The 288,358-nt window shown below is 47.0% G+C and overlaps 1 protein-coding gene across 1 annotated transcript; it reads left to right on the top strand.

Annotated features, from left to right (window-relative positions):
- Positions 1-22,005: 22,005 nt before the first annotated feature.
- LOC144596371 (collagen alpha-3(VI) chain-like) lies at positions 22,006-190,665 on the top strand. Its single transcript, XM_078404627.1, has 35 exons — positions 22,006-22,143; positions 39,771-39,867; positions 41,026-41,634; positions 49,596-50,195; positions 60,073-60,681; positions 65,970-66,560; positions 68,582-69,148; positions 75,416-76,009; positions 77,121-77,711; positions 79,914-80,504; positions 87,833-88,441; positions 93,144-93,749; positions 94,927-95,529; positions 108,869-109,471; positions 112,347-112,949; positions 115,831-116,433; positions 120,391-120,555; positions 122,892-122,977; positions 148,895-149,016; positions 151,291-151,432; positions 152,142-152,204; positions 153,239-153,271; positions 154,157-154,193; positions 154,296-154,307; positions 154,402-154,892; positions 159,301-159,388; positions 166,116-166,805; positions 169,048-169,147; positions 169,240-169,277; positions 172,342-172,596; positions 174,959-175,033; positions 186,560-186,730; positions 186,874-186,921; positions 188,717-188,887; positions 190,625-190,665. Exons 2-35 carry the CDS (start codon positions 39,798-39,800, stop codon positions 190,663-190,665), a joined length of 11,277 nt encoding a protein of 3,758 aa, XP_078260753.1. The 5' UTR covers positions 22,006-22,143; positions 39,771-39,797.
- Positions 190,666-288,358: the final 97,693 nt, after the last annotated feature.

Genomic DNA, 288,358 nt, shown 5'->3' on the forward strand with positions numbered 1-288,358 from the left:
TCACATTAGGGAGGAAATGGTGTTTTGGTAGACTGATGGGACTGAAGGCTGATAAATCCCCAGGGCCTGATGGTCTGCATCCCAGGGTACCTAAGGAGGTGGCTCTAGAAATTGTGAACGCATTGGTGATCATTTTCCAATGTTCTATAGATTCAGGATCAGTTCCTGTGGATTGGAGGGTAGCTAATGTTATCCCTCGTTTTAAGAAAGGAGGGAGAGAGAAAATGGGAAATTATAGACCAGTTAGTCTGACATCAGTGGTGGGGAAGATGCTGGAGTCAATTATAAAAGACGAAATTGCGGAGCATTTGGATAGTAGTAACAGGATCGTTCCGAGTCAGTATGGATTTACGAAGGGGAAATCATGCTTGACTAATCTTCTGGAATTTTTTGAAGATGAAGTAGGAATATTGACAGGGGAGAGCCGGTGAATGTGGTGTACCTCGACTTTCAGAAAGCCTTTGACAAGGTCCCACATAGGAGATTAGTGGGCAAAATTAGAGCACATGGTATTAATGGAAGGATTTTTAGATTTTTAGATTTAGAGATACAGCGCGGAAACAGGCCCTTCGGCCCACCGAGTCCACGCCGCCCAGTGATCCCCGCACACTAACACTATCCTACACACACTAGAAACAATTTTTACATTTACCCAGTCAATTAACCTACATACCTGCACGTCTTTGGAGTGTGGGAGGAAACCGAAGATCTCGGAGAAAACCCACGCAGGTCACGGGGAGAACGTACAAACTCCGTACAGACGGCGTACTGACATGGATAGAAAATTGGTTGACAGACAGAAAGCAAAGAGTGGGGATAAATGGGTCCCTTTCAGAATGGCAGGCAGTGACTAGTGGGGTACCGCAAGGCTCGGTGCTGGGACCGCAGCTATTTACAATATACATTAATGACTTGGATGAAGGGATTAAAAGTACCATTAGCAAATTTGCAGATGATACAAAGCTGGGTGGTAGTGTGAACTGTGTGGAAGATGCTATGAGGTTGCAGGGTGACTTGGACAGGTTGTGTGAGTGGGCGGATGGATGGCATGATCACATTGAATGGTGGGTATTTATCACATTGAATGGTGGGTATTTATCACATTGAATGGTGGGTATTTATCACATTGAATGGTGGGTATTTATCACATTGAATGGTGGGTATTTATCACATTGAATGGTGGGTATTTATCACATTGAATGGTGGTGCTGGTTCGAAGGGCCGAATGGCCTACTCCTGCACCTATTGTCTATTGTCCTGAGATGCTGCCTGTCCCGCTGAGTTACTCCAGATTTTCTAGATAGATGAGTTAACCAGAATCTTTGTCCCAGGGTGGAAATGTCAAATCCCAGAGGACATAGCTTTAAGATGAGGGGAGAATGTTTTTAACAAGATCGGTGAGGTAAATCTTTTATTGAGAGTGGGAGGCGCATGGAATGCCCTGGCAGTGGAGGAAGCAGATTGTAAATTTTCATTCACACAGACACATGAGCAGGCAGAGAATAGAAGGATAGAAACCACATGCCGGCAGATGGGATTTGTTAGATTGCCATCTAGATTGGCGCAGATGTGCTGAGCTGAAAAGCTTTCCCAGGCCTGCAAACCTCTATTTTTATCAATAAAGAAAATATAATAGAAAAGACACAAATACTGAAGCAAGAATTTCAAGTGGAAGCCAATATACTTAACTTAGAAACATAGAAACATAGAAACATAGAAAATAGGTGCAGGAGTAGGCCATTCGGCCCTTCGAGCCTGCACCGCCATTCAATATGATCATGGCTGATCATCCAACTCAGTATCCTGTACCTGCCTTCTCTCCATACCCCCTGATCCCTTTAGCCACAAGGGCCACATCTAACTCCCTCTTAAATATAGCCAATGAACTGGCCTCAACTAGCTTCTGTGGCAGAGAATTCCACAGACTCACCACTCTCTGTGTGAAGAAATGTTTTCTCATCTCGGTCCTAAAAGACTTCCCCCTTATCCTTAAGCTGTGACCCCTGGTTCTGGACTTCCCCAACATCGGGAACAATCTTCCCGCATCTAGCCTCTCCAACCCCTTAAGAATTTTATATGTTTCAATAAGATCCCCCCTCAGTCTTCTATATTCCAGTGAGTACAAGCCTAGTCTATCCAGTCTTTCTTCATATGAAAGTCCTGCCATCCCAGGGATCAATCTGGTGAACCTTCTCTGTACTCCCTCTAAGGCTAGAATGTCTTTCCTCAGATTAGGCCACTTACAGTGGTTTAATATAACAATAACCCCAGCTGCAGTTCTGGGCAACATTAAGTTCATAAATTTACTAACTAACACAGCGGCACGGTGGCGCAGCGGTAGAGTTGCTGCCTTACAGCGCTTACAGCGCCAGAGACCCAAGTTCGATCCTAGCCACGGGTGCTGTCTGTATGGAGTTTGTACGTTCTCCCTGTGACCTGCGTGGGTTTTCTCCGAGTATTTCGGTTTCCTCCCACACTCCAAAGACGTGCAGGTTTGTAGGTTATGTGGCTTGGTTATGGGCTTCTAAGTTAAAACCCAAATCTGTCATTCGCGTTTGAGTAATATCTTTATATTTTATTCCGTTAAGCTTTGTGTTGAGAGTGGACTACACCGCCAATCGACCTTCTCTACTGCAGGCCAGTAGAGAGAGGTTGTAATTAAACCTAGTATTCCTTTCTCGCTGAAGATATTGGAGTAACTCAGCGGGTCAGGCAGCATCTCTGGAGAAAAGGAATAGACAATGTTTTGGGTCAAGACCCTTCTTCAGACTGTGAGACAGGGGAAATGGAAATTAGAGATATAGACGGTGATGTAGAAAGAATAAGATCAAATGAAAGAAAGATATGGAAAAAACTAACAAAGATAAAGGAAACAGCTGTGGGCAAGGAGAAAACGAGTAACAGACAATGAGATTCAACAAGCCAACTTTGAAACTAGTGCAACGACTTGGGTGGTGGAGAGAAGATTAGAGAGGGGAAACAAGGGTTACTTGAAGTTAGAGAAACCAATATTCATACCATTGGGTGGTAAGCTACCCAAGCAAAATACAACGTGCTATCTTTTCACTCCTGACTTCTTGTATTGTGTGTGTGTTTTCCGATCATAACTTTCTTCACATGCATAGTTTTCTCCTGGTATCCCCTGAGTAAAATATTCACTATCCCAAAATGTAAAAATTGTCCCTAGTGTTAATGTGTGGGGATCGCTGGTCGGTGGGGACTTGACTTGATAGGCCGAAGGGCTTATTTCCACTCTGTATCTCTAAACTAAACCAAACGTTGCACTCCATTACAGACCCATATAAGGAAATTTTATGTATTCACAGCTCATGATTTTCCATCTGTTTTCGGGGACGATTGAAAATGATACCCAATATGATTCTGAATTTTTTGCTGCCAGAAAAAAATGATCCAAAATAGCTAAAGACTTGATCTCGGATATTTTTAATGATTGTACATTTTATCACTTTGTGGTTTTTGGTGTCTATTAGTGTCTATTACCTGCAGGCAGGTTCTGATATTCAGTATGAAAGAAACATTTCACTGCATGAAAATTACATGCATTTATTCTGCCAGAGCCTTAAAATATGACAGGACTTTCCATGAATTATATTTTTAAAAAGGAGAGAAGTTGTAAGCTGGGAGCTGCATGAAATCTTCAGTCCTTACATGGAGAGATTAGCAGGTTTGAGTTGATCTCCGAGAGTGTTCATATCATATCAGACTGTAGTTTGCTACAGTAAGCTGGGATAAATTGTTACCATTGTTGGACATTAATGGTTGGAACCACAGAGTTTATATTCAATAGTTTAGTTTAGTTTAGTTTAAAGATACAGCGCGGAAACAGAGCCTTCAGCCCACCGAGTCCGCACTGACCAGTGATCTGCGCACATTAACACTCTCCTGCACACACTAGGGACAATTTTTTATATTTATACCAAGCCAATTAACCTACAAACCTCTACGTCTTTTGAGCGTGGGAGGAAACCGAAGATCTGGGAGAAAATCCACGCCGGTCTCGGGGAGAACGCACAAACTCCGTACAGGCAGCACCCGTAGTCGGGATCAAACCCGGGACTCCGGCGCTGCAAGCGCTGTAAAGCGGCAAATCTACCGCTGCGCCACCGTGCCCCACACGTAACTCATAAACAGAATTGAGCAAGTATCCTGAGAAGAGGAAAATGCAAAGAAATAAGTTCAAAATGCTGGAGTAACTCAGTGGGACCGGCAGTATCTCTGGATAGAAGGGATGGGTGATGTTTCAGATCGCCCGTTTCCCATGGAAGATAGAGGGCAGAGATGGAAAGGTGATATTCTGGCTGGAGGGCTGTTAGCAGTGGAGTCCCACAGGGATCTGTATTAGGAACTAGGAACTCTGTCATTTGTGGTATATGTAAATGCCTTGGATGTAAATGTAGAAGCATTTAATTGGTTTTGTTGTTTGTTGTTGTTCGTCCTTTGGGTTTGAAGATGACCATGACTTCACTTTCAATCTTATTATTTCGACCGCTGATTGGGATCGCCACCAGCCGCTGTGTGTACACTGGCTGAGGTTGAAGTCATGACTTGCGCTTGACTTGGATTTAAGTGAGGGGTAGTTGCGCAGATCGCCGGCCTCACTCTCTCGTCCCGGCCTAACGTGCCCCAGCAGCAAGACATAGTCGAGACGGCTGGGGACAGGTCAGGATGCAGTGGATGGTCAGAAATGTCCTATGTATCTCACTCTGCCCTGTTTGCGCTCCACGACGCTCTGCTGGGATCGTCTTTCTGCCCGTTGAACCTTCTGGTGGTTTCCCTCGCGCAATGCGCCGAACCCAGGCTTCACGTGCCAGGTAGACAAGCCCTAAAGCCGCTGGAAACTAAGGTTACAGCGACACCAAAATCAGTGGAGATGTGGACAAAGAGGAAGGCTGGCAAAGTACTGTACAGAGAGGGAGATAGATCAGCCACAGAAATGGGCGGAGAAATGGCCGATGGAGTTTAATCCAAGCAGGTATGAGGTGGCTGGATGTAAATGGAAAGCCTTTAGTTAATCACAAGACCCTTAACTAACCCTTAACAGAACAAGGGGTCACAGTTTAAGGATAAGGGGGAAGTCTTTTAGGACCGAGATGAGAACGTTTTTTTTCACACAGAGAGTGGTGAATCTGTGGAATTCTCTGCCACAGAAGGTAGTTGAGGCCAGTTCATTGGCTATATTTAAGAGGGAGTTAGATGTGGCCCTTGTGGCTAAAGGGATCAGGGGGTATGGAGAGAAGGCAGGTACGGATACTGAGTTGGATGATCAGCCATGATCATATTGAATGGCGGTGCGGGCTCGAAGGGCCGAATGGCCTACTCCTGCACCTATTTTCTATGTTTCTATGTTAACAGCATTGAGATACAGAGTGATCTTGAGATTCAAGTCCATACCTCCCTGAAAGTGGCAGAAATGAAAGTCGTGAAGAATGCATATGGTTCGCCTACCTTAATCGGATTTGAAATTGAGCATCAGGAAATCATGTTGTGGCTGCATAAAACTTTGCTTAGGTTGCATTTTGGAGTACTGTGTGCAGTCCTGGTCGCCCCAACACAGAAAAGATGTGGAGGCTTCGGGAAGGATTGAGAAGAGGTTTACTAGAATCCTAGGTAGACACAAAATGCTGGAGGAACTCAGCAGGTCAGGCAGCATCTCGGGAGAGAAGGAATGGGTGACGTTTCGGGCCGAGACCCTTCTTCAGGTTTCTCGGGATTTACCAGAATCCTGCTGGATTAGAGGGTATTAGCAATAAAGAGAGATTAGACAAACTTGGATTGTTTCAGCGCATTGGAGGTTAAGAGGAGACTTGATAAAGTATATAAAATTAGGAGAGCTATATATAGAGTAGATAATCAGAACCATTAACCCAGGGTGGAGATGTCAAAGACGGGTGGAGAGACAAATATTAAAGGCAAATATTAAGGCAATGGACAACAGACAATAGGTGCAGGAGGAGGCCATTCGGCCCTTCGAGCCAGCACCGCCATTCAATGTGATCATGGCTGATCATTCTCAATCAGTACCCCGTTCCTGCCTTCTCCCCATACCCCCTGACTCCGCTATCCTTAAGAGCTCTATCTAGCTCTCTCGTGAATGCATTCAGAGAATTGGCCTCCACTGCCTTCTGAGGCAGAGAATTCCACAGATTTACAACTCTCTGACTGAAAAAGTTTTTCCTCATGTCCATTCTAAATGCCCTACCCCTTATTCTTAAACTGTGGCCCCTGGTTCTGGACTCCCCCAACATTGGGAACATGTTTCCTGCCTCTAAAGTGTCCAACCCCTTAATAATCTTATACGTTTCGATAAGATCTAAGGCAAAAGAGACAAATATTAAAGTCCAGTACTTTTCACGTTACACATTAATGGTCTGGATGAGAGTATTGATGGCCTTGTAGCCAAGTTTGTGGATGTTACAAAGCAAGGTGGAGGGGTAGGTTTGGTTGAGGTGGGAGGGTATCGGCAGAAGGACTTGGACAGGTTGTGAGAGTGGACAAAGAAATGGCAAAAAATATGCAGCCTAAGTCATGCACTTTGGTGGAAGGAATAAAAGCATGGGCTATTTTTTAAATGGGGCCAAGCATTCAAATATCAGAGTTGCAAACAGACTTGGGAATGCTGCTGCAGGATTCCCAAAAGGCTACTTCGCAGGTCGAGTGGGTGGTGGGAAAGTTAAATGCAATGTCAGCATTCCTTTCGAGACGACATCCTAATTTGATGGAATGAAATTTCCTAATTTGAGGAAGGACGTCCTTGCTATTGAGGCAGTGAAGCGTAGGTTCACCAGGTTAACCCCCGGGATGGCGGGACTGTCATATGAGGAAAGATTGGAAAGACTGGGCTTGTATTCACTGGAGTTTAGAAGGATGAGAGGGGATCTGAGAGAAACGTATAAAATTATAAAAGGACTGGACAAGCTAGATGCAGGAAAAATGTTCCCAATGTTGGTGGAGTCCAGAACCAGGGGCCACAGTCTAAGAATAAAGGGGAGGCTATTTAAAAATCAGATGAGAAAATACTTTTTCACCCAGAGAGTTGTGAATTTGTGGAATTCTCTGCCACAGAAGGCAGTAGAGGCCAATTCACTGGATGAATTTAAAAGAGAGTTAGATAGAGCTCTAGGGGCTAGTGGAATCAAGGGACATGGGGATAAGGCAGGCACGGGTTACTGATTGTGGATGATCAGCCATGATCACAATGAATGGCGGTGCTGGCTCAAAGGGCTAAATGGCCTCTTCCTGCACCTATTTTCTATGTTTCTATGTTTCAATGACTAGAATATAAAAGCAAGGATATAATGCTGGGGCTTTCGAAGGCACTGGTTCGACAACATTTGGAACATCGTGGGCAGTTTTGGGCCCCATATTTGAGGAAGGATGTGCTGGCATTGGAGAGGGTCCAGAGGAGGTTTATGAGAATGATCCAGGATGATTAGGTTAAAGTATTTATTCACAAAATGCTGGAGTAACTCAGCAGGTCAGGCAGCATCTCAGGAGAGAAGGAATGGGTGACGTTTCAGGTCGAGACCCTTCTTCAGACTGATGTCAGGGGGGCGGGATAAAGGAATGATCCAGGATGATTAAGTTAAAGTATGATGAGCGTTTGATAACTGTAAACTCGTTGGAGTTTAGAAGGTTGAGGGGGGATCTCATTGAAATCTATCGTACAGTGAAAGGACTGGAAAGAGTGAATGTAGGGAGGATGTTTTCAGCAATGGGATAGTCTAGGACCAGAGGGAACAGCCTTAGACTAAAAGGACTTATATTTAGAATGGAGATGAGGAGACATTTCTGGAGCCAGAAGGGAGGGAATCTGTGGAATTAATTGCCACAGGTGGGGGTGGTGGCCAAGTCTGAGTGTATTTGTAAGGCAGAGATTGATAGGTTCTTGATAAGTGAGGGTGTCAAAGGTTTCGAGGAGAATGGGGTTAAGAGGCAAAAATAGATCAGGAATGATCGAATGGCAGTACAGGCTCGATGGGCCAAATGGCCTAATCTGTCTTATGGGATCTAAAGGAGATGTGGGGAACGGGTTTTTTTTACGCAGAGAGTGTGGGTGCCTGGAACTTGCTGTGAGGGTTGGTGGTGGAAGCGGGAATGATAGATGTGTACAAGCGGCTTTTGGATAGGCATATGCATATGCTAGGGATGGACGATATAAACAATAGACAATAGACAATAGGTGCAGGAGGAGGCCATTCGGCCCTTCGAGCCAGCACCGCCATTCAATGTGATCATGGCTGATCATTCTCAATCAGTACCCCGTTCCTGCCTTCTCCCCATACCCCCTGACTCCGCTATCCTTAAGAGCTCTATCTAGCTCTCTCGTGAATGCATTCAGAGAATTGGCCTCCACTGCCTTCTGAGGCAGAGAATTCCACAGATTTACAACTCTCTGACTGAAAAAGTTTTTCCTCATGTCCATTCTAAATGGCCTACCCCTTATTCTTAAACTGTGGCCCCTGGTTCTGGACTCCCCCAACATTGGGAACATGTTTCCTGCCTCTAAAGTGTCCAACCCCTTAATAATCTTATACATTTCGATAAGATCTAAGGCAAAAGAGACAAATATTAAAGTCCAGTACTTTTCACGTTACACATTAATGGTCTGGATGAGAGTATTGATGGCCTTGTAGCCAAGTTTGTGGATGATACAAAGCAAGGTGGAGGGGCAGGTTTGGTTGAGGTGGGAGGGTATCGGCAGAAGGACTTGGACAGGTTGTGAGAGTGGGCAAAGAAATGGCAAACAATATGCAGCCTAAGTCATGCACTTTGGTGGAAGGAATAAAAGCATGGGCTATTTTTTAAATGGGGCCAAGCATTCAAATATCAGAGTTGCAAACAGACTTGGGAATGCTGCTGCAGGATTCCCAAAAGGCTACTTCGCAGGTCGAGTGGGTGGTGGGAAAGTTAAATGCAATGTCAGCATTCCTTTCGAGACGACATCCTAATTTGATGGAATGAAATTTCCTAATTTGAGGAAGGACGTCCTTGCTATTGAGGCAGTGCAGCGTAGGTTCACCAGGTTAACCCCCGGGATGGCGGGACTGTCATATGAGGAAAGATTGGAAAGACTGGGCTTGTATTCACTGGAGTTTAGAAGGATGAGAGGGCATCTGAGAGAAACGTATAAAATTATAAAAGGACTGGACAAGCTAGATGCAGGAAAAATGTTCCCAATGTTGGTGGAGTCCAGAACCAAGGGCCACAGTCTAAGAATAAAGGGGAGGCTATTTAAAAATGAGATGAGAAAATACTTTTTCACCCAGAGAGTTGTGAATTTGTGGAATTCTCTGCCACAGAAGGCAGTAGAGGCCAATTCACTGGATGAATTTAAAAGAGAGTTAGATAGAGCTCTAGGGGCTAGTGGAATCAAGGGATATGTGGATAAGGCAGGCACGGGTTACTGATTGTGGATGATCAGCCATGATCACAATGAATGGCGGTGCTGGCTCAAAGGGCTAAATGGCCTCTTCCTGCACCTATTTTCTATGTTTCTATGTTTCAATGACGAATATAAAAGCAAGGATATAATGCTGAGGCTTTGGAAGGCACTGGTTAGACCACATTTGGAATATCGTGGGCAGTTTTGGGCCCCATATTTGAGGAAGGATGTGCTGGCATTGGAGAGGGTCCAGAGGAGGTTTATGAGAATGATCCAGGATGATTAGGTTAAAGTATTTATTCACAAAATGCTGGAGTAACTCAGCAGGTCAGGCAGCATCTCAGGAGAGAAGGAATGGGTGACGTTTCCGGTCGAGACCCTTCTCCAGGTTGTTCTGTTAGCTACACTAATTAGTAGGATGATAAATATGTACCCCATTTTTCCATCAATATTAAGTGACCTCTATTCAGATGCACAGTGTTTTGGATGGGTGTTATTAGATTGTGCCATCTCGTAATGGGTGTCCATAGATAATGGACAATAGACAATAGGTGCAGGAGGAGGCCATTCGGCCCTTCGATCCAGCACCGCCATTCAATGTGATCATGGCTGATCATTCTCAATCAGTACCCCGTTCCTGCCTTCTCCCCATACCCCCTGACTCTGCTATCCTTAAGAGCTCTATCTAGCTCTGTCTTGAATGCATTCAGAGAATTGGCCTCCACTGCCTTCTGAGGCAGAGAATTCCACAGATTCACAACTCTCTGACTGAAAAAGTTTTTCCTCATCTCAGTTCTAAATGGCCTACCCCTTATTCTTAAACTGTCCTTTATGTTAGGAGTACGGTAGCGCAGCGGTAGAGTTGCTGCTTTACAGCGAATGCAGCGCCGGAGACTCAGGTTCGATCCTGACTACGGGTGCTGCACTGTAAGGAGTTTGTACGTTCTCCCCGTGACCTGCGTGGGTTTATTCCGAGATCTTCGGTTTCCTCCCACACTCCAAAGACGTACAGGTATGTAGGTTAATTGGCTGGGTAAATGTAAAAATTGTCCCTAGTGGGTGTAGGATAGTGTTAATGTACGGGGATCACTGGGCGGCACGGACTTGGAGGGCCGAAAAGGCCTGTTTCCGGCTGTATGTATATGATATGATATGATATGAGTGGGGACCTTTGCAGGCAAGGTCCTAGTTTAGTTTAGTTTAAAGACACGGCACAGAAACAGGCCTTTCAGCCCATCGAGTCTGCACCATCCGGCAATCCCCGCACATTAACACTACGCTACACATACCAGGGACAATCTACACTTATTCCAAGCTAATTTTGCCTACATATCTGTATATCTTTGGAGTGTGGGAGGAAACCGAAGATCTCAGAGAAAACCCACAACGTCCGTGGTCAGGATCGAACCCGGGTCTCCGGCGCTGAAAGTGCTGTAAGGCAGCAACTCTACCCATTGTCTGGTAGGCCTTTCTTTTATTTCATGGAGGTTAACTGGGAGCTTGAAGAGAGGCCTTGTAGAGTACAATCGTACGATCATGAGATAGTAGAATTAGGCCATTCAGCCCATCAAGTCTACTCCGCCATTCATTCATGGCTGATCTATCTCTACTGATAACCCCATTCTCCTGCCTTCTCCCCATAAACCCCTGATACCCGTACTAATCAAGATTCTATCTATCTGTGCCTTCAATATATCCACAGCCTTCTGTGGCAGTGACTTCCACAGATTCACCACCCTCTGAATTACAAAATGTCTCCTCATCTCCTTCCTAAAAGAATGTCCTTTACTTCTGAGGCTATGACCTCTAGTCGTAGACTCTCCCACTAATGGAAACATCCTCTCCACATCCACTCTATCCAGGCCTTTCACTATTCTGTACGTTTCAATGAGGTCCCCCCTCATTCTTCTAAACTCAATATGCTGATAACAGATGGAGGAGGGAGGAAAAGTATTCTTGACCAGAGGCAGTATTCAAGATCTTTGGGGGAAAATTCATAAATTAATCTAATGCCATTCAGATCTGAGATGAGGAAAAACTTTTTCAGTCAGAGAGTTGTGAATCTGTGGAATTCTTTTTAACGCTGCTATGGACAGGCTTTGCATTACTGTATTGTAATATATTCATCTTCATCTGAAGTCATTGAAGTGACTATATTTTATATTTTATGTTGATTGTTGTTTGCAGTGCCTTTTTAATTTTAACTTAATTTTATGCACTTTGTTCCTCGGGATTGTGGGAAAAGGTATTTCGATTTTCTGTCTGTGTAAACTGGCTGAGGATTGACAATAAAATTGACTTTGACTTGACTTTGACTTGACAGTGGAGGCCAATTCTCTGAAAGCATTCAAGAGAGAGCTAGATAGAACTCTTAAGGATAGCGGAGTCAGGGGGTATGGGGAGAAGGCAGGAACGGGGTACTGATTGAGAATGATCAGCCATGATCACATTGAATGGCGGTGCTGGCTCGAAGGGCCGAATGGCCTCCTCCTGCACCTATTGTCTATTGTCTAAAATTCCACAGATTCACAACTCTCTGGGTGAAAAGGTTTTCCCTCATCTCAGTCTTAAATGGCCAAATGCAGCAGTCTGCAAATATTTGCGCGTTGTGTGGTTGATCCATCTTTGTGGATTGGAGAATAGATGTCATGGTGACATTTTAACAGTGGGGTTTGATAATCAGCTGTGAATTGATGCATGGGTATTTTCTTCAAAGTATGAAAAGCAGAACTATCGTGGTTATGAATGTGGTACCGAATATGCAGTGAATTATACTATGTAATGTTCTTCCATTTGAAATCCCAGCGGCGAATCAGTTTGCATTATTTCAAAAATCCAATCACCATTTCTTCATCTCCAAGATGGAAAAATACAACAAACGATTGAGAGGAAGACATTCAGTTACTTCACCCTGAATGCAGTTCCACTAACCGCAGTGAAGGACTATTTTCAGAAGATAGACACAGAATGCTGGAGCAACTCAGCGGGGCAGGCAGCATCTCTGGAGAGAAAGAATGGGTGACGTTTTGGGTCGAGACCCTTCTGCAGACTATTTTCAGAGTCATATATTGAATCAACACAGTAGTGGGTCACATGCTTGTGTCAGCATTTCGGCAAAGAAAAGCAATTGTCTTGGTTGTTCGATGACTCAAAGATACTTTATTGTCACATGCGCGTGTACCTAGGTAGTTGGGGGAGTCCAGAACCAGGGGTCACAGTTTAAAAATAAAGGGTAAGACATTTAAGACTGAGATGAGGAAAACACTTTTTCACCCAGAGAGTTGCAAACCTGTGGAATTCTCTGGAATTCTCTGCCACAGAAGGCAGTGGAGGCCAATTCACTGGATGTTTTCAGGAGAGAGTTAGATAGAGCTCTGAGGGCCAACAGAATCAAAGAATATGGGGATAAAGCAGGAACGGGGTACTGATTCTGGATGATCAGCCATGCTCATATTGAATGGCGGTGCTGGCTCGAAGGGCTGAATTGTCTACACCTGCACCTACTTTCAATGTTTCTTTGTTTCTATGTACATCCCTGGTTGTTCTATGATACTTTATTGTTGCGGAGTACCTCGGTACAGAAAAATGCTTTGCAAACGTCCCGGTAAAAGGGTACAACAGACGCCTCACCCAAGAGGTACCCAAGTGTGGCCATGTCTTTTGCCGTGACAGAGTTACTGGACATTCCTATCATATCATATCATATCATATATATACAGCCGGAAACAGGCCTTTTCGGCCCTCCAAGTCCGTGCCGCCCAGCGATCCCCGTACATTAACACTATCCTACACCCACTAGGGACAATTTTTACATTTTACATTTACCCAGCCAATTAACCTACTACTGCCTGTCGCCGCACATGGCAGCAGCCAACTCCCACCCCCTCCCTCGTGTCCCATTTAGACAATAGACAATAGACAATAGGTGCAGGAGGAGGCCATTCGGCCCTTCCAGCCAGCACCGCCATTCAATGTGATCATGGCTGATCATTCTCAATCAGTACCCCGTTCCTGCCTTCTCCCCATACCCCCTGACTCCGCTATCATTAAGAGCTCAATCTAGCTCTCTCTTGAATGCATTCAGAGAATTGGCCTCCACCGCCTTCTGAGACAGAGAATTCCACAGATTCACAACTCTCTGACTGGAAAAGTTGTTCCTCATCTCCGTTCTAAATGGCCTACCCCTTATTCTTAAACTGTGGCCCCTTGTACTGGACTCCCCCAACATTGGGAACATGTTTCCTGCCTCTAACGTGTCCAACCCCTTAATAATCTTATACGTTTCGATAAGATCTTCTCTCATCATTTGCTCTTGATGCCCCCAGCCCCACCCCCACTACTGAGTCCCCCCATTGTTCTCTGCTGCCCTCCCCCCCACCCCCCCCCCCCGCCCCGGCTAGGTCCCCCCATTGTTCTCTTCCCCCCCAGGCGGCAGGTCCCCCCATTGTTCTCTGCCCCCCCCCCCCCAGGCGGCAGGTCCCTCCATTGTTCTCACCTCCCCCGCCGGGTCCTCCCATCGTACACGACGGCCCTCCTTGTGTCCCCCCCCCCTCTGCTCTCGACGCTCCATCTCACTCTTAGGTCCCTCCTCACTCTTGGCGGCACAGGTTCTGTCTACACCAGTGGCTCAGAGCGCTTCCTCCATCATCGGTCATCAGTGCACAGCCATCAACTGGGCCTCTCATCAAGTGGTCACCTTATTTCCTTTAGCTCGGCAGTGGATTTATTTATACTGCCAATGAACAAATTAGTTGCCCAGAGCAAAAAGACAAACTGCTGAAGGAACTCACTGGGTCAGAGAGCATCTATGGAGGGAACGGACAGAGGACATAGGTTCAAGGTGAAGGACATAGGTTCAAGGTGAAGGACATAGGTTCAAGGTGAAGGACATAGGTTCAAGGTGAAGGACATAGGTTCAAGGTGAAGGACATAGGTTCAAGGTGAAGGACATAGGTTCAAGGTGAAGGACATAGGTTCAAGGTGAAGGGGAAAAGATCTAATAGGAATCCGAGGGGTAACTTTCTCACACAAAGGGTGGTGGGTGAATGGAGCAAGCTGCCAGAAGAGGTAGTTGAGGCTGGGACTATCCCATCGTTTAAGAAACAGTTGGATAGGTGCATGGATAGGACGGGTTTTGAGGGATATGGACCAAGCGCAGGCAAGTGACAATAGACAATAGGTGCAGGAGGAGGCCATTCGGCCCTTCGAGCCAGCACCACCATTCAATGTGATCATGGCTGATCATTCTCAATCAGTACCCCGTTCCTGCCTTCTCCCCATACCTCCTGACTCCGCTATCATTAAGAGCTCTATCTAGCTCTCTCTTGAATGCATTTTCAGAGAACTGGCCTCCACTGCCTTCTGAGGCAGAGAATTCCACAGATTTACAACTGTTTGACTGAAAAAGTTTTTCCTCATCTCCGTTCTAAATGGCCTACCCCTTATTCTTAAGTGGGACTAGTGTAGCTGGGATATTGTTGGCCGGTGTGGCTGAGTTGGGCCATCTGGCCTGTCTCCACACTGTATCACTCTATGACTCTATGACTTCAAGAGGATTTGGGTCAGGCCCCTACTTCAGACTGTGAAGGGGACAAACTAGAATAGAACCAGCAATGTAAGTGTCCCCATTTGAAGTGTTGTCTATTCATTTCTCCATACGGATGCTGTTGAGTTCCTTCAGCAGTTTGGTTTTTGCTCGGGATTCCATCATCTGCAGTCTCTTGTCTACAGATGCCTGGCTCTTCCGCCACAAGAAGGTTTCTCCCTCCTTCAGCGGAGTGTGCAGAGTTTGGTTTATAGAAACAACATGGAGGCAGACACATTGTCCTGCACATTAGGGCCAATTTATAGAACCCAAAGGGCGGCACGGTGGCGCAGCGGTAGAGTTCCTGCCTTACAGTGAATGCAGCGCCGGAGACTCAGGTTCGATCCTGACTACGGGCGCCGTCTGTACGGAGTTTGTACGTTCTCCCCGTGACCTGCGTGGGTTTTCTCCGAGATCTTCGGTTTCCTCCCACACTCCAAAGACGTACAGGTATGTAGGTTAATTGACTGGGTAAATGTAAAAAATTGTCCCTAGTGTGTGTAGGATAGTGTTAATGTGCGGGGATCGCTGGGCGGCGCGGACTCGGTGGGCCGAAGGGCCTGTTTCCGCGCTGTATCTCTAAATTTTAAAAAAAAATCAAAATCAAATCAATTAACCTACAAACCTGTGTGTGGCTTTGGAATGTTGGAGGAAACTGGAGCACATCGACAAAGCGACTACTGGATAGACGATAACTGAGGTCAGTATTCAACCCGGGTCTCTGGCGTTGTGAGGCACTCTGGCCCTTTGAGGTGGACACATCTCCTGGACCTGATCAGATATATCCGAGGACACTGTGGGGGCTCGAGAAGAAATTGAGGGAGCCCTGGCTGAGATTTACAAGTCGTCATTAAATACAGGAGAGGTGCCGGAAGACTGGAGGGAGGCAAATGTTGTGCCTCTACTCAAGAAGGGCAGCAGGGAAAAGGGATGGAACTGCAGGCTGGTGAGCTTAATATCTGTGGTCAGAAAGTTACTAGAGAGTATTCTGAGGGATAGAATATACATGCATTTAGATGGAGAAGGCTTGATTAGGGATAGTCAGCATGGTTTTGTATATGGGAGGTCGTTTCTCACAAATCTGATTGAATTTTTTGATGACGTGACCAAAAAGGGTGATGAGGGCAGAGCTGTAGATGTTGTGTACATGGACTTCAGTAAGGCGTTCGACAAGGTTCCACATGGTAGGCTGCTCTGGAAGGTTAGATTGCGTGGTATCCAAGGAGAACCAGCTGAATGGATAGAACATTGGCTTCATGGAAGGAAGCAGAGGGTGATGGAGGAAGGGTGTTTTTCAGACTGGAGGCCTGTGACCAGTGGTGTGCCTCAGGGTTCGGTGCTGGGCCCGTTATTGTTTGTCATCTACACTAATGATTTGGATGAGAACATACAAGGCATGTTTATTAAGTTTGCAGATGACACAAATGTGAGTGGCATTATAGATAGTGAAGATGGTTGTCAAAAATAGCAGCAGGATCTTGATCAGTTGAGCAGGTGGGCTGAGAAATAGAAACATAGACATAGAAACATAGAAAATAGTTGCAGGCGTAGGCCATTTGGCCCTTCGAGCCTGCACCGCCATTCAATATGATCATGGCTGATCATCCAACTCAGTATCCCGAACCTGCCTTCTCTCCATACCCCCTGATCCCTTTAGCCACAAGGGCCACATCTAACTCCCTCTTAAATATAGCCAATGAACTGGCCTCAACTACCTTCTGTGGCAGAGAATTCCACAGATTCACCACTCTGTGTGAAAAAAAACGTTTTCATCTCGGTCCTAAAAGACTTCCCCCTTATCCTTAAACTGTGACCCCTTGTTCTGGACTTCCCCAACATCGGGAACAATCTTCCTGCATCTAGCCTGTCCAACCCCTTAAGAATTTTGTAAGTTATGTAAGTTTGTAAGTTAATGGTTGATGGAATTTAATATAGAGAAATGTGAGGTGAATGGTAGGGCTTTGGGGAGTGTTGTAGAGCAGAGGGATCTAGGAATGGAGGTACATAGTTCGTTGAAAGTGGCGTCATGGGTCGATGGGGTGGTCAAAAAGGCTTTTGGCACTTTGGCCAATATCAGTCAGAGTATAGAAGTTGGGAGGTCATGTTGCAGTTATATAAGACGTTGGTGAGGCCGCATTTGGAGTATTGTGTTCAGTTCTGGGCACCATGTTATAGGAATTATGTTGTCAAGTTGGAAAGACTGCAGAGAAGGTTTACGAAGTGTTGCAGGGACTCGAGGTCCTGAGCTATAGGGAGAGGTTAAGCAGGCTAGGGCTTTATTCCTTGGAGCGCAGGAGAATTAGGAGTGATCCTAAAGAGGTGTACAAAATCATGCAAGGAAAATATCAGGGAGTTGCAAAGTCTCTTGCCCATAGTGGAATCGGGAACCAGAGGATGTAGGTTTAAGTTGAGGGGGAAGGATTTAACAGGAACCTGAGGGGTAATTTTGATACAAACGGTGGTGGGTATATGGAACACGTTGCCAGAGCAGGTAGTTGAGACAGGTACTATCAAACCATTTAAGGAACATTTAGACAGGCACGTGGATGGGACAGGTTTAGAGGGATATGGGTCAAACACTGGCGGGTGGGTATGGTGCAGATGGGACATGTTGGTCGGTGTCCCATCTACACATGAAGGGCATGTTTCCGCTCTATGACTATGACTACTGCTGTGCCACTATGCCACAATGGCAAGACAGGTAGATAGAATAGAAAAGGGCCTGTCACACTTAGGGCGACTGCCGGCAACTAGGCTGTCGCGGAACGTTTGCCGGGATGTCGCGGGCATGATCGTGAGGAGTCTTCAATGGATCTCGGCGCGTCGCGGAAAAATTTACCTGCTAGAAATTTCTCGGCGACAGCTGGCTTGTCGCCAGGTATCGTAGCTTATTGCGGGCGCTGTCTGTCGCACGCTGTCCCCAGGTTTGCTAGGTTGTCACAGATGCATTTAGAAGCACGTAATATTAAATTAAGAAAAGGCATTTGAAGATACCAGAAGATAGTTTTGTTGAACCAATTTATTCACCGTCAGGACATTTGACAGGTAGATTGGAGGCGCCAGTTTGACGGTCAGGTAAGCGTGGGGATTTCGCGATGTTTTCGAAGACGGTGTAATCTCTTAGCCAGGTGCTAGTTTCACAAAAAAAGTAACTTTAGATTTAGATTTAGAGATACAGCGCGGAAACAGGCCCTTCGGCCCACCGAGTCCGCGCCGACCAGCGATCCCCGCACATTAACACTATCCTACACACACTAGGGACAATTTTTACATTTACCCAGTCAATTAACCTATACACCTGTACGTCTTTGGAGTGTGGGAGGAAGCCGAAGATCTCGGAGAAAACCCACGCAGGTGACGGGGAGAACGTACAAACTCCGTACAGACGGCGCCCGTAGTCAGGATCGAACCTGAGTCTCCGGCGCTGCATTCGCTGTAAGGCAGCAACTCTACCGCTGCGCCACCGTGGCGCCCGAACTTGTATCGACCTGACTCGGCATTGTCGTGGTCATCGTCGTAGGGTAAAAGAACATTTCGGCGATCTGCTACGACTTTGACAGTCGCCGGCAGTCGCCTTAAAAATCGCGTAACTGGGACAGGCCCTTAAAAGAAGGCATATGGTATGCTTGCTTTCATTGGTCGGTGCTTGAGTTTCAGAGTCTGGATGTCATGTACAAAACCTTGGTCAGCCCGCTGTGGCCCGTTCCAGTCGTACTATTACACGAAAGAGGTGGAGTCTTTGGAGAGGGTGCAGAAGTAGAACGCTGCCTGATTAGAGTGCATCAGCCACAGAGAGTGGTTGGGGTTAATGATTGGGGGTTTTTCTGGAGTATTCAAGGCTGAGGGAAGACGATGCAAGTGTGTAAAGCTATGAGGGTAGACAGTCGAACCTTTTTCAATGAATGAAAATATCAAAGTCTAGAAGGCACAGTTTCAAGGTGAGAGAAAGTTTAAAGGAAATATTTGCGGCAACGTTTTTCATAAAGAGAGTGGTGGGTGCCTGGAATGCACTGTCAAGTGTGTGGGTAGAACAAGATATAATAGAGGCATTTAAGAGACTTTTAGGTGGGCACGTGTGCAGATAATGGAGGGATAGAAGGGACAGACATAGAAGGATGAGAGGAGATCTTATCGAAACGTATAAGATTATTAAGGGGTTGGACACGTTAGAGGCAGGAAACATGTTCCCAATGTTGGGGGAGTCCAGAACAAGGGGCCACAGTTTAACAATAAGGGGTAGGCCATTTAGAACTGAGATGAGGAAAAACTTTTTCAGTCAGAGAGTTGTGAATCTGTGGAATTCTCTGCCTCAGAAGGCAGTGGGGGCCAATTCGCTGAATGCATTCAAGAGAGAGCTGGATAGAGCTCTTAAGGATAGCGGAGTCAGGGGGTATGGGGAGAAGGCAGGAACGGGGTACTGATTGAGAATGATCAGCCATGATCACAATGAATGGCGGTGCTGGCTCGAAGGGCCGAATGGCCTCCTCCTCCACCTATTGTCTATTGTCTATTGTCTATTGATATGGGTCACACACAGGCAGAGAAGATTTTATTAAGATAGGCACACAAAGCTGGAGCAACTCAGCAGGACAGGCAGCATCCCTGGAGAGAAGGAATGGGTGACGTTTCAGGTAACTTGGCTTTATGTTTGACACAGACATTATGGGCCGAAGGTCTGTTCCTATGCTGTGCCATTCTATTACCCATGTTCTACGCATCACAGATGGAGTCTTACAACAATTCACTGTTTTGTTTAAAGTTAATTGCAAAGATCATTGCAGTGACTACTAATGAATGGGCACCAATGAAAGTAACGTCCAAATTTCTTCCTGTAAACCTTCATTAGCGGATGGCAGAATTTCCCATCAGTTTCAGATAGCAATAACATAAATCGATTTAATTCCCCTTTCCCATTCCCACACTGACCTTTCTGTAATTAATTCCCCCTCCCATTTCCACACTGACCTTTCTGTCCTGGGCCTCCTCCATTGTCAGAGTGAGGCCCAACGCAAATTGGAGGAACAGCACCTCATATTTTGCTTGGGCACCCCAGTGTGTATGAATATTGACTTCTCTAACTTCAAGTAACCCTTGCATCCCCTCTCTCTCCATCCCTCCCCCACCCGAGTGCTACCAGCTTCAAAGTCGTCTTGTTGAGTCTCATTGTCCTTAACTCGATTTCACCTAGCCCGCAGCTAACAATGGCCTGTTTCCTTTATCATCGTTACTTTTTCACATATCTTCAATTCATTTGTTCTATATCTCTCTACATCACCGTCAAAATCTCTCGTTTCCCTCTCCCCTGACTCTCAGTCTGAAGAAGGGTCTCGACCCGAAACGTCACCCATTCCTTCTCTCCAGAGATGCTGCCTGTCCCACTGAGTTACCCCAGCATTTTGTGTCTGCCTTCACTGTGATTCCTTCCAACCACTTTGTCCTTTGCTTTGCACACACTATGTTCCCTGTAGAGGGCACTGCTTAAATCAAGTTAAACTGCAGATGGAAATGCTGCAAACTTTGCTGGCTTAGACTAGAATTGGAGTTTGGACGCATTGTTCCATTAGCAGCCGGACCCAACATGTGGACTATTATCCCTGCTGATTATCATCTCACTCTGTCTTAACTTCTCATTGACCCTGTGCTTGACCATTTTCGAAGTCCATCTTCGTTTCTTTTGACGTCCATTCCAACTTTCCCCGTTGTTTCGGGCACTTTACATGTTTTGTGCCTCCTGCAAATTACCACCATGATAATTATACGCACGTCCAAATCATTAATGTGTGTCAAAGACAGTAGCAATCTCGGTACAGGCCCCTTCAACAGATATCCTCGTCGTCCTTGATTTTCTGTCCGGTGAATAATTCTGGTATTCATGCTGACACGAGCCTTCACCTCTCGCCCTTCAGTTTTCCCAACGCTTGTCTTCGGGGGATTCCTTTCCTTCCTTCAATCAATCAATCCTCCCATCTGACAATTTAATGTCATGTAAAAACATAAACCAGTCGATAACATTGAATTTCAGGGGAGTTGCGTGGAATTTACAATGAGGGGAGACACAATGGCGCAGTTTGGAGAGCTGACACCCGGGTTTGATCCTGGCCTCGGCTGGGTGCTGTCTGTGTGAAGTTTACACGTTCCCCCTCCCTGCCCCGTGACCGCGCGGTTTCCTCCTGGTGCTCCGGTTTCCTCCCACATCCCCAAAGAGGTGCGGGTTTGCAGGTTAATTGGCCCTCTGTAAATGTCCCCAGCGTGGGTAAGTAATGATAGGACTAGTGTGAATGTGTGATCGATGTGGGCAGATAGGTGGCCGAGTTTCCATGCTCTACCTCTTTCTTCATCAATTATTGGAATCTTATCAATTAGGATGTAGTTAATTTAAGAAGTGCTGTTATCAATGTTATCAATGTTATCAATTAGGATGTAGTTAATTTAAGAAGTGCTGTTATCAATTTATCAATGTTATCAATGTTATCAATTAGGATGTAGTTAATTTAAGAAGTGCTGTTATCAATGTTATCAATGTTATCAATGTTATCAATTAGGATGTAGTTAATTTAAGAAGTGCTGTTATCAATGTTATCAATGTTATCAATGTTGTTAATGTTATCAATTAGAATGTAGTTAATTTAAGAAGTGCTGTTATCAATGTCATCAATGTTATCAATTAGGATGTAGTTAATTTAAGAAGTGCTGTTATCAATTTATCAATGTTATCAATGTTATCAATTAGGATGTAGTTAATTTAAGAAGTGCTGTTAAGAGATTTGATAGGTTTTTATGGACATGGACTTGCAACAGCTATCGATAAGCGAAGCTGTGGAAGATTTTCGGTTTGGAGGGGGCGTACCATGACCTCAGTGCGTTAACATCTCAGACTCTTCTTGGGTCTGCTTTCAATTTACCAATTTGGTCGAGTTGCGGGCGTGTCGTTGTTGGAGCTTGGAGATCGCCCAGCCCTTTCCTTCCTGGAGTCAGCTCATCGTCGGGGCTCCTGAGCTGGTAGTCACAGGTCTCACGGTCTCCCGTTCCACCAACTCCACCACCACCAGAACTTCGAGGTGCAAAGACGCAGCGCCGGGCGACAACTGGCTTCACTCTGACATGTCCAGCAAGTGAAAACTGAAGAGCGAATTCACTCTCCCGGCAGGAGCTGAGGGTAGGAGTTGGTTCAACAGACTGTAGGCTGCTTGCTGACTGTATTAGGTTGCTTTTTGTACTGCTATTCTTGCCAGCTGTACTGTTGTCAATGATCAATGTGCTAAATCATAATTGTTTATGGTTTATGTCATGAATACAAATGTAATTGCTTACATTTCCAATTGGAAATTCCATTTGTTGGAAGCGTTTGTGAATTGGGCTTATTTTAAACTTGTAGTTCAAGGTTTACCTTGAAAGTTCAAGGTTTCAAGTGTGTGCTTATTGGGTTACGAGGGTTGCTTTTCATACAAAGTTAATCACTAATAGAATTTGCAAATTTATAGAGACATGCATATATATATATGTATATGTATATGTATATGTATATGTATATGAATATGTATGTATATATATATATATATATGTTTAGCCATCTGAGACAGCGTTACTTAAACCTGCAACTGGAGTTTTGAATTAAGCTGCATTCAAATCGACGTTTGAAGGGTGGGGAGGGGTGTGTGGGAGGGGAGGGGGTCGTGGGCGGGGAGGGGTGTGTGGGAGGGGGTCGTAGGCGGGGAGGGGAGTGGGTCGTAGGCGGGGAGAGGGTCGTAGGTGGGGAGGGGATCGTAGGCGGGGAGGGGTGTGTGGAAGGGGGTCGTAGGCGGGGAGGGGAGGGGGTCGTAGGCGGGGCGGGGAGGGGGTCGAAGAAGGGGAGGGGGTCGTAGGTGGGGAGGGGTGTGTGGGAGGGGGTCGTAGGCAAGGAGGGGAGGGGGTCGTAGGTGGGGAGGGGAAGGGGGTCGTAGGTGGGAAGGGGGTCGTAGGTGGGGAGGGGGTCGTAGGCGGGGAGGGGAGGGGTGTGTGGTAGGGGGTCGTAGGCGGGGAGGAGAGGGGTGTGGGAGGGTGTCGTAGGAGGGGAGGTGGTCGTAGGCGGGGCGGAGAGGGGGTCGTAGGCGGGGAGGGGAGGGGGTCGTAGGCGGGGAGGGGAGGGGTCATAGGCGGGGAGGGTGTCGTAGGCGGTCTTGGGAGGAGAGGGGGTCGTGGGAGGGGAGGGGGTCGTAGACGGGGAGGGGGTCGTAGACTGGGAGGGGAGGGATGTATGGGAGGGGAGGGGTCTGTGGCCGGGGGTAATTGGGGCGGAGGATGAGAATGTTTGAAGGGTTTGTGCTGTGAGAGCGATGGGGGAATTAACAGCCTGTGTCCATACAGGCGAAGGTGGGACGGGGGCGAGTGTTGCTCAATGTGCTTGGACTTTGAACAAGTTTGGACTTGGAGCTGGCGCATTCCTGACAGACCCCTTAAACTGCCTATGTATTGTGTGCAGTCACAGATGCTCCGGGCTATTGCTGCCTGGGTCTGAACGCAAACTAGACTTCCACCAGCCTCCTTTACAAATACATTCCCTCTGTTATATTTCCTTGTGAGCTCGATGCACATTCCAGCCACATCATTTTTGCATTTGAAGTATTTTCTTGCCACGAGTTAAATTGTGATCAAGAATGAAAGCCGGCATTTTCACTCTAGTTTTCTCAAGGAGTAAAACCAAATGCGAGCTTTCAGACAGAAAGAAGGCTGTCGAAGAATAGATTAGATTGGGGGTTTTTTTTCAAATGCGTTGGCAAAGCTGCATGTTCTTAAACCTTTCAAACGTCGATTTGAAAGCAGCTTAATTCAAAACACCAGGTGCAGGTTTAAGTAACACTGTCTCAGATGGCTAAACAAATATATATATATGCATTTATTCACAAAATGCTGGAGTAACTCAGCAGGTCAGGCAGCATCGTGGGAGAGAAGGAATGGGTGACGTTTCGGGTCTCTAAAATTGCATGTCTCTAAAATTTGCAAATTCTATTAGTGATTAACTTTGTCTGAAAAGCAATCCTCGTTGACAACGCATTTGGGGGGGGGGGGGGAATCCCCAATCTAATCCATTCTTCGACAGCCTTGTGTCTGAAAGCTCGCATTTGTTTAGTCCTTACGCACAATGTTGCATTTTCGAGATTGATGCCAGATTTGAGATTCGTGCAAAGAAGACTCACGGAGGTCTGAGTTTCAGGGGTTCTTGGGCAGGCAAGGATTTTATTCATGGGAGCGCGGGGGGGAAGAGGGGTGATGTTATAGAGGTGCATAAGGCAATGAGAGGAACGGGTGGGGGTGAATGCACAGAGTCTTTTACCCAGAGCAAGGGGAATCAAGAACCGGTTTAAGAATCAGTCTGAAGAAGGGTCTCGACCCGAAACGTCGCCCATTCCTTCTCTCCCGAGATGCTGCCTGACCTGCTGAGTTACTCCAGCATTTTGTGAATAAATACCTTCGATTTGTACCAGCATCTGCAGTTATTTTCTTATAAGAATCGGTTTAAGATGAGAGAGGAAAAATTAATAGGAACTCGAGGGGCAGCTTTTTCACAATAGCAATAGAGGGGTGGGGAGTGGGGTGGGGAGAGGGGTGGGGGTGGAGAGAGGGGTGGGGTTGGGGGTGGGGAGAGGGGGTGGGAAGAGGGGTGGGGGGTGGAGAGAGGGGTGGGGTTTGGGGAGGGGGGTGGGGTGGGGAGAGGGGTGGGGGTGGAGAGAGGGGTGGGGTTTGGGGTGGGGAGGGGGGTGGGGAGGGGGGTGGAAGAGAGGGGTGGGGAGGGGGGTGGGGTGGGGTGGGGAGAGGGGTGGGGTGGGGGGTGGGGTTTGGGGTGGGGTGTGGGGTGGGGTGGGGAGGGGGTTGGGGAGAGGGGTGGGGGGTGGAGAGAGGGGTGGGGTTTGGGGAGAAGGGTGGGGAGAGGGGGTGGGGAGATGGGGTGGGGAGATGGGGTGGGGAGAGGGGGTGGGGAGAGGGGGTATGGAACGAACTGCCAGAGGAAGTACTAGAGGCAGGCTCTATAACACTATGTAAAAGACAGGCGCATGCATAGGAAAGGTTTAGAGGGAGATGGGCCAAACGCGACAAGGTGGAACTAGCGAAAGGAGTTCTGGAGGACTAGGTGGGAGCCTTCAGTGGAACAAGTGGGCGACTGAGAATTCTCTTTGAAATCCGGTATGAATTGGCGGATAGCGATGCCACGCTTTTTTGTTTGACGTAATGGCTCAAATTGATGGAGTTGACACGGGGAACAAATGGCTGGTAGATGAGAGAGAGCGTTGTTGGAGAAAGACCAGGAATGCAAATGATGATTCCAATGCCAAGTAGTGCTGGTTCAACCCCTTGAAGCAAGGAAGCAGGTCTGGGGTGGGTGGTAGTGAATGAGGAGGCTCATAAGGTTCTAGGAGCATCCTACTTAAGACTACACCCACCACTCAACCATGGCTGATCTATCTCCCCCTCCCAACCCCATTCTCCTGCCTTCTCCCCGTAACCTCTGACACCCGCACTAATCGAGAAAATGTATTGTTATCATACTACGAGTAAACTACGAGTTATCATACTACGAGTTATCCGAGTAATTCCCGGAATGGCGGGACTGTCATATGTTGAAAGATTGGAGCGACTAGGCTTGTGTACACTGGAATTTAGAAGGATGAGAGGGGATCTTATCGAAACGTATAAGATTATTAAGGGGTTGGACACGTTAGAGGCAGGAAACATGTTCCCAATGTTGGGGGAGTCCAGAACCAGGGGCCACAGTTTAAGAATAAGGGGTAGGCCATTTAGAACTGAGATGAGGAAAAACGTTTTCAGTCAGAGAGTTGTGAATCTGTGGAATTCTCTGCCTCAGAAGGCAGTGGAGGCCAATTCTCTGAATGCATTCAAGAGAGAGCTAGATAGAGCTCCAAGGATAGCGGAGTCAGGGGGTATGGGGGAGAAGGCAGGAACGGGGTACTGATTGAGAATGATCAGCCATGATCATATTGAATGGCCGAAGGGCCGAATGGCCTCCTCCTGCACCTATTGTCTATTGTCTAATCTGTTTAACAACAGAAGCTCCACTTTCATCACGTGAAACCGCCCAAGAGAATTGCTTTGGAAACTGGCAAGTAATCATTTCCATTTTTACCTGGAGAATATCACATCCAATGATACTTCAACCCCATGGGTCACCCTGACTCTGCACCATTGTAACTGGGCAGGGGAAGACATTAAATCAATGTTAGACACACAATGCTGGAGGAACTCAGCGGGACAACCCGAAACGTCACCCATGCGCTCCAAGGAATAGAAGAGTCCCAGCCAACTGAACCTCTCCCTACAGCTCAGAGCCTCTAGCCCTGGCAACTTCCTCGTAAAACTTCCCTGCACCATTTCCAGCTTGACAACTACTTTCCTCTTACACGCCGGGTCAAATGAATTTATTTGAACGGAGTGATTTAGAATGTGAGATGGCGTGATTGTGTTTTGGTTTGGATTTTCAAAGATGGCAGGGGCGAGGAAGTGGTTCATTCGTAATGGGCAGGGTGAGGGGGGTGGGTCTTAAGGGAACAAAATACTAGTCATAAGGCAAACTATAAAATGGGAAATAAGAAACACATTTTCTTAACACTATTGAGAAAAGAAAATCAAAAATCGAATGTGGTGAAATTTGTTTGAAGTTCATTTGAATGCATAAATCATCATTCTGAAGGGGCTTTTCATTCTACTCAGCAATTTTTGAGTTAATGAAAAAACATTTGGTATATAAAGAATAGGATTAAAACTACCCCACACCCCCTCAAGCCTGTACGTACTCAGAAATGTCCAGTGTACAATAGATTTTAATATGTAGGAAGGAACTGCAGATGCTGGTTTAAACCGAAGATAGACACAAGAAGCTGGAGTAACTCAGCGGGACAGGCAGCATCTCTGGAGAGAAGGAATGGATGACGTTTCAGATCGAGTCTGAAGAAGGGTCTCAACTCGAAACATCACCCATTCCTTCTCTCCAGAGATGCTGCCTGTCCCGCTGAGTTACTCCAGCTTTTTGTGTCTATCATAGATTTTAATATTCATGCTCTCTGGTAGAAAGATGTGGACTGGATTATTCAGAGCCTGAAGTGGGTCATTCAGCCTTTCAAACTCATTCCGTCCTTCAGTTTGATCACTGGTCAATATAATTTCCCCCACACAGCCTTGTGAATCTTAACTGATCTACCATCAACAACCTTTCACGGATTTTGATGGTCAGGCCAACACTTTCTGAAATCCATACCATGTTAAAACCCACTAATAGATTCACCCCTCAGCATTTTAAACTCGAGTGAATCGAATTTTACTTAAACTGTCTCATAATTCTGAACATTGTGATTCCCATCAGTATGCCTGTCTACGTGTCTCAAGTTGTCTCACTGTCTAGTCAAGAATATAAAACTTTTTTAAAAAATCAATATAAACTTTATTCATGTAAAAAATATGTACAATATTTTTTACGTGAATAAAGTTTATATTGATTTTTTTAAAAAGTTTTATATTATACAAGAACCGTGGAAAAAATTCTTCCGACATTCAACGAGGCTCTTCGTACATTCAATACTGTTTACCCAATTCACTTCATTTTACCCCACATCCTTGCCACTCGTGTGCCACCCCCCCCCCCCCCCCAGGGGTGATATCCCTTTCGCTTTATTTGAGGGGCATCCCCACCACATTCTGCCCCCCAATGTCCAGCAGTGGATGGTGGTCAATAGACAATAGGTGCAGGAGGAGGCCATTCGGCCCTTCCAGCCAGCACCGCCATTCAATGTGATCATGGCTGATCATTCACAATTCAGTACCCCGTTCCTGCCTTCTCCCCATACCCCCTGATTCCGCTATCCTTAAGAGCTCTATCTAGCTCTCTCTCTTGAATGCATTCAGAGAATTGGCCTCCACTGCCTTCTGAGTCAGAGAATTCCACAGATTCACAACTCTCTGACTGAAAAAGTTTTTCCTCATCTCAGTTCTAAATGGCCTACCCCTTATTCTTAAACTGTGGCCCCTTGTTTTGGACTCCCCCAACATTGGGAACATGTTTCCAGCCTCTAACGTGTCCAACCCCTTAATATTCTTATACGTTTCGATAAGATCTCCTCTCATCCTCCCCCACAGAGCCTTGGCGTTGGCTGCACCGAGCTTCAGTGCGTCCCTCAGCACGTACTCCTGCAGTCTGCAGCGGGCCAAGAATATAAAACCCCTTAAAACCTGGCAGCCCACTGCTGGTCAGGTAGCAGTTGTGTACGAAGAAACCCTGCTGTTGTCTCAGGCTAGCCTGTAGATCAATCCCCTAGGCGGATTGATCCACGCCTGACTTTTGTATTGCTGACCTGATCTGTGATCCATGCCTGGTTTTGGTAGTGTTACCTGTATTATGCTGCTGATTAAATTCGTTTCACTTTGTAACCATGAGGTGTACAATGCAGAGGTTTTCTCACCTGCTCTCTGCATAGTATTTGTAATAAAACGCTTATTTTGAAGTTAAACGATTTGTGGAGATCTACACTTCTTACAAACCATCTTTCATTAGTGTGGATGAACTCGCATCTCTAAGTGCTATAAGACAATAACTGCAGATGCTGGTACAAATCGAAGGTATTCACCTTCGAAGGTATTGTTTTTAAATGTGCTATACAAATAAAATTGACTTGACTTGACAAAATGCTGGAGTAACTCAGCAGGTCAGGCAGCATCTCAGGAGAGAAGGAATGGGTGACGTTTTGGGTCGAGACCCTTCTTCAGACTGCTCATCAACTCTAAGTGCTCATCAACTTGAAACATCAACTTTGATTTTCACTGCAGCATTTTCCATTCTTCCAGCGTCCATTGTATTTTGCTTCCATTGTTGTAGTTTTTTGTTAAATCTTTGCCCCCTCACCCCATTCTACTTTCTTTCATACACAGTGTATCTGGTTCTATTGTACAAGATACTGGAAATACACTGGAATTTAGAAGGATGAGAGGGGATCTTATCGAAACGTATAAGATTATTAAGGGGTTGGACACGTTAGAGGCAGGAAACATGTTCCCAGTGTTGGGGGAGTCCAGAACCAGGGGCCACAGTTTAAGAATAAGGGGTAGGCCATTTCGAACGGAGATGAGGAAAAACCTTTTCAGTCAGAGAGTTGTGAATCTGTGGAATTCACTGCCTCAGAAAGCAGTGGAGGCCAATTCTCTGCATGCATTCAAGAGAGAGCTAGATAGAGCTCTTAAGGATAGCGGAGTCAGGGGGTATGGGGAGAAGGCAGGAACGGGGTACTGATTGAGAATGATCAGCCATGATCACATTGAATGGCGGTGCTGGCTCGAAGGGCCGAATGGCCTCCCCCTGCACCTATTGTCTATTGTCTATTGTCTAAATCAATAGATGAATTTTGAACCTGTCTCAGTGCTCTGGTGCTGTGGCCATTGTGGGGACTGGGTTGTGTGAGAAACAGGACTGGCAGCTGTCCGGGGGTTTCAAACTTTCAAATGTGACCGAGAGGGAGGTAAGAGAGGTGGAGGGGTTGCATTTCTGATCAGGGAGAGTGAGAGGACATGCTGGAGGCGTTCTTCCACTCAGCCAATATTGACTAGGCCTTCCTTTGTGGAAAAGGCTTAGACGGGCAGAATCTATTGGTGTAACAGTAGAATCTAGAACAGTACAACCTACAATGTTTGTACCGAACATCACGTCAAGTTGAACTGATCTCATCTGCCGGGACATGATCCATATCCCTCTGTTCCCTGCACTTCCGTGTGCCTACCTAAAAGCCTCTTAAACACCTTGCCTCCAACACCACCCCAGGCAATGCGTTTCATACCCCCATATTTGTTCCAGTCACACGATGTTTCGGGACGATAAGGACTATCCACATACTGTTTTAAGAAATCCTCTTACACAAAGAGTCGTCTCTTTGTGTAAGAGGATTTCTTAAAACAGTATGTGGATAGTCCTTATTGTCCGGAAACGTCGTGTGACTGGAACAAAATATTTTGCTATTGGATGAAATCATAGAATTACTGAACTGTAGAATTGAACAGTAGAAAATGGCCTCTTTCAGACCACCTCGTCTACAGTGACTGTGAGGCTTGTGTACCTCAATTACATTGCCTGCATTACGTGTGTATCACTCCACAACTTTCCCATTAAAGTACCTGTCCACACACCTTTTAAGTATTTTAATTGTAACCATCTCCATAATCTCCATAATGGGCGTCACGGTGGCGCAGCGGTAGAGTTGCTGCCTTACAGCAAATGCAGCGCCGGAGACTCGGGTTCGATCCTGACTACGGGCGCCGTCTGTACGGAGTTTGTACGTTCTCCCCGTGACCTGCGTGGGTTTTCTCCGAGATCTTCGGTTTCCTCCCTCTCTCCAAAGACGTACAGGTATGTAGGTTAATTGACTGGGTAAATGTCAAAATTGTCGCTAGTGTGTGTAGGATAGTGTTAATGTGCGGGGATCGCTGGGCGGCGCGGACTCGGTGGGCCGAAGGGCCTGTTTCCGTGCTGTATCTCTAAATCTAAATCTAAATCTCCATTGGTAGCTTTGTCCTTATAGGCACCATCCTCAGTGTGGAAAAATGTATCTCTCAAAAATCTCCAAACTAACTCCCCTCTCACTTTAAATCTGTGCCCTCTAGTTCTCAACACACTGCTGATCTATATTTCTCCTAATGTCGTAAACTTCCATGAAGGTCATCCCTCAGCTTCACTGTGTTCCAGTGAAAATGCACCCAGTCTCCAAAGCCTCTGCTTATGACACAGCCCTGCTTTCCAGGCAACATCCTCTTGATCCTACACTCGGGGCGGTCACGGTGGCGCAGCGGTAGAGTTGCTGCCTTACAGCGAATGCAGCGCCGGAGACTCGGGTTCGATCCTGACTACTACGGGTGCCGTCTGTACGGAGTTTGTACGTTCTCCCCGTGACCTGCGTGGGTTTTCTCTGAGATCTTCGGTTTCCTCCCACACTCCAAAGACGTACAGGTTTGTAGGTTAATTGGCTGGGCAAATGTAAAAATTGTCCCTAGTGGGTGTAGGATAGTGTTAATGTGCGGGGATCGCTGGGCGGCGCGGATGCGGTGGGCCGAAGGGCCTGTTTCTGCACTGTATCTCTAAATATAAATCTAAAAAAAAATCTAAATCTCTCTCTCTTGCTTCCGTACCTTGCCTGTCATGCGGCAACGAGAACCATGCACAATGGTGGAATGTGTTGGAAGTGGAATTTCGGAGTGATATGGGCCAAATGCTGGCAGGTGGGACTAGTGTAGCTGGGACATGTTGGCCAGTGTGGGCACGTTGGGCCGAAGGGCACGTTTCCACACTGCATCACTCTTAAGGAACTGCAGATGCTGGTTTAAACTGAGGATAGACACAAAATGCTGGGGTAACTCAGCAGGTCAGGCAGCATCTCTGGAGAGAAGGAATGGGTGACGTTTCGGGTCGAGACCCTTCTTCAGAGTCAGGGAAGGGGAGACGCAGAGATAAGAAAGTGTAAGGTGTGAGTACGAGACATCAAAGGGGGTGGAGATCAAGGAAAATGTAGAATAAATCATTGTTGGAATGTTTTGTACATTAATTTTTTACTAAGTCCCTTTGGTGCCTGAGGGGATACATTCTCAATATGTTTCTCACCACCCTATCCATGTATTTATTCACAAAATGCTGGAGTAACTCAGCAGGTCAGGCTGCATCTCGGGAGAGAAGGAATGGGTGACGTTTCGGGTCGAGACCCTTCTTCAGACTGAAGAAGGGTCTCGACCCGAAACGTCACCCATTCCTTCTCTCCCAAGATGCTGCCTGACCGGCTGAGTTACTCCAGCATTTTGTGAATAAATACCTTCGATTTGTACCAGCATCTGCAGTTATTTCCTTTACCCTATCCATGTATGTAACCACGTTTAGCGAACCATTGGGTGGAACTCAAGGCCTCTGCCAGATTTTGACCTGCAATAGTTGATTTGCCACTGTTCCGCCCTCTGCATCCTTAGGCAACCTGCTTCGCTGTGCACAGCTCAAACAAATGTCATACTGTCTGTAAACCTACTAATCAAATCCCCCATTCTTGCTCTCTGTGGCCCAGTCCCATGGGCCTTGCATTGCAGATGACATTGACAGTGCTCGAGATACCGTCATTTGCTGGCGGTCTTTCCGCCCACCACCTGACTCGTTGTGCTGGCAATTAATTAGCTCTTGGAGCTCCTGCCCATTCTCATCCAACTAGTCCTGATGTTTCCTGGCTGAGAAGCCAATAGACCCTTTACATCAGCCAGTTACGGTGAATGTTGTACCTGTAAATATGCTGTGGTTCCTGGTGCTTAGAAGTTATTTATCTGTGGTTTTGATATCTTTGTAGCAAAATTCCAGTTGTCATCAGTGATGGGTAAGGATGTCCGTCCATGCAATAGCAGGTTCCAATCTCTGCTGGATGGACCAATGCCTAATCTGCTTTGTTGTCCCAGATATACTTAACAGACACAGATCAGCCACTGCCCTTGTTTTAAGTCATGTTGTTGCAAACTGCTACTGTATACCATTAGAATTTGTTCCACAAATGTCAATTTCTTGCCATTGAAAGTACAAGGCACCATTGATTGCATGAAGAATTCTTTCCTGTCCTACTTTAAATGTGCTATTAATCTTGAATTATGAGAATAATGCAAAATGGCGTCTACTGTACGATATGTGTAGGAAGGAATGTGTAGATGCTGGTTCAAACTGAAGTTTAGATTTAGATTTTTTTTAGATTTAGAGATACAGCATGGAAACAGGCCCTTCGGCCCACCGAGTCAATGCCGCCCAGCGATCCCCGCACATTACCACTATCCTACACACACTAGGGACAATTTTTACATTTACCCAGTCAATTAACCTACATACCTGTACATCTTTGGAGTGTGGGAGGAAACCGAAGATCTCGGTGAAAACCCACGCAGGTCACAGGGAGAACGTACAAACTCCGTACAGACGGCGCCCGTAGTCAGGATCGAACCCGGGTCTCCGGCGCTGCATTCGCTGTAAGGCAGCAACTCTACCTCTGCGCCACCGTGCCGCCCTTTAGACACAAAAAGCTGGAGTAAGGAATGGGTGACGTTTCGGGTCGAGACCCTTCTTCAGACTGGTTAGGGATAAGGGAAACGAGAGATGTAGACGATGGTGTGGAGAGATAAAGAACAATGAATGAAAGATATGCAAAAAAGTAACGATGATAAAGGGAACAGGCTAACAATGGCCTGTTTCATTTATCATCGTTACTTACAACATAACCAGTCTGAAGAAGGGTCTCGACCCAAAACTTCAGAGATGCTGCCTGTCCCGCTGAGTTACTCCAGCTTTTTGTGTCTACTGTACAATATTCCTAGTTGCAAACCACTTGTGCAAATATTCTGTCTCTCCTATGTTAGTTACAGGAGTTGAGGGGTAGATAGAGTGGAACCCTTTGTAGGAGTTGTAGAAAGAGTTAGTTTCCATTGCCACAGATGGACTGCATGGGGAAAAAAAGCTCCAGATAATGACAGCAGAGTGAAATATCTGGCAAATATGAATTAAAACATTTGAGATATCATTAAAATTAATGATAGTTGGTGGCATCCTCGTCGATGAACAATAGATGACTATGTTGAATTATTTACTGTTGTCCTGAATACAAACCTGAAGCAAGGCCAACCATTAGTTCCATATTTGCCCTTCCATGCTCACTTCTCAAAGCCTCTGTGGGAACAATATGTATGATTATAATCGTGCCAGAGTTGGTGGAGAAGAAATACTGACAGTTGTGGGCAGGGCGGAAATGTATAACATGCGGTATGTGTATTTCTTTGCAAGTGTATTCTGTGTAAGTGTCTCCTGGTTTTATGCAAGGTTGATATTTGTGGCGCTCCGAGTTTAATGATGGGTTGGGATAAGTGGAAGACAGGATGTGCGTGGTCAGCATTTGTCAGAGTGAATTAATCTTCTGTAGTTTATTTAGATACCGGTAGCATAGGTGGTGAGAACAGGTATTGAGGTGGGTTATTCTGGAACGCCAGAACTAACTGTTGATATTTCCCGAGAATCCTAACTCAACGGATTCATTCCCTAAGGTTTGCACTACAATTGACTGGTGTTGTTCTTGGGGGTGACCACTAGGTGATGTTGCTACCATTCAGACACATCTTCAGTGAAACCAGTGAAGAGAGGTCCCCACTTAATAGCCCCAATGATATATTTGCATCTACACGATCATTTTTCCAATGAGCTTGTTAACATGTAAGGGAGCTGATTGCTGCATATGGAGTTAATTGTTGTCCTTAGCACAAGTTGGTAGAATCAGTTTAGATACTACTTTGGCTGTGAGCTTGGTTTTCTAGGTTGAATGCTTATCCTGGTGTTACGGCACAAGTACTTTGTATTTTAATTGTCATTGAAGGAGTCTGAATGAAGCTCAGTAAAATAATTCTTTGCCTAGGCCCTTCCTTCTGCCACACTTGGACCGAATCAACAGTTGAATGTTGAGACGTGTTGACAAAGGGCTTTAGGAACACAAGCTCTGAAATGTTGTCATTCCTCTCCAGTCTTCCACCATTTCCTTTTAGCCTTCCCGACACATATTTACTTAATTGATAGATGCAAGGGAAAGTTAAAGTCTGCCTAATATTATTCAAGTTGCTGCTGCAGATGGAGAACCTTTGCCTTGATTTTCTGTTCATATTTTTCGGTGTTTTTTGTGCAAAAATCACATTTTTGATTATCAAAGATAATCGGGTCATTATTTGGTTTGGATTATTGAAGTGGGGGAGGGGAGTTGAAGTGGAGAGTGAAACTGTAATTTAACTAAATGCGGCACGGTGGCGCAGCGGTAGAGATGCTGCCCTGCAGCGAATGCAGCGCCGGAGACCCGGGTTCGATCCCGTCTACGGGTGCCATCTGTACGGAGTTTGTACACTGTTCCCGTGACCTGCTTATGTTTTCTCTTCGGTTTCCTCACACGCTCCAAGGACGTACAGGTATGTAGGTTAATTGGCTTGGTAAATGTAAAAATTATCCCTAGTGGGCGTAGGATAGTGTTAATGTGCGGGGATCGCTGGTCATAGAAACATAGAAAATAGGTGCAGGAGGAGGCCAGTTGGCCCTTCGAGCCAGCACCGCCATTCATTGTGATCATGGCTGATCATCCACAATCAGTAACCCGTGCCTGCCTTCTCCCCATATCCCTCGATTCACCAGCCCCTGGAGCTCTATCTAACTCTCTTATAAATTAATCCAGTGAATTAGCCTCCACTGCCCTCTGTGGCAGAGAATTCCACAAATTCACAACTCTCTGGGTGAAAAAGGTTTCTTCTCACCTCAGTTTTAAATGGCCTCCCCTTTATTCTGAGTGTGGCCTTGGTTCTGGACTCACCGAACATTGGGAACACTTTTCCTGCTTCTAGCTTGTCCAGTCCTTTTATAATTTTATACATCTCCACAAGATCCCCTCTCATCCTTCTAAACAGTGGTTGGCCCGGACCCGGTGGGCCGAAAGGGCCTGTTTCCGCGCTGTATCTCTAAACTAAACTAAACTATATCATAACAATGCCACTGAGGCTACTCGGCAAATTTCTTGAAAGATAAATTGGATCATGGAAGTTAATGTTTCTGGTTTAGTATAGTGGAATTCTATTCTCAGCCATATTGGGATTGGCTTCACATTCACAATTAGCAGGAGGTAATTGTTTCTGAAGTTGTTCGTGGCGTAGCCTGTAGTTAATTGCTCTGAGTTCAAGCACATGCCCTTTACAGCGTTGAGGGTCATTTCCTGTGACTTCTTTGAAGTCTGCCATTAAAAGGGAGGCCACAGCTGGGGAATACTGCCAGAATTCCAGTTTATAATTGACGAAAGGTGGGAATCTTGGTTCGGATTATAACAAATAATTTAAATTTAACTACGACAGCCCCGCTCACCCCCTCCATGACACACTATTTAACCTGAGGATCACCTTCAGCAACAGACTGGTTCCACCAAGATGCAGCACAGAACGCCACAGTTAGACCGCACCTCGAGTACTGTGTGCAGTTTTGGTCTCCAAATTTGAGGAAGGATATTCTTGCTATTGAGGGCATGCAGCGTAGGTTTACTAGATTAATTCCCGGAATGGCGGGACTGTCGAATGTTGAAAGATTAGAGCAACTAGGCTTGTATACACTGGAATTTAGAAGGATGAGAGGGGATCTTATCGAAACGTATAAGATTATTAAGGGGTTGGACACGTTAAAGGCAGGAAACATGTTCCCAATGTTGGGGGAGTCCAGAACCAGGGGCCACAGTTTAAGAATAAGGGGTAGGCCATTTAGAACGGAGATGAGGAAAAACGTTTTCAGTCAGAGAGTTGTAAATCTGTGGAATTCACTGCCTCAGAAGGTAGTGGAGGCCAATTCTCTGAATACATTCAAGAGAGAGCTAGATAGAGCTCTTAAGGATAACGGAGTCAGGGGGTATGGGGGAGAAGGCAGGAACGGGTACTGATTGAGAATGATCAGCCATGATCACAGTGAATGGCGGTGCTGGCTCGAAGGGCCGAATGGCCTCCTCCTGCACCTATTGTCTATTGTCTATTGACTATAAGAGGAGATAAGACTTTTCTTTGCCTTCCATCACAGTGAGGGTGTGCCTGGAGCAATCACTGTGATGGTTGTTTGTGTTAAACTGTAATTGTGTGTCTTGTGTTCTTTATTGTTTTCTGCCGGACCCTGACGTGAGAGGACGCTGGCGCTATTTGTTCGCCGCTTCTCCGTCAGGACAAATCTTTTGTTCTTTTGTTTGTTTTTATGTTTTGACTGTTTTTGTAAAGCGTCTTTGAGTATTTTGAAAAGCGCTATATAAAATAAATGTTTATTATTATTATTATTATTATTATTATTATAAAGCCTTTCACTGTATCTTGGTACACAATATATTGAGAATAATAAACCGATACCAAATGCTACACCCTTTAACCTGAGAAAAGCATCTCATTAATTTATAGTATAAGAAAAGAACTGCAGATGCTGGTACAAATCAAAGGTATTTATTCACAAAATGCTGGAGTAACTCAGCAGGTCAGGCAGCATCTCAGGAGAGAAGGAATGGGGGACGTTTCGGGTCGAGACCCTTCTTCAGACTGATGTCAGGGGGCGGGACAAAGGAAGGATATAAATGGAGACAGGAAGATGGAGGGAGATCTGGGAAGGAGGAGGGGAAGAGAGGGACAGAGGAACTATCTAAAGTTGGAGAAGTCAATGTTCATACCACTGGGCTGCAAGCTGCCCAAGCGAAATATGAGGTGCTGTTCCTCCAATTTCCGGTGGGCCTCACTGGAGGAGGCCCATGACAGAAAGGTCAGACTAGGAGTGGGAGGGGGCGTTGAAGTGCTCAGCCACCGGGAGATCAGGTTAAGTTATATTACTATATTAATTTATAGTAACTTCAGCTTCATAGTAGTGGTTTAGTTTATTGTCACGTGTACCGAGGTACAATGAAAAGCTTTTGTTGCGTGCTAACCAGTCAGCAGAAAGACAATACATGATTACAATCGAGCCATTCACAGTGTACAGAAGGGGGAGGGGAAGAGAGGGACAGAGGAACTATTTAAAGTTGGAGAGGTCAATGTTCATACCGCTGGGCTGCAAGCTGACCAAGCGAAATATGAGGTGCTGTTCCTCCAATTTCCGGTGGGCCTCACTATGGCACTGGAGGAGGCCCATGACAGAAAGGTCAAACTGGGAGGGGGAGTTGAAGTGCTCAGCCACCGGGAGATCAGGTTAATTTATATTACTATATTAATTTATGGTAACTTCAGCTTCATAGTAGTGGTTTAGTTTATTGTCACGTGGTACAGTGAGAAGCTATTGTTGTGTGCTAACCAGTCAGCGGAAAGACAATGCATGATTACAATCGAGCCATTCGCAGTGTACAGATACATGATAAGGGAATAACGTTTAATGCAAGGCAAAGCCAGCAAAGTCTGACCAAGAATAGTCTGAGGGTCACCAATGAGGTTGATAGTAGTTCAGGACTGCTCTCTGGTTGTGGTAGGATGTGGTAGAATCACAGCATCTTCTCTATCTTTAAGAACCTTAGGTTCATTAAGAACGAGTGACAAAATAACTGCCCATTCGGACAAGGATCCCAGTACAAAATTGCAAAAGGCATGTTATGTCTGAAAAATTCATTAGACGGTCTGAGGAAATGGCCATGCCCAAACAAAAGATGTTTTTATAATCGGAAGGAAGCGTGGGTGGTTTATTGATAAAAGTATGGTAAATTATTTAAGGAAATGCCACCGCAGGAATAGGAAGTTGGCCCCAGAAAACAAGAGAGTAGATTTCCTCTTCGATTGCTGGTCGGTAATCTGGTGGGCGAGATAGCACACCTTTGAGAGAACATGCGTTTAAATTCCAGTGGGCTTTCACAAAGGTCAGGCGATGGGCAAGGAAGAACATTTCCAATAGTATATTCATTGTGCATGTGGTTAAGTTAGGGAGAGCGCAGAATATATTTGCATGAATGTTACTGGGATTGGAGAGCTTGAGTGATGAGAAGAAACTGGAGAACTGGGGCTGAGTTTCCCTGGATCGAAGGAGGCCAAGGGATGACCTGGGAGAAATTGTGGAATTATGAGGGGCACAGATAAGGTGGGGGGACACACAGTATCTTCCCCAGGGTGGGGTAGAAAAGGGAGGGGAATTCTAGATTCAGAGGTTTAAGGTGCCAAGGGAAAGGATTGAAAGGGACCCAGGCGGCAGACAGAGTTGTGGGTATATGAAGCAAGCTGCCAGTAGAAATGGTACAAATACAATGTTTAATAAGCATTTGGACAGGGACATGGGAAGGAAAGGTCGGGCGGGATATGGGCCACATGCATGCAAACGGGACATCATGGTCAGCATGGACAAGTTGGTAGAAGAGGCAGTTTTGAAAAAAGGGGGAATGTTGTTACAAAACTCTTAAGGGGTTGGACAGGCTAGATGCAGGAAGATTGTTCCCGATGTTGGGGAAGTCCAGAACATGGGGTCACAGTTTAAGGATAAGGGGGAAGTCTTTTAGGACCGAGATGAGAATGTTTTTTTTCACACAGAGAGTGGTGAATCTGTGGAACTACAGAAGGTAGTTGAGGCCAGTTCATTGGCTATATTTAAGAGGGAGTTAGATGTGGCCCTTGTGGCTAAAGGGATCAGGGGGTATGGAGAGAAGGCAGGTACAGGATACTGAGTTCGATGATCAGCCATGATCACATTGAATGGCTGTGGAGGCTCGAAGGGCCGAATGGCCTCCTCCTGCACCTATTTTCTATGTTTCTATGTTTCTATGTTGTGACATATGCTAATATAATTTATGCGAATGTTGGGAACGTCTTAATAAAGTCCACGCCTGTGCATGCGCATTCGCACCGAAGTCCTTCTTCGTGAAATCGTGTCTCCAAACAGAAGGAATAGGGGACGTTTGGGGCCTGGCTCGATGAATTTTATGTCAATCTTCGGTTTAAACCAGCATCTGCAGTTCCTTTCTACACAAAAAAAAAAGGATATTGTTTAAGGAAAGAAATAACCTGTCTGGTTATTTTGATCAAGTTCTGGACTCCGTTATAATTTCTGAATGCCCATTGAGGATGACTGAATGGGGACTTCCCTGTCCCATATTGTTTGACTTCTGCATTTCTCCACTGAGGCTCACAGCAGTTCGTGGATCGCATGATTGTACGTTTGTTTTTTGTTCAATTGAATTGGTTCTTTGCGCATTGATAGATTTATCTGATTTGAGTGCATTTTTATTTTTTGCTGACCTGCGTTCATTTTCATTTCAGGTCACAAGCCCAGCATTTGTTTCCAAAATGACCAAACTACGTGTCATGCCTTTACTGGCACTCTTCAGCCTAATTTGTTTCATTCGAGCGCAACAGGGTAAGAATTATGGAGATCCTGCAGGGTCTTTTGAGGCAGGTTTATTCTCTTAACATTGATGTGTGTTGACTTGAAACGAAACATTCGGCCAACATATAACTAATATTTTATTTACAGAGACTCTGAGGTAAGTGTTACTTTTGAAAACTATCTGTGATGGACACTATTACTGCAAGGAAATAGCATAATTATATTGAAGTGCAAACTAAGGTTATGCTTAACTGATATTTGATGACATTGTTTTCATCTTCACTATTGAAATGATTTAATGTGATTAAGTTGGTGGATCAGGATTGGAATGCAATTGAAGGATGCCTTGGGATGAATTGTTATCCTTTCCCTTACTGTTTAAAGTCTCATCACCCCAGGGATGAATCAAGCAGATGACTTTGACCATTCCTATAGAGACGATCGGTCAGAGGAGTCAATGCTGGATCGGACTCCATTGCAAAATGGCTGCTTTTAGGGCGATTGATGGGGGTCTGGCAGCAGAGTTCGCATCTCCCCTCTCAGCATGTTTTGCGACCGATCACGCCTGGGACTGGAGAAGCTAGAGTTTGAGCTGGTTAACTAAATGAGCTCAATACTCATCCCCATTGATGGTGCTGAATGAACACCATGTGCAGACGGTCATACCAGCACTTTGTGCCCAGCCTGCGAAATGTATTCCGTTGAAGTCAATGAGCTGCACTTTAGAAGTAGAACACAAAATTCTGATCCTAGTGTGGGACATCTTTAGTGCCAAAGATGAAGGACGACATTTTAGCCAGGCATTTCCAAAAGGCCTTTTTTTTAAACGATAAAGTTGCAATTATTTCATCTGTCATTGCATCTCAAGGGTTTAAAGGCGTGAGACATTAAGGTTTTAAAGGAATCTTCTACGAAGGCAAAGGAATCCATGCAATGATGTAAACCCTCCTCCCCTGCCTCCTCTCTTAATTGGGAGTTGTGGAAGGGAAGGGGGGTGAGGGATCAAGGGCCTAAGAACTAGAAGAAAGTGAAACGAGCACAAAAAGAAAAAGAGGTCACAAAAGAAAACACCAAACGTATAAATAGTAATATCATTCTGTAAGAGTGCAGAAAATGATTTTCAGTGTTTTAAAAAAGAAAATGGCAAAAACGTTTAAGATAGTGCTAAACAGCTTTTCTTTCTTAAAGATGACAGAACAATTGCTGCTGACATAGTCTTTCTAGTGGATGCCTCTTGGAGCATGGGCCAGGACAATTTCCAATATGTACGGGAGTTTCTGTTCAGGGTTATAAAGGCTTTTGCTATTGGAGAGAACAGATTTCGTTTTGGCCTGGTGCAGTACATGGAAAAGACCCGAGCCGAGTTCCATTTAAACACTTATTTTGCGAAGCAGGACATCCTATTCCACATATGGAACATGTCTTATCAGGGGGGTGGCACCAAAACCGGACTAGCTCTAGAGTATCTAATCAAGGAACAGCTCACTAAAGCCAACGGGAGTAGAGCCGAACAAGGAGTGCCGCAGATTGTGATAGTGCTGACAGACGGCCGCTCTCAGGATGACGTGGTCCCTGCGTCTGCCTCCCTTAAGTCAGCCAATGTCATAATGTTTGCCATTGGAGTCCAGCGGGCAGTTGAATGGGAGCTAAAGGAGATTGCGAGTGCACCTTATGAGAGGTTTGTTTACCGCCTCGATGACTTTGCTGCCCTCGAGGGCATTGTAAACGACCTAGTGGCGGGTGTGCACATGGCGGCAGCACAACTATTATCCGATGGGATAATAAAAGATACCTCAGGTAAAGAGCCGGCTGGAAACTCTGCTCCTTTGCTTACTCTGCTCAAGCTAATCTGTTTTAAAACGGCGAGGCGGGGGGAAAGCACATGCCAACGCTCCCTGATGGCTCAGTTGTCGAGGGCACGTTTCGTCGACAGGCTGAGCCATGCAGACCAGAGTGGTCCCAGATTCGACCCGCTGGTCTGTGCTGAGTTTGCTGATCTCGACCAGGGAGGCAGAAAGGGGTGCAGCAAATTAGCCTCAGCACCCTGGGCAAGGGAGGGGTTGGAAAAATCAGCGAGGGATCCCGCTCCTGATTGCTAACTCCTGACTCCTGGTGAAAAATGCCCAAGGGCGCGTGGATGGCAAGTCCTTACGTGGATCAGTGGCCTGCCAACATCTGAGGACTGGACCTGTGGACGAAGGTAGCTACCTGGGCATGGCACTGGAGGATTGCCATCAATCTCAGAGGAGTCAACGCCTTCAGGAAGGGATGGGAGAGTGATTGGAGGGGAAAACAATATTGGGATTTCGATCGTCAGGTGAATTTGGCTCTTAAATTACTGAGCAAAGAGCAGACGTACTCTAGAATTAATGTTCTACTAACAATCACTGCCCCTCGTCACTGTATGTGGTTTTAATTAAACACCCATTTATGCATTTTTACCAGAGGCATGCTACAAATTAATAACCTATCACGACTAAAATTCACTGCCAATGTCAGAAATATATGTTTGAGAAATATATCTGCATTCTCAACTAGAGTCTTAGTGAAGGTTTCTGGCAGAAGTATATACAATGGATGAGTAGAGTTTTGGCTGAGTGAGTTTTGTGACAAATGTGTACTTAAAATTAAGCTGATGCAGTGGCTTCAGATCACTTAATCTCAGCTAGCGATTTCAACATTTATATTGGAAAGGGTTTGAGAGGCACAAATGTTTGAAATAATCTCCCAGCTAGGATTAGAAAGATTTGTTTTTTTGAAAATAGCATTACTTTAAATAAAGACAGACACAAAAGACTGGAGTAAGTTCGTAAGTGATAGGAGCAGAATTAGGCCATTCGGCCCATCAAGTCGACTCTGCCATTCAATCATGGCTGATCTATCTCTCCCTTTCAACCACATTCTCCTGCCTTCTCCACATAACCCCTGACACCCGTACTAATCAAGAATCTATCTATCTCTGCCTTAAAAATAGCACCAGATATTTTGACTTGGTCTCCACAGCCCTCCGTGGCAACGAATTCCACAGATTCACCACCCTCTGACTAAAGAAATTCCTCCGCTTCTCTTTCCTTAAGGAACGTACTTTAATGCTGAGGCTATGACCTCTGGTCCTAGACTCTCCCACTGGTGGAAACATCCTCTCCACATCCACTCTATCCAGGCCTTTCACTAATCGCTAAGTTTCAATGAGGTCCCCCCCTCATCCTTCTAAACTCCAGCGAGTACAGGCCCAGTGCCGACAAACGCTCATCAAATGTTAGTTATCCCACTCATTCCTGATATCATTCTCATAACTCAGTGGGTCAGGCAGCATCTCTGGAGAAAAAGAATAGGTGACGTTTCAGGTCGAGACCCTTCTTCAGACCTGAAACATCATGTATTCCTTTTCTACAGAGATGCTGCCTGACACGCTGAGTTACTCCAGCCTTTAGTGTCTGTCTTCGGTTTAAACCTGCATCTGTAGTTTCCCCGTACACATTAATTTAAGTAAAATTGGATTGCATAAAGGTAAATTTGAGGAACAAGAGCCTCAATGAAGTTCAATGAATTGAGTTCTAAATTCCTACGTTTTTGTTTATTTGTTATATTGTGCTTTAATTTGTCAATCCTGGAGAGCTTTTATCTTTAGATATCAACTCAAGTTAGTGGGAAACCTGAATGGAGATCAGTTGCTATCAGAGAGGGATAGGGACGTTTGTACAGCAGATATTTCCCTCGCCTCACTGCGTCATCCCTGACCTTGGAGGTTGTCTGTGTGGAGTTTGCATGTTCTCCACGTGACCGCGTGGGTTTTCTTCGGGCGTTCCAGCTTCCTCCCACATCCCAAAGATGTGTGGAACTGTAGGTTAATTGACCCTCTGTAAATTGCCCCCCAGTGTGCAGGGAGTGGATGCAAAAGTGCGATAACATCAAACAAGTGTGAACGGGTGATCGATGGTGAGCATGGACTTGGTGGGCTGAAGGGCCTGTTTCCCTGCTGCATCTCTAAATTAAACTAAATTAAAAAAGGGACTTAGGAAAATTGACACCTGGGCTTCCTTCCATTTTTTGGTCCTGCCTTAAATATATTCATGCTTTTTTTAACCAAAGAAAATAGGTTTTATTTCAGGCAGGCCATAGACAGTTGCCAGAGACATCAATATTTCTAACTGCAACAGAAGTGCATATGTTTATTCTTATGTGTGTGCTCATGCTTATACACTGGATGCACCCAAGTCTTAAGGTGTTAGAATAAATCTATTGGCCAAGTTGGTGATGCTCTGATTTGGGGATGCACATTTAAGGTTGCATTTGAAATGGCTTCAGGTACCTCGATCCTGCTGACACGTAGACAGTCCCAATTGCTTCCTTCATTCTCTGACAAATGAAGGAAGCAATAACAAGGCACTCTTCCAGTCTCATTGGTGAAGGGTTGATTGAACGTTATCTCCCGGGACATGGTGAGAAGCCGGGGTTGAGAATATGCAGGGAACGTGCTGAGGGAAACCTAAATGATCACAATTAAATGAACACGGAATTTATTGAAAACATACGACAAAGGGCGAAGAATGAAATTTAGTCCTCAAATAATAATATAATTTCAGAAACCTTGTTGTGAAAAAAAAATGGGTGAAACATAAAGAAGTTTGGAGCCAGTTGGAGCCAGTCAGAAAATCCGTTTGTCTTCTCAGTGCTTGACTATCTGTTCATTTGTGTTGCTATTAACATCCAAGAGCTTTGCTTCCACCACCATTAAGCTGTGTGCACACGATGTACTTTTACACAACTGCTTGTATGGTAAGAAAGGCTGTGTCACCATGCACAATGTAATCACAAATAAATGGTTTTAGCTTATTCTGCATTCTTTGATTTAAAAACAAAATTGAATATCTGGCGATGTGAAATAGTCCAGAGTGTTGTTATGCTTGCATTCAGTGAAAGAAGATGGGTGTTGGACCAAGACCTGGGTTCGGTTTTATTGTGTTTTGGATCACAGCCCTGTGGTGTCATGCCACTTCTCAGTGGAGTAGAGAGGGAACACGGAGGGGAAAGATCAACCTTCAGTCAACCGTGGCAGCATAGAGTCACAGAGTGATACAGCCTGGAAACAGGCCCTTCGGCCCAACTTGCACACACCGGCCAACATGCCCCCCCCCCCCGCACTAGTCCCATCTGCCCGCTTTTGGTTCATATCCCCCCCAACCTGTCCTATTCGTGTAGCTGTCTAGCTGTTTCTTAAATGTTGGGATAGTCGATAGCAATTCAATCCAGCTGTAATTGAAATCTTCTAAAAATGAAGTAGGTTAAATGTGTGTTGTAAGAGCCATCACTTTGAATTTGCAAAGTCAGAGACTAGATTCCCAATGAAGGGCGATGTTTTGCTATTGTGCGTTCCTTCCGTGTGAAATTCCTATTGCTGACAGACCATTCAGTTCATTGGATGGTTTTCACTGATGTTCTGTAATAAACAGACATGAATTGCTCATTGATATATCAGTTCAACCCCTGACGAGTTATAAACATTTGTACCCTGTTGCCACAGTCACTGGATGGCAGAGTAGGTTATCCTTGTATCTTTCAGCTTGCAATCTGGTTTTAGCCCAGGGGTTTATGGTGAAGTGAATGCTGATTGCTGCATTCTGATGACGAGTCTTTGAGCTGAAACATTCATTGTTTCTCTCGCCACAGATATTGCCTGACCTGAGTTTTTCCAGCATTTTCAGTTTCCAGGCCAATTTCTGCACCTGGTGGTGGACCAAAATCTGCAGTGCCACCACGACTTTTAAAATTCACACTGCCTTACTAAAGGCTGCCCAAATGAGATCATTATTCAACATGAACAATGGATAGTGTTAGTGTGTACACAGCACGGTGGTGCAGCGGTAGAGTTGCTGCCTTACAGTGCATTCAGCGCCAGAGACCCGGGTTCGATCCCGACTACGGGTGCTGTCTGTGCGGAGTTTGTACGTTCTCCCCGTGACCTGCATGGGTTTTCTCCGAGAGCTGTGGTTTCCTCCCACACTCCAAAGACGTACAGGTTTGTAGGTTAATTGGCTTGGTATAAATGTAAAAATTGTCCCTAGTGTGTGTAGGATAGTGTTAATGTGCGGGGATCACTGGTCGGTGCGGACTTGGTGGGCCGAAGGGCCTGTTTGCGCACTATATCTCTAAACTAAATTGCCCGAGATCTGTTCTATCCTGTCACTGAACTAAGACAAGGAGAGAGACAACTGCTAGCAGAGGAAAAACCATCCCCCTACAAATATTATACTTCAAATAAACAAGTGAGAACAAATTTAGTATTAACATCTTTCATCCAATTAATTAGACAAAAGATTTTGGCGGACTTGTGAAGAGGATAGTTATTATAAATATGGCACATTCAATTGTGTTTACAGAAGAGGTTTTCACATTTCATGTTTCAAGTAGTGCATAAATACTAGATAGAGCTCTTAAGGATAGCGGAGTCAGGGGAATGGGGAGAAGGCAGGAACGGGGTACTGATTGAGATTGATCAGCCATGATCACAATGAATGGCGGTGCTGGCTCGAAGGGCCGAATGGCCTACTCCTGCACCTATTGTCTATAAACCTGTTGTTACCCGTAATTAAGATACTCCAGGCAAATTTTTGATACCCTTAAAATTTATTGGTGCCCTCTGTTTTGCTACTAATTGTCTGGATTGGAAGCAGAGCTGGTGCCTTACAATGCTGGAGACCACAATTTACTCGTTCCCCTCCCAGCCAGCAGTCCATTGTTGGTGGTTCACAACAAGTGTTCGCAGCAAGTTCAGCCCAAACCCAGTGTGGCATTTGGTCATAGAACTGTCTGGGCCACAAAGCTTCCTTTTGTGGAGGTGGTTGAGTTGCTTTTCCGTAAAGTAAAGGGAAATGCAGAGTGAACATAGTAATCTTTGGCTTTTGGTCTCACAAAACCTAAGAGTCCACAAACTAGAGTTCACCACCACCCATCAAAATGGCAGGGTCAAGTACAGGTTTAAACAAGTTGTCTGATCTGAGTGCTGGACTTTGATTCCAATTATTCCAAGGTGCCAACTTGCCAACATGACAACAGCACTTCATTCAGAGAAGCAAGAGGCTTAATACATCTGAGATATTTATTCACAAAAATGCTGGAGTAACTCAGCAGGTCAGGCAGCATCTCAGGAGAGAAGGTATGGGTGACGTTTCGGGTCGAGACCCTTCTTCAGACTCCTTATAATACATCTGAGATATACTTCCATGTTTCTTAAACATTGCGATAGTACATTCAGCACCAGAGACTCAGGTTCGATCCTGACTACGGGTGCCGTCTGTACGGAGTTTGTACGTTCTCCCCGTGACCTGCGTGGGTTTTCTCCGAGATCTTCGGTTTCCTCCCACACTCCAAAGACGTACAGGTATGTAGGTTAATTGGCTGGGTAAATGTAAAAATTGTCCTTAGTGGGTGTAGGATAGTGTTAATGTGCGGGGATCACTGGGCGGCACGGACTTGGAGGGCCGAAAAGGCCTGTTTCCGGCTCTATAGATATGATATGATATGATAAGAGACATTTCAAGAACATAATCACTGCACATTCCCTTCACAGTTGTGACTCGCTGATCTTTACCGCGTCCTGTCCATATCCTTCTCCATCTGTCCTCGTACGCAATGCCTTATCTTGTTCAGTTAATAATAATTAACTTCACTGGAGCAATAATGTCAGTTCCTTTTAGACGTCCGTTCAACAATGTCATCAGTTGAAACACAGAAACATACAAACATAGAAAAATAGGTGCAGGAGTAGGCCATTTGGCTCTTTGAGCCAGCACCGCCATTCAATATGATCATGGCTGATCTTCTATAATTCGTACCCCATTCCTGCTTTTTCCCCATATCCCTTGATTCCTTTAAGCCAAAGAGCTAAATCTAACTTGCTCTTGAAACCATCCAGTGAATTGGCCTCCACTGCCTTCTGTGGCAGAGAATTCCACAGATTCCCAACTCTCTAGGTAGGACTAATGGCCTACCCCTTATTCTTAAACTGTGACCACTGGTTCTGGAATCCCCCAACATTGGGAAAAAATTTCCTGCATCTAGCCTGTCCAATCCTTTAAACATTTTATATGTTTCTATAAGATCCCCTCTCGCCCCTCTAAATTCCAGTGAATAATTGAAAGGATAATAAAGCTTCCTGAAGATAAATATATATTTATACTGCGGCACGGTAGCGCAGCGGTAGAGTTGCTGCTTTACAGCGAATGCAGCGCCGGAGACTCAGGTTCGATCCTGACTACGGGTGCTGCACTGTAAGGAGTTTGTACGTTCTCCCCGTGACCTGCGTGGGTTTTCTCCGAGATCTTCGGTTTCCTCCCACACTCCAAAGACGTACAGGTTTGTAGGTTAATTGGCTGGGTAAATGTAAAAATTGTCCCTAGTGGGTGTAGGATAGTGTTAATGTACGGGGATCGCTGGGCGGCACGGACTTGGAGGGCCGAAAAGGCCTGTTTCCGGCTGTATATATATGATATGATAAGATATGTAAAATATATGAGAAAATAAAATTAAAATTATCCTGTTACCTGTTTAGAAAAGCCACCAACAGGGTGCTTTTAATTCCCATTAGAACAGGTTACATTTTCAACCAGCCCTGCCTTGAAATTGGACTTCCTCTCTCAATCCCGTTTTTCTTTTCTTTTGTGATTTAATCTATTCCCCAGATCTGAAAGAACATATTAGTCAATTCTGAGATAGACACAAAGTGCTAGAGTATATATACTCAGCGGGACAGGCAGCATCTCTTGAGAGAAGGAATAGGTGACGCTTCGAGTCGATACCGTTCTTCAGACTGAGAGTCAGGGGAGAGGGAAACGAGAGATACAGACGGTGATGTGGAGAGATATAGAACAAATGAATGAAAGTTACTTCTGAACTGAATGACATTTTGGGCCCCATATCTGAGGAAGGATGTGCTGGCCCTGGAGAGGGTCCAGAGGAGGTTTACAAGAATGATCCCAGGAATGAGTGGGATCATTCTCATGATGAACATTTAATGGCACTGGGCCTGCACTCACTGGAGTTTAGAAGAATGAGGGGGGACCTCATTGAAACCTACCGAATAGTGAAAGGCTTGGATAGGGTGGATGTGGAGAGGATGTTTCCACTAGTGGGAAGAGTCTAGGACTAGAGGTCATAGCCTCAGAATTAAAGGACGTTCCTTTAGGAAGGAGTTGAGAAGGAATTTCTTTAGTCAGAGGGTGGTGAATCTGTGGAATTCTTTGCCTGTGGAGGCCAAGTCGATGGATGTTTTTTAAGCAGAGGTAGATAGATTCTTGATTAGTGCGGGTGTCAGGGGTTGTGGGGAAAAGGCAGGAGAATGGGGTTAGGAGGGAGAGATAGATCAGCCATGATTGAGTGGCAGAGCAAACGTTGATAGACCAAATGACCTAATTCTGCTCCTATCATTTACGGCCTTTTGACCTTTAAAAAACCAAATAACCGTCATTACCTTCAATCAGAATATGGTTTAAAAAAAACCTGAAGCGAATGGCGATAATGCACAAATGAAGAGAGGTCTGGTCCAAGACTTGTGTTGCAAGTATTTAAAATGGTCAAAAAATGCAGAATGAAACGTAAGCCTTGCCGACTGACCATCACGCCGCTTTATTTGAATGTTCTGTTCACTGAAATGAGTTGTGACGCTGAGTTTCGCACAGTGCGCTCAGCTGTTAATCCCTTGCATGGAGGTCACCTGTTTTTAACATGTTCACCTTTTGCATTTGTCTTTCTCTTTAAAGCGCAAGAATCGGCTGACCTAATTTTCTTAATTGACGGATCTGCCAGCGTTGGAAGTGTCAATTTCCAATATATTCGCGATTTTATCGTAAATTTCATCGACAGTCTCGAGATCGGCCCTGACAGAATCCAAATCGGTGTGGTACAGTACAGCGATGAGCCCAACACCGAGTTCTATTTAAACACGTACTCCACGAAAATAGAGGTTCTGGATGCGGTGAAACGACTTCAACCAAAAGGCGGAGATGACATTAATACTGGCGAGGCCGTACAATTTTTAGTCGACAATCACTTAATTGAGTCAGCCGGAAGCAGGGCCACAGCAGGGGTTCCACAGGCAGTAGTCATTATCACTTCTAGCGAGTCCAGTGATGACATAAATCAGGCAGAACTATTACTAAAGCAAGGTAGTATATACACATTTTCTATTGGCGGTAAAGATGCCGACCATAATGAACTTGCACAGCTCTCAACCGATGCATCCTTTACTGCCTCCATCTCCGAATTCCGTGATATCGGTCAGTTGCAACAGCAATTTTTACCATTGATCTCGGCAATGGCCCGAAGGGAAATAATTCTTGAGCCTCTGGTCTTGTCTGAAGGTACGTACGATCCAAATTTAGTCCCCACTCTTTGCATCCTAACAGGCATGCAGGAGCCTTGTGGTCAACTTGGAAAATTGTTGATGATGATTAACACAAATGACCAAACAAAATTGTTACCAGCTTGGAACAGCAGATTTAATGGATGGTCACCTGGTTAAAAAAAAAAAAAAAAGTCTTTGTTTAAACGCTACAGGAGTTTCAACAGGTGGGTAAAATGATGAGAGAGGGGCGGAGGTAGGTAAAGAAATATTTATTTTCACAGTTAATCTGTCGCAGTAGAATGTCTAAATCAGGCTGGACCAAAGATCTGGTCATGGAGTAAGATGGTAGTTGGGACTGGAGGGGCTCCTGTGCATCAGAAATACTGGCATAAACCCGTTGGGCTGAATGGTCTTCACCCCCCCACCTTATGCAATGCAATTGTGGAATATTAGAATCCTTGACTAAGGTAAAATATGAGATGAGAAAAGTGTACTTTGCCACCCAATTGTTTCAAATTCATTTATCAAACATTTTTCAAAATGGTTGCTGCTCTGAATATTACATGTTAGACAATAGACAATAGGTGCAGGAGGAGGCCATTCGGCCCCTCGAGCCAGCACCACCATTCACCTTGATCATGGCTGATCATTCTCAATCAGTACCTCGTTCCTGCCTTCTCCCCACACCCCCTGACTCCACTATCCTTAAGAGCTCTATCTAACTCTCTCTTGAAAGCATCCAGAGAATTGGCCTCCACTGCCTTCTGAGGCAGAGCATTCCAGTTCATTTACACATTCTCTTAAAATCAAAACGATCAGTGGCATGGTGATTTTATTAATTGTTATAAATCTCCAGCGCTCAATGCCTGGGTATCCCGAACGAGAGAGAGAGAGAGAGAGAGAGAGAGAGTTGCTCTCTGCTCCGGTGGCTGAGAGGATTGAAGCAACCTTTGAATGAAGAGTGTGTCGAAGGAAGAGGGACAGAGGCAGTGGGAGTTCGAAGTTTGAGTGAACGTTGGACTTCGGAAACTTTCCTTTGTCGAAGGATTTCTCCATTTAGTGAGGAACTCCAGCGCTTGTCTGCAGAGCTGTGGGAGCGGCAGTGGCTGGCGGATTGCCAATCGTACCTGGAGACTGGGAGTTGGGAAGATGTGGTGTTTGTGGCGATTCTAGCTCCACAATCCAGCTTCCATAACATTGTGCCCGGACTGGGACTTCGGGCTCAACAAAGTGAAGGTACTTTTCAAAATCTGGCAGATTCCGGAGGGGCTCGAAAGGCCTCAGAAAGCCCCAAAAGCTGCACTCGGCGGTGAGGATAAGCGTGGGCGTGTTCCTTTGCTCGACTGGAGAGAACTGCTTCTGCCGCTCTTTAGACTGAGACTGACTCTGAGAGCGTTTTGTGCGAGGACTGCTGTTGTTTCGGGTGTTGTTCTGTACCCCTGTCAGGATGGCAGCAGCTCGGGGTCGGGGTCAGGGTCGGAGCTACGCAGGTGTGGCTTCGGCTGCGGCTCCGGAGTCACTCGAGGAGGAGCCCTATGTCAACTTGGGGGGGCTCGAGTACGGGATCACGGTCCAAACCGGGGACCGGTGGTCCAAGGAGGAATTAGCGGAGAGCCTGTTTGATCTCTTCAAGAAGGACGAGATTGCCTCTGCTGAGGTTGGATGGGGTAAATGTCAGTTCATCCTAAAGGAGCAGCAGGATGTGGCCCTAGCTTTGGAGAAGGGGCTTATAGTGAGGGGGCTCTTTGTACCGGTGGAACCATGGGTGTCCACCGTGCGACCGGTTCTCCTGCGCAACGTTCCCACTTTCATCCGGGATGCGCTCCTTGGCCCACACCTGGCAGAGATTGGGGAGGTGCGGTCCAGGCTGACTAGGCTTAATCAGACCTGGCGCAGCAGCACTCGTCTCCAAAGGAGCTATACATTTAAGAGGCGGGTGTACATGGAAGTAGGATTAGGGATGGGCGCGGAGGGAAGTTTTGTCGTTAAGAATGCGGGGCTCCAATACCGCGTGTATTGGAGTTGGGGGGAAGCACGGTGTCATGCGTGTAAAGAGTTCGGGCACTTCCGCAGGGATTGTCCCAATGGCCGGGGTGCTGCGAGAAATCCCAACGCTGCAGCCCAGGAAAACACTGCTGGCCCACCCGGGGCTGCCAGTTCCACCTCGGTGACCCGGGGAGACACTGCTGGCCCACCCAGGGCTGCCAGTTCCAGCTCGGTGACCCGGGGAGACACTGCTGGCCCACCCGGGGCTGCTGGTTCCACCTTGGCGGCCCAGGGCAGCACTGCCCCTCGACCCCCATGTCCTGTACCTGCGGCGGAGCTTGGCGGAGAGGTGCAGGGGGAGGGCGAGGAGGAGGGGGGGGAATGGCACGTGCAGAAGGGGAAGAGTTCCAAGAGGAAAACGAGAAACCTTAAAGCGAAACAATCGCAAACGGATGGGCCCACGCCCACACCTGTGCCCACCCAAACGGTGCCTGTTGGGCCCGGAGAGGTCCAGGGGGCACCTGGCGGGGCTCAGCAAGGAGCTGAGGAGGTACGGGAGGGGGCGGGGGAGTTCCTGTTGGGATCTGCGGTGGCTGATCAAAGGGATGAAAGAGAGGAAGCTGGCGGTGTGGAGGTGGAGGACTCCTCCTTTATGGAGGTCACCAAACCACCGCCCGCCGTGGGGGTAAAGAGGAGGCGTGCGTCTGGTGAGGAAGAGGATGGCCCTGGGCATAAGGCCAGGGGGCTGCCTGCCCCGAGACCCTCCACTCCGGTAGAGGATGGTGATCCACGACTAGTGTCCTCTAGGCCGGGGGTTGCCCTTTCGTCCCAGGGGCCTTCAGAGGGTGATATCTCACAAGAGGTTGGGGTTGGCTGCCCTGGGAATGTGTCCCCTGGGAGGGAGGACGAGCAGGGACAACCCGAAGGGGGGGTCTCGGTTGTAGGGGTGGTTTCCCAGCCTATGCTCCTCATTAGAACTATGAGAGTGACTGAGGGGTGCGCTGCCCCACAGACTGAGGAAGTAGGGGAGAGTCCAGAAACACTGGCTCCTTCAGTGGGCCCCAGTGAGGGTACTCCCCTGGTGGTGGAGGATGGAGACTCTCTGGGTGATGCTGGGGGAGTGGGTTCCCTGGATGAGGAGGGGGACGGGGCTGTTGCGGGTCATGTCTCTCAGTCAGATTCCGGTGGTGAAGGTGGACCGCGGGCCCTGGGGGCGCCCTGTTTTTGTTCTTCCCCAGGCCCAGTTGTAGAGGGCGGGGAGAGTGTGCAGGAGCCTGGCCATACACTGGCCGGCTCATCGCTGTTGGAGGTGTCAGGACTCTCCCTCGACATTGATCCCGGGGGTGGGATCATGCCGGAGGGGGGGGAGGGTGTTGGAGCCAGCTTACACAGTGAAGAGAGCGAGCTGGCAGCCAGTGGCAGTCTGCCAAATCTGGGCCACGACCTTGAGTGCAGGGAGGAGGAAGATGTTGCTTCAGGTGTCAGTGGGTTGGCAGAATGCCAGGACTCCAGTGCTGTGGCTCGAGCGGCCGGCATCATTGAGATTCGAGAGTTTTTGCATGAACATCAGCACAGTAGGAGCAAAGTACGGCTAGCTGCCGAACGGTGGCCAGACCTGGGGGGAACTATCCGGACACTTAGTGCTATCCTTAACAGTAGGGATAGTGCTCTAAGTGCTTGTGATAAGCGTCAATTCGGGGAGTTTTTGAAGCTCCTAAAAGAGCGGGGCTTCACTCCCACAAGGAGCTTGAGGAATAAGTCTAATGAGCGTTCAAGTTCACAGTAGTTAGCCTAAATATAAACGGTGGAAGGGGGGTCCTCAGAGAGGGGAAGTATGCAGTGAGCTTTCTACAAGAGACGCACACTGTTGTTAGTGACGATCCCACCTGGGTCCTGGAGTGGGATGGGGGGGTCTACATGAGCCACCTCAGTACAAAGTCAAGTGGGGTGGCTTTCCTGTTGGCCCCGACTTTCCAGCCAGAGATTGTGAAGGTGCAGGAAGTTGTGCCAGGCCGTTTGCTCTATCTGGCCGTGATCCTGGATGGCGTGCCGTTACATTTCATTAACGTGTACGCCCCCAGCACCGGCACGATGCAGGCGCGTTTACTTCAGGAGGTGACTGCTCTGATGAGCACCATTGATTGCGGGGAGTGTGTCTTCCTTGGGGGGGATTTCAATTGTACCCTTGAGACGCGAGATCGCTCTGGTATTCAGTGTGCCCCTGCAGTGGCGAAGAAGTTGAGAGGTGTGATTGAATCTTTCGAGCTGGTTGATGCGTGGCGGAATCTCCACCCTGATGCCAACGCGTTTTCGCGGAGGTCTGAGGGGGGTGGTTCCCGTATCGACCGTGTGTACATCTCCAGAGCGTATGTCTCCCGGGTCTCGGCGGCCTCTATGCGGACGGTGCCATGTTCGGACCACTGCCTGGTGCGAGTGGATTTTATTCCAGCGCGCACACGGGCTGGGTCCGCGTACTGGCACTTTAATAACCAGCTGCTGGAGGATCGCCGATTCCGGGAGTCTTTCAGGCGGTTCTGGGTGAAGTGGAGAGAGAGGCAGAGGGGCTTCCCTTCCCTTAAGCAGTGGTGGGATGTGGGGAAAGCTTACATCCGTCTTTTCTGTCAGGACTACACGGGAGGGTCGACCAGAAGGCGGGACGCGGCAGTCGAGCGACTCGAGAAGGAGTTACTCGACGCAGAGTCTCGCTTGGGTCGGGTCGGTGAAGACTCCTGTGAGTGGGGAGAGTTTCAGGAGAGGAAGGAAGCGCTGAGGGACCTGCAGCTTGAGCGGTCCCGAGGTGCTTACGTGAGGTCGCGAGTCCAGATGCTGCACGATCTGGACCGGGCTTCACCATTCTTTCTCTCTCTGGAGAAAGGGCGAGGAGCCCGCAAACAGCTCGTCGAGCTGCTCGCGGACGATGGCTCCTCGGTCACAGACCCAGAGGGGATTAGAGCGTTAGTTCGGTCCTTTTATGGAACGCTGTTCTCTGCGGATGGTGTCAGCGGAGAGGCTCAGCGGGTTCTGTGGGAGTGGCTACCGACTATAGACAGAGGGGTGGTTGAACAGCTTGATGACCCCTTATCATTGGAGGAGGTGACTGGTGCCCTGCACCAGCTCAGAAGGGGTAAGTCCCCTGGGCTGGATGGGCTGACGGTTGAGTTTGTTAGAGCCTTCTGGGATGTCCTGGGGGGTGACTACATGAAGGTTCTGGGGGAGAGCCTGGCGACCGGGGAGATGCCCCTCTCGTGGCGCAGGGCAGTCGTTGTCCTGCTACCCAAGAAGGGCGAACTCCGCCTGTTGAAGAACTGGCGCCCGGTCTCTCTCCTCTGTACAGAGTATAAAGTTTTTGCACGGGCGATGGCAAATCGCCTGGGCTCCGTACTATCCCAAATGATCCACCCTGACCAGTCCTATACAGTCCCTGGTCGGTCCATCCAAGATAACATCCATTTGGTTAGGGACCTGATCCATCTGGCCCAGGGCACTGGTCAGTCAGCTGCCTTTCTATCCCTGGATCAGGAGAAGGCTTTTGACAGGGTGGAACATGATTACCTCTTCGGCACACTGCAAGCGTTCGGTTTTGGACCGCATTTTGTGGCCCGGGTCCGGCTTTTGTACACCGCAGCAGAGTGTCTCGTGAAGATTAACGGTGCATTGTTGGCCCCCTTTCGCTTTGGGAGGGGGGTACGCCAGGGGTGCCCCATGTCTGGGCAGTTGTACTCGGTATGTGTGGAGCCATTCCTGTGTCTTCTTAGGAGGCGGTTGGCAGGCCTGGTTCTACCAGGACCGGGGGTGGAGGTGGTTCTCTCGGCCTATGCCGATGACATTCTCCTCACGTTCACTGATCCTGTTGACCTGCGGAGGATGCACGAATGCCAGCAGGTGTTCTCAGCTGCTTCGTCCGCTAGGATCAACTGGAGTAAGTGCTCCGGACATCTAGTGGGCCAGTGGCAGGTGGACTCCCTGCCGGAAGAGATGAAGGATTATGCGTGGAGTACCACGCACCTCCTCTACCTGGGGATCTACCTGAGTCCCACTGAGGATGCTTGGCCGGCGAACTGGCAGGAGCTAGAGACGAAAGTCGTCGCCCGGCTGGGACACTGGTCAGGCTTGCTTAGGGTTATTTCTTTCCAGGGTAGGGTGCTGGTCATAAACCAGCTGGTGGCCTCAATGTTATGGTACCGGCTGGCCACTCTTGTCCCGCCCTCTACCTTTGTAAATGCTGTACAGAAGAGGTTAGTGGATTTCTTTTGGGGAGGGAGGAAACACTGGGTCTCAGCCGCAGTCCTGAGTCTCCCGCTAGAGGAGGGTGGCCAGTCCTTGGTATGCGTGCGTACCCAGGTGGCGGCTCTCCGTCTTAGGACTCTGCGGAGGTACGTGTACGCGGAGCACCCTCCCAGGTGGCACGCTCTGGCCACGTTTTTTTTCCGCCAGGGCCAGTGCCTAAGGGGGGTTTGGCGGCTCCCGGTGGCGGGCATCAGCCGACCCGCCACACGGGACATGCCAAGCTTTTACCGCGATGTGTTGAGAGTGAGGAATTTGGTCATCTTCAGTCAGCGCGTTGCTCCTCAGGGGGAGGGGGGTGTTGTGGCTGTGGTGGGGGCCGGTCCTCACGCTGTCGCGGTGGGTGTTGGGGAGCGGCGTGAGCTTGGAGTGATTCCGGCCGAGCTTACCCCCGCTCCGCCGGAACTGCTCATCGGGCCCAGGCTCCGGAATATTTCCCAGGAGCCGGCCCCACACAACTTGAGCCGCCTCTCCCAGATGCCCAGCGTGCCGTTCCGTGATGCAGGCAGACGTTTACTGTATAGGATGCTCCTGCACACTCTGCACCTCCTCGCCTTCGTCTTCCGTCCGGATACGCCGTGGCGATCCGTGTTACCACCTGATGGCGGGAGTGGTCCCCAGTGGAGGTCTCTCTACAAGGGTGTCCTCCCCCTTTACATCGGGGACCTGGGGTGGAGAGTGTTGCACAGAGCCGTTGTGTGTAACAAATTTTTGAGCCGGTTCACGGACACGCCGGCCGCCTGTATTTTCTGCGGCGAGGAAGAGTCCGTGTTCCACGTGTACATGGAGTGTGTGAGGTTGCTGCCCCTGTATGAGTATCTGAAGGGGTTGCTCCTCAAGTTTTGGCTGCATTTCAGTCCTACGATCCTGGTGTTTGGGCTCGGGGCTGGGAGTGGGGAGGGCCGGTCAGGAGGGTGGGATTTCCCTGTCGGTTTGCTCCTGGGCCTGGCCAAGATGGCCATTCGTGGGTCCAGGCAGCGGGCGGTCGATGGTCTTGCCAGAGTCGGCTGCCTCCCCCTCTTCCGGGCCTACGTCCGTGCGCGCGTGTCCCTAGAGAGGGAACACGCGGTGATCACGGGGGCTATGGAGGCCTTCCGTGAACGCTGGTCACCACGGGGGGTTGAGAGCATTGTAAATAATGAAGGCAATGTTGTATTATAATGATTACCTGATGTTTTGTAACCTCTGATTGTGGTTTTGATGTGATGTATCATGTGATTGTGCTGAATAAAGTCTTTGAAAGAAAAAAAAGAAAAAAAAAAAAAAAAGAGAGAGAGAGAGAGAGAGAGAGAGAGAGAGAGAGAGAGAGAGAGAGAGAGAGAGAGAGAGAGAGAGACAGACAGACAGAGACAGAGACAGAGACAGAGAGACAGACAGACAGACAGACAGACAGACAGACAGACAGACCGACCGACCGACCGACCGACCGACCGACCGACCGACCCACCCACCCACCCACCCACCGACCGACCGACCCACCGACCGACCGACCGACCGACCGACCGACCCACCCACCCACCCACCCACCCACCCAAGTCCCCCTCCCTAGTTGGTGGATGAGGAACGTATTCGGTCATACCAGGTAAATGTGGTCCACGCTTTAAGGTGGCGCAGCAGTAGAGTGGCTGTTCACAGCGTCGGAGACCCGGGTTCGATCCCGACCACGGGTGCTGTCTGTACAGAGCTTGTATGTTCTCCCAGTGATAGCGTGGGTTTTCTCCGAGATCTTCGGTAATAGCGGGGATCGCTGGTCGTGCGGACACGGTGGGCCGAAGGGCCTGTTTCAGCGCTGTATCTCTAAAGTTAAAACATTTCCAATCGGGCATCATGCAATGCTAATCTAGACCTTTATATCCCCTGGTAGCTTTCTCATAAAGCATTGCATACAGCTGCTACATGAATTATTTCTTGCTACTCATTGTAGCACAGAAATCGAGCTGGGGACAGTTGAACAGAATCATCTTATTTACGACTGGAATACCAGTGGGTCTCAAAATCCAGCATGAAACTATACAACATATAGGTCCCGATTTAAAATCAAAAACATTTGGGATGTTCCTCATAACGGTTGTGAAGATCCTGAAGAAAGCTTGAGGGAGAAGAGTAAAGCTTAGATAATGGATACTTGTCTCCACCTTTGTAGCTAGACTTGCAACAGAAAATCAGTTGAATCCAACATGATGTTGGAGCATTTCTTCCCATTCTGCACGGGGTCATTGAGGATCATTGTCATTAATGTCAACTCCTCCCATGCCTTCATCCGACCATTGCCATGTACAGTGGGCCAAAACAGAGTTGGATTATGCCAGGAATCTGTTTGCATCTGGACAGGTTTTGATGTGTGTGTGGACCATGCCTAGTTGCTCCTCATGTAATCAGGGCGTAGCTAGTTTATTGAAGTCGCCTGTCCTCCACAAGGGACATAAGAGATGCAGGTCTTCAAGTAGGGATAATGCCACGAGACCACTTGTGGGCTGATGGGCTGGGAGAACCCGATGAATGGGATAACATCAGGCAGCTACTCACAGTTGAATGTGGAACTAGAAGGAGTATTGCACTCACTGTGGTGCAATGGTAGAGTTGATGCCTTGCAGCGCCAGAGACCCAGGTTCGATCCTGACTCCGGGCGCTGTCTGTACGGAGTTTGTACGTACTCCCAGAGACCGCGTGGGTTTTCTCCCAGCTGCTCCGGTTTTCTCCCACATTCCAAAGCCGTGCAGGTTTGTAGGTTAATTGGCTTCTGTAAATTTTTCCGGGTGCGTGTATGATGGAACTAGTTTACGGGTGATCGCTGGTCGATGCTGACTCGGTGGGACGAAGGTCCTGTTTCCGCACTGTCTCTCTAAACTAAACTAAACTAAACACAACAGGCTCTTATTACTAGATAGACACAGAATGCTGGAGTAACTCAGTGGGTCAGGCAGCATCTCTGGAGTAGGTGATTTTTCAGGCCTGAGAGTCAGGGGTGAGGGAAACTAGAGGTATGAACAGGTACAGAAAGCTCTTCTTACTGATCGATTCAGGTTTGCTCAAAGGACAATTAAGGTTTTTGAAAGAATGGCTCAAAGTTGGGGTGAACTGATGATGCATGTTTAACAACCTTTCAGTTCTTGGTTTTTCTTGTTAATGCCCGCCATTTGTTAAGTGGTCGCAGTGGAGCTGGTCTATGAAGGTATTGTGAGCGTGTTAAGAGTCTTTTGCCCCGACAATCTGGGACAAGGCCCAAGGCTGCAAGGACTCTGTGTGACAGCGATTAATATCCAAGGAAGTCCTCGTGGGGATTGCAAAAGTTACACCGATGCACTAAGAAGAATTTCAGAACATTATTTGAAGCTAAATTTGGAATGTGATTCATTGCTGTCCCGACTTTCTGTCACGATGAACTCAATCTGGGCATCAATATGTTGATTCAAAATTGATCCGTTTACAATGTAATTTGGCCTAATGAAGTTGTTCAAGGGAAAATAATATATATTTTTGTATGTAATAGTTAAATGTTCAGGGAAATCTCAAAGCCGTATATTCCGGGCCAAGATAAAGTCAAAGTTTAAATGCTTATTCTTGCCTATTTGTAAAATTGGGAATGCTGTTATTAATGGGACTATTTTCAACCTGTTTTACAGTTCCAGATCGGAGGCGGGACATTGTATTCCTGTTGGATGGCAGTCGTGGAGTGAGACCTGCAAACTTTTTGAAAATGCGTGAATTTATCTTAAAAGTGATTAACAAATTTACAATTGGGCCCAATGCTGTGAAAGTTGCTGTCGTGCAGTATAGCGACACTCAAACCACTGAGATTTTCTTGAACACTCACGCGGCCAAAGGCAAACTCAACCCCGCTGTGAAGGCGCTGCGTTTGCGGGGTGGAAACGCACGAAACACTGGGGCCGCACTGGAGTACGTCCTCAGGGAGCACTTCACCGCGTCCAGGGGCAGCCGAAAGGAGCAGAACGTCCCCCAGTTTCTGGTGCTCATCACCAGCGGAGGGTCGGCCGATCCCCTGCACGTCCCGGCATTGGAATTGAAGATGGCTGGCATCATGGCATTCTCCGTTGGAGTGGGGCACCCGGATCAGGCGGAGCTGCGGGAGGTTGCCTTTGCTCCCTACTTGGTCTTTCAGGCAACGACTTTTCCGAGTCTGGTCCAGCTACCCAAAGAAGTCATCAAAAGGTTGAGCACGTTGGGTGCTCCCATTGTGATCACAGAAACGCCCACTGTCACCATCACGGAAGGTAGCTCAATTCCCAGCGCTTCGTTAATGTTCCACTCCCACTGCCTTTAAAGTTCTGTCGAAGTTGACGTGAGATACTTCAACTCGTCTGTCCATTGGTGAAACCAAACTGGAATTTAGAAGGATGAGAGGAGATCTTATCAAAACGTATAAGATTATTAAAGGGTTGGACACGTTAAAGGCAGGAAACATGTTCCCAATAGCATAAGAAAATAACTGCAGATGCTGGTACAAATCGATTTATTCACAAAATGCTGGTGTAACTCAGCAGGTCAGGCAGCATCTCGGGAGAGAAGGAATGGGTGACGTTTCGGGTCGAGACCGAAGAAGGGTCTCGACCCGAAACGTCACCCATTCCTTCTCTCCCGAGATGTTGCCTGACCTGCTGATTTACTCCAGCATTTTGTGAATAAATCAACATGTTCCCAATGTTGGGGGAGTCCAGAACAAGGGGCCACAGATTAAGAATAAGGGGTAGGCCATTTAGAACTGAGATGAGGAAAAACTTTTTCAGTCAGAGAGTTGTGAATCTGTGGAATTCTCTGCCTCAGAAGGCAGTGGAGGCCACTTCTCTGAATGCATTCAAGAGAGAGCTAGATAGACCTCTTAAGGATAGCGGAGTCAGGGGATATGGGGAGAAGGCAGGAACGGGGTACTGATTGAGAATGATCAGCCATGATCACATTGAATGGCGGTACTGGCTCGAAGGGCCGAATGGCCTCCTCCTGCACCTATTGTCTATTGTCTAGCAAATGAACTTTATTTGAATGCGGGGTGGAATGCAGACCTTAAGGAACATAAAATAAATTGGTATCAGGGTGTCCAAACCATTACCATTGAGGCTTTCTGATAGAAAAGTGCACATTTGAACAGTAGAATACCATTTTGTGGCAGGGGACCATTTGGAAACATAGAAACTAATTGCAGGAATAGGCCATTCGTCCCTTCGAGCCAGCATTGCCATTCAATATTCGATTTTCTAATAGGATTGTCCAAAATCATTACCCCGTTCCTGCTTTTCCCCCATATCCCTTGATTCCATTAGCCCCAAGAGCTAAATCTAACTCCACCTTGAAAACATCCAGGGAATTGGCCTCCACTGCCTTCAGTGGCAGAGAATTCCACAGATTCACAACTGTCTGGTTTCTCCTCAGTCCTAAATGGACTACCCTTTATTCTTAAACTGTTCAGGTCATGAAGCCTGCGGTGAATTTTTGAACTGTGCAATTTTACGCTCATTTCACTTGTTTGTGGGTGTGGATGGTAACAATTGAGGCCTAGCATTGAATTCAACAATTTTAGACCTAGTTCTTTTCGACCGTTTCGCTGAAAGCCTCCGCTCAGTCCGCCTAAACCTGCGCGATCTCCCGGTTGCCAAACACTTCAACTCCCCCTCCCATTCCCACAGTGACCTTTCTGTCCTGGGCCTCCTCCACTGCCAGGGTGAGGCCCAGTGTAATTTGGAGGAACAGCACCTCATATTTTGCTTGGGCAGCTTACACGCCTGCTGGAATACACTGGAATTTAGAAGGATGAGAGGAGATCTTATCGAAACGTATAAGATTATTAAGGGGTTGGACACGTTGGAGGCAGGAAACATGTTCCCAATGTTGGGGGAGTCCAGAACAAGGGGCCACGGTTTAAGAATAAGGGGTAGGCCATTTAGAACTGAGATGAGGAAAAACTTTTTCAGTCAGAGAGTTGTGAATCTGTGGAATTCTCTGCCTCAGAAGGCAGTGGAGGTCAATTCTCTGAATGCATTCAAGAGAGAGCTAGATAGAGCTCTTAAGGATAGCGGAGTCAGGGGGTATGGGGAGAAGGCAGGAACGGGGTACTGATTGAGAATGATCAGCCATGATCACATTGAATGGCGGTGCTGGCTCGAAGGGCCGAATGGCCTCCTCCTGCATCTATTGTCTATAGTATGAACATTGACTTCTCTAACATCATGTAACCCTTACTTTCCCTCTCTCTCCATCCCTCACCCTTCCCAGTTCTCCCACCAGTCTGACTGTCACCATAATTAAATTTTAACCCTGTTAACCTCCATTGGCACCTTCTCCCAGCTAACAATGATCTATTCTACATTTTCCTTGATTGTCATCCCCTTTGATGTCTTCTTCTCGCACCTTATACTTCCTTATCTCTATGTCTCCCGCTCACCTGCCTCTCAGTGTGAAGGATGGTCTCGACCTGAAACGTCACCCATTCCTTCTCTCCAGAGATGCTGCCTGTCCCGCTGAGTTACTCCAGCATTTTGTGTCTAGTTTCTTTTCTGTTTGTTTCAGAACTGGTCACTGGTCACTTTTTTAGATTTTAGATTTAGATTTTTTAGATTTAGAGATACAGCGCGGAAACAGGCCCTTCGGCCCACCGAGTCCGCGCCGCCCAGCGATCCCCGCACATTAACACTATCCTAAACACACTAGGGACAATTTCCTGCCTTCTCCCCATAACCCTTGACACCCGTTCTAATCAAGAATGTGTCTATCTCTGCCTTAAAAATATCCACTGACTTGGCCTCCACAGCCCTCTGTGGCAAAGTTCCACAGATTAACTCCCCTCTCACTAAAGAAGTTCCTCCTCACCTCCTTTCTAAAAGAGCGCCCTTTAATTCTGAGGCTGTGCCCTCTGGTCCTAGACTCTCCCACCAGTGGAAACATCCTTTGAATCTATCTCTAGAAAACATCCCCAGAATACCCATTTTAGACCATAAACAGATATAGTTCACATTGTCTGTATAGAATAAGCAGGGAGAAATTATTTGCTCTAAAAAGTGGGGAGAATAACGATAGATTTACAAAAATAATCAAAGAAGGCCTCGTTAAATTATCATCAGTGTGTAGGTGGGTGGTAAAATCAGCGGGACTAGGGGAACTGATTGTACATGGGATAACAGAGAAACTGGTAGGATTAGTGTAAATGGGTATTTGATGGTCATTGTGGACTCTGGACCAGAGGACATGTTTGCATGCCTTATGACTGTCTGAATTTTCTGAAGTAGAGAGGAAATGTAAAAGGTTAATGGCACTGGGCCTGTACTCGCTGGAGTTTAGAAGGATGAAGGGGGACCTCATTGAAACTTACTGAATAGTGAAAGGCTTGGATAGAGTGGATGTGGAGAGGATGTTTCCATGAGTGGGAGAATCTGGGATGAGAAGTCATAGCCTCAGAATTAAAGGACGTTCCTTTAGGAAGGAGATGAGGAGGAATTTCTTTAGTCAGAGGGTGGTGAATCTGTGGAATTATTTGCCACAGAAGGCTGTGGAGGCCAAGTCAGTGGATATTTTTAAGTTAGGGATAGATTTATTCCAGATTAGTACGGGTGTCAGGGCTTATGGGGAGAAGGCAGGAGAATGGGGTTAGGAAGGAGAGATAGATCAGCCATGATTGAATGGTGAAATAGTCTTGATTTTTAAAAGATTTTTTTAGATTTAGAGATACAGCGCGGAAACAGGCCCTTCGGCCCACCGAGTCCGCGCCGCCCAGCGATCCCCGCACATTAACACTATCCTACACACACTAGGGACAATTTTTACATTTACCCAGTCAATTAACCTACCTACCTGTACGTCTTTGGAGGTATGGCCTAATTCTACTCCGATCACTTATGACTTTATAAGATATTTTCAACCATTTATTAAGATTCAGGATACAGTATCTAAAAGGATAATGGGATTATATTCCATGGAAGCTACCCAATATACAGCTGGGCATGTAGCTGAAGATGATTAATGTTTCAGGATGTGCTATAGTGGGACTTAGTTGGGCTTCTCTTATATCTATATCCTTCCTTTGTCCCGCCCCCCTGACATCAGTCTGAAGAAGGGTCTCGACCCGAAACGTCATCCATTCCCTCTCTCCTAGATGCTGCCTGACCTGCTGAGTTACTCCAGCATTTTGTGATACCTTCAATTTGTACCAGCATCTGCAGTCATTTTCCTACACAACTTGTCTTCTTTGTTGGCCTGCCAATTTTAGTACACCCTTCTTAATCAGCCACTTCTGAAATTTGTGTACCTCCATCTTTCCTTGTGTCATTGTCACTTAAAACATTGTAATGTTCATTTTACATTGCAATTCCGCTTTCTTCATTTTAAAAGTTCATTTCCATCACTTCTCACTTACCTGCGTCAACTGTCATCAGCCATTACTATTTCACCAGATCGCCAGAAATCTGCAAATGGTTTTTACTTTTGAATGATAGTTCTAAGCTTCATTTTAACTGCAAACTTTGTCCTGTTAACTGAAGTCCATTCGTTAAATATCCCAACACTGACTCTGGACTTTTATGCTGTAATTTTCATCAAGTACCTTCCAAAAATCCATTAGATTACATATGTCTCATTAGCCTCCTTATTGAAGACTCAATTAGATTGATCAAACATGACCGACCTATCTATTTCTAAGGTATTTATTCACAAAGTGCTGGAGTAACTCAGCAGGTCAGGCAGCATCTCAGGAGAGAAGGAATGGGTGACGTTTTGGGTCGAGACCCTTCTTCAGACCGATCCCATCAGACTGAAGAAGGGTCTCGACCCGAAACGTCACCCATTCCTTCTCTCCTGAGATGCTGCCTGACCTGCTGAGTTACTCCAGCACTTTGTGAATAAATACCTTTGATTTGTAGCAGCATCTGCAGTTATTTTCTTACACTATCTATTTCTAAGAGTCAATTGTTTCCTCAGAATCAAGATTCCCAACCATCTTCTGAATGCAGATGCTTGTTTGTTTGAAAGATACAATCATTTCCTTCGATTAATATAGTTCCTTATATTAATGTAGAAATTTGCCATGTAACCTTGGTGGGGCCAATTTGGAGTATTGTCTAAGGTTTTGGTCACCCTGTCTACTCTATTCCTCTCATGATCGTATGCACCTCTATAATATCACCCCTCATCCTCCTGCGCTCAAAGGAATAGAGTACCAGCCTACTCAACCTCTCCCGGTAGTCAGACCCTCCAGAGTCCTGGCAACATCCTCATAAAACGTCTCTGCACCCTTTCCAGCTTAACAACATCTTTCCTATAATAGAACGTATTTATTCACAAAATGCTGGAGTAACTCAGCAGGTCAGGCAGCATCTCAGGAGAGAAGGAATGGGTGACGTTTCGGGTCGAGACCCTTCTTCAGACTGACTCCCACACTGTGATCTTGGGCAAGTTAAAGGGTGAAGGGTCAATATAGTTATTAGTGCCATGTTACTTTCTGTGAGAATACCAGGTATTAGGTCATTTTAAATAGTCTTGTTTGACCCGCAATAGATCTCAATGGTATCTTCTTTTCCAGTTACAACAGTGACATTGATCAAGAAGGATATTGCGTTCCTTATCGATGAATCGATTAATGTTGGGAATGCCTATTTCCCTCTTCTCCGTGAGTTCATCATTAAGATAATTCAAACGTTCAGCATTGGACGAGATGGTATGCAAGTGGCCGTGGTACTGTACAGCGATGTTGCAAGAACCGTATTCTATCTGAACAGTTACAGCACCCTGTCTGAGATTGTCTCCCACTTAAATGGGCTCAGGCCGAAAGAAGGAAGGACCCTTAACACCGGCGCAGCATTGGACTATGTTCATAAAAACATCTTTACCAAAGCCACGGGGAGCAGGATCGAGGAGAATGTCCCCCAGATGGTTTTCATCGTTACAGCTGGAAGATCTGCCGATGATGTCCGACCGCCTGCAGAAGCCCTGGAGCGGGAGGGCATTGCCACCATTGCGGTTGGAGTGGGTACTGCAGATGTGGAGGAGGTAAAGCGCATTGCGTACCATGATCGCAGGGCTTTCCAAGTGTCTGACTTTCAATCCTTGGATACCATCTGGAATACAGTGATATCGTCACTGATTTATGGAGGAGCCGCAGTAACACCTTCAGGTAGGTCGTCGAAAATGCTTCCACATCTTGCCGTGTCATTCAGGATTCCAGTTCTATTCGTCGACATTGCTAATGGACACTAATGTTAAGCTGTGAGCCTGTCAGTTTAAGAGCATTTTTCAAACAAGCAGCATCTGGAAGTAAGCTCGTGTTATTGTGCACACATAAAAGGTGCATATTTTACTTGGGGATTTTCAATTTGGTCTTGTTTAAGACACTGCATCTGCATCAATACAAAATACGGAATCAATGCTAATGCATGGTAAATAAGAAGGTCATACAGTCTAAGTCATAGAGTGGTACGGTGTGGAAACGACCAACATGTCCCAGTTACTCTAGCCCCACGTGCCCGTGTTTGGTCCACATCCCTCCAAACCTGTCCTTTCCATGTCCCTGTTTAACTGCTTCTTAAACGCTAGGATAGTCCCAGCCTCCACTACCTCCTCTGGCAGCTTGTTCCATACGCCCACCACCCTTTGTGTGTAAAGGTTATCCCTCAGATTCCTATTAAATCTTTTCCCCTTCACCTTAAACCTATGTCCTCTGGTCCTCGATTCCCCTACTCTGGGCAAGAGACTCTGTGCATCCACCCGATCTATTCCTCTCATGATTTTATACACCTCTATAAGATCACCCCTCATCCTCCTGCGCTCCAGGGAATAGAGTCCCAGACTGCTCAACCTCTCCCTATAGCTCACACCCTCTAGTCCTGGCAACATCCTCGTAATTCTTCTCTGTACCCTTTTCAGCTTGAAGAAGTTATATTATTTGAAAGCGGGTATATGCCCCTTTAAGGTTACAAAGTTTAAGTGTTGAGTTCGAGTAGACATCCTTTCATTAAGCAGTGGCTGCTCTGAAATGGTAATTTCATCGAAGCCATTGCAGGTAGTCTGGCTCTGGCACTTCGACTTACAGAGAATTCACAATAAACCTGCTGATTGAAATACAAAAAGAAGTCCCTCATAAGGGCCTCAGGTCATAAGTGATAGGAGTAGAATTAGGCCATTTGGCCCATCAAGTCCGATAAGCCATAATTGAATGACGAAGAGATTTCAGAACAGCCGCTGCTTAATGAAAGGATGTCTACTCATCAGCGCCGGAGACTCAGGTTCGATCCTGACTACAGGCGCCATCTGTACGGAGTTTGTACGTTCTCCCCGTGACCTGCGTGGGTTTTCTCCGAGATCTTCGGTTTCCTCCCACACTCCAAAGACGTACAGGTTTGTAGGTTAATTGGCTGGGCAAATGTAAAAATTGTCCCTAGTGGGTGTAGGATAGTGTTAGTGTGCGGGGATCGCTGGGCGGCGCGGACCCGGTGGGCTGAAGGGCCTGTTTCTGCGCTGTATCTCTAAATCTAAATCTACTCGAACTCAACATTTAAACTTTGTTCCCTTAAAGGGGCATGTACCTGCTTTCAAATAACATAACTTCATCTCTCTCTCTCCTAACCCCATTCTCCTGCCTTCTCCCCATAACCTCTGACACCTGTACACCCTCAGTCCGTCATTTACGCCAGCTCCCGGAGAGCAATCCTAATGCCCCCTTTCTCCCTCTTAGATGCCAACAGCCCTTCTCTCTCGCTTGCTGCATCTATTCCCCTTTCATTATTTGGCTGGTTGACTACACTGAAGGCCAATTCAACCACGAGTGAGACAGCTGTACTAACTGCTGCACTATTGTCACCCCCCTTCCTTAATATTTCAACTTTATTTTGGAGCCTTAGATTTAAAAAAAAAGAGTGAACCCAAAGTCGTCAAAGCTGAAGGTCCAAAATTGAGCAACAGTTTTATAACGTCATGGGTATTCTGTAAAGTTACCAGTGGTTTCTCATTGCTGTGCTTGAGAAATTAATTTGCAGTATAGAGCAGATTCAGTGGTTAAATATACATCCAAAATATTTCCCATAAATTAAATATTTTGACATTATAATGGCATGATTCTGTGGGTGTTGGTTGAATGTTGCTTGTAGGCTTCAATTGTGGATTTTCATAACGTTGGCGCCATTTTAAATATCATTCTAGCATTGAAGAGAGACGTTGTCTTCCTCATTGATGGCTCTGCTGCAATGGGTCAATCATTTCTTCAAGTCCGTGAATTTCTAACGCATGTGGCCCAGCAGCTTGACATTGGACCCGACAAAGATAAAATGGCCGTTGTTCGGTACAGTTCTGACCAAAGCATAGAATTTGGCCTCGATACGTACTTAACGAAAGGCGAGGTGTTGGAGGCAATCAGGAGGCTTGCGCCAAAAGCAGGAAGACTCCTCAACACAGGGGCAGCGTTGGACTTCACCGCTAGGGATGTCTTCAGCCCATCTGCAGGCAGCAGGAGAGATATTGGTGCCTCACAGATCCTGGTGCTCATCACTGCTGGGAAATCAAGGGATGATGTTGGGCGGGCAGCAAGCAGGGTGAAACAAGCTGGTATTATGCCCATTGCCATCGGAGCCAAAAATGCAGATGCAGCAGAACTTCAACAAATCGTGCATGATTCCACATTTGCTTTAACAATGAGGGACTTCCAAGATTTATCAGCCATTCAACGAGACCTATTGGACAAAATGGCCACCAAGATTATTATTGAGCAAGGTAAGAGTCTTTGATACATTTTGTCCTATTCCATTAAATTGCTTAAGCATTTATTCACAAAGTGCTGGAGTAACTCAGCAGGTCGGGCAGCATCTCGGGAGAGAAGGAATGGGTGACGTTTCGGGTCGAGACCCTTCTTCAGACTGAAGAAGGGTCTCGACCCGAAATAAAACAATTGTTTTTGACATACCAAGTATTCTATGGTTTCACTTCTACAGACTGAAGAAGGGTCTCGACCCGAAACGTCACCCATTCCTTCTCTCCCGAGATGCTGCCTGACCTGCTGAGTTACTCCAGCACTTTGTGAATAAATACCTTCGATTTGTACCAGCATCTGCAGTTATTTTCTTATACTATAAATTGCTTAATCAGTTACACAAAGTGTTACTGTATTAAAAGACTTGGCCTCTCATTTTTGTTTTTAATTTAAAGTTGTCGGGTGAAACCATAGAATACTGGGTTTGTCAAAAACAATTGTTTTATTGTTAATATATTGTAGCTTGCCGGGATTTTTTTTTTTTGTTGAGAAAACTTTACTTTTTCTTAATTTAGTTTAGTTTAGAGATACAGCGCAGAAATGGACCCATCGGCCCACCGGGTCCGCGCCGACCAGCGATCCCCACACATTAACACTATCCAACACCCACTAGGGCCAATTTTTAAAAAACATTTACTAAACCAATTAACCTACAAACCTGCACGTCTTTGGAGTGTGGGAGGAAGCTGAAGATCTCGGAGGAAAACCCACACAGTTCACGGGGAGAACGTACAAACTCTCTACTCCGTACAACTCCGTAGTTGGGATGGAACCTGGGTCTCCGACACGGCATTCGCTGTAAGGCAGCAACTCTACCGCTGTGCCACCGTGACCGCCCTTAATGGAAGAATTAAAAATATATATTTTCATCAACCAATAAATTTAAAAACGATGAAATGTAGAAATCACAAATACATAGTAATGAGGTCATAAGGAATAGGAGTAGAATTAGGCCATTCGGCCCATCAAGTCTACTCTGCCATTCAATAATGGCCGATCTATCTCTCCCATCTAACCCCATTCTCCTGCCTTCTCCCCATAACCCCTGACACCTGTAGAGATTAGTTTAGGATTCACAGTGTGAAGCAATACCTCTTGAGTTTAAGGGAATAAGTTAGGAAGGCAGTTGATAGGGTGGTTGAGAATAACATTTTGGATAATGCTGACAAAGAAATCGCAAGGAAGTTAAGGTCTGAATTGAGGCAGTCACGCAGGGAAACAGGATAAGAACTCCAAAGACGTCTGAAGAAGGGTCTCGACCCGAAACGTCACCCATTCCTTCTCTCCCGAGATGCTGCCTGACCTGCTGAGTTACTCCAGCATTTTGTGAATAAATCGATTTGTACCAGCATCTGCAGTTATTTTCTTATACAGGTATGTAGGTTAATTGGCTGGGCAAATGTAAAAGAAATTTCGCCCTAGGGTGTAGGATAGTGTTAATATGCGGGGATCGCTGGGCGGCGCGTACCCAGTGGGCCGAAGGGCCTGTTTCCGTGCTGTATCTCTAAAAAAAAAATTAAATAAAATTTTTTAAAAAGAATTTCCTTTTAGCCCCATTCTTTACAATCAAAACGCAACCCGACATATAGAAACAAAGAACTACAGATGCTGGCTTATACCAAAGGTGGACACAAAGTGCTGGAGTAACTCAATGGGTCAGGCAGCATCTCTGGAGAGAAAAGATGGGTCACGTTTTAGGCTGGAACATTCTTCAGACTAAAAGTATGGGGTGGGGTGGGGGAGGGGAAGGGGGGTTGTGAAGAGTTGGAGGCGAGAAAAGATGAAGACCATTCAAAGCCGGCCACAAATGACCTCGGGTAGGGTGTTGCCTAGCAGGTCCATTGTTGGCCAGGGATGGTGTGATGTGGGAGCTGTGAACTACCCTGGCAGACCCATTGCTCCTGCCCCACTGAGCTCATCTTTGCATCAGTAACCACAAGCTGGCGTAACAACTGTCCTTATACTTCCTCCCTCGACTCCATCCCAGGACCCTTCAGGTTGGACGGAGGTTCACATGTGCCTCATCTTCTGCATCCGACGTTCCCGATGTGGGCTCCTGTGCAAACGTAGACCCTGCGACCGTTTCTCTGAACACTCGCACTCAGTCCGCTCAGGCCTGTGGGATTTTACATTTGCCAACCATTTCAACTCCCCTTCCCGTTCCCACACTGACCTTTCCATCCTGGGCCTCCTCCACTGTCAGAGTGAGGCCACGTGCAGATCGGAGGAACAGCACCTCATGTTTCGCTTGGGTAGCTTACAACCCAGCGGTATGAATATTGAATTCTCTCATTTTAAGTAAGGTCATCTCATACTCCCCACTTCCTCACTTCCCCCTCACCCCCTTTCTCCTCCCTAGTTGTTTTTACCAGTTCCAGAGTTCTCCACATTGTTTCTCTCTTGAGATCACACCTTCCCGAGCCAACAATGGACCTTCCAGGCTTAAAAATGAACAGAATATTATAGAAAATAAGATCAAAAGGAAAATCTAAAATCAAAAGGCCTTACCTTTACTTGACCAGAACTGGCCGACTGGAAAGTATTCTTGTATGGCGGCATGTGGAGGACCAACAGCATATTAGGCAGGTGGTCATAATGTTTTAGCTCATCAGTGTAAATGTATAGATCAGCTGCAGAAATTGATATATATATACGTGTGTGTGTGTATATATATATATATATATATGCAGGCACGCAAGCACATGTAAGCACACACACACATGCACACGTATATACATGCGTATATATGTATATGCATATATATATATATATATATATATATATATATATATATATATATATGTGTATGTGCCTGACTTGGACATCAATGTATATGGATTAATTGCTAATTTTGCAGGCGACACCAAGATTGTTGGAATAGTGGATTGTGAGGAAATATACAGTGAAATATAGATCAGCTATAGAAATGGCCTGAGATAAGGCAGATAGAGTTTAATCCGACCAAGTGTGAGCTGCTGTACTTTGGAAGGTAGTATGTAAGGCAAAAGTATATGGTTTAAAGTTAGATCCTTAACAGCATTAATGTACTGAGGGGCGCAGGGCTCCAAGTATATAGTGCACTGAAAGTGGCAACAACAGTAGAGAGTGATAAAGAGTGGTAATGGTAAACATAGAAACATAGAAAATAGGTGCAGGAGTAGGCCATTCGGCCCTTCGAGCCTGCACCGCCATTCAATATGATCATGGCTGATCATCCAGCTCAGTAACCTGTACCTGCCTTCTCTCCATACCCCCTGATACCTTTAGCCACAAGGGCCACATCTAACTCCCTCTTAAATATAGCCAATGAACTGGCCTCAACTACCCTCTGTGGCAGAGAATTCCACAGATTCACCACTCTCTGTGTGAAAAGAAGTTGATGTGTTGGATGCAGGAGAAATGGGCAGGAGTAAAGACCTGAGCGACTTTGATAAGGGCCAAATTGTTATGGCCAGACGACTGGGTCAGAGCTCTCTGTAAAGAAGGCGCCTGGTATGCTTACCTTCGTCGGTCAGGACATTGAATATAATACTCGGGCAGCTTCATATGACTTTGGTTTGGCCGCATTTGGAGTGTTGCATACAGTTCTGGCTGCTCCTTTAAAAGAAGAATGTGGGAGTTACAGAGAGAGTGAAAAAGAGATTTACCAGAATATTGGCTGGACTGGAGAGGATTAGCTCTAAGGTGACTTGGATTGTTTTTTCTGGAATCTAGGAGGCTCAGAGAAACATATAAAATTGTGCGAGGCATAGATAGACAGTCAGAACCTATTCCCAGGTAGAAATGTCAAAGACTAGATGGCGAAGCTTTAAGATGAAGGGGGCAAAGTTTAAAAGAGATGTGTGTGGACGGGTTTTTTGTTTACACAGGGTGCTGCCAGAGGTGGCAGTGGAGACGGATACGATAGTGGCATATAAGAGGCTTTTAGAGAGATACAAACACTAGTCATCCAAGGTTCCCTTCTTTTCCCACCCTTATTACTCCTCCTTGCAGGAACATGTTAGACAATAGACAATAGGTGCAGGAGGAGGCCATTCGGCCCTTCGAGCCAGCACCACCATTCAATGTGATCATGGCTGATCATTCTCAATCAGTACCCTGTCCCTGCCTTCTCCCCATACCCCCTGACTCCGCTATCCTTAAGAGCTCTATCTCGCTCTTGGTTCTGAAATTCGATGAACTGGCCTTTAAAAGACTCCCACATGTCAGATGCTGACTTACCTAATAATGACTGTTCCCAATTTACTCTCTCTTGCTCCTGACTAATAATGTTGTAATCTGCCGTACTCCAAGTTAGGTCCAGACTTATCCCGACTCAAAATAATCGTAAAACCTATGGAGACACAAGGAGTGACCCGAAACATCACCCATTCCTTCTCCTCAGAGACGCTGCCTGTCCCGCTGAGTTACTCCAGGATTTTGTGTCTATCTTTGGTGTAAACCCAGCATCTGCAGTTCCTTCCTGCACACCGCTGTAGTGAGATTTGGGCAATTGCCTCCCGCCATTATTGCAAGTGACAGACAGCAAGACCAGAAAGGAATGGCAGAACCTACTTGGCAATGACTGAAAGAGCGTGGAACCATTTGAGACCACTGAGTTGTTGCCATCTCTCCTCTCATTAAAGTCGTACCAGGAATTGCTATTCTGTTCACTTGCTTGGAGTCAGTGCTGCAACAGAGCTGGGATTTACATACAAACAAGCAGAGACTGTTCGCTTCCCCTTTCCCTCTTCTGCTATTTCATGTTCGCATGATTGCTCATCCAAATACAGGACTCTATTCCAGCTTTCTCACCACTGGGCCTGACCATTCTGCCCAATGAACAATTCCTTCTTGAATATATTTAATGATTTAGCTTCAGTTTCCAATGCAAAATTAAAACTAATAGGTGCTAGTGATTTTTTTATCACACCAAGTCTTCCACTAAAGAATTTCTGTACAAGGGGTAACTTTATCACACAAAGGGTGGTGGGTGTATGGAACAAGCTGCCAGAGGAGGTAGTTGAGAAAGAGTTGGGCAGATACATGGATAGGACAGGTTTGGAGGGATATGGACCGAACACGGGTAGGTGGGACTAGTGTAACTGGGATATATTGGCCGGTGTGGGCAAGTTGGGCTGAAGGGCCTGTTTCTACACTGTACCACTCTACGAGAAACTAAAACCAGTCTAAAACTCAAAATGGATAAAGCAAACATTCTTGAAGCATCTGATAGAAATAATGAGGCGTATATATTGATACACAAAATGCCGGAGTTACTCCAGCATTTTGTGAATAAATACCTTCGATTTGTACCAGCATCTGCAGTTATTTTCTTATACGTATATATTGATAGATCCACTCTGATTAACAGATGTGTGAAATTAAGTTAATTTGGCAGAGGTGGAAGGCAACATTGGATGCAGAGAGATAGTTTTCACTTTCACTTGAAAAAGCTCTACTCAATTGAATTGGCGGCAAAATTTAATCTATATGTTCTACATTAGGCTTGGAATTAACATTGGGCTCATTGAGGTCAGATTCAAAATTGCATTGGCACATACAAGAAATTGAAAGGGCAGCTAGCTATGCATTAAACAAGCGTTTTCACCTGAAACGTCACCCATTCCTCCTTATCGCATGAGATGCTGCCTAACCCATGGAGTTACTCCAGCATTAGGTGTCTACATTAAGTGTTTCAAATGTTTATTTACTATTTATACTGATAGAAAATATGCAAGAGATATTGATTCCTTATTGTTTTGATGTGGTTATGCTTTATTCTTAATTGTTAACTTAACTTAATTGTTAACTGTATGTTTGTGTTGTTATTTGTGAGCAAAGCACCAAGGCACATTCCTTGTATCTGCACATACTTGGCCAATAAACTTATTCATTCATTCATTCATTTGGATACATTGGATATTTAGATTTTAGTCAACCCTTCTTGAGGAACGTTATTGAAACAATAATACATGATTTACAGGCAATACTAATCTTTAATAGTCCCATGAGTTATGCCAGCATTATATTCATTTGCGGTCCTTATTGTCAGGTGTACATTTTGTTAAAAAATGTATGTTATTATTCAGTGGAAATAAGAGAGAAACTACCTCCAGATGTGAAAAATTGTTCAACAGTTATTTAACTATTACAGTCAATAACCAACTCCAGATGTGAAAAATTGTACAATAGTAATAAGACTTTTACAGTCAACATCTAACTGTCAGAAATCTTTTAATCCATTTCAGCAGATGATGTTAAGAGGGATATCGTGTTCATCATCGATGGATCTGACAATGTAACACCAGTCTTTTCCGCAATTCAAAGATTCATCTCGCGTGTGGTGAGCAGCCTTGACATTGGAAGTGACAAAGTCAGAGTAGGGTTGGTTCAGTACAGTGAAGATCCCAGAGTCAACTTCTACCTAAACAGCTACACGACACAAAGAGACGTGTTGGACGTGGTGAATAACCTCAAGCAGGTGGGAGGGCGAATCACCAACACTGGCAAAGCACTGGAATACGTCACACAGAACATCTTCACGACATCTGCTGGGAGCAGACTGGAGGAAGGTGTACCCCAGTTCTTGATCCTCCTCACTGCCAGCAGGTCGGCCGATGATGTGGGCCAGGCGGCCATGGCACTGAAAGAGGCCGGGGTAGCACCCTTCAGCATCGGCTCAGGAGACGCAGATGAAAGTGAACTGCTACAGATTTCCCTGTCCCCGAGTTACAACTTCAGGGTGGACGACCTGCAAAATCTGGAATTGCAGCAGCTGGAGAGGTCATTGAAACAGATGAAGATAAGCGAGATTAGGAATATCCACACGACTGAGAAAAGAGGTGAGAGCGCCATTTCCAGTTCAAAGGAAATATATCACTGGGACAAAGTGGTGTAGCTGGTAGAGTGGCTGCCTTTGTGTCAGATACCTCAGGTGCTGTCTGTGTGGAGTCTCAATTGTCTGCTTGTTGACTCTCTAGAGTCTCCAACCATTTCAATGGTGATAAGGCTCTGATATTCCCATAGCTGTGCACTGTACAACTCTATGACACAATGCCCATGAAATGGCTTCCAATGAACCTTTCAAAAGCCATTGGAGAGTCTGTACACCTGGTAGGCAAGGGTCAACCTTGTTCTGTGACGTTGCATAAACATCCTCTCCGCTGTAACTGTAATTCTTTTTTTGCACAATCCGCAGGCATTGCCACTTTCATTTCACTGCACATCGTGTATGTGCACGTGACAAATAAACTTGACTTGACTTGAGATGGGACAGGCTAGGACTTTTTTTCCCCTGGAACTAGGAGGTGATATGATAGTCATAAAGATTAGGAAAGGCATGGTTATGTTAGATAACAAGAGTCTGGTCCTCCAGGTTGAAGTGTGTAAAAACGGATGGAGTGGGCTCAGCTGTCTACTACTTTGTCTACTACTCAAGGCCCACCAATCCAGGCAATATCCTGTTGACAAAATGTGTAGGAAGGAACTCAGGACGATGGTTTAAACCGAAAATAGACACAAAAAACAGTAGTAATGCATCGGGTCAGACAGCATCTCTGGAGAAAAGGAATAGGTGACGTTTCGGGTTGAGATATATTTTCAGACTGAGGGAGGGTCTCGACCCGAAACGTCACCTTTTCCTTTTCTCCAGAGATGCGGTCTGACCAGCTGAGTTACTCCAGCTTTTTGTGTCTATCCTCAATATCCTGTTGAAACGTTTCTCCAATTGCTCATGCTTTATCATGTTAAACCCATTATCAAATTTGACTCTGGTGATTTCCAAGGTATTTATTTGTCTTTCCAGACAGTTGTTGAAAGTGTAACAAAAGCAAGGAAATGGATAGAAATATGACATTCCAAAGAGATAACACAAATGTGATGGGCAAATTGACTTGCTTAAATGCTGTAAATAATTTTAAAAAAAAATTAATTTCTATTATCTGTTCCCTGCAGGTGCTGTTCAGAGGGATATCGTGTTCCTCATCGATGGATCTGACAACGTCAGACCAGTCTTTTCTGCAATTCAAAGATTCATCTCGAGTGTTGTGAGCAGCCTTGACGTTGGAAGTGATAAAGTCAGAGTAGCGTTGGTTCAGTACAGCGAAGATCCCAGAGTCAACTTCTACCTAAACAGCCACACGACACAAAGAGACGTGTTGGACGTGGTGACTAACCTCAGGCAGGTGGGAGGGCGAATTGCCAACACTGGCAAAGCACTGGAATACGTCACACAGAACATCTTCACGACATCTGCTGGGAGCAGACTGGAGGAAGGTGTACCCCAGTTCTTGATCCTCCTCACTGCCAGCAGGTCGGCCGATGATGTGGGCCAGGCGGCCGTGGCACTGAAAGAGGCCGGGGTAGCACCCTTCAGCATCGGCTCAGGAGACGCAGATGAAAGTGAACTGCTGCAGATTTCACTGTCCCCGAGTTACAACTTCAGGGTGGACGACCTCCAAAATCTGGATATGCAGCAGCTGGAGAGGTCATTGAAACGACTGAGGATAAAAGAGATTAGGAATATCTACGCAACGGAGAAAAGAGGTGAGAGTGCCATTTCCAGTTTAAACGAAAAAATATCAGAGCGGCAAGGTGGTGTAGCTGGTGGAGTGTCTGCCTCCGTGTCAGATACCTCGGGTGCTGTCCGTGTGAAGTTTGCACGTTCTCCCTGCCGACCACGCGGGTTTCTCCGAGTGCTCCCATTTGCTCCCAAATCCCAAGACTTGTAGGTTCATTGGCCTCTGTAAATTTCCCTTGGGTATGACGTAAGACTCCAAAGACGTACAGGTGTGTAGGTTAATTGGCTGGGTAAATGTAAAAAATTGTCCCTAGTGGGTGTAGGATAGTGTTAATGTACGGGGATCGCTGGGCGGCACGGACTTGGAGGGCCGAAAAGGCCTGTTTCCGGCTGGATATATATGATATGATATGATGTGATATGATATGATCGTTGTGGTTTGGGTAGGCTGAAGGGCGGCGCGGTGGCGCAGCAGTAGAGTTGCTGCCTTAGAGCGAATGCAGCGCCGGAGACTCAGGTTCGACCCTGACTACGGGCGCCGACTGTACGGAGTTTGTACGTTCTCCCCGTGACCTGCGTGGGTTTTCTCCGAGATCTTCGGTTTCCTCCCACACTCCAAAGACGTACAGGTGTGTAGGTTAATTGACTGGGTAAATGCAAAAATTGTCCCTAGTGTGTGTAGGATAGTGTTAATGTGCGGGGATCGCTGGGCGGCGCGGACTCGGTGGGCCGAAGGGCCTGTTTCCGCGCTGTATCTCTAAAAAAAGGGGTAGGTTTCCCTGCTGTATCTTTCAAACAATATATTTATATTTTCACTGCAAACTTTAAAGACATTAACACAAAAAGTGCTGGGAACCATCAGATAAAATTTGCCTTGAAGGGGCAAAGATTGATGGATCAGGAATGGAATCCCACAACAGGCTTCTTCACTGTAACAACTGATGTCCAACATCTATCATGGAAGCTACATTTCAAGTCTGTCGTACATATTGAATTGAATTGAATTGACTACTTAATTGTCACGTGTGACAAATCACAGTGAAATTATTTTCTTGCATGCCCAAGGTATGCAAATCGTCACTACATAAAGGTCGCTTATGAAGTTACAAAGTAGCTCATGCCAGGGCTACCCTTGTTCCCCCCCCCCCCCCCCTCCCACATATACATGGAACATGCCACATAATGATGTGTGTAGGAAAATAACTACAAATCGAAGGTATCTCAAAATGCTGGAGTAACTCAGCGGGTCAGGCAGCATCTCGGGAGAGAAGGAATGGGTGACATTTCGGGTCGAGACCCTTCTTCAGCCAGGCAATATCCTGTTGAAACGTTTCTCCAATCTCTCATCTTCTTCGGCCCCCTCGGTCATGGCCGACCATGGGTGATGAATCCTAGTTGGCTGCTTGCTCCACACCTCGGCTAGAGCAGCGTCGCTTGTGGCTGAAGAGCCCAATGCAGCAGTGACAGTCTCTGTGGCAAAGGTCACATGTGTGTGTGTGGTCTCTGGTCTGTTGGAGTTGCTGTTCTCCATTCCGCTTGTCTGCCGCTGCGTTCATCAGTGTCTCCTCCCCCGTTTTGAGATGTTGGTTCAGGGTACCTCTCTGCCTCGTGCGGTCAGCTGCAAGGCTCTCCCAGAACTCCGCATCGATGTTGAGCGCCTTCAAATCCCTCTATCTCTCTTAATCTCTCATGCTGAAGAATCTCTCTATCTCTCTTAATCTCTCATTCTGAAGAAGGGTCTCGACCCGAAACGTCGCCCATTCCTTCTCTCCTGAGATGCTGCCTGACCTGCTGAGTTACTCCAGCATTTTGTGAATAAATACCTTCGATTTGTACCAGCATCTGCAGTTATTTTCTTATGCTTAATCATGTTATAACCATTATCACATTTGACTCTGGTGATTTCCATGGTATGTATTTGTCTTTCCAGACAGTTATTGAAAAGAAACTATGGTAAGGAAAGGGACAGAAGTCAGTCATTCCAAAAAGATAACACATGTGATCGGCAGTATAAGAAAATAACTGCAGATGCTGGTACAAATCGATTTATTCACAAAATGCTGGAGTAACTCAGCAGGTCAGGCAGCATCTCGGGAGAGAAGGAATGGGTGACGAAATGACACCCTTTCCTTCTCTCCCGAGATGCTGCCTGACATGTGATCGGCAAATTGACTTGTGTATAAGGGATTTAATTGTTTTAATTAATTTCTATTATCTGTTCCCTGCAGGTGCTGTTCAGAGGGATGTTGTGTTCCTCATCGATGGATCTGAAAATGTCAGACCAGTCTTTCCCGCAATTCAAAGATTCATCTCGAGTGTTGTGAGCAGCCTTGACGTTGGAAGTGATAAAGTCAGAGTAGCGTTGGTTCAGTACAGCGAAGATCCCAGAGTCAACTTCTACCTAAACAGCCACACGACACAAAGAGACGTGTTGGACGTGGTGACTAACCTCAGGCAGGTGGGAGGGCGAATTGCCAACACTGGCAAAGCACTGGAATACGTCACACAGAACATCTTCACGACATCTGCTGGGAGCAGACTGGAGGCAGGTGTACCCCAGTTCTTGATCCTCCTCACTGCCAGCAGGTCGGCCGATGATGTGGGCCAGGCGGCCGTGGCACTGAAAGAGGCCGGGGTAGCACCCTTCAGCATCGGCTCAGGAGACGCAGATGAAAGTGAACTGCTGCAGATTTCACTGTCCCCGAGTTACAACTTCAGGGTGGACGCCCTGCAAGATCTGGATATGCAGCAGCTGGAGAGGTCATTGAAACGACTGAGGAGAAAAGAGATTAGGAATATCCACGGCCATGTGAAAAGAGGTGAGAGTGCCATTTCCAGGTTAAACTAAAAAATATCAGAGTGGCAAGGTGGTGTAGCTGGTGGAGTGTCTGCCTCCGTGTCAGATACCTTGGGTGCTGTCTGTGTGGAGTTTGCACGTTCTCCCTGCAGACCGTGTCGGGATATGGGGAGAAGGCAGGAGAATGGGGTTAGGAGGGAGAGATAGGTCAGCCACGATTGAATGGCGGAGTAGACTCGATAGGCTGGATGGCCTAATTCTGCTCCTATCACTTACCAACCTGAAGGTATTTATTTACAAAATGCTGGAGTAACTCAGCAGGTCAGGCAGCATCTCAGGAGAGAAGGAATGGGTGACGTTTCGGGTCTGAAGAAGGGTCTCGACTCGAAACGTCACCCATTCCTTCTCTCCTGAGATGCTGCCTGACTTGCTGAGTTACTCCAGCATTTTGTGAATAAATACCTTCGATTTGTACCAGCATCTGCAGTTATATTCTTATACTTACCAACCAACCTGTGACCTTATCCCCAGGTGGTTTTCTCCAGGTGCTCCCATTTCCTCCCACATGCAGGTTTACAGGTGAATTAACCTCCGTGAATTGCTGTTTAGTATGATCAGTGTGGACTCGGTGGGTTGAAGGGCAGACTTCCCTGCTGTACCTTGCAATCAATCTATGCTGCACTCCGAAAGCTAAAGGCATTAAAACAGTCTGAAGACGGGTTTTGTCCCGAAACGTCTCCTATTCCTTTCCTCCAGAGATGCCGACTGACCCAGCGAGTTACTCCAGCTTCTTGTGTCCATCTTCGGTTTAAACCAGCATGTGAGGTTATCCACTTTGGTGCTAAGAATAGAAAGGCAGAGTATTATCTGAATGATGTCAAGTTAGGAACAGGGGACGTACAACGAGATCTGGGTGTCCTAGTGCATCAGTCACTGAAAGGAAGCATGCAGGTACAGCAGGCAGTGAAGAAAGCCAATGGGATGTTGGCCTTCATAACAAGAGGAGTTGAGTATAGGAGCAAAGAGGTCCTTCTGCAGTTGTACAGGGCCCTAGTGAGACCTCACCTGGAGTACTGTGTGCAGTTTTGGTCTCCAAATTTGAGGAAGGATATTCTTGCTATTGAGGGCGTGCAGCGTAGATTTACTAGGTTAATTCCCAGAATGGCGGGACTGTCATATGTTGAAACATTTTCAGTCAGAGAGTTGTGAATCTGTGGAATTCTCTGCCTCAGAAGGCAGTGGAGGCCAATTCTCTGAATGCATTCAAGAGAGAGCTAGATAGAGCTCTTAAGGATAGCGGAGTCAGGGAGTATGGGGAGAAGGCAGGAACGGGGTACTGATTGAGAATGATCAGCCATGATCACATTGAATGGCGGTGCTGGCTCGAAGGGCCGAATGGCCTCCTCCTGCACCTATTGTCTATTGTCTATTGTCTATTGTCTATCTGCAGCTCCTTCCTCGTTGCTGAGGGCATTGAATATAAGAGTCAGGGAGTCAGGTTGCAGTTTTATAGGACTTTGGATTGGCTGCATTTGGAGTATTGCGTGCAGTTTTGGGCACCCCATTACAACAAAGATTTGGAAGTTTGCCAGAATGCTGCCTGGATTAGAGGGTGTGAGCTACAGACTTGGATTGCTTTCTCTGGAAGTTGAGCAGGGACTCGATAGAATAGTATTGAGATTATGAGTGGCGTGGAGAGGATAAATATATAAAGTCAGAACCTTTTTCTCAGGGTAGACGTGTCCCACACTAGAAGTCATAGCTGTAAAGTGTGAGGGGGAAGGTTTAATAGAGATGTATACGGGACACTGAAAGTAATGCAGGCCTGGAATGCATTGCCTGGAATGGTGGTGGAGGCAGTTTTGATGGTGGCAAGTAAGAAGCTTTAAGATAGGTGTATGGAAGTGCAGGGAACAATGGGATATGGATCACATGCAGGCAGATGGTATCCGTTTAACTTGGCATCATGTTCGGCACAAACATTGTGGGCCGTTCCTGTGCTTTAGAGATACAGTGCGGAAACAGGCCCTTCGGCCCAGCGATCCCCGCACATTAACACTATCCCACACACACTAGGGACAATTTTTACATTTGCACAGCCAATTAACCTACATACATGTACGTCTTTGGAGTGTGGGAGGAAACCGAAGATCTCGGAGAAAACCCACGCAGGTGAACGTGCAAACTCCGTACAGACGGCGCCTGTAGTCGGGATCGAACCTGAGTCTCCGGCGCTGCATTCGCTGTAAGGCAGCAACTCTACCGCTGCGCCACCGTGCCGGCACATCTCCTTCACTCTCCACTGAACTACCAGTTCTGGTGACATCTGGAAACTTAAATTCTCATCCATTTCATTAATATACATGGCAAAGGAGTGACGATACAACGCTGATCTCTGTGCCGTCCCACTGACCAGAGGCCTGCAATCTGAGGACCAAACCCTCGTTGCCATCCCCTTCCTCCAGCCACCAAGCTGATTGTACAGGAAGGGATCGCAGTTGCTGATTGACACTGAAAATAGACACAGAATGCTGGAATAACTCAGCAGGTCAGGCAGCATCTCTGGATAGAAGGAATGGGTGACGTTTTAGGTCGAGACTACTTCTTTAGACTGGTTGTGTATTCAGTTTGCCAAATCCTACTGGATACCATGTGTAAATCCGTGGAATTCTCTGCCTCAGAAGGCAGTGGAGGCCGATTCTCTGGATGCTTTCAAGAGAGAGTAAGATAGAGCTCTTAAGGATAGCTGAGTCAGGGGGTATGGGGAGAGGGCAGGAACGGGGTACTGATTGCGGATGATCAGCCATGATCGTATTGAATGGCGGTTTTGACTCAAAGGGCCAAATGGCCTACTCCTGCACCTATTGTCTATTGTCTATAATTCCATCCTACCATGCAGAAACACTCCATACTAGCCTACCATGTTGGATTTTGCCAAAGCATTTTCCAGGGACAATGTCCTGCACCCTGGCCTTAACAATGTTCTTCATCACCTCTTCAAAACAAACCCAATCAAATTCAAGAGCTGTGATTCCCCATGCCCAAAGCCATGCTGACGTTGAGGCCAGTTCATTGGCTATATTTAAGAGGGAGTTAGATGTGGCCCTTTGTGGCTAAAGGGATCAGGGGGTATGGAGAGAAGGCAGGTACGGGATACTGAGTTGGATGATCAGCCATGATCATATTGAATGGCGGTGCAGGCTCGAAGGGCCGAATGGCCTGCTCCTGCACCTAGTTTCAATGTTTCTATGAACCTTAAGGTGCCCTTGCTTTTCCAAATGTACATAAATCCCGTCCCTCTGAATCTTTCTAATGTTTTCCACCGCTGAAGTAGGTGGCACCGTAGGCATGATCATACATAGATGGATTTCAAGCCTTGCAGCAGGAACCTGATCAGCTGGGCGAGTGGTCTGAAGCATGTCTATGCTTAATATCATAATGTAGCCAATCCTGAGAAGTTGTGAGCTGCATTGATCTGTGTTGGTGGTAGGAGGGGAATTGCAGAAATGCAGCAATGCTGCACAGAGCGTAAATCGAAGAAATTGAGAAACAATTAAAGAGGGAACAAATGATCGCAAATGATTACAATGAGCAAACTGGCAGGATGAATTATTTTTGATGTGGTTGGCAATGTTCCTCGTGTCCCCATAAAAGTTACCTCGGAAAGCTTCCATTTCCATTTTTGGCACACTCACTGAGGACCTCCAGTTACGTTGGTTTACATAAAATGTCTCTGTGACTGTACCTAACCTTAACACGACACATGCAATAGACAATAGACAATAAGTGCAGGAGGAGGCCATTCGGCCCTTCGTGCCAGCACCACCATTCTCAATCAGTACCCCGTTCCTGCCTTCACCCCATACCCCCTGACTCCGCTATCCTTAAGAGCTCTATCTAGCTCTCTCTTGAATGCATTCAGAGAATTGGCCTCCACTGCCTTCTGAAGCAGAGAATTCCACAGATTCACAACTCTCTGACTGAAAAAGATTTTCCTCATCTCAGTTCTAAATGGCCTACCCCTTATTCTTAAACTGTGGCCACTTGTTCTGAACTCCTCCAACATTGGGAACATGTTTCCTGCCTCTAACGTGTCCAACCCCTTAATAATCTTATACTTTTCGATAAGATCCTCTCTCATCCTTCTAAATTCCAGTGTATACAAGCCTAGTCGCTCCAGTCTTTCAACATACGACAGTCCCGCCATTCCGGGAATTAACCTAGTAAACCTACGCTGCAAGCCCTCAATAGCAAGAATATCCTTCCTCAAATTTGGAGACCAAAACTGCACACAGTACTCCAGGTGCGGTCTCACTAGGGCCCTGTACAACTGCAGAAGGACCTCTTTGCTCCTATACTCAACTCCTCTTGTTATGAAGGCCAACATTCCATTGGCTTTCTTCACTGCCTGCTGTACCTGCATGCTTCCTTTCAGTGACTGATGCACTAGGACACCCAGATCTCGTTGTGCGTCCTGTTTTCCTAACTTGACACCATTCAGATAATAATCTGCCTTCCTATTCTTACCACCAAAGTGGATAACCTCACACTTATCCACATTAAACTGCATCTGCCATGCATCCGCCCACTCACACAACCTGTCCAAGTCACCCTGCAACCTCGTGGCATCTTCCTCACAGTTCACACTACCACCCAGCTTTGTATTGACTGATGCACTAGGACACCCAGATCTCGTTGTGCGTCCCGTTTTCCTAACTTGACACCATTCAGATAATAATCTGCCTTCCTATTCTTACCACCAAAGTGGTAGAAATTAGGGCCCGCCGCTAATCTGAAATATCAACGTCATCCCATCTCAACGGGACAAAGGACGATCTCAGAAATGTTATTCCATTTTTTGTGCTCAGTGTATTTTCTGTTCTCCCTAGATTCTGCAAGGAGGGATGTGGTGTTCCGCAGGGCGATGAAGGTCCTGCGAGCGGGTCGATCGAACCTCGCGCTTCGGGGCGGTCGAAGCTGCTACGGCTGGAGCTCCCGAAAGCCGGTCGCCAGCCAGGGACCTGCGAGCTCTTTGTCTTCTTTGAACTTTACCTGCTGCCTGTGAGTATCTGCTCACCAACATCCTCCCTGCATTCCCTCATTATATGAGTACAAGTATCTGCAGTACATAGATAGAGCTCTTAAGGATAGCGGAGTCAGGGGGTATGGGGAGAAGGCAGGAATGGGGTAGAAACATAGAAACATAGAAAATAGGTGCAGGAGTAGGCCATTCGGCCCTTCGAGCCTGCACCGCCATTCATTATGATCATGGCTGATCATACAGCTCAGTAACCTGTACCTGCCTTCTCTCCATACCCCCTGATCCCTTTAGCCACAAGGGCCACATCTAACTCCCTCTTAAATATAGCCAAATGAACTGGCCTCAACTACCTTCTGTGGCAGAGAATTCCACAGATTCACCACTCTCTGTGTGAAGAAATGTTTTCTCATCTCGGTCCTAAAAGACTTCCCCCTTATCCATAAGCTGTGACCCCTGGTTCTGGACTTCCCCAACATCGGGAACAATCTTCCCGCATCTAGCCTCTCCAACCCCTTAAGAATTTTATATGTTTCTATAAGATCCCCCCTCAGTCTTCTAAATTCCAGCGAGTCTAAGCCTAGTCTATCCAAGCTTTCTTCATATGAATGTCCTGCCATCCCAGGGATCAATCTGATGAACCTTCTCTGTACTCCCTCTAAGGCTAGAATGTCTACTGATTAAGAATGTTCAGCCATGATCACTCGAAGGGCCGAATGGCCTCCTCCTGCACCTATTGTCTATTGTCTATTGTCTATACCAGGAGCCGTTGGTATACCTTGAGTCTGAAGAAGGGTCTCGACCCGAAACGTCACCCATTTCTTCTCTCCTGAGATGCTGCCTGACCCGCTGAGTTACTCCACCATTTTGTCTCTATCCACTATTCAAACAATATCTTCACCTCAACATTTCTTGTCCCATCTAGTAAGTCATTTAAAATTAAGTCATCTATTGATCTCTGTTTTGAGTGAATATAAGGATTGAATAGACAATAGACAATAGACCACAGGTGCAGGAGTAGACTATTTGGCCCTTCGAGCCAGCACCACCATTATCCTTAAGAGCTCTATCTAGCTCTCTCTTGAATGCATTCAGAGAATTGGCCTCCACTGCCTCCTGAGGCAGTGAATTCCACAGATTTACAACTCTCTGACTGAAAAAGGTTTTCCGCATCTCAGTTCTAAATGGCCTACACCTTATTCTTAAACTGTGGCCCCTGGTTCTGGACTCTCCCAACATTGGGAACATGTTTCCTGCCTCTAACTTGTCAAACCCCTTAATAATCTTATATCTTTCGATAAGATCCCCTCATCCTTCTAAATTCCAGGTATTTATTCACAAAATGCTGGAGTAACTCAGCAGGTCAGGCAGCATCTCGGGAGAGAAGGAACGGGTGAATTTTTGGGTTTGAGACCCTTCTTCAGACTGATGTCAGGGGTGCGGGACAAAGGAAGGATATAGGTGGAGACAGGAAGATAGAGGGAGAACAGGGGAGGGGAAGAGAGGGACAGAGGAGCTATCTAAAGTTGGAGAAGTCAATGTTCATACCGAAATTCCAGTGTATACAAGCCTAGTCGTTCCAGTCTTTCAACATATGATAGTCCCGCCATTCCGGAAATTAACCTAGTAAACCTACGCTGCACGCCCTCAATAGCAAGAATACCCTTCCTCAAATTTGGAGACCAAAACTGCATGCAGTACTCCAGGTGCGGTCTCACTAGGGCCCTGTACAACTGCAGAAGGACCTCTTTGCTCCTATACTCAACTCCTCTTGTTATGAATGCCAACATTCCATTGGCTTTCTTCACTGCCTGCTTCACCTGCATGCTTCCTTTCACTGACTGATGCACTAGGACACCCAGATCTCGTTGTACGTTCCCTTTTCCTAACTTGACACCATTCAGATAATACTCTGCCTTCCTATTTTTACCACCGAAGTGGATAACCTCACACTTATCCACATTAAACTGCATCTGCCATGCATCCGCCCACTCACACAACCTGTCCAAGTCAACCTGCAACCTCATAGCATCTTCCTAACAGTTCATACTGCCACCTACTTTGTATCATCTGCAAATTTGCTAATGGTACTTTTAATCCCTTCATCCAAGGGGTGAAGGGAATGGGGGAGGGGTGAGGGGGAGGGGTGAAGGGGAGGAGGGGGTGCTGCACCAATGCAGGAGTGGTCTGGTCCCAAGTGGACCCCAAGTGGACCCCACTTGGTCTAGTATATTTTTAATTTTTGAACTTTTACTTTTACATTTTACATCCTTATCTCTGTGAACTTTGCTGAACTGACATTTCTGTTGTAGTTCCACAACCCACCCCACCGATGCCCAAGAGAGATGTTGTATTCCTTGTCGATGGATCAGACCGGGCCCAGTCTTCGTTTCCTATGATCAAATCCTTCATGACCAACGTAGCAACAAACCTGGACATTGGAAGGGACAGCATCCGGCTGGCTGTCGTGCAATACAGTGACGATTCCGTGCCCGAGTTCTTACTAAACACTTACACCAGGAAATCCGATGTGGTGCAAGCGATCAGAGGCCTGAAGCCCAAAGGTGGCAGAGAAAGCAACACTGGCAGAGCTTTGGAGTATGTCAGAAGGAATGTGTTCACCAGGTCAGGCGGAAGTCGAAAGTATGAAGACGTGCCTCAGTTCCTGATTCTTCTCACCGCGGGCAGGTCCTCCGATGATGTTAGGCAGGCAGCACAGACCCTCAAAAGGGAAGATGTCGCTCCCTTCGTGATTGGAACCAGGAATGTCGACACGGCTGAAATGCAGCAGATCTCTTTGTCTCCCGACTACGTCTTCAAATTTATCGATTTGCAAAACGTCGAAAGTATCAAGCAATACTTTATAGATCCCTTGACCGATCTAGAAACCGATCATATCATTGAAATCAGGGACACCCAAGGTAAGAGAATGCAAAATTCCAAGATTTCAAGATTTCAAGATCAATTTAGAAGGATGAGAGGGGATCATATAGAGACGCATAAAATTATAAGAGGACTGGACAAGCTAGATGCAGGAAAAATGTTCCCAATGTTGGGGGAGTCCAGAACCGGGGTCCACAGTCTTAGAATAAAGGGGAGGCCATTTAAAACTGAGGAAAGAAGGGACTTTTTCACCCAGAGAGTTGTGAATTTGTGGAATTCTCTGCCACAGAGGGCAGTGGAGGCCAAATCACTGGATGAATTTAAGAGAGAGTTAGATAGAGCTCTAGGGGCTGGTGGAATCAAGGGATATGGGGAGAAGGCAGGCACCGGTTACTGATTGTGGATGATCAGCCATGATCACAATGAATGGCGGTGCTGGCTCGAAGGGCCGAATGGCCTCCTCCTGCACCTATTTTCTAATTTATTGTCACATGTACCAATTAAAGTACAGTGAAATTTGAGTTTCCATACAGCCACACTAAGTGAAAAGCAACAAGACACACAGCCACATAAAGTAAAATTTAACATAAACATCCAGCACAGCGGATTCCACATTCCCCATTGTGATGGAAGGCAATAAAGTCCAACCATCTTCCTCTTTGCTCACCCGCGGTCACGAGGAACTGCAGGTGCTGGGAACACAAATTGGTGGACTGGGGGAATGGACTGGCGATGTTTCAGGTCAGGACTTGTCTTCAGACTGACTGCAGGAGGGAGGGAAGGAGAAAGTAGGAATGGGGAGAGGTGGGGGGCAGGGCAAAGTCTGCCAAGTGACAGGTGGATACAATTGAGGGGGAGGGGGGGGTGTTCGATTGGCGGATGGCTGGAGTAATTGACAAAGGCTGGATCTGAGAAGGAGAGAGAAGTGAAATGTAAAGGGGATCGTGTGGAAGGGGACGGATGAATTACAAAGAGAGAGGGTAGAAATGAAATGATGGCTTTGAGGATAGGAGATGAGTCTAAGAAGGAGGGGGATGGAGCAGGGTAACTGGGGGAGGGGGATGGGGGATGGGAATGGGGTGGGAGAATTGTGTGCACACTGGAGTACAGGGGGTAGCACAGGAAAGAGAGGGCATATTACCAGAAATGGAGAACTCAATGTTCACACCGTTAGAAGGTACTTTCTTTCCGGAAGGCAGTGAAGAAAGCGAATGGTATGTTGGCATTCATAATGAGGGGATTTGAGTATAGGAGCAGGGAGGTTCTGCTGCAGTTGTTCAGGGCATTGGTGAGACCACACCTGGAGTATTGCGTACAGTTTTGGTCTCCTAATCTGAGGAAAGACATTCTTGCCATAGAGGGAGTACAGAGAAGGTTCACCAGATTGATTCCTGGGATGGCAGGACTTTCAGAAAGACTGGATAGACTCGGCTTGTACTCGCTGGAATTTAGAAGATTGAGGGGGGATCTTATAGAAACTTACAAAATTCTTTAGGGGTTGGACAGGCTAGATGCAGGAAGATTGTTCCCGATGTTGGGGAAGTCCAGAACAAGGGGTCACAGTTTAAGGATAAGGGGGAAGTCTTTTAGTACCGAGATGAGAAAGTTTTTTTTCACACAGAGTGGTGAATCTGTGGAATTCTCTGCCACAGAAGATAGTTGAGGCCAGTTCATTGGCTATATTTAAGAGGGACTTAGATGTGGCCCTTGTGGCTAAAGGGATCAGGGGGTATGGAGAGAAGGCAGGTACGGGATACTGAGTTGGATGATCAGCCATGATCATATTGAATGGCGTTGCAGGCTCGAAGGGCCGAATGGCCTCCTCCTGCACCTATTTTCTATGTTTCTATGTATCTAAGGTAAGCTTGCCCAAGTGGAAGGGGAGGCACCTTTCTTCCAGCTTGTGTCAGACCTCACTCTGACAACAGAGGAGGCCAAAGACGGAATGGTTGGTGCGGGAATGGTAAGGCGTGCTAAAACGGTTAGCAAATAGTGGATCCAACAGGCCTTGGCAGACACAGCACAAGTGTACGGTGACACGATTGCCTCGCCTGTTGCTGATGGAAAGGAGGTCACATCGAGAGCACTGAATTGGTGGATGAGGTTCTGAAGGTGTCCACGCAAAGCTCTGTCTCCGCTGCAAGAGCTGCTGCAATCCCTGGATGGAGATGAGAGGGGGAGTAGAGGGACGGCTGTCACATCTACTGCGGGTGCAGGGGGGAGATTACTAAGGAGGGGGCGGGTCGGGTGGGAAGGAATGAGTGTGAGCCAGTGAGCTGTGGAGGGTCTGTCCTCTGCAGACAGTGGAAGGGGAAGGGGATGAGAAGGTGGCGGGTGGCGGTGGATTCATTTTGAAGGTGGCGGACATGTTGGAACCTGCTGGGTCTCACGATTGCTGAACGTTTCATCTCCCTTTCCCATTCCCATACTGTTGTTTCTGTCGTGAACTCCATTTGAAACTGGACTTAAAACTGGTAGGAATGCTGCCCCATATTCCCCATATTCAACAGTATGAACATCACATTCTCCAATTTCAAGGTGTACCTCCCACCCCACCCACCCCCCCCACCCACCATCTTTTTTTCCTTTTTTTCTGTGCCTTCTCCACACTGATGTGGACCCACTTCCTCCACTATCTCCCCCCCCCCCCCACCCCAGCCATCCTATTTCGTTTTACCTCCTTTGTACATTCATCTGCCATCCTCGAGTTACTCATTACTCTGTTAACCCTGCTTTTTCCCTTCTCACCTATTCCCTCCCCCCCCCCCCCCCCCCCCTCCACCACATCCCTTTCTCCGGCTCTACATTTGATTCCTCTTCGATTCTGAAACCCCTTTACCTCCTCTTCAGTTCTAGCCTTGGTCACCAACTCCACACCCACCTGCCATTCACCAACCACCCCTTACCTGTATCCACCTATCACTTGCCAGACTTGGTCCCGTGCCCATCTCTCTTTTCCACCTTTCTCCCGCCTTGCACAATCAGTGTGAGGAACGGTCCCGACCGAATCCGCCTGAACCTGTCTGATCTCCCGGTTGGTTGCCATACACTTTAACTCCCCACTCCCACTCCCACACTGACCTGGGCCTGTCCTGGGCCTCCTCCATTGTCAAAGTGAGCCCCAACGCAAATTGGAGGAACAGCACCTCATATTTTGCTTGGGCAGCTTACACCCCAGCGGTATGAACATTGACTTCTCTAATTTCGTAACATTTGCTTTTCCTCTCCCTCCACCCACCCCACCCCCCTCCCCTTCCCAGCTCTCCGACCAGTCTAACTGTTCCCCTGATCACATTGTATCTCTGTTTGCTTTGTTGTCACCTTTTCTCCTCGCTTACTAATGTCTATCCTACATTTTCCTTGATCTACATCTCTTTTGATCTCTTACACTTCCTTATCTCTGTGACTCCCTCTCCCCTGACACTCAGTCTGAAGAAGGGTCTCGACCCAAAACGTCACCCATTGCTTCTCTCCAGAGATGCTGCCAGTCCCTCTGAGTTACTGTGTCTATCTCCGAAATGTTGCCCGTATGTTCCCTTCACAGATGCTGCTGAGTTCCGTCAGCACTTTGTGTTTTACTGAAGCAACAGTTTCACTAAGTACTGTGTAAGAAGCCTCACTGTTGGTTAGCATTGACCTGATCAATCTGCAAGTCCCTGGGAAGGAACAATCTAAAACAGCCAAACACTTTGCTTCTGTGAGTGTGCATCCAATTATTCTGCCACAGTGTGCTGTCTTGGGACCGATACTCTACAGAGTTGAGGCTAAAGCATTGCAATGGAACAGAATTAAAGTCGCTCCACAATGTAACTAAACAAGTTGAAGGAAAGAACTGCAGATGCTGGTTTAAATTGAAGATAGACACAAAATATGAAGAATATGAAGAAAGACTGGATAGACTCGGCTTGTACTCGCTGGAATTTAGAAGATTGAGGGGGGATCTATTAGAAACTTAAACAATTCTTAAGGGGTTGGACAGGATAGATGCAGAAAGGTTGTTCCCGATGTTGGGGAAGTCCAGAACAAGGGGGTCACAGTTTAAGGATAAGGGGGAAGTCTTTTAGGACCGAGATGAGAAAGGTTTTTTTCACACAGAGAGTGGTGAATCTGTGGAATTCTCTGCCACAGAAGGTAGTTGAGGCCAGTTCATTGGCTATATTTAAGAGGGAGTTAGATGTGGCCCTTGTGGCTAAAGGGATCAGGGGGTATGGAGAAAAGGCAGGTACGGGATACTGAGTTGGATGATCAGCCATGATCTTATTGAATGGCGGTGCAGGCTCGAAGGGCCGAATGGCCTACTCCTGCACCTACGTTCTATGTTTCTAAAATGCTGGAGTAACTCAGCGGGACAGGCAGCTTCTCTGGATGGAAGGAATGGGTGACGTTTTAGGGCTGAGCGTCTGAAGAAGGGTCTCGACCCATTCCTTCTCCCCAGAGATGCTGCCTGTCCCGCTGAGTCGCTCCAGCATTTTGTGTCGAGACAAGATGTAGCTTGTCTGTGATCGTCTGTGCTGCTGATGTGGGCTCCTTAAGATGATGGGATAATGTCCGCTTCATTGGCTTTGCTTGAGTCCCGCTTCAAGCTGCACAAAAAAATAATTTCAAACACGAATGAATGATATCATTTGAACAAAAGTGCACCACAGATTTGTACACGTTTCTGCTGATTGAATAAAATGCTAATGTCTCTTCTGCAATCTCGATGCAATGATAGAAAGATTAAAGGTGTTTATTTTGCAGGCGGAAGTACCGACAAGAGAGATATTGTCTTCGTGTTCGATGGGTCGGATAATGCGAAGTCAGCTTTACCTTCGTTGCGCACCTTCATTTCTGCAACGGTGGATCAACTGGACGTCGGGCTTGACGCGGTCCGTGTTGCCGTTGTGCAGTACAGTGATGATGCCAGAGTGGAATTCCTCTTGAATGACCACTCCACTAAACGGGAAGTCACAAACGCAATCAGCAGACTGCAGCACAAAGGGGGGCGGGAGATTAGAATGGGCGAAGTGTTAAATTATGTCCGGAACAACGTCTTCACCAGGGCGGGCGGGAGCAGAATCAAGGAGGGCGTGCCTCAGTTCTTGGTGCTGCTCACGGCCGGTAAGTCGGCAGACCAGGTTGCCCGGCCTTCACTGGCGTTGAAGGAAGCTGGAGTTGCGGCCATTGCCATTGGATCCAGAGCCGCCGATGACGAAGACCTCCGACATATTTCCCTCTCTCCCGATTACATTTACAAGGTCGCAGACCTGAGGAGAGTGATGACCGTGCGGCAGAGCGTATTGCAGCCGCTGAAGATACTGGACACGGTGACGATTCGGCGCACCTACCGGCCGAATCCCGTGGACAGTAAGGACGGACGGATTTTTTTCAAACCTCTGACTATAAGAATTGGGATGTCACGGTGCTGTTGTGCAGAACTTTGGTCAGGCTGCACTTGGAATATTGTGCCTAGGATGTAGTTGGAAGGATCTAACAGGGCACATGCAACAGGGAGTGGCTTAGGGAACTCGTGTGGTGGAGAGATGGAGAGAGAGAGGGAAAGCAAGGGTTACTTGAAGTTAGAGAAATCAATATTCATACCGTTGGTCGACACAAAATGCTGGAGTAACTCAGCGGGGGCAGGCAGCATCTCTGGAGAGAAGGGACGGGTGAGGTTTCGGGCCGAGACCCTTCTTCAGACTGATGTCAGGGGAGAGGGAGGTATGTAGATAAGGAAGTGTAAGGTGTGAAAGCAGGACAGGGGGAATGGAGATCAAGGAAAATGTAGAATGGATCATTGTTAGCTGGGTGAAGGGAACCACAAAGCCAACAGAGATGAAATGCAGTTGGAGACAGTAAGACTGGTCGGAGAACTGGGAAGGGGAGGGGTGGAGAGAGAGGGAAAGCAAGGGGTTACTTGAAATACCACTGTGTTGTAAGCTGCCCTGCAAGGTAGACAATGTCTCTCATCAATCGTCTAGGTCACTTCTTCAAAAATTCAATCATATTTTTGAAGTATGATTTCCCATGTACAAAGTCATGCTGACTATTCATAATCAGGCCTTGCCTTTAGACAATAGACAATAGGTGCAGGAGTAGGCCATTCGGCCCTTCGAGCCAGGAAGAGAGTTGATAAACTGAGCACTCTGTCCTGGGTTGCCCCCTCGACTCAGTGCAGAGGCGGTGGGAGAGAGGAGGATGATGGCAAAGCTAACATCGCTGCTGGACAACGACTCCCACCCCATGCAGGACACGGTCACTGCACTGAGTAGTTCCTTCAGTGACAGACTCCTTCACCCCAAGTGTGTGAAGGAGAGATATCGAAGGTGCTTCCTTCCTGCTGCTGTCAGACTGCACAACCAGCACTGCTCCCAGCAGACAAGCAAATAAAGATAATTACTGCTATTTTAATTTTTTTATGAACGCTTATTTATTTTTGCTACCCACTTTGCTGCTGTAACCCTGCAAACTTTCCCCATTGTGGGCCGAATAAAGGATTATTGATTAATTCATTAATTAATTGATTGGTGTCATTCTTTTGCAGCTCCCAGTGGTGACAAGAAAGACATTGTGTTTTTAATCGATGGGTCTAACAATGTTGGGACCGAAGATTTTGCCCACATTCGTGATTTTATCCAGTACATAATTAATAACTTTGATATTGGACCCAACGCGATCCGTGTTGGCCTGGCACAATATAGCAGCAATGGGAAAATGGAGTTCACCCTGAAGCAACACATAGGCAAAGGCACCCTTCAGAATGCCGTGAGGCGAATGAGACCAAAAGGAGGTGCCCCTCTGAATATGGGCATAGGTTTGGACTTTGTCATGAAAAGTCTTTTCACCAGGGAGGCTGGAGGTAGAAGGCACGAAGGAGTACCCCAGTATCTGATCGTCATCAACGGAGGAAATTCCAGAGACAATATTCAACGTTACCTCGGGACATTACAAAATTCAGGAATTTATGTCTTTGGCATAGGGGCAAAGAACGTGGATGCAAATGAACTCCAACGGATTGCGACGGTTAATTATGGCACCTACATCGTCAATAACTTTCAGGAACTTAAAGGCATACAAGAGTCTTTGAAGGATCGCTTGCAATTGGAAAATCCCAATACGTATGAAACGCCAGAACCACCCACTGAAAGTGAGTACCTAAGGCGAGGAGTGAATGTTGCGAAAAACGTGGTGGGCCTCATTTCTTTGCTTTTGCAACAAAAGCATTAATCAGCGATAACAGGGATAACATCGATGTTAAAATAGCAAGATCTAAAGGTGATGTGCTATTTGCATGCTGGGATGACAAAATGTGAAAGGCAAACTACACTTCATATAGTCATCCTGTGTTATTAAAAAGGGTACATTTTCCATTAGGATAACATTGAATAATTTGGTTTGAGGAGGGGGGGGATTTTTTTTTAGATTTAGATTTAGTGATACAGCGCGGAAACAGGCCCTTCAGCCCACCGAGTCCGCGCCGCCCAGCGATCCCCGCACACTAACACTATCCTACACACACTAGGGACAATTTTTACATATTACCCAGTCAATTAACCTACATACCTGTATGTCTTTGTACCAACACTTCCAAAACTATTTGTGGGATTTGAGTTAAAATGTTAAAAGCTAAATTTAATTTGCTTCAAACAAACTATAGCTGGCCATACATTTCATTAAAGATTTTTATTGTCTATAACATTTTGTTCATTTTTATCATTTAGGGAAACAAATTTCTAATAATCTGCAGAGATTGGCAGACATCACTGTTCTGATGGTTGAGGTTTTTTGACTGTGATGATTAAGACTAATCTTGATTTAGTTGCAGCCAGCAGAATCTTTTTTGTATTTCTGCCGTCTTCCATCCAATGCTCACATTCATTGCTTTTTCCGCAAAGCTCTCGTAGGCTTGCAGGTGCATCAGGCAGTGAAGAAAGCGAATGGTATGATGGCATTCATAGCGAGGGGATTTGAGTATAGGAGCAGGGAGGTTCTGCTGCAGTTGTACAGGGCATTGGTGAGACCACACCTGGAGTATTGCGTACAGTTTTGGTCTCCTAATCTGAGGAAAGACATTCTTGCCATAGAGGGAGTACAGAGAAGGTTCACCAGATTGATTCTTGGGATGGCAGGACTTTCATATGAAGAAAGACTGGATAGACTAGGCTTGTACTCGCTGGAATTTAGATTGAGGGGGGATCTTATAGAAACTTACAAAATTCTTAAGGGGTTGGACAGGCTAGATCAGGGAAATTGTTCCCGATGTTGGGGAAGTCCAGAACAAGGGGTCACAGTTTAAGGATAAGGGGGAAGTCTTTTAGGACCGAGATGAGAACGTTTTTTTTCACACAGAGAGTGGTGAATCTGAGGAATTCTCTGCCACAGAAGTTAGTTGAGGCCAGTTCATTGGCTATATTTAAGAGGGAGTTAGATGTGGCCCTTGTGGCTAAAGGGATCAGGGGGTATGGAGAGAAGGCAGGTAGAGGATACTGAGTTGGATTATCAGCCATGATCATATTGAATGGCGGTGCAGGCTCGAAGGGCCGAATGGCCTACTCCTGCACCTATTTTCTATGTTTCTATGTTTCTAAGCCTTTGAAATAACCGATGCACTTAACTTGACAGAGTTGTAAGGTAGGAGCATTCAAAAAGAACAAGTTGAACCATGATAAATAGTGGGCGAAACTATTTCTCGGAAAATGGGCCGGTTGGAAGGGACAATGTTCGTTGCTTTTATGCATCATTCATGGTGAGATGACTGCCTGTCAGCCAAGAGCCACAGCAGCTGGTGTTTGAAGTCTAAACTTGGGAAGCTTGAAATGGTCCATCGTGGTTTTGCTTACTTACCGTCCGGTAACTCCGGAAGGGAATGCGCCGGCAACAGAATCATGGAGCATGGAGCCCACTTTGCAGTGGTACTTCATGAAGCGGCTGCTCACAGCAGCATAAGGTCGCAAGGTGATAAGGAACAGAGCAGAATTCGGCCATTCAAGTCTACTCCGCCATTCAGTCATGGCTGATCTTTCTCTCCCTCCTAACCCCATTCTCCTGCCTTCTCCCCAACAACCCCGACACCCGTACTAATCAAGAATCTATCCATCTCTGCCTTAAAAATATCCACTGACTTGGCCTCCACAGCCTTCAGTGGCAAAGAATTCCACAGATTCACTGCCCCCCGACTAAAGAAGTTTCTCCTCATCTCCTTCCTAAAAAAACGTCCTTTAATTCTGAGGCTGTGCCCTCTGGTCCTAGACTCTCCCACCAGTGGAAACATCCTCTCCACATCCACTCTGTCCAAGCCTTTCAGTATGTTTCAGTGAGGCCCCCGCGCATTCACGCAATCCAGGCTCCCGCGTGAATGAAGAGATGGGCATTTATGCATGATGGTAAAGAGGACCTCGTGCATCATAGAAACATAGAAAATAGGTGCAGGAGGAGGCCATTCGGCCCTTCGAGCCTGCACCACCATTCAATATGATCATGGCTGATCATCCAACTCAGTATCCTGTACCTGCCTTCTCTCCATACCCCCTGATCCCTTTAGCCACAAGGGCCACATCCAACTCCCTCTTAAATATAGCAAATGAACTGGCCTCAACTACCTTCTGTGGCAGAGAATTCCACAGACTCGCCACTCTCTGTGTGGAAAAAAAACGTTCTCATCTCGGTCCTAAAAGACTTCCCCCTTATCCTTAAACTGTGACCCCTTGTTCTGGACTTCCCCAACATCGGGAGCAATCTTCCTGCATCTAGCCTGTCCAACCCATTAAGAATTTTGTAAGTTTCTATAAGATCCCCCCTCAATCATCAGATGCCCAACATCCCCAGCACCATAACACAACGTGCGCAGATAATAGGTGACACCGTACGGGAAGGGAAGGAGGTAAAACAGCAACTAAGTCCTTATGGTTTGAAATTCTATTATGCATATTGATAAAGATTGATGTTTTTTTTTCTAATTTAATTCTCCTCCATTTGCTTTTCAAGTTTTGCCACAGAGTAAAGCCGACATTGTATTCATTCTGGATGGGTCCATCAACGTCGGAAGGCAAAACTTCCCCCATACCACTGGGTTTGTTTCCAACCTAGTTGACGCTATCTTTATCGATGACGAGTCTCTCCAGGTGGGAGTAGTCCAGTACAATTCTGACGCCACCAGCGAATTCTTCCTCAATTCGTACCGAAACAGGGAAGATGTCCTCAAGGCCATTGAGAATATAGTGTACAAGGGGGACACGACATTAAATGTGGGAGCCGCCTTGCGCTTTGTGAAGAACAATCAGTTTATCAAGTCGGCGGGGAGCAGGAGTGATCAAGGCGTCCCACAAATTGCATTCCTAATAATTGGCGGCAAATCCAACGACGATGCGATCGCCGCTGCGACGGAGCTGAAGAATGCAGGATTCAAGATTATCACCATCGGTGTGCAGGATGCGGATGTCGATGAAATGAACAAAATCGCGAGTGAGCCAGCCGTGGTCTTCAGAGTGGCAGACATGGACACACTCTCTGAGCTGATCGAGCGAGTCCTGTTAGCCACGACCGATATCATTGCCAGTGACGGTGAACTCGGCCCACCATCAACTGATGGTAATTAACAAATTATTCACTTACCCGCAAAATATAAACTGATCACATGCTCTGAGGTATTTATTCACAAAATGCTGGGGTAACTCAGCAGGTCAGGCAGCATCTCGGGAGAGAAGGAATGGGTGACGTTTCGGGTCGAGACCCTTCTTCAGACTGATGTCAGGGGGGCGGGACAAAGGAAGGATATAGGAAGATAGAGGGAGATCTGGGAAGGAGGAGGGGAAGAGAGGGACAGAGGAACTATCTAAAGTTGGAGAAGTCGATGTTCATACCACTGGGCTGCAAACTGCCCAAGCGAAATATGAGGTGCTGTTCCTCCAATTTCCATTGGGCCTCACTATGGCACTGGAGGAGTCCCATGACAGAAAGGTCAGACTGGGAGTGGGAGGGGGAGTTGAAGTGCTTGGCCACCGGGAGATCAGTTTGATAAACACATGCTCTGAGCGTGAGCTAATGAGCGCTTTTGTTTAGTTCTCTGAGTCAAGTATCGTTACTAACTGGGGGAAGGGTGAAAATTAAAATGCAGTCTCCATTTAGCATCCCATGCAAGCACCAGATGTTCTAGCACTGCGCTGGGGGCGGTCACGGTGGCGCAGCGGTAGAGTTGCTGCCTTACAGCGCTTGCAGCGCCGGAGACCCGGGTTCCATCCCGACTACGGGTGCTGTCTGTACGGAGTTTGTACAGTACATTCTCCCCGTGACCGCTTGGGTTTTCTCCGAGATCTTTGGTTTCCTCCCGCACTCCAAAGACCGACAGGTTTGTAGGTTAATTGGCTTGGTATAAGTGTAAGTTGTCCCTAGTGGGTGTAGGATGGTGTTAAGGTGCGGGGATCGCTGGTCGGTGCGGACTCGGTGGGCCAAAGGGCCTGTTTCTGTGCTGTATCTCTAAACTAAACTAATGCAGATGCTGGATTCTCATTTTGATCCTTGCTTTTGATGCAATTCCCAAACTATCAACAATGCAAAATAAAACTATTGTTTGTTCAAGTCCCCCATGTGGTCAGGTCTCCCGGCTGAGTTCACACACCTCCCTCCTCCCCCCTCCCTCCTCCCCCCTCCCTCCTCCCCCCTCCCTCCTCCCCCCTCCCCTCCCCCCCTCCCCTCCCCTTCCCTTTTCCCTCCCTCCTTCCCCTCCCCCCCACTCCATCCCCCTCAACCCCCTTTATCCTCCCCCTCTCCCTCCCCCCTCCCTCCCTAGAAGATAGATTTAAACTTTAAAATATGAATAACTCTAAAAATATAACACCGATTTCAATGAATTTCTTCCATTAGCACCAAAGGAACGACGGTGAGTAAGGTGGGCCTAAAATTGTCACGCTGTCGTGTACCGTTTTGGCTGTAGTTCAGGACAAACAAACAAACAAACACGAGTTTTAGTATAAAGATGTGGTGGGCCAGTTTTTTACACAGAGGATGGTGGGTGCCTGGAATGTGGGTGCAGGCTCGAAGGGCCGAATGGCCTACTCCTGCACCTATTTTCTATGTTTCTATGTTTCTAAGCCTTTGAAATAACCGATGCACTTAACTTGACAGAGTTGTAAGGTAGGAGCATTCAAAAAGAACAAGTTGAACCATGATAAATAGTGGGCGAAACTATTTCTCGGAAAATGGGCCGGTTGGAAGGGTTAATGTTCGTTGCTTTTATGCATCATTCATGGTGAGATGACTGCCTGTCAGCCAAGAGCCACAGCAGCTGGTGTTTGAAGTCTAAACTTGGGAAGCGTGAAATGGTCCATCGTGGTTTTGCTTACTTACCGTCCGGTAACTCCGGAAGGGAATGCGCCGGCAACAGAATCATGGAGCATGGAGCCCACTTTGCAGTGGTACTTCATGAAGCGGCTGCTCACAGCAGCATAAGGTCGCAAGGTGATAAGGAACAGAGCAGAATTCGGCCATTCAAGTCTACTCCGCCATTCAGTCATGGCTGATCTTTCTCTGCCTCCTAACCCCATTCTCCTGCCTTCTCCCCAACAACCCCGACACCCGTACTAATCAAGAATCTATCCATCTCTGCCTTAAAAATATCCACTGACTTGGCCTCCACAGCCTTCAGTGGCAAAGAATTCCACAGATTCACTGCCCCCCGACTAAAGAAGTTTCTCCTCATCTCCTTCCTAAAAAAACATCCTTTAATTCTGAGGCTGTGCCCTCTGGTCCTAGACTCTCCCACCAGTGGAAACATCCTCTCCACATCCACTCTGTCCAAGCCTTTCAGTATGTTTCAGTGAGGCCCCCGCGCATTCACGCAATCCAGGCTCCCGCGTGAATGAAGAGATGGGCATTTATGCATGATGGTAAAGAGGACCTCGTGCATCATAGAAACATAGAAAATAGGTGCAGGAGGAGGCCATTCGGCCCTTCGAGCCTACACCACCATTCAATATGATCATGGCTGATCATCCAACTCAGTATCATGTACCTGCCTTCTCTCCATACCCCCTGATCCCTTTAGCCACAAGGGCCACATCCAACTCCCTCTTAAATATAGCAAATGAACTGGCCTCAACTACCTTCTGTGGCAGAGAATTCCACAGACTCGCCACTCTCTGTGTGGAAAAAAAACGTTCTCATCTCGGTCCTAAAAGACTTCCCCCTTATCCTTAAACTGTGACCCCTTGTTCTGGACTTCCCCAACATCGGGAGCAATCTTCCTGCATCTAGCCTGTCCAACCCCTTAAGAATTTTGTAAGTTTCTATAAGATCCCCCCTCAATCATCAGATGCCCAACATCCCCAGCACCATAACACAACGTGCGCAGATAATAGGTGACACCGTACGGGAAAGGAAGGAGGTAAAACAGCAACTAAGTCCTTATGGTTTGAAATTCTATTATGCATATTGATAAAGATTGATGTTTTTTTTTCTAATTTAATTCTCCTCCATTTGCTTTTCAAGTTTTGCCACAGAGTAAAGCCGACATTGTATTCATTCTGGATGGGTCCATGAACGTCGGAAGGCAAAACTTCCCCCATATCACTGGGTTTGTTTCCAACCTAGTTGACGCTATCTTTATCGATGACGAGTCTCTCCAGGTGGGAGTAGTCCAGTACAATTCTGACGCCACCAACGAATTCTTCCTCAATTCGTACCGAAACAGGGAAGATGTCCTCAAGGCCATTGAGAATATAGTGTACAAGGGGGACACGACATTAAATGTGGGAGCCGCCTTGCGCTTTGTGAAGAACAATCAGTTTATCAAGTCGGCGGGGAGCAGGAGTGATCAACGCGTCCCACAAATTGCATTCCTAATAATTGGCGGCAAATCCAACGACGATGCGATCGCCGCTGCGACGGAGCTGAAGAATGCAGGATTCAAGATTATCACCATCGGTGTGCAGGATGCGGATGTCGATGAAATGAACAAAATCGCGAGTGAGCCAGCCGTGGTCTTCAGAGTGGCAGACATGGACACACTCTCTGAGCTGATCGAGCGAGTCCTGTTAGCCACGACCGATATCATTGCTAGTGACGGTGAACTCTGCCCACCATCAACTGATGGTAATTAACAAATTATTCACTTACCCGCAAAATATAAACTGATCACATGCTCTGAGGTATTTATTCACAAAATGCTGGGGTAACTCAGCAGGTCAGGCAGCATCTCGGGAGAGAAGGAATGGGTGACGTTTCGGGTCGAGACCCTTCTTCAGACTGATGTCAGGGGGGCGGGACAAAGGAAGGATATAGGAAGATAGAGGGAGATCTGGGAAGGAGGAGGGGAAGAGAGGGACAGAGGAACTATCTAAAGTTGGAGAAGTCGATGTTCATACCACTGGGCTGCAAACTGCCCAAGCGAAATATGAGGTGCTGTTCCTCCAATTTCCATTGGGCCTCACTATGGCACTGGAGGAGGCCCATGACAGAAAGGTCAGACTGGGAGTGGGAGGGGGAGTTGAAGTGCTTGGCCACCGGGAGATCAGTTTGATAAACACATGCTCTGAGCGTGAGCTAATGAGCGCTTTTGTTTAGTTCTCTGAGTCAAGTATCGTTACTAACTGGGGGAAGGGTGAAAATTAAAATGCAGTCTCCATTTAGCATCCCATGCAAGCACCAGATGTTCTAGCACTGCGCTGGGGGTGGTCACGGTGGCGCAGCGGTAGAGTTGCTGCCTTACAGCGCTTGCAGCGCCGGAGACCCGGGTTCCATCCCGACTACGGGTGCTGTCTGTACGGAGTTTGTACAGTACATTCTCCCCGTGACCGCTTGGGTTTTCTCCGAGATCTTTGGTTTCCTCCCGCACTCCAAAGACCGACAGGTTTGTAGGTTAATTGGCTTGGTATAAGTGTAAGTTGTCCCTAGTGGGTGTAGGATGGTGTTAAGGTGCGGGGATCGCTGGTCGGTGCGGACTCGGTGGGCCAAAGGGCCTGTTTCTGTGCTGTATCTCTAAACTAAACTAATGCAGATGCTGGATTCTCATTTTGATCCTTGCTTTAGATGCAATTCCCAAACTATCAACAATGCAAAATAAAACTATTGTTTGTTCAAGTCCCCCATGTGGTCAGGTCTCCCGGCTGAGTTCACACACCTCCCTCCTCCCCCCTCCCTCCTCCCCCCTCCCTCCTCCCCCCTCCCTCCTCCCCCCTCCCCTCCCCCCCTCCCCTCCCCTTCCCTTTTCCCTCCCTCCTTCCCCTCCCCCCCACTCCATCCCCCTCAACCCCCTTTATCCTCCCCCTCTCCCTCCCCCCTCCCTCCCTAGAAGATAGATTTAAACTTTAAAATATGAATAACTCTAAAAATATAACACCGATTTCAATGAATTTCTTCCATTAGCACCAAAGGGACGACGGTGAGTAAGGTGGGCCTAAAATTGTCACGCTGTCGTGTACCGTTTTGGCTGTAGTTCAGGACAAACAAACAAACAAACACGAGTTTTAGTATAAAGATGTGGTGGGCCAGTTTTTTACACAGAGGATGGTGGGTGCCTGGAATGTGGGTGCAGGCTCGAAGGGCCGAATGGCCTACTCCTGCACCTATTTTCTATGTTTCTATGTTTCTAAGCCTTTGAAATAACCGATGCACTTAACTTGACAGAGTTGTAAGGTAGGAGCATTCAAAAAGAACAAGTTGAACCATGATAAATAGTGGGCGAAACTATTTCTCGGAAAATGGGCCGGTTGGAAGGGTTAATGTTCGTTGCTTTTATGCATCATTCATGGTGAGATGACTGCCTGTCAGCCAAGAGCCACAGCAGCTGGTGTTTGAAGTCTAAACTTGGGAAGCGTGAAATGGTCCATCGTGGTTTTGCTTACTTACCGTCCGGTAACTCCGGAAGGGAATGCGCCGGCAACAGAATCATGGAGCATGGAGCCCACTTTGCAGTGGTACTTCATGAAGCGGCTGCTCGCAGCAGCATAAGGTCGCAAGGTGATAAGGAACAGAGCAGAATTCGGCCATTCAAGTCTACTCCGCCATTCAGTCATGGCTGATCTTTCTCTCCCTCCTAACCCCATTCTCCTGCCTTCTCCCCAACAACCCCGACACCCGTACTAATCAAGAATCTATCCATCTCTGCCTTAAAAATATCCACTGACTTGGCCTCCACAGCCTTCAGTGGCAAAGAATTCCACAGATTCACTGCCCCCCGACTAAAGAAGTTTCTCCTCATCTCCTTCCTAAAAAAACATCCTTTAATTCTGAGGCTGTGCCCTCTGGTCCTAGACTCTCCCACCAGTGGAAACATCCTCTCCACATCCACTCTGTCCAAGCCTTTCAGTATGTTTCAGTGAGGCCCCCGCGCATTCACGCAATCCAGGCTCCCGCGTGAATGAAGAGATGGGCATTTATGCATGATGGTAAAGAGGACCTCGTGCATCATAGAAACATAGAAAATAGGTGCAGGAGGAGGCCATTCGGCCCTTCGAGCCTGCACCACCATTCAATATGATCATGGCTGATCATCCAACTCAGTATCCTGTACCTGCCTTCTCTCCATACCCCCTGATCCCTTTAGCCACAAGGGCCACATCCAACTCCCTCTTAAATATAGCAAATGAACTGGCCTCATCTACCTTCTGTGGCAGAGAATTCCACAGACTCGCCACTCTCTGTGTGGAAAAAAAACGTTCTCATCTCGGTCCTAAAAGACTTCCCCCTTATCCTTAAACTGTGACCCCTTGTTCTGGACTTCCCCAACATCGGGAGCAATCTTCCTGCATCTAGCCTGTCCAACCCCTTAAGAATTTTGTAAGTTTCTATAAGATCCCCCCTCAATCATCAGATGCCCAACATCCCCAGCACCATAACACAACGTGCGCAGATAATAGGTGACACCGTACGGGAAGGGAAGGAGGTAAAACAGCAACTAAGTCCTTATGGTTTGAAATTCTATTATGCATATTGATAAAGATTGATGTTTTTTTTTCTAATTTAATTCTCCTCCATTTGCTTTTCAAGTTTTGCCACAGAGTAAAGCCGACATTGTATTCATTCTGGATGGGTCCATGAACGTCGGAAGGCAAAACTTCCCCCATATCACTGGGTTTGTTTCCAACCTAGTTGACGCTATCTTTATCGATGACGAGTCTCTCCAGGTGGGAGTAGTCCAGTACAATTCTGACGCCACCAACGAATTCTTCCTCAATTCGTACCGAAACAGGGAAGATGTCCTCAAGGCCATTGAGAATATAGTGTACAAGGGGGACACGACATTAAATGTGGGAGCCGCCTTGCGCTTTGTGAAGAACAATCAGTTTATCAAGTCGGCGGGGAGCAGGAGTGATCAACGCGTCCCACAAATTGCATTCCTAATAATTGGCGGCAAATCCAACGACGATGCGATCGCCGCTGCGACGGAGCTGAAGAATGCAGGATTCAAGATTATCACCATCGGTGTGCAGGATGCGGATGTCGATGAAATGAACAAAATCGCGAGTGAGCCAGCCGTGGTCTTCAGAGTGGCAGACATGGACACACTCTCTGAGCTGATCGAGCGAGTCCTGTTAGCCACGACCGATATCATTGCTAGTGACGGTGAACTCTGCCCACCATCAACTGATGGTAATTAACAAATTATTCACTTACCCGCAAAATATAAACTGATCACATGCTCTGAGGTATTTATTCACAAAATGCTGGGGTAACTCAGCAGGTCAGGCAGCATCTCGGGAGAGAAGGAATGGGTGACGTTTCGGGTCGAGACCCTTCTTCAGACTGATGTCAGGGGGGCGGGACAAAGGAAGGATATAGGAAGATAGAGGGAGATCTGGGAAGGAGGAGGGGAAGAGAGGGACAGAGGAACTATCTAAAGTTGGAGAAGTCGATGTTCATACCACTGGGCTGCAAACTGCCCAAGCGAAATATGAGGTGCTGTTCCTCCAATTTCCATTGGGCCTCACTATGGCACTGGAGGAGGCCCATGACAGAAAGGTCAGACTGGGAGTGGGAGGGGGAGTTGAAGTGCTTGGCCACCGGGAGATCAGTTTGATAAACACATGCTCTGAGCGTGAGCTAATGAGCGCTTTTGTTTAGTTCTCTGAGTCAAGTATCGTTACTAACTGGGGGAAGGGTGAAAATTAAAATGCAGTCTCCATTTAGCATCCCATGCAAGCACCAGATGTTCTAGCACTGCGCTGGGGGTGGTCACGGTGGCGCAGCGGTAGAGTTGCTGCCTTACAGCGCTTGCAGCGCCGGAGACCCGGGTTCCATCCCGACTACGGGTGCTGTCTGTACGGAGTTTGTACAGTACATTCTCCCCGTGACCGCTTGGGTTTTCTCCGAGATCTTTGGTTTCCTCCCGCACTCCAAAGACCGACAGGTTTGTAGGTTAATTGGCTTGGTATAAGTGTAAGTTGTCCCTAGTGGGTGTAGGATGGTGTTAAGGTGCGGGGATCGCTGGTCGGTGCGGACTCGGTGGGCCAAAGGGCCTGTTTCTGTGCTGTATCTCTAAACTAAACTAATGCAGATGCTGGATTCTCATTTTGATCCTTGCTTTTGATGCAATTCCCAAACTATCAACAATGCAAAATAAAACTATTGCTTGTTCAAGTCCCCCATGTGGTCAGGTCTCCCGGCTGAGTTCACACACCTCCCTCCTCCCCCCTCCCTCCTCCCCCCTCCCTCCTCCCCCCTCCCTCCTCCCCCTCCCCCCCCTCCCCTCCCCCCCTCCCCTCCCCTTCCCTTTTCCCTCCCTCCTTCCCCTCCCCCCCACTCCATCCCCCTCAACCCCCTTTATCCTCCCCCTCTCCCTCCCCCCTCCCTCCCTAGAAGATAGATTTAAACTTTAAAATATGAATAACACTAAAAATATAACACCGATTTCAATGAGTTTCTTCCATTAGCACCAAAGGGACGACGGTGAGTAAGGTGGGCCTAAAATTGTCACGCTGTCGTGTACCGTTTTGGCTGTAGTTCAGGACAAACAAACAAACAAACACGAGTTTTAGTATAAAGATTTGGTGGGCCAGTTTTTTACACAGAGGATGGTGGGTGCCTGGAATGTGGGTGCAGGCTCGAAGGGCCGAATGGCCTACTCCTGCACCTATTTTCTATGTTTCTATGTTTCTAAGCCTTTGAAATAACCGATGCACTTAACTTGACAGAGTTGTAAGGTAGGAGCATTCAAAAAGAACAAGTTGAACCATGATAAATAGTGGGCGAAACTATTTCTCGGAAAATGGGCCGGTTGGAAGGGTTAATGTTCGTTGCTTTTATGCATCATTCATGGTGAAATGACTGCCTGTCAGCCAAGAGCCACAGCAGCTGGTGTTTGAAGTCTAAACTTGGGAAGCGTGAAATGGTCCATCGTGGTTTTGCTTACTTACCGTCCGGTAACTCCGGAAGGGAATGCGCCGGCAACAGAATCATGGAGCATGGAGCCCACTTTGCAGTGGTACTTCATGAAGCGGCTGCTCACAGCAGCATAAGGTCGCAAGGTGATAAGGAACAGAGCAGAATTCGGCCATTCAAGTCTACTCCGCCATTCAGTCATGGCTGATCTTTCTCTCCCTCCTAACCCCATTCTCCTGCCTTCTCCCCAACAACCCCGACACCCGTACTAATCAAGAATCTATCCATCTCTGCCTTAAAAATATCCACTGACTTGGCCTCCACAGCCTTCAGTGGCAAAGAATTCCACAGATTCACTGCCCCCCGACTAAAGAAGTTTCTCCTCATCTCCTTCCTAAAAAAACATCCTTTAATTCTGAGGCTGTGCCCTCTGGTCCTACACTCTCCCACCAGTGGAAACATCCTCTCCACATCCACTCTGTCCAAGCCTTTCAGTATGTTTCAGTGAGGCCCCCGCGCATTCACGCAATCCAGGCTCCCGCGTGAATGAAGAGATGGGCATTTATGCATGATGGTAAAGAGGACCTCGTGCATCATAGAAACATAGAAAATAGGTGCAGGAGGAGGCCATTCGGCCCTTCGAGCCTGCACCACCATTCAATATGATCATGGCTGATCATCCAACTCAGTATCCTGTACCTGCCTTCTCTCCATACCCCCTGATCCCTTTAGCCACAAGGGCCACATCCAACTCCCTCTTAAATATAGCAAATGAACTGGCCTCAACTACCTTCTGTGGCAGAGAATTCCACAGACTCGCCACTCTCTGTGTGGAAAAAAAACGTTCTCATCTCGGTCCTAAAAGACTTCCCCCTTATCCTTAAACTGTGACCCCTTATTCTGGACTTCCCCAACATCGGGAGCAATCTTCCTGCATCTAGCCTGTCCAACCCCTTAAGAATTTTGTAAGTTTCTATAAGATCCCCCCTCAATCATCAGATGCCCAACATCCCCAGCACCATAACACAACGTGCGCAGATAATAGGTGACACCGTACGGGAAGGGAAGGAGGTAAAACAGCAACTAAGTCCTTATGGTTTGAAATTCTATTATGCATATTGATAAAGATTGATGTTTTTTTTTCTAATTTAATTCTCCTCCATTTGCTTTTCAAGTTTTGCCACAGAGTAAAGCCGACATTGTATTCATTCTGGATGGGTCCATCAACGTCGGAAGGCAAAACTTCCCCCATATCACTGGGTTTGTTTCCAACCTAGTTGACGCTATCTTTATCGATGACGAGTCTCTCCAGGTGGGAGTAGTCCAGTACAATTCTGACGCCACCAACGAATTCTTCCTCAATTCGTACCGAAACAGGGAAGATGTCCTCAAGGCCATTGAGAATATAGTGTACAAGGGGGACACGACATTAAATGTGGGAGCCGCCTTGCGCTTTGTGAAGAACAATCAGTTTATCAAGTCGGCGGGGAGCAGGAGTGATCAACGCGTCCCACAAATTGCATTCCTAATAATTGGCGGCAAATCCAACGACGATGCGATCGCCGCTGCGACGGAGCTGAAGAATGCAGGATTCAAGATTATCACCATCGGTGTGCAGGATGCGGATGTCGATGAAATGAACAAAATCGCGAGTGAGCCAGCCGTGGTCTTCAGAGTGGCAGACATGGACACACTCTCTGAGCTGATCGAGCGAGTCCTGTTAGCCACGACCGATATCATTGCTAGTGACGGTGAACTCTGCCCACCATCAACTGATGGTAATTAACAAATTATTCACTTACCCGCAAAATATAAACTGATCACATGCTCTGAGGTATTTATTCACAAAATGCTGGGGTAACTCAGCAGGTCAGGCAGCATCTCGGGAGAGAAGGAATGGGTGACGTTTCGGGTCGAGACCCTTCTTCAGACTGATGTCAGGGGGGCGGGACAAAGGAAGGATATAGGAAGATAGAGGGAGATCTGGGAAGGAGGAGGGGAAGAGAGGGACAGAGGAACTATCTAAAGTTGGAGAAGTCGATGTTCATACCACTGGGCTGCAAACTGCCCAAGCGAAATATGAGGTGCTGTTCCTCCAATTTACATTGGGCCTCACTATGGCACTGGAGGAGGCCCATGACAGAAAGGTCAGACTGGGAGTGGGAGGGGGAGTTGAAGTGCTTGGCCACCGGGAGATCAGTTTGATAAACACATGCTCTGAGCGTGAGCTAATGAGCGCTTTTGTTTAGTTCTCTGAGTCAAGTATCGTTACTAACTGGGGGAAGGGTGAAAATTAAAATGCAGTCTCCATTTAGCATCCCATGCAAGCACCAGATGTTCTAGCAGTGCGCTGGGGGCGGTCACGGTGGCGCAGCGGTAGAGTTGCTGCCTTACAGCGCTTGCAGCGCCGGAGACCCGGGTTCCATCCCGACTACGGATGCTGTCTGTACGGAGTTTGTACACTACATTCTCCCCGTGACCGCTTGGGTTTTCTCCGAGATCTTTGGTTTCCTCCCGCACTCCAAAGACCGACAGGTTTGTAGGTTAATTGGCTTGGTATAAGTGTAAGTTGTCCCTAGTGGGTGTAGGATGGTGTTAAGGTGCGGGGATCGCTGGTCGGTGCGGACTCGGTGGGCCAAAGGGCCTGTTTCTGTGCTGTATCTCTAAACTAAACTAATGCAGATGCTGGATTCTCATTTTGATCCTTGCTTTTGATGCAATTCCCAAACTATCAACAATGCAAAATAAAACTATTGTTTGTTCAAGTCCCCCATGTGGTCAGGTCTCCCGGCTGAGTTCACACACCTCCCTCCTCCCCCCTCCCTCCTCCCCCCTCCCCCCCTCCCCTCCCCCCCTCCCCTCCCCTTCCCTTTTCCCTCCCTCCTTCCCCTCCCCCCCACTCCATCCCCCTCAACCCCCTTTATCCTCCCCCTCTCCCTCCCCCCTCCCTCCCTAGAAGATAGATTTAAACTTTAAAATATGAATAACACTAAAAATATAACACCGATTTCAATGAATTTCTTCCATTAGCACCAAAGGGACGACGGTGAGTAAGGTGGGCCTAAAATTGTCACGCTGTCGTGTACCGTTTTGGCTGTAGTTCAGGACAAACAAACAAACAAACACGAGTTTTAGTATAAAGATGTGGTGGGCCAGTTTTTTACACAGAGGATGGTGGGTGCCTGGAATGTGGGTGCAGGCTCGAAGGGCCGAATGGCCTACTCCTGCACCTATTTTCTATGTTTCTATGTTTCTAAGCCTTTGAAATAACCGATGCACTTAACTTGACAGAGTTGTAAGGTAGGAGCATTCAAAAAGAACAAGTTGAACCATGATAAATAGTGGGCGAAACTATTTCTCGGAAAATGGGCCGGTTGGAAGGGTTAATGTTCGTTGCTTTTATGCATCATTCATGGTGAGATGACTGCCTGTCAGCCAAGAGCCACAGCAGCTGGTGTTTGAAGTCTAAACTTGGGAAGCGTGAAATGGTCCATCGTGGTTTTGCTTACTTACCGTCCGGTAACTCCGGAAGGGAATGCGCCGGCAACAGAACCATGGAGCATGGAGCCCACTTTGCAGTGGTACTTCATGAAGCGGCTGCTCACAGCAGCATAAGGTCGCAAGGTGATAAGGAACAGAGCAGAATTCGGCCATTCAAGTCTACTCCGCCATTCAGTCATGGCTGATCTTTCTCTCCCTCCTAACCCCATTCTCCTGCCTTCTCCCCAACAACCCCGACACCCGTACTAATCAAGAATCTATCCATCTCTGCCTTAAAAATATCCACTGACTTGGCCTCCACAGCCTTCAGTGGCAAAGAATTCCACAGATTCACTGCCCCCCGACTAAAGAAGTTTCTCCTCATCTCCTTCCTAAAAAAACATCCTTTAATTCTGAGGCTGTGCCCTCTGGTCCTAGACTCTCCCACCAGTGGAAACATCCTCTCCACATCCACTCTGTCCAAGCCTTTCAGTATGTTTTAGTGAGGCCCCCGCGCATTCACGCAATCCAGGCTCCCGCGTGAATGAAGAGATGGGCATTTATGCATGATGGTAAAGAGGACCTCGTGCATCATAGAAACATAGAAAATAGGTGCAGGAGGAGGCCATTCGGCCCTTCGAGCCTGCACCACCATTCAATATGATCATGGCTGATCATCCAACTCAGTATCCTGTACCTGCCTTCTCTCCATACCCCCTGATCCCTTTAGCCACAAGGGCCACATCCAACTCCCTCTTAAATATAGCAAATGAACTGGCCTCAACTACCTTCTGTGGCAGAGAATTCCACAGACTCGCCACTCTCTGTGTGGAAAAAAAACGTTCTCATCTCGGTCCTAAAAGACTTCCCCCTTATCCTTAAACTGTGACCCCTTGTTCTGGACTTCCCCAACATCGGGAGCAATCTTCCTGCATCTAGCCTGTCCAACCCCTTAAGAATTTTGTAAGTTTCTATAAGATCCCCCCTCAATCATCAGATGCCCAACATCCCCAGCACCATAACACAACGTGCGCAGATAATAGGTGACACCGTACGGGAAGGGAAGGAGGTAAAACAGCAACTAAGTCCTTATGGTTTGAAATTCTATTATGCATATTGATAAAGATTGATGTTTTTTTTTCTAATTTAATTCTCCGCCATTTGCTTTTCAAGTTTTGCCACAGAGTAAAGCCGACATTGTATTCATTCTGGATGGGTCCATCAACGTCGGAAGGCAAAACTTCCCCCATATCACTGGGTTTGTTTCCAACCTAGTTGACGCTATCTTTATCGATGACGAGTCTCTCCAGGTGGGAGTAGTCCAGTACAATTCTGACGCCACCAACGAATTCTTCCTCAATTCGTACCGAAACAGGGAAGATGTCCTCAAGGCCATTGAGAATATAGTGTACAAGGGGGACACGACATTAAATGTGGGAGCCGCCTTGCGCTTTGTGAAGAACAATCAGTTTATCAAGTCGGCGGGGAGCAGGAGTGATCAACGCGTCCCACAAATTGCATTCCTAATAATTGGCGGCAAATCCAACGACGATGCGATCGCCGCTGCGACGGAGCTGAAGAATGCAGGATTCAAGATTATCACCATCGGTGTGCAGGATGCGGATGTCGATGAAATGAACAAAATCGCGAGTGAGCCAGCCGTGGTCTTCAGAGTGGCAGACATGGACATACTCTCTGAGCTGATCGAGCGAGTCCTGTTAGCCACGACCGATATCATTGCTAGTGACGGTGAACTCTGCCCACCATCAACTGATGGTAATTAACAAATTATTCACTTACCCGCAAAATATAAACTGATCACATGCTCTGAGGTATTTATTCACAAAATGCTGGGGTAACTCAGCAGGTCAGGCAGCATCTCGGGAGAGAAGGAATGGGTGACGTTTCGGGTCGAGACCCTTCTTCAGACTGATGTCAGGGGGGCGGGACAAAGGAAGGATATAGGAAGATAGAGGGAGATCTGGGAAGGAGGAGGGGAAGAGAGGGACAGAGGAACTATCTAAAGTTGGAGAAGTCGATGTTCATACCACTGGGCTGCAAACTGCCCAAGCGAAATATGAGGTGCTGTTCCTCCAATTTCCATTGGGCCTCACTATGGCACTGGAGGAGGCCCATGACAGAAAGGTCAGACTGGGAGTGGGAGGGGGAGTTGAAGTGCTTGGCCACCGGGAGATCAGTTTGATAAACACATGCTCTGAGCGTGAGCTAATGAGCGCTTTTGTTTAGTTCTCTGAGTCAAGTATCGTTACTAACTGGGGGAAGGGTGAAAATTAAAATGCAGTCTCCATTTAGCATCCCATGCAAGCACCAGATGTTCTAGCAGTGCGCTGGGGGCGGTCACGGTGGCGCAGCGGTAGAGTTGCTGCCTTACAGCGCTTGCAGCGCCGGAGACCCGGGTTCCATCCCGACTACGGGTGCTGTCTGTACGGAGTTTGTACAGTACATTCTCCCCGTGACCGCTTGGGTTTTCTCCGAGATCTTTGGTTTCCTCCCGCACTCCAAAGACCGACAGGTTTGTAGGTTAATTGGCTTGGTATAAGTGTAAGTTGTCCCTAGTGGGTGTAGGATGGTGTTAAGGTGCGGGGATCGCTGGTCGGTGCGGACTCGGTGGGCCAAAGGGCCTGTTTCTGTGCTGTATCTCTAAACTAAACTAATGCAGATGCTGGATTCTCATTTTGATCCTTGCTTTTGATGCAATTCCCAAACTATCAACAATGCAAAATAAAACTATTGTTTGTTCAAGTCCCCCATGTGGTCAGGTCTCCCGGCTGAGTTCACACACCTCCCTCCTCCCCCCTCCCTCCTCCCCCCTCCCTCCTCCCCCCTCCCCTCCCCCCCTCCCCTCCCCTTCCCTTTTCCCTCCCTCCTTCCCCTCCCCCCCACTCCATCCCCCTCAACCCCCTTTATCCTCCCCCTCTCCCTCCCCCCTCCCTCCCTAGGAGATAGATTTAAACTTTAAAATATGAATAACTCTAAAAATATAACACCGATTTCAATGAATTTCTTCCATTAGCACCAAAGGGACGACGGTGAGTAAGGTGGGCCTAAAATTGTCACGCTGTCGTGTACCGTTTTGGCTGTAGTTCAGGACAAACAAACAAACAAACACGAGTTTTAGTATAAAGATGTGGTGGGCCAGTTTTTTACACAGAGGATGGTGGGTGCCTGGAATGTGGGTGCAGGCTCGAAGGGCCGAATGGCCTACTCCTGCACCTATTTTCTATGTTTCTATGTTTCTTAGCCTTTGAAATAACCGATGCACTTAACTTGACAGAGTTGTAAGGTAGGAGCATTCAAAAAGAACAAGTTGAACCATGATAAATAGTGGGCGAAACTATTTCTCGGAAAATGGGCCGGTTGGAAGGGTTAATGTTCGTTGCTTTTATGCATCATTCATGGTGAGATGACTGCCTGTCAGCCAAGAGCCACAGCAGCTGGTGTTTGAAGTCTAAACTTGGGAAGCGTGAAATGGTCCATCGTGGTTTTGCTTACTTACCGTCCGGTAACTCCGGAAGGGAATGCGCCGGCAACAGAATCATGGAGCATGGAGCCCACTTTGCAGTGGTACTTCATGAAGCGGCTGCTCACAGCAGCATAAGGTCGCAAGGTGATAAGGAACAGAGCAGAATTCGGCCATTCAAGTCTACTCCGCCATTCAGTCATGGCTGATCTTTCTCTCCCTCCTAACCCCATTCTCCTGCCTTCTCCCCAACAACCCCGACACCCGTACTAATCAAGAATCTATCCATCTCTGCCTTAAAAATATCCACTGACTTGGCCTCCACAGCCTTCAGTGGCAAAGAATTCCACAGATTCACTGCCCCCCGACTAAAGAAGTTTCTCCTCATCTCCTTCCTAAAAAAACATCCTTTAATTCTGAGGCTGTGCCCTCTGGTCCTAGACTCTCCCACCAGTGGAAACATCCTCTCCACATCCACTCTGTCCAAGCCTTTCAGTATGTTTTAGTGAGGCCCCCGCGCATTCACGCAATCCAGGCTCCCGCGTGAATGAAGAGATGGGCATTTATGCATGATGGTAAAGAGGACCTCGTGCATCATAGAAACATAGAAAATAGGTGCAGGAGGAGGCCATTCGGCCCTTCGAGCCTGCACCACCATTCAATATGATCATGGCTGATCATCCAACTCAGTATCCTGTACCTGCCTTCTCTCCATACCCCCTGATCCCTTTAGCCACAAGGGCCACATCCAACTCCCTCTTAAATATAGCAAATGAACTGGCCTCAACTACCTTCTGTGGCAGAGAATTCCACAGACTCGCCACTCTCTGTGTGGAAAAAAAACGTTCTCATCTCGGTCCTAAAAGACTTCCCCCTTATCCTTAAACTGTGACCCCTTGTTCTGGACTTCCCCAACATCGGGAGCAATCTTCCTGCATCTAGCCTGTCCAACCCCTTAAGAATTTTGTAAGTTTCTATAAGATCCCCCCTCAATCATCAGATGCCCAACATCCCCAGCACCATAACACAACGTGCGCAGATAATAGGTGACACCGTACGGGAAGGGAAGGAGGTAAAACAGCAACTAAGTCCTTATGGTTTGAAATTCTATTATGCATATTGATAAAGATTGATGTTTTTTTTTCTAATTTAATTCTCCGCCATTTGCTTTTCAAGTTTTGCCACAGAGTAAAGCCGACATTGTATTCATTCTGGATGGGTCCATCAACGTCGGAAGGCAAAACTTCCCCCATATCACTGGGTTTGTTTCCAACCTAGTTGACGCTATCTTTATCGATGACGAGTCTCTCCAGGTGGGAGTAGTCCAGTACAATTCTGACGCCACCAACGAATTCTTCCTCAATTCGTACCGAAACAGGGAAGATGTCCTCAAGGCCATTGAGAATATAGTGTACAAGGGGGACACGACATTAAATGTGGGAGCCGCCTTGCGCTTTGTGAAGAACAATCAGTTTATCAAGTCGGCGGGGAGCAGGAGTGATCAACGCGTCCCACAAATTGCATTCCTAATAATTGGCGGCAAATCCAACGACGATGCGATCGCCGCTGCGACGGAGCTGAAGAATGCAGGATTCAAGATTATCACCATCGGTGTGCAGGATGCGGATGTCGATGAAATGAACAAAATCGCGAGTGAGCCAGCCGTGGTCTTCAGAGTGGCAGACATGGACATACTCTCTGAGCTGATCGAGCGAGTCCTGTTAGCCACGACCGATATCATTGCTAGTGACGGTGAACTCTGCCCACCATCAACTGATGGTAATTAACAAATTATTCACTTACCCGCAAAATATAAACTGATCACATGCTCTGAGGTATTTATTCACAAAATGCTGGGGTAACTCAGCAGGTCAGGCAGCATCTCGGGAGAGAAGGAATGGGTGACGTTTCGGGTCGAGACCCTTCTTCAGACTGATGTCAGGGGGGCGGGACAAAGGAAGGATATAGGAAGATAGAGGGAGATCTGGGAAGGAGGAGGGGAACAGAGGGACAGAGGAACTATCTAAAGTTGGAGAAGTCGATGTTCATACCACTGGGCTGCAAACTGCCCAAGCGAAATATGAGGTGCTGTTCCTCCAATTTCCATTGGGCCTCACTATGGCACTGGAGGAGGCCCATGACAGAAAGGTCAGACTGGGAGTGGGAGGGGGAGTTGAAGTGCTTGGCCACCGGGAGATCAGTTTGATAAACACATGCTCTGAGCGTGAGCTAATGAGCGCTTTTGTTTAGTTCTCTGAGTCAAGTATCGTTACTAACTGGGGGAAGGGTGAAAATTAAAATGCAGTCTCCATTTAGCATCCCATGCAAGCACCAGATGTTCTAGCACTGCGCTGGGGGCGGTCACGGTGGCGCAGCGGTAGAGTTGCTGCCTTACAGCGCTTGCAGCGCCGGAGACCCGGGTTCCATCCCGACTAAGGGTACTGTCTGTACGGAGTATGTACAGTACATTCTCCCCGTGACCGCTTGGGTTTTCTCCGAGATCTTTGGTTTCCTCCCGCACTCCAAAGACCGACAGGTTTGTAGGTTAATTGGCTTGGTATAAGTGTAAGTTGTCCCTAGTGGGTGTAGGATGGTGTTAAGGTGCGGGGATCGCTGGTCGGTGCGGACTCGGTGGGCCAAAGGGCCTGTTTCTGTGCTGTATCTCTAAACTAAACTAATGCAGATGCTGGATTCTCATTTTGATCCTTGCTTTTGATGCAATTCCCAAACTATCAACAATGCAAAATAAAACTATTGTTTGTTCAAGTCCCCCATGTGGTCAGGTCTCCCGGCTGAGTTCACACACCTCCCTCCTCCCCCCTCCCCTCCCCCCTCCCCTCCCCTTCCCTTTTCCCTCCCTCCTTCCCCTCCCCCCCACTCCATCCCCCTCAACCCCCTTTATCCTCCCCCTCTCCCTCCCCCCTCCCTCCCTAGAAGATAGATTTAAACTTTAAAATATGAATAACTCTAAAAATATAACACCGATTTCAATGAATTTCTTCCATTAGCACCAAAGGGACGACGGTGAGTAAGGTGGGCCTAAAATTGTCACGCTGTCGTGTACCGTTTTGGCTGTAGTTCAGGACAAACAAACAAACAAACACGAGTTTTAGTATAAAGATGTGGTGGGCCAGTTTTTTACACAGAGGATGGTGGGTGCCTGGAATGTGGTACCATGTGTGTTGTAAATACGGACACAATATGAATGTTTTTAAATGCTTTTAGATGGGCACGTGGGTAAGCAGGTAATGGAATGATATAGATCACATGCAGGGTGAGGAGATTAATTTAACTTGGCATCAGATTGAGGGCCGAGGGGACTATTTCCATAATGTACTTTACTAGGAATCACTGAAAGCTAACACAGGAACAGCAAACATTAAAGAAGACAACTGCATTGCACCTTGAAAACTATGCTCGGCTCTCCCAATACTTGCGATAAAGGGACCGTAGCAATATTTCACCAGACATTTCATCAGTCTGAAGAAGGGTCTCGACCCGAAACGTCACCCATTCCTTCTCTCCTGAGATGCTGCCTGACCCGCTGAGTTACTCCAGCATTTTGTGAATAAATACCTTCCATTTCACCAGACAGCTTCTTAGAGTGGTAGACTGGGCTGTGCTCTTAGGAATTTAATAAAATGCAAAGCAATCTCCTTGGACAATACAGAATGGTACTGGGCTGTTCCAGGGTTTTATCCTGGAATAACATTTGTGGGTTTTCTTTGAACAAAGTTTATTTCTGATTTTTTATTGATACAGCTTTGACAATTCAATGCATGAACACATTAGTACTGATAGATATCCCCCCTACCCACCCACCACCCCCACCCACAATACCATTCAGAGGGTATACAACTTAAGATATGCAAGGAAAATAAGTAAATATGTAAACATAAACATAAGCATAAAAACAAATAAACAGATAGACAGATAGATAGATAGATAGATAGATAGATAGATAGATAGATAGATAGATAGATAGATAGATAGATAGATAGATAGATAGATAGATAGATAGATAGATAGATAGATAGATAGATAGATAGATAGATAGATAAATAAAGCGATCAATAAATAAATAAAATTATGATAAAAAATAAAAGTTTAAAAAAAAATAAAATAATAATAATAATAATAATAATTATTATTTTTTTAAAGATAAATTGTTAGAGGTTTAAAGCAGTACACCAGTTTTTTTGTATATTTATTGTAGTAAAAAGCGATACTGAAATATATGTTAGGATCGGCCAGCTTTGGTATTTTACGAAATGACGCTGAGGTGAGTTTGCTGAATAATTTCTGGCAATTATTTAATCTTTTTTTTTCTGTGGTGATGCTCATTGTAAAATAACAGATCTTTAGTTTAAATAAATATTTTGCAACTTCTCATTAGGGAAGGGATTTCACTGCAAAAAAGAAATCTCCAATAGTAAAACTGTAACTGTAGAACAAAATCGACCTATCTGATGTGGCATGCAAGACTAAGCTTTTCTCTGTACCTCGGTTACTCATGACACTAAACTTAACTAAGCTTAACTAAGAGTAATTAAACTTAACTAGACTTAACTAAGCTTAACCAAGCTTAACTAAGCTTAACCAAACTGAACTAAATTTAACTAGACTTAATTAACTAAGCTTAACTATACTTAACCAAACTTAACTAAATTAAGCTAAACTCTGATCTGATGTAACATGCAAGACAAAGCCTTTCTCTGTACCAAAGATACTAGAGGAGCAAGATGGACCACTCCGTCAATATCGCGTGCACTGGTGTAGTACGCAAAGGAGCGTGTCGTCCGCCATTTTAGTTGGCAAAACCCTCCGTTCGCTCTGCCTCTCGCAGTTTAATCAATGTTTTGGGGGAACAGTATGTGTGATGACACCATAAAAATGCAGAATATACCTCATCTATCAATTCACAGATTTTTGTTATTTTTCTTTTAAAATGTTTCTGCAAGTTTCTGCCTACTAAATTGGTGCCGTGCCAGACTACGGTTTTTAGGGATGAGTGGTCTATCTTGCTCCTCTAGTACCTTTGCTCTGTACCTCGGTACAGGTGACAACACTAATAAGCCTGGACCCACACCCAGCCCCCACCCCCGGCCGCTCCACGTGGAGGAGGGGGTTTTGTGACATCACGGTGGGGGGGAACAATTCCTATGGTGGCTGGTTCCGATCTCTCTCATAACTCCCATGCAACTGAGGAACGTATGTGAACGAACCATGGTGGGACAGCTTACTTGTCCAGTTATTAGATTTTAGATTTAGATTTAGAGATACAGCGTGGAAACAGGCCCTTCGGCCCACCGAGTCCGTGCCACCCAGCGATCCCCGCACATTAACACTATCCTACGCCCACTAGGGACAATTAAAAAAAAAAATTTTACCAAGCCATTTAACCTACATGCCTGTACGTCTTTGGAGTGTGGGAGGAAAACCGAAGATCTCAGAGAAAACCCACGCAGGTCACGGGGAGAACGTACAAACTCCATACAGACGGCGCCCGTAGTCAGGATCGAACCCGGGTCTCCGGCGCTGCATTCGCTGTAAGGCAGCAACTCTACCGCTGTGCCGCCCGTGGTGTCAGGGATTGTGGTGGGCAGACGATGTGATGTGAAGCATTTGTGGTAAGGAGTGCAGTCGCAATTTTAATTTGCTACCCCTCCTGTTCAGTCACCGTTAACTCAATATAAAATATTATCACACCCCCCCTCCCCTCCCCTCCTCCCACAGGTTGCGACGTTGATGTTTTGTTTGGTTTTGACGTCAACTCGAGAGACGCATTCACACTGGAGCCAGGTTTCCAGAAGCAAATGAATAGTATTCTGCAAAGGACTTCACAGATGCGCGCTATAAGCTGCACCGGCACTCAGTCCCCTGTTCTCAGAAAATGCTCGGGTAACTCAGCGGGTCAGGCAGCATCTCTGGAGAGAAGGAATGGGTGACGTTTTGGGTCGAGACCCTTCTTCAGTCTGACGATCCGAAACATCACCCATTCCTTCTCTCCTAGATGCTGCCTGACCTGCTGAGTTACTCCAGCATTCCGTGATACCTGGGTAAAAGATTCTGTGCATCTCCCCCTCATGATCTTGTGCACTTCCATATGGGTCACCTATCATCCTTCTTCAGACTTTACCCTACCCTCATTTGATCACCTTGGTCATATCCTCAAAAACATGATCAAATTAGTAGGTGATCATAGCATCTTCCTCACAGCTCACACTGCCACCCAGCTTTGTATCATCTGCAAATTTGCTAATGGTACTTTTAATCCCTTTAATACAGTGATGTAATCAGGTAGCCTTTCACAAACGTGCAGCTAACAAATCCTTAATGTTTCACTGTCTACGAAGGAAACCTGAGGTACCTATTTAAGTATATGGTGTGTAGGTAGGAACTGGTATAATTAAAGCGAAGATAGTCACAAAATGCTGGAGTAACTCAGCGGGACAGGCAGCATCTCTAGAGAGAAGGAATGGGTGACGTTTCGGGTCGAGACCCTTCTTCAGACCGCAGAAGGTAGACACAAAATGCTGGAGAGGCAGCATCCCTGAAGAGTAGGAACGGGTGATGTGTCTCGACCCGAGACACGGTGCCGCAGCGGTAGAGTTGCTGCCTTACAGCAAATGCAGCGCCGGAGACTTAGGTTCGATCCTGACTACGGGCGCCGTCTGTACCGAGTTTGTACGTTCTCCCCGTGTCCTGCGTGGGTTTTCTCCGAGATCTTCGGTTTCCTCCCACATTCCAAAGACGTGCAAGTTTGTAGGTTAATTGACTGGGCAATTTTTTTTTTAAATTGTCCCTAGTGGGTGTAGGATAGTGTTAAGTGTGCGGGGATCGCTGGGCGGCGCGGACCCGGTGGGCCGAAAGGCCTGTTTCTGCGCTGTATCTCTAAATCTAAAAATCTAAATCTAGACCCAAAATGTCACCCATTCCTTCTCTATAAGTATGTGGTTATGTACAACGCATTTCCCTGTTTAATGTCGAAGAATGCCGTTGGTATTTGTTTTAACCATTTTTGGAAAGGCCAGTGGGCAAACGTACTGTACATGTATTTTGATACTCCTGCTGAAAGTGAATTGCACGTTATCTAATTCTGGAAAATTTGATTAATCTAACAACCCACGTAAATTATGGAGAAAGTTTTGCAGTCAGCAACTTGGGCAGTAAAGCACATTTCATATTTCAGCTGACTTCAAATTGAGAACTGGGCCTGAGCCTGGAAATGCAACCCAATGATGCCTGACACCAGAACAAGCGTTCCTCTTGGCTCGCTTTTTGATTATGCTCCATGTATTTTCAAAGCTCTTTCTGTTACGGAAACATTAAACCTGCTGGCTTAGTCACTATAATATTTCCATACGTTTATTCCACTTCCAAGTGCTGTTGGGCATTTGCTTCCAACTTGAAAATGTTGTCAGGGACCTAGAATATCAACCAGCTACATCAACGCACTTCGTTGGGAGCTCCTCAATTGCTTGAAGTTATCAGTAGTTCACTCCCCTGTGAAGAAACCCCCAGGCTGGAAAACCTCTAACCAAATTTTGCGATGCAGTCTGGGACCATCGCACAAACCAACCTCCCTTCCATTGACTCCATTTACACCTCACGCTGCCTCGGCAAGGCCAGCAGCATAATCAAGGACCAGCCTCACCCTGGCCACTCCCTCTTCTCCCCTCTCCCATCAGGCAAAAGGTACAGAAGTGTGAAAACGCACACCTCCAGGTTCAGGGACAGTTTCTTCCCAGCTGTTATCACGCAACTGAATCATCCTACCACAACCAGAGAGCAGTGCTGAACTACTAGCTACCTCTTTGGTGACCCTCGGACTATCCTTGATCGGACTTTGCTGGCTTTACCTTGCACTAAGCGTTATTCCCTTATCATGTATCTGCACACTGTAAGTGGCTCGATTGGAATCATGTATTGTCTTTCTGCTGACTGGGTAGCACGCAACAAAAGCTTCTCACTGTACCTCAGTCTGAAGAAGGGTCTCGACCCGAAACGTCACCCATTCCTTCTCTCCTGAGATGCAGCCTGACCCGCTGAGTTACTCCAGCATTTTGTGAATAAATACCTTCGATTTGTACCAGCATCTGCAGTTATTTTCTAACATTTCACTGTACCTCGGTACAGGTGACAATAAACTAAACTGAACTGAAGTTTTGTTTTGCTGAGATTGCTCACTTTACTCTGTTTTACCCGTCACTCACGATGCTTTCTGAATTTTGCAGCGTTTCACGGCCTCCGTGCCAGAGACAGCCGACACACCCAGATCACGATCTGCTGCTCGTTGCTTGAATCACTCTGTAAATTGAACGTAGTTAAGCAAATTCTTCAGAGCTATTTTTGAAACAAATAGCACAAGAATACTAGGTAGACACAAAATGCTGGAGTAACTCAGCGGGTCAGGCAGCATCTCGGGAGAGAAGGAATGGGTGACGTTTCAGGTCGAGACCCCTCTTCAGACTGAAACCCCTCGGCCCGAAAGGACACCCATTCAATAGACAATAGACAATAGGTGCAGGAGGAGGCCATTTGGCCCTTCGTGCCAGCACCGCCATTCAATATGATCATGGCAGATCATTCTCAATCAGTACCCCGTTCCTGCCTTCTCCCCATACCCCTGACTCCGCTATCCTTAAGAGCTCTATCCAGCTCTCTCTTGAATGCATTCAGAGAATTGGCCTCCACTGCCTTCTGAGGCAGAGAATTCCACAGATTCACAACTCTCTGACTGAAAAAGTGTTTCCTCATCTCAGTTCTAAATGGCTTACCCCTTATTCTTAAACTGTGGCCCCTTGTTCTGGACTCCCCCAACATTGGGAACATGTTTCCTGCCTCTAACGTGTCCAACCCCTTAATAATCTTATACGTTTCGATAAGATCACCTCTCATCCTTCTAAATTCCAGTGTATACAAGAATTTATTGGAGGTATTCCTTCTCTCCCGAGATGCTGCCTGACCCGCTGAGTTACTCCAGCATTTTGTGTCAACCTTCGATTTAAACCAGCATCTGCAGATTTTTTTTTCCAGCACAAGAATACTAACGAGTGTACAATTCTAACTGCCAAATGAATAATGAGACTCATTTCAATCACCTTATATTTCTACTGCAGGGGTAGCAAAGCAAACCATCAGCATTTTTGACACTAGAGGGGTTGAGAACGGATAACTGCATTTAATGTGTTCGAGTCTCACTCCGGCGGCGATGTGGTTGAAAGTCGAAGGTCTCATTGGGACTGGAAGCTCTCCAGAATGTCAGTGAGACAGTTATTCTGCGTGCGTGTGATGAAACAGTGGGAGCTGGCAGTCGACCTGGTTGTGGGAAGTATGGCGGCCAAGCTAGATCCTGTCCACACCCAGTAACCAACCGCATGTATACATCACACATACACATTCTTTCCAGCAGGTAGTCACTTTAATTCAGTGCTCCTTCCGCTGGTGTGTGGCCAACTTCAATGCCTCGGTGTCCATCAGCTGAAGCAGCACAAGAAAACCTTTTTGAGGTTTTGTACGGGCGGGTCAACACTTTCACAGAGTTACCGCAGGGAAGAAAAACTTAAGAATTAATAATAGTCTAGGATTTGTGCAAGGCATGATAAAAAATGCGAGGGTTTGAAATGAAACATGGTCGAGTGACTTGCGGCCGAAGCTACACATACGAATCTATATGTAGTGTTCTTGGCTTTCTCTGTTATGTTGCTTGGCGCACATTGCAAGACATTACATCACTTGCATGCAGCTCTCCTCTGTGACTTGCTGGAACTCCACTCGAGATGCGTTTCCAAACTTTATTTAGGATTTTGTTTTTGCGTCAGAAGGCTCTGATTGAGCAGTCGGAGTCCACAGTGGGGCTGCCACGTTTCAGAAGAGTCGGACAGCTGCGTGCTTTCAGAGGAACATAGACGCATGCACACCTGGAGATCAGTCACCTGGCGAGTTCAGACTGCAGGAGCCTTGCACTGCGGCAGGTTGCAGGTTGATCCCTGGCAGGGTTGGATGAGTGCAAATCTCAGTTTATTATCTCGTCCGATCCTCGTCCCCTCATGTCTGAGCCTTAATCCAACACCAAGTGGAAAAGTACATATTAGGCAAACCTGTAGAGAGTCATAGAGTGAAACAGTGTGGAAACAGGCCCTTCGGCCCAACTTGCCCATACCAGCCAACAAGTCCCAGCTACACTAGTCCCACCTGCCTCCATATCCCTCCAAACCTGTCGGCACGGTGGCGCAGCGGTAGAGTTGCTGCCTTACAGCGAATGCAGCGCCGGAGACTCAGGTTCGATCCCGACTACAGGCGCCGTCTGTACGGAGTTTGTATGTTCTCCCCGTGACCTGCGTGGGTTTTCTCCGATCTTTGGTTTCCTCCCACACTCCAAAGACGTACAGGTTTGTAGGTTCATTGACTGGGTAAATGTTTTTAAAAAATTGTCCCTAGTGTGTGTAGGATAGTGTTAATGTGCGGGGATCGCTGAGCGGCGCGGACCCGGTGGGCTGAAGGGCCTGTTTCCGCGCTGTATCTCTAAATCTAAAATCTAAAATCTAAATCTAAAAAAATCCATGTACCTGTCTAATTTTTTGTAAAAGGTTGGGATCGTCCCAGCCTCAATTACCTCCTCTGGCAGCTTGTTGCATGCACCCACCACCCTTTGTGTGAAAAAGTTTCCCCTCAGACTCCTATTAAATCTTTTTCCCCTTTACCTTGAACCTATGTCCTCTGTTCCTCGATTCCCCTACAAGAGACTCTATGCAAACTCCAAAGACGTACAGGTTTGTAGGTTAATTGGCTTGGTATAAATGTGTATTGACCCAAGTGTGTGTAGGATAGTGTTAATGTGCGGGGATCGCTGGTCAGCGCGGACTCGGTGGGCTGAAGGGCCTGTTTCCGCGCTGTATCTCTAAACCAAACTTAACTAAATAAGGAAGCCTCTGGACACCATCCATATCCCAACAATGTACCATTCAGCTGTTGGGTTAGTGTTGATTAACTAATGGTGCATTGCAGATTCCTATTGTTAAACATCCATTACATAAGAATGAAAAAAAAGGTTATGTACAGTACAAAGACTACAGTCTGTGTATTCAGTATGGACTAACACTTTTACCTAATTCAATTCTGCTGGAGTTACAAGCTAAAGCACTGAAATTGTTTTATGCAGTGGTGCTGAGGAAACGCATGACAAAATCTTGATTTGATGCAATGCACTCCCACATAGAGGATGTGAAGAATCCCTCAGCATTTAGAAACATAGAAACATAGAAAATAGGCGCAGGCGTAGGCCATTCGGCCCTTCTAGCCAGCACCAGCGTTCAATATGATCATGGCTGAGCATCCAAAATCAGTACCTGGTTCCTGCTTTTTCCCCATATCCCTTCATTCCGTTAGCCCTAAGAGCTAGATCTAACTCTCTCTTGAAAACCTCCAGTGAATTGGCCTCCACAGCCTTCTGTGGCAAAGAATTCCACAGATTCACAACTCTCTGGGTGAAAACTTTTTTCCTCATCTCAGTCCTAAATGGTCTTCCCCTTATTCTTACACTGTGACCCCTGGTTCTGGACTCCCTCAACACGGGGAACATTTTCACGGCATCTGGCCTGTCCATTTTTCCTGGCATCTGGCCTGTCCAATCCGTTAAGAATTTTATATGTTTCTGTAAGATCCTTGTAGATCCTATAAGATATGCTGTTCCATTGTGATTGATTGAAGCCACAGACTACAATGTGGTTCACAATGTGCTGAGCTAAATCATTTTGAGGTGGTCTGTGGTGAGGAGCTGACAGTTTGTTGAAGTTACTTCATTTTGTGCTCAATGGCCATTGAACTTCTAAAAGACAACTTTTATCAACATACAATACCAATACAATATATCTTTATTGTCATTGTACAGGGTACAACGAGATTGGGAATGCGCCTCCCATACGATGCAATAAATGAATTAGCTAGTCAGTATTAATTTAAACAACCCAATGAAACAAATTGTAACAGTTTTAAAACAGAATAAAGTGCAAGTAGTTCTGTGCCGGATCACTGTGCGATGTGACCATCCGGCTCAGCAGGACCGGTTCATAGCAGCTATGGCCCTGGGGATGAAGCTGTTCCTGAGTCTGGAGGTGCGGGCGTAGAAGGCCTTGTATCGTCTGCCCGATGGTAGAAGTTCGAACAGACTGTTGCAGGGGTGTGAAGAGTCTTTGTGGATGCTGGTGGCTTTTCTGAGGCATCGTGTGTTGTAGATGCCCTCCAAGGCTGGTAGCTGTGTTCCGATGGTCCTCTGAGCTCTATGGACTACCCGCTGAAGAGCTTTCCTCTCTGCCTCCGTGCAGCTGAGGTACCACACAGGGATGCCATGTGTTAGGATGGTCTCGATGGTGCAGCGGTAGAATGTCGTCAGCAGCTGTTGGGGTAGACCAGACTTTTTCAGTGTTCTTAGGTAGAACAGTCGTTGCTGTAACTTCTTGACCAGCGCAGCAGTGTTATTGGACCATGTTAGGTCCTCCGAAATGTGAGTGCTCAGAAACTTGAAGCTGGACACTTCCTCCACACTGTCCCCGTTGATAAAGTTCGGGGCGTATTCCCCGTTGTGTGACCTACGGAAGTTGATGATCAGCTCCTTGGTCTTGGTGGTATTTCGGGACAGGTTGTTATCAGAGCACCAGTCCGCCAGGTTCTGCACCTCCGCTCTGTATTTTGTTCCATCACCGTTGGTGATCAGCCCGATCACCGTTGTGTCGTCTGCAAACTTCAACGGCACAGTGGCACAGCGGTAGTAGAGTTGCTGCCGTCCAGCACCAGAGACCCATGTTGAATCCTGACCTTGGGTGCTGTCTGTATGCGGTTTGCACGTTCTCCTTGTGACCACGTGATTTTCCTCTGGGTGCTCAGGTTTTCTCCCACATTCCAAAGACGTGCAGGTTTGGTTTCTAGGTTAATTGGCTTCTGTAAATTGCCCCTGGTGTGTAGGATGGAACTAATCCACAGGTGATAATGGTCGGCACGGACTTGGTGGTCCAAGGGGCTTGTTTCCATGCTGTATCCTAAAAACGAAATCTCAAAACTAAACCCAATATTGAATGCTAGTTTTGGCGAACTAAGTACATTGCAAAGATAATAAATATAAACAGCTATACTTTAATTCCAAAAGTCTTATTTATCCAGTTTAATGACTTGAAGACCTCAGCAGGAGCCCAATAGGAAAATATAACTAAATATTCTACTGGTAGCAAATGGTGTCCAATACTTTATTACACTCTGCCAAATGTATGTCAGTAGTTTCAGAAGGGAACTGAGTGTGTTATTTTAAATGGATGTGGAATCTGGCAAGCTATCTATAGCAAATCTCACTCCAAAAATGCAGGCATCCAACTATTCACTAAGCAATGCTTCTATTTTGTATACAGAGGCTAAACAATGAAAGAACTTTGCACCCTTTCCCATTTGTGGACATATGTGCCGATAGAGGTCTGAAATTTCCCAATGAAACCAGCTTCTTTAATTTATATTGAATTACTCCTTCAAAAATCTGTCTTTAAATATATCCATGATTATCTTATCGTGAATGGTTAAATTTTAGAGGCACATTGTGAGTGAAAAGGAAAATCAATAGGGACCATTTTATTTCTATTGGTAACATCTCCCAAACTTGTATCCCTCTCCATCGTCAAGAGCAAAAAGATGGTGGAGCACAGCTCAGATCAAAATGGACGTTGAAGGGTCTTGAAAGTGTCGTCATTTGTGACTGTATCGTTATGGTGAATATATGTACCCTCCTTTCTTGTCTTACATTCTTTGTCTTTGTTGATGTTGCACATGGAGCTGCTGAGATGCAAGAAAAATGTTGGACTTGATCTGACAATAAAATATTATCGTATATCTCCTAAGGACCTTCTACGACACGGTGGTTGTGTCGGCCATTTTTTATGGAGTGGTCTGCTGGAGCAGCAGCATCTCAGCGGAGGGGAAGAGACTCGACAAGCTGGTCAGGAAGGCCAGCTCTGTCCTGGGTTGCCCCCTCGACTCAGTGCAGGTGGTGGGAGAGAGGAGGATGATGGCAAAGCTAACATCGCTGCTGGACAACGACTCCCACCCCATGCAGGACACTGTCACTGCACTGAGTAGCTCCTTCAGTGACAGACTCCTTCACCCCAAGTGCGTGAAGGAGAGATATCGGAGGTCCTTCCTTCCCGCTGCTGTGAGACTGCACAACCAGCACTGCTCCCAGCAAACCAGTCAACAGTAACAGTTAAGAACACACAGAAAACTGATGACAATTTATCCTTGTCTTTACTTTTATTTATAATGAATGTTTCTTGCTATCCACTTTGCTGCTGTAACACTGTAAATTTCCCCGGTGTGGGACGAATAAAGGAATATATTATTATTATATTATTATATTAACATTGCTTCCAAAATGAAGGTGATCGTGTCTTGGATTTATGTTACCATCCTTTCACGTAACATTGGATCAAAATACGAATCACTATTTAATAGTGTAATCAAAGCAGCTTCGTCAAACAGAGAAAAGCGATTTCAAAGTAACATCCAGCAGGAACTTCTCAAAGAAAACGAGAGATGGACAATAAATACTGGCCGAGACATTGGTTTTCACGCCCACGAATTTTTAAATTATACCACCTGCACAAAACGCAATTTGGTGTTTTCTATAGTGACATGACAATAGACAATAGGTGCAGGAGGAGGCCATTCGGCCCTTCGAGTCAGCACCACCATTCAATGTGATCATGGCTGATCATTCTCAATCAGTACCCTGTTCCTGCCTTCTCCCCATACCCCCTGACTCCGCTATCCTTAAGAGCTCTGACTAGCTCTCTCTTGAATGCATTCAGAGAATTGGCCTCCACTGCCTTCTGAGGCAGAGAATTCCACAGATTCACAACTCTGACAGAAAAAGTTTTTCCTCACCTCCGTTCTAAATGGCCTACCCCTTATTCTTAAACTGTGGCCCCTTGTTCTGGACTCCTCCAACATTGGGAACATGTTTCCTGCCTCTAACGTGTCCAACCCCTTAATAATCTTATACGTTTCGATAAGATCCCCCCTCATCCTTCTAAATTCCAGTGTGTACAAGCCTAGTCGATGAATTTTGAATAGATTTGAATAGACACTTGAATAGATTAAGTGTCTGCCCCTCATTGCCTTCCATTTGGGAAAGAGCAGATGCCAAGAATTAAACAAAGCGGGTCCCACAGTTTCCTTTTAATTGTCCGATGCTCTATTCACCAGAAGCCAAAGAATAAATTCCCCGAATCATGACCGAAGAAGGCGTCGACTGGACGGGAAAAATGTCGAGCTGAATGCGTTATTTTACATGTTAGAGCTCCATAAATAAGAGGCGGGAAGACTCTGCTGGGAATGGTGGCAGGGGCGGACTAGTAGTGGCAAGAACGAGACATCTAGATAGGCACGTGCGTATGCAAGGAATGGAGGGATGTGGATTATGCGCAGTCAGTGGAGATCGGTTTACCTTGACATCATGCTCAGCATAGACATTGTGTGGTGAGAGGCCGGGTTTCTGAACAGCACTCTTCTGTGTTCCATGTTCACTTAGACTTTTGAATGCGCTGTGTCTTAAATACCAGGGAGCGTACTTCACTGCCCTCGATGTCTTTTACATTCTGTCTTCTACCAGAGGAGCTAGTGCCAGTTCAAAAATGTCTGCCATCACATCTGGCAAGACAAGCTGGTCCCAAGTGATTTGCTGTGATGTCTTAAGAGGGTTATTTGCTGGGAAGAGCTCCTTTGATATGTTTGTAGACAAAATAAGTGAATCTGCTCCAATTAGGCAGTAGCTGGCTGGCTTACAGTACAATAATTAATCTCTCGAGAGGAATACTTATGTTTGAAAGTACTTCATCAGGCTGTGTAAAATTTCTCCTCAGCAAAATTAGCAATGTAAAATTCCTGCCCTTCTTGACATTTGAAGAACTTGTCTGCTCTATTTGTTTATTAAATCGTAATTCAATTTGTTCAATGCACACGTCAATATGGAATCTATTTTCCATGCACATAACTTTTGGTGTAAATCTGCGAATTGCCAAATCTGTGGAGGAGAGCAGGAGCATAATTTCCATTCCCCCCCATATCACTCCTACATTTCCTCCTGTCCCCCTTGGGTATGTTTAAGAGGACTACTGCTCAAGCAATGGCTCGTTTCCAGTTACTGCAATAGAACACTTTAAATCCTGAGCCAAAGGAACAATATCCATCTCCAAAGATGGGCACAAAAAAGCTGGAGTAACGCAGCGGGTCAGACGGCATCTCTGGAGAAAAGGAATAGGTGACGTTTCTGGTAGAGACCCATCTTCAGACTGAGAGTCAGGGGAGAGGGAACTGAGAGATATGAAAAGGCACATAGAACAATTTAACGCAAGATAAGATATGCAAAAAGACAGATCAAAGCCAGCAACAAAGATCAAGGACAAGAGCCTACAATGGTCCATTGCTGGCTGTGGAGAAGGTGATAACGAGTAATGCAAACAATGAAACTCTGCAGGATGGCAGTGAAACTAGTTGGAGAACTAGAGTGGGGGAGGGATGGAGAGAGAGGGGGTGCAAGAGTTAAATGAAGTGAGAGAAATCAATGTTCATACCGCTGGGGTGTAAGCTGCCCACGCAAAATATAAAGCGCTGTTCCTCCAATTTGGGTATGGCCTCACTCTGACAGTGGAGGAGACCCAGTACAGAAAGGTCAGTGTGGGAATGGGAAGGGGAGATAAAGTGTTTAGCAACCGGGATATTGCATAGGCCTCGGCAGACAGAATGGAGGTGTTCAGCGAAACGATCACCCGGAATGGCGGCACGGTGGCGCAGCGGTAGAGTTGCTGCCTTACAGCGAATGCAGCGCCGGAGACTCAGGTTCGATCCTGATTACGGGCGCCGTCTGTATGGAGTTTGTACGTTCTCCCCGTGACCTGCGTGGGTTTTCCCCGAGATCTTCGGTTTCCTCCCACACTCCAAAGACGCGCAGGTATGTAGGTTAATTGGCTGGGCAAATGTAAAAAAAAATTGTCCCTAGTGTGTGTAGGATAGTGTTAATGTGCGGGGATCGCTGGGCGGTGCGGACTCGGTGGGCCGAAGGGCCTGTTTCCGCGCTGTATCTCTAAAAAAATCTAAGAATGTGCATAGTCTCACTGATATCTAGGAGGCCACACCTGGAACAATGGATACAGTAGATGAGGTTGGGGGAGGTGCAAGTCAACCTCTGCCTCACCTGGAAGGACTGTCAGGATCCTGGACAGAGTCGAGGGAGGAGGTACAGGGACAGGTGTTGCATCTCCTATAGTTGCAGGGAAAAATACCTGGGGAAGGGGTGGTTTGGATGGGAAGGGATGAGTTAACCAGGGAGTTGATTAGGGAATGGTCTCTGCAGAAAGCAGAAAGGGGTGGAGATGGGTAGATGTGGATAGTGGTGGGATTCTCTTGAAGGTGGCGAAAATGTTGGAGGATGATGTGCTGTATGTGACGGCTGACGGGGTGGAAGGTAAGGACTGGGGGGACTCCGTCCCTGTTGTGACTCGGGGGAGGGGGAGCAAGGGCGGAGCTGCGGGGTACCGAAGAGACACGAGTGAGGGCCTCATCTATGATGGAAGAGGGGAAGTCCCATTCCATAAAGAATGAGGGCATCTCGGATGTTCTATTATGGAACACCTCAGCTTGGGCGCAGATATGGTGTTGACGGAGGAATTGGAAGTAGGGGATAGAGTCTTCGTAGGAGGCAGGGTGGGAAGAAGGGTAGTCTACTTACAAAATTCTTAAGGGGTTGGACAGGCTAGATGCAGGAAGATTGTTCCCGATGTTGGGGAAGTCCAGAACAAGGGGTCACAGTTTAAGGATAAGGGGGAAGTCTTTTAGGACCGAGATGAGAACGTTTTTTTTCACACAGAGAGTGGTGAATCTGTGGAATTCTCTGCCACAGAAGATAGTTGAGGCCAGTTCATTGGCTATATTTAAGAGGGAGTTAGATGTGGCCCTTGTGGCTAAAGGGATCAGTGGGTATGGAGAGAAGGCAGGTACGGGATACAGAGTTGGATGATCAGCCATGATCACATTGAGTGGCGGTGCAGGCTCGAAGGGCCGAATGGCCTACTCCTGCACCTATTTTCTATGTTTCTATGTTTCTAGATCGTAATGGGAGTCAGTAGATTTATATTAGACATCAGTCGATAATCTATCTCCTGTGATGGAGACGGTGAGATCAAAAATTGGGAGGGAGGTGTCGGAGATGGTCCAAGTGTTTTTGAGTGCAGGATGGAAATTGGTGGTGAGGTTGATGAAGTCAATGAGTTCTGCACGGGTGCAGGAGGTAGCACCAATGCAGTCGTCAATGCAGCGGAGATAGGGTTCGGGATAGGGCCAGTGTACGCCTGGAACAGGGATTGTTCGACGTACCCAACAACGAGGCAGGCATAGCTGGGGCCCACGCTAGTGCCCATGGCTATGCCTTTGATTTGGAGGAAGTGCCCCCCCCTCCCTTCTCGCCTGCTGCTGTGGCTTTGTCCACTTCCCGCTCTACCGCCACCCCTTCTTCGGTTGGCAGGTGGGCTGAAGGGTGGTTGATTAAATTTAATATAGAGAAATGTGAGGTGTTGCATTCTGGGAAGACTAACATGGGCAGGACCCACAGTAGGACTTTGGGGAGTATTGTGGAGCAGAGGGATCTAGGAGTGCAGGTGCATGGTTCCTTGAAAGTGTCATCGCAGGTAGATAAGGTGGCCAAAAAGGCTTTTGGCACATTGGCCTTCATCAGTCAGTATTGAGTGTAGAAGTTGGGAGGTCATGTTACAGTTGCATAAGACGCTGGTGAAGCCGCATTTAGAGTATTGTGTTCAGCTCTGGGCACCATGTTATAGGAAAGATGTTGCCAAGTTTGAAAGGGTACAGAGACGATTTACAAGGATGTTGCCAGGACTAGAGGGTCTGAGCTATAGGGAGAGGTTGAGTAGGCTAAGACTATTCCTTGGAGCGCAGGAGGATGAGGGGTGATCTTATAGAGGTGTATAAAATCATGAGAGGAATAGATCGGGTAGATGCACAGTCTCTTGTCCAGAGCAGGGGAATCAAGGACCAGAGGACATAGGATTAAGGTGAGGGGGGAGGATTGATTTAATAGGTAACATGTTCACACAAAGTGTGTACTGAAAGAGTTGCAAGAGGAGGTAGTTGAGGCAGGGACTATCACAATATTTAAGAAACATTTGGACAGGTACATGGATAGGACAGTTTAGAGGAATATGGGCCAAACGCCAGCAGGTGGGACTAGTGTAGCTGAGACACGTTGGTCAGTGTGGGCAAGTTGGGCCAAAGGGTCTGTTTCCATGCTATGTGACTCCATGACTCTATGAGATGGTTTGCAGTTGTGAGTTGATGGCTTAGAATGTCATAATGACACAGGGCTGGCTGCCAATATGGAATTATGGGCAAAGGAACATAGAAACATAGAAGGGTCTCGACCCAAAACATCACCCATCCCTTCTGTCCTGAGATGCTGCCTGACCTGCTGAGTTACTCCAGCATTTTGTGAAATAGAAACATAGAAAATAGGTGCAGGAGGAGGCCATTTGGCCCTTCGAGCCAGCACCACCATTCATTGTGATCATGGCTGATCATCCACAATCAGGAACCCGTGACTACCTTCTCCCCATGTCCCTTGATTCCACTAGCCCCCAGAGCTCTATCTAACCTTCTAAAAGAAGGTTCTTTGGCATGACCTCTGTCAGGCCAGTGCAAGAAAATAACTGCAGATGCTGTTACAAATCGAAGGTAGTTTTTCACAAAATGCTGGAGTAACTCAGCAGGTCAGGCAGCACCTCAGGAGAGAAGGAATGGGCGACGTCTCGGGTCGAGACCCTTCTTCAGACTGATGGGGGGCTATGCTGAGTTACAGTCTGCTACAGAGGAAATGTTTAGTTCAGTTTATTTCAGAGGCGCAGCCTGGAAGCAGGCCCTTCGGCACACCGAGTCTGCGCTGACTCGCAATCACGAGTACACTCGTTCTATCCTGAAGACGAAGGACAATTTACAGAAGCCAATTAACCTAGAAACCTGCACATCTTTGGAATGTGGGGGGAAACCAGAGCGCCTGAAGAAAACCCAAGCTGCCACAGGGAGAACGTACAAACCCCGTACAGACAGCACCCATAGTCAGGATTGAACCTGGGTCTCTGGCGCTGTAAGGCAGCAACTCTGCTGTTGTGCCACTGTGCCATCCTCAAATGTTGTTCAAATTCACTGTGGAACATTGTGTGAGTTGTTATAGACAATAGACAATAGGTGCAGGAGGAGGCCATTCGGCCCTTCGAGCCAGCACCGCCATTCAATGAGATCATGGCTGATCATTCTCAATCAGTACCCCGTTCCTGCCTTCTCCCCCATACCCCCTGACTCCGCTATCCTTAAGAGCTCTATCTAGCTCTCTCTTGAATGCATTCAGAGAATTGGCCTCCACTGCCTTCTGAGACAGAGAATTCCACAGATTCACAACTCTCTGACTGAAAAAGTTTTTCCTCATCTCCGTTCTAAATGGCCTACCCCTTATTCTTAAACTGTGGCCCCTGGTTCTGGACTCCCCCAACATTGGGAACATGTTTCCTGCCTCTAACGTGTCCAACCCCTTAATAATCTTATACGTTTCGATAAGATCCCCTCTCATCCTTCTAAATTCCAGTGTATACAAGCCTAGTCGCTCCAGTCTTTCAACATATGACAGTCCCGCCATTCCGGGAATTAACCTAATAAACCTATGCTGCACGCCCTCAATAGCAAGAATATCCTTCCTCAAATTTGGAGACCAAAACTGCACACAGTACTCCAGGTGCGATCTCACTAGGGCCCTGTACAACTGCAGAAGGACCTCTTTGCTCCTATACTCAACTCCTCTTGTTATGAAGGCCAACATTCCATTGGCTTTCTTCACTGCCTGCTGTTTCTCGTTATATTGGAAGGGCAGGTAGAAGGCAGATGAGTCTGCCTGCTTAACAAAGGTATGGAGAAAAATGGAAGACCTTAACAAGTCAGGTTACAACATATAGTGCTTATTGACATCACCTGGTCTCATGTGTAGGAAAATAACTGCAGATGCTGGTACAAATCGAAGGTATCACAAAACGCTGGTGTAACTCAGCAGGTCAGGCAGCATCTAGGGGAGAAGGAATGGGTGACGTCTCGGGTCGAGACCCTTCTTCAGACCACCTAGTCACATTGTGTTTTGACTGGATATTGAGAAGTAAAGATCACAGTATGTGTGGAAATTTAGTCATGGGAGCAGGAAAAGTACATTGTCCAGGTCTTGCTTTATAATGCCACGGTTTCTAAATGAGTTGAGGGTAATAATCTATCTCCGCTGCATTGACGACTGCATTGGTGCTACTTCCTGCACCCACGCAGATCTCATGGACTTCATTAACTTCACCACCAATAATTGGTGAACACCCTTTATAACCACGTTTTACTCGATGAAACATATCATCGTTACCATCGTTACCAATGAGTGCCTTCTCCTTCCTGCCTGATGCTGGTACAGCGGTAGAGTTGCTGCCTTACAACGAATGCAGCGCCGGAGACTCAGGTTCGATCCTGACTACGGGCGCCGTCTGTACGGAGTTTGTACGTTCTCCCCGTGACCTGCGTGGGTTTTCTCCGAGATCTTCGGTTTCCTCCCACACTCCAAAGACGTACAGGTATGTAGGTTAATTGGTTGGGCAAATGTAAAAATTGTCCCTAATGTGTGTAAGATAGTGTTAGTGTGCGGGGATCGCTGGGCGGCGCGGACCCGGTGGGCCGAAGGCCCCGTTTCCGCGCTGTATCTCTAAATCTAAAATCCTTTCTTCCTATACCACACCTTCATTCCCTCCTGAGCACTAAGTCTTTACACACTTTCTGGTGCTGCAAATTCTTTTTTAGGTTCAGGTTTAGCTTTATGTTTATTATTATTGTCACGTGTACCAAGTTACGCAGAAAACTTTTGCTTTGCATGCCATTCAATCAGGTCAGATGGTGCTATACATAAATATTTGTGGCGTCACGAGTTTAATGACGGGTTAGGATATGTGGAAGGTAGGATGCGAGAGTTTAGCATTTGTTAGAGTGGGGGGAAAGGGGAGAGTGGGTGGGGGAGTGGGAGAGTGGGGGGAGAGGGGGAGAGGGGGGAGAGAGTGGGGGGAGAGAGTGGGGGGAGAGAGTGGGGGGAGAGAGTGGGGAGAGAGTGGGGGGAGAGAGTGGGGGGAGAGAGTGGGGGGAGAGAGTGGGGGAGAGTGCTACACCAATGCATGAGAGGTTTGAACCCAACAGGTTCACATCATCCATTATATAGGCAAAGTGCACTGTGCACAATGGAGTCAAGGTGAATCACTCAATACCCTAATGTATGGAAGAAACATTCAGAAGCCTGATAATAGAAGGGAAGAGGCTGCTCTTGAGTGGTGGTGCGTTTACAAGCCACATTTGTTCTATATCTCTCATTTCCCTTTCCCGTGACTTTCAATCTAAAGAAGGGTCTCGATCTGAAACGTCACCCATTCCTTCTCTCCTGAGATGTTACCCTGTCCCGTGCTTTGTGTCTATCTTTGGTTTAAACCAGCATCTGCAGTTCCTTCTTATACTAATTCTGGCCCCTCATGCAGTAAAGCCTACAGCAGTCAGAAAAATATTCCCATTTTATTCCTTTACCATTGTTTTCTCAAGTAAATTGGGTTTGATTCCTGAGGATATTCGCAAGCACATTTTGAGAGAAACAAATTTGCTTCCACAAGCTGAACTAAACTCCACTCAGAGATTCTTTCTTCTTGGTTTCTAATACACAAGGAAAGTAGATTGAAGGTGTGCAACTGAAGCCAAGTTTTGTTAACGAGGAGGCCAGTTATGTCGCTTTATTTTCCATTAGCTACTACTCTGCATCTATAAAAAGATCCAACTTGTTCACATGTGAGCAAGAATCGCGACTGTTTGCACTCATTGCACAACTGCTGAGCTGAAGCGCGGGGCAGCCAAAAATAAACTGGCCTTGACTGAGAAAGTAGAACCTAACTGGAAAAACAGAGCCATTAGCTGCAGTCCCTTTACAGAACAGCAATAAATCACCTGGCTTCTGGAGGCTCACTTTGTTTCACACTCTACACTTAAGGTTTCAGGTTTAAGGTGAGGGGGAAAAGATTTAATAGGAACCTGAGGGGTAACTTTTTCACACAAAGGGTGGTGGGTGTACGGAACTAGCTGCCAGACGAGGTGGTTGAGGCAGGGACTATCCCGACGTTTAAGAAACAGTTAGACAGGTACGTCGATAGGACAAGTTTGGAGGGATATGGAGCAAACGCAGGCAGGGGGAACGAGTGTAGCTGGGACATGTTGGCCGGTGTGGGAAAGTTGGGCAAAGGGCCTGTCTCCACACTGTATCACTCTATGACTCCTCTTTGTCTTCTGATCATTAGCCCAGCGGTATGAACATTGACTTCTCCAACTTTAGATAGTTCCTCTCTCCCTCCCTTCCCCTCCCCCATCCCAGATCTCCCTCTATCTTCCTTTCTCCACCTATATCCTTCCTTTGTCCCGCCCCTCCCCGACATCAGTCTGAAGAAGGGTCTCGACCCGAAACGTCACCCATCCCTTCTCTCCTGAGATGCTGCCTGACCCGCTGAGTTACTCCAGCATTTTGTGATCCCTTCGATTTGTACCAGCATCTGCAGTTATTATCCTACACAATAGATCATGGTTTGTCTTCAACTGCAGTCCACTGACTCCTTGATACCAGCCTTTCAATCTAAACTTTAAAGGGGGCGTGGTGCTTATCAATACTCTGGGAGGAATGGGAAGTGGTGGCAAAATGTTTAGCAACGTACAAATGCTGCTTCAGAAACGTTTTTTTCAAGGGGTTTCAAAGGATGTTGCTCTGTGATTTAGGTCCACATTTGTCACAAGGCTGTGATGAAGTTTGGTGTCAATGGTTCAATGGTCCTTTATTGTCACGTATACCGAGGTACAGTGACATTTGATTTACCACACAGTCTAAAATTTAAAAAAGCAACAAGATACATAACCACACAAAAATTAAACATAGACTTAAACAGCCACCACAGCGGCATGAGGGCGTGCAGCGTAGGTTTACTAGGTTAATTCCCGGAATGGCGGGACTGTCATATGTTGAAAGACTGGAGCGACTAGGCTTGTATACACTGGAATTTAGAAGGATGAGAGGGGATCTTATCGAAACGTATAAGATTATTAAGGGGTTGGACACGTTAGAGGCAGGAAACATGTTCCCAATGTTGGGGGAGTCCAGAACAAGGGGCCACAGTTTAAGAATAAGGGGTAGGCCATTTAAAACGGAGACGAGGAAAAACTTTTTCAGTCAGAGAGTTGTGAATCTGTTGAATTCTCTGCCTCAGAAGGCAGTGGAGGCCAATTCTCTGAATGCATTCAAGAGAGAGCTAGATAGTGCTCTTAAGGATAGCGGAGTCAGGGGGTATGGGGAGAAGGCAGGAACGGGGTACTGATTGAGAATGATCAGCCATGATCACATTGAATGGTGGTGCTGGCTCGAAGGGCCGAATGGCCTCCTCCTGCACCTATTGTCTATTGTGTGACAATCCCCAGTGCACACAGCATAAGCAGAGACCCACAGCCATCAGTGCAATGTCCGGGCCACACACACGTTCCTTCACCGTGATGTGACCAGAGTTGTACTGGCCTCTGTCACTCTCTCTCCAGTCCCTGTCCGCCCGAACAGTCAGAAAGCCGTCCACACTCGCACTAGACTCCGGGATGTCCTCAAGGAGCCACGACCCGGCAAACACCGAGATCACCGCACTCACGGCACTCCCTCCACGAGCCCCCACCGGCACAGGCAGCACGGCCATCTTGTTTTTCAGTGTCCTCACATTCCCCACTCTGATGGAAGGCAAATAACTTGTACCTTCCTTCCTCCTTTTCCCCCGCGGTCGGGGCGATCGAAGCTCCCGCAGTCGGGGGCGATCGAACCATCTGCAGTTGGGGTGATCGTACTATCCTGCCCCAACCCCCCACCTCCTCCCCCCACATCATCCCACCCCCCCCCCCCCACACCCCCTCCTCCTCTCACACCCTTGAGCACCCAGCCCCTGTGCTCCAGTCTGTCTCTCTCCACAGACCAGGTGAGGAATGCGCTCAGGAAGATCAATGCGGGGAAGGCGGCTGGTCCGGACGGCATCAGCTCGAGGATCCTCAAGTCCTGTGTAGACCAGCTGTGCGGAATAGTGGAGCATGTCTTCAATCTGAGCCTGAAACTGGGGAGAGTTCCACAGCTGTGGAAAACATCCTGCGTGGTTCCAAAGACATCCGGTGCCAAAGACGCCGCACCTGAACGAACTCAACAGCTACAGGCCGGTGGCACTGACGTCACACCTGATGAAGACACTGGAGCGTCTGGTCCTCGCCCATCTCCGCCCCCTGGTGAGACCATCAATGGATCCGCTGCAGTTCGCCTACCAGACTCGCATCGGGGTGGAGGACGCCATCATCTACCTGCGGAACAGAGCTCTCTCACACCTGGAGAAGCCGGATAGCACTGTGAGAATCATGTTCTTTGATTTCTCCAGTGCATTCAACACCATCCAGCCGGGGCTTCTGGGGGGCAAGATGGAGCGCACAGGAGTGGATCACCGCCTCACATCCTGGATTCTGGACTACCTCATCAACCGACCACAGTATGAGGACAAGGGACCTGGTCTCGGACATGGTGGTCGGCAGCACAGGGATTCCGCAGGGAACAGTGTTAGCGCCATTCTTGTTCACCCTACACACTTCAGGCACAGCTCTGCAGACTCCTATCTACAGAAGTTCTCTGACGACTCTGCCATCATTGGCCTCATCACGGGCGACGAGGACAGGACGTACAGAGAACTGATCAAGGAGTTTGTGGACTGGTGCCAGCTGAACCGCCTCCGGATCAAAGCAGGGAAAACCAGGAAGATGGTGGTGGATTTCCGCAGGCGCAGCCAGGTCCCCCCCGACACCGGTGAACATCCAGGGAATGGACATCGAGAGGGTGGATTCTTATAAGTACCTGGTTGTCTACCTCAATAATAAATTGGACTGGACCGAAAACACCGATGCGCTATACAGAAAGGGCCAGAGCAGACTTTATCTGCTAAGGAGATTTGGTCCATTGGAGTGCAGGGGGCACTCCTAAGAACCTTCTACAACACGGTGGTTGCATCGGCCATTTTCTATGGAGTGGTCTGCTGGAGCAGCAGCATCTCAGCGGCGAAAGGGAAGAGACTTGACAAGCTGGTCAGGAAGGCCAGCTCTGTCCTGGGTTGCCCCCTCGACTCAGTGCAGGCGGTGGGAGAGAGGCGGATGATGGCAAAACTAACATCGCTGCTGGACAACGACTCCCACCCCATGCAGGACACTGTCACTGCACTGAGTAGCTCCTTCAGTGATAGACTCCTTCACCCCAAGAGTGTGAAGGAGAGATATAAGAGGTCCTTCCTTCCCGCTGCTGTGAGACTGCACAACCAGCACTGCTCCCAGCAGACGAGTCAACAGTAACAGCTTAGATCACACAGAAAACTGATGACAATTTATGTATCTTTTATTTATAATGAATGATCTCTTGTCTCTTGCTATCCACTGTGAATTTCCCCGGTGTGGGACGAATAAAGGGATATATTATCCGTAGTAGGGACGATCGAACCATCCGCAGTCGGGGCGATCAAAGCTCCCGTCCAGTGGTCTTCTGGACAACAGGTTATTGGCAAGTAATTGCCACTTGACAAGAGCGCTGTTGTTGTCCAACACTTTAATGATTGCAGGGTGGCTGGGCGGCGTTTTCCATTAATGTCCTCGCAGCAACATTACTGGAACAACTGGACAGCAACCATTGCTAGTCCAAAAGTGCAGGCTTTCAATTCTGCAGCTGGAGTGTTGTTGACTTCCTCTTACCTTTACTGCATCAGGTAGAGTGGGTGCACATAGAACCTAGAACAGAGAACGGTACGGCATGGGAACCGTTCAGCCCACAAGGTCCATGCCAAAAATCATAAGGACACAAGGAATAGGAGTAGAATTAGGCCATTCGGCCCATCACGTCTACTCCGCCATTCAATCATGGCTGATCCATCTCTCCCTCCAAACCCCATTCTCCCGCCTTCTCCCCATAACCTCTGACGTCCGTACTAATCAGAATCAGAATCAGAATGACCTTTATTGTCATCCAAAAAACCAAGACTTTTGGACGAGATTTCGTCACCTTAACGAAGGCTCCTCTCTCACCTCGATCTTATCGAAACGTATAAAATTATTAAGGGGTTGGACACGTTAGAGGCAGGAAACATGTTCCCAATGTTGGGGGAGTCCAGAACAAGGGGCCACAGTTTAAGAATAAGGGGTAGGCCATTTAGAACTGAGATGAGGAAAAACTTTTTCAGTCAGAGAGTTGTGAATCTGTGGAATTCTCTGCCTCAGAAGGCAGTGGAGGCCAATTCTCTGAATACATTTAAGAGAGAGCTAGATAGAGCTCTTAAGGATAGCGGAGTCAGGGGGTATGGGGAGAAGGCAGGAATGGGGTACTGATTGAGAATGATCAGCCATGATCACATTGAATGGCGGTGCTGGCTCGAAGGGCCGAATGGCCTTCTCCTGCACCTATTGTCTATTGTCTATTGTCACCCACAGTCCAACAATAAGAGCAATAAAAATAAGCAATTACACACACAATCACAAACCAACACGAAACAAACAAAAAGAAACATCCATCACAGTGAGTCTCCTCCAGTCACCTCCTCACTGTGATGGAAGGCCGTCTCTTCCCCTGCCGTCTTCTCCCGCGGTCAGGCTGTTGAAGTTGCCACGTTCCAGGCTGCGCCCGGACGGTGAAAGGTAAAACGGTACACCATAGCGCGACAAGTTTAGGCCCACCTTACTCACCATTGTCACTTTAGTGATAATGCAAGTAGTTTCATTGAAATCGGTGTTATATTTTTAAAGTTATTCACATTTTAAAGTTTAAAAGGAGGGGAGGGAGGAGGGAGGGGGGAGGAGGGAGGGAAGGGGGGAGTGGGGGGAGAAGGGAGAACGGAGGTTGAGGAGACAGAGGAGGGGGGGGAGGAGAGGGTGCTGCACCAATGTAGGAGAGGTTTGGGCCCAACGGGTCCACTTGGTCTAGTACCTATCTAAAAGCCTCCTAAATGTAACTATCGTATCTACCTCAACCCACCACCCCAAGCAGCTGGTCCAGGTACCCCTCACGCACTGCTTCAAAAACTTGCCCTGTGCATCTCCTTTATATGTTGCCCCTCTCACGTTTTAGCTGCGGCCTTTGGTCTTTGACATTTCCACACTGCGAGAAAGGTTCTGACTGTGTAGCCTGTTTCCACACTGTATCACTCTGTGACACTATGAAGGGCCTGTTTCCACACTGTATCACTCTGTGACTCTATGAAGGGCCTGTTTCCACACTGTATCACTCTATGACTCTATGAAGGGCCTGTTTCCACACTGTATCACTCTGTGACACTATGAAGGGCCTGTTTCCACACTGTATCACTCTATGACTCTATGAAGGGCCTGTTTCCACACTGTATCACTCTATGACTCTATGAAGGGCCTGTTTCCACACTGTATCACTCTGTGACTCTATGAAGGGCCTGTTTCCACACTATATCACTCTATGACTCTATGAAGGGCCTGTTTCCACACTGTATCACTCTGTGACTCTATGAAGGGCCTGTTTCCACACTGTATCACTCTGTGACTCTATGAAGGGCCTGTTTCCACACTGTATCACTCTATGACTCTATGAAGGGCCTGTTTCCACACTGTATCACTCTATGACTCTATGAAGGGCCTGTTTCCACACTGTATCACTCTATGACTACGACTCTATGAAGGGCCTGTTTCCACACTGTATCACTCTATGACTCTATGAAGGGCCTGTTTCCACACTGTATCACTCTATGACTACGACTCTATGAAGGGCCTGTTTCCACACTGTATCACTCTATGACTACGACTCTATGAAGGGCCTGTTTCCACACTGTATCACTCTGTGACTCTATGAAGGGCCTGTTTCCACACTGTATCACTCTGTGACTCTGTGAAGGGCCTGTTTCCACACTGTATCACTCTATGACTCTATGAAGGGCCTGTTTCCACACTGTATCACTCTGTGACTCTATGAAGGGCCTGTTTCCACACTGTATCACTCTATGACTCTATGAAGGGCCTGTTTCCACACTGTATCACTCTGTGACTCTATGAAGGGCCTGTTTCCACACTGTATCACTCTATGAGTCTATGAAGGGCCTGTTTCCACACTGTATCACTCTATGACTACGACTCTATGAAGGGCCTGTTTCCACACTGTATCACTCTGTGACTCTATGAAGGGCCTGTTTCCACACTGTATCACTCTATGACTCTATGAAGGGCCTGTTTCCACACTGTATCACTCTATGACTCTATGAAGGGCCTGTTTCCACACTGTATCACTCTATGACTACGACTCTATGAAGGGCCTGTTTCCACACTGTATCACTCTATGACTCTATGAAGGGCCTGTTTCCACACTGTATCACTCTATGACTATGACTCTATGAAGGGCCTGTTTCCACACTGTATCACTCTATGACTACGACTCTATGAAGGGCCTGTTTCCACACTGTATCACTCTGTGACTCTATGAAGGGCCTGTTTCCACACTGTATCACTCTGTGACTCTGTGAAGGGCCTGTTTCCACACTGTATCACTCTGTGACTCTATGAAGGGCCTGTTTCCACACTGTATCACTCTATGACTCTATGAAGGGCCTGTTTCCACACTGTATCACTCTGTGACTCTATGAAGGGCCTGTTTCCACACTGTATCACTCTGTGACTCTATGAAGGGCCTGTTTCCACACTGTATCACTCTATGACTCTATGAAGGGCCTGTTTCCACACTGTATCACTCTATGACTCTGTGAAGGGCCTGTTTCCACACTGTATCACTCTATGACACTATGAAGGGCCTGTTTCCACACTGTATCACTCTATGAAGGGCCTGTTTCCACATTGTATCACTCTATTACTCTGACTCTAAAGATATTTTATGTCCATTTCGGGAAAGCTGATAACTAAAGAGGGAATAGGGCCCTTCAGAAACCCAGGTGGTCATTTATTGTGGAGCTGCAAGGGATGAGCAAGGTCCTCAATAGGTATTTGCCCATAGTTTTTACTGTGGAGAAATACATGAAGACTGAGACATGAAGTGTGAAGAAGGGTCTTGACGTGAAGCATCACCCATTCCTTCTCTCCAGAGATGCTGCCTGTCCTGCTGAGTTACTCCAGAATTTTGTGTCTATCTGAAGGCTCTCGAACATGGGGCAGTTAATGGAGATGTCTTGATCACAGTCTGTATTAATGTCAAAGAGGTGCTGGACATCCTAAGTCATATGAAGCTGGATAAATCTCCCAGGCCTGATCAGATACACCAAGGACACTGTGGGAAGCTAGAGAAGAAATTGCAGGAGCCCCAGCTGAGATATTTGGATCATCGTTAGACCTGGTTGAATTGCTGGTTGACTGGGCGGTGGCTAAAGATGTGGTTCTATTTAGGAAGGGCTGCAAGGAAAATCCTGGGAACTATAGACCAATGAGTCTAACATCTGTGGTGTGCAAGTTACTCAAGCAGGTTCTGAAGGATAAGTTACAGATACATTTGGATGGACAGGACTATTTAGGGGCAGAGAGCATGATTCTATACATGTTAGGTCGTGTCTCATGAATGCGATTGAGTTTTTTGAAGAAATAACCAATCAGGGGACCAGGGCAAAGACATAGACATAGTCAATATGGACTTCAGCAAGGGCTTTGATCAGGTTCTGATCATGTGCAAGGCATTTATTCACAAAATGCTGGAGTAACTCAGCAGGTCAGGCAGCATCTCAGGAGAGAAGGAATGGGTGACGTTTCAGGTCAAGACCCTTCTTCAGACTGATTCATGATTCATAAGACTGCAGATGACTTACAGCAGGATCTTGTAAGAAAATAACTGCAGATGCTGGTACAAATCGAAGGTATTTATTCACAAAATGCAGCAGGTCAGGCAGCATCTCAGGAGAGAAGGAATGGGTGACGTTTCGGGTCGAGACCCTTCTTCAGATCCTGCTTCAGACAGCAGGATCTTGATCAGCTGGGCAAAAGAACTGAGATTGGCTAAAGGAGTTTAATGCAGATAAGTGGGATGTGTTGCAGTTTAGGAAGTCAAACAAGGACAGGGCCTTCACAGTGAAACCCCAGGGAGTGTTGTAGAGCAGAGGATTCGTGGAGTACTGGTACATAGTTCCCTGAAAGTAGCATCACAGGTAGAGAGGATGGTAAAGAAGTATTTTGGATCACCGGCCATCAGTCAGGGTATGGAGTATAGGATTTGTCATGTTATTTTACAGTTGCACAAGGCATTGGCAGGGCCATTGTTGGAGCATTGTGTTCAGTTTTGGTTACCCTGCGAAAGGAAAGATGTTCTGAAGCTGGAAATAGTGTCGAGGAGATTTACAAGAATGTTGCCAGGACTTGAGGTACTGAGCTCTAGGGAGAGAGAACTTGGACAAACAAGGACTTTACTTTTTAACTTTACTTTAGAGATACAACACGGAAACAGGCCCATTGAGTCCATGCCGACGAGCAATCACACCGTACGCAGACAATAGACAATAGACAATAGACGCAGAAGTAGGCCATTCGGCCCTTTGAGGGTCACAGGCCTACAATTCTCCAGTCTGCAGGAGTCCCTGTAATCATCTCTCTTGCCTCCTTCAATAACCTGGGACATCTAAGTCATATGAAGCTGGATAAATTTCCCAGGCCTGATCAGATACACCAAGGACATTGTGGGAAGCTAGAGAAGAAATTGCAGGAGCCCTAGCTGAGATATTTGGATCATCGTTAGACCTGGTTGAATTGCTGAGTGAAAAAGTTTTTCACTATCTTATAACCTAGGAACAGTTTTACAATTTCACCAAAACCAATTAACCTACAAACATGTACATCTTTGGAGTGGAAGGAAACCGGAGCACCCGGAGAAAACCCATGCAGTCATAGGGAGAACGTACAAACTCCGTTCAGATGGGACCCAAAGTCAGGATGGAACCCAGGTCGCTGGCATTGAAAGGCAGCAACTCCACCATTGAGCCACCGTGCCTCTTTGACTGAAGAAGGCCGAGTGGTGATCTTAGAGGGATGTATACAACCATGGGGGCAATCGATAGGATGAATGCACAGAATCTTTTACCCAGGGTTGGAGAATCGAGAACCAGAACTCCAAGGTTTAAAGTTAGAGGGGAAAGAGTTAATAAGGACCAAAGGGGCTACTTTTGCACTCAGAAGGTGATGGGTGTATGGCACGAGCTGCCAGAAGTAGTAATTGAGACAGGTACCACAGCAGCACTTCAAAGATGCTTGGACAGGTACCTGGATAGGAAACGTGTAGACCAAATTGGTGTCAGAAGGCTCAGAAATGGAAAGGGCAGAAATCTCCAAGCAACAGTGACATCGATGAAGCGATCATCTGCCCCGAGTCAATCATAGCATTAAGTTTCAATAGCGTGTCTCCAAAGCGTGCCGTAATCAGAGCGAGTCTGGTGGAAATAGGAGGGAAATAAACCTTGCTCGCCCATAATCCCTCTCTTGCTGGGGGGCGTTGGCGTTTACCGGGCGAGCAGCGGTGAAGTGACCGGTACCTCCATAGTGGAGACAACATCTCTCCCATATGGAGTGTCAGGGACCTCCACAGTGGAGACAGCACCTCTCCCGTATGGAGTGTGGACCTCCACAGTGGAGACAGCACCTCTCCTGTATGAAGTGTGGACCTCCACAGTGGAGACAACACCTCTCTCGTATGGAGTGTGGACCTCCACAGTGGAGACAACACCTCTCCCATATGGAGTGTGGACCTCCACAGTGGAGACAACACCTCTCCCGTATGAAGTGTGGAGCTCCACAGTGGAGACAGCACCTCTCCTGTATGAAGTGTGGACCTCCACAGTGGAGACAACACCTCTCCTGTATGGTGTCTGTGACCTCCACAGTGGAGACATCACCTCTCCCATCTGCGTGTCTGGCGCTCGGCCTGGCTCAGCCTGGTGCAGCCAATCTGCACAGGCTTCCCCTTCACTGGGTCAGGACCGGGATGCCTGGGGCTTCTTCCTCCCGAGGGAAGTGAGGCAATCGGCTCACTGTGATGAGAGGGGTGTGACGGGTAAGGGCACTGTTTGGGAGCTGCTGATAGCTTGCCTCGTTTTCGCTCTCGGAGACAGTTATCCATCCGGATGGTTACATCAATCAGCGCACACTGATCCGAGGGAAGGTCAATAGACAATAGGTGCAGGAGGAGGCCATTCAGCCCTTCGAGCCAGCACCGCCATTCAATGTGATCATGGCTGATCATTCTCAATCAGTACCCCGTTCCTGCCTTCTCCCCATACCCCCTGACTCCGCTATCTTTAAGAGCTCTATCTAGCTCTCTCTTGAATACATTCAGAGAATTAGCCTCCACTGCCTTCTGAGGCAGAGAATTCCACAGATTCACAACTCTCTGACTGAAAAAGGTTTTCCTCATCTCAGTCCTGAGAGGATCTCCGAGAAGTACTGAAGAAATCCCAAAATCCAAATACAAATGGAACCGCAAGATATAGACCTGGAACCTACAGAATGCAGAATTGGTTAGTCAGCACCCAATTGCTGATGATCTCAGGTATTTATACCAGGTGATAGATTAGGGGAGCAGGTTAAATGGAGGTGTAACGCCAAATAGCTCAGTGGAGGTGTGTGGAAAGGGTCTCAAGTGTCTGAAGGCGTGGCAAGTGTGACATGACGGGCCAAACTTGGGCAAATGGGACTAGTTTAAATGGGGCTTCGGGATTGTTTTTTTAGTTTAGAGATACAGCGCGGAAACAGGCCCTTTCAGCCCACCAGGTCCGCGCCGACCAGCGATCCCCGCACATTAACACAATCCTACACCCACTAGGGACAATTTTTACATTTACCAAGCCAATTAACCTACAAACCTGTACGTCTTTGGAGTGTGGGAGGAAACCGAAGATCTCGGAGAAAACCCACGCAGGTCACGGGGAGAACGTACAAACTCCGTACAGACGGCGCCCGTAGTCAGGATCGAACCTGAGTCTCCGGCGCTGCATTCGCTGTAAGGCAGCAACTCTACCGCTGTACCAGCATCTGCTGTTCCTTCCGACACATTGACTTATTGTCTCCTCAGCTTCCAAGTTACCAGCCGTTTCATGTCGTTGTTGTTGCATGTCTGGATTTTCTTGGTTCTCGATTTATGCATTGCTCGCTGGAACAGCATGGTAACTTTCCAATGATCACCACAATAGGAACGTAAGTGAAGTGGCAGCTCCACGAAGATCAGACTTGATTCAGTGTTTGCGTGCTTGCTACATTCTGTTTAAATTTATGAATAATCTCGGTCTTGTCCACACTATTTTTTTCCAACTATTCTTTTCCAACTCTGTGCTAGAGCAGATGCTGTTATGTGTTTGTGCCAGCGATGTTGATCAACGAAGATTGCAAGCACAGGTCTGTGTAGATGTTCTCTTCCTGTTTATACATTTGCATAGTCAGAGCTTTGCAAGGGAAAATAGATGGTGTGTAAATTTGACCTCTGCCATCGTGATAAATCGGCCTCCCATAACTCAGGACCAGAGCATATAACCCAGCCAGACGTTACAGAAAAGAGATTTCACAAGGCAAATGTTGGAATAAGGGACATAATCAGTGTTACGGTCAAAGAGAGTATTACGGTCATATTACGGTCACTGTCGTGCGGCACGGTGGCGCTGCAGTAGAGTCGTTGCACTGCAGCGCTTGCAGCGCCGGAGACCCGAGTTCGATCCCGACCACGGGCGCCGTCTGCACGGAGTTTGTACGTTCTCCCCGTGACCTGTGTGGGTTTTCACCGAGATCATCTGTTTCCTCCCACACTCCAAAGACTTGCAGGTATGTAGGTTAATTGGCTGGGTGTGTGCGCAAAATTGTCCCCAGTGTGTGTAGGATAGTGTTAATGTGCGTGGGGATCGCTGGTCGGCGCGGACTCGGTGGGCCGAAGGGGCTGTTTCCACGCTGCATCTCTAAACTAAAGGCGTTGAAGGTCCTGCCGCGTCTGAAGGTAGATAAATCTCCCGGGCCAGATCAGATATATCAGACGACACAATGTGAAAATAGAGAGGAAATTGCAGGAGCCCTGGCTAAGATTTATGAAGCATAATTAAATATAAGCGAGGTGCCGGGAGACTGGAGGGTGGTAAATGTTGTGCCTCTATTCAAGAAGGGCCGCAGGGGAAAGCCTGTGAGCCTAACATCTGTAGTTAGAAAGTTACTGGAGAGCATTCTGAGGGATAGGATATACATCTATTTAAATGGACAAGGGCTGATTAGGGTCAGTCAGCATGGCTTTGTACGTGGGAGGTTGTATCTTACAAATCTCACATTTTGAAAATGTGTCTTATAAAAGTCGATGAGGGCAGAGCTGTGAATGTGGACTTCAGCAAAGCATTTGACAAGGTTCCACATGGTAGGCTGCTGTGGAAGGTTGGATCGAATGGGATCCAAGGAGAGATAGCTGAATGGATAGCAAATTGGCTCCATGGAATGAAGCAGAGGGTGATGGTGGAAGGTTGCTTCTCGGACTGTGACTAGTGGTGTGCCTCTGGGTTCGGTGCTGGGCCCGTTACTGTTTGTATAAACAATAGACAATAGACAATAGACAATAGGTGCAGGAGGAGGCCATTCGGCCCTTCGAGCCAGCACCGCCATTCAATGAGATCATGGCTGATCATTCTCAATCAGTACCCCGTTCCTGCCTTCTCCCCATACCCCCTGACTCCGCTATCCTTAAGAGCTCTATCTAGCTCTCTCTTGAATGCATTCAGAGAATTGGCCTCCACTGCCTTCTGAGACAGAGAATTCCACAGATTCACAACTCTCTGACTTAAAAAGTTTTTCCTCATCTCCGTTCTAAATGGCCTACCCCTTATTCTTAAACTGTGGCCCCTTGTTCTGGACTCCTCCAACATTGGGAACATGTTTCCTGCCTCTAACGTGTCCAACCCCTTAATAATCTTATACGTTTCGATAAGATCCCCCCTCATCCTTCTAAATTCCAGTGTGTACAAGCCTAGTCGATGAATTTTGAATAGATTTGAATAGACACTTGAATAGATTAAGTGTCTGCCCCTCATTGCCTTCCATTTGGGAAAGAGCAGATGCCAAGAATTAAACAAAGCGGGTCCCACAGTTTCCTTTTAATTGTCCGATGCTCTATTCACCAGAAGCCAAAGAATAAATTCCCCGAATCATGACCGAAGAAGGCGTCGACTGGACGGGGAAAATGTCGAGCTGAATGCGTTATTTTACATGTTAGAGCTCCATAAATAAGAGGCGGGAAGACTCAGCTGGGAATGGTGGCAGGGGCGGACTAGTAGTGGCAAGAACGAGACATCTAGATAGGCACGTGCGTATGCAAGGAATGGAGGGATGTGGATTATGCGCAGTCAGTGGAGATCGGTTTACCTTGACATCATGCTCAGCATAGACATTGTGTGGTGAGAGGCCGGGTTTCTGAACAGCACTCTTCTGTGTTCCATGTTCACTTAGACTTTTGAATGCGCTGTGTCTTAAATACCAGGGAGCGTACTTCACTGCCCTCGATGTCTTTTACATTCTGTCTTCTACCAGAGGAGCTAGTGCCAGTTCAAAAATGTCTGCCATCACATCTGGCAAGACAAGCTGGTCCCAAGTGATTAGCTGTGATGTCTTAAGAGGGTTAGTTGCTGGGAAGAGCTCCTTTGATATGTTTGTAAACAAAATAAGTGAATCTGCTCCAATTAGGCAGTAGCTGGCTGGCTTACAGTACAATAATTAATCTCTCGAGAGGAATACTTATGTTTGAAAGTACTTCATAAGGCTGTGTAAAATTTCTCCTCAGCAAAATTAGCAATGTAAAATTCCGAGAGAGAGAGAGAGAGAGAGAGAGAGAGAGAGAGAGAGAGAGAGAGAGAGAGAGAGAGAGAGAGAGAGAGAGAGAGAGAGAGAGAGAGAGAGAGAGAGAGAGAAAATATGTCAGTCTTCATTGTCCATGCATGTGTCAAGAAAAATAGGGCAAGTTATCGATGTGGGCTCAAGTATCAATGTATCATTCTGCATACGCAATTTCAGGGAGGCAAAGTGAAATGTGGGAAAGTATATTTGTGCTGAGTCCTGAAAGTAATTCTACCGGATATTTTCAGATAAAGATTATAAAGTTGCATTTATCACGCCTGGCGATGAAAGCATTTATTCCTTGAATGATCCTTTCCTTCTGAAGAAGGGTCTCGACCCGAAACGTCACCCATTCCTTCTCTCCTGAGATGCTGCCTGACCTGCTGAGTTACTCCAGCATTTTGTGAATAAACACCTTCGATTTGTACCAGCATCTGCAGTTATTTTCTTATACTTTCCTTCTGCAGGGCGTTCCTGGAACTCCCGGAGACTTTGGAACAAAAGGAGAGATGGGTTATAATGGCCCACAGGTAAATCCATTGTACCCGATTCTTCAATGCATTAATTCGTCCACAAGGGATTTTTTAACGCAGCGCTGCCTCCAGACCATGCATCTTGTTCACCTGTTTTGAGCAGCAGAATTCCTGCCTTCTGTCCATGTGGTGGAGCAGAAGGGTCTCGACCCGAAACGTCACCCACTCCTTCTCTCTGGAGATCCTGCCGCCTGTCCCGCTGAGTTACTGCAGCTTCTTGTGTATACATCTTCTGTCTATGCGGTGTTGTATTGTTAACAAGCTCTGAATGTGAGACAAATGTCCACGGCTCATTATATCCATCTTTGTTCCATGGGTTGTAGCTCTGAAGGTGCAGGCATGAGTACAATTACAGGCAACGCACACAGGGGTGGGAGTTAGTGATCGAAGATGAATTTCTTCTTCATGATGTGCCTCCTTGAAGCTCGTTACTATTTCTCTCATACTCCTCAATCTCATACTCCGATGGGCCCAAACCCCTCCTGCATTGGTGCAGAACCCTCTCCTCCCCCCACTACCCCTCCCCTCTCTCCCCACTCCCCTCCCCCTCTCCTCCCCCACTCCATCCCCCTCAACTCCCCCTTAACCTCCCTCCTCCCGCTCCCTCCCTCTTCCCACCCCCCTCCCACCCGCCCTCTTCCAACCCCCCTCCCTCCCGCCCTCTTCCCACCCTCCCGCCATCTTCCCAACCCCCCCCCTCCTTCCCACCCCCCCCCCCCTCCCTAGGAGATAGATTTTAAATGGAAATAACTTTAAAAATATAACACCGATTTCAATGAAGCTTCTTCATTAGCACCAAAGAGACGACGGTGAGTAAGGTGGGCCTAAAATTGTCGCGCTATCGTGTACCGTTTTGGCTGTAGTTCAGGAACAAACAAACAAACAAACGAGAGTTTTAGTATATAGATACTACAACTTTGTGTAGCATACACCGATGAATATGATGTACTCTCCTACAAATATTTCTGGATGAATTTATAGTAATATATATTTGTGGTAATATATTTATTAATATGTCTGTTTCTCTATAGGGTGCTAAAGGACCAAGAGGAAGCTCTATTGAGGTGAATAAAATGTTGTTGATAATAACTGACATTGGAAAGACTGGGCTTGTATTAGACAATAGACAATAGACAATAGGTGCAGGAGGAGGCCATTCAGCCCTTCGAGCCAGCACCACCATTCAATGCGATCATGGCTGATCACTCTCAATCAGTACCCCGTTCCTGCCTTCTCCCCATACCCCCTCACTCCGCTATCCTTAAGAGCTCTATCCAGCTCTCTCTTGAAAGCATCCAACAAACTGGCCTCCACTGCCTTCTGAGGCAGAGAATTCCACACCTTCACCACTCTCTGACTGAAAAAGTTCTTCCTCATCTCCGTTCTAAATGGCCTACCCCTTATTCTTAAACTGTGGCCCCTTGTTCTGGACTCCCCCAACATTGGGAACATTCACTGGAGTTTAGAAGGACGAGAGGGGATCTTATAGAGATGTACAAAATTATGAAAGGACTGGACAAGCTAGATGCAAGAAAAATGTTCCCAATGTTAGAAACGTAACATTGGGGGAGTCTAGAACCAGGGGCCACTGTCTAAGAATAAAGGGGGAGGCCATTTAACTGAGGTGAGAAAACTCTTTTTCACCCAGAGAGTTGTGAATTTGTGGAATTCTCTGCCACAGAGGGCAGTAGAGGCCAATTCGCTGGATTAATTTAAAAGAGAGTTAGATAGAACTCTAGGGGCTAGTGGAATCAAGGGACATGGGGAGAAGGCAGGCACGGGTTACTGATTGTGGATGATCAGCCATGATCACAATGAATGGCGGTGCTGGTTCGATGGGCCAAATGTCCTCCTCCTGCACCTATTGTCTATGTTTCTACGTTTCTAACATGTCATTTGAACTTTGTTACATTATAGCTAACACCTTTTTCACTTTTTCAATGTTCTAGTCATGTGGACTTGTTAAGCAAATCAAAGACACATGCCGTAAGTATATTCAACAATGAATATTAACTTGAAGCATATACATTCGGCTATTTATAACTAGGTAAAACTCATTGTCTTTCCTTTTCTGTTGCCCCCCTGCAGCTTGCTGTTATGGTAAGTTCTTCACTTTACAAAAAAAAAGATTATATTTCAGATAATTGACTCAAAGTCTGAAAGTAAAGTTCATTCTTTTCATTGTTCACATTAGGTGCAGGTGGGTGCCCTGCATATCCGACTGAGCTGGCCTTTGTGGTCGACACGTCCAACTCCAAAACTGCGAATCAGCTCCTGAACACCAAGAACGCAATCCTCAACATTGTTCAGGAACTGAACATCGTCGAGGGCAACTGTCCTAAGGGAGCCCGAGTTGCCATCCTGACCTACAACAGTGAGATCGTCACCGAGATCCGATTCAGCAGTGCCCGCAATAAGCGAAGCCTCGTCGAACAGATCAAAAACCTTCAGTTCGTCCCGTCGAGGAAAGTCTCGAGTATTGCAGACGCGATGAACTTTGTGGCGAGGAACACATTCAAGAGGGTGCGAAGCGGCTTTTTGATGAGAAAAGTGGCGGTGTTCTTCAGTGACGGACAAACCAAGCCCAGGAACCTCAATGATGGCATAACAAAACTTGCCAGTGGGAACATCATCTCTGTCTACCTCTCACCCAGAGAAGATAGTACCCTCAACAGAGCACTGCAGGTCAGATTCCACTTTCCTTCTGCTCTTTGATAAATGGTACTCGGATCCGCTGAGTTGCTAAAGGGATCGGGGTATGGAGAGAAGGCAGGTACAGGTTACTGAGCTGGATGATCAGCCATGATCATATTGAATGGCGGTGCAGGCTCGAAGGGCCGAATGGCCTACTCCTGCACCTATTTTCTATGTTTCTATGTTTCCATGTTACCCCAGCATTTTGTGTCTACCTTCGATTTGAACCAGCATCTGCAGTTATTTTCCTGCTCTCTATTCAAAAGTGTGACAAATCAGACAACTCAAGCTGGAGATCGCTGCCTCATAGCACAGGGCAAGGTCATAAGTGATGGGAGCAGAATTAGGCCCCATTCGGCCCTTCGAGTCTACTACGATGAAGATGGACACAAAGAGCTGGAGTAACTCAGCGGGACAGGCAGCATCTCTGGAGAGAAGGAATGGGTGACGTTTCGGGTCGAGACCCTTCTTCAGACTGGTTAGGGATAAGGGAAACGAGAGATCTAGACGATGATGTGGAGAGATAAAGAACAATGAATGAAAGATATGCAAAAAAGTAACGATGATAAAGGAAACAGACCATTGTTCGCTGTTTGTAGGGTGAAAACGAGAAGCTAGTGCGACTTGGGTGGGGGAGGGATGGAGAGAGAGGGAATGTCGGGGCTACCTGAAGTGAGAGAAGTCAATGTTTATACCACTGGGCTGTAAGCTGCCCAAGCGAAATATGAGATGCTGTTCCTCCAATTTGCGTTTAGTCTCACTCTGACAATGGAGGAGACCTTGGACAGAAAGGTCAATGTGGGAATGGGATGGAGAATTAAAGTGTTTAGCAACCGAGAGATCAGGTAGGTTCAGGCGGGCTGAGCGAAGGTGTTCCGCGAAACGATCGCCCAGTCTGCGTTTGGTCTCGACGATGTATAAGAGTCCGTATCTTGAACAATGGATACAGTAGATGAGGTTGGAGGAGGTGCAAGTGAACCTCTGCCTCACCTGAAAGGACTGTCGGGGTTCCCGGACAGAGTCGAGGGAGGAGGTATAGGGACAGGTGTTGCACCTTCTGCAGTTGCAGGGGAAGGTACCTGGGGAGGGGGTGGTTTAGGTGGGAAGGGATGAGTTAACGAGGGAGTTGCGGATAATCCTTTCTGTCCTCGGTCACCTCTATTGTCAGAGTGAGGCTAAACCCTACAAACAGCTTACAATGGCCTGTTTCCTTTATCATCGTTACTATTTTGCAAATCTTTCATTCATTGTTCTTTATCTCTCCACATATCATATCATATCATATATATACAGCGAGGAAACAGGACTTTTCGGCCCACCAAGTCCGCACCGCCCAGCGATCCCCGCACATTAACACTATCCTACACCCACTAGGGACAATTTTTTACATTTACCCAGCCAATTAACCTACATACCTGTACGTCTTTGGAGTGTGGGAGGAAACCGAAGATCTCGGAGAAAACCCACGGTCACGGTCACGGTCACGGGGAGAACGTACAAACTCCTTACAGTGCAGCACCCGTAGTCAGGATCGAACCTGAGTCTCCGGCGCTGCATTCGCTGTAAAGCAACAACTCTACCGCTGCGCTACCGTGCCGCCCTGTCACCGTCTATATCTCTCGTTTCCCTTATCCCAAACGTCTGAAGAAGGGTCTCGATCCAAAACAGCACCCATTCCTTCTCTCCAGAGATGCTGCCTGTCCCGCTGAGTTACTCCAGCTTTTTGTGTCAATCTTCGGTTTAAACCAGCATCTGCAGTTCCTTCTTACACGAATCTACTCCGCCATTCATTCATGGCTGATCTATCTCTCCCTCCTAACCCCATTCTCCTGCCTTCTCCCCATAACCCCTGACACCCACACTAATCAAGAATCTATATATCTCTGCTTTAAAAAATATCCATTGACCTGGCCTCCACAGCCTTGTGTGGCAATGAATTCCACAGATTCACTACCATGTGACTAAAGAAATTCCTCCTCATCTCCTTCCTAAAGGAACGTCCTTTAATTCTGAGGCTGTGACCTCTTGTCCTACACTCTCCATTCCAAGGTGCATTCTGCCTCTTTACATAGTTTGTCCCAAGGACCCATTCAAATACTTTCCACTTTGAAACATCTACCTTTAATGCTGTGGAATACCAGAAGCCTTTTCTCATGTTAATTATAAATGATGTCGAATTGGATAGGCCTTTACATATAAAGTCCCAGCCTTAAAAAAAAATACAGATGTCTGTGGGTTATTTTGTTCATCGTTTACACCCATTGGTAACTAAGGTCACATTTTCTTACTTGTGGACCATCTAGCTCTGTTCAGGAAGATCAAAACAAAATATATCCACATTCTGCAAAATAACTCTACAAACTGGATAGGGACTCTCCACTTTATTTCATGTAGTTATTTCCAGCTAAATGCTTTTACGCTATATTTCTTCCACTTCCATTAATTGATATCACTCCTGATTGTTAATGGTTTTTATTCCCCACATCATATTCGGCATCAATATTCTTAAACATTTGAGATCATTCCTCTCAGATCTTCAACCACCTTTTCACTTTTTTTCCATTGCCTGTTCGGTATCATCTCTGTTAGAATTTCTTTTAAATTGGAACCTTAGTAAAGGCTTCCCTTTGTGCCACTTTTCAGCTTTAAGAATTTGAAACTAACACCGCTGATAGTCTGATCAGATCCTTATTTGCCTTCAATGTTAGAACGTTTGTTTGCCGGGCTATGAAGGCACACATTACAGGATCATGTGTCTGTTAACATCTGTTTAGTGTTCGGACTGTTAGGTTAGTCTAACAATAGACTTCATTAGTCAGGGGGGGTTATGGTGGCGCAGTCCTGACCACAATTCTGACCACGGGTGCCGTGTGTACGGCGTTTGTATGTTCTCCCAGTGACCTGCGTGGGTTTTCTCTGGGTGTTCCAGTTTCCTCACACGTACAGGTTTGTAGGTTAATTGGCTTTTGGAAAAAATTGTAAGTTGTCCCAAGTCTGTGTAGAATAGTGTTGGTGTGCGGAGATCGCTGGTCGGCGCGGACTCGGTGAGCCGAAGGTCTTGTCTCCGCGCTGTATCTCTAAACCAAACTAAACTAATCTCAAGGCCTTGAGCATTTTCACTCTTCATCAGCAGAAGATGATTCATAGCTTTAAGTCCACATCCAGAGAGATTGATTTTCCAGAACCACTTTGCAATAACCTGAGTTACTTTGCATGCACATCTTCCAATTGCATAAACGCCGATCAGCCAAAACATTATGACCACTGACAGATAAAGTTAATCACATTGATTATATTGTTACAATGGCACCTGTCAAGGGGTGGGATATATTAGGCAGCAAGTGAACAGTCAGTTCTTGAAGTTGACGTGTTGGATGCAGGAGAAATGGGCAGGAGTAAAGACCTGAGCGACTTTGACAAGGGCCAAATTGTTATGGCCAAACGACTGGGTCAGAGCATCTCTGAAACGGCAAGGCTTGTGGGGTGCTCCCGGTCAGCAGTGGTGAGTACCTACCGACAGTGGTCCGAGGAGGGACAAACCACAAACCGGAAACAGACAGGGTGTTGGGCGCCCAAGGCTCATCGATGCGTGAGGGCAACGAAGGCTATCCCATCTGGTCCGAACCGATAGAAGGTCTACTGTGGCACAAGTCACAGAAAATTTCAATGGTGGTCACGGGAGGAATGTGTCACAATACACAGTGCATCGCACCCTGCTGCATATGGGGCTGCACACGGAGGTCATCAGAGTGCCCATGATTTTAGATTTTTAGAGATACAGCTCAGAAACAGGCCCTTTGGCCCACTGGGTCCGTGCCGCCCATTAACATTATCCTACACCCACTGGGGACAATTTTTACATTTGCCCAGACTAATAACCTACATACCTGTACGTCTTTGGAGTGTGGGAGGAAACCGAAGATCTCGGAGAAAACCCACGCAGGTCATCATGTTTTGGCTCATCAGTGTATACATGGAAGCAGGAATGAAATGATCTGACTGTGTTAATGAGATACTTTCTGGATCATCATGTTAAAGGATGGTGTCTGTCAGGATTGGGTTGGGTTACATAAGGAGATGAGGCTGTTTTGATTGATAGAAACATAGACAATAGGTGCAGGATTAGGCCATTCGGCCCTTCGAGCCTGTACGCACCGCCATTCAATATGATCATGGCTGATCATCCAGTTCAGTATCCTGTACCTGCCTTCTCTCCATACCCCCTGATCCCTTTAGCCACAAAGCCACATCTAACTCCCTCTTAAATATAGCCAATGAATATCTGGTGATCAAATAGTATCTGGTGATCAGGATTTTTTGCTTTATGAACTTTCACTATGTGAGGAGAGGGGGTGATCTTGTTGGTTGACTGTTCTTTCTCATTCCTATCTTTAACTAGAAAAATGATGCCGGAACTTCACAGTTCTTTGTTTTCCGTAATGACAACGACACACTCAGTAAGGTGATGGCATGCCACATATGTTTAGGTATGTACCAAGTTCTTACAATCCTTTCAGATTCTTGTTTGAAATATTTGGTGTTTCACTGCAGTTTTATCATATCGTGATGAAATATACCACCCAGATATTTTTCCATTTCAATGGTCCCCCCCCCCATTCCCAATGAAATGTTTGGCTCATTTCGAGGGAATTCCAGGGATTCATACTGAAGAAATGCTTATTTGTTAAGTGTAACGATCTTGGAAGAATGCATCACTCTGCAAGGAGGTCATAGCACATCGTTGAATAGGCAGCAGCTCTGGAGAGAAGATTATTAAGGGGTTGGACACGTTCGAGGCAGGAAACATGTTCCCAATGTTGGGGGAGTCCAGAACCAGGGGCCACAGTTTAAGAATAAGGGGTAGGCCATTTAGAACGGAGATGAGAAAATACTTTTTCAGTCAGAGAGTTGTGAATCTGTGGAATTCTCTGCCTCAGAAGGCAGTGGAGGCCAATTCTCTGAATGCATTCAAGAGAGAGCTAGGTAGACAATAGACAATAGACAATAGACAATAGACAATAGGTGCAGGAGTAGGCCATTCAGCCCTTCGAGCCAGCACCGCCATTCAATGCGATCATGGCTGATCACTCTCAATCAGTACCCCGTTCCTGCCTTCTCCCCATACCCCCTCACTCCGCTATCCTTAAGAGCTCTATCCAGCTCTCTCTTGAAAGCATCCAACGAACTGGCCTCCACTGCCTTCTGAGGCAGAGAATTCCACACCTTCACCACCCTCTGACTGAAAAAGTTCTTCCTCATCTCCGTTCTAAATGGCCTACCCCTTATTCTCAAACTGTGGCCCCTTGTTCTGGACTCCCCCAACATTGGGAACATGTTATCTGCCTCTAATGTGTCCAATCCCCTAATTATCTTATATGTTTCAATAAGATCCCCCCTCATCCTTCTAAATTCCAGTGTATACAAGCCCAATCGCTCCAGCCTTTCAACATACGACAGTCCCGCCATTCCGGGAATTAACCTAGTGAACCTACGCTGCACGCCCTCCATAGCAAGAATATCCTTCCTCAAATTTGGAGACCAAAACTGCACACAGTACTCCAGGTGCGGTCTCACCAGGGCCCGGTACAACTGTAGAAGGACCTCTTTGCTCCTATACTCAACTCCTCTTGTTACGAAGGCCAACATTCCATTGGCTTTCTTCACTGCCTGCTGAACCTGCATGCTTCCTTTCATTGACTGATGCACTAGGACACCCAGATCTCGTTGAACTCCCCCTCCTCCTAACTTGACACCATTCAGATAATAATCTGCCTTTCTATTCTTACTTCCAAAGTGAATAACCTCACACTTATCTACATTAAACTGCATCTGCCATGTATCCGCCCACTCACACAACCTGTCCAAGTCACCCTGCAGCCTTATTGCATCTTCCTCACAATTCACACTACCCCCCAACTTAGTATCATCTGCAAATTTGCTAATGGTACTTTTAATCCCTTCGTCTAAGTCATTAATGTATATCGTGAATAGCTGGGGTCCCAGCACCGAACCTTGCGGTACCCCACTGGTCACTGCCTGCCATTCCGAAAGGGACCCATTTATCCCCACTCTTTGCTTTCTGTCTGTCAACCAATTTTCTATCCATGTCAGTACCCTACCCCCAATACCATGTGCCCTAATTTTGCCCACTAATCTCCTATGTGGGACCTTGTCGAAGGCTTTCTGAAAGTCGAGGTACACCACATCCACTGACTCTCCCTTGTCAATTTTCCTAGTTACATCCTCAAAAAATTCCAGTAGATTTGTCAAGCATGATTTCCCCTTCGTAAATCCATGCTGACTCGGAATGATCCCGTTACTGCTATCCAAATGCTCAGCAATTTCGTCTTTTATAATTGACTCCAGCATCTTCCCCACCACTGATGTCAGACTAACTGGTCTATAATTACCCGTTTTCTCTCTCCCTCCTTTCTTAAAAAGTGGGATAACATTTGCTATCCTCCAATCCACAGGAACTGATCCTGAATCTATAGAACATTGAAAAATGATCTCCAATGCTTCCACTATTTCTAGAGCCACCTCCTTAAGTACTCTGGGATGCAGACCATCAGGCCCTGGGGATTTATCAGCCTTCAGTCCCATCAGTCTACCCAACACCATTTCCTGCCTAATGTGGATTTCCTTCAGTTCCTCCATCACCCGAGGTTCTCCGGCCCCTAGAACATTTGGGAGATTGTGTGTATCTTCCTCAGTGAAGACAGATCCAAAGTAACGGTTTAACTCGTCTGCCATTTCTTTGTTCCCCATAATAAATTCCCCTGCTTCTGTCTTCAAGGGACCCACATTTGCCTTGACTATTTTTTTCCTCTTCACGTACCTAAAAAAAACTTTTGCTATCCTCCTTTATATTATTCGCTAGTTTACCCTCGTACCTCATCTTTTCTCCCCGTATTGCCTTTTTAGTTAACTTTTGTTGCTCTTTAAAAGAGTCCCAATCCTCTGTCTTCCCACTCTTCTTTGCTATGTTATACTTCCTCTCCTTAATTTTTATGCTGTCCCTGACTTCCCTTGTCAGCCACAGGTGTCTCTTACTCCCCTTAGAGTCTTTCCACCTCTTTGGAATAAATTGATCCTGCAACCTCTGCATTATTCCCAGGAATACCTGCCATTGCTGTTCTACCGTCTTCCCTGCTAGGGCCTCATTCCAATCAATTTTGGCCAGCTCCCGCCTCATGCCTCTGTAATCCCCTTTGCTATACTGTAATACCGACACTTCCGATTTTCCCTTCTGCCTTTCCATTTGCAGAGTAAAACTTATCATGTTGTGATCACTGCCTCCTAATGGTTCTTTTACCTCTAGTCCCCTTATCAGATCAGGATCATTACACAACACTAAATCCAGAATTGCCTTCTCCCTGGTAGGCTCCAGTACAAGCTGTTCTAAGAATCCATCTCGAAGGCACTCTACAAACTCTCTTTCCTGGGGTCCATTTCCAACCTGATTTTCCCAGTCTACCTGCATGTTGAAATCTCCCATAACCACCGTAGCATTACATTTTTGACACGCCAATTTTATCTCCTGATTCAACTTGCACCCTATGTCGAGGCTACTGTTTGGGGGCCTATAGATAACTCCCATTAGGGTCTTTTTACCCTTACAATTTCTCATTTCTATCCATACTGATTCAACATCTCCTGATTCTATGTCACCCCTTGCAAGGGAATGAATATCATTCCTTACCATCAGAGCAACCCCACCCCCTCTGCCCACCTGTCTGTCTTTTCTATACGTTGTATACCCCTGAATATTCAGTTCCCAGCCCTGGTCCTCTTGTAGCCATGTCTCAGTGATCCCTACAACATCATACTTGCCCATGACTAACTGAGCCTCAAGCTCATCCACTTTATTTTTTATACTACGCGCATTTAAGTACAACACTTTAACTTCTGTATTTACCTCCCCTCTCACATCGTTCACAATTGGCCCTGCCCTTAATTTCTTTTCCACTCTAGAACTTCTGTTCCCATTCTTCTGAGAGTCTTTTGCAATATCTCCTGTATTCCCTTTTACCTCATCTTCATATTCACAATTTGTTAACCCCTCCCCCCCACTACTTAGTTTAAAGCCACAGGTGTCACACTAGCAAACCTGCCTGCCAGAATGTTTGTCCCCCTGCTGTTAAGATGCAACCCGTCCCTTTTGTACAAGTCACCCCTAGCCCAGAAGAGATCCCAGTGGTCCAGAAATCTAAATCCCTGCTCTCTGCACCAGCCCCTCAGCCATAAATTCATACCCTCTATCTCTCTGTTCCTGGTCTCACCAGCACGAGGTACCGGTAGCAGTCCAGAGATAACTACCTTCGATGTCCTACTTCTCAGTGCTTTCCCCAACTCTCTAAACTCCCGCTGTAGCACCTCCTTCCTCTTCCGCCCGACGTCATTCGTGCCCACGTGCACAACGACTTCAGGTTGATCGCCTTCCCTCACTAGGATTTTCTGAAGCCGGTCTGTGATGTGTTGAACCCTGGCACCAGGGAGGCAACAGACCATCCTCAAGTCCCTCCTGCTGCCACAGAATCTTCTGTCCGTCCCTCGGACTATGGAGTCACCGACCACTACGGCTCTTCCAGACTTCGGTCTCCCCTGTCAAGTATCCTTGCCAACAGGTCCGCCACTCGGACTGGAAACGTCTTCTGCCCCGACAGTTCCCAAGAGGGTATACCTATTTGCAATAGGCACAGCCACTGGGGTCTCCTGTAGTCCACGTCCACTCCCCCCTGAAACAGTCTCCCACCTTCGCTCGACCTGGACCCTTGGCGTGACAGCCTCACAATAGGTCCTGTCGAGGAAACTCTCGCATTCTCGGATGGCCCTGAGGTCATCCAACTGCCTCTCCAACTCCACCACACGTCCCTTCAGGAGCTGCACCTGGACACAGTTCTTGCAGGTGTAGCTCCCAGAAGCTCCAGCGACGTCCCCGTCTTCCCACATCCTGCAGGAAACACACCGCACCAACTTTTCCGCCATCACCTTGTGCCTATAACCAGCTCTGGCTTAAAACAATCGTATCCTCCTCACCTCAGCCTCCTCGCCGAAGACTAGCAGCCAAAGACTCGCACTTTTCTCACTGGGCACTTCCCTCACTGGGGGCTGCACCTGAACAGGGCTGCACCCTTTTGCAAGTATTGCTTATATCCCAATTAAATTGCCTGATTGTCCAATTTACCTGACTTCTCACTTAAACTACTTTACTGCTCAGCCAACGGGCGTCCTTGCTCTGCTCCCGGACTTTTCAAATTGCCTACTAGCTTCCTTTTGGCGCTCTTTTTAAACTGCCTGCTCAACTGTGATTAGCACTTACTTTACTGCTCAGCCAACGGGCGTCCTTGCTCTGCTCCCGGACTTTTCAAATTGCTCTTAAGGATAGCGGAGTCAGGGGATATGGGGAGAAGGCAGGAACGGGGTACTGATTGAGAATGATCAGCCATGATCACATTGAATGGTGGTGCTGGCTCGAAGGGCCGATTGGCCTCCTCCTGCACCTATTGTCTATTGTCTATGCCATAGCACATCGTTGAATAGGCAGCAGCTCTGGAGAGAAGGAATGGGTGACTTTTCGGGTCAAGACCCTGCTTCAGGCTGGGGGGGGGTCAAGGGAAAGGGAAATGAGAGATATCAATGGAGATGTGGAGAGGTTATAGAACAAATGACCTTTCATTTATTCTATATCTCAGTCTATACCCCCTGTTTCCCTCTCCCCCGGCTCCCAGTCTGAAGAAGAGTCTCGACCCGAAACGTCATCCATTCCTTCTCTCTGGTGCTGCTGTCTGGCCTGCTGTTCCTCCAGCATTTTGTGTCTATCTTCGGTTTAAACCAGCATCTGCAGTTCCTTCCAACTCCTAGTAGAATGGTACACTATATGTGAAATATATTGTGGGAGTGCACTATATTTCATATCACAAATTAATATCTGATTTGGTACCAAAATAGCAGTCATCTTATACACTGGGTCCATGATCACAATTATTTTTGTTAATAGACAATAGACAATAGGTGCAGGAGGAGGCCATTCGGCCCTTTGAGCCAGCACCGCCATTCAATGTGATCATGGCTGATCATTCTCAATCAGTACCCCGTTCCTGCCCTCTCCCCATACCCAGGGCCGTCTTAACGCATGGGCCTGATGGGCACTTGCCCGGGGCCCCACGAGCATAGGGGCCCCATGCTGATCTGTGTATGTTAAGTGACTTGCAATAAATAAATACTACTTTAAAAATGTAGGTTCAATAAGTGCTTTTTTCGCAACATTTTCGGTCCCTAAGTGCTTCTCACAGCGATCTGTTTCGCAACAATTAGCTCCCTAAGTGCTTTGCTTTTCCATCCCTAAGTGCTTCTCACAGCGATCTGTAAGTGCTTTTCGCAACAATGTAGCAACCCAAGTCCATCGCTTTTCGCCGGCACAACGGGGGGGGGGCTGGTAGGGAAAGGGGGGTGGGGGAGAGTAACGGTAGGGGCCCCAGTACACTGCTTTGCCAGGGGGCCCATAATGCTGTAAAAACGGCCCTGCCCATACCCCCTGACTCCACTATCCTTAAGAGCTCTATCTAGCTCTCTCTTGAATGCATTCAGAGAATTGGCTTCTGAGGCAGAGAATTCCACAGATTCACAACTCTCTGACTGAAAAAGTTTTTTGAATGGTAAAAAGTTTTTCCTCATCTCAGTTCTAAATGGCCTACCACTTATTCTTAAACTGTGGCCCCTGGTTCTGGACTCCCCCAACATTGGGTTAATTTAAAATCTATTGCACAAACGAATCTTTGAAATTCACGTTCAATCTTCATTGGTGACAAATTATTAAAATGTGGGAGTTTATAATATATAATATAATAATAATAATATAAAGATATAATAATATAATATAATATATCCAGAGGACATAGGTTTAAGGTGAAGGGGGAAAAGATTTAATAGGAATCTGAGGGGTAACTTTTTCACACAATGGGTGGTGGGTGTATGGAACAAACTGCCAGAGGAGTTCCCAACATTTCCCAACATTTATGAAACAGTTAGACAGGTAGATGGATAGGACAGGTTTGGAGGGGTATGGGCCAAATGTGGGCAGATGGGACTAGTGTAGCAGTGACACATGGGCAAGTTGACCCGGAAGGGCATGTTTCCACCCTGTATCACTCTAATTATTTATTATATTATATAATAAATGGAATAATCATTATTTTTTTTCTTCCTGTGTAGATGATTGTGAGGTCAATACAGCGTGTGACAGTAAACTCTTCCGAAGTAAAAGGTCAGTGGAACCCACTGATGTCGACTTGGATATTGCATTCATCTTAGACAGCTCAGCGACCATTAACCCAACCCAGTTTGTGGAGATCAAGAGATACATTACCTATGTGGCACACCAGTTGGAGATTAGCCAAGACCCTGCAACCTCCAACCATCAGGCTAGGTTAGCCGTGGTCCAGCACGCACTGTATGATTCTCAAACGAATAACAGCCTTGATCGAGTGAAAACGGAGTTCTCTCTCACTGACTACCATTCCAGCCAAGACATTGGAGAATACATTCAGAACAAGATGACACGGCTGGAAGGGACAAGAGCAACTGCTCACGCTGTTGAATGGACCGTCAAGAATATTTTCGAGAAGGCACCCCAGCCAAGGCAATTCAAGCTCATTGCCCTCATGACCACGGGAGATCTCCCGCAGGCCGAAATGGAGCGGCTGGAGACGGCCGTCACGGACGCCAAATGCAAGGGCTTCTTCTTTGTTATATTCAACATGTTTCAGGAGCCCAACAAGCAGGACCTCATGAACCTGGCAAGTGAGCCTCGTGATGTGTACTTCAAGTCAATTAACAAGATCTCAGACCTCCACAGCGAAGATGTGTTGAGGTTTGCACGCCTGCTCCCTAAGTACATCAGGGGTAAGTTGCAGACACTCCCGCACGTTCACTGCTGGTTTAGTTCAGTTTAGAGACACAGTAGTGCAGATACAGGCCCTTCGGCCCACCAAGTCCACACCGACCAGCGATCCCCGCACACTAACGCCATCCTACACACACCAGGGATAATTTACACCAACCCAATTAGCCTACAAACCTGTATGTCCTTGGAATGTGCGAGGAAACTGAAGATCTCGGAGAAAAACCCACGCAGGTCACAGGGAGAATGTACAAACTCAATACAGACAGACCCGTAGTCAGGATTGAACCCGGGTCTGCTGCCGCTGTAAGGCAGCAACTCTACCAATGTGGCACCGTGCCCCTTGGCAAGAGGACCATAAAGTTCCCTGAAAGTCCCTCACGACCATTTATTCACAGTTCCCGATCATCCATCTTGGAATAAACTTCACTGCATAAAACTCACTGCAGCACTGGTGAATGAAAAATAAGACCCAGGTTCAGTTTTTATTTTGGGTGCTGTCTGTGTGGACTTGCACATTATCCCAGTGATCGTGTGGCTTTCCTTCAGCAACTCTGGTCTCCTCCCATATCTCAAAAATGTGTGTGTCGTTAAGTTAATTGGGTACTGTAAATTGCTCAATAGTTTGTTGACGAATGATGGAATCTGCGGAAAATTAATTTGATTATTGTAAACGGGTCATTTTGATAGTCTGTAGGCCTGGGGGGGGGGGGGGGGTCAAAGGATTCATCTCTGTGCAGTCTGTCTCTGTGGCTCTCAATATCATTTGCCACCCTAAGCTATGCTATTCAGATGAAAAGCACATGGTTCACTGGTGCTTTTATTGTCACATGTGCGAAGTGCATATTTTCTTTCCATAGACAATAGACAATAGGTGCAGGAGTAAGCCATTCAGCCCTTTGAGCCAGCACCACCATTCAATGTGATCATGGCTGATCATTCTCAATCAGTACCCCGTTCCTGCCTTCTCCCCATACCCCCTGACTCCGCTATCCTTAAGAGCTCTATCTAGCTCTCTCTTGAATGCATCCAGAGAATTGGCCTCCACTGCCTTCTGAGGCAGAGAATTCCACAGATTTACAACTCTCTGGGTGAAAAGGTTTTTCCTCATCTCCGTTCTAAATGGCCTACCCCTTATTCTTAAACTGTGGCCCCTTGTTCTGAACTCCCCCAACATTGGGAACATGTTTCCTGCCTCTAACGTGTCCAACCCCTTAATAATCTTATATGTTTCAATAAGATCCCCTCTCATCCTTCGCAGGTGGTCAGTAACTAGCTATTTAATTGCAATCCCCATCTCCAAACCAGTAGGCATATTGCATGTAGTACTGCAATAAAAGTAATTCATTTAAGCATTTCTAAGAAAAAAAGAATAGGGTACACGAGATATTGAATACAATGATAAAGCATAAATGTAATTGGAATGACGATGCAATAGCTGAGATTAACTAACAGAAGAGCCTGTGATAATTGAATTATTGTACAAGAGTTCATTTCACTACAGTGTTGGCGGTGAGAGTGGAGTGTAAACTTGGAGGAATAGAAAGCAAACATTTTGTCGTGCCTATTTGCACAGTCAATGGGTGCAGTTCCATTTCGAAGCAAAAGCTTTGTATTATTTCACATACTTGTTTATTTTCTCCATAGAGTGATAGTCATAGAGTGATACAGTGTGGAAACAGGCCCTTCGGCCCAACTTGCCCACACCGGCCAACAATGTCCCAGCTACAAACATGTCCCACCTGCTATGCATTTGGCCTATTGTCTATTGTCTATCCCTCCAATTTACCACAGGTCCATTTCCCCCACACCACTGTTGTGCTTTTTCCTATTACTCTCAGAGATGCTGCGTTTGTGGTGAAAGGTGGTTCTCCTCAGGTGATTGATATCCTCTGTCCGTACTTTGCCCAGAGAGTGAGACCATGATTCAACCTGGGCAATTTGCTAGCTGACTGTGACAAGCTCCACACAGTCGTTCCAGCTTTATCTGCACTCAGCGTTTGAAGTTTTCTGAAAGGATTCCTCTGTACTCGTTAGGTTTGGAAAATATTGTTGAGCAGTGGGTTCCCAACCATCTGTTTGAGATTAGATAATGTAACACAGGTCAGAAATTGGACCATTGGATTATTTTTGTCACGTTGGTTCAGTGCATGCTTCTATACGAAATTCAGTGGAAGAAGTGGCCTGGTTGATTCCCTAATAGCAATGTTTAAGCACCTGACAAAAGATGGTCTTTCCTTCCAGCTGAGAATGCGTTCCACTTGTCCGAGGAGGTGCAGAGACGATGTGGGTTGCTCCAAAGTGACCAGCCAAGTGAGACGTTTGGCAATGCTGACCAGCAGGTGTAAGTAGACACAATCCAAGAACTCTTTACAGCCCGCATTTAAAACCATCTCAGCAAGACTAACGTTTTTCCTTTCTTTTGTGTGTGTCTAGCTTAACCGATGTTCCATTGGCTGCAGACAAACTTAAGGGTGAGTTATTGCTGCTGTTATTTGAGACTGAAGAAGGGTCTCGACCAGAAATGTCATCGAAACATAGAAAATAGGTGCAGGAATAGGCCATTCGGCCCTTCGAGCCAGCACTTCCATTCAATGTCTGACCATCCACAATCAGTACCCCGTTCCTGCTTTCTCCCCATATCCCTTGATTCCGTTAGCCCTAAGAGCTCTATCTAACTCTCTTTTGAATGCATCCAGTAAATCGGCCTCCACTGCCTTCTGAGGCAGAGAATTCCACAGATTCACAACTCCCTGGGTGAAAAGGTTTTTCCTCATCTCAGTTCAAAATGGCCTCCCCTTTATTCTTAAACTGTGGCCCTTGTTTCTGGACTCCCCCAACATGGGGAACATGTTTCCTGCATCCAGCTTGTCCAATCGCTTAATAATTGTATATGTCACCCATTCCTTCCCTCCAGAGATACTGCCTGAGTTACTCCAGTTTATTTTGTGTCTATCTTTGGTTTTAAACCAGCATCTGCAATTCCTTCCTACGCATTTGAGACTCTATGGTCCATTAACGAAAACAACAAGCTACCTGCGTGTTTCCTACGTGGTCACTTTACAGGACTTCAAAAGTACACAGGTGAGAGAAGGCAGGCGAGTCTACAGGTCCCATTGAGCCTATTTCACTTCGCAATAAGATCAGACCTCCTGATCACCTGTGGACAGCCCACCTTCTCCTATCAACATTTCAAAAGCAAACCTTCGCATCTCTCTTTGTTGCTCTGACTGAATTTAATTCCCTCAGTGTTCCGGAAGGATCTGCAGACGCTGGTTTAAACCGAAAGACCGACACAAAAAGCTGGTGTAATTGCACTCTTTCTTGAATGCCCTAAATACAAGAATTCAATAGTGACAATAGAATATTGATCAGGTTTGCTATAAAGGGTGAACCTGCATGGCCATCCACAACCTTTTGTATCCGCCATCTTTCCCATTCCTCCACCCACCAACCCCCCCTCCCCATATCTCCAATCCCTCCTCCCACAACTTTCATAGCAGCTAAAAATACCAAGACTCCAGGTCTAATATACCAACATCAAAGACCAGAGGATGAAATCTGGATGTTTTTCTCTCCGTGTTTAGCGGCTCGCCTTTATTTGTGCAACTATATCGATCAATTGAGCACTAAAAGGTGAGTTCTTAAACTCTTAAAACCTTAAGCAAACCACCTTCTTGGAACCGAAGAATTATGGGTAGGTGAGAGGACGGACGTGCCCAACGGACAGCAGAACTACCCATGCATTTGGCAGTAAAATAAAAACTCCAGTACTAGTTGTGGTACTGTTATAGACAAAAAATGTGGCAACGCTGGTTCGTGTCCATTTCATACCAGTGGATTTATAGGATAATGACGCAAAGATTTCAAATGTACAGAGTCTACAGAATCTTAAACGAGACTTTTCCTAGCATCATTGTTTGGATCAAAATGATATGTTCTTACTGTGCACAAAAAACCTTCAAAGGATGTTGCCAGCTCAGGAGGGGTTGAGTTAAAGTGAGAAGCAGATTTGTTTTAGAGATACAGCACAGAAACTGGCCCTTCGGCCCACCAAGTCCGCACCGACCAGTGATCCCCACACACTAACACTATCCTACACACACTAGGGACAATTTACACATACACCAAGCCAATTAACCTACAAACCTGTACGACTTTGGAGCGTGGGAGGAAACCGAAGATCTCGGAGAAAACCCACACAGGTCATGGGGCGAACGTACAAAGTCCGTACAGATGGCGCCCGTAGTCGGGATCGAACCCGGGTCTCCGGTGCTGAGAGCGCTGTAAGGCGGCAACTCTACCGCTGCGCCACTGTGACCGCCCTTGTCTAAGGCAAGAGTCGAGATCTGACCTTTCATCAGATTGTCTCAATGACTATCAACTCATCAGTTGTCTAGGACAATTTTCCCTTGAGCACAGGAGGGTGAGCTGTGACCTTATCAAGGCAAATAAAATCATCGGAGGCATGGATAAGGCATTTAGCCACAGTCTTTTCCATGGGTTGGATGAGCCAAAAAAACTAGAGGACATCGTTTTAAGATGAGAGGGGAAAGATTTTAAAAAGGACCCGAGAGGCAACTTTTCACAATCAAAGTGTCAAGTCAAGTCAAGCCAATTTTATTTGTATAGCACATTTAAACACAACCCACGTTGACCAAAGTGCTGTACATCAGTGCAGGTACTAGAAAAGAACATACAATAGCACACAAACCTAACAAGACAAGCGTAAACAGTTCGCAGCGCCCCCTCGGAGGGCCTCAAACGCTAGGGAGTAGTAGTAGGTTTTGAGCGTGGACTTAAAGGAGTCGATGGAGGGGGCAGTTCTGATGGGGAGTGGTGTGTATATGGAATGAGCTGCCCAAGGAGATGACATCGATAGTTACAATTATAACATTTCAAAGCTACTTGGACAGATACTTGGATTTTAGATTTTTAGATATTAAGATTTAGAGATACAGCGCGGAAACAGGCCCTTCGGCCCACCGAGTCCGTGCCACCCAGTGATCCCCGCATACTAACACTATCCTATGCAAACTAAGGGCAATTTTTACATTTGCCCAGCCAATTAACCTACAAACATGTACGTCTTTGGAGTGTGGGAGGAAACCGAAGATCTCGGAGAAAACCCACGCAAGTCACGGACAGAACGTACAAACTCCGTACAGACGGCGCCCGTGGTCAGGATCGAACCTGAGTCTCCGGCGCTGCATTCGCTGTAAGGCAGCAACTCTACCGCTGCGCCACCGTGCCGCCCAAAGATAGGTTCTGTGGGAAGAGATATGAACCAGGTGCAGGCATGATGACCAAGTCATTAGGTGACTTGGTCATCATGGTGAGTTGGGCCAAAGGACGTGTTTCTATGCTGTATACCACTATGGCTCTCTGAGTGGGGTACAAGTTGTTCAGAAAATGGTCTTCAGAGACCCAATCTCTTTTTGCTCAATGCTTTTTTTTTTGGTTGTTGTTGGTCTCATTCTCCCCACAAGAGATTGGCTTCTGAATTGTAATTTCTGGTCTCTATTTTTGCTGCAACAGGAATGGAATTATCTGCCTCCAGTGTTACAGAAGACAGTATTGTCCTACGTTTCTCTCAGGCCGAAGCTCAACGCGGAGAGAGTTATGAGGTCACTGTGGTCGAAGTGAGCCAGAGCCTCCTGGTCGCAAAGCTGAATGTCAGCGATCCTGAAATTGTCATCAAGGATTTGGAAAATGGGGAACAATACAGGGTTACCGTGATCGGATTCTCGGAGTCCAGAGCACAGTCTATTTACAGTGGGTTATTTACAACAAGTAAGTCCCATCTAAGCCCAAAGGAGTGAATGACGATTTTTCCCACGGCTATTTTTCGGTCAGTTCCGTTGTCGTGTAGAATGTTAGTTTGACCTGCAATGGAAGGAGGATATTTCACAGCCATCTCAGCAGTCTATGTGCAGAATTGGATAAGATGCAGAGAAATCCTTCCTTCAAACCATCTCTTTGAGAAATAGCTAGTCATTCATACGACAATAATGTAAGCCCATCTTAGATTTTTTTTTTTAGATTTAGAGATACAGCGCGGAAACAGGCCCTTCGGCCCACCGGGTCCGCGCCGCCCAGCGATCCCCGCACATTAACACTATCCTACACACACTAGGGACAATTTTTACATTTACCCAGTCAAATAACCTACAAACCTGTACGTCTTTGGAGTGTGGGAGGAAAGCGAAGATCTCGGAGAAAACCCACGCAGGTCACGGGGAGAACGTACAAACTCCGTACAGACGGCACCCGTAGTCAGGATGGAACCTTAGTCTCCGGCGCTGCATTCGCTGTAAGGCAGCAACTCTACCGCTGCGCCACCGTGCCGCCCACGGTCTTGGTCACGCCTAGGCTTGGAGTCATCTCATGATTCCATTATTCTCTCAGCCTCGACTATTCCTCCTCCCAGTGCCCGTCCTATTCGCTTTTCAGAATGAGAATCAGAATGGCCTTTATTCTCATCCAAAAACATGTCTTTTGGATGAGATTCCGTTACCCACAGTCCAACAATAAGAAGCAATAAAAATAAAGCAATAACACACACAATCACAAAACCAACACCAAACAAAAAGAAACATCCATCACAGTGAGTCTCCTCCAGTCCCCTCCTCACTGTGATGGAAGGCCAGAATGTCTTTTCTCTTTCCCTGCCGTCTTCTCCCGCGGTCAGGCTGTTGGAGTTGCCACGTCAGGGCGGTCGGGGCTCCCGACATTGAAGCCGATTTTTCAAAGTCGCTTTTGAATTTATTGCTGCCACCCCCACACACACCCCCCCCCCCCTCCCCAAACATCGCACCACAAGTCCTGGTAAATGCTGTTGTTGTGTTACTTCTGACAAGTACCTCAAAGCTCAGTGTAACTGAAAAGAGCTGCACAACATAGAAAATAGGTGCAGGAGTAGGCCATTCGGCCCTTCGAGCCTGCACCGCCATTCAATATGATCATGGCTGATCATCCAACTCAGTAACCTGTACCTGCCTTCTCTCCATAGCCCCTGATCCCTTTAGCCACAAGGGCCACATCTAACTCCTTCTTAAATATAGCCAATGAACTGGCCTCAACTACCTTCTGTGGCAGAGAATTCCACAGATTCACCACTCTCTGTGTGAAAAAGAACTTTCTCATCTCGGTCCTAAAAGACTTCCCCCTTATCCTTAAAATGTGACCCCTCGTTCTGGACTTCCCCAACATCGGGAACAATCTTCCTGCATCTAGCCTGTCCAACCCCTTAAGTATTTTGTAAGTTTCTATAAGATCCCCCCTCAATCTCCCACGACGCTGGTCGTGTGAAAGAAATCTGGGACTTTTCCAAAATTTGAACGGTGTTAGACAATAGACAATAGACAATAGGTGCAGGAGGAGGCCATTCGGCCCTTTGAGCCAGCACCGCCATTCAATGTGATCATGGCTGATCATTCTCAATCAGTACCCCATCCCTGCCTTCTCCCCATACCCCCTGACTCCACTATCCTTAAGAGCTCTATCCAGCTCTCTCTTGAATGCATTCAGAGAATTGGCCTCCACTGCCTTCTGAGGCAGAGAATTCCACAGATTCACAACTCTCTGACTGAAAAAGTTTTTCCTCATCTCATTTCTAAATGGCCTACCCCTTATTCTTAAACTGTGGCCCCTTGTTCTGGACTCCCCCAACATTGGGAACATGTTTCCTGCCTCTAACGTGTCCAACCCCTTAATAATCTTATATGTTTCGATAAGATCTCCTCTCATCCTTCTAAATTCCAGCGTATACAAGCCCAGTCGCTCCAGTCTTTCAACATATGAAAGTCCCGCCATTCCGGGAATTAACCTAGTAAACCTACGCTGCACGCCCTCAATAGTTCTGCTGCTCACCGCGGGTTAGATTTGGACAAAACCTGTGACCTGGCACGAAAAAGAGCAATTTCTTCCCAACCAATACTCCGAGCGGCAAGAACGTGCATGCAGCAATGCCAGATATTTTGAGCTTAGCAAAGGTTCGCACCACCTTGCCATCAATGCAGAATAATGAATAAATCGGGAGAAAGGGACTGATGGAGTTAAGATTATATTCCCCTAATAAATGCAGGACTTACTTTTGATTGGGAGATGTTGTTTTTGGTGCAAAACCTGTATGTTTTTTTTCTTCTAACTTTAGAAAAATCATTGAAAGCCATTGCGGGAATCACAACGACCCAAGTCATTATGGAACCAATTGAGAATCCCGAAATAGGTAACTGTTCATGAATGATGCTTAAATATTTTGCAGTGTTTCAATGGAAAGAAAACAGAGGTGACTGTGGCTAATACATTTTGTTTTAAGTTAAAGTAAGAAAATATACATTGTAATGGGCAGCAATACATTGACAGCAACGTGCCTGAAATTCAAGAGAGTCAGGGGGTGGGAGTTAGTGGAGTGGCTATTACTGAGGAGAAGGTGCTTGGGAAGCTGAAAGGGCTAAAGGTGGATAGGTCACCTGGGCCGGATGGACTGCACCCTAGGGTTCTGAAAGAGGTGGCTTTAGAGATTGTGGAGGCATTGGTAGTGATATATCAGGAATCACTAGAGTCAGGAGTGGTCCCAGATGATTGAAAAATTGCCAACATTACAAAATCGCTGCACAAGAATGGAGCAAAGCAGAATAGTGGGAACTATAGGCTGGCTAGTCTGACTTTGGTGGTTGGTAAGATTTTAGAGTCCTTTATAAAGGACCCTGGGAGTCCATTATAATTATAGAGGCTATGGAGTACCTGGAAGTTCACGATAAAATAGGCCAAAGTCAGCAAGACTTTGTGAAGGGGAGGTCTTGCCTGACAAATTTGCTGGGATTCCCTGAAGAATTAAATAACAGGGCAAACAAAGAAGAGACAGTAGATGTTATTTAACTAGGTTTTTAGAAAGCCTTTGATAAAGTGCCACATGTTAGGCTGCTTAGGAAGATAATAGCCCACGGTATCAAAGGGCAGATTCGAGCATAGATAGCAGGTTAGCTGGATGGCAGAAGACAAATAGGGGCAATGAAGGGGGCTTTTTTCTGTTGTCTGCCAGTGACTAGCAGAGTTCCACAAGGGTCGGTGCTGGGGCCGCTACTTTTCATGTCGTGTATTAATGATTTGGACGAGGGGATTGAAGGTTTGTGGCAAAGTTTGCAGACGATAAGAAAATAGGTGGAGGGGCAGGTAGTGTAGGGAAAGCAGGGACTCTGCAGAAGGACTTGGACAGGTTGGGAGAGTGGGCAGAGAAGTGGCAGATGCAATATAGTGTATAAAGGCTTAGACTATTTTCTAAATGGGGTGAGAATCCAGAAATTGGAGGTGCAAAGTTACTTAGGAGTGCTGGTGCAAGATTCCCCAAAAAATAATCTGCAAGTCAAATTGGTAGTGAAGAAAGCAAACTCAATGATAGCATTTATTTCAAGAGGGCTTGCATACAAAAACAGGAATGTAATGCTGAGGCTGTATAAAGCACTGGTAAGGTGGCATTTGGAATATTGTGAGCAATTTTGGGCATCATATCTGAGGAAGGATGTGCTGGCTCTGGAGAGGGTCCAGAGGAGGTTTACAAGAATGATCCCAGGAATGAGTGGGTTAACCTATGATGAGCGTTTGACAGCACTGGGCCTGTACTCGCTGGAGTTTAGAAGAATGAGGGGGGACCTCATTGAAACATACAGAATAGTGAAAGGCTTGGATAGAGTGGATGTGGAGAGAATGTTTCCACTAGTGGGAGAGTCTAGGACCAGAGGTCACAGCCTCAGAATGAAAGGATATTCTTTTAAGAAGGAGATTCGGAGAAATGTATTTAGTCAGAGGGTGGTGAATCTGTGGAATTCTTTGCCACAGTAGGCTGTGGAGGCCAAGTCAGTGGATATTTTGTAAGGCAGAGATGGATAGATGTTTTGATTTGAACAGTATTTATTTCACAAAATGCTGGAGTAACTCAGCAGGTCAGGCAGCATCTCAGGAGAGAAGGAATGGGTGATGTTTCAGGTCGAGACCCTTCTTCAGACTGATTTGAACAGGGTGTCAGCGGTTATGGGGAGAAGGCAGGAGAATGGGGTTAGGAGGGAGAGATAGATCAGCCACGATTGAATGGCAGAGTAGACTTGATGGGCCGAATGGCCTAATTCTACTCCTATTCCTTATGAACTTATGACAAACAGTATCATAAAAGTTCAGTGTAATTTAAGAGAGATATGTAGTAAATGTCCTCTATCACAGGCTGTCTGCATTAATGGCATATCATTCATTATTGGATGAGAGTGGGGCTGGGGTGTAAATTAGAATAATTGTGAATGAGGTGCAAAGCTGTTTATTCTACTTGTGATAAATCTGCACAATGCTTTGGAAATAGGTATTTTAGAGAGAATGCATAGGACACCTGTAGAAGGAAGAGTACTGTATTTGGTACATTGATGGCTAACCATAATTGACAGGGGATTTAGCTACAAGATTTTCCAGCATCATTTTCCAGCGGTCCACTTTCTTACTCTTTACATCTCTGAAGAAACCTTTGCTATCTTCTTTCATATTATTAGCTAGCTTACTTTCATATTTCATCTTTTCATCCTGTATTGCCTTTTTAGTTACCTTCAGATGTTTTTTAAAGACCTTCCTAATCCTTCAGCTTCCCACTAATCTTTGCAATGTTATAGGCCTTCTCTTTTAGTTTTATGCTGTCTTCGATTTTCCTTGTCAGCCACAATCACCTTCTTTTCCCGTTAGACTATTTATTCCCCTTTGGAATGAAAAGATCCTGCGTCTCCCGAATTGTTCCCACAAATTCCTGCCATTGCTGTTCCACTGTGATTTCTGCTGGGGTCCCTTTCCAGTCAACTTTAGCCAGCTCCTCCTTCATGTCTCTCTAGTCACCTTTGCAGTAGTTCAGCACTACTCTACGGTTGTGGTAGGATGGTTCAGTTGCCTGATAACTGACTTGGTGTTTACCCTTAAACAAATCTTTGTTTAAGGATAAACTTTGTTTAAGGCGGCACGGTGGCGCAGCGGTAGAGTTGCTGCCTTACAGAGAATGCAGCGCCGGAGACTCGGGTTCGATCCTGACTACGGGCGCCGTCTGTACGGAGTTTGTACGTTCTCCCCGTGACCTGCGTGGGTTTTCTCTGAGATCTTCGGTTTCCTCCCACACTCCAAAGACGTACAGGTTTGTAGGTTAATTGACTGGGCAAATGTAAAAATTGTGTGTAGGATAGTGTTAATGTGCGGGGATCGCTGGGCGGCGCGGACTCGGTGGGCCGAAGGGCCTGTTTCCACGCTGTATCTCTAAATCTAAAAAAAAATCTAGAAAGAGGTGCACAGATGCTGCCTGTCTCGCTGAGCTACTCCAGCTTATCGTGTGTATCTTTGGTTCAAACCAGCATCTGCTGTTCCTTACTACACATGATGAAAGAGGTTGTATATTTAGTCAAAAAGAAAAAAAAGGAAGTACATACAAGGTTTAGGAAGATGAAGTCAATCAGGGCCTTTGAAGAATATAAAGCAAGTAGGAAAATACTCAATTCAAATTTCCTAAAATCTAAATCAACAGCATTTCTGAAACGGTTACATTTACAGCGATAGTCAGGCTTGAAAATAATTCTACTTTTCACAGAGCAGGGTTTAATTTCTTGCTCGGGTAAACTGCTAGGGGGGAGGGAGGGTTGGCTTGTGTGATTCGTGTGGCATTTAGTGGTGCAAGATGTATTTCTTGTTGCAAAATCCCCCCAAAAAATGGAGGAAGGCAGTTTTACAACATTCTTGGAGAGCAGCCAATGTTGTTCCTTTCTTTAGAAAGGGAAGTAGAGATAATATCAATTGGATTGGACTATGATGTTGGGGCCTTTACAGTGGCTCAGGAGGGACAGAACATGCGGCCTAATACAATACAATATATCTTTATTGTCATTGTACCCAGGGGTACAACGAGATTGGGAATGCGCCTCCCATACGATGTCCAGGGTTCCAATGCAAGAGTGTTTTATTGTCATGTGTCCCAGATAGAACGATGAGGTTCTTACTTGTAGCAGCACATCAGAATATGTAAACATAGCACTCTGTAAATAATGTAAAAAATATATAAGACTTAATAGAAAGGGAGGTAAAGGGGGTGGAGGAGTTGCTCGATTAATTGGGGGGAATGCCACAATGGCATTCACAAAGAACAAATAGGTAGAATAGGTAGAACTCAAAAATAAGAAAGGTGCTATTGCTTGACTAGCCAGGAGGAGATAAGGAACAGGTATGTAGACAGATTATGGAAAGATGCAAAATCTCCAGGGCTGTGGTCGTGGATGGCTTTAACTTCCCCAATATTGACTGGGACTTACGAAGTGCTTCTACTTCTTGCGTTTGAGGCAGCAGAGGTTATGTACCGCCCTCCAGGCGCTGTAGCCAGTGCAATGTGCTGTTGTCGAGGGCCGTGAGGCCTACCCCTCCACCAGGGGGACGGAGGATAGTGCGGTCGTAATTGCCGTGCTGCGCTGTTTGCTGGTCTGCTCCACACACGCAGTCTGCTGATGGACGCAACCCCCAACGATGCATGTTGGCGTTGAACCGGCCGACCCCTGTGCGGAGCCGGTTCAGGGCGACCCACTCTTTGCGGGGCGTGTCTGAGCCGGGTGGGGCTGTGGTGTTCGGTGCGACAGTGAATCGAGGAGGTGGCGATGTCTGTTCCCAGCTGGTTCTCCATGCTCCTAGTATGTTGAAACCGGAGCCACAGAGGGTCGCTGCATGACGGGAGAAAGGGTGACGAGATGACAGGTGTTGAGGTCCAAGTTGCTGTGATCCTGGGCGAGGTGGTGCAAAGGATGTTTGGCAAAGGTCCGATGGGGCCTTGCACATCAGCCTATGAGTGACGATCTCTCTGTGAAGCTTGGCGGGTGCAATACCTGCGAGCACCAGCAGGAGTAGGGCATAGGCAGCCAGTGATATTCCACATGATGTGCAAAAGGCATAGATGGCAGAATTTGCGAAAAGTATTCAAGAGGGCTTCCCGACAAAACACTGTGTGAATAGTCCAACTCTAGGAGGGACCATTTTTGAACTTAGTTTTGGGAACCAAGCCTGGCCAGGTGACTGGCGTTTCAGTGGAAGACCATTTTAGATTTAGTGATCACAACTCCATAAGTTTTACACAGATACATCGACAATAGGTGCAGGAATAGACACAAAATGCTGGAGTAACTCAGCGGGACAGGCAGCATCTCTGGAGAGAAGGAATGGGTGACGTTTCGGGTCGAGACTCTTCTTCTTCAATCGCAGTCTGAAGAAGGGTCTCGACCCGAAACGTCACCCATTCCTTCTCTCCCGAGATGCTGCCTGTCCCGCTGAATTACTCCAGCATTTTGTGTCTACCTTCAATTTAAACCAGTATGTGCAGTTTTTTTTCCTACACATAGGTGCAGGAGTAGGCCATTTGGCCCTTCGAGCCAGCACCGCCATTCAATGTGATCATGGCTGATCATTCCACAATCAGTACCCTGTTCCTCCTTTCTCCCCATATCCCTTGATTCCGCTAGCCCCTAGAGCTCTATCTAACTCTCCTTCGAATGCATCCAGTGAATCGGCCTCCACTGCCTTCTCTGGCAGAGAATTCCACAAATTCACAACTCTTTGTGTGAAAAAGTTTTTCCTCATCTCAGTTCTAAATGGCCTACCCCTTATTTTTAAAACTGTGGCCCCTGGTTCTGGACTCCCCCGACACTCTCTCAACCCATGTTTCTTGCATCTAGCATGTCCAATCTCTTATTAAATGTATATGTTTCTTTAAGATTCTTTCGTATAAGGATACGTCTGGACCTTGGGCTCAGGCTATGGGGAGAAGGCAGGAACGGGTTGTGGACGATCAGCCATAATCACATTGAATGGCGGTGCTATTGTCTACGTATCTATGTAAGATACTAAATTGGAGTAAGGCCGATGAAAACGTTATTACTAGGCAGGATCTAAGGAGAGCAGATTGGGAACATTTGCTATTGGTAGTCTGTATCTGACATATAGGAATCATTTAAAAGCTAGCTGTTCAGAGATCAAGACCACTGTGTTCCAGCAAGAAGGAGAGATGAGATGGCAAGGCAAGGAAACCTTGTGTGATGAAAGAGCGGCACGGTGGCGCAGCGGTAGAGTTGCTGCCTTACAGCGAATGCAGCGCCGGAGACTCAGGTTCGATCCTGACTAGGGGCGCCGTCTGTACGGAGTTTGTACGTTCACCCCGTGACCTGCGTGGGTTTTCTCCGAGATCTTCGGTTTCCTCCCACACTCCAAAGACGTACAGGTTTGTAGGTTAATTGACTGGGCAAATGTAAAAATTATCCCTAGTGTGTGTAGGATAGTGTTAATGTGCAGGGATCGCCAGGCGGCGCGGACTCAGTGGGCAGAAAGGCCTGTTTCCGCGCTGTATCTCTAAATCTAAAAAAAAATCTAGAAAGAGGTGCACAGATGCTGCCTGTCTCGCTGAGCTACTCCAGCTTATCGTGTGTATCTTTGGTTCAAACCAGCATCTGCAGTTCCTTACTACACATGATGAAAGAGGTTGTATATTTAGTCAAAAAGAGAAAAAAAGGAAGTACATACAAGCTTTAGGAAGATGAAGTCAATCAGGGCCTTTGAAGAATATAAAGCAAGTAGGAAAATACTCAATTCAAATTTTCTAGTTTATTTTTTAAAAGTTCCTGAGTACATTTGTACGCAAAATACTCCTTAGAAAGGAGTTTATTTCACAAAATGCTGGAGTAACTCAGCGGGTCAGGCAGCATCTCGGGAGAGAAGGAATGGGCGACGTTTCGGGTCGAGACCCTTCTTCAGACTGATGTCAGGGGTGCGGGACAAAGGAAGGATATAGGTGGAGACAGGAAGACAGTGGGAGAACTGGGAAGGGGGAGGGGAAGAGAGGGACAGAGGAACTATCTAAAGTTGGAGAAGCTTCTAATCACACTCCCTGTGATTAGAAGGGACAAAAAAATGGCAAAAAACGTATTTGGTGAATCAGATTTTTTTAAATTCCAAGGCTTTTCATACATAGATTAAAAATGAGAGGAGAACCAAGGAGAAGGTAGCTATGCTCACAGTTAAAGGTCATAAGGTCATACGTGATAGGAGCAGAATTAGGCCATTCGGCCCATCAAGTCTACTCCAACATTCAATCATGGCTGATCTATCTCTCCCTCCCAACCCCATTCTCCTGCCTTCTCCTCAGAACCCATGACACCCGTACTAATCAAGAATCCATCTACCTCTGCCATAAAAATATCCACTGACTTGGCCTCCACAGCCGTCTGTGGCAAGGAGTTCCACAGATTCACCACCCTCTGACTGAAGAAATTTCTCCTCATCTCCTTCCTAAAGGATGGTGCTTTCATTCTGAGGCTGTGACCTCTGGTCCCAGACTCTCCCACTAGTGGAAACATCCTCTCCACATCCACTCTATCCAAGCCTTTCACTGTTCGTGAAATAAAGGGGATGATTTGTACTTGCTTTCAGGGAGTATTTTGTTTTGTACGCCAGGCACAAAACAAATACTTTGCATCTGTATTGAAAAAGGAAATGGAGGGCAGTGAGATAAGTGTTGTGAATACTTAAATGCAAGGGCAGTCTGTGATCAAAACGGAGGTAGGGTTGGGACTCTTGAAGAGCATTAAGAATGATAAATCGATAAATCCCAAGGTGTTGATGGGATCTAACCAAGTTATTAAGAGAGACAAGAGAGGAGATTGCAGGGGCCGCAACAGAGATCTATACATCTTCTCGAGCCATGGGTGATGTCCTGGAGGACTGGAGGGAAGCCAATGTGGTTCCTTTGTTTCAGAAGGGAGGTAGAGATAACCCAAGAAAGTATAGGCCAGTAAGCCTGACGTCAGTGGTGGGTAACCTATTGGAGAGGATTCTTCGGGATAGGAGTAACTACCTATTGGAAGAGAATGGGCTAATTATAGATAGGTTTTATACGTGGTTATCATGTCCTACTAATTTGATCATGTTTTTGAGGATATGACCAAGGTGATCAAATGAGGGTAGGGTAAAGTCTGAAGAAGGGTCTCGACCCAAAACGTCACCCATTCCTTCTCTCCCGAGATGCTGCCTGACCTGCTGAGTTACTCCAGCTTTTTGTGAATAAATGAGGGTAAGGTGGAGGATGTGTCGACATGGATTATAGTAAGGCATCTGATGAAATCCCCCATAGTAGGCTGATACAGAAGATTAATATAGACACAAAATGCTGGAGTAACTCTTCAGGGCCAGGCAACATCTCTGGATAGAAGGAATGAGTGGCAATTTGGGTCGAGACCCTTCTTCAGTCTTGACCCGAAACGTCACCCGTTCCTTCTCTCCAGAGATGCTGCCTGTCCTGCTGAGTTACTCCAGCATTTTGTGTCCATCTTCGGTGTAAACCAGCATCTGCAGTTCCTTCCTACGCAGAAGATTAAGATGCCTGGGATTCACAGTTCATTTGTGACGTGTTCATTTGGGCTCGGAACTGGCTTACTCATAGTAGACTGAGGGTTGTGGTGAAAGGTGCTTATACTGGCTACAGGTCTAAGACCAGTGGAATTCTGCAGGGAACTGTGGTGGGACCTTTGTTGTTTGTGATGCATATAATTGACTTGGATGTCAATGTGGATGGGTTGGTTGGTAAGAACTCTGAAGTTTCCAACAGTGGGGAAGGCTGCAAAATTACACATTAGGATATAGTTCAATGGGCAGTGAACTAGCAGATGGAGTTTACTCCAAGCAAGTGTGGGGTAAGTTACTCTTTGGAAGGTTGAACGTAAGGGGGAAATACGCAGTTGATGGCAAGACTCTTAACAGCATTGAAGTACAGAGGGATCTTGGGCTCCAGGTCAAAGCTCTCTGAAAGTGGCAACACAAATAGGTAGAGTAAGAAAGAAGGCGATTGATATGCTTGGCTTAATCGGTTGGTAGACACAAAATGCTGGAGTAACTCAGCAGGTCAGGCAGCATCTCAGGAGAAAAGGAATGGGTGACGTTTCGGGCCGAGACCCTTCTTCAGACTGATGTCAGGGGAGGGGGCGGGACAAAGATAGGATGTAGTCGGAGACCGGAAGACTAGTGGGAGAACTGGGAAGGGGGAGGGGGTAGAGAGGGGAGGCAGGGACTACCTGAAGTGGGAGAAGTCGATGTTCATACCGCTGGGGTGTAAACTGCCCAAGCAAAATATGAGGTGCTGTTACTCCAATTTGCACTGGGCCTCACTCTGACAATGGAGGAGGCCCAGGACAGAAAGGTCAGACTGGGAGGGGGAGTTGAAGTGCTGAGCCACCGGGAGATCAGGTTGGTTGAGACGGACTGAGCGAAGGTGTTGAGCGAAACGATCGCCGAGCCTGCGCTTGGTTTCGCCGATGTAGAGAAGTTGACGTCTGGAACAGCGGATACAATAGATGAGGTTGGAGGAGGTGCAAGTGTTCATGGAGTATTGTGTGCTGTACTAATCACACCATTACAGGAATGATATGTAGGCTTTGGAAAGGGTGCAGCTTTACTGGAATCCTCCCTGGATTGGAGGCATTAGCTGTAGAAGTTAGTCAAACTTAGATTGCTTTCTTTGAGAAGCTGGAGATTGAACATAGTCATGGAGTCATAGAGCATGGAACCAGGCCACCTGACCCAACTTGCATATTTAAAATGCCTTTTAAATATTGTTATAGTTTCTGCCTCAGCTATCTCCTCCGGCAGCTCATTCCATATATCCACCACCCTCTGTGTGAAAAAGTTGCCCCTCAGATTCCAATTAAATCTTTCCCCCCCCGTCACCTCTAGTTCTTGATTCGCCTACACTGGGTAAAAGATTCATAGGAAAATAACTGCAGATGCCGGTACAAATCGAAGGTATCACAAAATGCTCGGGTAACTCAGCGGGTCAGGCAGCATCTCTGGAGAGAAGGAATGGGTGACGTTTTGGGTCGAGACCCTTCTTCAGTCTGACGATCCGAAACATCACCCATTCCTTCTCTCCTAGATGCTGCCTGACCTGCTGAGTTACTCCAGCATTCCGTGATACCTGGGTAAAAGATTCTGTGCATCTCCCCCTCATGATCTTGTGCACTTCCATATGGGTCACCTATCATCCTTCTACGCTCCAAGGGTTAGAGTCTTAGCCTAGTAACTCAAGTCTTAGTGACATTCTTCCAAGAACAGGGGGGGCAAAAACTGAACACAACACTCCATCCTCAGCCTCACAAGGGTTGCCTTGTACAGACCAGATGGAAGTATATAAAATTATGAGAGGCATAGATAGGGTATATCTAAAGATCGGTCTGATCTTTTTTTTTCCCCCCCAAAGGTAGAAATAGTCAAAGGTTAGGGGGGCATAAGTTTAAGATGAGAGGGGCAAAGTTTATAGAAGATGTGCATGGCATGTTTTATTTATACAGAGGGCCATGAGTGCCTGGTACGGGCGACTAGTGGTGGTGCTAGAGGCGAACATGAAAGTGGTATTGATCTGCACCTCCTGATGTATAGGTCCTGCAGGGGGGCGAGTGTAGTTCCTTTTAGATGAGCTTGGTATTGGAGAGCATGAGAAGGCAGAGGAGATTAGTTCACCTTGGAATCTTATTCGGCAAATTGTGGACTGAAGCCCCTTATCCAGTCCTGCACTGTTCTCTGCCCTATACTCTATTTAGTATTCCCGTGACAACATTTTATGAACTGTGTATACAAAATTTCCATTTGAATCGGTTTTGTGTCCTGCCACAACATCCAACATATGTCAAGGCCAACTTGGAAGGAGCTTCCACATGAAACATAGTGTGTGCAAACCTATTCCATCTTTAATTTCCTGTCTGTAACAGGTCTCCATATGTTGGGAATGATCCACACTGGTCCACACAGCTACGAATTGCTGCGTGTAACCAAGTCAAGTCAAGTCAAGTCAAGTTTATTTGTCACGTACACATACACGATGTGCAGTGAAATGAAAGTAGCAATGCCTGCGGATTGTGCAAAAAAAAGAATTACAGTTACAGCATATAAATTAAAGTTAATACAGAGAAGACCAAATTTAGTCCCTGGAGTTATAAAAGTTAACAGTCCTGATGGCCTGTGGGAAGAAACTCCGTCTCATCCTCTCCGTTTTCACAGCGTGACAGCTGAGGCGTTTGCCTGACCGTAGCAGCTGGAACAGTCCGTTGCTGGGGTGGCAGGGGTCCCTCATAATCTTGCTGGCTCTCGATTTACATCTCCTGATGTATAGGTCCTGCAGGGGGGCGAGTGTAGTTCCCATGGCGAGTTCTGCCGAATGCACTACTCTCTGCAGGGCCTGATTATGCTAGCCTGGAGATGAGGTATTTTAGAGTCAGAGTCACGCAGCATGGAAACAGGTCTATCGGCCCAATGTGCCCGCAATGACCAATATGTCCCATCAACACTGGTCCCACCTGCCTGCATTTGGTCCATATCCATCTAAAACTATCCTATCTGTGTACCTGTCTAAATGTTTCTTCAACATTGCCAATATTACCTCCCTCAACTGCCTTCTCCTGCTGCCTGTTCCTTACACACACCACCCTTTGTGTAAAAACAGTTACCCCTCAGGTTCCTATTAAATCTTCCCCCCCTCACCTCAAACCTATGTCCTCTGGTTCTCGATTCCCCTACTCTGGGCAAGAGACTCTGGGCGTCTACCCGATCTATTCCTCTCATGATTTTTTGCATACCTCAAGGAGATCACCCCTCATGCTCCTGTGCTCCGAGGAATAGAGTCCAAGGAGTAGTTTATGTTAACGACTCACTTGTTTTGTATATTTAACAGATCGATGCATGCTGGATTTTGATGCTGGATCACAGTGTTCAGATTATAGTGCAAAATGGTTCTTTGACAGCAAAAACAACATCTGCACTCAATTTTGGTATGGCGGCTGTGATGGTAATGGTAATAGGTTTCATACAGAAGCTGAGTGCAATGCAGAATGCATGAAATCAAGTAAGTAACAGAGCCAAGGAGGGATAATGTTGCTCTGACTGCTGTTTTTTTTAAAATATCCTTGCAGTCATTAGAGTACAAAAATTAACTGGAGTTAAAACGTTTTAAAAAAATCCCAGCCCCTCTATCATTTCTCCCTACAGTGCCAGAAGCAAGCATATCGGTGCCTGAACCTGAAGGACTTTTGTCAGGTAAATATGCATAAATCTTAAGTCAAATTCAAAGGAATCTAAACGGAACTATCTTTTCAATTTGTAGAGGGAGTACAGAGAAGGTTCACCAGATTGATTCCTGGGATGGCAGGACTTTCATATGAAGAAAGACTGGATAGACTCGGCTTGTACTCGCTGGAATTTAGAAGATTGAGGGGGGGATCTTATAGAAACTTACAAAATTCTTAAGGGGTTGGCCAGGCTAGATGCAGGAAGATTGTTCCTGATGTTGGGGAAGTCCAGAACAATGGGTCACAGTTTAAGGATAAGGGGGAAGTCTTTTAGGACCGAGATGAGAAAGGTTTTTTTCACACAGAGAGTGGTGAATCTGTGGAATTCTCTGCCACAGAGGGTAGTTGAGGCCAGATTTAAATGAAACTTCTTCCATTAGCACCAAAGGGACGACGGTGAGTAAGGTGGGCCTAAAAATGTCGTGCTGTCATGTACTGTTTTGGCTGTAGTTCAGGAACAAACAAACGAGGGTTTTAGTATATGGATGGTTATGAAGGCATAGCAATTTGTTATGTGTCCTTTAATTGCATAGTTACTCCTTGCTTCTCCATGCAATGGATTGCAGGACTGTGTTATAACAAATATGTAAATTGATTTGACAGATGGTGTAAGTGAACGTTTCAAGATAAACATTAGCTTCAAACTCTGAGGCTAAGTGAGAGGGGAGAACAGAATGTTTAGATTAGTTTAGAGATGCAGTGTGGAAACAGCCCCATCAGCCCACTGAGTTGGCCCCGACTAGCGATCCCCGCACACTTGCACTATCCTGCATACAATAGGGACAATTTACAATTATACCAAGCCAATTAACCTACAAAACTCCACGTCTTTGGAGTGTAGGAGGAAACCGGAGACCCCAGAGAAAACCCACGCAGGTCATGGGGAGAACGTACAAACTCTGTACAGACAAGCACTCGTAGTCAGATTCGCAGTTTGGCATCGTAGTTCATGAATGCAATTGGCATCGTGAATCGTGGTTTTCACTATCCTATCCTCTTACCGACTACACACTAAAAGCAAAGCTGAGACCAAACCCATTCTGTCTATTGTAATATATTATTGTACGTGCAGCGTAGGTTTACTAGGTTAATTCCCGGAATGGCGGGACTGTCGTATGTTGAAAGACTGGAGCGACTAGGCTTGTATACACTGGAATTTAGAAGGATGAGAGGAGATCTTATCGAAACGTATAAGATTATTAAGGGGTTGAACACGTTGATGTTGGGTAGGTTAGGTGGCTATGATGTTGGGTAGGTTAGGTGGCTATGATGTTGGGTAGGTTAGGTGGCTATGATGTTGGGTAGGTTAGGTGGCTATGATGTTGGGTAGGTTAGGTGGCTATGATGTTGGGTAGGTTAGGTGGCTATGATGTTGGGTAGGTTAGGTGGCTATGATGTTGGGTAGGTTAGGTGGCTATGATGTTGGGTAGGTTAGGTGGCTATGATGTTGGGTAGGTTAGGTGGCTATGATGTTGGGTAGGTTAGGTGGCTATGATGTTGGGTAGGTTAGGTGGCTATGATGTTGGGTAGGTTAGGTGGCTATGATGTTGGGTAGGTTAGGTGGCTATGATGTTGGGTAGGTTAGGTGGCTATGATGTTCGGTCGGTTAGGTGTATTAAATGCATTTTCGACTTACGATATTTTCGATTTACGATGAGTTTATCGGAACGTAAGCCCATCATAAATCGAGGAGCATCTGTGATATGTTACTGTGCTATACTATGTTACTGTGGTTGCTTCACATTTGACAACACATTTTACAGCTCAGGACAAATGCCAGTTACCACGGAATGAAGGAACATGCCGGAACTTTTCCCTCAAATGGTACTATGACGTAAAGACCAAAACATGTTCTCGGTTCTGGTATGGTGGATGCAATGGGAATGAAAACCGATTCAACACACAGGATGAATGCTCCAAGACTTGTACCCAAGGTAAATACCACTCGGGTGCAGTTTGGCATCGCTTGGCAAGAGACATCTGCAAATAGCCTTCTCCACGGTGGCTCCGCCCCTGGACCAGAGAACCTCAGTAATTCTACCCAGAGAGTCTTTTATTGTTTCAAGTCCAGCCAAGTGTGTGAGAAACATCTGGGACAGTTAGTCCCAAGAACCACAAAAGAGGCTTATTTTGGTGGGATTGTGGGGGCTGTGAACTAAACAGGAAAGGATAATAGAGGTCATTGTTCAAAGAGGTGAGTTTGCCTTACTGTGTTCTTCTGTAAAGATGTGATGTTTGATGTCTCCATTGGTAAAGGAGACAAAACCACGAGTTTCTGGTCAATGGGTCACCTCACTGTGGAAAAGGCTTTTACTGACAATTCTTCTCCAGTATGTGATTAGGTGTGCTATTGTCATGTTGAAAATTACATTATCGCCAAAACCATTTAAAAAAAATAAATTCTCAAGCTGCTAAAATCAGCATGGGTTAATTTGGGTTAAATGTTCATCCATTTTGTCACACAAATCTTTTTCCATTGCCACCGTGTAGACCTTCCATTGCCTCCAACGCCTTTCTCAATGACAGCTGTAGGTTTCATTTCCCTGCCAATTTCCGGGTTATTGAATTGAAGTGCATTGAACCGAGTTCAGCACAAGAACAGGCCTTTCGGCCCACAATGTCTCTGCCGAACATGATGCCAATTTCCTCCAATCTCCACCATTAACACCATATCTCCAGATTACTCCAATATGGATTGGATAGTCCGCCATCATTTATCTACCAGCACGTCATCCTGCATATGCACATCTCGATCTAAACATCTTTTAAATGCCACTAACATATGTGCTTCATCCACTACCCCCGACAGCGCGGTTGGTCCAAGCACTAACCACCCTCTGTGTAAAATAAACGTGTCAAAGAGCACAAAGCCTCATAGCGTGTCAATGCAAGAAGCTAAATAACAGTTAATCCAGTAACTGCATCAGTTTGATTGAAGGGCATGTCCTGAGAACATTTAGGGAACTTGGCATCAGTACTTATTGAAGGTCGACACAAAAAGCTGGAGTAACTCAGCGGGTCAGGCACCATCTCTGGAGAGAAGGAATGGGTGACGTTTCGGGTCGGGACCCTTCTTCAGACCTTCTTAAAAAAATGAGTCTGAAGAAGGTTCTCGACCCGAAACGTCACCCATTCCTTCTCTCCAGTGATGCTGCCTGACCCGCTGAGTTACTCCAGCTTTTTGTGTCTATCTTCGGTTTAGATTTAGAGATACAGCGCGGAAACAGGCCCTTCGGCCCACCGGGTCCGCGCCGCCCAGCGATCCCCGCACATTAACACTATCCTACACCCACTAGGGACAATTTTTACATTTGGCCAGCCAATTAACCTACAAACCTGTACGTCTTTGGAGTGTGGGAGGAAACCGAAGATCTCGGAGAAAACCCACGCAGGTCACGGGGAGAACGTACAAACTCCATACAGACGGCGCCCGTAGTCAGGATCGAACCTGAGTCTCCGGCGCTGCATTCGCTGTAAGGCAGCAACTCTGCCGCTGCGCCACCGTGCCGACACATCAGTGCTTATTGTCTCCTTAGCTTCCTAGTTACCGGCACATCTTATCTAATGCCCGTTTCATGTCGTTGTTGTTGCATGTCTGGATTTTCTTGATTCTCGATTTATGCGTTGCTCGCTGGAACAGCATCGTAACTTTCCTATGTGTTTCTTTGAAGGGCGGGTTCAGACCAAAATGATCACCACAAGAGGAACGTAAGTGAAGTGGCGGCTCCACTGTACATATACCCCTGACTGGAGCAAAACCTGCAGCCTGCCATCAACCCCAATATGATAACGGTCCACAGATATCTTGCACTGTACTTGTAATAGCTTTCAATAATCGAATGTCCAGTCTGGTTTTTAAAACCTGCATGGTACAATGGTGCTAAAGTCGAGGCTGCGTGTTAAACTTGTGTGGATGTAATCTGTGTGCTATTACATACATGGACATGTATTCACCTTATTTCTCTTGTCTGTCGTTTTAATTTTTTTCACACTCCACAAGAACTTTTCGAACTCTCCGGTCACACATTTTTGTAAGCAGAAAATGTCGGTGATTAACAATATTGGTCATTTAAAAAAGATACATAGAACAAAACCTTATACAAATCACTTAGGAGAAAACACATTACAAATTGCTTCCATTGTATGTATATGCTTTGATCTTTTTTTTTGAATGAAGTGGATTTATTTCATCATTGACCTGTTTGCAAAATTGACACATCCCTACAAGATCTGCACAGATTCAACCTATGGCCACACAATTTGCAAAAATGGTCTTCAGTATTTTCTACAAAAAGGGATTTTTTTTGTGTCAAAGATTTTCAAAGAGTCACTATTTTCTTAAAGGTTTCTCTATCACTTTCATTGAGGGAACTATATATTTTTGTGTACTTTGGAAAGCTCTTGAATAATTTGGAATTTTTTAAAATTATGTGCAGATGTGTACCTCAATGGTCTATTTGAAACCACACAAAGACAGCTATAGAATTATTTTTTTGAAATTCAGCAAGGATTACACTTCAAGGCGAACAAGTTTCAATTCCAGGCTTTAATGTATGGATCATTTTTAATGTTTTATTTTGGTGACAGTTATATTGTATGACTTTAATGAAGAAATGTATGAGAGACTTTCTAATAAAATTGGTCTGAAATTTGAAATGTTTGCATCAAAACGTTTTTCACTTCTTTTCCACATAAAACTCTTTAAACTCTAAGTGGTGACAGTGACAGGAACCAGGCTAGGTGTCTACATTGTGATCCATTGTTAATATAAATCACATCCAAGTCAAGTCAAGTCAAGTTTATTTGTCACATACACATACACGATGTGCAGTGAAATGAAAGTGGCAATGCCTGCGGATTGTGCAAAAACAGAATTACAGTTACAGCATATAAATAAAGTTAATAAAGTTACTATAGTGTAGACAAAATTTAGTCTCTGGAGTTATAAAAGTTGACAGTCCTGATGGCCTGTGGGAAGAAACTCCGTCTCATCCTCTCCGTTTTCACAGCGTGACAGCGGAGGCGTTTGCCTGACCGTAGCAGCTGGAACAGTCCGTTGCTGGGGTGGCAGGGGTCCCTCATAATCTTGCTTGCTCTGGATCTGCACCTCCTGATGTATAGGTCCAGCAGGGGGACGAGTGTAGTTCCCATGGTGCGTTCTGCCGAACGCACTACTCTCTGCAGGGCCTTCCTGTCCTGGGCAGAGCTGTTCCCAAACCAGACTGTAATGTTGCCGGACAGGATGCTCTCTACAGCCCCAGAGTAGAAGCAATGAAGGATCCTCAGAGACACTCTGAATTTCCTCAGCTGTCTGAGGAGGTAAAGGTGCTGCCTTGCCTTACCCACCAGTGCGGCAATGTGTGTTGTCCATGTCAGATCCTCTGTGATGTGGACTCCCAAGTATTTAAAACTGCCCACCCTATCCACAGTAGACCCATTTATCTCCAGTGGCGTGTACGTCCTTGGATCCAGGCTAGTTAAAGCAGAAAAAGGGCTTCTTTACATTTTTGTCTTAAACAGAAATCTCATATGAGCTACAAGACTAAATAACGCTGCTCCCAATTGTCTCCACTCATCTATTACATGCTTTATTTATTCACAAAATGCTGGAGTGACTCAGCAGGTCAGGCAACATCTCAGGAGAGAAGGAATGGGTGACGTTTCGGGTCGAGACCCTCCTTCAGACCGATGTCAGGGGGGGCGGGACAAAGGAAGGATATAGGTGGAGACAGGAAGACAGTGGGAGAACTGGGAAGGGGGAGGGGAAGAGAGTGACAAAGGAACTATCTAAAGTTGGAGAAGTCAATGTTCATACCACTGGGCTGCAAGCTGCCCAGGCAAAATATGAGGTGCTGGTCCTCCAATTTGCGGTGGGCCTCACTATGGCACTGGAGGAGGCCCATGACAGAAAGGTCAGGCTGGGAGTGGGAGGGGGAGTTGAAGTGCTGAGCCACCAGGAGATCAGGTTGGTTAAGGCAGACTGAGCGAAGGTGTTGAGCGAAACGATCGCCAAGCCTGCGTATGGTTTCGCCGATGTAAAGAAGTTTTATATTACATTACATTTTATATTACTTATATTACATGCTTTATGATGAGTTACTCCAGCTGTTTGTGTCCATCTTCGCATCATAGAGCATGTTCAATGTTAAATCTTTAAGACTGGGAATGTAAGGGTGATATTCAGGTATTGGCTAGATTTTGAGGTGTTGTTGGTTATGAATTAAATTTTAACATTGTTTTTGAGAGAATCGCAAAACTGATATTTTCTTAAACTGAGGCGCAGGCAGGAAAGGATGACGTACCATTAAGTGTTTATGAGGTAGCTTTTGTCATGCTCACCTCCCACCATCATGTATAGTAAACCCTAGCTATAACAGACCATCATGTGGAGAGAAGATGTTCCTCGCTATGACTCAATAAGGGGGTAAATATGTACAATACTAATGGAAAAAAAATGAATCCCATAAAATTTAAATTAGCAATCCTACCAAGTGCCCAAAACTCATTTTATACCATAGCCTTTAATTTAGATTAGTTTAGAGATACAGTGCGGAAACAGGCCCTTCGGCCCACCGGGTCCGCGCCGCCCAGCGATCCCCACATATTAACACTATCCTACACACACTGGGGACAATTTACCTACATACCTGTACCTCTTTGGAGTGTGGGAGGAAACCGAAGATCTCGGAGAAAACCCATGCAGTCGGGGGGAATGTACAAACTCCGTACAGACGGCACCCGTGGTCAGGATCGAACCCGGGTCTCCGGCGCTGCAAGTGCTGTAAGGCAGCAACTCAACCGCTGCGCCACCGTGACCGCCCCTTGGTACACAACTAAATAACACACGTAGATGAGCTAAAATATAGAGTCGTCTGAAAATAGAGCGCTGTGTGAAGGTTTGGAGCTGGTGCACAAGACGTTTCATCTAGCAGTAAAACACGTATCATCGAACAAACATGATAACCTCAGACTACTCCCAATTATTCTGTATTATGTCACATTTTCAGAAGGTTTCATTGAGTGGTTTAGCATTGGGACATTCAGTGTTCCTAATGTGGCCTTCTCGACATCAGCAAGATCAAGTGCAGATTATGTGAGCTGTTTGCAGACCTCTTGTGCTGTGCAATGGTCACCCCAAGCTCTGGTCATCCATATACTATATCCAGCTCCTCATCTCCACCAAGTCAATCTCCCCCACCACACACTCTACACTGACAAACTGCATCACTGAAATAAAATCTTGGCTTCAATCAAACTTCCTCAAACTCAATTGCAACAAATCTGAAATCATCATCATTGGTCCAAAAACGCTCACCAAATCCACCCAAAACTTCATCCTCAACATTGATGGTCTCCCAGTATCCACCTCCCCTCACATCCGGAATCTTGGAATCATCCTTGATCAAACCCTCTCCTTCGACAAACACATCAAACACATCACAAAGACAGCCTTCTTCCACCTCAAAAACATTGCCCGTCTCCGTCCATCCCTCTCCTCCACAGCTGCAGAAACCCTCATCCACGCCTTCATCACCTCCCGTCTGGACTACTGCAACAGCCTCCTCTATGGCGCACCCTCAAAAATCATCAATAAACTTCAATACATTCAAAACTCCGCTGCCCGTCTACTCACACACACCTCGATCCGTGACCATATCACCCCCGTCCTTTATAAACTCCACTGGCTCCCCATCCCCCAGAGAATCCAGTACAAAATCCTCCTCATAACCTACAAAGCCCTCCATAACCTGGCCCCATCCTACCTGACCGACCTCCTCCACAGGCACACTCCCACCTGCACCCTCCGCTCTGCCGCTGCCAATCTCCTATCCCCCCACATCCGGACCAAACTCAGATCCTGGGGGGACAGGGCTTTCTCCATCGCTGCTCCCACCCTATGGAACTCACTACCCCAAACCGTTAGAGACTCCTCCACACTCACCACATTCAAAACATCGCTGAAGTCTCACCTGTTCAGTACTGCCTTCAACCACTGAAAGTCACCTCACCTTCTGTCTCCTTTCTCTGTTCGTTTACTTATTTACTTATTTATCTATTTATTCATTTCCCTATGTTCTCAAAATCTCTGTAAAGCGTCTTTGAGTATATGAAAAGCGCTATATAAATAAAATGTATTATTATTATTATTATTATACTCATCTGAGACGCACGATTTTCGAAAACACACCCATGATATCAATAGTATTAGGGCCATAGAATGATACCACGTGGAAATATAACCTTCGGCCCAACTTTCCCACATGTCCAACATGTCCCAGCTACACTTGTCCCACCTGCCCGCGTTTGATTCATATCCCTCCAAACCTGTACCTGTCGAACTGTTCTCGTAAACGTTGGGATAGTCCCAGCCTTTATTACCGCCCCTGGCAGCTTGTTCCGTGCACCCACCACTCTTTGTGTGAAACCTATTCCAATCTTATTGTGATGCCTGGTAACCCTGATTTACACAGATCAGAACAAACTGGGCAAACATATGATTACAATGGTAATTCATGTACACCATACCTGGATAAAAATACCCAATATGCCAAAGTAGCTCCAGCAGAGTAGAGGCTTAAGTAACCAGTGTAAATGAACCGAAGGTGTTTATTTCACAAAATGCTGGAGCAACTCAGCAGGTCAGGCAGCATGTCAGGAGAGAAGGAATGGGTGACGTTTCGGGTCGAGACCCTTCTTCAGACTGATGTCAGGGGAGAGGGCGGGACAAAGGAAGGATATAGGTGGAGACAGGAAGATAGAGGGAGAACTGGGAAGGGGGAGGGGAAGAGAGGGACAGAGGAACTATCTAAAGTTGGAGAAGTCAATGTTCATACCTCTGGGCTGCAAGCTTCCCAGGCGAAATATGAGGTGCTATGAGGAAATATGAGAGTAAATGAACCGATCAACCCAGGTGTCAGATGGCACAGTGTGAGTCTTCCAGAGTGTTATCAATCAACCTTGGTATGTCTCGTTCTTATCCACAGCTGAAAATAAGTGAGGTTTATTCAGGTGAGCACTGAGGTGGGTTGAAGGTACAAGGTGTGGCACATTTCAGCTGAATCCGGTTCAGCCACCCAATACCCACAATAACAAAAGCAACCAAGAAACTGGGGCTTTTTGGTCTTTATAGTTTAGCAGCATAATTTTACAAGACTTATCATGGGAGCGAGTGGCTTGACATACGATTAGTGTTTGACGGCACTGGGCCTGTACTCGCTGGTGTTTAGAAAGGATGAGGGGGGACCTCATTGAAACTTACCGAATAGTGAAAGGCTTGGATAGGTTGGATGTGGAGAGGATGTTTCCACCAGAGGGAAAGTCTAGGACCAGAGGTCACAGCCTCAGAATAAAGGGACATCCCTTTAGGAAGGAGATGAGGAGGAATTCTTTAGATAGAGGGTGGTGAATCTGTGGAATTCATCGCCACCGAAGGCTGTGGAGGCCGTCAATGGATATTTTGTAAGGCAGAGATTGATAGATTCTTGATTAGTACAGGTGTCAGGGTTATGGGGAGAAGGCAGGAGAATGGGGTTAAGAGGGAGAGATAGATCAGCCATGATTGAATGGTGCAGTAGACTTCATGGACCAAATGGTCTAATTCTGCTCCTATCACTTAAGACCTTATGTTCAGTTTAGTTTATTGTCACGTGTACGGAGGTACAGCAAAAAACTTTTATTGAGTGCTATCCAGTCAGCAGAAAGACAATACATTACAATCAATCCATTTACATGATCAAGGAATAACGTTTAGTGCAAGGTAAAACCAGCAAAGTCCAATCAAGGATAATCCCAGGGTCACCAAAGAGGTAGATAGTAGTTCAGCACTGCTCTCTGGTTGTGGTAGGATGATTCAGTTGCCTGATAACAGCTGGGAAGAAACTGTCCCTGAATCTGGAGGTGTGCGTTTTCACACTTCTGTACCTTTTGCCTGATGGGAGAGGGGAGAAGAGGGAGTGGCCAGGGTGCGACTGGTCCTTGATTATGCTGCTGGCCTCGCCGAGGCAGAGTGAGGTGTAAATGGAGTCAATGGAAGGGAGTTCGGTTTGCGTGACGGTCTGGAGCATAATTGTAAAAGGGAAGCCCTGCGGCACGGTGGCGCAGCGGTAGAGTTGCTGCCTTACAGCGAATGCAGCGCCGGAGACTCGGGTTCGATCCTGACTACGGGCGCCGTCTGTACGGAGTTTGTACGTTCTCCCCGTGACCTGCGTGGGTTTTCTCCGAGATCTTCGGTTTCCTCCCACACTCCAAAGACGTGCAGGTATGTAGGTTAATTGGCTGGGCAAATGTAAAAATTGTCCCTAGTGGGTGTTGGATAGTGTTAGTGTGCGGGGATCGCTGGGCGGCGCGGACCCGGTGGGCCGAAGGGCCTGTTTCCGCGCTGTATCTCTAAAAAATAAATCAAAAACAACAAAAAAATCCCTCATTAGTACAGATTGTGGTGATAAACGTAAACCAGCACAATCCCAAGACAATTACCAGAGGGAATAATGCCATCTTATCTTTGTTGGTGAGTTTCTTCCCCAACCCTTATTGGGAAGTAATGTTAGTGCTGAAGATTTCAGGAAGCACATTCCAGATGTACACATGGAACTACTTACTGCCCTTTGCCATGAGTAGCAGCCAGCACAGCCCTGCCTTGCCAGCTGGATCTTAATGTTCCCTCTTCCAGCCCAGTTATTATTTTTACAATTACTCTACTTTTGTCTCATGAAACGAGACAGCTGGCAATGGACAGCAGTGCAAAATTTGCTTTGCTTGCAGCTAATAATCCGAAGAAAAACTCGAATTTGTGAAATTTGTACTGGTTTTGATTCACATCAGCACAGTTTCACAGTCGCAATGGCTACTTACAAATGATAACGCTCATATCACTCAGATAAGACAACGCAGCAGTAGAGCTACTGCTTTACAGCGCCAGAGACCCAGGTGACTGCGGGTGCCGTCTGTACGGAGTTTGTACGTTCTCCCCGTGACCTACGTGGGTTTTCTCCGTGATCTTCGGTTTCCTCCCACACTCCAAACACGTACAGGTTTGCAGGTTATTTGGCTGGGTAAATGTAAAAACTGTCCCTAGTGTGTGTAGGATAGTGTCAGTGCGCGGGGATCGCTGGGCGGCGCGGACCCGGTGGGCCGAAGGGCCTGTTTCCGCGCTGTATCTCTAAACTAAAGACCTGTGTGGGTTTCCTCCGTGATCTTCGGTTTCCTCCCACGCTCTAAAGACGTGCATGTTTGCAGGTTAATTAGCTTGGTAAATGTAAAAATTGTTATGAGTGGGTGTAGGATAGTGTTAATCGGAGATTTCTGGTTGGCACGGACCCGGTGGGCCGAAGTGGCAGTTTCTGCACTGTATCTCCAAACTAACCTAAACGACATGTTGCCCATGTGGCCATTTCAATGCAAAACAGACCCTTTTGGATTTTGCTGAGGGTAATGTTTGCTCAGGGGAGTGCAGCAGCAGCCAGGACTGTGGAACCAGGCATGACACTGAAACACAGCAGGGTCGGGTGAAGTCAGGCAGAGCGATAGTGATATGGGTCTCGATAGTTAGGGGGGGCACACAGGAGATTGGGCGACAGCAGAGAGGACACCAGCATGGTCTATGGCCTCCACAGTGTTAGGGTCCCGGACATCTCTGAACCACTGCAGAACATTCACAATGGAGAGGGTGAACAGCCGGAGGGTTTAGCACATGTCGGCACAAATGATACAGGTAGGGAAAGGGACGAAGCCCAGTGGTGTGAATATAGGGAATTTACTTTAGTTTCGTTTAGAGATACAGCACGGAAACAGGCCCTTCGGCCCACCGAGTCCGCGCCGACCAACGATCCCCGCACATTACAAAGGGGTCACAGTTTAAGGATAAGGGGGAAGTCTTTTAGGACCGAGATGACAACTTTTTTTTCACACAGAGAGTGGTGAATCTGTGGAATTCTCTGCCACAGAAGGTAGTTGAGGCCAATTCATAGGCTATATTTAAGAGGGAGTTAGATGTGGCCCTTGTGGCTAAAGGGATCAGGGGGTATGGAGAGACGGCAGGTACGGGATACTGAGTTGGATGATCAGCCATGATCATATTGAATGGCGGTGCAGGCTCGAAGGGCCAAATGGCCTACTCCTGCACCTATTTTCTATGTTTCTATTAACACTTTCCTGCACACACTAGGGACAATTTTTACATTTGCCCAGCCAATTAACCTACATACCTGTACGTCTTTGGAGTGTGGGAGGAAACCGAAGATCTCAGAGAAAACCCACGCAGGTCACGGGGAGAACGCGCAAACTCCGCACAGACGGCGCCAGTAGTCGGGATGGAACCCGGGTCTCCGGCGTTGCATTCGCTGTAAGGCAGCAACTCTACCGCCGTGCCACCGTGACCGCCCAAAAGCCACACAGTTAGGCAAAAGGATAAATTGCAGGACATCGAGGGTGATGATCTCAGGATTACTAACGGTGGCATGTGCTGGTGAGGGTAGCAACAGGAGGATAGGACGGAGGAATGTGTTGGCTGAGGGGTTGGTGCAGGGGACAGGGATTTTTAGATTTAGATTTAGATTTAGAGATACAGCGTGGAAACAGGCCCTTCGGCCCACCGGGTCCGCGCCGACCAGTGATCCCCGCACCTTAACACTATCCTACACACACTAGGGACAATTTTTACATTTGCCCAGCCAATTAACCTACATACCTGTACGTCTTTGGAGTGTGGGAGGAACCGAAGATCTCAGAGAAAACTCACGCAGGTCACGGGGAGAACGTACAAACTCCGTACAGACGGCGCCCGTAGTCAGGATCGAACCTGAGTCTCCGGCGCTGCATTCGCTGTAAGGCAGCAACTCTACCGCTGCGCCACCGTTCCGCCCTTTTGACTTTGATTGTGATTTCTGGGGCATAGGTGACCTGGACAGGGTGCACCCCCTGAACTGGAGGGGTACCGACATCCTTGCAGGGAGGTTAGTTCGTGTTACTCGGGAGGGTTTAAACTGGAATCACAAGAGAGTGGGAACCAGAGTAGCAGGTCAACAAATGGAAGAGCTGATGGGAAGATTTCAAGATGTCAAGATCAATTTATTGTCACGTGTACCAATTAAGGTACAGTGAAATTTGAGTTACCACACAGCCATACTAAGTGAAAGGCAACAAGACACACAGCCACATAAAATAACTTTAACATAAACATCCACCACAGCGGATTCCACATTCCTCACTGTGATGGAAGGTAATAAAGTCCAATCACCTTCCTCTTTGTTCACCCGCGGTCGGGGCTGTTGAACCGTCCGCAGTCGCCGCTGCCGACTGTCCGAGGCCCTCGCGTCGGGAATGATCGAAACTCCCCGCGTCGGGACGGTTGAAACTCTCCGCGGCATGGAGCTCCCGAGTCGGCCTCTTCTCACCAGAGACCGCGGGCTTCACGGTGTTAAAGTCCACAGGCCCCGCGGTTGGAGCTCTACGCAGTCGATCCTCGGCAAAGGATCGCAGCTCCGATGATGTTAAAGTCCGCGCCGTGCCCACGGCATGTAGCGCCGGGCCGGTCCCCAGGATAGGCCGCCAACTCCTCGATGTTAGGCCGCAGTGGGGACGTAGATACGATACGGGGACAAATCACATCTCCGTCGAGGTAAGAGATTGAAAAAATGTTTCCCCCAATTCCCCCCACCCCCCACATAAAACGAATCAAGAAACACTAAAACATACTTTAACACGTACTTAAAATAATAAAAACAGAAGAAGTGGAAGTTAGATATATAGAACATAGGAGGCCATTTGGCCCTTCGAGCCAGCACCGCCATTCATTGTGATCATGGCTGATCATCCACAATCAGTAACCCGTGCCTGACTTCTCCCCATATCCCTTGATTCCGCTAGCCCCTAGAGCTCTATGTTTGTTATGACAAGCAAGTCTCAAAGAAAGGGTAGGCAGGGAGAGGTCGGGGATAATGAAGTGCTGAAGTGTCTTTACTTCAGTGCCAGGAGTACTGTGGTTAAAGCTGATGATTAATGCTTGGAATTATAGTGTAAGAAAATAACTGCAGATGCTGGTACAAATCGAAGGTATTTATTTCACAAAATGCTGGAATAACTCAGCAGGTCAGGCAGCATCTCAGGAGAGAAGGAATGGGTGATGTTTCTCCAGGATTTTGTGAAATGCTTGGAATTATGGTGTTGTGGCCGTTACAGAAACCTGGTTGTGAGAGGGGCTATTATGGGTCGAGCTCAAACATAAAAAAGGAGCAATTATTCTAAAAGGATTATAATATAGGGCATCCAGTGGCCCGTGGGAGATAGAGGATCCGATATGTAGACAGATTACAGAAGGATGCAAGAAACACAGGGTTGGTGTAGAGGGTGACTTTATCCTCTCCAATATTAAAGGGATTAAAAGTACCATTAGCAAATTTGCAGATGATACAAAGCTGGGTGGTAGTGTGAACTGTGAGGAAGATGCTATGAGGTTGCAGGGTGACTTGGACAGGTTGTGTGAGTGGGCGGATGCATGGCAGATGCAGTTTAATGTGGATAAGTGTGAGGTTATCCACTTTGGTGGTAAGAATAGGAAGGCAGAGTATTATCTGAATGGTGTCAAGTTAGGGAAAGGGGACGTACAACGAGATCTGGGTGTCCTAGTGCATCAGTCGCTGAAAGGAAACATGCAGGTACAGCAGGCAGTGAAGAAAGCCAATGGAATGTTGGCCTTCATAACAAGAGGAGTTGAGTATAGGAGCAAAGAGGTCCTTCTGCAGTTGTACAGGGCCCTAGTGAGACCGCACCTGGAGTACTGTGCAGTTTTGGTTTCCAAATTTGAGGAAGGATATTCTTGCTATTGAAGGCGTGCAGCATAGGTTTACTAGGTTAATTCCTGGAATGGCGGGACTGTCATATGTTGAAAGACTGGAGCGACTAGGCTTGTATACACTGGAATTTAAAAGGATGAGAGGGGATCTTATCGAAACGTATAAGATTATTAAGTGGTTGGACACGTTAGAGGCAGGAAACATGTTCCCAATGTTGGGGGAGTCCAGAACCAGGGGCCACAGTTTAAGAATAAGGGGTAGGCCATTTAGAACTGAGATGAGGAAAAACTTTTTCAGTCAGAGAGTTGTGAATCTGTGGAATTCTCTGCCTCAGAAGGCAGTGGAGGCCAATTCTCTGAATGCATTCAAGAGGGAGCTAGATGGAGCTCTTAAGAATAGCGGAGTCAGGGGGTATGGGGAGAAGACAGGAACGGGGTACTGATTGAGAATGATCAGCCATGATCACATTGAATGGCGGTGCTGGCTCGAAGGGCCGAATGGCCTCCTCCTGCACCTATTGTCTATTGTCTATTGTCTATTGTTAACTGGGATTTACTCAGGGCAACGGGGTTAGATGCAGCAGAATCAGTTTGGTGTATTCTAGAAGGGTTCCTTAAACAGTCTGGTTAGTCTGTCTTGAAGAGGGACCACGCAGGGCCTTGTAGGAAAAAATGTGTAGGAAAAGAAACAGCAGATGCTGGTAAAAAATCGAAGGTAGACACAAAATGCTGGAGTAACTCAGCGGGTCAGGCAGCATCTCAGGAGAGAAGGAATGGGTGATGTTTCGGGTCCCAACCCTTCTTCAGAATGATGACAAGCCAGCTGTCGCCGAGAAATTTCAAACCGGATGATTTCTCAGCGACGCCCTGAGATCCACTACGATCTTTGGAAGACTACTCACGATCATGCCCGCGACACCCCGGCGAACTGTCGGCGACTGCCTAGTCACTGGCAGTCGCCTTAAAATCGCCTAAAGTGGGACAGGCCCTTTAGGGGAAGTACTTAATTGAGGCAATGCTGATTACAATGTTATTTGGCAGGATCCAGAATGAGAGCAGCTGTTATTAAGCAAGTCCATGTGGGAGTTGTTTAAAGGTCAGCAAACAGCCAGGGAGGAAATGGACAGACCACAGGTGCTGTTTCTGATCAGGATCCATCAGACTTCTTTAGTCTGAAGAAGGATCCAGACCTGCAAAGTCACCTCTTGCCTGTCCCTTCCTTGCCCAGATGCTGCCCAAGTTTAGAAGAATGAGGGGGGGGGAGGGACCTCATTGAAACATACAGAATAGTGAAAGGCTTGGATAGAGTGGATGTGGTGAGGATGTTTGCAGGCCCTGCCCTGGGTGGGGGCCGACATCGGGAGCTCCGGCAGCGGCATCGCCCGCCCCGGATCGCGGGGCTTGGGTCGGCCCGCCGCGGACCTTTCACCGTCCGGCGCGGCCTGAAATAGGCCGCGGGATTTTCTCCGTCCGGCGGGGGCTTCAATGTCGGGAGCCACGACCGCCCCGACGTGGCAACTCCAACAGCCTGACCGCGGGAGAAGATGGCAGGGGACGAGAAAAGACATTCTGGCCTTCCATCACAGTGAGGAGGGACTGGAGGAGACTCACTGTGATGGATGTTTCTTTTTGTTTGGTGTTGGTTATGATTGTGTGTGTTATTGCTTATTTCTATTGCTTATTTTTACTGGTCTTATTGTTGGACTGTGGGTAATTTTTCATTTCACTGCGCATTTATGTGTGTGTGACAAATAAATTGACTATTAGTGGGAGAGTCTAGGACTAGAGGTCATTGCCTTCGAGTTAAAGGACGTTCTTTGAGGAAGGAGATGAGGAGAAATTTATTTAGCCAGAGGGTGGTGAGTCTGAGGAATTATTTGCCACAGAAGGCTGTGGAGGCCAAGTCAGTGGATATTTTTAAAGCAGAGATAGATAGACTTTTGATTGGTACAGGTGTCAGAGGTTATGGGGAGAAAGCAGGAGAATGGGGTTTGGAGCGAGAGATAGATCAGCCATCATTGAATGGCGGAGTAGAGGTGATGGGCCGAATGGCCTAATTCTACTCCATCATTGAATGGCATAGGCTTGATGGGTCGAATGGCTTATGGCATAATTCTACTATCACACTGAGTTCCTCCGGCACTTTGTGATTTTCTCAAGATTAATGCACAAACATTATGTCCGAATGGCCTGTTTCTGCACTGTAGTGTTCTTTGGTCTATGTAATAAAAGGGGAAAAAATGGTACAAACTGTAAATATAAAATCAGAAAAATAGAGTTAATCGTGCCTTGGCGTATCATCATCTGAGAGAATAGATAGATCAGTGTTTGAATGAAGCCAAGTTGTGGCCTGAACATAGAACAACATAGTGTAGGAAAAAAACTGCAGATGCTGGTTTAAATCGAAGGTAGACACAAAATGCTGGAGTAACTCAGCGGGTCAGGCAGCATCTCGGGAGAGAAGGAATGGGTGACGTTTCGGGGCGAGACCCTTCTTCAGTCTGAAACGTCACCCATTCCTTCTCTCCCGAGATGCTGCCTGACCCTCTGGGTTACTCCAGCGTTTTGTGTCTACCTTCGATAGAACAACATAGCACAGGAACAAGCTCTTCGCCCCACAACTTCTGTGCCGAGCTTGACCCCGAGCTGTGCCGAGCTTAATCTCCTCTGCCTGCATGAGTAGTTTGGTTTAGTTTAGAGATAATGCACGGAAGCAGGCCCTTCGGCCCACCGAGTCCGTGCCGTCCAGCAATCCCGTACACTCGCACTATCCTACACACTCCAGGGAACAATTTACAATCTTTTTACCAAAGACAATTAACCTATAAGCCTCCACATCTTTAGAGTGTGAGAGGAAATCGGAGCACCTGGGGAAAGCCCACACGGTCACAAGGAGAACGTACAAACTCCTTACACCCGTAGTCAGGATTGAACTTGGGTCTCTGGCATTGTAAGGCAGCAACTCTGCTGGCCACTAATGTGATCTATAGCTCTCCATTCCCTGCATATCCTTGTGCTGATCTGAATACCACTATCATATCTGCTTCCACTACTATCTCTGGAAACACATTCCAGGCACCTACCTCTCCATATAAAATAACTCATCCCATTCCTTTAAATTTTTCCCTTCTGATCTTAAAGATACGCTCTCCAGGTTTTATCTGTTTGAATCCTGGGAAAAAGATCTGACTGTCTATTTATGCCTCTCATAATTTTATATACTTCTTTCAGTTTCCCTCAAACTTTGGTGTCCAGAAAAAAAAAATCCAAGTCTGTTCAATGTGTCCTCATAGCTATTTCCCTTTAATCCAGGCAGCATTCAAAGGTCCAGTTCTATACTGCCATCATAGAGTCCGTCCTCACCTTCTCCATCATGGTCTGGTTTGGCTCAGCCACCAAGCACGACATCCGGAGGCTGCAACGGATCGTTCAAACAGCTGAGAAGGTTGTTGGCTGCAACCTTCCCCCCATTGACGAACTGTACACTGCAAGGGCCAGGAAGCGAGCGGGCAAGATCATCTCTGACCCCTCTCACCCTGGCCACAAACTCTTTGAAGCACTTCCCGCTGGAAGGCGACTCCGGACTGTCAAAGCAGCCACAGCCCGACATAAAAACAGCTTTTTTTCCCCACGAGTGATAGTTCCACTCAACAACCAAAGTCTGTACCCACCTTTTGCTCTGGTATTTTATTTCATTCTTGTTTAAACTATAATGTTTTATTCTTAATGTTTTAATGTTTTATGTTTTATTCTTAAATGTTTACTGTATGTCGTGTTGTTTCTTGCGAGCGGAGCACCAAGGCACGTTCCTTGAATGTGTACATACTTGCCTAATAACATTTATTCAATTCAATTAAATTCATTCTGGTAAACCTCTCTGCGCCTTTTCCAAAGCCTCCACATCAATCCAGCAATGGGTCTACCAAACCCCCACAAAAACGTGGCAAAAACATTGCCTTAACAAGAGTTAACGACTCTTATACTCATCCATGATTTAATTAGAGTCACACGGCACATGAGAAGTTGTCCACATGGACCAAGATGTCCCATCTAAGCTTGTCCCACCTGCCCCGCACTTTGGCCCATATTCGTCTAAACCATTCCAATCCATGCATCTGTCCAAATGACTTGGATGAAGGGATTAAAAGTACCATTAGCAAATTTGCAGATAATACAAAGCTGGGTGGTAGTTTGAACTGTGAGGAAGATGCTAAGAGGTTGCAGGGTGACTTGGATAGGTTGTGTGAGTGGGCGGATGTATGGCAGATGCAGTTTAATGTGGATGTGTGAGGTTATCCACTTTGGTGGTAAGAATAGGAGGCAGAGTATTATCTGAATGGTGTCAAGTTAGGAACAGGGGACGTACAACGAGATCTGGGTGTCCTAGTGCATCAGTCACTGAAAGGAAGCATGCAGGTACAGCAGGCAGTGAAGAAAGCCAATGGAATGTTGGCCTTCATAACAAGAGGAGTTGAGTATAGGAGCAAAGAGGTCCTTCTGCAGTTGTACAGGACCCTAGTGAGACCGCACCTGGAGTACTGTGTGCAGTTTTGGTCTCCAAATTTGAGGAAGGATATTCTTGATATTGAGGGCGTGCAGCGTAGGTTTACTAGGTTAATTCCCAGAATGGCGGGACTGTCATATGTTGAAAGACTGGAGCGACTAGGCTTGTATACACTGGAATTTAGAAGGATGAGGGGAGATCTTATCGAAACGTATAAGATTATTAAGGGGTTGGACACGTTAGAGGCAGGAAACATGTTCCCAATGTTGGGGGAGTCCAGAACAAGGGGCCACAGTTTAAGAATAAGGGGTAGGCCATTTAGAACTGAGATGAGGAAAAACTTTTTCAGTCAGAGAGTTGTGAATCTGTGGAATTCTCTGCCTCAGAGGGCAGTGGAGGCCAATTCTCTGAATGCATTCAAGAGAGAGCTAGATAGAGCTCTTAAGGATAGCGGAGGCAGGGGGTATGGGGAGAAGGCAGGAACGGGGTACTGATTGAGAATGATCAGCCATGATCACATTGAATGGCGGTGCTGGCTCGAAGGGCCGAATGGCCTCCTCCTGCACCTATTGTCTAGTGTCTATTGTCTTTTAACTCGTGTTATAGTCCTTGCCTCAACTCCTTCCTCGGGCAGCTTGTTCCATTTATCCACCATCCTGTGTGTGGAAATTATTGCCCCTCAGATTCCTATGAAATCTGTCCCCTCTCACCTTAAACTTATGCCCTCTAGTTCTTGATGCCCTGCTCTGGGAATTGACTTGGTGCACTCGCTTTATCTATTCTCCTCATGATTTTATGTATCTTCATATGACCACCCCTTTCCCTCCTGCTCTCCAAGAGGTAAGGTCCTCGACTGTCCAACATCTCCCTACAGTTCAGGGCCTCAGGTGCTGGCAACATCTTTGTAAATGTTCTTTACACTCTTTCCAGATTAATGGTGTCTTTCCTTTAGTAAGGTGACCATAAATGAACACACTACTACAAGTGCAGTCTCAACATCGTCTTGTACAATTGTAACCAAAGGTCCCAACTTCTGTATGCGATTCCTGGATTAATGAAGCGCAGGGTGCCAGAAGCCTTCTTCACCTGCCTATCTACATATGAAGCCACATTCAGCCATAGTTTAGTTTAGAGATGCAGAGTGCAAACAGCCCCTTCAGCCCACCGAGTCGGTGCGAACCAGTGTAAGAAAATAACTGCAGATGCTGGTACAAATCAAAGGTATTTATTTCACAAAATGCTGGAGTAACTCAGCAGGTCAGGCAGCATCTCAGGAGAGAAGGAATGGGTGACGTTTCGGGTCGAGACCCTTCTTCAGACTGATGTCAGGGGTGCGGGACAAAGGAAGGATATAGGTGGAGACAGGAAGATAGAGGGAGAACTGGGAAGGGGGAGGGGAAGAGTGGGACAGAGGAATTATCTAAAGTTGGAGAAGTCAATGTTCATACCGCTGGGCTGCAAGCTGCCCAGGCGAAATATGAGGTGCTGTTCCTCCAATTTCCGGTGGGCCTCACTATGGCACTGGAGGAGGCCCATGACAGAAAGGTCAGGCTTTCTGTGAGTGGGAGGGGGAGTTGAAGTGCTCAGCCACCGGGAGATCAGGTTGGTTAAGGCGGACTGAGCGAAGGTGTTGAGCGAAACGATCGCCGAGCCTGCGTTTGGTTTCGCCGATGTAAAGAGGTTACTGGTGCCAACCAGTGATCCCCCACACACTACCACTACCCTAAACACACTGGGGACAAATTACATTTATACCAAGCCAATTAACCTACAAAGCTGTACGTCTTTGGAGTGTGGGAGGAAACCGAAGATCCCGGAGAAACCCCACGCGCTCACCGGGAGAACGTACAAACTCCGTACAGACAGCATCAGCGGTACGGATCGAACCCTGGTCTCTGGCACTGTAATGCAGCAACTCTAGTGCTGCACCACCATATACTCTGATGTAGAAGCACAATTGGTAAATTTACAATTCTGGGAATTCAGATCAGTGTAATAAAAAGGGAGCGTTTCAGAAGACGAGATTTTATTTGGCCACCAATGATCTGTATCTGTACTTAAAGTAGTTGCAATTTTACTTTTGAACCTCTCACTTACATAAAGAGTCTCTATCCTGACATCTGGTATTAATGTCTGCTGGACTAGTGTCCAGAGGCATAGATTATTTATTAAGAAACACAAAAGTTAAAATTAGTTTTAAATGATCCTGCACTGTAAAAACATATTGTAAATCGCCCTGATACACTAATATCATTCAGAAAATCACTTTTTTTGGAACATATATTGTATGCAAGACATGATGAAAGCTATTTCTTCAGTTTGCGAATCAGTATTCCTCCCCCCTGGGAAACAGAGGCAACTTAGCAACTTGGCATTTAAAATCTTCCCTAATTTATCTTCGGAGATTGGCAGCAAGCTGGTTTCTTAATCATCTGCATTTCTCCAGAATCTGTTTCCACACAGTTGTTAACTAATAAGTTCCACTTTAAGAATTTCACCGCAAAATGGCTTTTCGTAGCTTCAATGTTTCCTGAGAATTAGATGGCAATTTCACTTTGCCCAAGAAGGAACAAAGGAGGACCCAGAGTGGGGGGGACTGCCGAGGGGGACGGGGGGACGGGGGGGAGGGGGACGGGGGGGGTGGGGTGGGGGAGGAGAGAACAAAGGGGGACACCTAGCGCGGGGGTATTTTGTAACTTTGCCAGTGCACTCTATGTGGCGACTATTTGCATACCTTGGGTATGCAAGCAAAGAATGTCACTGTGACTGGTCACATGCGACAATAAATTATTTGTTCATTTATTCATTTATTCATTTTTTCATTTTTTCATTTATTCATTTATTCATTTATTCATTTATTCATTTATTCATTTATTCATTTATTCATTTATTCATTTGTTCATTTGTTCATTTATTCATTTATTCGTTCATTCATTCATTCATTTAAGTTAAATGGGAAACCTTGAATTTAGATAGCATCTTTCACTTCCCTGTCAGCATGCTCTAAACCATTGCAGATTTCCAGCAACCAATGTGCTCTGCGTCTAAACTTCCATCATTTCATTGCCCTCTCTCCTGCCTTCATTTGTCATGGAGTCACAAGAGTAATATTCTCTTCCGCGATTGAAGACTTAGATAGGGCAGAGTTTGTGAGGAATATCCAAAAGAGTTTCTTGAATCTGAATGTGTAGGAAGGAACAGCGGATGCTGATTTAAACCAAAGATGGAACAGATAGAATAGAAGAGAGAAGAGAGACTGAAGAAGATAGGAATGGATCGGGTAGACGCACGTGCTCTCTTGTCCAGAGTAGGGGAATCAAGAACCAGAAGACATAGGTTTAAGGTGAGGAAGGCAAGATTTAATAGGAACTTGAGGGGCAACTTTTTTCACACAAAGGGTGGTGGGTATATGGAACGAGCTGCCAGAGGAGGTAGTTGAGGCAGGGACTAAACTTTTAATGTTTAAGATACAATTAGACAGGTACATGGATAGGACAGGTTTGGAGGGATATGGGCCAAATGCAGGCAGGTGGGGCTATTGTAGATGGGACATGTTGGTTGGTGTGGGCAAGTTGGGCCGAAGGGCCTATTTCTACGCTGTATGACTCTGTGACTTTCTGTGACTCCGTAGGCACAAAAAGCTGGAGTAACTCAGCAGGTTAGGCAGCATCTCTGGAGAAAAGGAATAGGTGATGTTTCGGTGTCGACCCGCTGAGTTACTCCAGCTTTCTTGTGTCTATCTTCCTGAATCTAAATGTGGATAGACCAGCTCAAGGAGGGACCAAACTGGTTCTTGTACTGAGAAACAAGCTGACTCAGAATTAAAGGACGTTCTTTTAGGAAGGAGATGAGGAGAAATTTCTTTAGTCAGAGGGTGGTGAATTTGTGGAATTCTTTGCAACAAAAGGCTTTGGAAGCCGTTAATTGATATTTATAAGGCAGAGATAGATAGATTCTTGATTAGTACAGGTGTCAGAAGTGATGGGGAGAAGACAGGAGAAGGGGGTTAGGAGGGAGAGATAGATCAGCCATGATTGAATGGTGGAGTAGACGTGATGGGCCAAATGGCCTAATTCTACTCCTATTCCTTATGACCTTATGACTGGTGTTTTCAGTGGAAGACTATTTTGGGAACAGTGATCACAAACTATTCATAGTTAAGATGAATAAAGATAAATCTGGACTTTGTGGGAAAGTACTTAACTGGTTTAAGGCACGAAATGTCCTAGGCAGGAGCTAGGGACAGTAAATTAGGAACAGTTGTTATTGGACAAGTCCGCATTTGACATGTGGGAGCTGTTTAAAAGCCAGCTGAACAAAGTTCAGGATCGGCATGTTCCACTAAGGAGGGAGGATAAGGGAACCTTGGATAAACAAAGAGGCTGTAACTTTAGTCAAAAAGATAAAAGAAGTTGGTGCAAGATTTCGAAAGATGAAATCAGATGAGACCTTTGAGGAACATAAAGCAGGCAAGGAAAAAAAATAATGGCCAATGAGAAGGGCCAAAAGGGGCCACGAAATGCCATTGGCGAGTCTCAGGTTAAAGAAAATCCCGAGACTATGTACAAGTAATTGAAAACAAGAGAGTGACCGAGGAAAAGCTGGGAGGGTTGAAGGATAAAGGAGGGAATTTGTGCTTGGAGTCAGAATCAGTACTTTGCACTGGTATTCACCAAGGAGAAGGACATTGATTAAAGTAGGGAGATACAAAATGGTGCAGTAACTCAGCGGGACAGGCAGCAGTTTCTCTGGAGAGAAGCAATGGGTCAAAACCAGCCTCTGCACGATGTTCCTACACATGCATGACAGTAGAATCAGTGTGGGGAATAGACAATAGACAATAGGTGCAGGAGTAGGCCATTCAGCCCTTCGTGCCAGCACCGCCATTCAGTGTGATCATGGCTGATCATTCTCAATCAGTACCCCGTTCCTGCCTTCTCCCCATACCCCCTGACTCCGCTATCCTTAAGAGCTCTATCTAGCTCTCTCTTGAATGCATTCAGAGAATTGGCCTCCACCTGCCTTCTGAGGCAGTGAATTCCACAGATTCACAACTCTCTGACTGAAAAAGGTTTTTCCTCATCTCAGTTCTAAATGGCCTACCCCTTATTCTTAAACTGTGGCACCTTGTTCTGGACTCCCCCAACATTGGGAACATGTTTCCTGCCTCTAACGTGTCCAACCCCTTAATAATCTTATATGTTTTGAAAAGATCCCTTCTCATCCTTCTAAATTCCAGTGTATACAAGCCTAGTCACTCCAATCTTTCAACATATGACAGTCCCGCCATTCCGGGAATTAACCTAGTGAACCTACGCTGCACTACCTCAATAGCAACAATATCCTTCCTCAAATTTGGAGACCAAAACTGCACACAGTACTCCAGGTGCGGTCTCACTAGGGCCCGGGTCTCTGGCGCTGTAAGGCAGCAACCCTGCTGTTGGGCCACTTGGCCACCCTCAAATGTTGTTCAAATTCACTGTGGAACATTGTGTGAGTTGTTATAGACGATAGACAATAGACAATAGGTGCAGGAGGAGGCCATTCAGCCCTTCGAGCCAGCACCGCCATTCAATGTGATCATGGCTGATCATTCTCAATCAGTACCCCGTTCCTGCCTTCTCCCCATACCCCCTGACTCCGCTATCCTTAAGCGCTCTATCCAGCTCTCTCTTGAATGCATTCGGAGAATTGGCCTCCACTGCCTTCTGAGGCAGAGAATTCCACAGATTTACAACTCTCTGACTGAAAAGGTTTTTCCTCGTCTCCGTTCTAAATGGCCGACCCCTTATTCTTGATGCGCTAGGGTAGCTTGGGATAAAGGAAGGTGGTCCTGGGGCTCTTGAAGAGCATTAAGGTGGATAAATCCCCAAGGCCTGATGGAATCTGTCCTAGGTTATTGAAGGAGGCAAGAGAGATGATTACAGGGATTCCTGCAGACTGGAGAATTGTAGGCCTTCACGTGACCATCACTTGAGTGGTTGGAAGGCTCTTGGAGAAGGTTTTTTAAGATAGGATTTTAGTTTAGTTTAGTTCAGAGATACAGCACGGAAACAGGCCCTTCAGCCCACCGAGTCCACACTGACCAGCGATACCCGCACATTAACGCTATCCTACACACAAGGGGGACAATTTTTGCATTGAAACCAAGCCCAATTAACCTACAATCCTGCATGTCTTTGGAGTGTGGGAGGAAACAGAAGACTTTCCAGGAACTATGTATCTGCACTCCAAGATCGCTGTGCTCAACAACACTCCCCAGAGCCCTATCTTTCACGGTGTAGGTCCTGCCCATGTTAGCCTTTCCAAAATGCAACACCTCATACTTTTCTGCATTTGATTCCATCAACCATTCCTCAGCCTTTCTGCCCAATCGACCAAGATCCTGCTGCAACTTTTGACAACCATCTTCAAACAATACCACTCACTTTTATACCATCTGCAAACTTGCCATGTAGATTCACATCCAAATCATTGATATAAATGACAAATGGCAATGAAGAAAGCCAATGGAATGTTGGCCTTCATAACAAGAGGAGTTGAGTATAGGAGCAAAGAGGTCCTTCTGCAATTGTACAGGGCCCTAGTGAGACCACACCTGGAGTACTGTGTGCAGTTTTGGTCTCCAAATTTGAGGATTTTCTTGCTATTGAGGGCGTGCAGCGTAGGTTTACTAGGTTAATTCCCGGAATGGCGGAATTGTCATATGTTGAAAGACTGGAGCGACTAGGCTTGTATACACTGGAATTTAGAAGGATGAGAGGGGTTCTTATCGAAACGTAAAAGATTATTAAGGGGTTGGACACGTTAGAGGCAGGAAACATGTTTCCAATGTTGGGGGAGTCCAGAACAAGGGGCCACAGTTTAATAATAAGGGGTAGGCCATTTAGAACGGAGATGAGGAAATACTTTTTCAGTCAGAGAGTTGTGAATCTGTGGAAATCTCTGCCTCAGAAGGCAGTGGAGGCCAATTCTCTGAATGCATTCAAGAGAGAGCTAGATAGAGTTCTTAAGGATAGTGGAGTCAGGGGGTATGGGGAGAAGGCAGGAATGGGGTACTGATTGAGAATGATCAGCCATGATCACATTGAATGGCAGTGCTGGCTCAAAGGGCCGAATGGCCTCCTCCTGCATCTATTGTCTATTGTCTATTGTCTATTGTCTATTGTCTATTGTTTATACAAACAGTAACGGGCCCAGCACCGAACCCAGAGGCACACCACTAGTCACAGTCCGAGAAGCAACCTTCCACCATCACCCTCTGCTTCATTCCATGGAGCCAATTTGCTATCCATTCAGCTATCTCTCCTTGCATCCCATTCGATCCAACCTTCCACAGCAGCCTACCATGTGGAACCTTGTCAAATGCTTTGCTGAAGTCCACATTCACAGCTCTGCCCTCGTCGACTTTTATAAGACACATTTTCAAAATGTGAGATTTGTAAGATACAACCTCCCACGTACAAAGCCATGCTGACAGACCCTAATCAGCCCTTGTCCATTTAAATAGATGTATATCCTATCCCTCAGAATGCTCTCCAGTAACTTTCTAACTACAGATGTTAGGCTCACAGGCTTTCCCCTGCGGCCCTTCTTGAATAGAGGCACAACATTTACCACCCTCCAGTCTCCCGGCACCTCGCTTATATTTAATTATGCTTCATAAATCTTAGCCAGGGCTCCTGCAATTTCCTCTCTATTTTCACATTGTGTCGTCTGATATATCTGATCTGGCCCGGGAGATTTATCTACCTTCAGACGCGGCAGGACCTTCAACGCCTTTAGTTTAGAGATGCAGCGTGGAAACAGCCCCTTCGGCCCACCGAGTCCGCGCCGACCAGCGATCCCCGCGCACATTAACACTATCCTACACACACTGGGGACAATTTTGCGCACACACCCAGCCAATTAACCTACATACCTGCAAGTCTTTGGAGTGTGGGAGGAAACAGAAGATCTCGGTGAAAACCCACACAGGTCACGGGGAGAACGTACAAACTCCGTACAGACGGCGCCCGTGGTCGGGATCGAACTCGGGTCTCCGGCGCTGCAAGCGCTGCAGTGCAACGACTCTACTGCTGCGCCACCGTGCCGCACGACAGTGACCGTAATATGACCGTAATACTCTCTTTGACCGTAATACTGATTATGTCCCTTATTCCAACATTTGCCTTGGCAGAGGTCAAATTTACACACCATCTATTTTCCCTTGCAAAGCTCTGACTATGCAAATGTATAAACAGGAAGAGAACATATACACAGACCTGTGCATGCAATCTTCGTTGATCAACATGGCTGGCACAAACACATAACAGCATCTGCTCTAGCACAGAGTTGGAAAAGAATAGTTGGAAAAAAATAGTGTGGACAAGACCGAGATTATTCATAAATTTAAACAGAATGTAGCAAGCACGCAAACACTGAATCAGGTCTGATCTTCGTGGAGCTGCCACTTCACTTACGTTCCTATTGTGGTGATCATTGGAAAGTTACCATGCTGTTCCAGCGAGCAATGCATAAATCGAGAACCAAGAAAATCCAGACATGCAACAACAACGACATGAAACGGCTGGTAACTTGGAAGCTGAGGAGACAATAAGTCAATGTGTCGGAAGGAACAGCAGATGCTGGTACAGCGGTAGAGTTGCTGCCTTACAGCGAATGCAGCGCCGGAGACTCAGGTTCGATCCTGACTACGGGCGCCGTCTGTACGGAGTTTGTACGTTCTCCCCGTGACCTGCGTGGGTTTTCTCCGAGATCTTCGGTTTCCTCCCACACTCCAAAGACGTACAGGTTTGTAGGTTAATTGGCTTGGTAAATGTAAAAATTGTCCCTAGTGGGTGTAGGATAGTGTTAATGTGCGGGAATCGCTGGTCGGCGCGGACCTGGTGGGCTGAAAGGGCCTGTTTCCGCGCTGTATCTCTAAACTAAAAAAACAATCCCGAAGCCCCATTTAAACTAGTCCCATTTGCCCAAGTTTGGCCCGTCATGTCACACTTGCCACGCCTTCAGACACTTGAGACCCTTTCCACACACCTCCACTGAGCTATTTGGAGTTACACCTCCATTTAACCTGCTCCCCTAATCTATCACCTGGTATAAATACCTGAGATCATCAGCAATTGGGAGCTGACTAACCAATTCTGCATTCTGTAGGTTCCAGGTCTATATATCATATCATATCATATATATACAGCCGGAAACAGGCCTTTTCGGCCCTCCAAGTCCGTGCCGCCCAGTGATCCCCGCACATTAACATTATCCTACACCCACGAGGGACAATTTTTTTTTATTTTATTTTTTTTAAACATTTACCCAGCCAATTAACCTACATACCTGTACGTCTTTGGAGTGTGGGAGGAAACCGAAGATCTCGGAAAAAACCCACGCAGGTCACGGGGAGAACGTACAAACTCCTTAGAGTGCAGCACCCGTAGTCAGGATCGAACCTGAGTCTCCGGCGCTGCATTCGCTGTAAAGCAGCAACTCTACCGCTGCGCTACCGTGCCGCCCATATCTTGCGGTTCCATTTGTATTTGGATTTTGGGATTTCTTCAGTACTTCTCGGAGATCCTCTCAGGACTGAGATGAGGAAAACCTTTTTCAGTCAGAGAGTTGTGAATCTGTGGAATTCTCTGCCTCAGAAGGCAGTGGAGGCCAATTCTCTGAATGTATTCAAGAGAGAGCTAGATAGAGCTCTTAAGGATAGCGGAGTCAGGGGGTATGGGGAGAAGGCAGGAACGGGGTACTGATTGAGAATGATCAGCCATGATCACATTGAATGGCGGTGCTGGCTCGAAGGGCTGAATGGCCTCCTCCTGCACCTATTGTCTATTGACCTTCCCTCGGATCAGTGTGCGCTGATTGATGTAACCATCCGGATGGATAACTGTCTCCGAGAGCGAAAATGAGGCAAGCTATCAGCAGCTCCCAAACAGTGCCCTTACCCGTCACACCCCTCTCATCACAGTGAGCCGATTGCCTCACTTCCCTCGGGAGGAAGAAGCCCCAGGCATCCCGGTCCTGACCCAGTGAAGGGGAAGCCTGTGCAGATTGGCCGCACCAGGCTGAGCCAGGCCGAGCGCCAGACACGCAGATGGGAGAGGTGATGTCTCCACTGTGGAGGTCACAGACACCATACAGGAGAGGTGTTGTCTCCACTGTGGAGGTCCACACTTCATACAGGAGAGGTGCTGTCTCCACTGTGGAGCTCCACACTTCATACGGGAGAGGTGTTGTCTCCACTGTGGAGGTCCACACTCCATATGGGAGAGGTGTTGTCTCCACTGTGGAGGTCCACACTCCATACGAGAGAGGTGTTGTCTCCACTGTGGAGGTCCACACTTCATACGGGAGAGGTGCTGTCTCCACTGTGGAGGTCCACACTCCATACGGGAGAGGTGCTGTCTCCACTGTGGAGGTCCCTGACACTCCATATGGGAGAGATGTTGTCTCCACTATGGAGGTACCGGTCACTTCACCGCTGCTCGCCCGGTAAACGCCAACGCCCCCCAGCAAGAGAGGGATTATGGGCGAGCAAGGTTTATTTCCCTCCTATTTCCACCAGACTCGCTCTGATTACGGCACGCTTTGGAGACACGCTATTGAAACTTAATGCTATGATTGACTCGGGGCAGATGATCGCTTCATCGATGTCACTGTTGCTTGGAGATTTCTGCCCTTTCCATTTCTGAGCCTTCTGACACCAATTTGGTCTACACGTTTCCTATCCAGGTACCTGTCCAAGCATCTTTGAAGTGCTGCTGTGGTACCTGTCTCAATTACTACTTCTGGCAGCTCGTGCCATACACCCATCACCTTCTGAGTGCAAAAGTAGCCCCTTTGGTCCTTATTAACTCTTTCCCCTCTAACTTTAAACCTTGGAGTTCTGGTTCTCGATTCTCCAACCCTGGGTAAAAGATTCTGTGCATTCATCCTATCGATTGCCCCCATGGTTGTATACATCCCTCTAAGATCACCACTCGGCCTTCTTCAGTCAAAGAGGCACGGTGGCTCAATGGTGGAGTTGCTGCCATTCAATGCCAGCGACCTGGGTTCCATCCTGACTTTGGGTCCCATCTGAACGGAGTTTGTACGTTCTCCCTATGACTGCATGGGTTTTCTCCGGGTGCTCCGGTTTCCTTCCACTCCAAAGATGTACATGTTTGTAGGTTAATTGGTTTTGGTGAAATTGTAAAACTGTTCCTAGGTTATAAGATAGTGAAAAACTTTTTCACTCAGCAATTCAACCAGGTCTAACGATGATCCAAATATCTCAGCTAGGGCTCCTGCAATTTCTTCTCTAGCTTCCCACAAAGTCCTTGGTGTATCTGATCAGGCCTGGGAAATTTATCCAGCTTCATATGACTTAGATGTCCCAGGTTATTGAAGGAGGCAAGAGAGATGATTACAGGGACTCCTGCAGACTGGAGAATTGTAGGCCTGTGACCCTCAAAGGGCCGAATGGCCTACTCCTGCGTCTATTGTCTATTGTCTATTGTCTGCGTACGGTGTGATTGCTGGTCGGCATGGACTCAATGGGCCTGTTTCCGTGTTGTATCTCTAAAGTAAAGTTAAAAAGTAAAGTCCTTGTTTGTCCAAGTTCTCTCTCCCTAGAGCTCAGTACCTCAAGTCCTGGCAACATTCTTGTAAATCTCCTCGACACTATTTCCAGCTTCAGAACATCTTTCCTTTCGCAGGGTAACCAAAACTGAACACAATGCTCCAACAATGGCCCTGCCAATGCCTTGTGCAACTGTAAAATAACATGACAAATCCTATACTCCATACCCTGACTGATGGCCGGTGATCCAAAATACTTCTTTACCATCCTCTCTACCTGTGATGCTACTTTCAGGGAACTATGTACCAGTACTCCACGAATCCTCTGCTCTACAACACTCCCTGGGGTTTCACTGTGAAGGCCCTGTCCTTGTTTGACTTCCTAAACTGCAACACATCCCACTTATCTGCATTAAACTCCTTTAGCCAATCTCAGTTCTTTTGCCCAGCTGATCAAGATCCTGCTGTCTGAAGCAGGATCTGAAGAAGGGTCTCGACCCAAAACGTCACCCATTCCTTCTCTCCTGAGATGCTGCCTGACCTGCTGCATTTTGTGAATAAATACCTTCGATTTGTACCAGCATCTGCAGTTATTTTCTTACAAGATCCTGCTGTAAGTCATCTGCAGTCTTATGAATCATGAATCAGTCTGAAGAAGGGTCTTGACCTGAAACGTCACCCATTCCTTCTCTCCTGAGATGCTGCCTGACCTGCTGAGTTACTCCAGCATTTTGTGAATAAATGCCTTGCACATGATCAGAACCTGATCAAAGCCCTTGCTGAAGTCCATATTGACTATGTCTATGTCTTTGCCCTGGTCCCCTGATTGGTTATTTCTTCAAAAAACTCAATCGCATTCATGAGACACGACCTAACATGTATAGAATCATGCTCTCTGCCCCTAAATAGTCCTGTCCATCCAAATGTATCTGTAACTTATCCTTCAGAACCTGCTTGAGTAACTTGCACACCACAGATGTTAGACTCATTGGTCTATAGTTCCCAGGATTTTCCTTGCAGCCCTTCCTAAATAGAACCACATCTTTAGCCACCGCCCAGTCAACCAGCAATTCAACCAGGTCTAACGATGATCCAAATATCTCAGCTGGGGCTCCTGCAATTTCTTCTCTAGCTTCCCACAGTGTCCTTGGTGTATCTGATCAGGCCTGGGAGATTTATCCAGCTTCATATGACTTAGGATGTCCAGCACCTCTTTGACATTAATACAGACTGTGATCAAGACATCTCCATTAACTGCCCCATGTTCGAGAGCCTTCAGATAGACACAAAATTCTGGAGTAACTCAGCAGGACAGGCAGCATCTCTGGAGAGAAGGAATGGGTGATGCTTCACGTCAAGACCCTTCTTCACACTTCATGTCTCAGTCTTCATGTATTTCTCCACAGTAAAAACTATGGGCAAATACCTATTGAGGACCTTGCTCATCCCTTGCAGCTCCACAATAAATGACCACCTGGGTTTCTGAAGGGCCCTATTCCCTCTTTAGTTATCAGCTTTCCCGAAATGGACATAAAATATCTTTAGAGTCAGAGTAATAGAGTGATACAATGTGGAAACAGGCCCTTCATAGAGTGATACAGTGTGGAAACAGGCCCTTCATAGTGCCATAGAGTGATACAGTGTGGAAACAGGCCCTTCACAGAGTCATAGAGTGATACAGTGTGGAAACAGGCCCTTCATAGAGTCATAGAGTGATACAGTGTGGAAACAGGCCCTTCATAGAGTCACAGAGTGATACAGTGTGGAAACAGGCCCTTCATAGAGTCACAGAGTGATACAGTGTGGAAACAGGCCCTTCATAGAGTCATAGAGTGATACAGTGTGGAAACAGGCCCTTCATAGAGTCACAGAGTGATACAGTGTGGAAACAGGCCCTTCACAGAGTCACAGAGTGATACAGTGTGGAAACAGGCCCTTCATAGAGTCACAGAGTGATACAGTGTGGAAACAGGCCCTTCATAGAGTCGTAGTCATAGAGTGATACAGTGTGGAAAGAGGCCCTTCATAGAGTCGTAGTCATAGAGTGATACAGTGTGGAAACAGGCCCTTCATAGAGTCATAGAGTGATACAGTGTGGAAACAGGCCCTTCATAGAGTCGTAGTCATAGAGTGATACAGTGTGGAAACAGGCCCTTCATAGAGTCGTAGTCATAGAGTGATACAGTGTGGAAACAGGCCCTTCATAGAGTCATAGAGTGATACAGTGTGGAAACAGGCCCTTCATAGAGTCATAGAGTGATACAGTGTGGAAACAGGCCCTTCATAGAGTCACAGAGTGATACAGTGTGGAAACAGGCCCTTCATAGAGTCGTAGTCATAGAGTGATACAGTGTGGAAACAGGCCCTTCATAGAGTCATAGAGTGATACAGTGTGGAAACAGGCCCTTCATAGAGTCACAGAGTGATACAGTGTGGAAACAGGCCCTTCATAGAGTCATAGAGTGATACAGTGTGGAAACAGGCCCTTCATAGAGTCACAGAGTGATACAGTGTGGAAACAGGCCCTTCATAGAGTCATAGAGTGATACAGTGTGGAAACAGGCCCTTCATAGAGTCATAGAGTGATACAGTGTGGAAACAGGCCCTTCATAGAGTCACAGAGTGATACAGTGTGGAAACAGGCCCTTCATAGAGTCATAGAGTGATACAGTGTGGAAACAGGCCCTTCATAGAGTCACAGAGTGATACAGTGTGGAAACAGGCCCTTCATAGAGTCATAGAGTGATACAGTGTGGAAACAGGCCCTTCATAGAGTCACAGAGTGATACAGTGTGGAAACAGGCCCTTCATAGTGTCACAGAGTGATACAGTGTGGAAACAGGCTACACAGTCAGAACCTTTCTCGCAGTGTGGAAATGTCAAAGACCAAAGGCCGCAGCTAAAACGTGAGAGGGGCAACATATAAAGGAGATGCACAGGGCAAGTTTTTGAAGCAGTGCGTGAGGGGTACCTGGACCAGCTGCTTGGGGTGGTGGGTTGAGGTAGATACGATAGTTACATTTAGGAGGCTTTTAGATAGGTACTAGACCAAGTGGACCCGTTGGGCCCAAACCTCTCCTACATTGGTGCAGCACCCTCTCCTCCCCCCCCTCCTCTGTCTCCTCAACCTCCGTTCTCCCTTCTCCCCCCACTCCCCCCTTCCCTCCCTCCTCCCCCTCCCTCCTCCCTCCCCTCCTTTTAAACTTTAAAATGTGAATAACTTTAAAAATATAACACCGATTTCAATGAAACTACTTGCATTATCACTAAAGTGACAATGGTGAGTAAGGTGGGCCTAAACTTGTCGCGCTATCGTGTACCGTTTTACCTTTCACCGTCCGGGCGCAGCCTGGAACGTGGCAACTTCAACAGCCTGACCGCGGGAGAAGACGGCAGGGGAAGAGACGGCCTTCCATCACAGTGAGGAGGTGACTGGAGGAGACTCACTGTGATGGATGTTTCTTTTTGTTTGTTTCGTGTTGGTTTGTGATTGTGTGTGTAATTGCTTATTTTTATTGCTCTTATTGTTGGACTGTGGGTGACAATAGACAATAGGTGCAGGAGAAGGCCATTCGGCCCTTCGAGCCAGCACCGCCATTCAATGTGATCATGGCTGATCATTCTCAATCTGTACCCCATTCCTGCCTTCTCCCCATACCCCCTGATTCCGCTATCCTTAAGAGCTCTATCTAGCTCTCTCTTAAATGTATTCAGAGAATTGGCCTCCACTGCCTTCTGAGGCAGAGAATTCCACAGATTCACAACTCTCTGACTGAAAACGTTTTTCCTCATCTCAGTTCTAAATGGCCTACCCCTTATTCTTAAACTGTGGCCCCTTGTTCTGGACTCCCCCAACATTGGGAACATGTTTCCTGCCTCTAACGTGTCCAACCCCTTAATAATTTTATACGTTTCGATAAGATCGAGGTGAGAGAGGAGCCTTCGTTAAGGTGACGAAATCTCGTCCAAAAGTCTTGGTTTTTTGGATGACAATAAAGGTCATTCTGATTCTGATTCTGATTAGTACGGACGTCAGAGGTTATGGGGAGAAGGCGGGAGAATGGGGTTTGGAGGGAGAGATGGATCAGCCATGATTGAATGGCGGAGTAGACGTGATGGGCCGAATGGCCTAATTCTACTCCTATTCCTTGTGTCCTTATGATTTTTGGCATGGACCTTGTGGGCTGAACGGTTCCCATGCCATACCGTTCTCTGTTCTAGGTTCTATGTGCACCCACTCTACCTGATGCAGTAAAGGTAAGAGGAAGTCAACAACACTCCAGCTGCAGAATTGAAAGCCTGCACTGTTGGACTAGCAATGGTTGCTGTCCAGTTGTTCCAGTAATGTTGCTGCGAGGACATTAATGGAAAACGCCGCCCAGCCACCCTGCAATCATTAAAGTGTTGGACAACAACAGCGCTCTTGTCAAGTGGCAATTACTTGCCAATAACCTGTTGTCCAGAAGACCACTGGACGGGAGCTTTGATCACCCCGACTGCGGATGGTTCGATCGTCCCTACTACGGATAATATATCCCTTTATTCGTCCCACACCGGGGAAATTCACAGTGGATAGCAAGAGACAAGAGATCATTCATTATAAATAAAAGATACATAAATTGTCATCAGTTTTCTGTGTGATCTAAGCTGTTACTGTTGACTCGTCTGCTGGGAGCAGTGCTGGTTGTGCAGTCTCACAGCAGCGGGAAGGAAGGACCTCTTATATCTCTCCTTCACACTCTTGGGGTGAAGGAGTCTATCACTGAAGGAGCTACTCAGTGCAGTGACCGTGTCCTGCATGGGGTGGGAGTCGTTGTCCAGCAGCGATGTTAGTTTTGCCATCATCCGCCTCTCTCCCACCGCCTGCACTGAGTCGAGGGGGCAACCCAGGACAGAGCTGGCCTTCCTGACCAGCTTGTCAAGTCTCTTCCCTTTCGCCGCTGAGATGCTGCTGCTCCAGCAGACCACTCCATAGAAAATGGCCGATGCAACCACCGTGTTGTAGAAGGTTCTTAGGAGTGCCCCCTGCACTCCAATGGACCGAATCTCCTTAGCAGATAAAGTCTGCTCTGGCCCTTTCTGTATAGCGCATCGGTGTTTTCGGTCCAGTCCAATTTATTATTGAGGTAGACAACCAGGTACTTATAAGAATCCATCCTCTCGATGTCCATTCCCTGGATGTTCACCGGTGTCGGGGGGGACCTGGCTGCGCCTGCGGAAATCCACCACCATCTTCCTGGTTTTCCCTGCTTTGATCCGGAGGCGGTTCAGCTGGCACCAGTCCACAAACTCCTTGATCAGTTCTCTGTACGTCCTGTCCTCGTCGCCCGTGATGAGGCCAATGATGGCAGAGTCGTCAGAGAACTTCTGTAGATAGGAGTCTGCAGAGCTGTGCCTGAAGTGTGTAGGGTGAACAAGAATGGCGCTAACACTGTTCCCTGCGGAATCCCTGTGCTGCCGACCACCATGTCCGAGACCAGGTCCCTTGTCCTCATACTGTGGTCGGTTGATGAGGTAGTCCAGAATCCAGGATGTGAGGCGGTGATCCACTCCTGTGCGCTCCATCTTGCCCCCCAGAAGCCCCGGCTGGATGGTGTTGAATGCACTGGAGAAATCAAAGAACATGATTCTCACAGTGCTATCCGGCTTCTCCAGGTGTGAGAGAGCTCTGTTCCGCAGGTAGATGATGGCGTCCTCCACCCCGATGCGAGTCTGGTAGGCGAACTGCAGCGGATCCATTGATGGTCTCACCAGGGGGCGGAGATGGGCGAGGACCAGACGCTCCAGTGTCTTCATCAGGTGTGACGTCAGTGCCACCGGCCTGTAGCTGTTGAGTTCGTTCAGGTGCGGCGTCTTTGGCACCGGATGTCTTTGGAACCACGCAGGATGTTTTCCACAGCTGTGGAACTCTCCCCAGTTTCAGGCTCAGATTGAAGACATGCTCCACTATTCCGCACAGCTGGTCTACACAGGACTTGAGGATCCTCGAGCTGATGCCGTCCGGACCAGCCGCCTTCCCCGCATTGATCTTCCTGAGCGCATTCCTCACCTGGTCTGTGGAGAGAGACAGACTGGAGCACAGGGGCTGGGTGCTCAAGGGTGTGAGAGGAGGAGGGGGTGTGGGGGGGGGGGGGGGTGGGATGATGTGGGGGGAGGAGGTGGGGGGTTGGGGCAGGATAGTACGATCACCCCAACTGCAGATGGTTCGATCGCCCCCGACTGCGGGAGCTTCGATCGCCCCGACCGCGGGGGAAAAGGAGGAAGGAAGGTACAAGTTATTTGCCTTCCATCAGAGTGGGGAATGTGAGGACACTGAAAAACAAGATGGCCGTGCTGCCTGTGCCGGTGGGGGCTCGTGGAGGGAGTGCCGTGAGTGCGGTGATCTCGGTGTTTGCCGGGTCGTGGCTCCTTGAGGACATCCCGGAGTCTAGTGCGAGTGTGGACGGCTTTCTGACTGTTCGGGCGGACAGGGACTGGAGAGAGAGTGACAGAGGCCAGTACAACTCTGGTCACATCACGGTGAAGGAACGTGTGTGTGGCCCGGACATTGCACTGATGGCTGTGGGTCTCTGCTTATGCTGTGTGCACTGGGGATTGTCACACAATAGACAATAGGTGCAGGAGGAGGCCATTCGGCCCTTCGAGCCAGCACCACCATTCAATGTGATCATGGCTGATCATTCTCAATCAGTACCCCGTTCCTGCCTTCTCCCCATACCCCCTGACTCCGCTATCCTTAAGAGCACTATCTAGCTCTCTCTTGAATGCATTCAGAGAATTGGCCTCCACTGCCTTCTGAGGCAGAGAATTCAACAGATTCACAACTCTCTGACTGAAAAAGTTTTTCCTCGTCTCCGTTTTAAATGGCCTACCCCTTATTCTTAAACTGTGGCCCCTTGTTCTGGACTCCCCCAACATTGGGAACATGTTTCCTGCCTCTAACGTGTCCAACCCCTTAATAATCTTATACGTTTCGATAAGATCCCCTCTCATCCTTCTAAATTCCAGTGTATACAAGCCTAGTCGCTCCAGTCTTTCAACATATGACAGTCCCGCCATTCCGGGAATTAACCTAGTAAACCTACGCTGCACGCCCTCATGCCGCTGTGGTGGCTGTTTAAGTCTATGTTTAATTTTTGTGTGGTTATGTATCTTGTTGCTTTTTTAAATTTTAGACTGTGTGGTAAATCAAATGTCACTGTACCTCGGTATACGTGACAATAAAGGACCATTGAACCATTGACACCAAACTTCATCACAGCCTTGTGACAAATGTGGACCTAAATCACAGAGCAACATCCTTTGAAACCCCTTGAAAAAAACGTTTCTGAAGCAGCATTTGTACGTTGCTAAACATTTTGCCACCACTTCCCATTCCTCCCAGAGTATTGATAAGCACCACGCCCCCTTTAAAGTTTAGATTGAAAGGCTGGTATCAAGGAGTCAGTGGACTGCAGTTGAAGACAAACCATGATCTATTGTGTAGGATAATAACTGCAGATGCTGGTACAAATCGAAGGGATCACAAAATGCTGGAGTAACTCAGCGGGTCAGGCAGCATCTCAGGAGAGAAGGGATGGGTGACGTTTCGGGTCGAGACCCTTCTTCAGACTGATGTCGGGGAGGGGCGGGACAAAGGAAGGATATAGGTGGAGAAAGGAAGATAGAGGGAGATCTGGGATGGGGGAGGGGAAGGGAGGGAGAGAGGAACTATCTAAAGTTGGAGAAGTCAATGTTCATACCGCTGGGCTAATGATCAGAAGACAAAGAGGAGTCATAGAGTGATACAGTGTGGAGACAGGCCCTTTGCCCAACTTTCCCACACCGGCCAACATGTCCCAGCTACACTCGTTCCCCCTGCCTGCGTTTGCTCCATATCCCTCCAAACTTGTCCTATCGACGTACCTGTCTAACTGTTTCTTAAACGTCGGGATAGTCCCTGCCTCAACCACCTCGTCTGGCAGCTAGTTCCGTACACCCACCACCCTTTGTGTGAAAAAGTTACCCCTCAGGTTCCTATTAAATCTTTTCCCCCTCACCTTAAACCTGAAACCTTAAGTGTAGAGTGTGAAACAAAGTGAGCCTCCAGAAGCCAGGTGATTTATTGCTGTTCTGTAAAGGGACTGCAGCTAATGGCTCTGTTTTTCCAGTTAGGTTCTACTTTCTCAGTCAAGGCCAGTTTATTTTTGGCTGCCCCGCGCTTCAGCTCAGCAGTTGTGCAATGAGTGCAAACAGTCGCGATTCTTGCTCACATGTGAACAAGTTGGATCTTTTTATAGATGCAGAGTAGTAGCTAATGGAAAATAAAGCGACATAACTGGCCTCCTCGTTAACAAAACTTGGCTTCAGTTGCACACCTTCAATCTACTTTCCTTGTGTATTAGAAACCAAGAAGAAAGAATCTCTGAGTGGAGTTTAGTTCAGCTTGTGGAAGCAAATTTGTTTCTCTCAAAATGTGCTTGCGAATATCCTCAGGAATCAAACCCAATTTACTTGAGAAAACAATGGTAAAGGAATAAAATGGGAATATTTTTCTGACTGCTGTAGGCTTTACTGCATGAGGGGCCAGAATTAGTATAAGAAGGAACTGCAGATGCTGGTTTAAACCAAAGATAGACACAAAGCACGGGACAGGGTAACATCTCAGGAGAGAAGGAATGGGTGACGTTTCAGATCGAGACCCTTCTTTAGATTGAAAGTCACGGGAAAGGGAAATGAGAGATATAGAACAAATGTGGCTTGTAAACGCACCACCACTCAAGAGCAGCCTCTTCCCTTCTATTATCAGGCTTCTGAATGTTTCTTCCATACATTAGGGTATTGAGTGATTCACCTTGACTCCATTGTGCACAGTGCACTTTGCCTATATAATGGATGATGTGAACCTGTTGGGTTCAAACCTCTCATGCATTGGTGTAGCACTCTCCCCCACTCTCTTCCCCCACTCTCTTCCCCCACTCTCTTCCCCCACTCTCTTCCCCCACTCTCTTCCCCCACTCTCTTCCCCCACTCTCTTCCCCCACTCTCTTCCCCCACTCTCTTCCCCCACTCTCTTCCCCCACTCTCTTCCCCCACTCTCTTCCCCCACTCTCTTCCCCCCTCTCCTCCCCCCACTCTCCCCCTCTCCCCCCACTCTCCCACTCCCCCACCCACTCTCCCCTTTCCCTCTCCCCCCACTCTAACAAATGCTAAACTCTCGCATCCTACCTTCCACATATCCTAACCCGTCATTAAACTCGTGACGCCACAAATATTTATGTATAGCACCATCTGACCTGATTGAATGGCATGCAAAGCAAAAGTTTTCTGCGTAACTTGGTACACGTGAAAATAATAATAAACATAAAGCTAAACCTGAACCTAAAAAAGAATTTGCAGCACCAGAAAGTGTGTAAAGACTTAGTGCTCAGGAGGGAATGAAGGTGTGGTATAGGAAGAAAGGATTTTAGATTTAGAGATACAGCGCGGAAACGGGGCCTTCGGCCCACTGGGTCCGCGCCGCCCAGCGATCCCCGCACACTAACACTATCTTACACACATTAGGGACAATTTTTACATTTGCCCAACCAATTAACCTACATACCTGTACGTCTTTGGAGTGTGGGAGGAAACCGAAGATCTCGGAGAAAACCCACGCAGGTCACGGGGAGAACGTACAAACTCCGTACAGACGGCGCCCGTAGTCAGGATCGAACCTGAGTCTCCGGCGCTGCATTCGTTGTAAGGCAGCAACTCTACCGCTGCGCCACCGTGCCGCCAGGAAGGATTCAGGCAGGAAGGAGAAGGCACTCATTGGTAACGATGATATGTTTCATCGAGTAAAACGTGGTTATAAAGGGTGTTCACCAATTATTGGTGGTGAAGTTAATGAAGTCCATGAGATCTGCGTGGGTGCAGGAAGTAGCACCAATGCAGTCGTCAATGCAGCGGAGATAGATTATTACCCTCAACTCATTTAGAAACCGTGGCATTATAAAGCAAGACCTGGACAATGTACTTTTCCTGCTCCCATGACTAAATTTCCACACATACTGTGATCTTTACTTCTCAATATCCAGTCAAAACACAATGTGACTAGGTGGTCTGAAGAAGGGTCTCGACCCGAGACGTCACCCATTCCTTCTCCCCTAGATGCTGCCTGACCTGCTGAGTTACACCAGCGTTTTGTGATACCTTCGATTTGTACCAGCATCTGCAGTTATTTTCCTACACATGAGACCAGGTGATGTCTCCAAAGACGTACAGGTATGTAGGTTAATTGGCTGGGCAAATGTAAAAATTGTCCCTAGTGGGTGTAGGATAGTGTTAATGTACGGGGATCACTGGGCGGCACGGACTTGGAGGGCCGAAAAGGCCTGTTTCCGGCTGTAGATATATGATATGTCAATAAGCACTATATGTTGTAACCTGACTTGTTAAGGTCTTCCATTTTTCTCCATACCTTTGTTAAGCAGGCAGACTCATCTGCCTTCTACCTGCCCTTCCAATATAACGAGAAACAGCAGGCAGTGAAGAAAGCCAATGGAATGTTGGCCTTCATAACAAGAGGAGTTGAGTATAGGAGCAAAGAGGTCCTTCTGCAGTTGTACAGGGCCCTAGTGAGATCGCACCTGGAGTACTGTGTGCAGTTTTGGTCTCCAAATTTGAGGAAGGATATTCTTGCTATTGAGGGCGTGCAGCATAGGTTTATTAGGTTAATTCCCGGAATGGCGGGACTGTCATATGTTGAAAGACTGGAGCGACTAGGCTTGTATACACTGGAATTTAGAAGGATGAGAGGGGATCTTATCGAAACGTATAAGATTATTAAGGGGTTGGACACGTTAGAGGCAGGAAACATGTTCCCAATGTTGGGGGAGTCCAGAACCAGGGGCCACAGTTTAAGAATAAGGGGTAGGCCATTTAGAACGGAGATGAGGAAAAACTTTTTCAGTCAGAGAGTTGTGAATCTGTGGAATTCTCTGTCTCAGAAGGCAGTGGAGGCCAATTCTCTGAATGCATTCAAGAGAGAGCTAGATAGAGCTCTTAAGGATAGCGGAGTCAGGGGGTATGGGGGAGAAGGCAGGAACGGGGTACTGATTGAGAATGATCAGCCATGATCTCATTGAATGGCGGTGCTGGCTCGAAGGGCCGAATGGCCTCCTCCTGCACCTATTGTCTATTGTCTATAACAACTCACACAATGTTCCACAGTGAATTTGAACAACATTTGAGGATGGCACAGTGGCACAACAGCAGAGTTGCTGCCTTACAGCGCCAGAGACCCAGGTTCAATCCTGACTATGGGTGCTGTCTGTACGGGGTTTGTACGTTCTCCCTGTGGCAGCTTGGGTTTTCTTCAGGCGCTCTGGTTTCCCCCCACATTCCAAAGATGTGCAGGTTTCTAGGTTAATTGGCTTCTGTAAATTGTCCTTCGTCTTCAGGATAGAACGAGTGTACTCGTGATTGCGAGTCAGCGCAGACTCGGTGTGCCGAAGGGCCTGCTTCCAGGCTGCGCCTCTGAAATAAACTGAACTAAACATTTCCTCTGTAGCAGACTGTAACTCAGCATAGCCCCCCATCAGTCTGAAGAAGGGTCTCGACCCGAGACGTCGCCCATTCCTTCTCTCCTGAGGTGCTGCCTGACCTGCTGAGTTACTCCAGCATTTTGTGAAAAACTACCTTCGATTTGTAACAGCATCTGCAGTTATTTTCTTGCACTGGCCTGACAGAGGTCATGCCAAAGAACCTTCTTTTAGAAGGTTAGATAGAGCTCTGGGGGCTAGTGGAATCAAGGGACATGGGGAGAAGGTAGTCACGGGTTCCTGATTGTGGATGATCAGCCATGATCACAATGAATGGTGGTGCTGGCTCGAAGGGCCAAATGGCCTCCTCCTGCACCTATTTTCTATGTTTCTATTTCACAAAATGCTGGAGTAACTCAGCAGGTCAGGCAGCATCTCAGGAGAGAAGGGATGGGTGATGTTTTGGGTCGAGACCCTTCTATGTTTCTATGTTCCTTTGCCCATAATTCCATATTGGCAGCCAGCCCTGTGTCATTATGACATTCTAAGCCATCAACTCACAACTGCAAACCATCTCATAGAGTCATGGAGTCACATAGCATGGAAACAGACCCTTTGGCCCAACTTGCCCACACTGACCAACGTGTCTCAGCTACACTAGTCCCACCTGCTGGCGTTTGGCCCATATTCCTCTAAACTGTCCTATCCATGTACCTGTCCAAATGTTTCTTAAATATTGTGATAGTCCCTGCCTCAACTACCTCCTCTTGCAACTCTTTCAGTACACACTTTGTGTGAACATGTTACCTATTAAATCAATCCTCCCCCCTCACCTTAATCCTATGTCCTCTGGTCCTTGATTCCCCTGCTCTGGACAAGAGACTGTGCATCTACCCGATCTATTCCTCTCATGATTTTATACACCTCTATAAGATCACCCCTCATCCTCCTGCGCTCCAAGGAATAGTCTTAGCCTACTCAACCTCTCCCTATAGCTCAGACCCTCTAGTCCTGGCAACATCCTTGTAAATCGTCTCTGTACCCTTTCAAACTTGGCAACATCTTTCCTATAACATGGTGCCCAGAGCTGAACACAATACTCTAAATGCGGCTTCACCAGCGTCTTATGCAACTGTAACATGACCTCCCAACTTCTACACTCAATACTGACTGATGAAGGCCAATGTGCCAAAAGCCTTTTTGGCCACCTTATCTACCTGCGATGACACTTTCAAGGAACCATGCACCTGCACTCCTAGATCCCTCTGCTCCACAATACTCCCCAAAGTCCTACTGTGGGTCCTGCCCATGTTAGTCTTCCCAGAATGCAACACCTCACATTTCTCTATATTAAATTTAATCAACCACCCTTCAGCCCACCTGCCAACCGAAGAAGGGGTGGCGGTAGAGCGGGAAGTGGACAAAGCCACAGCAGCAGGCGAGAAGGGAGGGGGGGGGCACTTCCTCCAAATCAAAGGCATAGCCATGGGCACTAGCGTGGGCCCCAGCTATGCCTGCCTCGTTGTTGGGTACGTCGAACAATCCCTGTTCCAGGCGTACACTGGCCCTATCCCGAACCCTATCTCCGCTGCATTGACGACTGCATTGGTGCTACCTCCTGCACCCGTGCAGAACTCATTGACTTCATCAACCTCACCACCAATTTCCATCCTGCACTCAAAAACACTTGGACCATCTCCGACACCTCCCTCCCAATTTTTGATCTCACCGTCTCCATCACAGGAGATAGATTATCGACTGATGTCTAATATAAATCTACTGACTCCCATTACGATCTAGAAACATAGAAACATAGAAAATAGGTGCAGGAGTAGGCCATTCGGCCCTTCGAGCCTGCACCGCCACTCAATGTGATCATGGCTGATCATCCAACTCTGTATCCCGTACCTGCCTTCTCTCCATACCCACTGATCCCTTTAGCCACAAGGGCCACATCTAACTCCCTCTTAAATATAGCCAATGAACTGGCCTCAACTATCTTCTGTGGCAGAGAATTCCACAGATTCACCACTCTCTGTGTGAAAAAAAACGTTCTCATCTCGGTCCTAAAAGACTTCCCCCTTATCCTTAAACTGTGACCCCTTGTTCTGGACTTCCCCAACATCGGGAACAATCTTCCTGCATCTAGCCTGTCCAACCCCTTAAGAATTTTGTAAGTAGACTACCCTTCTTCCCACCCTGCCTCCTACGAAGACTCTATCCCCTACTTCCAATTCCTCCGTCAACACCATATCTGCGCCCAAGCTGAGGTGTTCCATAATAGAACATCCGAGATGCCCTCATTCTTTATGGAATGGGACTTCCCCTCTTCCATCATAGATGAGGCCCTCACTCGTGTCTCTTCGGTACCCCGCAGCTCCGCCCTTGCTCCCCCTCCCCCGAGTCACAACAGGGACGGAGTCACCCCAGTCCTTACCTTCCACCCCGTCAGCCGTCACATACAGCACATCATCCTCCAACATTTTCGCCACCTTCAAGAGAATCCCACCACTATCCACATCTACCCATCTCCACCCCTTTCAGCTTTCTGCAGAGACCATTCCCTAATCAACTCCCTGGTTAACTCATCCCTTCCCATCCAAACCACCCCTTCCCCAGGTATTTTTCCCTGCAACTATAGGAGATGCAACACCTGTCCCTGTACCTCCTCCCTCGACTCTGTCCAGGATCCTGACAGTCCTTCCAGGTGAGGCAGAGGTTGACTTGCACCTCCCCCAACCTCATCTACTGTATCCATTGTTCCAGGTGTGGCCTCCTAGATATCAGTGAGACTATGCACATTCTTAGATTTTTTTAGAGATACAGCGCGGAAACAGGCCCTTCGGCCCACCGAGTCCGCACCGCCCAGCGATCCCCGCACATTAACACTATCCTACACACACTAGGGACAATTTTTTTTTACATTTGCCCAGCCAATTAACCTACATACCTGCGCGTCTTTGGAGTGTGGGAGGAAACCGAAGATCTCGGGGAAAACCCACGCAGGTCACGGGGAGAACGTACAAACTCCATACAGACGGCGCCCGTAATCAGGATCGAACCTGAGTCTCCGGCGCTGCATTCGCTGTAAGGCAGCAACTCTACCGCTGCGCCACCGTGCCGCCATTCCGGGTGATCGTTTCGCTGAACACCTCCATTCTGTCTGCCGAGGCCTATGCAATATCCCGGTTGCTAAACACTTTATCTCCCCTTCCCATTCCCACACTGACCTTTCTGTACTGGGTCTCCTCCACTGTCAGAGTGAGGCCATACCCAAATTGGAGGAACAGCGCTTTATATTTTGCGTGGGCAGCTTACACCCCAGCGGTATGAACATTGATTTCTCTCACTTCATTTAACTCTTGCACCCCCTCTCTCTCCATCCCTCCCCCACTCTAGTTCTCCAACTAGTTTCACTGCCATCCTGCAGAGTTTCATTGTTTGCATTACTCGTTATCACCTTCTCCACAGCCAGCAATGGACCATTGTAGGCTCTTGTCCTTGATCTTTGTTGCTGGCTTTGATCTGTCTTTTTGCATATCTTATCTTGCGTTAAATTGTTCTATGTGCCTTTTCATATCTCTCAGTTCCCTCTCCCCTGACTCTCAGTCTGAAGATGGGTCTCTACCAGAAACGTCACCTATTCCTTTTCTCCAGAGATGCCGTCTGACCCGCTGCGTTACTCCAGCTTTTTTGTGCCCATCTTTGGAGATGGATATTGTTCCTTTGGCTCAGGATTTAAAGTGTTCTATTGCAGTAACTGGAAACGAGCCATTGCTTGAGCAGTAGTCCTCTTAAACATACCCAAGGGGGTCAGGAGGAAATGTAGGAGTGATATGGGGGGGAATGGAAATTATGCTCCTGCTCTCCTCCACAGATTTGGCAATTCGCAGATTTACACCAAAAGTTATGTGCATGGAAAATAGATTCCATATTGACGTGTGCATTGAACAAATTGAATTACGATTTAATAAACAAATAGAGCAGGCAAGTTCTTCAAATGTCAAGAAGGGCAGGAATTTTACATTGCTAATTTTGCTGAGGAGAAATTTTACACAGCCTGATGAAGTACTTTCAAACATAAGTATTCCTCTCGAGAGATTAATTATTGTACTGTAAGCCAGCCAGCTACTGCCTAATTGGAGCAGATTCACTTATTTTGTTTACAAACATATCAAAGGAGCTCTTCCCAGCAACTAACCCTCTTAAGACATCACAGCAAATCACTTGGGACCAGCTTGTCTTGCCAGATGTGATGGCAGACATTTTTGAACTGGCACTAGCTCCTCTGGTAGAAGACAGAATGTAAAAGACATCGAGGGCAGTGAAGTACGCTCCCTGGTATTTAAGACACAGCGCATTCAAAAGTCTAAGTGAACGTGGAACACAGAAGAGTGCTGTTCAGAAACCCGGCCTCTCACCACACAATGTCTATGCTGAGCATGATGTCAAGGTAAACCGATCTCCACTGACTGCGCATAATCCACATCCCTCCATTCCTTGCATACGCACGTGCCTATCTAGATGTCTCGTTCTTGCCACTACTAGTCCGCCCCTGCCACCATTCCCAGCAGAGTCTTCCCGCCTCTTATTTATGGAGCTCCAACATGTAAAATAACGCATTCAGCTCGACATTTTTCCCGTCCAGTCGACGCCTTCTTCGGTCATGATTCGGGGAATTTATTCTTTGGCTTCTGGTGAATAGAGCATCGGACAATTAAAAGGAAACTGTGGGACCCGCTTTGTTTAATTCTTGGCATCTGCTCTTTCCCAAATGGAAGGCAATGAGGGGCAGACACTTAATCTATTCAAGTGTCTATTCAAATCTATTCAAAATTCATCGACTAGGCTTGTACACACTGGAATTTAGAAGGATGAGGGGGGATCTTATCGAAACGTATAAGATTATTAAGGGGTTGGACACGTTAGAGGCAGGAAACATGTTCCCAATGTCGGAGGAGTCCAGAACAAGGGGCCACAGTTTAAGAATAAGGGGTAGGCCATTTAGAACGGAGATGAGGAAAAACTTTTTAAGTCAGAGAGTTGTGAATCTGTGGAATTCTCTGTCTCAGAAGGCAGTGGAGGCCAATTCTCTGAATGCATTCAAGAGAGAGCTAGATAGAGCTCTTAAGGATAGCGGAGTCAGGGGGTATGGGGAGAAGGCAGGAACGGGGTACTGATTGAGAATGATCAGCCATGATCTCATTGAATGGCGGTGCTGGCTCGAAGGGCCGAATGGCCTCCTCCTGCACCTATTGTCTATTGTCTATAACAACTCACACAATGTTCCACAGTGAATTTGAACAACATTTGAGGATGGCACAGTGGCACAACAGCAGAGTTGCTGCCTTACAGCGCCAGAGACCCAGGTTCAATCCTGACTATGGGTGCTGTCTGTACGGGGTTTGTACGTTCTCCCTGTGGCAGCTTGGGTTTTCTTCAGGCGCTCTGGTTTCCCCCCACATTCCAAAGATGTGCAGGTTTCTAGGTTAATTGGCTTCTGTAAATTGTCCTTCGTCTTCAGGATAGAACGAGTGTACTCGTGATTGCGAGTCAGCGCAGACTCGGTGTGCCGAAGGGCCTGCTTCCAGGCTGCGCCTCTGAAATAAACTGAACTAAACATTTCCTCTGTAGCAGACTGTAACTCAGCATAGCCCCCCATCAGTCTGAAGAAGGGTCTCGACCCGAGACGTCGCCCATTCCTTCTCTCCTGAGGTGCTGCCTGACCTGCTGAGTTACTCCAGCATTTTGTGAAAAACTACCTTCGATTTGTAACAGCATCTGCAGTTATTTTCTTGCACTGGCCTGACAGAGGTCATGCCAAAGAACCTTCTTTTAGAAGGGTAGATAGAGCTCTGGGGGCTAGTGGAATCAAGGGACATGGGGAGAAGGTAGTCACGGGTTCCTGATTGTGGATGATCAGCCATGATCACAATGAATGGTGGTGCTGGCTCGAAGGGCCAAATGGCCTCCTCCTGCACCTATTTTCTATGTTTCTATTTCACAAAATGCTGGAGTAACTCAGCAGGTCAGGCAGCATCTCAGGAGAGAAGGGATGGGTGATGTTTTGGGTCGAGACCCTTCTATGTTTCTATGTTCCTTTGCCCATAATTCCATATTGGCAGCCAGCCCTGTGTCATTATGACATTCTAAGCCATCAACTCACAACTGCAAACCATCTCATAGAGTCATGGAGTCACATAGCATGGAAACAGACCCTTTGGCCCAACTTGCCCACACTGACCAACGTGTCTCAGCTACACTAGTCCCACCTGCTGGCGTTTGGCCCATATTCCTCTAAACTGTCCTATCCATGTACCTGTCCAAATGTTTCTTAAATATTGTGATATTCCCTGCTTCAACTACCTCCTCTTGCAACTCTTTCAGTACACACTTTGTGTGAACATGTTACCTATTAAATCAATCCTCCCCCCTCACCTTAATCCTATGTCCTCTGGTCCTTGATTCCCCTGCTCTGGACAAGAGACTGTGCATCTACCCGATCTATTCCTCTCATGATTTTATACACCTCTATAAGATCACCCCTCATCCTCCTGCGCTCCAAGGAATAGTCTTAGCCTACTCAACCTCTCCCTATAGCTCAGACCCTCTAGTCCTGGCAACATCCTTGTAAATCGTCTCTGTACCCTTTCAAACTTGGCAACATCTTTCCTATAACATGGTGCCCAGAGCTGAACACAATACTCTAAATGCGGCTTCACCAGCGTCTTATGCAACTGTAACATGACCTCCCAACTTCTACACTCAATACTGACTGATGAAGGCCAATGTGCCAAAAGCCTTTTTGGCCACCTTATCTACCTGCGATGACACTTTCAAGGAACCATGCACCTGCACTCCTAGATCCCTCTGCTCCACAATACTCCCCAAAGTCCTACTGTGGGTCCTGCCCATGTTAGTCTTCCCAGAATGCAACACCTCACATTTCTCTATATTAAATTTAATCAACCACCCTTCAGCCCACCTGCCAACCGAAGAAGGGGTGGCGGTAGAGCGGGAAGTGGACAAAGCCACAGCAGCAGGCGAGAAGGGAGGGGGGGGCACTTCCTCCAAATCAAAGGCATAGCCATGGGCACTAGCGTGGGCCCCAGCTATGCCTGCCTCGTTGTTGGGTACGTCGAACAATCCCTGTTCCAGGCGTACACTGGCCCTATCCCGAACCCTATCTCCGCTGCATTGACGACTGCATTGGTGCTACCTCCTGCACCCGTGCAGAACTCATTGACTTCATCAACCTCACCACCAATTTCCATCCTGCACTCAAAAACACTTGGACCATCTCCGACACCTCCCTCCCAATTTTTGATCTCACCGTCTCCATCACAGGAGATAGATTATCGACTGATGTCTAATATAAACCTACTGACTCCCATTACGATCTAGAAACATAGAAACATAGAAAATAGGTGCAGGAGTAGGCCATTCGGCCCTTCGAGCCTGCACCGCCACTCAATGTGATCATGGCTGATCATCCAACTCAGTATCCCGTACCTGCCTTCTCTCCATACCCCCTGATCCCTTTAGCCACAAGGGCCACATCTAACTCCCTCTTAAATATAGCCAATGAACTGGCCTCAACTATCTTCTGTGGCAGAGAATTCCACAGATTCACCACTCTCTGTGTGAAAAAAAACGTTCTCATCTCGGTCCTAAAAGACTTCCCCCTTATCCTTAAACTGTGACCCCTTGTTCTGGACTTCCCCAACATCGGGAACAATCTTCCTGCATCTAGCCTGTCCAACCCCTTAAGAATTTTGTAAGTAGACTACCCTTCTTCCCACCCTGCCTCCTACGAAGACTCTATCCCCTACTTCCAATTCCTCCGTCAACACCATATCTGCGCCCAAGCTGAGGTGTTCCATAATAGAACATCCGGGATGCCCTCATTCTTTATGGAATGGGACTTCCCCTCTTCCATCATAGATGAGGCCCTCACTCGTGTCTCTTCGGTACCCCGCAGCTCCGCCCTTGCTCCCCCTCCCCCGAGTCACAACAGGGACGGAGTCCCCCCAGTCCTTACCTTCCACCCCGTCAGCCGTCACATACAGCACATCATCCTCCAACATTTTCGCCACCTTCAAGAGAATCCCACCACTATCCACATCTACCCATCTCCACCCCTTTCTGCTTTCTGCAGAGACCATTCCCTAATCAACTCCCTGGTTAACTCATCCCTTCCCATCCAAACCACCCCTTCCCCAGGTATTTTTCCCTGCAACTATAGGAGATGCAACACCTGTCCCTGTACCTCCTCCCTCGACTCTGTCCAGGATCCTGACAGTCCTTCCAGGTGAGGCAGAGGTTGACTTGCACCTCCCCCAACCTCATCTACTGTATCCATTGTTCCAGGTGTGGCCTCCTAGATATCAGTGAGACTATGCACATTCTTAGATTTTTTTAGAGATACAGCGCGGAAACAGGCCCTTCGGCCCACCGAGTCCGCACCGCCCAGCGATCCCCGCACATTAACACTATCCTACACACACTAGGGACAATTTTTTTTTACATTTGCCCAGCCAATTAACCTACATACCTGCGCGTCTTTGGAGTGTGGGAGGAAACCGAAGATCTCGGGGAAAACCCACGCAGGTCACGGGGAGAACGTACAAACTCCATACAGACGGCGCCCGTAATCAGGATCGAACCTGAGTCTCCGGCGCTGCATTCGCTGTAAGGCAGCAACTCTACCGCTGCGCCACCGTGCCGCCATTCCGGGTGATCGTTTCGCTGAACACCTCCATTCTGTCTGCCGAGGCCTATGCAATATCCCGGTTGCTAAACACTTTATCTCCCCTTCCCATTCCCACACTGACCTTTCTGTACTGGGTCTCCTCCACTGTCAGAGTGAGGCCATACCCAAATTGGAGGAACAGCGCTTTATATTTTGCGTGGGCAGCTTACACCCCAGCGGTATGAACATTGATTTCTCTCACTTCATTTAACTCTTGCACCCCCTCTCTCTCCATCCCTCCCCCACTCTAGTTCTCCAACTAGTTTCACTGCCATCCTGCAGAGTTTCATTGTTTGCATTACTCGTTATCACCTTCTCCACAGCCAGCAATGGACCATTGTAGGCTCTTGTCCTTGATCTTTGTTGCTGGCTTTGATCTGTCTTTTTGCATATCTTATCTTGCGTTAAATTGTTCTATGTGCCTTTTCATATCTCTCAGTTCCCTCTCCCCTGACTCTCAGTCTGAAGATGGGTCTCTACCAGAAACGTCACCTATTCCTTTTCTCCAGAGATGCCGTCTGACCCGCTGCGTTACTCCAGCTTTTTTGTGCCCATCTTTGGAGATGGATATTGTTCCTTTGGCTCAGGATTTAAAGTGTTCTATTGCAGTAACTGGAAACGAGCCATTGCTTGAGCAGTAGTCCTCTTAAACATACCCAAGGGGGTCAGGAGGAAATGTAGGAGTGATATGGGGGGGAATGGAAATTATGCTCCTGCTCTCCTCCACAGATTTGGCAATTCGCAGATTTACACCAAAAGTTATGTGCATGGAAAATAGATTCCATATTGACGTGTGCATTGAACAAATTGAATTACGATTTAATAAACAAATAGAGCAGGCAAGTTCTTCAAATGTCAAGAAGGGCAGGAATTTTACATTGCTAATTTTGCTGAGGAGAAATTTTACACAGCCTGATGAAGTACTTTCAAACATAAGTATTCCTCTCGAGAGATTAATTATTGTACTGTAAGCCAGCCAGCTACTGCCTAATTGGAGCAGATTCACTTATTTTGTTTACAAACATATCAAAGGAGCTCTTCCCAGCAACTAACCCTCTTAAGACATCACAGCAAATCACTTGGGACCAGCTTGTCTTGCCAGATGTGATGGCAGACATTTTTGAACTGGCACTAGCTCCTCTGGTAGAAGACAGAATGTAAAAGACATCGAGGGCAGTGAAGTACGCTCCCTGGTATTTAAGACACAGCGCATTCAAAAGTCTAAGTGAACATGGAACACAGAAGAGTGCTGTTCAGAAACCCGGCCTCTCACCACACAATGTCTATGCTGAGCATGATGTCAAGGTAAACCGATCTCCACTGACTGCGCATAATCCACATCCCTCCATTCCTTGCATACGCACGTGCCTATCTAGATGTCTCGTTCTTGCCACTACTAGTCCGCCCCTGCCACCATTCCCAGCAGAGTCTTCCCGCCTCTTATTTATGGAGCTCTAACATGTAAAATAACGCATTCAGCTCGACATTTTTCCCGTCCAGTCGACGCCTTCTTCGGTCATGATTCGGGGAATTTATTCTTTGGCTTCTGGTGAATAGAGCATCGGACAATTAAAAGGAAACTGTGGGACCCGCTTTGTTTAATTCTTGGCATCTGCTCTTTCCCAAATGGAAGGCAATGAGGGGCAGACACTTAATCTATTCAAGTGTCTATTCAAATCTATTCAAAATTCATCGACTAGGCTTGTACACACTGGAATTTAGAAGGATGAGGGGGGATCTTATCGAAACGTATAAGATTATTAAGGGGTTGGACACGTTAGAGGCAGGAAACATGTTCCCAATGTTGGAGGAGTCCAGAACAAGGGGCCACAGTTTAAGGATAAGGGGTAGGCCATTTAGAACGGAGATGAGGAAAAACTTTTTAAGTCAGAGAGTTGTGAATCTGTGGAATTCTCTGTCTCAGAAGGCAGTGGAGGCCAATTCTCTGAATGCATTCAAGAGAGAGCTAGATAGAGCTCTTAAGGATAGCGGAGTCAGGGGGTATGGGGAGAAGGCAGGAACGGGGTACTGATTGAGAATGATCAGCCATGATCTCATTGAATGGCGGTGCTGGCTCGAAGGGCCGAATGGCCTCCTCCTGCACCTATTGTCTATTGTCTATAACAACTCACACAATGTTCCACAGTGAATTTGAACAACATTTGAGGATGGCACAGTGGCACAACAGCAGAGTTGCTGCCTTACAGCGCCAGAGACCCAGGTTCAATCCTGACTATGGGTGCTGTCTGTACGGGGTTTGTACGTTCTCCCTGTGGCAGCTTGGGTTTTCTTCAGGCGCTCTGGTTTCCCCCCACATTCCAAAGATGTGCAGGTTTCTAGGTTAATTGGCTTCTGTAAATTGTCCTTCGTCTTCAGGATAGAACGAGTGTACTCGTGATTGCGAGTCAGCGCAGACTCGGTGTGCCGAAGGGCCTGCTTCCAGGCTGCGCCTCTGAAATAAACTGAACTAAACATTTCCTCTGTAGCAGACTGTAACTCAGCATAGCCCCCCATCAGTCTGAAGAAGGGTCTCGACCCGAGACGTCGCCCATTCCTTCTCTCCTGAGGTGCTGCCTGACCTGCTGAGTTACTCCAGCATTTTGTGAAAAACTACCTTCGATTTGTAACAGCATCTGCAGTTATTTTCTTGCACTGGCCTGACAGAGGTCATGCCAAAGAACCTTCTTTTAGAAGGGTAGATAGAGCTCTGGGGGCTAGTGGAATCAAGGGACATGGGGAGAAGGTAGTCACGGGTTCCTGATTGTGGATGATCAGCCATGATCACAATGAATGGTGGTGCTGGCTCGAAGGGCCAAATGGCCTCCTCCTGCACCTATTTTCTATGTTTCTATTTCACAAAATGCTGGAGTAACTCAGCAGGTCAGGCAGCATCTCAGGAGAGAAGGGATGGGTGATGTTTTGGGTCGAGACCCTTCTATGTTTCTATGTTCCTTTGCCCATAATTCCATATTGGCAGCCAGCCCTGTGTCATTATGACATTCTAAGCCATCAACTCACAACTGCAAACCATCTCATAGAGTCATGGAGTCACATAGCATGGAAACAGACCCTTTGGCCCAACTTGCCCACACTGACCAACGTGTCTCAGCTACACTAGTCCCACCTGCTGGCGTTTGGCCCATATTCCTCTAAACTGTCCTATCCATGTACCTGTCCAAATGTTTCTTAAATATTGTGATATTCCCTGCCTCAACTACCTCCTCTTGCAACTCTTTCAGTACACACTTTGTGTGAACATGTTACCTATTAAATCAATCCTCCCCCCTCACCTTAATCCTATGTCCTCTGGTCCTTGATTCCCCTGCTCTGGACAAGAGACTGTGCATCTACCCGATCTATTCCTCTCATGATTTTATACACCTCTATAAGATCACCCCTCATCCTCCTGCGCTCCAAGGAATAGTCTTAGCCTACTCAACCTCTCCCTATAGCTCAGACCCTCTAGTCCTGGCAACATCCTTGTAAATCGTCTCTGTACCCTTTCAAACTTGGCAACATCTTTCCTATAACATGGTGCCCAGAGCTGAACACAATACTCTAAATGCGGCTTCACCAGCGTCTTATGCAACTGTAACATGACCTCCCAACTTCTACACTCAATACTGACTGATGAAGGCCAATGTGCCAAAAGCCTTTTTGGCCACCTTATCTACCTGCGATGACACTTTCAAGGAACCATGCACCTGCACTCCTAGATCCCTCTGCTCCACAATACTCCCCAAAGTCCTACTGTGGGTCCTGCCCATGTTAGTCTTCCCAGAATGCAACACCTCACATTTCTCTATATTAAATTTAATCAACCACCCTTCAGCCCACCTGCCAACCGAAGAAGGGGTGGCGGTAGAGCGGGAAGTGGACAAAGCCACAGCAGCAGGCGAGAAGGGAGGGGGGGGCACTTCCTCCAAATCAAAGGCATAGCCATGGGCACTAGCGTGGGCCCCAGCTATGCCTGCCTCGTTGTTGGGTACGTCGAACAATCCCTGTTCCAGGCGTACACTGGCCCTATCCCGAACCCTATCTCCGCTGCATTGACGACTGCATTGGTGCTACCTCCTGCACCCGTGCAGAACTCATTGACTTCATCAACCTCACCACCAATTTCCATCCTGCACTCAAAAACACTTGGACCATCTCCGACACCTCCCTCCCAATTTTTGATCTCACCGTCTCCATCACAGGAGATAGATTATCGACTGATGTCTAATATAAACCTACTGACTCCCATTACGATCTAGAAACATAGAAACATAGAAAATAGGTGCAGGAGTAGGCCATTCGGCCCTTCGAGCCTGCACCGCCACTCAATGTGATCATGGCTGATCATCCAACTCAGTATCCCGTACCTGCCTTCTCTCCATACCCCCTGATCCCTTTAGCCACAAGGGCCACATCTAACTCCCTCTTAAATATAGCCAATGAACTGGCCTCAACTATCTTCTGTGGCAGAGAATTCCACAGATTCACCACTCTCTGTGTGAAAAAAAACGTTCTCATCTCGGTCCTAAAAGACTTCCCCCTTATCCTTAAACTGTGACCCCTTGTTCTGGACTTCCCCAACATCGGGAACAATCTTCCTGCATCTAGCCTGTCCAACCCCTTAAGAATTTTGTAAGTAGACTACCCTTCTTCCCACCCTGCCTCCTACGAAGACTCTATCCCCTACTTCCAATTCCTCCGTCAACACCATATCTGCGCCCAAGCTGAGGTGTTCCATAATAGAACATCCGAGATGCCCTCATTCTTTATGGAATGGGACCTCCCCTCTTCCATCATAGATGAGGCCCTCACTCGTGTCTCTTCGGTACCCCGCAGCTCCGCCCTTGCTCCCCCTCCCCCGAGTCACAACAGGGACGGAGTCCCCCCAGTCCTTACCTTCCACCCCGTCAGCCGTCACATACAGCACATCATCCTCCAACATTTTCGCCACCTTCAAGAGAATCCCACCACTATCCACATCTACCCATCTCCACCCCTTTCTGCTTTCTGCAGAGACCATTCCCTAATCAACTCCCTGGTTAACTCATCCCTTCCCATCCAAACCACCCCTTCCCCAGGTATTTTTCCCTGCAACTATAGGAGATGCAACACCTGTCCCTGTACCTCCTCCCTCGACTCTGTCCAGGATCCTGACAGTCCTTCCAGGTGAGGCAGAGGTTGACTTGCACCTCCCCCAACCTCATCTACTGTATCCATTGTTCCAGGTGTGGCCTCCTAGATATCAGTGAGACTATGCACATTCTTAGATTTTTTTAGAGATACAGCGCGGAAACAGGCCCTTCGGCCCACCGAGTCCGCACCGCCCAGCGATCCCCGCACATTAACACTATCCTACACACACTAGGGACAATTTTTTTTTACATTTGCCCAGCCAATTAACCTACATACCTGCGCGTCTTTGGAGTGTGGGAGGAAACCGAAGATCTCGGGGAAAACCCACGCAGGTCACGGGGAGAACGTACAAACTCCATACAGACGGCGCCCGTAATCAGGATCGAACCTGAGTCTCCGGCGCTGCATTCGCTGTAAGGCAGCAACTCTACCGCTGCGCCACCGTGCCGCCATTCCGGGTGATCGTTTCGCTGAACACCTCCATTCTGTCTGCCGAGGCCTATGCAATATCCCGGTTGCTAAACACTTTATCTCCCCTTCCCATTCCCACACTGACCTTTCTGTACTGGGTCTCCTCCACTGTCAGAGTGAGGCCATACCCAAATTGGAGGAACAGCGCTTTATATTTTGCGTGGGCAGCTTACACCCCAGCGGTATGAACATTGATTTCTCTCACTTCATTTAACTCTTGCACCCCCTCTCTCTCCATCCCTCCCCCACTCTAGTTCTCCAACTAGTTTCACTGCCATCCTGCAGAGTTTCATTGTTTGCATTACTCGTTATCACCTTCTCCACAGCCAGCAATGGACCATTGTAGGCTCTTGTCCTTGATCTTTGTTGCTGGCTTTGATCTGTCTTTTTGCATATCTTATCTTGCGTTAAATTGTTCTATGTGCCTTTTCATATCTCTCAGTTCCCTCTCCCCTGACTCTCAGTCTGAAGATGGGTCTCTACCAGAAACGTCACCTATTCCTTTTCTCCAGAGATGCCGTCTGACCCGCTGCGTTACTCCAGCTTTTTTGTGCCCATCTTTGGAGATGGATATTGTTCCTTTGGCTCAGGATTTAAAGTGTTCTATTGCAGTAACTGGAAACGAGCCATTGCTTGAGCAGTAGTCCTCTTAAACATACCCAAGGGGGTCAGGAGGAAATGTAGGAGTGATATGGGGGGGAATGGAAATTATGCTCCTGCTCTCCTCCACAGATTTGGCAATTCGCAGATTTACACCAAAAGTTATGTGCATGGAAAATAGATTCCATATTGACGTGTGCATTGAACAAATTGAATTACGATTTAATAAACAAATAGAGCAGGCAAGTTCTTCAAATGTCAAGAAGGGCAGGAATTTTACATTGCTAATTTTGCTGAGGAGAAATTTTACACAGCCTGATGAAGTACTTTCAAACATAAGTATTCCTCTCGAGAGATTAATTATTGTACTGTAAGCCAGCCAGCTACTGCCTAATTGGAGCAGATTCACTTATTTTGTTTACAAACATATCAAAGGAGCTCTTCCCAGCAACTAACCCTCTTAAGACATCACAGCAAATCACTTGGGACCAGCTTGTCTTGCCAGATGTGATGGCAGACATTTTTGAACTGGCACTAGCTCCTCTGGTAGAAGACAGAATGTAAAAGACATCGAGGGCAGTGAAGTACGCTCCCTGGTATTTAAGACACAGCGCATTCAAAAGTCTAAGTGAACATGGAACACAGAAGAGTGCTGTTCAGAAACCCGGCCTCTCACCACACAATGTCTATGCTGAGCATGATGTCAAGGTAAACCGATCTCCACTGACTGCGCATAATCCACATCCCTCCATTCCTTGCATACGCACGTGCCTATCTAGATGTCTCGTTCTTGCCACTACTAGTCCGCCCCTGCCACCATTCCCAGCAGAGTCTTCCCGCCTCTTATTTATGGAGCTCTAACATGTAAAATAACGCATTCAGCTCGACATTTTTCCCGTCCAGTCGACGCCTTCTTCGGTCATGATTCGGGGAATTTATTCTTTGGCTTCTGGTGAATAGAGCATCGGACAATTAAAAGGAAACTGTGGGACCCGCTTTGTTTAATTCTTGGCATCTGCTCTTTCCCAAATGGAAGGCAATGAGGGGCAGACACTTAATCTATTCAAGTGTCTATTCAAATCTATTCAAAATTCATCGACTAGGCTTGTACACACTGGAATTTAGAAGGATGAGGGGGGATCTTATCGAAACGTATAAGATTATTAAGGGGTTGGACACGTTAGAGGCAGGAAACATGTTCCCAATGTTGGAGGAGTCCAGAACAAGGGGCCACAGTTTAAGAATAAGGGGTAGGCCATTTAGAACGGAGATGAGGAAAAACTTTTTAAGTCAGAGAGTTGTGAATCTGTGGAATTCTCTGTCTCAGAAGGCAGTGGAGGCCAATTCTCTGAATGCATTCAAGAGAGAGCTAGATAGAGCTCTTAAGGATAGCGGAGTCAGGGGGTATGGGGAGAAGGCAGGAACGGGGTACTGATTGAGAATGATCAGCCATGATCTCATTGAATGGCGGTGCTGGCTCGAAGGGCCGAATGGCCTCCTCCTGCACCTATTGTCTATTGTCTATTGTCTATTGTTTATACAAACAGTAACGGGCCCAGCACCGAACCCAGAGGCACACCACTAGTCACAGTCCGAGAAGCAACCTTCCACCATCACCCTCTGCTTCATTCCATGGAGCCAATTTGCTATCCATTCAGCTATCTCTCCTTGGATCCCATTCGATCCAACCTTCCACAGCAGCCTACCATGTGGAACCTTGTCAAATGCTTTGCTGAAGTCCACATTCACAGCTCTGCCCTCATCGACTTTTATAAGACACATTTTCAAAATGTGAGATTTGTAAGATACAACCTCCCACGTACAAAGCCATGCTGACTGACCCTAATCAGCCCTTGTCCATTTAAATAGATGTATATCCTATCCCTCAGAATGCTCTCCAGTAACTTTCTAACTACAGATGTTAGGCTCACAGGCTTTCCCCTGCGGCCCTTCTTGAATAGAGGCACAACATTTACCACCCTCCAGTCTCCCGGCACCTCTCTTATATTTAATTATGCTTCATAAATCTTAGCCAGGGCTCCTGCAATTTCCTCTCTATTTTCACATTGTGTCGTCTGATATATCTGATCTGGCCCGGGAGATTTATCTACCTTCAGACGCGGCAGGACCTTCAACGCCTTTAGTTTAGAGATGCAGCGTGGAAACAGCCCCTTCGGCCCACCGAGTCCGCGCCGACCAGCGATCCCCACGCACATTAACACTATCCTACACACACTGGGGACAATTTTGCGCACACACCCAGCCAATTAACCTACATACCTGCAAGTCTTTGGAGTGTGGGAGGAAACAGATGATCTCGGTGAAAACCCACACAGGTCACGGGGAGAACGTACAAACTCCGTGCAGACGGCGCCCGTGGTCGGGATCGAACTCGGGTCTCCGGCGCTGCAAGCGCTGCAGTGCAACGACTCTACTGCAGCGCCACCGTGCCGCACGACAGTGACCGTAATATGACCGTAATACTCTCTTTGACCGTAACACTGATTATGTCCCTTATTCCAACATTTGCCTTGTGAAATCTCTTTTCTGTAACGTCTGGCTGGGTTATATGCTCTGGTCCTGAGTTATGGGAGGCCGATTTATCACGATGGCAGAGGTCAAATTTACACACCATCTATTTTCCCTTGCAAAGCTCTGACTATGCAAATGTATAAACAGGAAGAGAACATCTACACAGACCTGTGCTTGCAATCTTCGTTGATCAACATGGCTGGCACAAACACATAACAGCATCTGCTCTAGCACAGAGTTGGAAAAGAATAGTTGGAAAAAAATAGTGTGGACAAGACCGAGATTATTCATAAATTTAAACAGAATGTAGCAAGCACGCAAACACTGAATCAAGTCTGATCTTCGTGGAGCTGCCACTTCACTTACGTTCCTATTGTGGTGATCATTGGAAAGTTACCATGCTGTTCCAGCGAGCAATGCATAAATCGAGAACCAAGAAAATCCAGACATGCAACAACAACGACATGAAACGGCTGGTAACTTGGAAGCTGAGGAGACAATAAGTCAATGTGTCGGAAGGAACAGCAGATGCTGGTACAGCGGTAGAGTTGCTGCCTTACAGCGAATGCAGCGCCGGAGACTCAGGTTCGATCCTGACTACGGGCGCCGTCTGTACGGAGTTTGTACGTTCTCCCCGTGACCTGCGTGGGTTTTCTCCGAGATCTTCGGTTTCCTCCCACACTCCAAAGACGTACAGGTTTGTAGGTTAATTGGCTTGGTAAATGTAAAAATTGTCCCTAGTGGGTGTAGGATTGTGTTAATGTGCGGGGATCGCTGGTCGGCGCGGACCTGGTGGGCTGAAAGGGCCTGTTTCCGCGCTGTATCTCTAAACTAAAAAAACAATCCCGAAGCCCCATTTAAACTAGTCCCATTTGCCCAAGTTTGGCCCGTCATGTCACACTTGCCACGCCTTCAGACACTTGAGACCCTTTCCACACACCTCCACTGAGCTATTTGGCGTTACACCTCCATTTAACCTGCTCCCCTAATCTATCACCTGGTATAAATACCTGAGATCATCAGCAATTGGGTGCTGACTAACCAATTCTGCATTCTGTAGGTTCCAGGTCTATATCTTGCGGTTCCATTTGTATTTGGATTTTGGGATTTCTTCAGTACTTCTCGGAGATCCTCTCAGGACTGAGATGAGGAAAACCTTTTTCAGTCAGAGAGTTGTGAATCTGTGGAATTCTCTGCCTCAGAAGGCAGTGGAGGCTAATTCTCTGAATGTATTCAAGAGAGAGCTAGATAGAGCTCTTAAAGATAGCGGAGTCAGGGGGTATGGGGAGAAGGCAGGAACGGGGTACTGATTGAGAATGATCAGCCATGATCACATTGAATGGCGGTGCTGGCTCGAAGGGCTGAATGGCCTCCTCCTGCACCTATTGTCTATTGACCTTCCCTCGGATCAGTGTGCGCTGATTGATGTAACCATCCGGATGGATAACTGTCTCCGAGAGCGAAAACGAGGCAAGCTATCAGCAGCTCCCAAACAGTGCCCTTACCCGTCACACCCCTCTCATCACAGTGAGCCGATTGCCTCACTTCCCTCGGGAGGAAGAAGCCCCAGGCATCCCGGTCCTGACCCAGTGAAGGGGAAGCCTGTGCAGATTGGCTGCACCAGGCTGAGCCAGGCCGAGCGCCAGACACGCAGATGGGAGAGGTGATGTCTCCACTGTGGAGGTCACAGACACCATACAGGAGAGGTGTTGTCTCCACTGTGGAGGTCCACACTTCATACAGGAGAGGTGCTGTCTCCACTGTGGAGCTCCACACTTCATACGGGAGAGGTGTTGTCTCCACTGTGGAGGTCCACACTCCATATGGGAGAGGTGTTGTCTCCACTGTGGAGGTCCACACTCCATACGAGAGAGGTGTTGTCTCCACTGTGGAGGTCCACACTTCATACAGGAGAGGTGCTGTCTCCACTGTGGAGGTCCACACTCCATACGGGAGAGGTGCTGTCTCCACTGTGGAGGTCCCTGACACTCCATATGGGAGAGATGTTGTCTCCACTATGGAGGTACCGGTCACTTCACCGCTGCTCGCCCGGTAAACGCCATCGCCCCCCAGCAAGAGAGGGATTATGGGCGAGCAAGGTTTATTTCCCTCCTATTTCCACCAGACTCGCTCTGATTACGGCACGCTTTGGAGACACGCTATTGAAACTTAATGCTATGATTGACTCGGGGCAGATGATCGCTTCATCGATGTCACTGTTGCTTGGAGATTTCTGCCCTTTCCATTTCTGAGCCTTCTGACACCAATTTGGTCTACACGTTTCCTATCCAGGTACCTGTCCAAGCATCTTTGAAGTGCTGCTGTGGTACCTGTCTCAATTACTACTTCTGGCAGCTCGTGCCATACACCCATCACCTTCTGAGTGCAAAAGTAGCCCCTTTGGTCCTTATTAACTCTTTCCCCTCTAACTTTAAACCTTGGAGTTCTGGTTCTCGATTCTCCAACCCTGGGTAAAAGATTCTGTGCATTCATCCTATCGATTGCCCCCATGGTTGTATACATCCCTCTAAGATCACCACTCGGCCTTCTTCAGTCAAAGAGGCACGGTGGCTCAATGGTGGAGTTGCTGCCTTTCAATGCCAGCGACCTGGGTTCCATCCTGACTTTGGGTCCCATCTGAACGGAGTTTGTACGTTCTCCCTATGACTGCATGGGTTTTCTCCGGGTGCTCCGGTTTCCTTCCACTCCAAAGATGTACATGTTTGTAGGTTAATTGGTTTTGGTGAAATTGTAAAACTGTTCCTAGGTTATAAGATAGTGAAAAACTTTTTCACTCAGCAATTCAACCAGGTCTAACGATGATCCAAATATCTCAGCTAGGGCTCCTGCAATTTCTTCTCTAGCTTCCCACAATGTCCTTGGTGTATCTGATCAGGCCTGGGAAATTTATCCAGCTTCATATGACTTAGATGTCCCCGGTTATTGAAGGAGGCAAGAGAGATGATTACAGGGACTCCTGCAGACTGGAGAATTGTAGGCCTGTGACCCTCAAAGGGCCGAATGGCCTACTTCTGCGTCTATTGTCTATTGTCTATTGTCTGCGTACGGTGTGATTGCTCGTCGGCATGGACTCAATGGGCCTGTTTCCGTGTTGTATCTCTAAAGTAAAGTTAAAAAGTAAAGTCCTTGTTTGTCCAAGTTCTCTCTCCCTAGAGCTCAGTACCTCAAGTCCTGGCAACATTCTTGTAAATCTCCTCGACACTATTTCCAGCTTCAGAACATCTTTCCTTTCGCAGGGTAACCAAAACTGAACACAATGCTCCAACAATGGCCCTGCCAATGCCTTGTGCAACTGTAAAATAACATGACAAATCCTATACTCCATACCCTGACTGATGGCCGGTGATCCAAAATACTTCTTTACCATCCTCTCTACCTGTGATGCTACTTTCAGGGAACTATGTACCAGTACTCCACGAATCCTCTGCTCTACAACACTCCCTGGGGTTTCACTGTGAAGGCCCTGTCCTTGTTTGACTTCCTAAACTGCAACACATCCCACTTATCTGCATTAAACTCCTTTAGCCAATCTCAGTTCTTTTGCCCAGCTGATCAAGATCCTGCTGTCTGAAGCAGGATCTGAAGAAGGGTCTCGACCCGAAACGTCACCCATTCCTTCTCTCCTGAGATGCTGCCTGACCTGCTGCATTTTGTGAATAAATACCTTCGATTTGTACCAGCATCTGCAGTTATTTTCTTACAAGATCCTGCTGTAAGTCATCTGCAGTCTTATGAATCATGAATCAGTCTGAAGAAGGGTCTTGACCTGAAACGTCACCCATTCCTTCTCTCCTGAGATGCTGCCTGACCTGCTGAGTTACTCCAGCATTTTGTGAATAAATGCCTTGCACATGATCAGAACCTGATCAAAGCCCTTGCTGAAGTCCATATTGACTATGTCTATGTCTTTGCCCTGGTCCCCTGATTGGTTATTTCTTCAAAAAACTCAATCGCATTCATGAGACACGACCTAACATGTATAGAATCATGCTCTCTGCCCCTAAATAGTCCTGTCCATCCAAATGTATCTGTAACTTATCCTTCAGAACCTGCTTGAGTAACTTGCACACCACAGATGTTAGACTCATTGGTCTATAGTTCCCAGGATTTTCCTTGCAGCCCTTCCTAAATAGAACCACATCTTTAGCCACCGCCCAGTCAACCAGCAATTCAACCAGGTCTAACGATGATCCAAATATCTCAGCTGGGGCTCCTGCAATTTCTTCTCTAGCTTCCCACAGTGTATCTGATCAGGCCTGGGAGATTTATCCAGCTTCATATGACTTAGGATGTCCAGCACCTCTTTGACATTAATACAGACTGTGATCAAGACATCTCCATTAACTGCCCCATGTTCGAGAGCCTTCAGATAGACACAAAATTCTGGAGTAACTCAGCAGGACAGGCAGCATCTCTGGAGAGAAGGAATGGGTGATGCTTCACGTCAAGACCCTTCTTCACACTTCATGTCTCAGTCTTCATGTATTTCTCCACAGTAAAAACTATGGGCAAATACCTATTGAGGACCTTGCTCATCCCTTGCAGCTCCACAATAAATGACCACCTGGGTTTCTGAAGGGCCCTATTCCCTCTTTAGTTATCAGCTTTCCCGAAATGGACATAAAATATCTTTAGAGTCAGAGTAATAGAGTGATACAATGTGGAAACAGGCCCTTCATAGAGTGATACAGTGTGGAAACAGGCCCTTCATAGTGTCATAGAGTGATACAGTGTGGAAACAGGCCCTTCACAGAGTCATAGAGTGATACAGTGTGGAAACAGGCCCTTCATAGAGTCATAGAGTGATACAGTGTGGAAACAGGCCCTTCATAGAGTCACAGAGTGATACAGTGTGGAAACAGGCCCTTCATAGAGTCACAGAGTGATACAGTGTGGAAACAGGCCCTTCATAGAGTCATAGAGTGATACAGTGTGGAAACAGGCCCTTCATAGAGTCACAGAGTGATACAGTGTGGAAACAGGCCCTTCACAGAGTCACAGAGTGATACAGTGTGGAAACAGGCCCTTCATAGAGTCACAGAGTGATACAGTGTGGAAACAGGCCCTTCATAGAGTCGTAGTCATAGAGTGATACAGTGTGGAAACAGGCCCTTCATAGAGTCGTAGTCATAGAGTGATACAGTGTGGAAACAGGCCCTTCATAGAGTCATAGAGTGATACAGTGTGGAAACAGGCCCTTCATAGAGTCGTAGTCATAGAGTGATACAGTGTGGAAACAGGCCCTTCATAGAGTCATAGAGTGATACAGTGTGGAAACAGGCCCTTCATAGAGTCATAGAGTGATACAGTGTGGAAACAGGCCCTTCATAGAGTCACAGAGTGATACAGTGTGGAAACAGGCCCTTCATAGAGTCGTAGTCATAGAGTGATACAGTGTGGAAACAGGCCCTTCATAGACTCATAGAGTGATACAGTGTGGAAACAGGCCCTTCATAGAGTCACAGAGTGATACAGTGTGGAAACAGGCCCTTCATAGAGTCATAGAGTGATACAGTGTGGAAACAGGCCCTTCATAGAGTCACAGAGTGATACAGTGTGGAAACAGGCCCTTCATAGAGTCATAGAGTGATACAGTGTGGAAACAGGCCCTTCACAGAGTCACAGAGTGATACAGTGTGGAAACAGGCCCTTCATAGAGTCACAGAGTGATACAGTGTGGAAACAGGCCCTTCATAGAGTCGTAGTCATAGAGTGATACAGTGTGGAAACAGGCCCTTCATAGAGTCGTAGTCATAGAGTGATACAGTGTGGAAACAGGCCCTTCATAGAGTCATAGAGTGATACAGTGTGGAAACAGGCCCTTCATAGAGTCGTAGTCATAGAGTGATACAGTGTGGAAACAGGCCCTTCATAGAGTCATAGAGTGATACAGTGTGGAAACAGGCCCTTCATAGAGTCATAGAGTGATACAGTGTGGAAACAGGCCCTTCATAGAGTCACAGAGTGATACAGTGTGGAAACAGGCCCTTCATAGAGTCACAGAGTGATACAGTGTGGAAACAGGCCCTTCATAGAGTCATAGAGTGATATAGTGTGGAAACAGGCCCTTCATAGAGTCACAGAGTGATACAGTGTGGAAACAGGCCCTTCATAGAGTCATAGAGTGATACAGTGTGGAAACAGGCCCTTCATAGAGTCATAGAGTGATACAGTGTGGAAACAGGCCCTTCATAGTGTCACAGAGTGATACAGTGTGGAAACAGGCCCTTCATAGAGTCATAGAGTGATACAGTGTGGAAACAGGCCCTTCATAGAGTCACAGAGTGATACAGTGTGGAAACAGGCCCTTCATAGTGTCACAGAGTGATACAGTGTGGAAACAGGCTACACAGTCAGAACCTTTCTCGCAGTGTGGAAATGTCAAAGACCAAAGGCCGCAGCTAAAACGTGAGAGGGGCAACATATAAAGGAGATGCACAGGGCAAGTTTTTGAAGCAGTGCGTGAGGGGTACCTGGACCAGCTGCTTGGGGTGGTGGGTTGAGGTAGATACGATAGTTACATTTAGGAGGCTTTTAGATAGGTACTAGACCAAGTGGACCCGTTGGGCCCAAACCTCTCCTACATTGGTGCAGCACCCTCTCCTCCCCCCCCCTCCTCTGTCTCCTCAACCTCCGTTCTCCCTTCTCCCCCCACTCCCCCCTTCCCTCCCTCCTCCCCCCTCCCTCCTCCCTCCCCTCCTTTTAAACTTTAAAATGTGAATAACTTTAAAAATATAACACCGATTTCAATGAAACTACTTGCATTATCACTAAAGTGACAATGGTGAGTAAGGTGGGCCTAAACTTGTCGCGCTATGGTGTACCGTTTTACCTTTCACCGTCCGGGCGCAGCCTGGAACGTGGCAACTTCAACAGCCTGACCGCGGGAGAAGACGGCAGGGGAAGAGACGGCCTTCCATCACAGTGAGGAGGTGACTGGAGGAGACTCACTGTGATGGATGTTTCTTTTTGTTTGTTTCGTGTTGGTTTGTGATTGTGTGTGTAATTGCTTATTTTTATTGCTCTTATTGTTGGACTGTGGGTGACGATAGACAATAGACAATAGGTGCAGGAGAAGGCCATTCGGCCCTTCGAGCCAGCACCGCCATTCAATGTGATCATGGCTGATCATTCTCAATCAGTACCCCATTCCTGCCTTCTCCCCATACCCCCTGACTCCGCTATCCTTAAGAGCTCTATCTAGCTCTCTCTTAAATGTATTCAGAGAATTGGCCTCCACTGCCTTCTGAGGCAGAGAATTCCACAGATTCACAACTCTCTGACTGAAAAAGTTTTTCCTCATCTCAGTTCTAAATGGCCTACCCCTTATTCTTAAACTGTGGCCCCTTGTTCTGGACTCCCCCAACATTGGGAACATGTTTCCTGCCTCTAACGTGTCCAACCCCTTAATAATTTTATACGTTTCGATAAGATCGAGGTGAGAGAGGAGCCTTCGTTAAGGTGACGAAATCTCGTCCAAAAGTCTTGGTTTTTTGGATGACAATAAAAGTCATTCTGATTCTGATTCTGATTAGTACGGACGTCAGAGGTTATGGGGAGAAGGCGGGAGAATGGGGTTTGGAGGGAGAGATGGATCAGCCATGATTGAATGGCGGAGTAGACGTGATGGGCCGAATGGCCTAATTCTACTCCTATTCCTTGTGTCCTTATGATTTTTGGCATGGACCTTGTGGGCTGAACGGTTCCCATGCCGTACCGTTCTCTGTTCTAGGTTCTATGTGCACCCACTCTACCTGATGCAGTAAAGGTAAGAGGAAGTCAACAACACTCCAGCTGCAGAATTGAAAGCCTGCACTGTTGGACTAGCAATGGTTGCTGTCCAGTTGTTCCAGTAATGTTGCTGCGAGGACATTAATGGAAAACGCCGCCCAGCCACCCTGCAATCATTAAAGTGTTGGACAACAACAGCGCTCTTGTCAAGTGGCAATTACTTGCCAATAACCTGTTGTCCAGAAGACCACTGGACGGGAGCTTTGATCGCCCCGACTGCGGATGGTTCGATCGTCCCTACTACGGATAATATATCCCTTTATTCGTCCCACACCGGGGAAATTCACAGTGGATAGCAAGAGACAAGAGATCATTCATTATAAATAAAAGATACATAAATTGTCATCAGTTTTCTGTGTGATCTAAGCTGTTACTGTTGACTCGTCTGCTGGGAGCAGTGCTGGTTGTGCAGTCTCACAGCAGCGGGAAGGAAGGACCTCTTATATCTCTCCTTCACACTCTTGGGGTGAAGGAGTCTATCACTGAAGGAGCTACTCAGTGCAGTGACAGTGTCCTGCATGGGGTGGGAGTCGTTGTCCAGCAGCGATGTTAGTTTTGCCATCATCCGCCTCTCTCCCACCGCCTGCACTGAGTCGAGGGGGCAACCCAGGACAGAGCTGGCCTTCCTGACCAGCTTGTCAAGTCTCTTCCCTTTCGCCGCTGAGATGCTGCTGCTCCAGCAGACCACTCCATAGAAAATGGCCGATGCAACCACCGTGTTGTAGAAGGTTCTTAGGAGTGCCCCCTGCACTCCAATGGACCAAATCTCCTTAGCAGATAAAGTCTGCTCTGGCCCTTTCTGTATAGCGCATCGGTGTTTTCGGTCCAGTCCAATTTATTATTGAGGTAGACAACCAGGTACTTATAAGAATCCACCCTCTCGATGTCCATTCCCTGGATGTTCACCGGTGTCGGGGGGGACCTGGCTGCGCCTGCGGAAATCCACCACCATCTTCCTGGTTTTCCCTGCTTTGATCCGGAGGCGGTTCAGCTGGCACCAGTCCACAAACTCCTTGATCAGTTCTCTGTACGTCCTGTCCTCGTCGCCCGTGATGAGGCCAATGATGGCAGAGTCGTCAGAGAACTTCTGTAGATAGGAGTCTGCAGAGCTGTGCCTGAAGTGTGTAGGGTGAACAAGAATGGCGCTAACACTGTTCCCTGCGGAATCCCTGTGCTGCCGACCACCATGTCCGAGACCAGGTCCCTTGTCCTCATACTGTGGTCGGTTGATGAGGTAGTCCAGAATCCAGGATGTGAGGCGGTGATCCACTCCTGTGCGCTCCATCTTGCCCCCCAGAAGCCCCGGCTGGATGGTGTTGAATGCACTGGAGAAATCAAAGAACATGATTCTCACAGTGCTATCCGGCTTCTCCAGGTGTGAGAGAGCTCTGTTCCGCAGGTAGATGATGGCGTCCTCCACCCCGATGCGAGTCTGGTAGGCGAACTGCAGCGGATCCATTGATGGTCTCACCAGGGGGCGGAGATGGGCGAGGACCAGACGCTCCAGTGTCTTCATCAGGTGTGACGTCAGTGCCACCGGCCTGTAGCTGTTGAGTTCGTTCAGGTGCGGCGTCTTTGGCACCGGATGTCTTTGGAACCACGCAGGATGTTTTCCACAGCTGTGGAACTCTCCCCAGTTTCAGGCTCAGATTGAAGACATGCTCCACTATTCCGCACAGCTGGTCTACACAGGACTTGAGGATCCTCGAGCTGATGCCGTCCGGACCAGCCGCCTTCCCCGCATTGATCTTCCTGAGCGCATTCCTCACCTGGTCTGTGGAGAGAGACAGACTGGAGCACAGGGGCTGGGTGCTCAAGGGTGTGAGAGGAGGAGGGGGTGTGGGGGGGGGGGTGGGATGATGTGGGGGGAGGAGGTGGGGGGTTGGGGCAGGATAGTACGATCACCCCAACTGCAGATGGTTCGATCGCCCCCGACTGCGGGAGCTTCGATCGCCCCGACCGCGGGGGAAAAGGAGGAAGGAAGGTACAAGTTATTTGCCTTCCATCAGAGTGGGGAATGTGAGGACACTGAAAAACAAGATGGCCGTGCTGCCTGTGCCGGTGGGGGCTCGTGGAGGGAGTGCCGTGAGTGCGGTGATCTCGGTGTTTGCCGGGTCGTGGCTCCTTGAGGACATCCCGGAGTCTAGTGCGAGTGTGGACGGCTTTCTGACTGTTCGGGCGGACAGGGACTGGAGAGAGAGTGACAGAGGCCAGTACAACTCTGGTCACATCACGGTGAAGGAACGTGTGTGTGGCCCGGACATTGCACTGATGGCTGTGGGTCTCTGCTTATGCTGTGTGCACTGGGGATTGTCACACAATAGACAATAGGTGCAGGAGGAGGCCATTCGGCCCTTCGAGCCAGCACCACCATTCAATGTGATCATGGCTGATCATTCTCAATCAGTACCCCGTTCCTGCCTTCTCCCCATACCCCCTGACTCCGCTATCCTTAAGAGCACTATCTAGCTCTCTCTTGAATGCATTCAGAGAATTGGCCTCCACTGCCTTCTGAGGCAGAGAATTCAACAGATTCACAACTCTCTGACTGAAAAAGTTTTTCCTCGTCTCCGTTTTAAATGGCCTACCCCTTATTCTTAAACTGTGGCCCCTTGTTCTGGACTCCCCCAACATTGGGAACATGTTTCCTGCCTCTAACGTGTCCAACCCCTTAATAATCTTATACGTTTCGATAAGATCCCCTCTCATCCTTCTAAATTCCAGTGTATACAAGCCTAGTCGCTCCAGTCTTTCAACATATGACAGTCCCGCCATTCCGGGAATTAACCTAGTAAACCTACGCTGCACGCCCTCATGCCGCTGTGGTGGCTGTTTAAGTCTATGTTTAATTTTTGTGTGGTTATGTATCTTGTTGCTTTTTTAAATTTTAGACTGTGTGGTAAATCAAATGTCACTGTACCTCGGTATACGTGACAATAAAGGACCATTGAACCATTGACACCAAACTTCATCACAGCCTTGTGACAAATGTGGACCTAAATCACAGAGCAACATCCTTTGAAACCCCTTGAAAAAAACGTTTCTGAAGCAGCATTTGTACGTTGCTAAACATTTTGCCACCACTTCCCATTCCTCCCAGAGTATTGATAAGCACCACGCCCCCTTTAAAGTTTAGATTGAAAGGCTGGTATCAAGGAGTCAGTGGACTGCAGTTGAAGACAAACCATGATCTATTGTGTAGGATAATAACTGCAGATGCTGGTACAAATCGAAGGGATCACAAAATGCTGGAGTAACTCAGCGGGTCAGGCAGCATCTCAGGAGAGAAGGGATGGGTGACGTTTCGGGTCGAGACCCTTCTTCAGACTGATGTCGGGGAGGGGCGGGACAAAGGAAGGATATAGGTGGAGAAAGGAAGATAGAGGGAGATCTGGGATGGGGGAGGGGAAGGGAGGGAGAGAGGAACTATCTAAAGTTGGAGAAGTCAATGTTCATACCGCTGGGCTAATGATCAGAAGACAAAGAGGAGTCATAGAGTGATACAGTGTGGAGACAGGCCCTTTGCCCAACTTTCCCACACCGGCCAACATGTCCCAGCTACACTCGTTCCCCCTGCCTGCGTTTGCTCCATATCCCTCCAAACTTGTCCTATCGACGTACCTGTCTAACTGTTTCTTAAACGTCGGGATAGTCCCTGCCTCAACCACCTCGTCTGGCAGCTAGTTCCGTACACCCACCACCCTTTGTGTGAAAAAGTTACCCCTCAGGTTCCTATTAAATCTTTTCCCCCTCACCTTAAACCTGAAACCTTAAGTGTAGAGTGTGAAACAAAGTGAGCCTCCAGAAGCCAGGTGATTTATTGCTGTTCTGTAAAGGGACTGCAGCTAATGGCTCTGTTTTTCCAGTTAGGTTCTACTTTCTCAGTCAAGGCCAGTTTATTTTTGGCTGCCCCGCGCTTCAGCTCAGCAGTTGTGCAATGAGTGCAAACAGTCGCGATTCTTGCTCACATGTGAACAAGTTGGATCTTTTTATAGATGCAGAGTAGTAGCTAATGGAAAATAAAGCGACATAACTGGCCTCCTCGTTAACAAAACTTGGCTTCAGTTGCACACCTTCAATCTACTTTCCTTGTGTATTAGAAACCAAGAAGAAAGAATCTCTGAGTGGAGTTTAGTTCAGCTTGTGGAAGCAAATTTGTTTCTCTCAAAATGTGCTTGCGAATATCCTCAGGAATCAAACCCAATTTACTTGAGAAAACAATGGTAAAGGAATAAAATGGGAATATTTTTCTGACTGCTGTAGGCTTTACTGCATGAGGGGCCAGAATTAGTATAAGAAGGAACTGCAGATGCTGGTTTAAACCAAAGATAGACACAAAGCACGGGACAGGGTAACATCTCAGGAGAGAAGGAATGGGTGACGTTTCAGATCGAGACCCTTCTTTAGATTGAAAGTCACGGGAAAGGGAAATGAGAGATATAGAACAAATGTGGCTTGTAAACGCACCACCACTCAAGAGCAGCCTCTTCCCTTCTATTATCAGGCTTCTGAATGTTTCTTCCATACATTAGGGTATTGAGTGATTCACCTTGACTCCATTGTGCACAGTGCACTTTGCCTATATAATGGATGATGTGAACCTGTTGGGTTCAAACCTCTCATGCATTGGTGTAGCACTCTCCCCCACTCTCTCCCCCACTCTCTCCCCCACTCTCTCCCCCCTCTCTCCCCCCTCTCTCCCCCCTCTCTCCCCCCTCTCTCCCCCCTCTCTCCCCCATCTCTCCCCCCTCTCTCCCCCCTCTCTCCCCCCTCTCTCCCCCCTCTCTCCCCCCTCTCTCCCCCCTCTCCCCCCACTCTCCCCCTCTCCCCCCACTCTCCCACTCCCCCACCCACTCTCCCCTTTCCCTCTCCCCCCACTCTAACAAATGCTAAACTCTCGCATCCTACCTTCCACATATCCTAACCCGTCATTAAACTCGTGACGCCACAAATATTTATGTATAGCACCATCTGACCTGATTGAATGGCATGCAAAGCAAAAGTTTTCTGCGTAACTTGGTACACGTGAAAATAATAATAAACATAAAGCTAAACCTGAACCTAAAAAAGAATTTGCAGCACCAGAAAGTGTGTAAAGACTTAGTGCTCAGGAGGGAATGAAGGTGTGGTATAGGAAGAAAGGATTTTAGATTTAGAGATACAGCGCGGAAACGGGGCCTTCGGCCCACTGGGTCCGCGCCGCCCAGCGATCCCCGCACACTAACACTATCTTACACACATTAGGGACAATTTTTACATTTGCCCAACCAATTAACCTACATACCTGTACGTCTTTGGAGTGTGGGAGGAAACCGAAGATCTCGGAGAAAACCCACGCAGGTCACGGGGAGAACGTACAAACTCCGTACAGACGGCGCCCGTAGTCAGGATCGAACCTGAGTCTCCGGCGCTGCATTCGTTGTAAGGCAGCAACTCTACCGCTGCGCCACCGTGCCGCCAGGAAGGATTCAGGCAGGAAGGAGAAGGCACTCATTGGTAACGATGATATGTTTCATCGAGTAAAACGTGGTTATAAAGGGTGTTCACCAATTATTGGTGGTGAAGTTAATGAAGTCCATGAGATCTGCGTGGGTGCAGGAAGTAGCACCAATGCAGTCGTCAATGCAGCGGAGATAGATTATTACCCTCAACTCATTTAGAAACCGTGGCATTATAAAGCAAGACCTGGACAATGTACTTTTCCTGCTCCCATGACTAAATTTCCACACATACTGTGATCTTTACTTCTCAATATCCAGTCAAAACACAATGTGACTAGGTGGTCTGAAGAAGGGTCTCGACCCGAGACGTCACCCATTCCTTCTCCCCTAGATGCTGCCTGACCTGCTGAGTTACACCAGCGTTTTGTGATACCTTCGATTTGTACCAGCATCTGCAGTTATTTTCCTACACATGAGACCAGGTGATGTCAATAAGCACTATATGTTGTAACCTGACTTGTTAAGGTCTTCCATTTTTCTCCATACCTTTGTTAAGCAGGCAGACTCATCTGCCTTCTACCTGCCCTTCCAATATAACGAGAAACAGCAGGCAGTGAAGAAAGCCAATGGAATGTTGGCCTTCATAACAAGAGGAGTTGAGTATAGGAGCAAAGAGGTCCTTCTGCAGTTGTACAGGGCCCTAGTGAGATCGCACCTGGAGTACCGTGTGCAGTTTTGGTCTCCAAATTTGAGGAAGGATATTCTTGCTATTGAGGGCGTGCAGCATAGGTTTATTAGGTTAATTCCCGGAATGGCGGGACTGTCATATGTTGAAAGACTGGAGCGACTAGGCTTGTATACACTGGAATTTAGAAGGATGAGAGGGGATCTTATCGAAACGTATAAGATTATTAAGGGGTTGGACACGTTAGAGGCAGGAAACATGTTCCCAATGTTGGGGGAGTCCAGAACCAGGGGCCACAGTTTAAGAATAAGGGGTAGGCCATTTAGAACGGAGATGAGGAAAAACTTTTTCAGTCAGAGAGTTGTGAATCTGTGGAATTCTCTGTCTCAGAAGGCAGTGGAGGCCAATTCTCTGAATGCATTCAAGAGAGAGCTAGATAGAGCTCTTAAGGATAGCGGAGTCAGGGGGTATGGGGGAGAAGGCAGGAACGGGGTACTGATTGAGAATGATCAGCCATGATCTCATTGAATGGCGGTGCTGGCTCGAAGGGCCGAATGGCCTCCTCCTGCACCTATTGTCTATTGTCTATAACAACTCACACAATGTTCCACAGTGAATTTGAACAACATTTGAGGATGGCACAGTGGCACAACAGCAGAGTTGCTGCCTTACAGCGCCAGAGACCCAGGTTCAATCCTGACTATGGGTGCTGTCTGTACGGGGTTTGTACGTTCTCCCTGTGGCAGCTTGGGTTTTCTTCAGGCGCTCTGGTTTCCCCCCACATTCCAAAGATGTGCAGGTTTCTAGGTTAATTGGCTTCTGTAAATTGTCCTTCGTCTTCAGGATAGAACGAGTGTACTCGTGATTGCGAGTCAGCGCAGACTCGGTGTGCCGAAGGGCCTGCTTCCAGGCTGCGCCTCTGAAATAAACTGAACTAAACATTTCCTCTGTAGCAGACTGTAACTCAGCATAGCCCCCCATCAGTCTGAAGAAGGGTCTCGACCCGAGACGTCGCCCATTCCTTCTCTCCTGAGGTGCTGCCTGACCTGCTGAGTTACTCCAGCATTTTGTGAAAAACTACCTTCGATTTGTAACAGCATCTGCAGTTATTTTCTTGCACTGGCCTGACAGAGGTCATGCCAAAGAACCTTCTTTTAGAAGGTTAGATAGAGCTCTGGGGGCTAGTGGAATCAAGGGACATGGGGAGAAGGTAGTCACGGGTTCCTGATTGTGGATGATCAGCCATGATCACAATGAATGGTGGTGCTGGCTCGAAGGGCCAAATGGCCTCCTCCTGCACCTATTTTCTATGTTTCTATTTCACAAAATGCTGGAGTAACTCAGCAGGTCAGGCAGCATCTCAGGAGAGAAGGGATGGGTGATGTTTTGGGTCGAGACCCTTCTATGTTTCTATGTTCCTTTGCCCATAATTCCATATTGGCAGCCAGCCCTGTGTCATTATGACATTCTAAGCCATCAACTCACAACTGCAAACCATCTCATAGAGTCATGGAGTCACATAGCATGGAAACAGACCCTTTGGCCCAACTTGCCCACACTGACCAACGTGTCTCAGCTACACTAGTCCCACCTGCTGGCGTTTGGCCCATATTCCTCTAAACTGTCCTATCCATGTACCTGTCCAAATGTTTCTTAAATATTGTGATAGTCCCTGCCTCAACTACCTCCTCTTGCAACTCTTTCAGTACACACTTTGTGTGAACATGTTACCTATTAAATCAATCCTCCCCCCTCACCTTAATCCTATGTCCTCTGGTCCTTGATTCCCCTGCTCTGGACAAGAGACTGTGCATCTACCCGATCTATTCCTCTCATGATTTTATACACCTCTATAAGATCACCCCTCATCCTCCTGCGCTCCAAGGAATAGTCTTAGCCTACTCAACCTCTCCCTATAGCTCAGACCCTCTAGTCCTGGCAACATCCTTGTAAATCGTCTCTGTACCCTTTCAAACTTGGCAACATCTTTCCTATAACATGGTGCCCAGAGCTGAACACAATACTCTAAATGCGGCTTCACCAGCGTCTTATGCAACTGTAACATGACCTCCCAACTTCTACACTCAATACTGACTGATGAAGGCCAATGTGCCAAAAGCCTTTTTGGCCACCTTATCTACCTGCGATGACACTTTCAAGGAACCATGCACCTGCACTCCTAGATCCCTCTGCTCCACAATACTCCCCAAAGTCCTACTGTGGGTCCTGCCCATGTTAGTCTTCCCAGAATGCAACACCTCACATTTCTCTATATTAAATTTAATCAACCACCCTTCAGCCCACCTGCCAACCGAAGAAGGGGTGGCGGTAGAGCGGGAAGTGGACAAAGCCACAGCAGCAGGCGAGAAGGGAGGGGGGGGGCACTTCCTCCAAATCAAAGGCATAGCCATGGGCACTAGCGTGGGCCCCAGCTATGCCTGCCTCGTTGTTGGGTACGTCGAACAATCCCTGTTCCAGGCGTACACTGGCCCTATCCCGAACCCTATCTCCGCTGCATTGACGACTGCATTGGTGCTACCTCCTGCACCCGTGCAGAACTCATTGACTTCATCAACCTCACCACCAATTTCCATCCTGCACTCAAAAACACTTGGACCATCTCCGACACCTCCCTCCCAATTTTTGATCTCACCGTCTCCATCACAGGAGATAGATTATCGACTGATGTCTAATATAAATCTACTGACTCCCATTACGATCTAGAAACATAGAAACATAGAAAATAGGTGCAGGAGTAGGCCATTCGGCCCTTCGAGCCTGCACCGCCACTCAATGTGATCATGGCTGATCATCCAACTCTGTATCCCGTACCTGCCTTCTCTCCATACCCACTGATCCCTTTAGCCACAAGGGCCACATCTAACTCCCTCTTAAATATAGCCAATGAACTGGCCTCAACTATCTTCTGTGGCAGAGAATTCCACAGATTCACCACTCTCTGTGTGAAAAAAAACGTTCTCATCTCGGTCCTAAAAGACTTCCCCCTTATCCTTAAACTGTGACCCCTTGTTCTGGACTTCCCCAACATCGGGAACAATCTTCCTGCATCTAGCCTGTCCAACCCCTTAAGAATTTTGTAAGTAGACTACCCTTCTTCCCACCCTGCCTCCTACGAAGACTCTATCCCCTACTTCCAATTCCTCCGTCAACACCATATCTGCGCCCAAGCTGAGGTGTTCCATAATAGAACATCCGAGATGCCCTCATTCTTTATGGAATGGGACTTCCCCTCTTCCATCATAGATGAGGCCCTCACTCGTGTCTCTTCGGTACCCCGCAGCTCCGCCCTTGCTCCCCCTCCCCCGAGTCACAACAGGGACGGAGTCCCCCCAGTCCTTACCTTCCACCCCGTCAGCCGTCACATACAGCACATCATCCTCCAACATTTTCGCCACCTTCAAGAGAATCCCACCACTATCCACATCTACCCATCTCCACCCCTTTCTGCTTTCTGCAGAGACCATTCCCTAATCAACTCCCTGGTTAACTCATCCCTTCCCATCCAAACCACCCCTTCCCCAGGTATTTTTCCCTGCAACTATAGGAGATGCAACACCTGTCCCTGTACCTCCTCCCTCGACTCTGTCCAGGATCCTGACAGTCCTTCCAGGTGAGGCAGAGGTTGACTTGCACCTCCCCCAACCTCATCTACTGTATCCATTGTTCCAGGTGTGGCCTCCTAGATATCAGTGAGACTATGCACATTCTTAGATTTTTTTAGAGATACAGCGCGGAAACAGGCCCTTCGGCCCACCGAGTCCGCACCGCCCAGCGATCCCCGCACATTAACACTATCCTACACACACTAGGGACAATTTTTTTTTACATTTGCCCAGCCAATTAACCTACATACCTGCGCGTCTTTGGAGTGTGGGAGGAAACCGAAGATCTCGGGGAAAACCCACGCAGGTCACGGGGAGAACGTACAAACTCCATACAGACGGCGCCCGTAATCAGGATCGAACCTGAGTCTCCGGCGCTGCATTCGCTGTAAGGCAGCAACTCTACCGCTGCGCCACCGTGCCGCCATTCCGGGTGATCGTTTCGCTGAACACCTCCATTCTGTCTGCCGAGGCCTATGCAATATCCCGGTTGCTAAACACTTTATCTCCCCTTCCCATTCCCACACTGACCTTTCTGTACTGGGTCTCCTCCACTGTCAGAGTGAGGCCATACCCAAATTGGAGGAACAGCGCTTTATATTTTGCGTGGGCAGCTTACACCCCAGCGGTATGAACATTGATTTCTCTCACTTCATTTAACTCTTGCACCCCCTCTCTCTCCATCCCTCCCCCACTCTAGTTCTCCAACTAGTTTCACTGCCATCCTGCAGAGTTTCATTGTTTGCATTACTCGTTATCACCTTCTCCACAGCCAGCAATGGACCATTGTAGGCTCTTGTCCTTGATCTTTGTTGCTGGCTTTGATCTGTCTTTTTGCATATCTTATCTTGCGTTAAATTGTTCTATGTGCCTTTTCATATCTCTCAGTTCCCTCTCCCCTGACTCTCAGTCTGAAGATGGGTCTCTACCAGAAACGTCACCTATTCCTTTTCTCCAGAGATGCCGTCTGACCCGCTGCGTTACTCCAGCTTTTTTGTGCCCATCTTTGGAGATGGATATTGTTCCTTTGGCTCAGGATTTAAAGTGTTCTATTGCAGTAACTGGAAACGAGCCATTGCTTGAGCAGTAGTCCTCTTAAACATACCCAAGGGGGTCAGGAGGAAATGTAGGAGTGATATGGGGGGGAATGGAAATTATGCTCCTGCTCTCCTCCACAGATTTGGCAATTCGCAGATTTACACCAAAAGTTATGTGCATGGAAAATAGATTCCATATTGACGTGTGCATTGAACAAATTGAATTACGATTTAATAAACAAATAGAGCAGGCAAGTTCTTCAAATGTCAAGAAGGGCAGGAATTTTACATTGCTAATTTTGCTGAGGAGAAATTTTACACAGCCTGATGAAGTACTTTCAAACATAAGTATTCCTCTCGAGAGATTAATTATTGTACTGTAAGCCAGCCAGCTACTGCCTAATTGGAGCAGATTCACTTATTTTGTTTACAAACATATCAAAGGAGCTCTTCCCAGCAACTAACCCTCTTAAGACATCACAGCAAATCACTTGGGACCAGCTTGTCTTGCCAGATGTGATGGCAGACATTTTTGAACTGGCACTAGCTCCTCTGGTAGAAGACAGAATGTAAAAGACATCGAGGGCAGTGAAGTACGCTCCCTGGTATTTAAGACACAGCGCATTCAAAAGTCTAAGTGAACATGGAACACAGAAGAGTGCTGTTCAGAAACCCGGCCTCTCACCACACAATGTCTATGCTGAGCATGATGTCAAGGTAAACCGATCTCCACTGACTGCGCATAATCCACATCCCTCCATTCCTTGCATACGCACGTGCCTATCTAGATGTCTCGTTCTTGCCACTACTAGTCCGCCCCTGCCACCATTCCCAGCAGAGTCTTCCCGCCTCTTATTTATGGAGCTCCAACATGTAAAATAACGCATTCAGCTCGACATTTTTCCCGTCCAGTCGACGCCTTCTTCGGTCATGATTCGGGGAATTTATTCTTTGGCTTCTGGTGAATAGAGCATCGGACAATTAAAAGGAAACTGTGGGACCCGCTTTGTTTAATTCTTGGCATCTGCTCTTTCCCAAATGGAAGGCAATGAGGGGCAGACACTTAATCTATTCAAGTGTCTATTCAAATCTATTCAAAATTCATCGACTAGGCTTGTACACACTGGAATTTAGAAGGATGAGGGGGGATCTTATCGAAACGTATAAGATTATTAAGGGGTTGGACACGTTAGAGGCAGGAAACATGTTCCCAATGTTGGAGGAGTCCAGAACAAGGGGCCACAGTTTAAGAATAAGGGGTAGGCCATTTAGAACGGAGATGAGGAAAAACTTTTTAAGTCAGAGAGTTGTGAATCTGTGGAATTCTCTGTCTCAGAAGGCAGTGGAGGCCAATTCTCTGAATGCATTCAAGAGAGAGCTAGATAGAGCTCTTAAGGATAGCGGAGTCAGGGGGTATGGGGAGAAGGCAGGAACGGGGTACTGATTGAGAATGATCAGCCATGATCTCATTGAATGGCGGTGCTGGCTCGAAGGGCCGAATGGCCTCCTCCTGCACCTATTGTCTATTGTCTATAACAACTCACACAATGTTCCACAGTGAATTTGAACAACATTTGAGGATGGCACAGTGGCACAACAGCAGAGTTGCTGCCTTACAGCGCCAGAGACCCAGGTTCAATCCTGACTATGGGTGCTGTCTGTACGGGGTTTGTACGTTCTCCCTGTGGCAGCTTGGGTTTTCTTCAGGCGCTCTGGTTTCCCCCCACATTCCAAAGATGTGCAGGTTTCTAGGTTAATTGGCTTCTGTAAATTGTCCTTCGTCTTCAGGATAGAACGAGTGTACTCGTGATTGCGAGTCAGCGCAGACTCGGTGTGCCGAAGGGCCTGCTTCCAGGCTGCGCCTCTGAAATAAACTGAACTAAACATTTCCTCTGTAGCAGACTGTAACTCAGCATAGCCCCCCATCAGTCTGAAGAAGGGTCTCGACCCGAGACGTCGCCCATTCCTTCTCTCCTGAGGTGCTGCCTGACCTGCTGAGTTACTCCAGCATTTTGTGAAAAACTACCTTCGATTTGTAACAGCATCTGCAGTTATTTTCTTGCACTGGCCTGACAGAGGTCATGCCAAAGAACCTTCTTTTAGAAGGGTAGATAGAGCTCTGGGGGCTAGTGGAATCAAGGGACATGGGGAGAAGGTAGTCACGGGTTCCTGATTGTGGATGATCAGCCATGATCACAATGAATGGTGGTGCTGGCTCGAAGGGCCAAATGGCCTCCTCCTGCACCTATTTTCTATGTTTCTATTTCACAAAATGCTGGAGTAACTCAGCAGGTCAGGCAGCATCTCAGGAGAGAAGGGATGGGTGATGTTTTGGGTCGAGACCCTTCTATGTTTCTATGTTCCTTTGCCCATAATTCCATATTGGCAGCCAGCCCTGTGTCATTATGACATTCTAAGCCATCAACTCACAACTGCAAACCATCTCATAGAGTCATGGAGTCACATAGCATGGAAACAGACCCTTTGGCCCAACTTGCCCACACTGACCAACGTGTCTCAGCTACACTAGTCCCACCTGCTGGCGTTTGGCCCATATTCCTCTAAACTGTCCTATCCATGTACCTGTCCAAATGTTTCTTAAATATTGTGATATTCCCTGCCTCAACTACCTCCTCTTGCAACTCTTTCAGTACACACTTTGTGTGAACATGTTACCTATTAAATCAATCCTCCCCCCTCACCTTAATCCTATGTCCTCTGGTCCTTGATTCCCCTGCTCTGGACAAGAGACTGTGCATCTACCCGATCTATTCCTCTCATGATTTTATACACCTCTATAAGATCACCCCTCATCCTCCTGCGCTCCAAGGAATAGTCTTAGCCTACTCAACCTCTCCCTATAGCTCAGACCCTCTAGTCCTGGCAACATCCTTGTAAATCGTCTCTGTACCCTTTCAAACTTGGCAACATCTTTCCTATAACATGGTGCCCAGAGCTGAACACAATACTCTAAATGCGGCTTCACCAGCGTCTTATGCAACTGTAACATGACCTCCCAACTTCTACACTCAATACTGACTGATGAAGGCCAATGTGCCAAAAGCCTTTTTGGCCACCTTATCTACCTGCGATGACACTTTCAAGGAACCATGCACCTGCACTCCTAGATCCCTCTGCTCCACAATACTCCCCAAAGTCCTACTGTGGGTCCTGCCCATGTTAGTCTTCCCAGAATGCAACACCTCACATTTCTCTATATTAAATTTAATCAACCACCCTTCAGCCCACCTGCCAACCGAAGAAGGGGTGGCGGTAGAGCGGGAAGTGGACAAAGCCACAGCAGCAGGCGAGAAGGGAGGGGGGGGCACTTCCTCCAAATCAAAGGCATAGCCATGGGCACTAGCGTGGGCCCCAGCTATGCCTGCCTCGTTGTTGGGTACGTCGAACAATCCCTGTTCCAGGCGTACACTGGCCCTATCCCGAACCCTATCTCCGCTGCATTGACGACTGCATTGGTGCTACCTCCTGCACCCGTGCAGAACTCATTGACTTCATCAACCTCACCACCAATTTCCATCCTGCACTCAAAAACACTTGGACCATCTCCGACACCTCCCTCCCAATTTTTGATCTCACCGTCTCCATCACAGGAGATAGATTATCGACTGATGTCTAATATAAACCTACTGACTCCCATTACGATCTAGAAACATAGAAACATAGAAAATAGGTGCAGGAGTAGGCCATTCGGCCCTTCGAGCCTGCACCGCCACTCAATGTGATCATGGCTGATCATCCAACTCAGTATCCCGTACCTGCCTTCTCTCCATACCCCCTGATCCCTTTAGCCACAAGGGCCACATCTAACTCCCTCTTAAATATAGCCAATGAACTGGCCTCAACTATCTTCTGTGGCAGAGAATTCCACAGATTCACCACTCTCTGTGTGAAAAAAAACGTTCTCATCTCGGTCCTAAAAGACTTCCCCCTTATCCTTAAACTGTGACCCCTTGTTCTGGACTTCCCCAACATCGGGAACAATCTTCCTGCATCTAGCCTGTCCAACCCCTTAAGAATTTTGTAAGTAGACTACCCTTCTTCCCACCCTGCCTCCTACGAAGACTCTATCCCCTACTTCCAATTCCTCCGTCAACACCATATCTGCGCCCAAGCTGAGGTGTTCCATAATAGAACATCCGAGATGCCCTCATTCTTTATGGAATGGGACTTCCCCTCTTCCATCATAGATGAGGCCCTCACTCGTGTCTCTTCGGTACCCCGCAGCTCCGCCCTTGCTCCCCCTCCCCCGAGTCACAACAGGGACGGAGTCCCCCCAGTCCTTACCTTCCACCCCGTCAGCCGTCACATACAGCACATCATCCTCCAACATTTTCGCCACCTTCAAAAGAATCCCACCACTATCCACATCTACCCATCTCCACCCCTTTCTGCTTTCTGCAGAGACCATTCCCTAATCAACTCCCTGGTTAACTCATCCCTTCCCATCCAAACCACCCCTTCCCCAGGTATTTTTCCCTGCAACTATAGGAGATGCAACACCTGTCCCTGTACCTCCTCCCTCGACTCTGTCCAGGATCCTGACAGTCCTTCCAGGTGAGGCAGAGGTTGACTTGCACCTCCCCCAACCTCATCTACTGTATCCATTTTTCCAGGTGTGGCCTCCTAGATATCAGTGAGACTATGCACATTCTTAGATTTTTTTAGAGATACAGCGCGGAAACAGGCCCTTCGGCCCACCGAGTCCGCACCGCCCAGCGATCCCCGCACATTAACACTATCCTACACACACTAGGGACAATTTTTTTTTACATTTGCCCAGCCAATTAACCTACATACCCGCGCGTCTTTGGAGTGTGGGAGGAAACCGAAGATCTCGGGGAAAACCCACGCAGGTCACGGGGAGAACGTACATACTCCATACAGACGGCGCCCGTAATCAGGATCGAACCTGAGTCTCCGGCGCTGCATTCGCTGTAAGGCAGCAACTCTACCGCTGCGCCACCGTGCCGCCATTCCGGGTGATCGTTTCGCTGAACACCTCCATTCTGTCTGCCGAGGCCTATGCAATATCCCGGTTGCTAAACACTTTATCTCCCCTTCCCATTCCCACACTGACCTTTCTGTACTGGGTCTCCTCCACTGTCAGAGTGAGGCCATACCCAAATTGGAGGAACAGCGCTTTATATTTTGCGTGGGCAGCTTACACCCCAGCGGTATGAACATTGATTTCTCTCACTTCATTTAACTCTTGCACCCCCTCTCTCTCCATCCCTCCCCCACTCTAGTTCTCCAACTAGTTTCACTGCCATCCTGCAGAGTTTCATTGTTTGCATTACTCGTTATCACCTTCTCCACAGCCAGCAATGGACCATTGTAGGCTCTTGTCCTTGATCTTTGTTGCTGGCTTTGATCTGTCTTTTTGCATATCTTATCTTGCGTTAAATTGTTCTATGTGCCTTTTCATATCTCTCAGTTCCCTCTCCCCTGACTCTCAGTCTGAAGATGGGTCTCTACCAGAAACGTCACCTATTCCTTTTCTCCAGAGATGCCGTCTGACCCGCTGCGTTACTCCAGCTTTTTTGTGCCCATCTTTGGAGATGGATATTGTTCCTTTGGCTCAGGATTTAAAGTGTTCTATTGCAGTAACTGGAAACGAGCCATTGCTTGAGCAGTAGTCCTCTTAAACATACCCAAGGGGGTCAGGAGGAAATGTAGGAGTGATATGGGGGGGAATGGAAATTATGCTCCTGCTCTCCTCCACAGATTTGGCAATTCGCAGATTTACACCAAAAGTTATGTGCATGGAAAATAGATTCCATATTGACGTGTGCATTGAACAAATTGAATTACGATTTAATAAACAAATAGAGCAGGCAAGTTCTTCAAATGTCAAGAAGGGCAGGAATTTTACATTGCTAATTTTGCTGAGGAGAAATTTTACACAGCCTGATGAAGTACTTTCAAACATAAGTATTCCTCTCGAGAGATTAATTATTGTACTGTAAGCCAGCCAGCTACTGCCTAATTGGAGCAGATTCACTTATTTTGTTTACAAACATATCAAAGGAGCTCTTCCCAGCAACTAACCCTCTTAAGACATCACAGCAAATCACTTGGGACCAGCTTGTCTTGCCAGATGTGATGGCAGACATTTTTGAACTGGCACTAGCTCCTCTGGTAGAAGACAGAATGTAAAAGACATCGAGGGCAGTGAAGTACGCTCCCTGGTATTTAAGACACAGCGCATTCAAAAGTCTAAGTGAACATGGAACACAGAAGAGTGCTGTTCAGAAACCCGGCCTCTCACCACACAATGTCTATGCTGAGCATGATGTCAAGGTAAACCGATCTCCACTGACTGCGCATAATCCACATCCCTCCATTCCTTGCATACGCACGTGCCTATCTAGATGTCTCGTTCTTGCCACTACTAGTCCGCCCCTGCCACCATTCCCAGCAGAGTCTTCCCGCCTCTTATTTATGGAGCTCTAACATGTAAAATAACGCATTCAGCTCGACATTTTTCCCGTCCAGTCGACGCCTTCTTCGGTCATGATTCGGGGAATTTATTCTTTGGCTTCTGGTGAATAGAGCATCGGACAATTAAAAGGAAACTGTGGGACCCGCTTTGTTTAATTCTTGGCATCTGCTCTTTCCCAAATGGAAGGCAATGAGGGGCAGACACTTAATCTATTCAAGTGTCTATTCAAATCTATTCAAAATTCATCGACTAGGCTTGTACACACTGGAATTTAGAAGGATGAGGGGGGATCTTATCGAAACGTATAAGATTATTAAGGGGTTGGACACGTTAGAGGCAGGAAAAATGTTCCCAATGTTGGAGGAGTCCAGAACAAGGGGCCACAGTTTAAGAATAAGGGGTAGGCCATTTAGAACGGAGATGAGGCAAAACTTTTTAAGTCAGAGAGTTGTGAATCTGTGGAATTCTCTGTCTCAGAAGGCAGTGGAGGCCAATTCTCTGAATGCATTCAAGAGAGAGCTAGATAGAGCTCTTAAGGATAGCGGAGTCAGGGGGTATGGGGAGAAGGCAGGAACGGGGTACTGATTGAGAATGATCAGCCATGATCTCATTGAATGGCGGTGCTGGCTCGAAGGGCCGAATGGCCTCCTCCTGCACCTATTGTCTATTGTCTATAACAACTCACACAATGTTCCACAGTGAATTTGAACAACATTTGAGGATGGCACAGTGGCACAACAGCAGAGTTGCTGCCTTACAGCGCCAGAGACCCAGGTTCAATCCTGACTATGGGTGCTGTCTGTACGGGGTTTCTACGTTCTCCCTGTGGCAGCTTGGGTTTTCTTCAGGCGCTCTGGTTTCCCCCCACATTCCAAAGATGTGCAGGTTTTTAGGTTAATTGGCTTCTGTAAATTGTCCTTCGTCTTCAGGATAGAACGAGTGTACTCGTGATTGCGAGTCAGCGCAGACTCGGTGTGCCGAAGGGCCTGCTTCCAGGCTGCGCCTCTGAAATAAACTGAACTAAACATTTCCTCTGTAGCAGACTGTAACTCAGCATAGCCCCCCATCAGTCTGAAGAAGGGTCTCGACCCGAGACGTCGCCCATTCCTTCTCTCCTGAGGTGCTGCCTGACCTGCTGAGTTACTCCAGCATTTTGTGAAAAACTACCTTCGATTTGTAACAGCATCTGCAGTTATTTTCTTGCACTGGCCTGACAGAGGTCATGCCAAAGAACCTTCTTTTAGAAGGTTAGATAGAGCTCTGGGGGCTAGTGGAATCAAGGGACATGGGGAGAAGGTAGTCACGGGTTCCTGATTGTGGATGATCAGCCATGATCACAATGAATGGTGGTGCTGGCTCGAAGGGCCAAATGGCCTCCTCCTGCACCTATTTTCTATGTTTCTATTTCACAAAATGCTGGAGTAACTCAGCAGGTCAGGCAGCATCTCAGGAGAGAAGGGATGGGTGATGTTTTGGGTCGAGACCCTTCTATGTTTCTATGTTCCTTTGCCCATAATTCCATATTGGCAGCCAGCCCTGTGTCATTATGACATTCTAAGCCATCAACTCACAACTGCAAACCATCTCATAGAGTCATGGAGTCACATAGCATGGAAACAGACCCTTTGGCCCAACTTGCCCACACTGACCAACGTGTCTCAGCTACACTAGTCCCACCTGCTGGCGTTTGGCCCATATTCCTCTAAACTGTCCTATCCATGTACCTGTCCAAATGTTTCTTAAATATTGTGATAGTCCCTGCCTCAACTACCTCCTCTTGCAACTCTTTCAGTACACACTTTGTGTGAACATGTTACCTATTAAATCAATCCTCCCCCCTCACCTTAATCCTATGTCCTCTGGTCCTTGATTCCCCTGCTCTGGACAAGAGACTGTGCATCTACCCGATCTATTCCTCTCATGATTTTATACACCTCTATAAGATCACCCCTCATCCTCCTGCGCTCCAAGGAATAGTCTTAGCCTACTCAACCTCTCCCTATAGCTCAGACCCTCTAGTCCTGGCAACATCCTTGTAAATCGTCTCTGTACCCTTTCAAACTTGGCAACATCTTTCCTATAACATGGTGCCCAGAGCTGAACACAATACTCTAAATGCGGCTTCACCAGCGTCTTATGCAACTGTAACATGACCTCCCAACTTCTACACTCAATACTGACTGATGAAGGCCAATGTGCCAAAAGCCTTTTTGGCCACCTTATCTACCTGCGATGACACTTTCAAGGAACCATGCACCTGCACTCCTAGATCCCTCTGCTCCACAATACTCCCCAAAGTCCTACTGTGGGTCCTGCCCATGTTAGTCTTCCCAGAATGCAACACCTCACATTTCTCTATATTAAATTTAATCAACCACCCTTCAGCCCACCTGCCAACCGAAGAAGGGGTGGCGGTAGAGCGGGAAGTGGACAAAGCCACAGCAGCAGGCGAGAAGGGAGGGGGGGGCACTTCCTCCAAATCAAAGGCATAGCCATGGGCACTAGCGTGGGCCCCAGCTATGCCTGCCTCGTTGTTGGGTACGTCGAACAATCCCTGTTCCAGGCGTACACTGGCCCTATCCCGAACCCTATCTCCGCTGCATTGACGACTGCATTGGTGCTACCTCCTGCACCCGTGCAGAACTCATTGACTTCATCAACCTCACCACCAATTTCCATCCTGCACTCAAAAACACTTGGACCATCTCCGACACCTCCCTCCCAATTTTTGATCTCACCGTCTCCATCACAGGAGATAGATTATCGACTGATGTCTAATATAAACCTACTGACTCCCATTACGATCTAGAAACATAGAAACATAGAAAATAGGTGCAGGAGTAGGCCATTCGGCCCTTCGAGCCTGCACCGCCACTCAATGTGATCATGGCTGATCATCCAACTCAGTATCCCGTACCTGCCTTCTCTCCATACCCCCTGATCCCTTTAGCCACAAGGGCCACATCTAACTCCCTCTTAAATATAGCCAATGAACTGGCCTCAACTATCTTCTGTGGCAGAGAATTCCACAGATTCACCACTCTCTGTGTGAAAAAAAACGTTCTCATCTCGGTCCTAAAAGACTTCCCCCTTATCCTTAAACTGTGACCCCTTGTTCTGGACTTCCCCAACATCGGGAACAATCTTCCTGCATCTAGCCTGTCCAACCCCTTAAGAATTTTGTAAGTAGACTACCCTTCTTCCCACCCTGCCTCCTACGAAGACTCTATCCCCTACTTCCAATTCCTCCGTCAACACCATATCTGCGCCCAAGCTGAGGTGTTCCATAATAGAACATCCGAGATGCCCTCATTCTTTATGGAATGGGACTTCCCCTCTTCCATCATAGATGAGGCCCTCACTCGTGTCTCTTCGGTACCCCGCAGCTCCGCCCTTGCTCCCCCTCCCCCGAGTCACAACAGGGACGGAGTCCCCCCAGTCCTTACCTTCCACCCCGTCAGCCGTCACATACAGCACATCATCCTCCAACATTTTCGCCACCTTCAAGAGAATCCCACCACTATCCACATCTACCCATCTCCACCCCTTTCTGCTTTCTGCAGAGACCATTCCCTAATCAACTCCCTGGTTAACTCATCCCTTCCCATCCAAACCACCCCTTCCCCAGGTATTTTTCCCTGCAACTATAGGAGATGCAACACCTGTCCCTGTACCTCCTCCCTCGACTCTGTCCAGGATCCTGACAGTCCTTCCAGGTGAGGCAGAGGTTGACTTGCACCTCCCCCAACCTCATCTACTGTATCCGTTGTTCCAGGTGTGGCCTCCTAGATATCAGTGAGACTATGCACATTCTTAGATTTTTTTAGAGATACAGCGCGGAAACAGGCCCTTCGGCCCACCGAGTCCGCACCGCCCAGCGATCCCCGCACATTAACACTATCCTACACACACTAGGGACAATTTTTTTTTACATTTGCCCAGCCAATTAACCTACATACCTGCGCGTCTTTGGAGTGTGGGAGGAAACCGAAGATCTCGGGGAAAACCCACGCAGATCACGGGGTGAACGTACAAACTCCATACAGACGGCGCCCGTAATCAGGATCGAACCTGAGTCTCCGGCGCTGCATTCGCTGTAAGGCAGCAACTCTACCGCTGCGCCACCGTGCCACCATTCCGGGTGATCGTTTCGCTGAACACCTCCATTCTGTCTGCCGAGGCCTATGCAATATCCCGGTTGCTAAACACTTTATCTCCCCTTCCCATTCCCACACTGACCTTTCTGTTCTGGGTCTCCTCCACTGTCAGAGTGAGGCCAAACCCAAATTGGAGGAACAGCGCTTTATATTTTGCGTGGGCAGCTTACACTCCAGCGGTATGAACATTGATTTCTCTCACTTCATTTAACTCTTGCAACCCCTCTCTCTCCATCCCTCCCCCACTCTAGTTCTCCAACTAGTTTCACTGCCATCCTGCAGAGTTTCATTGTTTGCATTACTCGTTATCACCTTCTCCACAGCCAGCAATGGACCATTGTAGGCTCTTGTCCTTGATCTTTGTTGCTGGCTTTGATCTGTCTTTTTGCATATCTTATCTTGCGTTAAATTGTTCTATGTGCCTTTTCATATCTCTCAGTTCCCTCTCCCCTGACTCTCAGTCTGAAGATGGGTCTCTACCAGAAACGTCACCTATTCCTTTTCTCCAGAGATGCCGTCTGACCCGCTGCGTTACTCCAGCTTTTTTGTGCCCATCTTTGGAGATGGATATTGTTCCTTTGGCTCAGGATTTAAAGTGTTCTATTGCAGTAACTGGAAACGAGCCATTGCTTGAGCAGTAGTCCTCTTAAACATACCCAAGGGGGACAGGAGGAAATGTAGGAGTGATATGGGGGGGAATGGAAATTATGCTCCTGCGCTCCTCCACAGATTTGGCAATTCGCAGATTTACACCAAAAGTTATGTGCATGGAAAATAGATTCCATATTGACGTGTGCATTGAACAAATTGAATTACGATTTAATAAACAAATAGAGCAGGCAAGTTCTTCAAATGTCAAGAAGGGCAGGAATTTTACATTGCTAATTTTGCTGAGGAGAAATTTTACACAGCCTGATGAAGTACTTTCAAACATAAGTATTCCTCTCGAGAGATTAATTATTGTACTGTAAGCCAGCCAGCTACTGCCTAATTGGAGCAGATTCACTTATTTTGTTTACAAACATATCAAAGGAGCTCTTCCCAGCAACTAACCCTCTTAAGACATCACAGCAAATCACTTGGGACCAGCTTGTCTTGCCAGATGTGATGGCAGACATTTTTGAACTGGCACTAGCTCCTCTGGTAGAAGACAGAATGTAAAAGACATCGAGGGCAGTGAAGTACGCTGCCTGGTATTTAAGACACAGCGCATTCAAAAGTCTAAGTGAACATGGAACACAGAAGAGTGCTGTTCAGAAACCCGGCCTCTCACCACACAATGTCTATGCTGAGCATGATGTCAAGGTAAACCGATCTCCACTGACTGCGCATAATCCACATCCCTCCATTCCTTGCATACGCACGTGCCTATCTAGATGTCTCGTTCTTGCCACTACTAGTCCGCCCCTGCCACCATTCCCAGCAGAGTCTTCCCGCCTCTTATTTATGGAGCTCTAACATGTAAAATAACGCATTCAGCTCGACATTTTTCCCGTCCAGTCGACGCCTTCTTCGGTCATGATTCGGGGAATTTATTCTTTGGCTTCTGGTGAATAGAGCATCGGACAATTAAAAGGAAACTGTGGGACCCGCTTTGTTTAATTCTTGGCATCTGCTCTTTCCCAAATGGAAGGCAATGAGGGGCAGACACTTAATCTATTCAAGTGTCTATTCAAATCTATTCAAAATTCATCGACTAGGCTTGTACACACTGGAATTTAGAAGGATGAGGGGGGATCTTATCGAAACGTATAAGATTATTAAGGGGTTGGACACGTTAGAGGCAGGAAACATGTTCCCAATGTTGGAGGAGTCCAGAACAAGGGGCCACAGTTTAAGAATAAGGGGTAGGCCATTTAGAACGGAGATGAGGCAAAACTTTTTAAGTCAGAGAGTTGTGAATCTGTGGAATTCTCTGTCTCAGAAGGCAGTGGAGGCCAATTCTCTGAATGCATTCAAGAGAGAGCTAGATAGAGCTCTTAAGGATAGCGGAGTCAGGGGGTATGGGGAGAAGGCAGGAACGGGGTACTGATTGAGAATGATCAGCCATGATCTCATTGAATGGCGGTGCTGGCTCGAAGGGCCGAATGGCCTCCTCCTGCACCTATTGTCTATTGTCTATAACAACTCACACAATGTTCCACAGTGAATTTGAACAACATTTGAGGATGGCACAGTGGCACAACAGCAGAGTTGCTGCCTTACAGCGCCAGAGACCCAGGTTCAATCCTGACTATGGGTGCTGTCTGTACGGGGTTTCTACGTTCTCCCTGTGGCAGCTCTGGTTTCCCCCCACATTCCAAAGATGTGCAGGTTTTTAGGTTAATTGGCTTCTGTAAATTGTCCTTCGTCTTCAGGATAGAACGAGTGTACTCGTGATTGCGAGTCAGCGCAGACTCGGTGTGCCGAAGGGCCTGCTTCCAGGCTGCGCCTCTGAAATAAACTGAACTAAACATTTCCTCTGTAGCAGACTGTAACTCAGCATAGCCCCCCATCAGTCTGAAGAAGGGTCTCGACCCGAGACGTCGCCCATTCCTTCTCTCCTGAGGTGCTGCCTGACCTGCTGAGTTACTCCAGCATTTTGTGAAAAACTACCTTCGATTTGTAACAGCATCTGCAGTTATTTTCTTGCACTGGCCTGACAGAGGTCATGCCAAAGAACCTTCTTTTAGAAGGTTAGATAGAGCTCTGGGGGCTAGTGGAATCGAGGGACATGGGGAGAAGGTAGTCACGGGTTCCTGATTGTGGATGATCAGCCATGATCACAATGAATGGTGGTGCTGGCTCGAAGGGCCAAATGGCCTCCTCCTGCACCTATTTTCTATGTTTCTATTTCACAAAATGCTGGAGTAACTCAGCAGGTCAGGCAGCATCTCAGGAGAGAAGGGATGGGTGATGTTTTGGGTCGAGACCCTTCTATGTTTCTATGTTCCTTTGCCCATAATTCCATATTGGCAGCCAGCCCTGTGTCATTATGACATTCTAAGCCATCAACTCACAACTGCAAACCATCTCATAGAGTCATGGAGTCACATAGCATGGAAACAGACCCTTTGGCCCAACTTGCCCACACTGACCAACGTGTCTCAGCTACACTAGTCCCACCTGCTGGCGTTTGGCCCATATTCCTCTAAACTGTCCTATCCATGTACCTGTCCAAATGTTTCTTAAATATTGTGATAGTCCCTGCCTCAACTACCTCCTCTTGCAACTCTTTCAGTACACACTTTGTGTGAACATGTTACCTATTAAATCAATCCTCCCCCCTCACCTTAATCCTATGTCCTCTGGTCCTTGATTCCCCTGCTCTGGACAAGAGACTGTGCATCTACCCGATCTATTCCTCTCATGATTTTATACACCTCTATAAGATCACCCCTCATCCTCCTGCGCTCCAAGGAATAGTCTTAGCCTACTCAACCTCTCCCTATAGCTCAGACCCTCTAGTCCTGGCAACATCCTTGTAAATCGTCTCTGTACCCTTTCAAACTTGGCAACATCTTTCCTATAACATGGTGCCCAGAGCTGAACACAATACTCTAAATGCGGCTTCACCAGCGTCTTATGCAACTGTAACATGACCTCCCAACTTCTACACTCAATACTGACTGATGAAGGCCAATGTGCCAAAAGCCTTTTTGGCCACCTTATCTACCTGCGATGACACTTTCAAGGAACCATGCACCTGCACTCCTAGATCCCTCTGCTCCACAATACTCCCCAAAGTCCTACTGTGGGTCCTGCCCATGTTAGTCTTCCCAGAATGCAACACCTCACATTTCTCTATATTAAATTTAATCAACCACCCTTCAGCCCACCTGCCAACCGAAGAAGGGGTGGCGGTAGAGCGGGAAGTGGACAAAGCCACAGCAGCAGGCGAGAAGGGAGGGGGGGCACTTCCTCCAAATCAAAGGCATAGCCATGGGCACTAGCGTGGGCCCCAGCTATGCCTGCCTCGTTGTTGGGTACGTCGAACAATCCCTGTTCCAGGCGTACACTGGCCCTATCCCGAACCCTATCTCCGCTGCATTGACGACTGCATTGGTGCTACCTCCTGCACCCGTGCAGAACTCATTGACTTCATCAACCTCACCACCAATTTCCATCCTGCACTCAAAAACACTTGGACCATCTCCGACACCTCCCTCCCAATTTTTGATCTCACCGTCTCCATCACAGGAGATAGATTATCGACTGATGTCTAATATAAACCTACTGACTCCCATTACGATCTAGAAACATAGAAACATAGAAAATAGGTGCAGGAGTAGGCCATTCGGCCCTTCGAGCCTGCACCGCCACTCAATGTGATCATGGCTGATCATCCAACTCAGTATCCCGTACCTGCCTTCTCTCCATACCCCCTGATCCCTTTAGCCACAAGGGCCACATCTAACTCCCTCTTAAATATAGCCAATGAACTGGCCTCAACTATCTTCTGTGGCAGAGAATTCCACAGATTCACCACTCTCTGTGTGAAAAGAAACGTTCTCATCTCGGTCCTAAAAGACTTCCCCCTTATCCTTAAACTGTGACCCCTTGTTCTGGACTTCCCCAACATCGGGAACAATCTTCCTGCATCTAGCCTGTCCAACCCCTTAAGAATTTTGTAAGTAGACTACCCTTCTTCCCACCCTGCCTCCTACGAAGACTCTATCCCCTACTTCCAATTCCTCCGTCAACACCATATCTGCGCCCAAGCTGAGGTGTTCCATAATAGAACATCCGAGATGCCCTCATTCTTTATGGAATGGGACTTCCCCTCTTCCATCATAGATGAGGCCCTCACTCGTGTCTCTTCGGTACCCCGCAGCTCCGCCCTTGCTCCCCCTCCCCCGAGTCACAACAGGGACGGAGTCCCCCCAGTCCTTACCTTCCACCCCGTCAGCCGTCACATACAGCACATCATCCTCCAACATTTTCGCCACCTTCAAGAGAATCCCACCACTATCCACATCTACCCATCTCCACCCCTTTCTGCTTTCTGCAGAGACCATTCCCTAATCAACTCCCTGGTTAACTCATCCCTTCCCATCCAAACCACCCCTTCCCCAGGTATTTTTCCCTGCAACTATAGGAGATGCAACACCTGTCCCTGTACCTCCTCCCTCGACTCTGTCCAGGATCCTGACAGTCCTTCCAGGTGAGGCAGAGGTTGACTTGCACCTCCCCCAACCTCATCTACTGTATCCATTGTTCCAGGTGTGGCCTCCTAGATATCAGTGAGACTATGCACATTCTTAGATTTTTTTAGAGATACAGCGCGGAAACAGGCCCTTCGGCCCACCGAGTCCGCACCGCCCAGCGATCCCCGCACATTAACACTATCCTACACACACTAGGGACAATTTTTTTTTACATTTGCCCAGCCAATTAACCTACATACCTGCGCGTCTTTGGAGTGTGGGAGGAAACCGAAGATCTCGGGGAAAACCCACGCAGGTCACGGGGAGAACGTACAAACTCCATACAGACGGCGCCCGTAATCAGGATCGAACCTGAGTCTCCGGCGCTGCATTCGCTGTAAGGCAGCAACTCTACCGCTGCGCCACCGTGCCGCCATTCCGGGTGATCGTTTCGCTGAACACCTCCATTCTGTCTGCCGAGGCCTATGCAATATCCCGGTTGCTAAACACTTTATCTCCCCTTCCCATTCCCACACTGACCTTTCTGTTCTGGGTCTCCTCCACTGTCAGAGTGAGGCCATACCCAAATTGGAGGAACAGCGCTTTATATTTTGCGTGGGCAGCTTACACCCCAGCGGTATGAACATTGATTTCTCTCACTTCATTTAACTCTTGCACCCCCTCTCTCTCCATCCCTCCCCCACTCTAGTTCTCCAACTAGTTTCACTGCCATCCTGCAGAGTTTCATTGTTTGCATTACTCGTTATCACCTTCTCCACAGCCAGCAATGGACCATTGTAGGCTCTTGTCCTTGATCTTTGTTGCTGGCTTTGATCTGTCTTTTTGCATATCTTATCTTGCGTTAAATTGTTCTATGTGCCTTTTCATATCTCTCAGTTCCCTCTCCCCTGACTCTCAGTCTGAAGATGGGTCTCTACCAGAAACGTCACCTATTCATTTTCTCCAGAGATGCCGTCTGACCCGCTGCGTTACTCCAGCTTTTTTGTGCCCATCTTTGGAGATGGATATTGTTCCTTTGGCTCAGGATTTAAAGTGTTCTATTGCAGTAACTGGAAACGAGCCATTGCTTGAGCAGTAGTCCTCTTAAACATACCCAAGGGGGTCAGGAGGAAATGTAGGAGTGATATGGGGGGGAATGGAAATTATGCTCCTGCTCTCCTCCACAGATTTGTCAATTCGCAGATTTACACCAAAAGTTATGTGCATGGAAAATAGATTCCATATTGACGTGTGCATTGAACAAATTGAATTACGATTTAATAAACAAATAGAGCAGGCAAGTTCTTCAAATGTCAAGAAGGGCAGGAATTTTACATTGCTAATTTTGCTGAGGAGAAATTTTACACAGCCTGATGAAGTACTTTCAAACATAAGTATTCCTCTCGAGAGATTAATTATTGTACTGTAAGCCAGCCAGCTACTGCCTAATTGGAGCAGATTCACTTATTTTGTTTACAAACATATCAAAGGAGCTCTTCCCAGCAACTAACCCTCTTAAGACATCACAGCAAATCACTTGGGACCAGCTTGTCTTGCCAGATGTGATGGCAGACATTTTTGAACTGGCACTAGCTCCTCTGGTAGAAGACAGAATGTAAAAGACATCGAGGGCAGTGAAGTACGCTCCCTGGTATTTAAGACACAGCGCATTCAAAAGTCTAAGTGAACATGGAACACAGAAGAGTGCTGTTCAGAAACCCGGCCTCTCACCACACAATGTCTATGCTGAGCATGATGTCAAGGTAAACCGATCTCCACTGACTGCGCATAATCCACATCCCTCCATTCCTTGCATACGCACGTGCCTATCTAGATGTCTCGTTCTTGCCACTACTAGTCCGCCCCTGCCACCATTCCCAGCAGAGTCTTCCCGCCTCTTATTTATGGAGCTCTAACATGTAAAATAACGCATTCAGCTCGACATTTTTCCCGTCCAGTCGACGCCTTCTTCGGTCATGATTCGGGGAATTTATTCTTTGGCTTCTGGTGAATAGAGCATCGGACAATTAAAAGGAAACTGTGGGACCCGCTTTGTTTAATTCTTGGCATCTGCTCTTTCCCAAATGGAAGGTAATGAGGGGCAGACACTTAATCTATTCAAGTGTCTATTCAAATCTATTCAAAATTCATCGACTAGGCTTGTACACACTGGAATTTAGAAGGATGAGGGGGGATCTTATCGAAACGTATAAGATTATTAAGGGGTTGGACACGTTAGAGGCAGGAAACATGTTCCCAATGTTGGAGGAGTCCAGAACAAGGGGCCACAGTTTAAGAATAAGGGGTAGGCCATTTAGAACGGAGGTGAGGAAAAACTTTTTCAGTCAGAGTTGTGAATCTGTGGAATTCTCTGCCTCAGAAGGCAGTGGAGGCCAATTCTCTGAATGCATTCAAGAGAGAGCTAGTCAGAGCTCTTAAGGATAGCGGAGTCAGGGGGTATGGGGAGAAGGCAGGAACAGGGTACTGATTGAGAATGATCAGCCATGATCACATTGAATGGTGGTGCTGACTCGAAGGGCCGAATGGCCTCCTCCTGCACCTATTGTCTATTGTCATGTCACTATAGAAAACACCAAATTGCGTTTTGTGCAGGTGGTATAATTTAAAAATTCGTGGGCGTGAAAGCCAATGTCACGGCCAGTATTTATTGTCCATCTCTCGTTTTCTTTCAGAAGTTCCTGCTGGATGTTACTTTGAAATCGCTTTTCTCTGTTTGACGAAGCTGCTTTGATTACACTATTAAATAGTGATTCGTATTTTGATCCAATGTTACATGAAAGGATGGTAACATAAATCCAAGACACGATCACCTTCATTTTGGAAGCAATGTTAATATAATAATATAATAATAATATATTCCTTTATTCGTCCCACACCGGGGAAATTTACAGTGTTACAGCAGCAAAGTGGATAGCAAGAAACATTCATTATAAATAAAAGTAAAGACAAGGATAAATTGTCATCAGTTTTCTGTGTGTTCTTAACTGTTACTGTTGACTGGTTTGCTGGGAGCAGTGCTGGTTGTGCAGTCTCACAGCAGCGGGAAGGAAGGACCTCCGATATCTCTCCTTCACGCACTTGGGGTGAAGGAGTCTGTCACTGAAGGAGCTACTCAGTGCAGTGACAGTGTCCTGCATGGGGTGGGAGTCGTTGTCCAGCAGCGATGTTAGCTTTGCCATCATCCTCCTCTCTCCCACCACCTGCACTGAGTCGAGGGGGCAACCCAGGACAGAGCTGGCCTTCCTGACCAGCTTGTCGAGTCTCTTCCCCTCCGCTGAGATGCTGCTGCTCCAGCAGACCACTCCATAGAAAATGGCCGACACAACCACCGTGTCGTAGAAGGTCCTTAGGAGATATACGATAATATTTTATTGTCAGATCAAGTCCAACATTTTTCTTGCATCTCAGCAGCTCCATGTGCAACATCAACAAAGACAAAGAATGTAAGACAAGAAAGGAGGGTACATATATTCACCATAACGATACAGTCACAAATGACGACACTTTCAAGACCCTTCAACGTCCATTTTGATCTGAGCTGTGCTCCACCATCTTTTTGCTCTTGACGATGGAGAGGGATACAAGTTTGGGAGATGTTACCAATAGAAATAAAATGGTCCCTATTGATTTTCCTTTTCACTCACAATGTGCCTCTAAAATTTAACCATTCACGATAAGATAATCATGGATATATTTAAAGACAGATTTTTGAAGGAGTAATTCAATATAAATTAAAGAAGCTGGTTTCATTGGGAAATTTCAGACCTCTATCGGCACATATGTCCACAAATGGGAAAGGGTGCAAAGTTCTTTCATTGTTTAGCCTCTGTATACAAAATAGAAGCATTGCTTAGTGAATAGTTGGATGCCTGCATTTTTGGAGTGAGATTTGCTATAGATAGCTTGCCAGATTCCACATCCATTTAAAATAACACACTCAGTTCCCTTCTGAAACTACTGACATACATTTGGCAGAGTGTAATAAAGTATTGGACACCATTTGCTACCAGTAGAATATTTAGTTATATTTTCCTATTGGGCTCCTGCTGAGGTCTTCAAGTCATTAAACTGGATAAATAAGACTTTTGGAATTAAAGTATAGCTGTTTATATTTATTATCTTTGCAATGTACTTAGTTCGCCAAAACTAGCATTCAATATTGGGTTTAGTTTTGAGATTTAGTTTTTAGGATACAGCATGGATACAAGCCCCTTGGACCACCAAGTCCGTGCCGACCATTATCACCTGTGGATTAGTTCCATCCTACACACCAGGGGCAATTTACAGAAGCCAATTAACCTAGAAACCAAACCTGCACGTCTTTGGAATGTGGGAGGAAACCTGAGCACCCAGAGGAAAATCACGTGGTCACAAGGAGAACGTGCAAACCGCATACAGACAGCACCCAAGGTCAGGATTCAACATGGGTCTCTGGTGCTGGACGGCAGCAACTCTACTACCGCTGTGCCACTGTGCCGTTGAAGTTTGCAGACGACACAACGGTGATCGGGCTGATCACCAACGGTGATGGAACAAAATACAGAGCGGAGGTGCAGAACCTGGCGGACTGGTGCTCTGATAACAACCTGTCCCGAAATACCACCAAGACCAAGTAGCTGATCATCAACTTCCGTAGGTCACACAACGGGGAATACGCCCCGAACTTTATCAACGGGGACAGTGTGGAGAAAGTGTCCAGCTTCAAGTTTCTGACCACTCACATTTCGGAGGACCTAACATGGTCCAATAACACTGCTGCGCTGGTCAAGAAGTTACAGCAACGACTGTTCTACCTAAGAACACTGAAAAAGTCTGGTCTACCCCAACAGCTGCTGACGACATTCTACCGCTGCACCATCGAGACCATCCTAACACATGGCATCCCTGTGTGGTACCTCAGCTGCACGGAGGCAGAGAGGAAAGCTCTTCAGCGGGTAGTCCATAGAGCTCAGAGGACCATCGGAACACAGCTACCAGCCTTGGAGGGCATCTACAACACACGATGCCTCAGAAAAGCCACCAGCATCCACAAGGACTCTTCACACCCCTGCAACAGTCTGTTCGAACTTCTACCATCGGGCAGACGATACAAGGCCTTCTACGCCCGCACCTCCAGACTCAGGAACAGCTTCATCCCCAGGGCCATAACTGCTATGAACCGGTCCTGCTGAGCCGGATGGTCACATCGCACAGTGATCCGGCACAGATCTACTTGCACTTTATTCTGTTTTAAAACTGTTACAATTTGTTTCATTGGGTTGTTTAAATTAATACTGACTAGCTAATTCATTTATTGCATCGTATGGGAGGCGCATTCCCAATCTCGTTGTACCCTGTACAATGACAATAAAGATATATTGTATTGTATTGTATGTTGATAAAAGTTGTCTTTTAGAAGTTCAATGGCCATTGAGCACAAAATGAAGTAACTTCAACAAACTGTCAGCTCCTCACCACAGACCACCTCAAAATGATTTAGCTCAGCACACTGTGAACCACATTGTAGTCTGTGGCTTCAATCAATCACAATGGAACAGCATATCTTATAGGATCTACAAGGATCTTACAGAAACATATAAAATTCTTAACGGATTGGACAGGCCAGATGCCAGGAAAAATGGACAGGCCAGATGCCGTGAAAATGTTCCCCGTGTTGGGGGAGTCCAGAACCAGGGGTCACAGTGTAAGAATAAGGGGAAGACCATTTAGGACTGAGATGAGGAAAAAAGTTTTCACCCAGAGAGTTGTGAATCTGTGGAATTCTTTGCCACAGAAGGCTGTGGAGGCCAATTCACTGGAGGTTTTCAAGAGAGAGTTAGATCTAGCTCTTAGGGCTAACGGAATGAAGGGATATGGGGAAAAAGCAGGAACCAGGTACTGATTTTGGATGCTCAGCCATGATCATATTGAACGCTGGTGCTGGCTAGAAGGGCCGAATGGCCTACGCCTGCGCCTATTTTCTATGTTTCTATGTTTCTAAATGCTGAGGGATTCTTCACATCCTCTATGTGGGAGTGCATTGCATCAAATCAAGAGTTTGTCATGTGTTTCCTCAGCACCACTGCATAAAACAATTTCAGTGCTTTAGCTTGTAACTCCAGCAGAATTGAATTAGGTAAAAGTGTTAGTCCATACTGAATACACAGACTGTAGTCTTTGTACTGTACATAACCTTTTTTTTCATTCTTATGTAATGGATGTTTAACAATAGGAATCTGCAATGCACCATTAGTTAATCAACACTAACCCAACAGCTGAATGGTACATTGTTGGGATATGGATGGTGTCCAGAGGCTTCCTTATTTAGTTAAGTTTGGTTTAGAGATACAGCGCGGAAACAGGCCCTTCAGCCCACCGAGTCCGCGCTGACCAGCGATCCCCGCACATTAACACTATCCTACACACACTTGGGTCAATACACATTTATACCAAGCCAATTAACCTACAAACCTGTACGTCTTTGGAGTTTGCATAGAGTCTCTTGTAGGGGAATCGAGGAACAGAGGACATAGGTTCAAGGTAAAGGGGAAAAAGATTTAATAGGAGTCTGAGGGGAAACTTTTTCACACAAAGGGTGGTGGGTGCATGCAACAAGCTGCCAGAGGAGGTAATTGAGGCTGGGACGATCCCAACCTTTTACAAAAAGTTAGACAGGTACATGGATTTTTTTAGATTTAGATTTTAGATTTTAGATTTAGAGATACAGCGCGGAAACAGGCCCTTCAGCCCACCGAGTCCGCGCCGCTCAGCGATCCCCGCACATTAACACTATCCTACACACACTAGGGACAATTTTTTAAAAACATTTACCCAGTCAATGAACCTACAAACCTGTACGTCTTTGGAGTGTGGGAGGAAACCAAAGATCTCGGAGAAAACCCACGCAGGTCACGGGGAGAACATACAAACTCCTTACAGACGGCGCCTGTAGTCGGGATCGAACCTGAGTCTCCGGCGCTGCATTCGCTGTAAGGCAGCAACTCTACCGCTGCGCCACCGTGCCGACAGGTTTGGAGGGATATGGAGGCAGGTGGGACTAGTGTAGCTGGGACTTGTTGGCTGGTATGGGCAAGTTGGGCCGAAGGGCCTGTTTCCACACTGTTTCACTCTATGACTCTCTACAGGTTTGCCTAATATGTACTTTTCCACTTGGTGTTGGATTAAGGCTCAGACATGAGGGGACGAGGATCGGACGGG

The sequence above is a fragment of the Rhinoraja longicauda genome, chromosome 8, assembly GCF_053455715.1.
Source record: "Rhinoraja longicauda isolate Sanriku21f chromosome 8, sRhiLon1.1, whole genome shotgun sequence".
Lineage (NCBI taxonomy): Eukaryota > Metazoa > Chordata > Chondrichthyes > Rajiformes > Arhynchobatidae > Rhinoraja > Rhinoraja longicauda.

Bases quoted from the DNA above. Each gene is read 5' to 3' on its own strand.
- LOC144596371 (XM_078404627.1), top strand. From the start codon at position 39,798: ATGACCAAACTACGTGTCATGCCTTTACTGGCACTCTTCAGCCTAATT. The intron at 186,731-186,873 runs GTAAGTAACAGA...TTCTCCCTACAG, and splicing joins TGCAGAATGCATGAAATCAA to TGCCAGAAGCAAGCATATCG. The intron at 188,888-190,624 runs GTAAATACCACT...GTTTCTTTGAAG, and splicing joins CTCCAAGACTTGTACCCAAG to GGCGGGTTCAGACCAAAATG.